Source organism: Pagrus major, chromosome 21 (genome assembly GCF_040436345.1).
Source record: "Pagrus major chromosome 21, Pma_NU_1.0".
NCBI lineage: Eukaryota > Metazoa > Chordata > Actinopteri > Spariformes > Sparidae > Pagrus > Pagrus major.
In genome coordinates, this window is record NC_133235.1 from 12,490,079 (window position 1) to 12,733,886 (window position 243,808).

The 243,808-nt window shown below is 40.5% G+C and overlaps 21 protein-coding genes and 1 non-coding gene across 29 annotated transcripts; 11 read left to right on the forward strand and 11 right to left on the reverse strand.

Annotated features, from left to right (window-relative positions):
* Window positions 1-2,604: 2,604 nt before the first annotated feature.
* On the reverse strand, window positions 2,605-8,658 carry grk7a (G protein-coupled receptor kinase 7a). The gene is made up of 4 exons (XM_073491461.1): window positions 8,062-8,658; window positions 6,262-6,717; window positions 3,237-3,517; window positions 2,605-2,944 (listed from the first exon to the last, which is right to left on the reverse strand). Exons 1-4 carry the CDS (start codon window positions 8,656-8,658, stop codon window positions 2,605-2,607), a joined length of 1,674 nt encoding a protein of 557 aa, XP_073347562.1.
* Window positions 8,659-14,457: 5,799 nt separating this feature from the next.
* On the reverse strand, window positions 14,458-17,145 carry fbxo36b (F-box protein 36b). Its single transcript, XM_073491632.1, has 4 exons — window positions 17,050-17,145; window positions 16,442-16,550; window positions 15,156-15,328; window positions 14,458-14,904 (listed from the first exon to the last, which is right to left on the reverse strand). The coding sequence occupies exons 1-4, from the start codon at window positions 17,143-17,145 to the stop codon at window positions 14,458-14,460; spliced, it is 825 nt and encodes a 274-aa protein (XP_073347733.1).
* A 637-nt stretch (window positions 17,146-17,782) lies between these two features.
* agfg1b (ArfGAP with FG repeats 1b) lies at window positions 17,783-27,916 on the reverse strand. The gene is made up of 12 exons (XM_073491969.1): window positions 27,606-27,916; window positions 23,942-24,035; window positions 23,538-23,653; window positions 22,795-22,933; window positions 22,524-22,680; window positions 22,279-22,386; window positions 21,674-21,818; window positions 21,479-21,558; window positions 21,288-21,380; window positions 20,954-21,112; window positions 20,309-20,403; window positions 17,783-19,388 (listed from the first exon to the last, which is right to left on the reverse strand). The coding sequence occupies exons 1-12, from the start codon at window positions 27,770-27,772 to the stop codon at window positions 19,329-19,331; spliced, it is 1,413 nt and encodes a 470-aa protein (XP_073348070.1). The 5' UTR covers window positions 27,773-27,916; the 3' UTR covers window positions 17,783-19,328.
* Window positions 27,917-28,137: 221 nt separating this feature from the next.
* Window positions 28,138-34,482, reverse strand: LOC141017317 (probable flap endonuclease 1 homolog). Its single transcript, XM_073491985.1, has 11 exons — window positions 34,248-34,482; window positions 32,675-32,741; window positions 32,223-32,325; window positions 31,901-31,955; window positions 31,695-31,756; window positions 31,415-31,551; window positions 29,963-30,023; window positions 29,723-29,854; window positions 29,478-29,623; window positions 29,240-29,384; window positions 28,138-29,024 (listed from the first exon to the last, which is right to left on the reverse strand). The coding sequence occupies exons 1-11, from the start codon at window positions 34,327-34,329 to the stop codon at window positions 28,971-28,973; spliced, it is 1,044 nt and encodes a 347-aa protein (XP_073348086.1). The 5' UTR covers window positions 34,330-34,482; the 3' UTR covers window positions 28,138-28,970.
* A 92-nt stretch (window positions 34,483-34,574) lies between these two features.
* LOC141017318 (mitochondrial fission factor homolog A-like) lies at window positions 34,575-41,773 on the reverse strand. Its single transcript, XM_073491986.1, has 7 exons — window positions 41,632-41,773; window positions 40,676-40,897; window positions 40,376-40,554; window positions 38,929-39,020; window positions 38,609-38,779; window positions 37,668-37,743; window positions 34,575-36,379 (listed from the first exon to the last, which is right to left on the reverse strand). Exons 2-7 carry the CDS (start codon window positions 40,890-40,892, stop codon window positions 36,248-36,250), a joined length of 867 nt encoding a protein of 288 aa, XP_073348087.1. The 5' UTR covers window positions 40,893-40,897; window positions 41,632-41,773; the 3' UTR covers window positions 34,575-36,247.
* A 1,897-nt stretch (window positions 41,774-43,670) lies between these two features.
* On the forward strand, window positions 43,671-50,596 carry stk25b (serine/threonine kinase 25b). Of its 2 annotated transcripts, none has more exons than XM_073491878.1 (11): window positions 43,671-44,068; window positions 44,781-45,011; window positions 45,135-45,191; window positions 45,336-45,444; window positions 47,191-47,348; window positions 47,564-47,749; window positions 48,127-48,272; window positions 49,510-49,615; window positions 49,692-49,763; window positions 50,023-50,159; window positions 50,265-50,596. In XM_073491878.1, the coding sequence occupies exons 1-11, from the start codon at window positions 44,039-44,041 to the stop codon at window positions 50,302-50,304; spliced, it is 1,272 nt and encodes a 423-aa protein (XP_073347979.1). In that variant the 5' UTR covers window positions 43,671-44,038; the 3' UTR covers window positions 50,305-50,596. The 2 variants fall into 2 exon arrangements, with proteins under 2 accessions (XP_073347979.1, XP_073347980.1); XM_073491879.1 differs by having other exon boundaries at window positions 50,353-50,596.
* Window positions 50,597-52,182: 1,586 nt separating this feature from the next.
* Window positions 52,183-62,461, reverse strand: septin2 (septin 2). The gene is made up of 13 exons (XM_073490989.1): window positions 62,320-62,461; window positions 61,291-61,332; window positions 59,931-60,045; window positions 58,001-58,087; window positions 57,743-57,866; window positions 57,367-57,501; window positions 57,069-57,186; window positions 56,623-56,724; window positions 56,257-56,402; window positions 55,937-56,020; window positions 54,801-54,861; window positions 53,594-53,690; window positions 52,183-53,415 (listed from the first exon to the last, which is right to left on the reverse strand). Exons 2-12 carry the CDS (start codon window positions 61,312-61,314, stop codon window positions 53,604-53,606), a joined length of 1,083 nt encoding a protein of 360 aa, XP_073347090.1. The 5' UTR covers window positions 61,315-61,332; window positions 62,320-62,461; the 3' UTR covers window positions 52,183-53,415; window positions 53,594-53,603.
* A 5,401-nt stretch (window positions 62,462-67,862) lies between these two features.
* On the forward strand, window positions 67,863-67,934 carry trnap-ugg (transfer RNA proline (anticodon UGG)). Its single transcript has one exon. It is a non-coding gene; the product is annotated as a tRNA-Pro (tRNA).
* Window positions 67,935-74,406: 6,472 nt separating this feature from the next.
* LOC141016984 (transcription factor Sox-14) lies at window positions 74,407-75,156 on the forward strand. The gene has a single exon (XM_073491598.1). The coding sequence runs from the start codon at window positions 74,428-74,430 to the stop codon at window positions 75,154-75,156; it is 729 nt and encodes a 242-aa protein (XP_073347699.1). The 5' UTR covers window positions 74,407-74,427.
* A 2,248-nt stretch (window positions 75,157-77,404) lies between these two features.
* On the forward strand, window positions 77,405-80,561 carry cldn18 (claudin 18). The gene is made up of 5 exons (XM_073491468.1): window positions 77,405-77,817; window positions 78,993-79,157; window positions 79,608-79,758; window positions 79,865-79,978; window positions 80,150-80,561. The coding sequence occupies exons 1-5, from the start codon at window positions 77,598-77,600 to the stop codon at window positions 80,244-80,246; spliced, it is 747 nt and encodes a 248-aa protein (XP_073347569.1). The 5' UTR covers window positions 77,405-77,597; the 3' UTR covers window positions 80,247-80,561.
* A 1,301-nt stretch (window positions 80,562-81,862) lies between these two features.
* selenof (selenoprotein F) lies at window positions 81,863-88,557 on the reverse strand. The gene is made up of 5 exons (XM_073491819.1): window positions 88,472-88,557; window positions 86,938-87,105; window positions 84,171-84,234; window positions 83,289-83,338; window positions 81,863-83,062 (listed from the first exon to the last, which is right to left on the reverse strand). The coding sequence occupies exons 1-5, from the start codon at window positions 88,517-88,519 to the stop codon at window positions 82,931-82,933; spliced, it is 462 nt and encodes a 153-aa protein (XP_073347920.1). The 5' UTR covers window positions 88,520-88,557; the 3' UTR covers window positions 81,863-82,930.
* Window positions 88,558-88,980: 423 nt separating this feature from the next.
* Window positions 88,981-115,822, forward strand: hs2st1a (heparan sulfate 2-O-sulfotransferase 1a). Its single transcript, XM_073491898.1, has 8 exons — window positions 88,981-89,164; window positions 89,333-89,506; window positions 109,501-109,754; window positions 109,881-109,966; window positions 110,210-110,348; window positions 111,069-111,166; window positions 113,276-113,433; window positions 114,979-115,822. The coding sequence occupies exons 2-8, from the start codon at window positions 89,383-89,385 to the stop codon at window positions 115,200-115,202; spliced, it is 1,083 nt and encodes a 360-aa protein (XP_073347999.1). The 5' UTR covers window positions 88,981-89,164; window positions 89,333-89,382; the 3' UTR covers window positions 115,203-115,822.
* Window positions 115,823-121,893: 6,071 nt separating this feature from the next.
* Window positions 121,894-149,050, forward strand: pkn2a (protein kinase N2a). Its single transcript, XM_073492086.1, has 23 exons — window positions 121,894-122,146; window positions 131,983-132,147; window positions 132,428-132,563; window positions 137,040-137,194; window positions 139,760-139,889; window positions 140,026-140,171; window positions 140,385-140,598; window positions 141,569-141,754; window positions 141,908-142,017; window positions 142,141-142,284; window positions 142,476-142,551; window positions 142,770-142,926; window positions 143,045-143,171; window positions 143,840-143,976; window positions 144,385-144,460; window positions 144,812-144,903; window positions 145,003-145,179; window positions 145,433-145,495; window positions 146,097-146,173; window positions 146,323-146,465; window positions 146,562-146,669; window positions 146,788-146,868; window positions 147,068-149,050. The coding sequence occupies exons 1-23, from the start codon at window positions 122,126-122,128 to the stop codon at window positions 147,269-147,271; spliced, it is 2,925 nt and encodes a 974-aa protein (XP_073348187.1). The 5' UTR covers window positions 121,894-122,125; the 3' UTR covers window positions 147,272-149,050.
* A 222-nt stretch (window positions 149,051-149,272) lies between these two features.
* On the reverse strand, window positions 149,273-157,439 carry gtf2b (general transcription factor IIB). Its single transcript, XM_073492087.1, has 7 exons — window positions 157,357-157,439; window positions 155,619-155,731; window positions 152,828-152,961; window positions 152,308-152,454; window positions 151,393-151,522; window positions 150,357-150,638; window positions 149,273-149,810 (listed from the first exon to the last, which is right to left on the reverse strand). The coding sequence occupies exons 1-7, from the start codon at window positions 157,371-157,373 to the stop codon at window positions 149,677-149,679; spliced, it is 957 nt and encodes a 318-aa protein (XP_073348188.1). The 5' UTR covers window positions 157,374-157,439; the 3' UTR covers window positions 149,273-149,676.
* A 4,686-nt stretch (window positions 157,440-162,125) lies between these two features.
* lrrc8da (leucine rich repeat containing 8 VRAC subunit Da) lies at window positions 162,126-169,995 on the forward strand. The gene is made up of 2 exons (XM_073492088.1): window positions 162,126-162,412; window positions 166,420-169,995. Coding segments are annotated over exons 1-2 (2,559 nt in total). The 5' UTR covers window positions 162,126-162,411; the 3' UTR covers window positions 168,978-169,995.
* A 2,382-nt stretch (window positions 169,996-172,377) lies between these two features.
* On the forward strand, window positions 172,378-177,542 carry LOC141016500 (uncharacterized). Of its 2 annotated transcripts, none has more exons than XM_073490887.1 (11): window positions 172,378-172,551; window positions 172,885-173,009; window positions 173,732-173,822; window positions 174,161-174,662; window positions 174,862-174,937; window positions 175,350-175,416; window positions 175,592-175,739; window positions 175,890-175,950; window positions 176,045-176,175; window positions 176,311-176,400; window positions 177,208-177,542. In XM_073490887.1, the coding sequence occupies exons 1-11, from the start codon at window positions 172,466-172,468 to the stop codon at window positions 177,226-177,228; spliced, it is 1,398 nt and encodes a 465-aa protein (XP_073346988.1). In that variant the 5' UTR covers window positions 172,378-172,465; the 3' UTR covers window positions 177,229-177,542. The 2 variants fall into 2 exon arrangements, with proteins under 2 accessions (XP_073346988.1, XP_073346989.1); XM_073490888.1 differs by having other exon boundaries at window positions 174,161-174,632.
* Window positions 177,543-178,080: 538 nt separating this feature from the next.
* Window positions 178,081-192,360, reverse strand: znf644a (zinc finger protein 644a). Of its 3 annotated transcripts, XM_073490884.1 has the most exons (7): window positions 192,045-192,091; window positions 191,801-191,926; window positions 184,691-187,205; window positions 183,660-184,250; window positions 182,478-182,603; window positions 179,973-180,075; window positions 178,081-178,574 (listed from the first exon to the last, which is right to left on the reverse strand). In XM_073490884.1, the coding sequence occupies exons 3-7, from the start codon at window positions 187,200-187,202 to the stop codon at window positions 178,388-178,390; spliced, it is 3,519 nt and encodes a 1,172-aa protein (XP_073346985.1). In that variant the 5' UTR covers window positions 187,203-187,205; window positions 191,801-191,926; window positions 192,045-192,091; the 3' UTR covers window positions 178,081-178,387. The 3 variants fall into 3 exon arrangements, with proteins under 3 accessions (XP_073346985.1, XP_073346987.1, XP_073346986.1); XM_073490886.1 differs by lacking the exons at window positions 191,801-191,926; window positions 192,045-192,091 and adding an exon at window positions 192,339-192,360; XM_073490885.1 differs by lacking the exon at window positions 192,045-192,091 and having other exon boundaries at window positions 191,801-191,970.
* Window positions 192,358-207,526, forward strand: hfm1 (helicase for meiosis 1). The gene is made up of 40 exons (XM_073490890.1): window positions 192,358-192,388; window positions 193,459-193,614; window positions 193,708-193,823; window positions 194,187-194,490; window positions 195,035-195,369; window positions 195,834-195,875; window positions 196,003-196,073; window positions 196,218-196,350; window positions 196,736-196,887; window positions 197,013-197,090; window positions 197,506-197,661; window positions 197,919-198,119; window positions 198,225-198,313; window positions 198,437-198,480; window positions 198,631-198,732; window positions 199,205-199,350; window positions 199,646-199,740; window positions 199,851-199,984; window positions 200,085-200,132; window positions 200,245-200,325; window positions 200,432-200,523; window positions 200,692-200,798; window positions 200,907-200,954; window positions 201,086-201,183; window positions 201,274-201,408; window positions 201,567-201,652; window positions 201,904-201,987; window positions 202,094-202,251; window positions 202,401-202,504; window positions 202,954-203,139; window positions 203,240-203,305; window positions 203,424-203,548; window positions 204,483-204,565; window positions 204,754-204,869; window positions 204,983-205,066; window positions 205,936-206,223; window positions 206,333-206,396; window positions 206,539-206,638; window positions 207,131-207,282; window positions 207,438-207,526. The coding sequence occupies exons 2-40, from the start codon at window positions 193,544-193,546 to the stop codon at window positions 207,490-207,492; spliced, it is 4,629 nt and encodes a 1,542-aa protein (XP_073346991.1). The 5' UTR covers window positions 192,358-192,388; window positions 193,459-193,543; the 3' UTR covers window positions 207,493-207,526.
* A 2,702-nt stretch (window positions 207,527-210,228) lies between these two features.
* cdc7 (cell division cycle 7 homolog (S. cerevisiae)) lies at window positions 210,229-215,846 on the forward strand. Of its 3 annotated transcripts, none has more exons than XM_073491472.1 (12): window positions 210,229-210,394; window positions 210,707-210,797; window positions 211,193-211,279; window positions 211,368-211,503; window positions 212,057-212,150; window positions 212,319-212,461; window positions 212,593-212,929; window positions 213,132-213,239; window positions 213,755-213,921; window positions 214,028-214,110; window positions 214,209-214,358; window positions 214,870-215,846. In XM_073491472.1, exons 2-12 carry the CDS (start codon window positions 210,707-210,709, stop codon window positions 215,274-215,276), a joined length of 1,803 nt encoding a protein of 600 aa, XP_073347573.1. In that variant the 5' UTR covers window positions 210,229-210,394; the 3' UTR covers window positions 215,277-215,846. The 3 variants fall into 3 exon arrangements, with proteins under 3 accessions (XP_073347573.1, XP_073347574.1, XP_073347576.1); XM_073491473.1 differs by having other exon boundaries at window positions 210,306-210,394; window positions 212,593-212,659; window positions 214,870-215,357; XM_073491475.1 differs by having other exon boundaries at window positions 210,306-210,394; window positions 212,593-212,656; window positions 214,870-215,357.
* Window positions 215,847-216,588: 742 nt separating this feature from the next.
* On the reverse strand, window positions 216,589-223,568 carry glmna (glomulin, FKBP associated protein a). The gene is made up of 19 exons (XM_073491815.1): window positions 223,466-223,568; window positions 223,109-223,191; window positions 222,497-222,622; window positions 222,289-222,402; window positions 222,036-222,144; window positions 221,660-221,948; window positions 221,477-221,576; window positions 221,143-221,324; window positions 220,965-221,018; window positions 220,067-220,097; window positions 219,347-219,436; window positions 218,755-218,796; window positions 218,519-218,592; window positions 218,342-218,426; window positions 218,067-218,176; window positions 217,676-217,739; window positions 217,338-217,473; window positions 217,064-217,134; window positions 216,589-216,973 (listed from the first exon to the last, which is right to left on the reverse strand). The coding sequence occupies exons 2-19, from the start codon at window positions 223,145-223,147 to the stop codon at window positions 216,884-216,886; spliced, it is 1,806 nt and encodes a 601-aa protein (XP_073347916.1). The 5' UTR covers window positions 223,148-223,191; window positions 223,466-223,568; the 3' UTR covers window positions 216,589-216,883.
* On the forward strand, window positions 223,525-234,098 carry rpap2 (RNA polymerase II associated protein 2). The gene is made up of 12 exons (XM_073491814.1): window positions 223,525-223,664; window positions 223,896-223,941; window positions 224,359-224,473; window positions 225,207-225,305; window positions 225,422-225,487; window positions 225,600-225,688; window positions 225,789-225,824; window positions 225,984-227,112; window positions 227,209-227,315; window positions 228,029-228,109; window positions 230,177-230,245; window positions 233,814-234,098. The coding sequence occupies exons 1-12, from the start codon at window positions 223,610-223,612 to the stop codon at window positions 233,956-233,958; spliced, it is 2,037 nt and encodes a 678-aa protein (XP_073347915.1). The 5' UTR covers window positions 223,525-223,609; the 3' UTR covers window positions 233,959-234,098.
* Window positions 234,099-234,894: 796 nt separating this feature from the next.
* gfi1aa (growth factor independent 1A transcription repressor a) lies at window positions 234,895-238,695 on the reverse strand. Of its 2 annotated transcripts, XM_073491453.1 has the most exons (7): window positions 238,652-238,695; window positions 237,399-237,588; window positions 237,030-237,233; window positions 236,020-236,423; window positions 235,656-235,793; window positions 235,352-235,517; window positions 234,895-235,254 (listed from the first exon to the last, which is right to left on the reverse strand). In XM_073491453.1, the coding sequence occupies exons 2-7, from the start codon at window positions 237,508-237,510 to the stop codon at window positions 235,076-235,078; spliced, it is 1,203 nt and encodes a 400-aa protein (XP_073347554.1). In that variant the 5' UTR covers window positions 237,511-237,588; window positions 238,652-238,695; the 3' UTR covers window positions 234,895-235,075. The 2 variants fall into 2 exon arrangements, with proteins under 2 accessions (XP_073347554.1, XP_073347555.1); XM_073491454.1 differs by lacking the exon at window positions 238,652-238,695 and having other exon boundaries at window positions 237,399-237,794.
* Window positions 238,696-243,808: the final 5,113 nt, after the last annotated feature.

Below are 243,808 nucleotides of genomic sequence, written 5' to 3' on the forward strand. Positions count from 1 at the left end.
GCTGTTAAAGATAGTTTACATATCATATAGTTTGTCTGCTGCTCGGGGACAAATAAAGTTTTATCTTTAACTATACATGATTTATTGCTAAAATGACTAAATCTGCAAAGTAACTAGTAACTAAAGTTGTCAAATAAATGTAGTGGAGGAGTAAAAGTAAAGTACAAGTACTGCAAAATTGTACTTAGTTACTTTCAGCCACTGGCTTTATGTCTTATTAATGTGATGTTTTCTCAAACTCACTACAGCCTCACCACTGAGTGAATGGTTGTACCTGTAACTGCGCCCACAGAGACCGCCTCGGCTGTAGAAGTCAGAACACATCAGTCAGTGAAAAAGAAGTCTGATCACACCTGTCTGCTCAAATTTCACACCACCTCAACCATCCAGTTCCCACAGTGCCCCTCAGCGGCAGCAGCTCTGTCCTTCACTGTCAGCAGCAGTGTGTACCCAGGTCCTGCTATGTGAGATAATCTCTCAGGATTTAGCTGCAGCATGAATCCAGCTAAGAGTCTCCTTAACTCTTACCATCCTTGAGAACGCTTAGAACGCTGTATACAAGCGCTGTTGGAGACTAAAGAAAATAGCAAATGGATATTTTTACCTGTCTGTTTCTTGGACTTGTGGCCAAAGAAAATAAACTGGGAAATTTTGTAAATGTTGGAACGACTTAGAGCTGAATGTCTGAGCTGGAAATATCTCTCATAAATGATAATACTTGTGTTTTATCTGTTTAAAAGATTTCTTTAAAAACAAAAAAGTCTTTTAATCAAAATCGAATCAAACACGATGAAAAATCAGCAATGTAGCTGTTGTTTTCTGCCAAGACCGTCCTTTGACAGTAACATTGAGATGCCTCAGAACCTGAGGGGATTTGAAGCTGATTTAAGCAAAGAAGGCGCAAGGATAACACTGGTTATCGCCTTATGAGCTAAGAGTTGAACTTGCCAATTTGCGGTGGCCTGGAGCACAGCCTGGCTGTAGTCAGCATCCTGAAGGGGATTAATGCAGCTGATATTTTTAGGTTTTACTCCAGAGTCCTCAGCAGCACTTTCTCTGTGGTTATATATAGCCAAGAGAACATACGTAACATGGCACAATGTGAGGCGTTCTCTGACGCTGGTGGTAGCTGTGTTCTTAAAGGCTGCATCTAATCCACTGAGACAAACACATGAATATTCATCATCACAGAACAGACACACATTTTAAAAGACATATATTTTAATTTACTCAAATGATTCAAGAGTCAATGAAGTTTCTGCTTTACATCTGACATCTCTAATGTAGCAATTCCTCTCATGTTATATTTACAAGTACATGTATCATATATATTTATATCATATTAACATTAACCATAAAAACTCACTTCTGCCCAATATCTGGTAATAAATATCCTGAGACAAGTAAACAAGAATAACAAGGATTTTCTTTTGACCTAACCCAAGTCTCTATACTCATCTTAACAACCACAACAGTGGAGTCTTCTTCAAAAATCAGGCTAGTTTGAGTTATTTACACTCACCCCAAACTAAGAAAAGAGCCCTGAAGCATCACAGTGTTTCAGGGCCGTGTACAGGGCAACCTGCACATTCCTGGTACAGGAATTTATTGCCCAACTCCTCTAAATGTTCCTCCTTCATATGCAGCAATTAACTGCACTCATCTCTCTCTCTCAGCATCCCAGGGCTACAGAGTCTCCATTCTCACTAAGTTGAGCCTCATAGCACCAACAGTAGAGGGACTCAGTGAAGAAGTGTTCTGTATTCTTCATTGTCTTTCTAAGTTTAAATTACTTACATATTTGCTTTTCTCTGTGTGCATAGGTATAGATCAATTTATTTATATACAATAAATACAATTGCAACAAATGCCTTTTAAAGTTTATATAAAACTAAAATATGTAGAATGTAAATGCATGATCAGCCTTAATTATTAGGTTTAGGATCACAGCATAACATTTAAAGACTACAACTACTCTGCTGCATGTGCTTACAAAGTACCCTTCTTCGTACAAATAGTGTGACCTTATGATGGCATCAGTAAAGGGCATAAGATGGTGGGGGAGTGCTATAAAATGTTGTACACGGTCCACTACAAGATACTCAAAGTGAACAATTTCTAGAAGACATTCGTTCCAATTGGTTTAAAGCTTAATGTTGGATGTAACAGCATCGCTTCAGCAGGTACGTCTACTGCAAATACTATGTTTGGATTTAGACATTTTCTTCATAAAATAGTCGTGTTCCTGGCACACAGGCCTTTTACTCACTATTCTAAAAAATTACTCCTAGCAGTCATTTATGTTTCACATGGTTGCATGTCTACATCATAAGATACGTCTGTTTGCAAGAGAAGATATGAACCCGAGAGATGATGCTCAAAATACATCACCACATCCTTCACAACCTTGCCTCGAAAGCAATACACCTCTAAACCATGACCATCCTTACAAGAGAGGGATGTACCATCCACACAGATGCTCGTGTTCCCCTCTTTCGTAAAAACATGACTCTTTTACATCAACATTAATGTGCGTCTGACTGAGAAAACAAACAAATTATTGTTGTGTTATTTTTTGGTATATGATATCAAACATGTGGCTTCTCACAGCAATATACACGTGCCAGACTTCTTTTCATCATCGGGATCTCCTCCACCCTCTTTCCTGTTGGGATCATTGAGCTCGTCAAACAGTCCAGTCTCGACCATCTCCTGCTGCCATGGGATGGCCACGGCACCTGTGCTAAACTCCTTGAAGAATTTGTCGTCCTTGGCATCAAACTCGATGCCCTTGATCTCAGAGAACTCGGCGATGTCGCCAGTGTCCTTGGCATAGACAACATTGGGCTTGGGCACCCAAGGAGGATCCACCAGCCCGGCCTCCAGACGGGGGAAGTTGATGGTCTTGAACCACTCATGCTTCCTGGGATCCTCCAAGTTGTTCCTGATGAGAAGGTAAAAATATACTTCTCCATCAGTGTTTCAAAACTAAAATGTCAGACTAGTTAATTCTAAATAAGCTTGTTGCTCCAATCTCAGTTTTTTAATGCACAAAAATATCAACCAAATTTACATGTTTTAAATGTTTTTTAAGTACATGAGGAAACTATAAATTAATACTCTTCCAAAAAAACAAAAATTAACAACTGATTGCATAAATTCAGATTAACTGCACCACTGTGCAACCACTTAACAGCAGCTTGCTTATAACTTAAAAGGGAAGAAGAACCCCTTACTTCATGCCCAGGCGCTCCTCTATTTTCTTCTTGAGGAACAGCTGGACGATGTCCTTGGTGACAGCATCGAAGCACTTGTGCTCCCACTTGGGCTCCTCGTTGAGAATACGACGCTGTACCTCCTCCTTCTCCACCTTCTCCTTCTTGCTGTCTGGGCCTTTGAAAGGTGTGTATCCGGCCACCATCTCGTAGATACTGCAGCCCAGGGCCCACCAGTCCACCGACGTCCTGTATGGAGTTTTGCTCAGGAGCTCAGGGGCCATGTATGCTCCAGTACCAGCCTGGAGGAGAGAGAAGAGTAGGAGGAAGACTGAAAATAAGGTTAATCTATAAATCATTTTATTGTACATTTTAACTTGTTAGAAGTCATGGTGTGTTTTATATGTTCGGACCTTTAGGATTTCTACTATGTTAGCATTGAGTTCTGCAGATGGAAGCAAAGACTGTACAGCCAACTGACATTAACAGACTTATGTGTTAGTTCAGCAACATGGCACAGAAAACGGAAAGCTGGTCTTGTGGGAGGTCAGACTGGTAAAGAACAACTTTAAAACGGTCACACCTTCAAAGTGATGTCAAGTGACACTGACATTGAAGTGTTACACAGATCAGTTGCCTTGGTTACTAAAAGCTTTCATCTACTCATCGCTATCTTCTTTCTGTATCCTTCTGTGCAACTTTGACCTTTCCATCTCTTGCTCGCTCTCTCCCGGCTCCTCTGCTCCCTTCCCTCTGTGACCTCACCTGCAGCCTCGGACCAGGAGCTTAATCCTAATGCTAAGCCTACTACCTGTCAAGAGTCATGTGTGTCTACACACTGACAGAGTTGTCCAGCCTCTTATATAAAGGCTGGCCATTTCTGGATGCTACAGTCTCTAGCAGAAATACGTAACATCCAGACGGCACGTAGACATGCCTCCGATGCATAATTAATGCATGCACACCTCACACTGGCGTAGAGCCGAGAGCTTACACTTCACTACTACGAATTCCTGAAGAAACCCTGTTGCAAAAATCTTTTGTTGGAGGTCCTTATGAGTTCTGTTGGATGTACTGTCCTTTTACAGCCACTTTAATATGTTAACACTTAAAGACATTTAAGCATGTCTTTAAAGAATTCCTATTAATATTTTGCACTGACGACAGCATCAGACATTACAAGCTCTTTGGTAAAGTAATAAAACATTTGCTGATTTTTTTCTTTTTTGTATGTATTAAAATCTGTCCTTTGCAAGTGTGACAAGACTTCGCCATACCTGGATAGGCTCTTCTGACTGATTAAGTATAACTCCATTGACCAAACTTAAGCATGTTTGCATGCGATACTTGTTTGTCCTAATACTCCATGTCAACTAGAGTGCAACTCCATTAAACCCCTGCATTATTTTCAACTTCCCCTGGACGCTTTTTGTGAGAATATTCTGTCCATCTGACGTGTATCTGTTGGTAATCATTTTAACTTAACAAATAACATGCACACTCAGCGAAAAGGAGCAAAACTCAATAAGGCTACAAAGATAATCGTAGTTCATGCAAGGATCAGATCTTATAAACATTGTTCAGCCAAGTTGAAGTCACCTTGTTTGCAAACTAACATGTCTTAACATATTCAACATAGGTTTTTACCTGGATCTGTCAGTCTAATCAGGGACAGACTTGTGTAATGCCCGCTAAGAGGATTAGGGGACCAAAGCCAGCCTTGCCTGGAGGAGGTTAGCCCAGTCATTCTGGCTGGCTGAGGAGCATCAGAGTACTGGATAATGAGCTTATTGGACTTTCATGGAACCGAGAGCTTACTCTTTGCTACTGCAAGTAAGTCCTGAAGAAAGCCTGAAGAGAAACCCCTTGCAAAATGCTTCCTATTTTTTAGGTCAGATTAGGTTTAATATACAGGAGGTATTCAAAAAATATTTGAAAATAATTTTCTGTACACTGGCTCATTCTTCAACTCTTTTATGAGTAATTTTATTAAGTTGTGGTCCTGCCCAATCTGTAAAATACAAGTCGTATATATAATCACCATTTGTCAAAAAGTGACCAAAACAGACTGATCTGACAGCCTATCATGATGATCTGACAGCCTTCTCTTTTGCATATTGTTGAGGTGACCCTTAGTTTCATTGCAAGAGCCCCCTGTGCAGCCATTATGGTGTAACATCAAGCTGAACTCTGATATCTGTGTTACTCTTTCACAGACCACAGCCTACAGGCCTCATGAAGTGTGCTGCAGGCAACTCTCTCGCCTCCACAGAAATAACTAAATCTCTGCAACCAAGCTCCTTCTTACAATAATTGACTGCTACTGCTACAAGCACTGGACCTCCAAGGTCTTGAACCTAGCCCCTAAACCAAACGTTAGCCTATAAATGGCTAGGCTATAATCTGACTGCTCAAGGATCAAATGAGTTATATAATGGATTCAGAGACTGTCATTGCACAGATCTTTAAGCAATCCAGTAATCCCTGTCCGGATTTAAAGTAAAAACCTGACCAAGATTGACAGCCTGTCCAAAAGCCTGAGTCCAGTTTTGAGCTTCATCCTCATCTTCGTATAAGTGAGCATGGACACGGTGAAGATGTAGATGAGGTATCACCTGGCAGCCAGTGCTCTCTGTTTCTTAGTATTTCTGTTCTGTTGCAGTTTGTTTGCGAGTTTGTGTGGTTTAAAACTTAGTCCAACCATGCAGATGATGACTTCAGATCTTGTTGATGTAAAGATGGGCTACACATAACAGCCTGGCTGCCATTTGGTGTATGCAACTTCCAAGTCTTTAAATAATAGATGGAATGGCCTTCTACGGTAGATATCTTTTACCACGATGTAAAATCTTATTATGATTCCCATTATCATTGCTGACTGATGTCCAGTCAAGTCTTCTTATGTTAACAGCATCCTAATGGCTTTGAGAGTGCAACTTTGTGCACTTCTTTATTGTGTGACTGTTTTATTTTTTTATTGTGTTGCGGGATGGGTGTTTGCAATTTCAACCAGAAAGTCACTGTTCAAGTGTGTACATCGACTCACCATCTGAGTGACGGTCTTTCCTGGTGCAATCTCTATGGCCAGACCCAAATCTGAAAGTCGGCACTGGCCAAAGCTGTCCAGCAACACGTTCTCTGGCTTCATGTCACGGTATACGATATCCATGTCATGCAGATGCAGAATGCCGGTGGTGATCTGCGCTGTGTAGTGGATGATGCGCTTCATCTCAATGCCCTTGTCGTTACCCTTGCCATCATAGCCTATGTTGTAAATGTGGTACTTGAGGTCTCCTCCATTCATCAGGGTCATGACAAGGCACAGATGGGTCTTGGTGTCATAAGCGTAGGCCAAGTTGACCAGGAACAGACTGTTAACCTTCTCCAAGATCTTCTTCTCCAACAGGGCCATCTTCTCACCACCCTTCTTCTTCAGTCGCTTTTTACACAGCTTCTTGCAGGCATACATCTGGCCTGTGTTCTTTACCTGAACAGCGCATACCTGGAGAAACACAGATGATTTGTTAAAAAGGAGGACTTTAAATGTCCACACAGTTCTAAGGCAGGTACAGAAACCATTGCTCTACATTGATCAGAAGTAAATTTAAAAAAATTGGACTACTAAGACGTTTTAATGGAAATGAAAGTTTAAAGAAACTGTTAATGGTATATCAAACAAAATAGACTAGACAGATGTTTTCAAATCATAAATCTATGCCATCACATATTTCAGAATAGAATAGAATCACAAATAATCCCTCTTTTACACAAGCAATGGGGGATTTGTTCGCTTTGTCTCATTTTACAATTTCTCTTAAATGCAACACTGATACAGAATCACTGGTAGGACTGAAGACAAGAAATTTGTTTCAAGAAGCAAACCTAGCTTGACCAATTTGCCATCTTTCTCACTCACATCTTTAACTAAACATTCACTTCTGGTATTTTCCTCTCCATAGACAGGAGATCAGGTTTGTCCACTGCATTGTATTGCTGAGAAAGTTACATTAGCAGTTTCAATCAATAATATGCCTTTCTACACACTCGTTGCTAAGAGCCTGATTTAGAAAAGAGGTTCCTCAAGGGTCGATAGTAGGTCCTCTATATGTGCTAATGAAGCTAACAGGCTGAGTCATGATGAGATTTGATAATTTGCCTTTCATTTTTTTCTTCAGATATCTCTCATCAATCTCAACCCTTGCGACAATGTATTTCATTCACAAAAACTCGTACTGCCATTTTCTGTCCCTGCAATCACTGCTTGTACATTGTTTGCTTAGCAGTGTGTCTTCTAAAACAGGAAACCCTTGTCCTCAGGTCTGTATTGAAAAATGGATCTTGATCTCATTAAAAGATTTAATTAATCAGCGTCTGATAGATCAGAGCACTTTGCTAGCTCTGTCAAAGCAAGATTAGTGCTTCCTGCATTGTGGCTTTATATTTATTACTTTGTGAAACATAAACCATGATTTTGCCTATATGCTACCAGGCTTCATGGTCACCTTGGGGCAAGGTAAATCCTCATGATTGTGTAAGGTATGATCTCCTGTCCACAAATATCCTTTCTTATGCTTCAAAGAAAATATACCTCTGTAGCTTAGGGTTTTTCCAAGGATGGAACGACAGTGATATAATACTACTTATAGAGTACTATCATTACAGTTCCAAAAGATGCAGAATGCATATTTTCTTGCATTTTTGCGTACATTATATAAAATATGATGATAATACTTTTTTTTCTACATCTAACAGTAGTATTAAAAGATATATAATTTGTCACAACACATACACACATATTTACAACAGACTTTTATAAAATTATAGGTAGATGTGTTTGAATGCTTACCTCTCCGAAGCCTCCTTTTCCTAGAGTTCTGAACTCATAGAAGTATTTGTCACTGATGGGCTGTTTCTCATACTCTTTCCACTGGAGGAATTTATCAAAGAATGGGCTGGCCTGGTAATCTGTGAAGGGTTTGGCTTTTAGATATTCTCTTACACCTTCCTGGACTTTGCCTTTCATCACCTCGCTAAAGGTCGCATCTGTCACAGCTTTGCATTTGTCAGCGGGCTCTCCAGTGAGAAAGGACAGGAAGTTCTTGGAGTCGGCCTTGCAATACTTGTTGATGATATTCTGGCGTGCCTTGTCTTTTGGTGCACCTTCAGCCAGATCCCAGTCATACAGCTCATCCAGGAATTCAGCAGCAAGCTTAAAATCTTTGTTCGTTGCCAGGAAGTCGCGGAAATATTTTTTGCCAATAGGCTGCCTTTCGCAAAGCAATGTAAAGTCCTTCTCAATGGTACCTCGTGCTGCAGCACATTGCTCAGGCTTGGGGAGAGACAAGCTTCGACGACGCTTTTTCATCTCCTTGTCATCACCACCCTGGGCTTTTAGGTAGGCCGTGTTGGCCACCAGGTTATCCAGTCCCCCCATGTCACACATCTTGGCGGCTGTATGTGGTCTGTCCCCCCTAAGTGACTGGGCTCTTCAGTTGCTCCTCAGGGATGCAGCGCCTTTCAGGATGTGTGTGTCTATGTGAGAGTGCAATTCGCTCTAAAGCCAGCGTGCAAATGAGCTCCTCCACCCAGCCTACCTGCAAACCTAAGACACACTGACACACCCAGTAATTACTCATTTAGAATTAAATACCAGGGAGGGATTTTGGCTTAAGGATCTTTGTATGGTCTATTCAAGGATGCTGTGCACAGAAAGGGAATCGTAAGCGGGCTCTGTCCTAAGAGGCTTTGTAGCCCTCTATATCTGCGAATGGTGTTCAGCAGTCTCCAGTACAGTAGTGGTCTGATGGGATCTGTTGACTATGCATTTAATGGTGAGACCAAGTGAAAGAAGGATGAAAATGCTCTGGAAAAAGCAAAACACCTTTAAAAAAAACTGTCATAGTAGTTTTTGCAGAGTCCACTCAAAAACTATTCTGGAGTGACACAGTTATGTTTGGTTTGAGGTTTTAATACCATATTGTTGCATATAGATAGAAAAAAAGACTTATTTGGAGCTTTTAGCAGGACACCGATGACAATTTTCACTGATGCAGTCACTATTATAAACCATGGCTGTAAAAGGTGTCAATATATCCACCTACATCTTTTCTCCTCCCAGTTTCAACAAAGCACATACTTCAGAGAGCTTAATCCTATTCTGTCTGCTTCTTTTTCTTCCGACAAGCACTTTCATTCTTATATTTTACACTCATTCATCAGTGACCATCCTTTGATGACAACTACCAAAAGTATTTCAAAAAGTCCACCTAACATTATTACAATTATCACTTTATCTTTTTACAACAAAATGCACATGCAATGTAAAGGACATTACTATAAAGTGAACTGTGAGTAAATACTCATTTAGATGCATACATAGTATATTTTCCTAGGTATTTGCAAAATGTTTTAATTAGCCATGTCGTATTTATAATGTAATCTAAAATATAAATTTACACATCACTGAACTGAGATACTGAGTAGTTTAATAGATATTGATTTTGATATTGACAAGTAATGCATTTATGTTGAAGTATTTTCAAAACAGCGTGTTTGCCATTTGAGTTCTCGGGGGAATACTTTCAGCTGGTTCAACTATTATTTATTTCAGAAAATGTATACTTTATACAGACAAAAAATGAGCTTGATCAGTAATACTTGTGTTTAGTCTCATGTGCATGTTTTTATGTGTGCACAGCAGCACACACATACTCAAAAAGTTGTTCAAAGTAAACCATATGCTGTACAGCATTTATATTATTTGTTGTGAGAAGTGGGCAGGCAATATATATTTTTCTTCTCCCTGCTCATCCCAGTCATGCAATGTGTTTTATGTTTGTTTTATGTTTCAGTTTGTTGCTTAAATTGTGTGTAAAATAGCGTGTCAGAAGTGCACATGCACTGTATTCCTACAGTACACATCTTTAAAACTGCCGATAACAATGTAGCATCGGCTGTTAAAATCGAGAGTCAACCGAGGGACTCGGGAGGATCAGACAAATGTGACACCAGAGCTTGGTTTATGAAAAGCCTGAAGACTATGACCTCAATCAGGTAACAGCACTGAGGTTATACCAGGGGCCTGTGATACACCTTACATCTAACACACACAAAATATTTTAGTATATTTCTGATTGAGCTAAAACAGACATTAGCTTTCCATGTCACGCTGTACTCTCATCTTATTACAATTCTGGTATTAGATGGCATAAATATATACTGTACAATAATCTATACAGAAAGGTGGTCTTCATTTTTATATATGTGTGATGTAATGAACTGGCTTTTTCCTTCCTTTGTTGCTTTTGGCAGTAACCCTAAACTACAGCGATGGTGATGTAGGCTAATTCAGTAAGATAAACCTTGGATAATATTAGCTGATCCTTTCTCAAATGGTCTCAAGCTGTCAGTGGCCTACACAAGATCAAGGGCTTTGCTTGCCTTCAGAGAGCTCCAGACTATTTTGACTTACAAAAGGCCATGAAGACTACCACACAGAGCAACCAGGGGTTGAATCTGTCCCAAAAGGGAAAGAAAATGACCAATTGTGACAAATTACAAGAATGAAAGACAGACTAGAAATACAAGCACTACTTATTAGTATTCCACCAAAATATAAACTAAACTAAATTGTATAGAGAAAGAGGCATCTTGCCAATTAAAGACACCTGTCATAAATATCAAATGTCAAATGTCAATCATGCTTTAAATGGATCGTAGTGTCAGTAAAGCACTTAAGCCTCCTGAGTGAATGCAAAGAGACCACAGGTTTCATCTTTAACTGGGTCAGGGAGGGCAGAGAGAGAGGTAAGCTGATAGCTCACACGTCACTCTATGGGTTTCCCCATATACTCTACAGTGGATCCCTGCTGAGCCGTGTAACTTTCATTGAGGGCCCATCACAAATGAATGTAATTATTCAAAACATTTTTACAACAGCAGCTTTACACAAACTAATGAAAAAATAGATATGATCTGTTTTAAATGTATGATCTTTTCTGATTTAGATGTTTGATCTTTGAGCCGCCTGCTCCTTTAACCTTGGGAGGATTAGCTTGTCCTGAGGAGGGAGTAAAGGTTAAGATGTGCAGAGCATTCTCATCCTATCTCCCACATGGTCTGCTTCGTGGTCTCTACGTGGTCTGGCTCCATCCTCTTATGTCCTCTCTCAAGCTTTCAAGCAAGAGGCAGTGGATGGAAAGTATTCCCAGTAGAGTAGTGGGAATTATATATAAGAAGGTGGGAATGCAATAAAGTGCTTCCACATTGAGTACACAGAACCTGTTCTTTTCTCAATCAGCATCAAGAGAGGTGTGCTGTCATGTCACTTTAAATGAGGTAAAGGAGGAAATGAAATAACCATTTCACCTTCTGCCTGATCCAAAAATCAGGCAGAGGTTTATGGATTTCAGGTCTGGTGGGATTTTGTTCAAAACTACATTACACTGTGCAAAGTCTATGGTAAGAATGGAGCTTGTCTTCAACCCAAGAGGTCACAAAGGAAAGCTGCCAAGCTGAATAAGGATGTTGTCCACGTCTGGTTATCATCAGGAACTTCACATTCTGTAGGGAGGTTCCCAACAGGCCAGAAAAGTTAGTGACTGAAGTAGCTGCAAATTTGAAAGCTTGGGTGTAGCAAGAGGTAGTGGAAGATGACTTCTACGTGGCCTTCCGTAAACATTCATCCACCAGCAGGAAACAGCTATTTTTATATACCTTCTGGACACAAGGCAGAGCTGAAAGAATTCAGAGATCAGAAGAATTGGTGAAATAACCCTTTAAGGAGATGCAGTGCAGGCCAGTAGCACAGGTGGCTAATCCCTGCTCAAACTGTCTCAAGCTCACAGTGTTCTGTCTAAAACCACTTAGGTTTAGGTTACAAGTGCAGCATTCCAGCTGACTGTGGCAGATATCTGTGAAAACTATCCTGGTCCAATCTTTGATCAAGTCTTTAATCAATGCTTCTCAAACATTTCGGATAATAGACTTCACCGTGAGACTTGATTTTGCTCTCAACTGCTACCAAGGACCAAAAATAAAACACTTTATTCACTAATGTATTTGCAGACACTTAGCATAGAGCATGCCAACATAAAGCAAAGCCAAACAGGAAGGGAAAAGAGAAGAGAAAGACACTGATGATGTTTATATGACTTGTGCACAGAACGGACCATTAGCACTAGCAGCTTGTGCCCCCTAGGGGACTGAGTGCAGTCTGTGTGTACTGCACTCATAATCCTGTCAAAACTAAAAGACATTATCTGTCTCTAAAAGGAGTCCAGATCATGATGTAACTGCAACTGACCCAATGACAGTTCTTGTGTTTTAATTTCCACCAAGCAGATATATATATATACATACATATATCAAATGTAAAATGTTCAAATCATCAAATGTTTATTAGAATACCTGTGGAAACAAAAGACTACAGTAAAAAATCTGTCTAATATTAAATCTTGCCAATATTTGGTTCACTGTTGTTTTCCTGACTGTGATCACTAATTAGTTATCATATTTTGTATACTTTATACTGTTTTTTACCAACACACAGAAAAATATTCACACAGTCATTTAACATATGATTTCAGTTGTTAATATTAGCAGGTAAAGGGATGGGCAGTATTAGCAGTAGAAAGTGCAGCAACCAGCTAAAGCCTCACCTTCAGTTGTATACCTGTCACAACAAAAAAATCAAGCTAAAAATGGAATTCTCCACTGTTTTCATAACAATCAGTTGTCACATTACAAAAGCAATTTTACGAAATACTCAAACTGGTCAACTAGTTTCACATTATTGCGAATAAAATTAGTTATGAAATGATCCATGAATTTATATACATCCATCACATTTGGAACAATTATATTATTTTAACAATTAAAGCAACATTATGTAACATTTTTACCTTAAAATAACAGCTTCCAGAGCTTCAACAGTTTCTTGTAATAGCGTATTGTGTCTCTGCCCCATCACTTGTTTACTTCAAGATATAAGTTTTCAACACATAACACGACATAATGAGTTTTGTTTGTAGTTAGCACCTACATTACGTCTGACAATTTTTTTACAGACCTGGGATTTGGGATTTCAAAGTGCTACTCCTCCATAATAAAAGCAGCTAACTAAAGGTGCTTGGGTACCTGGTAAGGATGAACAAAGCCTTCCTTCAGCATTGTTGTGGGTACTCACTGATGGGACAACAAGGGACCACATCTTCTGAATAGGCTGATAACATGTTAATCCCACAGGAGCCTGGAATACAACACTGAACTGGTTAACATTACAACATTAAGTTGGAAAGATGCATTAGTAACAGGCTCAAACTCAGTGATAAGGCACACATAATCCTTACTACTGTAGCTGAAAAGGAATGAGTACAGAACAAATTAAGTAAAACTTCCTCTCAGTGAATAGTAGTTCCTACATAACTCTTAATCAAGATGTTATTTGAGAAGACTACCAGATACCAGTGACCCAGTATTTATTTATTCATTTTCCATATATCTATGGATAAACATTATGACTACTTTCTTAATCAAGCATTTCTTGACCTACGAAATGGAACAAAAACTAGTATTTCTTTCTCATTACAGTACATGCACGTTACTAGTTACAAATGTACTTGTAGTCAACCGATTAAAGTGAAAAAACATATAATAAGCATGCATTCCCACATAAATATCTTAAGTTACTTACCATGTTTGTGTCTCAAGTTGAATCTCATCTGAAAGTGGAAAGTGAGTGAGGTTTTACTCAGAATGAGTTCATAAATGACAAGCCATAGACAGCAGAAATGCTTAATGGATATCAATTTTATATCAAATCTACAACTTACAATATTGCATGTAACAATTTGTATATTAAGAGAAAAACAATTTTCATATACTACAATTTCCTGTTGTTTTTTGTTGTTGTTGGTCTTATGAATGTACTAAGAAAAGGCAGACAAGTCATGGCACAATGGACATATGAATGAAAATGTCACTAATGATCCTGTAGAGGATTGAAAATCATATCAAACATATGTAAAAAAACTATATTTTTACATGAATAAAAAACAAATTAAAAAACATAAAGATAATAGTCTTTAGATCATCATTACACAACTCACTTAGGAGGAGGAATGTGCAGAAATGGCATATTAATATAATACTGAAACACAGGCAACATTTGACACCAGGATTAACTCAGTGTTTTGTCTGGCTTTGCACTGCAGTCTCCTCCACTATTGCTCAGTGAAGTGTTCTACACCAATGTTTCCACAACACAGTTGTCCTCCAAAGGTTGGCCAGACACAGGCATGCAGGAATCAGAGCCAGCTTCTGGTTCAGGGTTACGGCCAGGTTTAACATCACAGTAAGAGTTGGCGTCAAAATCAGTACCAGGGACTCTGCCAGGGCTTAGGTCAGGGATAATGCCAGGCTGAGATTCCTCCTCTGAACCGAATGTCTGATCTGAATCTGAGCTTTCATCTGGATATTCCTCTGCCTTTGCTTCCAGGTCAGAGACCTGTCCTTCCTCTTGCTCCTCCGCCTTCAGCCTTCTGCGGCTGATCAACTTCTGCAGCTGTAGCTTGCTGGTAAAGAAGATGCTGCGCCAGCCTACCTCAAATGCTAGAGACGCCACCTCAGCTGAAACTGTGTTGCAGCGCTGCCGCACTGCCTGCTCCCAAAACTCCTCTGACCCACACAGCTGAGGAGAAGTAAAAAGTATGAGGAAAATTACAATAAACATATGAGCTGATGCATGTTATAGTTTCCAATTTATTAATAACAATGTAAGAATAGAATATTACTTTAGATTTAAAATGATGCATACACACCAGAGACAACAGAAGACAAAATGTGCAACAGTGAAACCTTAAATGATAGACATGAAGTTTCTTATCTCAGAACACAGATTATTTTTGGCAGCAGCTCTCCTTGTGTGTCTCTGGAACTCACCTGCCTGAACCTGCGTGATGTTCGTCCAAGCTGACCCACATCCTCTAGTTCAAGATAATTTATTATCCGCAGGAGTAAGGAGTCAGACAGGCGCTCCAGATAATCATAGTGGCCTTGGCACAAAGCTTTGGTGTACTGCAAGATCTGGCGACCGAAAACCATACTGACCTCACCTGGGAAGAAGCCCATTATTTTAGCTGCCATCCATATTCAAGCATTCAGTTCATTCTCACATTCTCACAATATATATACAAGACATAACCTGAATGTAAGGTTGCAGCGGTACACCGACTCTAAGGTTATTGTACCATCTGCATCTATGGTATTGAATTCTACCAAATGTATATATTTCAAGTTTATATCAAGTTTCACGTGTGTCAAGGCATAACATTTTGTGAAATTATTTGCGCTTATTCATACCATTAAACCTAGACATTTTCCTCGATGATCATCATACAGTAAAAAACTCAAATCGTTGCGACCCTACCTAAATTTAGAGTGATAAGCACCTAATGTTTTGTTTTAATGTATTTTAAATGCTTTTACTGTAATTGTATGCGCCTGTAAAGCACTTTGAGTTGCCTTGTGTCTGAATTGTGCTATACAAATAAACTTGCCTTGCCTTGCCTTGCCTAAAGCAAGGCATAATAAAAAGCAGGTATTCCTATACAGGTATTTGTATATGTATTTAAGCAAAACTGACAGAGCATGTGTCCTCTTTTTTACATTATATTGCAAAACAGAAACAAACCTGTAAACTGCCCTGTAATTACTGGCACAAAACCTATATAGAGGCACCACCAACTGTTAACAGCTTAAACAAAAATGTGTCAACTGTGCTTGTACTGCAAGGACATATCTTATACCTGCTGTGAAAAAGGTCTATTCTGACCCTTGCCATGGCTCCATTAAACCCCATACAATGAAAGAGGGGCAGTTGGTTCTTTATATTCTCACAGCAGACATTAAGACTTGTCTAAAACACACCTGTTACTGGTAACATTAAGAATCTCTCCTAATCAGTTATCCCAGTAAGCAATGACTGTGTGATAGCATGCACAATACCAGGACCCTGAAACTGAATCAGTTAAATTGGATCAATCATTAATTTCATTCTTTACACCTGCGTGAAAAAGGCCTTTTAACCTCTCCACTTGTATTTTAGTCTTTCATTGCACCCCCTTCCTCTAATTGCAAATGGCAAATTAATTGGATGTGAAGTTAAAATGCTAAGCTTTGTCTGATGTGTTCAGCTCTAGTCACGTTGTTAAATATGAATCACTCACTCTGCAGCCTAGGGTCATCCAAGAAGTCCTGGTGAGACTCCTTGAGTTCTCCAGGCTTGGCGTTCCTGTCCACAGTTCTCAGAGATATCTTCCACCATCTCCAAATCACCTGGAAATGACCCAATAACCAAACTTGAGTACTCTTTTTTTATTATTGTTTAACCATCTACTCTACGGTATAAGTAAAATATCAGTATAACATCACCCACCACAGTGACCCAATGAGTTATAATTCGTGTGTTAATGGAACAGTACCCTTATTGCAACACTAACTAGGAATTTCAGTTTAACGTTATGTGTGCTACAAGTGTAAATGTTCCTTGTGTTGCTTTTCTCTCATTCTGCTTTCATTATTTATTTTATTCAAAGCTCTGATAAGTTATTGTTGTTGGGTTTTTTTGTATGACAAAAACAGGGTACCAACACATTTAACTAGCTAACTAGCGGCAGCAGCAAGCAGCAGACAAGGCGTTATATTTGTCGCTAACCTAGCTAACAACAAACTTCTGCTAGCTACAGTTGATGTTGACGTTAGGTCGCTTACTAGATAGCAAATTGTAATTTAAACCCCAAACAATAAAAGTTCAATCAAAAATATCTATACTTACTTCTGACTTGGTGACAGCAAAGTGATAAAAATTCTTACTGGGTGGAGGAGCCGGTCCAGAGATTTCAAACAACGGGTCTGTTAAAAGAGACGCCATGTCAAAGTGTCTGCGTTGTCATGGCAACAGGGCTTTCTCAGATAGGGACAAACTTAGCATTTAGCTTCTTCTTCTTTTTTTTTTTACCAATTCAAAATTATGTGAGAAAATTGACATGTATATGACACAAAAACGATGTATAATAGTCATGGTTTCTTGATATTGCATTTGATATACACACCTACAATGAACAGATACAGGAATGTACACTAAGTTGCTTAATATTAACCAGCTAAACCTAGCTAAAAGTAAACGTATTCCACTTTATTCAGTGTTACAGTGCCTAGTTTTGATGCTGATTGACACTTATCTGTTCATTTTGAAGGTTTGGTTGTGTTTGTATTCATTTTGGGAGCTCAGTTTGTGGTAAAGTGTTATACTGAGAGGTGTTTCTGATATTTTAGCCCCCTCTTAATAAAAATTACATGGACAAGATATTAGTAACACCTATCAACTCAACATTTTAACAATTACCTATTATAAACTTCATAAAGGTAGGATAAATTACACAGTAGTTATATTAATCTCCATTAGTTTCAGATGGGTATACCTAATAAACTGTCAACTGAGTGTATTTAGTCACCTCTCTGTTGGTATAAAGAAGACTGGTAAAACTGATAGTTACACAAACGCCAAATTGTAGTTAAAAATCTTTTAATTTATTTATACATATATTTATATATGTACACATTTACTTACCTATTCTTGTAAAGACAAGAAACACATTGTCAAATTAAGTGTTAGTCATGGGTGGCACAATAGAGACCCAAGCTCTCCAGAGTCCCAGGCTGTATAAATGTAGTAATCCCTAAATTAATCTGTTCTTTTCCCTTGCCTTCTTTTAAAGCAAATTGAACGGAGATCAGTATTTCTCCTCATCCTTTTCTTTACTCCAAAAGCTTTTTAATCAGAAGGCAAAGAAGAAGACAGACGTCAAGGGAGTGTGGCAAATACAACATAACTAACATTTCATAAACATTTTGCTTCCAAATGTTGTACGTTTTTTGGCCTTGGCAGGGTCTGGAAAACCTGTCATTCCCTGTCAAGAGGACAAGTCATTGTCAACCATGTGAATAACTACTTGACTTGTTTTGAGGCAACCCAATTTGGGTCACATTCACAACCCTGAAGCTTTCATAACAGTCTTTCTTTTTGTCTTTACCATATTCAGAAAATATTGTGAATATCTTGAATTTTGCTCCTCTGACATATTCAACCAGCAGGAGAGGTTAATGAGAGTATATTTAACAATTGTAACAACGCTTTATGGATTAGGTAGGGTACTGTAAAAAGACAAAGAAATAATCATCTTAATGCCTACACTTATTGTCTTTCCTCTGTTTGTGCTGTAGTAGACATGCCCATCCCTTTACCTGGTGGGCTTTCACATCTGTAAAGTCTCTGCTGGCCTCATATTCAAGGAGCTGCCCTTTGTTTCAAACCAAAATCTAGCCCCTAAGATTTTTTCACAATTTCACAGATATTGGCAATATTTAAAAGGATGACTAATAGTCCTGGATCATTACTGTGTTCCATCCACCCGTTTGGGATGTCACTCTAACTTAAAAAGACGTGGGTTTGGTTGCATTGGGTTATAGGCAACTTGGATCTGCAACTGTAAGTTAATAAAGGACATTTTGCACCTTAGTGCCAGTATAGTAGCAATTATGCTAAAATATAAAAAAAAGAAATCCCTTTTGAAATGAAATACCTGCATCATAATGGTTGTTTCAAACCACAGATCATGGATTTGGATGGAACCCTGTTAATAATATTAAATTCTATACCCTTACCCTATGTAGATAGTTTGTAGTGGGGTTTTTTTTCCACAAGGTATATATACTCACCCTTGTTAACTCAGTCCTTGTTATACATAACATGTACTTAATTGTGATTACAAATGATGATATGCACAGAGCTTACAGTCATAAACAAAAAATAAAAAGCATATAACATATTTTATATTGTCCAAACAGTACATTTTCCCCCCATAACAGTCCCTTAGTCTTCAACGTAGTCCTTTGTACTCCTTCATAGTGTTGTAAACTTGTTTTATGAAAAAAAAACAAAAAAAAAAACGCAAGTCTTTTTTAAAAAAGGTACTGCCTCTAATTGCATGACGGAACAGGTGCGTTGAGTATGTGCTGCATGCTGCCCTCTGGTGGCAAAGGACCGGAGATGTGCTACAGGAAAGGATTGGTGGATGAACCCCCTGAAGGAAATGACCCGGCTGGAGCTCCCGCCTGAAAAAAAGTGAGGGGTTCAACGTTAACAATTAAGACAACAGAAAACATTACTGCAGTGAGGACAGATTTTCACCAAATTTAGATGGAGGATGGGTCTTTGACCAGAATAGACCCCATTAACTTTTGGTGGGAATGTGGATAAGACGTATCCAGGAATTTTTCTCACTGTCTTTAACATTGCAAGATCAACATTTTTGTTCGTGGAATAATGCACGGATCCTGATAAAAAAAAAATAAGGCATATTTAGGTGGCTGGTATGTTTGAGTGAGGACAATTTGACGAGGTTTAAAATTTAGAGTGATACAGGGCTATCCAGTTTGATATTGGATTAAGCTTGCTTGAATTAAAGGGGACTGATGAGTCTTGGTGGAGGTATCGTCATTCTAGTGTCATTCTAGTTTAATTTAAAACGGTATGAGTAGCAAAGTTTTTAGTGAAATCAATTGGTTCTAATTAGGGCTGCACAATTCATTGACATTTTATAGAAATTGCAATATGGCCAAGGCAAATCGCAGAAGGTGCTTTTTTCTTTTTTTAATAAAGGTAAAATTTGACCAAACAGCATTATAATGAAGTACTATAGTGCTGAAAGATGCCCTGAGCCACAAATCCTTTTCTTCTGCTCCAGATGTAAGAAATAATTTTTTGGTTTGGTACAGACCCCAACAAATGTGAAATAATCATAATTTCAATAGTTTTTTTTAATGAAAAATTATTATGCAAATATGATAATTTCCACTATAGTAATATCTAACATAATAATATAGTAATATATAATATCTGTATATAGTAATATCTGTCAAAATAATCGCATTATGATTTCATAAGCTGACAAAGCTCCTTCCACATGCATCATTTATTTCCTTCTTTGAGAGTCTTTAAAAAGTTGGGGGGAAAAAAGACAACACATGCTCACCATGAAAGGATTATTGGTCATGCCAGGGCCAGCCATGGGCTGCCCAAAGGGCGTCATAGAGGGCTTGTTCTGACCGTAGACTGGGTATGCAGGGCCTGGGGGTGATAGGAGGACAGGGATTGAACAGATTGAGTCTACTCTCTCCAGCAGTTAAGCAACGTGTAATAATAATACTTGATTGTAACTGTTATATCAAAAGGCCATAAAAAGCATTGTTTAAAGAGTGAAACGTAAAACAATTTTTACAATGAACTTAATTATGAGAGTTTGATATAAAATGAAATAGACCTCAGACTGTAAACAGGAGAAAAAAATTAATGAGAGCCAAGCCCCAGCGTGTCAGACTGCATTCAGGTGTAAACAGAGCTTTATGAGTGACGTCAGATTTGTTCATTGTTTTCAGAGCAGAACCATAAAGCTTTGTACACTAAATGCAACCTTTTATCACTGTGCAGTAGGTGTCACTGACAAGTCACACTTCAAATTTGTTGCAGCAAGTCTGAAACACAATTCCGAATGCAACATATAGATAAAGATTACACATAATTCATGCTGAGGAAGACGCTGCATGTGACCTAAATATCCGACAGGTACTGCACAAGTGGAACAAGGTAGGAGGACAGAGGGATGTGGGAGGCCACTAACCATTAGACTGAGGGTGGTAGGCCCCAGGTTGAGAGTAAGGGATGGGGGCCTGGCCAGGGAATTGCTGCTGGAAGTTTCCGCTGAAACTGGTCGGGAGGCAGTAGGAAGACGCATTCCCAAAGCCGGCGGGCATGCTCATAGAGCCAGTGCCAAAGGAGGCTACAAGACACACGCAGGGTGTGTACATACACACACACACAACACAAACAAGGAGGAGTAAATTCTAGATACTTTAGCAAATCACAAAGCTACTAGGCAATGTAACTGGGTTACACAAATGTCTAAGTTAAAACGTGGCTCATTAAAATACACTAAACTTTAAATACACACACACCTGCAGCTGGAGCTCTGCCATTTGTCTGGAAAGGGTTGGTGGCCATCTCCGGGGGAACTGCTGCAGCAACGAAGGGATTTGTGGATGGGACAGCTAGATGAAAAACATGCAATGTGTTGCAAAATGAGCTACATGTGAAAATGGACCAGTTGTTCTGTATGCATCACTGTAGCTGTAATCACTTTTACCACCTCCAAAGCCAGGCTGCATGCTGGGTAACACAGGTGGATTCTGGGCTGGCGATGAACCAAGGACTGGTCCAAATAAGTTCCTGTGAACAAAAAAAAGATTTAATGATTTTGATGCATTTACACACACATTTATTAACCTCTTTTACACGAGCAGTGAAGCTGTGAAAAGAGTGTGTGTGTCTGCCAGTCTCTCACCCTTGCACACTGCTGCCTGAGGAGACAGAGGTGCTGAGCTTGTTGTCCAACTCAGCCAGAGCAGCATAACGATCTTCTGAGCAGCTTCCTATCTGGGACTGGGCAGGGACGGCACTAGACATTGACGGGATTGGCACACCTCCCCCTTTCGACAAATTTTCAAAGAAAAGAAAAGATACACATGCACACTCAAATAATAAAAAGACAAAGAAATGACTAACTGATTCAGGGTAAGCTTAGTATTTTACAACATACGCACAACGTGATGTTTAGAGCTAAATGACCACTGGGTGTCTCCCTTCACAATGCTTCTGAGATGTCTCTCTTAAATTAACCCATATAGAAAGGATGTATTGGTGTGTTCCCAATAATGCTAACAACTAACAGAGCATTAGTTTAAAACCCTTTAAAGTCTTATCCAAGAGAAATGTGTTGCCATCAAGTTTTATAGTTGCTTAGCAACAACAGTAGCAAGCATCTAGAGAGCATTGCTGATAACAGAGAGGGCTTGACCAGTGGACATAGAAGGTAAGAATAAATAAGACAAAAACTGGTGAGTATGTGTGGATATGGTGGAGGTGAGACAATGGTGGGGAGGGGGGTACCTGATGAAAAGGACTTTGAGGGGGGTGACGTGCTCAGATGGGATGGAATCGCAGTGTTTCCAAATGCCTCAAAGTTGGCAAAGTTGGTATTTGATTTACCCTGAGGTGCTGCAGCCACACAGAGAATGAATGTGGAAATAAAAACAGTGAATGAGGAAACAGGATGACGACAAACCATACTGTGAAATACCTTATTGATCTACATTAGTCGGAATGTAATGACCTTTCACAGGAAGCCATCTTACCCGACTGGTTTGGAAAATGTGCAAAGTTGGCAAAGTTGGCAGAGCTGGAAGTTTGAGTTGGCGGAGCAGCAAAGATGTCTCCTCCCAGGTCAGAGAGCAAGTCGAACTTCTTCTCCTGAGCAGCGCTGTGAGCCTGGGAACGAGCTAACCCTGGAGACTGGGCAGCAGCCCGAAAAAAAGATGGTTAAAACATTTCTCCAGCCAAATTCAAATGGACATTACAGATGGATATGGGATGGGTGTATGTAGGTTCAGTGTGCATTTCTTTTACCTGGCGCAGTGGGGTCTTGTTAAGCTGCAGGGTCTTGAGGGGTTGTACTTCTGGGGTACTACCAGTGCTGCTGGCTGAGGAGCCAGACACAGAGGCTTGGACACTGGATACTGCCCTCGCTTGGTCTGGAGGAACATACCTAGGCAGTCAGGAAAGAACACCAATATAAATTAAGAGATATATTTTTTTTAAAAAAGAGAAAAAAAAAAAGGAAAACAGAAAACAGCATTATCATTTGATCCCATGTGGCATAGCACAACAAATGTGTAATTACTAATTTGATTGATCTGATGAGGTTAAAGGAAGTATCTCGTTCGTATCAAACAGGACCTTTACTTCAAATAGCATAGTGTTTAAACATTGTGTTCTCTCTCCCCCAACGCTGCAGTAAAAGAGGAAAGTGACACGTAGCTACAGACAATGAAGAGCATGCTGTCAAGCTAAAACCATAATGGTTTCTTTTGGCAGGGGTAGCAGCCAACTCACTGCACTCTTTTTCTTTGCATCACAGCCGACAGTAACAGACCAGCACTATTGAATGACCTGCAGAAATCTTAACACTGACTTTGAAGCTTTTAAAAGTATTTACTACCTTTCCATTTGCATTATTTAAAGCAGTATGTACAAAGGACTGCAATAAGAATGGTCATGAATGCTGGTTTGATCCTGATGTGATTTTTAACAACAACCAAAGCCAAAACTCTTCAAACAAACAAACAAAAAAATCTATATGTTTATGTTACCATCTTTTCTTTTCGTATTTTTCCTGAAGAAACTCTTTTACTTTCTGTGGTTCTCGGAAGTCTGGAACAACTGATGTCCTGTCATCATAGAGGCCCAACCAGATGTGTTTACAGACCTACAGGGGGGGCAGAGGAATGAGGAGAGTGGGAGGTAAGGAAGGGATTGGGGTGGGGGTGGTGGCAAAGCCGGGAGAGAGGTGAGAGAAAGTAAAGGGAAGGGGGAGGGGATGACGAGAAACGGGGGGGAAAAAGTAGGGAGAGAGGAATGCCAATAAAGTTGACTAAGCAGGGTTCAGAAAAATGCCAAGATTAGCCACTTCTGAATCAAAACCAGAGAGCCATGGCTCCAAAAATTATGTTTCGCAATGTGAAATATGTCCTTTGTTGTAAAGTGTGCACCATACCTCATTGCTGTGTTTCTGTAGGAACTCGATTTCCTGATGTGTGAATGTGGTCATAGAGATGGACTTCACTCTGTGTGGGGGATTCAGTCCTCGCCTGTGGGTGGAGGAGGTATATGTTAGCTTAAGAACAAGAGAAGCAGGATGCAACCCAATGCTGTTCATGTGATATGAAACGAGCAAACAAAAACTCCAACCACAGATGCATTGATACATTTTCTTCCCAGGGTATATGTTTGAGACATGGAAACTGAGCTCAAATCTAAACATTTGACAGACGATTTTATGCAAACCAGCAGAGGGGAGAATATACTGCTGGTTTATTGTTTTTGAAGATCATGGATAGTTTTGGTTTAAATAATAAAATTAATTGTAAAATCCACTGAATTTTTAAACACCAAAATAAAACATGCAATTGAGAATTATTTGTGACTGTTAGGTTGGTTAGATATAGGGTTGTTTGGATACGATACCAGAACTGCAAATGCCTCTGATACTGCCTAAAATTCTGGATCGGGTAATGGCAAGTATGTAAGTTTATGCACTGATCCCATACCACGTAATTTATTAGCCCTGAAACTTGACCCTGCAACTTCCCGGCAGTGTCCCTTAAACCTGTATGCAACTTAAAAAAATGTTCACAAGTAGCGAATATCCATAAATGGCAGGCAACTTGTATAACGTCAAGCATTTATCAGCAAACTTGCATTTGTTGATGTTTGTGTTTTTATCGTGCTGTATCTAGTTCTGACTGACTGTCAAGGAGGTTTAACCTGAGCCAGACCATACAACTATGACAGGAATCATATCACATCCATACAGGGATAGACATCTCGAATTAAAAATGAACTAGACCCAATTGAAAATGGCCAAGATTGTGCTCACTCTTATTCAGGACTTATTCAGGGTTACTTTACAGTGTCAGCAAAAACTGTAAACCAATCATTTTGAAACAATTTTTTTTGACATGGGTCCAAGGACAAAATGAGTGTTTCAGTTAAAAAACAAATCTCTACAAATGTATTTAAACGAGGTGCAAATATAACACACAAAATAAAATCAACTACACAACTTTTATTTGCACTTTGTCCCATACAAAACTCATAATGAAAGGTAGTATTTGTTTTATTTGTGTGATTATTTTCAGCTTTGTTTATTTACTTGTATATTAATGCCCTGATACGCCTATGTGTTATGGTAGTGACAGAGGTTACTTGTTGATGTATAACGGCATATTTTTTTTTTAGACAATAAATAAAATATTGATCTAAAAAGAAATTATGTAATTGGTTCAGCCAACCATTTTAACAAGTCACAAAATGAGCCAAATCGAAATCACCGATTGGTATTGAAAAAGTGAAAAAGTTACATCGACTTGTAACTGGAAACTGCAACAAGGAGGTGTTCAGTTTTCTGGCAAAAGCTAAATCCTGAAGACAAAGAAGCTTTACAGACAAATCTGTGACAAGATTACTGACTTACTGCTCGTTAATACAGCACACAATCACAGGTGTGAGACTAGGAGGATTGTTTCAACACTGATAAGGAAAAAATCCACAAAGACTCCAGAGTACAGTAAGTTCAACCACCAACAAATTTAAATGTCTTTAAGTCTCTCAGGCCTTCAGATCTCAAAATCTGGGGGTCTGTGCAAGAGACACCAGAGAGGAAAGCCACCATGAGGCCTCAGCAAGTCTGGAGGAGCGTTTATTGCATGCAGACAACAACTATTGCTTAACAAGTTGGGGCGTACTGGCAGATTGGCAAAGACAAAACCACTGTTGTACAAAGAAAAAGCGCATGACATCTAGGAAACTGTTTGCCATGAGGGTTGTAGGAGACTGACACAAAGTGAGAGAACATGATGAATGTTCTCAGTCATCCAGGTCGTGGTAATTCTAAGTGCTGTTTCGTAGGCAACTGGATGTGTTTCAGTTTCTTGAAGACGTTTCACCTCTCATCCAAGAGGCTTCTTCAGTTCTAACTAACTGGAGGCAAGTTGCAGGCTTTTAAACATTACTTATCACCCACCTACAATGCAGCACTGAGTTCCCTCACCAGACAGCTTAACAATCATTCACACCTGGGCTCACCTAGCCCTAGTACCCCACATGAAGGCTGGTTGGGTCAACGACCACAAGTGGCCCTAACGTCTCTGAAACTCAGAGCTCACACGTGTCCTTAACGACTCTGTAAGGACACTCCCACACAGAGTTTAAAAACCTACAACTCCCCTCCAGTTAGTTAGAACTGAAGAAGCCTCTTGGATGAGAGGTGAAACGTCTTCAAGAAACTGAAGTTACAATACAGCACTTAGGAAAGTGAGAGAAGGTTTTATGGTCTGATGAGACTAAAACACACCATCACCACCATGAGGTGCTTTTGATGACAGCATCATATTCTGCAGGCCATAAGAGGCTTGTGGAGGTTCAGGTTGAAATTAAGTCAAACACTCAAGAAACATCCTGATGCGATTTGTAACAATACTGGCTGAGAACCGACAATGTTCATGTCCTGGTGTGGAGTCAGAGTCTAGATCGCTATCCAAATCAGAATTTATGGCATGATTTAAAGATTGCTGTCCTCGGCAGCTTGACTGAGCGCTCACAGTGTTGCAAAAGCTTAAGTAAGCACATCTGGTTACAGACCTTTTCACAAAGACTCAAGGCTGTAATTGTTACTAAAGGTGCCTCTAGTCATACCGACTTCATGGCGGTGAAAACACGTGTAATACATTATGTCAGGGGTTAGTACCACTTTTTGTTGATCCATGTCAAAAAGGCCCAGTGAATCCAGTGTCGAGTTTCACTTTTTGTAACTGGTGTGCTACTCTACTTATTCTCTTCAGCTTAATAATGGAAATTGGCACATACTCATATAACTGATGATAAAAACACAGTATATGATTCAATTAAATGGTGAATACTGCACACACAGCTTCAATACATGAGGTGGATGCAGGTTTGCGACATCCTGGCAGAAAAAACACGTGACATACTGACAGCAGGATTATCAGAAGTGTTGTGCCTCTGTATGAGCAACTAATTGGGCGTGGGCAGCTAAGATATTGCATAAATCCTGGTTATGGTTTCATCATGGCAAAAGTTTTTGAGGAAGAAGACGTGATTTCAGTGGACAGCAGCCGAGGACGACCCACTGCCCTACTTCAAGTGCTTCCCAAGTTGAGACCCACCCTGCCCCTTATCTAGAGGTGTGTGTGTGTGTGTGTGTGTGTGTGTGTTGGCGACATTCCTTGTCAGGTCCTGCTAAAGTTCAACTAGAGGTGGTTCATCTGTGACGTGCTGTTTTTGAACAAGGTGCTCAAATATTTGACCGTTAGGTATGTGATCCTAATGTTTGGCTTGCTAACCTTGACCACACAGGCAGTAAACCAGTGAGACCACCGCTCACACTCAGCCTTAACACCACATTTTATCATCGTGAAGTAACGCTGTAAACAAACCAGGCAGCCCAGCCCAGTGCCCCCTCCCCTCCCCTCCCGTCGTCAACGTTACCTGTGCTGACTTTAACGCTAGCTAACGAGCTAACGGTGCCGCTAAGTCAGTTCTGGACCGCACAGACGCATGACTGACAGCGGTGCCTTGTGCTCGCCCGGCGGCAACTGTGAAACACAAACTTAACACTTTTACACCAAAAGTAAACTCACAAGATGCCAGAGCAGGTGGTACAGACGAAGGAGCCCACTGTCATGTTGACATAGGTCGGGCCGCGCTGGTCGCAGTCGAAGCATTTCCTATTCGCGGGCAGGCTAGTCATTTCCCGGAGCATCTTCAGATGAGTCTCCTCCTGCTTTCGCTTCGCGCTCGTCGCCATGGCCGAAAACAGCAGGCTGGTATCACCGGGGGAGAAGTTTTCGTCAAGGGACCCGGGACAGGGCGGGTGTCGTCGGGGCAGACTTTTAGCGTGCGTCGGCGGTGGCCGGGCAGACACCTTGCCGAGAGGTCTAGCAGGGAGACTGGGCGACTGACAAACTACTTCTTCTGCAGGGAGAAAGTGACACACAGAGCGGCTTCACAGGCACAGGCGCCATCTGTTGGTTTGGAATGATGCCTCGTATTGTGATGAAAATCAACACTTTAAACTGGAAATGTTTCAGAAATAACTGTTGAAAAATGGTGCTATGAAAACATGTTTGACACCGATCACACTTGCCTTAACAAAACATCACACAAAAGAAATGAACTGACACATTATTTTAATGTATAAAGGACCTTCAGTGTTACAAATAATATCAATATAAAACATATTGTGTCATCTATTTACAAGTGTTTTCAAAATAATACAAAAAATGTCTTTATGTGGATATTAACATCTCACTTTCTCTTTTAGCACATGTTTTAATATTCAAGTCTTTGGTCCCTGCCTTGGCACCCTTTACACAGCAGGTGCTCATTGAATATCTAGTGATGAGACATTCCCTGTCTCCAGTTCTGGCTTGGGGGAAGGCCACCCTGACAGTGATCACACTGTTCTCTTTCATAGTCGTCCACCGCCTGCGCTGCTTTTCTTGGTGGCTCTGCAGGAAACTGCTGGACACGCTGAAGAGCTGCTCAGTGAATTGTTGCGGACACTGCTGTTAAGACAAGATCAGATTATTGGATTGTCAGTGGGGGTAGAGCTCCCATGTAGAGGCAAAGACGTGATGTCCTGAAAGATGTCCTGAAAGATGTCCATCTTCGTCTCTTCTAATTACATGATTGATTAGAAGGTGATTAGAAGGCACTTGGAAAAGAGAAGTCCTCTAGATCTGTTCAAATCTGTTAATTATGAGTGTTACAGAAAATAAAATAAAATCTGAAGATGCCAGACTTGCTCATGAACAGGAATTTAAAGCATGATGGTTTGTTAAAACAAAATCATGCCAGAAATTTAAGGTCAGGATCACAGAATTGTCTGTCTGTGTTTTGTTCATAATTTTGCTGGGGATGTCTAGACGGGCAGACAGGGATGAAATCAACATCTTCCCAACTTTGATGGTCGAGGCAGCAAGTGGCAGCTGGTGGCGGCCCTATTATGACTTTGGTCTCTTTGTCTTGCTGCTTAAAGAGTTCGCAGTTTCCACGGGCTGGAGGAAGAGAGAGAGAACAACTGTTCAGACAGACCAACACACCACATTTGGAATTACAGAAAATGAATAATTATTGTGATGACTGATGGTTGACTGCAGTAGAAATCATGACAGATCTGACCATTTTAAAGGTGGTTTTAAAATTCTTTAATTTCATCTAATCACTACAGTTTTGTATCCAACTAATCAAGGTCCGAATCAATTTAACTCACATGAACCCTCTTTCTGGTAACTCTGAAGAAGTCCTCCATACGAGTCTGCCTGCTATGTCCTGCTGCCCTCTCCTTTTCCCTCTCCTCCCGCCTACTTTCCCGCGTCTGACGGAACCTTTCCATTCGATGACGGATCCTGTCCTCCCTAAAAACACACCAGCATGAATACACTCACGACTGTTTCTGAAAGAAGCATGTGGAATAAATGCTGAATAAAAACACAGCCACAAGTACGTACTTAACGTGTTTCATGTGACAGAGGAACCCAACCAAAGATTCTTCATCTGGCTCATCCCAGGTGAGTTCAGGGGCGACAGTTTGTGGTGCATCCAAGAAAATCTTCCGCGCTTCTTTGTACTTCCACAAAAGTGGCACAGGATGTGTCTGAAGGGCAGCAGATACTTGTGTCTTATTTGTTCGTACATTTTTTGTCAAGCAATGTACAGAAAGAAAAACAAAGATCACTGTTTGTACATCTTGTACCTTTCTGTTGACGTTTAAAATCACGTTCTCGATAGTCCGATGCGTCTGGATCAGTTTCAGAGCTCTCTTTGGTCCCAAACCGGCTATCTTGTCACAGTAGTCACAGCCCAACAAAATACATAGGTCAACAAACTAGGGGAAGACAATTGCAAAAGAAGGAAAGTTTGAGTACCTTCCATAAAATGGTATTACGAATTATGATATTCTATGCTTTCAAAGACATATTAATGAAAGTTTTACCTCCTGGTGACTAATCTGCAGTTTCTCTAACAGCTTGGGCAAAGAAAATTCCACAACCTCACTGTGAAGAAGAAAAGCACAGATCAAAATTGGATTAGTTTAGAAACCTCCAAGACCCTCAATTAATTAAAGTGACAGATGGAAATTAGAGCTGCAATGATTAATCTCTATGTCAATTAGTTAACCGAAAGAAAATTAATTGCTAACTATTTTGATAATCACTTAATCATTTCAGTCATTTTTTAACTAAATGTCATTTGCTGGTGCCTTAATGTACAGAGTTCTTGCTTTTCTTTGTCATTTATGATGGTAAATGAGGAGTCTTTGGGTTTTGAACGGTTTGTTGGACAAAACAAGCAATTTGAAACGTCAATTTGATTACTGGGAAATTGTGATGAACATTTTTCAAATTTTGTCTAGATTTTATAGACTAAATGATTAATTGTGAAAACAACTGACATGTAAAGGCATCGATACATGAGCATTAGTTGACGCTACAAGTTTCATCATCAAAATTCTATCAGCCCGGTTGTGGTTTGTCAGGCAGATATCAGAAGCAGCAAACAGATGGAAAGATTTTAAGTCACAGCACAACATGAACATGAAAAAGCATCTTTGGTGTGTTTCTCGTGTTTGACCACACTCCATGATATGTTAGAGAACACTGTGGGGCTCATCTACTGGTCTAACTGCCATTCAAGGTGATTTCCGGCTTAGCGCGTCTGCTAATGGACCATATACAGTTCATTTTTGTCTGTTAGGTCACTGCTGTGACCTGCTAGATAAAGTAGAAGAACCTAGTTCGTCTTCTTTTGAGAGTTACTGTGGCTTAAAATACTCTTGTCAGCTTGGCCCAGTTTGCTGCTGCTGTTCATTATTGCCTGGCAAGCCACCAGCTGACAGGATGATGTCTGACTCACAGCCTCAGGTGATGTCAATGCAAAAGTATCAGTGCAGATGATAAGACCACCTCATGTCACAACCCCCTATACTTTGACATTATCAATTACACATAAATACATGTATAGAGGACATAAACTGGTAAATTGTGGGTCATGAAACCAGTGTTGTTCACTAATGTCTAAGGTTCTGAAGAGTACTTGAAGAAAACATACAAACAACATAACAGAAAAGACCATAACTGCACTGCAGTGCAAGACTAGTTTAACTTTAGCGACATTACATCTGGGCATGCTGCTTACTGTGACGAATAACCTCTCTAAAGCATGCCTCAAGTTTCTGAAAGTTATTCATTGTACGCTGACATCAGGGGGAACCACAGCTACTCGTAAAGTAGAGCAGGCATTGAGGAACATAAATATCTGTGGAACACTTTGGAAAATTTCCAGCATGAATTTAAAATAATACTAAGAAATAGTTTAAAAGATAAGAAAGAAAATAAAAACTCAGGTACAAATTATTTAAGCATGACATGAATTGCACAGTTCTTACCCATCTTTACTGGCATTCAGCTGGCGAATGAGAATATTTGCTCCAAACGGCAGTGTGTCCATGTCCTCTGATGCCACAGCGTCCACAGTCCCCTCTCTCACCAGCTGGGAACACAGTGCCTCAGCGTCCCCTGGAGCCTAGAGCACAAGACAAGAGGGGGAGAGAGAGAGATAAAAATGAAAATGCATAAAGTGAGGGAAGGAAGGTAAGGGACAGTGAGAGAAACATAATCATGACCGTACATATACTATATATATTCTCTATGTTGAATAGGTCATACCTTGATGACAGGTACACCCATAAACTTCAGTAGCTGGTGACAATCTTCAGTCTGGGATGATGCTGTACGGAGCACAAAAGAGTCAAAATTCAGTCTTAACATTCAAATAATATTCCCAATGAATATCTACCAAGAGTGTAATGCACTCTACAGATAGTAAAGCTTCAAAAAACTCTGGTCTTGGTTATCAGTCTGTGAAGATGTACCTTTGCCTGTGCGCTTGGGGGAGCTCCAACCAGCTGCCTCAGCTCGCTTCTCAAGCTGCAGGAAAAACAAGAGCTTTGATCAGCAAGGGTGGCAGTTGTCTGTGTAACACTATACATGTGTGCTGTCTCTCTCATATCGCCCTGGTACATAAAATTCACTTTTCGGTTTAAATGTTTTTATCAGTCGAAATATGTTAGGGGACCAGGGTTCTACCACCATTTTGAGCACCGGTCTCTGACCCATGACTGTCTTACACACACCAGGCGGATGTGTTCAGTATCAAGTCAAGTCAAAGGATATGGACTCAAAGGTGTCACTTACAACAGCTGTCTTTTCCTTGGGAGGCTTTCCGTCCAACACAAAGACTGGCTTTATGTCATGCTCCAGGAAGGTGAGTGTGCGAAAGAAGAGACCTGTCAGAGGGCTACAGAGAAAAATTGGTGTTGTGTTGCAGTGTTTTTATAAGGTGTTTCTAATATTTTAGTTCATAGCCAAATGATTTGTTTAAGTATTAGAAATGTTGTACAACAGAAAGCAGTCCAATACAACAGTGCAGCCTCAGAAAGTACAAATTAAGTCAACGAACAAACAACTAAAGCAGTAATAGGGCTAATAATATTGGACTGCCGCAACTTACATTCACTGTACTGGGTTGGAAATGGGAATCAATGTTAGTAATTTGTTTTTGGAGAAAAAAAAAGCACATGTGGAAAAACAATACTTTTTCTCCACTTTAACGAGACAGAATGGGTCAACGTCAACAAGGAGCTCACCTCAGTGAAGGCGTCGCTGCACGGAACTGGTTCACGACAATAGAGGTATCCAGTGCGATTACTTTTCCTGTGCAGTGGAACACAGCAGCAGCAGGACATAATAGAGTGACCATGAAGTCATAATTGGCTCATCTAACACACCACTTTTATCCAAATTTAACAGACTACATTCACTCAAATACAGTATTTAAAAATACTATTTATAAAAGTTCTCCTTTGTAATAATATATTCCTATATTTCAGTTGAATTTTATTTTATTTTATTAAACAATGTTACCGTACATTTACATGGCAGGAGTTTGATTGTCACTGCAAAGTGCTGACTTCAAAATAACTTGTTCGTAAAATGTTTCTGACAGCTGTCAGTTATGCAAACCTATTTTCATAGCGACATAAAATTAATATGATCTTTATTACATGGAGCTTGACTGGTGATGCCTTGGGCTTTGTGTCTTTGTTTATCTCCATTAAAGACACTACTAACAGTAAAGAGAGTAAGATTGACCAGTTAACATAAAGTGTACTTACATTTTTTTTTTGGTTAATGTAGCCAACAGTGCAAGGTGAACATTTCTTTATTGAGTTTGATCAGTTTTAGACTTGTATTCAGATCCATTACCAGAGTAAAAGTAGTAGTAGAGTGGCACTTTTCAATTTCATAGTTATAGGTAATACTGGAATATTATTACTGATGTATGTAAGATGCATTTGAAGTTGTAACTTGTAGCTGATGAAGGTGGAGTCAATTTTAACTAGGACTGTAGTTACTTCATAGGGTGTGTTAGGCGACTATGGATGGAACAATAGTGGTCGCCGAGAGGCTAAGCGAGGGAAACACTTTACTTGCCGGCACGCTTCTGTATAATAAAAACTAAGCTCCAGAGGAATGCCGAATCACATATTTATTAAGGCTAAAACACAGGCAGTGAAACATCCTCACAAAACCTAAAAACATCCAAAAACAGTGTACTTTAGCGGTCAGCAAAGTAGGACCTTCCCCCCTCACCCTCTCAGTTCATTCAATCATCAACAGGTGAAGAACAGCTGATTTTACTACTCTGCTGACCTGCCACCCACCTGACTCCTCCCCTGATGTGACACAAAAAAAAAACTAGCTGGCACCTACAGGGTGTTAGTTATTCTCGTTTAAAGTATGGAAAATCTTGCATTAGTAACCTTAGTGTTTCCCTCAAAATGTAATACTAGCTGGTGAACAAGTGTAGCTAAGATCACACAAAATAGCAAGAACTGGAAATACTCAAGTAATGTTACAAGTAACTACTTCAAAACTGTATCCTAATACAGAATAAGTGTAGTAACTCTCCATCACTTTTTATTTTAGTAGCTACTTACTGGTAGTTAATATTTATATACCTTCATTCAGGTAAAGCAGAGTGATTAAACACATTAGTGTAGTGTGATGTTGTCAAAGTTAAGTTAGCTAACATAGCTAGTAGTCAGGTGGCTGTATGCTAACGTTAGCGATTAGCAATCGACGTTTAACATCAACAAGACGATCATAACTGTACCAACCTATAAAACAGATAGACTGGTGCAAAATCAGGTATATTACCGGTGTAGTCACTGATATCCTTATGAGAAATAGCACCAGGAGCATCTGACCGGATCAGATCTGCCAGTTTAGTGATCCCCATTGTGCTGTCAGCACCACTGGCTTTCTGAGTACTTGCAAAAGAAGACGAGAAAATACAGTTCAGGTTAGATTTGTTCCAGATCACGTTAATTGCCGTTTGTGGAGGATTTCTTTGACAGCACGTTTCACTTGAAGGATCCCTCTCTACGACGATGTCCAGTTAAATTCCCTTGAACATCTTCCTGGTGTTGCAGTTGCACATGAGCTAATGGGGCAGTAGGGGTCAGCATTGCACAGAGACATGACTGGAGAAAATCCACATCCATCATTTATTACAGCAAAAATATTAACAGACAATGAATGTATTCATATATTACAAAGAAAGTAAAATATTAACTTAAAACTCAAACTCAAAAGTCATAGGTAGAGCGCTTAACAGACAAAAACAACATTTTGTTGATGCTTCTTCAATATGTGTGATAAATACACCTCCATGAACTCATCTCATTATTGTAAAATAATGACACATATTTCATATACATATCCATCTATTACACATGATCATACAGATAGTAGCTATTATATTTAAATCACACTGTATGATGAATAAAACCACTTAGTCCATGCTTGTAGTCTTGTAGGTAACAGTGGAAAACCATGAGCGGTCAAATTCTGTTGAAAAACCACCTCAAACTGTATCAGTAGGATGAGAAAATATGATCACTTCACAGAAAATACCCCTAGTACCCAACCCTTATTATTTCTGTCGTCACTTGATAAAGCTTATAACAGAATCTATAGGCAAGTGACCGTCAAAGAGGTAAAAAACAAACATTAGGGACAAACTACAGCATTTCAACAACAGGCTATTCAAGTACTGTACACAAATGTTTTGGGTAACGCAGAACTCAAAGGACATTCAGGGCAAATGTTATGGCATCTCTAGATTTAGTCGTCTCACTTTGACACTTTAAGAATGGTAGTTTTTGACAGACAACACAAGTCAGGTCTGAGGCTTGGTCCTGTAACAATAGATCCAGCTCTGGGATGGGCTCCCAAAACATTTGTCGCTTAAGTAAATCCTTGTTTCCCCTCTAATCATTCTTCTCCTGAAGCTATAAAAGTCTCTTTTACAGTTTTACTTTACTCTCATTAAGATGAACGATGGTAAGCATCACTGTAACATCTGTTGTAGCTGTGCAAAGGATTTATCAAGCTCAAAAGTGCAATCAGTAATATTTTCCTAGCTTTTTGCAGAAACAAATGCTGATTAATGCCAGACACTCCTTTGTTGCTTTAAATTAGCCACCATATTCTGTCACACTGAGCATCTCCAAAACTCAAGGAAACATCAGTGCAGAATTTGAAAGGTGGAGAAAGCTTTAAAGTCAAACTTCGACACTGACAGAGTTGACACTGTATCTGTTGGTCAGCAGCTTGTGTCCAAGCTCATTTTGGCTCAATAGAGAATATGTTGTTGCTGCAGCTCAGCACATCAAAGCAGTTGCTAGCAATTTGCACACATCTAGCTGTAGCGTTATTGTGCTTTGTCCTGCTAATCGTTTGACAGTTTACCCAGGAATGAAATACATTTGTTAATCTTTGAACATGACATATGCTAACTTTAGCATAGCAGATCCAGTTTGTAGTCAGGTGTAAAGGTATAAACACTAGCCAATGTGAAATTTAGTAACATCAGGTCTGTATAAAACACAGCTATATCATCAGTTTTGTAAACATTGGTTATGTTTTCTGTCTTGGGTCTTGTCTTGACGGTGCTAAGCCTAGAAATTTTAAGTGAAATTCCAATATAATTTGCTATAAAAACCATAGAGAATCGTGGTAGACATTTGCAAGTAATGTTTAGTTCCCCTTGGTTGCCTTTAGATGGAGTAAAGGCTTGGGAAGTTAATGGTTGCACCTTTAACAAGGAATTGCTTCAGCTTCCAGTGTTTCGGGAGACTCAGTCTTGTCTCATCTTAGCGACGGAACCAGATCCAGGTGTTAATAAGCCAGAAAGCCACAGTAGCAGAGTACAGGATCACCTCTCGCTTGGAGCGTTCTTTGTTTTCTTCCTCCAGCAGCTGCAGACGCCGGTTCAGCTTCACAATCTGAAGGACCACAAACACAAACACATCTTTTCACCACTTTAAAAAAAGATGAGAACACTACATTGCTGGGCCTGGGTAAGATTTACAGAAGTTTACAAACAGAATTACCATTTTCTGATTTTTCAATTTAAGGGGAGTCAGTACATGCTAAAACATCATTTGTCTTTTTTTTTGCTTACACTACATGTTTTTCTTCCAGAATAGTGGAGAGAAAATGCCCAAAACACAGATTTTAGTTCAGACTTGTGTCCTGGACCTCTATGCAAACTAGTGCACATTTAATTACATAGCCTTATTTGCATGTTTAAACATTGAATAAAAGAGAACTTGAATGTAAGTTATCAACTGGGGACGTTTCATGATGATATCTTTTAGTTCAGCATTCACCATATTTGCATTTTTAAAAATGTATGGAATACAGTACATATATCTAAAAGGACTTAAATAAGCTTTGTCCTCACAATCTTGCCATAAATCTGCACTTAAGTAGCAATCACATACACCAAACCGTCCTTATTTCTATCTATATTCTGAAGGTTTTTACAGAGGGGTTTGTTCATATATCATTCATAGCTTGATTCATATAACATTTTATTCCAAAAAAACATGGCGAAGATTGATTTCTTTTTTTTCTTCTTTTTTTAAATGGCTGTTGACAGTATGATCTATGGATTGATTATAGAGTGATATCCAACATTCCCTATGTAAAAAAAATGACTTAATGTGTCACCAAAATGAAACAAGGATTTTTAACCTGGCCTTTCCAATGTTTAGGTTTGTGTTGTGGAAGTTATCACCTGGGGAAGTTTCATGCTGATATCAATTAATTAAAACCTTTACCGTATTTTCCTGTAGTGTCTACCTCTTAAGTTTGAAGTGTGCAAGACAATGTCAAGAGCAGAACTACAGCTACTAAATCAAAAACAACAACAGAGATAAAGAATTTGGCGGCATTATCTGTTTTGAAATAATGCAAAATAAAAAAACACAACTACAGCAACAAAGGTTAACCAATACTGTTAATTTTAAAGAAAATCTTTTGCCCAGGATGTTATCAGTTTTTGTATTTTTAATGCATTTGTTTGTTTGTTTTGTGTATTTTGTTTGTATACAGAATCTAAAAATGCCAGTTATTACTTATCACTGGCTGTGTGCTGCTCTGCCAGCATAATTTGTAAGCAGCCTGAAATGGGATACATCAGCTTGTCAGCATGTCCTCACTGTACCCTAACAGTTGTAAACTACAAACCTAAAAATAGGAGTCATTTAGAAGAGTGAGACATGTTACCTGTCGTCGTAGTGAGGAGGCGTCCACTAAGCCAGACTCATCAGGGTTCATATCCAGGGCCATGTCCAGATGTGTCCTGTGGAGATGAACATATCTCCATTTAGAATAATGATAACAGTGACATCCAGTACAATTACAAAAGTATTTAGCACAGAACTTTTTCCAACATGCTTTTCCACTGAAGACATAATGCGGACATTGAGAGCCAGATTCAATTTCTTTATCATTATATAATCAGGATTGTACAACAAAAATGATAGTTGTAGTTCCTTTATGCTACTCATAAAAACAGAATTACATAAATGGATGAATTAATGATAATCAAGTCAAAAACTATTATTTCTGGTGAAGTGTGGAGGATGAATACATAAGTTTCACAGCCTGAGAAAAGAAGCTGCTTTGTAGTCTGGTGGTACAGCAGCAAATACTTCTGTACCTCTTGCCAGGCGGCAGCAGGGTGTACAGGCTGTGGCAGGAATGAGTGCGTCTTTTAGTATCCTTTGGCCGCTGCACAGGCACTAAGTCTAAGTCTAAAGTTGCCCATTAAAGACAGTGACAACTTCAGGTACCTCACATGGATTAAAGGGAGAATTATATAAGTTGAGACTGTGAAGCAGCATTAATTGTCTAATAATGTTCATTCTTTCAATGAGAAATAAATAAACATCATCCCAACACAATTTTCTTTTTTGCATCACTTTTCTACCTCATGCAATTCATCAAAATTCTTTAATCCTGTTTTGACATCTTACAGCTGCTTTCTCCCTTATTCCAGAAACTCCTACATGCCATAATTTCCTCCTCCATTACAGTTCTTCAACTAAGGAAGGAACTTTTTTAAAAGGTTACAATGCTGTGTCCCAATTTAATGAATTCCACCTGTCTGTTCTGAGAAACTTTGTGAATGCAGCAGCCGAGAAATCCAGAAACAAAGAAATCACCTGCGGTGGTTGTCGTCCAGCACTTCGAGAACCTGCTGGTACGCCCGGCGTGTTGTTGACTGGATATAAGACAAGAAGCCTGCAGCTGTGAATAGGTTGATGTTTGCATCCTCAGGGGAACAGAGAGGGGGACACAAGCGGACTGGGGGGGCAGAAGGGGAAGGGGTTACACTGGCAGAGAGGTGAATGGGGAGAAACAGTAAAGAAATAAGATTTTAACAAACCAATAGCAAGATAAGAATGAGATTTGCAAATTCAGAATAGAAAGTCTGTGAAAAGCAGTGTTGAAACAGATTTATCAACTATGAATGTATGCTTACCTTACGTCACCTCTGACGATCTGGCTGCTGTAGCGGCCTGAAATGTTCTCACTCGCACTGCGTTCCCGTCGAGACCGAGCCTGAAAGTGCGCCTATGAACATTAACAGTTACAGGTTAAAACCTTATTTGTTATTTTTCACTCCCTGTCAAATAACCCTTATTTCTCCTATATCGAATATATTTTTTTTAGTACTATTTGTGCTATTATATACTGTACATATTGTAATATCTGTCTGCTGCACTATTTATACTGTACATACTATGCACTTTACTGCGTTTTGCACTTCTGGTTAGACGCTAACTGCATTTCGTTGTCTCTGTACTTGTACTATCCACAATGACAATAAAGTTGAATCTAATCTAATCTAATCTATTTATCCATCTAGATTGTTTTGGTATTAGTTGGTGAGTTTTGGACATATCGGCCAAACAGATGTCTGCCATCTCTGGAATACACTAGAAGGCATTTGAAAAACTCAACAGCAATGTCTCTTTCCAAAAGCCTTGACCTGGTTACTCAAGATAATCCACAGACTTGTTGTGAGCAGTTTCATGTAGGAATTATTTTCCTTCTACCAAATTACATCCGCCAAATGTTCCTTCTTTACATTTCACACATTACATGACAAGCAAGAGCAATATCCAATAGTAGGCTACCCTACTACAACCAACAATTTTAAAAACTACCATAAAGGTAGGTAAACTAAGTCATGGCTTTCGTTTCTTCTCCAGGCAATGTCTCATTGTATCACCCTGAAGACTTTCTTCCTTGTTTCAAGCTCCAGCAGCTTCAATATCCAAAGGAAGGAGTCTAATTGTAGGTGAGAACGAAGATGTGTGTAACACTATCTGCTCTTGTAACAACAATCCCCTGCGTTTGCAGCAGGTAATTGTGGTCTTAGTTGATGTACCATGAAGACAAAAGGTCAAGAACTGAAAAGTAACCACACTTTAGCATCAACAGGGAAAGAAGGCACACACTATTATAGCACTTAACAACTAAACTAGAAGATATGAAGAATTGACCATCTTGTTTACAAATACATCTGTAGTACTTATGAAAAGACAAATTTGGGAATGATTTAATCAAAACTCCCACCAAAGAATTTAATATTTTAATTTTTCATCCTTCAACCTGCCTCTGACTAATCTAATTAATACACATATCATTACTGCAACAGCATCGACAATATTTTCATCATTTTTGTCAAAAAACTAACAGCTGTAACCAATTATTGATCTTGTAAGTATGATTGTGGATCTTCGTGTTTAACCCCAGGCTGCTACCTTTCTATCTTTTTATAATGCACAAGATAGTGTACCAGTATAATATTATATAAATACAAATATTTGAATCAGTGTTAAGTTCAGTAAATTGAGGAAATTGACTTCATTTTAAGGAAAACTAAAAAGGGCATAGTATGAAAGCCTTGCTTTGACCCTTACCGCCTGGCTGGGATTGCTTTGTGATGAGGCAGTTTGATCAGTTTCGAGGGAGTCCAGTGGCTGTTCTGAAAGGGTGAGGACACGGGGAGGGGCCTTCATGTTCAGGAGGTCCACAGGAGGGACGGACTGGATTAGGTCCAAGTCTCGGGGACGGGAAAACAGAGGGTCCCCATCGTCACCTGTGGAGGAAGTGAAGAGAGAGGGACAGATAAATCAATGGCGGTTGCTATTAGTAGTAGGTAGTTTAGTGTATGTTTTTGCCATACATCCTTTAACCGCAACCTTGTCTGCTGTCCTCACCTGCAACGACAATCCTCTCTGGCACCTGCATCATAGCTGTGTGAATGGGCAGGGATTGCTGAAATGGCAGAGCCCCCGTTTGCTTCTCTGGGGCCACCATGAGGGTCTCAGGGATCCGCATGCGCTGGCTGATACCCTCTGTGTACTCCAGCTCATAATGGATGCGGTTCATCTCGGCCACCTCTGCAGAGGGGGAGGTGAAGGTTGGACCACTCATCCAGCCTGAAGACACAAATAGAAGGAAATGGAAAAACACTTATAAATAGTCGCCAGATAAAAGGAAAGACAAGTGTGCAAGTTAGAAGGTAGACTTTTAAAGTATACTTTAGTGAGGGCACAGTCGGTGTCAATAATCCCTCAAGGCTCCTGTCTGTGAACCCTGGAAGTCTGCCATCACCCTCAATTGAATGACAGTAAGCCTGTCTGCAACGCCATCCTAGTTTTCTGATTGACAGCCGTATTATTACGCCTAACTAATTTAACATGACAAATATGTTGAATTCAGCACTTGCTAATTGGCTCAGTGGCTTAGAGTAGTGCCCAAAACATGCTGCCTGGCCCCCTGTATAAGGGCACGTCCCGTAGAGTAACCCAAATAAGCCCGACCACAAGGTGGAGGGAAGGGGGTGTAACAGCCGAAGCTAATAAATAATACATAAGAAGAAACATTTCACGTTGTGTTGCATAAAATTACGTAACGTCGACATGAGGTGTAGCTGTTGTTGACACATGGCTTCAATGTCACTCAATGAAAAGCCACACGAGACGCCATGTCTAGCCAGTACGTTGCTCCTATCGAGCTAATTTTACGAGTATATCAGGTCTGACAGCGTTAGCTCGTGTTATCTTTATCACAAGTCGTTAGCTCAGCAGAGCCATGACAACCGCTGCCATAACAGGCGGGCTAACCAAGATATCAAATGCTACAATTAGCTTTAGCTTCCATGGTCACTTACCGTAATGGTTTCAGCACCGGAGTTTAAAACGTCATGTGTATAAATGTTGTCCGCTGTGTGATAACGCAGCATTAACCGGGCAGACGACAGAGAGACTCACCGCTTCAAGCTAGTGTGTGTGTCTGTTCCGCTAGTAACAATCCCCGCGTTCCCGCTGGGGCGGAGCTTATGAGCTACACCGTCAGCCCAACCGAGCCGCAGCAGCCGGCGGCAGCCAGGTTGGAAAACGAGCGCACAGCATTATCTCGCTCAAATTAGTTGGTTCACATAAATGTTTTTATGTAATTAGTTTAATCCAGACGAGGTAATACTAAGAGGCTATTTAGATATGATTTGCATTAACATAGGGGTGATTTGGCCTTTTCCAGCTGTAATTCAATTGATCTTTCATAATTTAGTGGAAAATGTCAATATTTCTTGCAGATAGCAAATGTTTGCATTATTTTTCTGAAATACACACATACATATTAAAACAATTTGATAAGGAACAGTTAGAAGTAGTGGAAAATAAAGGTCAAAATTACCTATTTATTATGACATCATCTTTTACCCAATATAACACTCAAGTAATGTACTTAAGTACAATTTTGAGGTACTTGTACTTGCGTATTTCCACTTTCTGCTACTTACTGGATGCTTGACTACATTTTGGAGGAAAATATTGTACCTTCTACCCCACTGCATTTATTTGGTAACTTTAGTTACTAGTTACTTTAGGGATTACATGCTGCATCAGATCACATTTTTAAATGAATTTGTTATTTCAAAAATAACAAACAAACAAAAAACACAAATTCAAATAATCAGAAAAATACTGAATATTGGATCCAATAACCTGCCAGGCCAGTAACTGGTCAAAAATCCAACAAATAGCCGCTGCTGAAATATAACTTGGCCTTAGGTGTACTATAAATTATATATTTGCTGTTTTACTGAGCTACATTATATACACCATTATATTTCTATTATATACAGACAACCCTAAGTATCATGACTAATAAGATTATTATATGGCCAGAATATTATTCTGGTGTGCACTGTTTACATATTGTCTGCATTGTTGACTTTGATGTTATGAACACATGCCACTATGTTACTCTTGTCTTGCTCTTTTTTGAGTTAAACTGCTCTTATATAGTTTATATTTCCATTTTTATTCAGATTTTTATTTTTATATACTTTAAATTATCTATTTTTTACTTTCTCTATTCATCCGTACTTATTGCTGTCCTTGTACTCCTGCAACACCTGATTTTCCCTCTAGGGATAAAAAGGCTTATCTTATCTTATCTTGGGTCTGCCAGTGACTGCTATAAATCGATTAAACAAAAATTAAGGACACCTTGTAGAGGGCTGGATAAACGGACAGATTACAGTAGGCAGACTGTAACGCTCCATAGACACACATATTTTGACATGGGGAACCTGCTCTCTGTGGGTTCAGGAGCAGACAGGACCACCTCTTTAGGGCGTTCTCTGTCCTGACCGGATAAAGTCAGCAGGGATACCAGAATATTTCTTTTCTCTTTTATTGCATGAGTGGGGGGAGGAGAGACATGGGCTCCTGACCAAACCCTCTATAACAGTGTTTACTGTACTATAGAACAGCTTCAATGAAAAAAAATCAATCAATAAATAAATATATAAACATTGAAATTAAGTTTCAGATCACAGATTTTTTTTTAGATTGTTATGTTTTTATAATATTTCAAAATATGTGTTAAAACATTATAAATAGGTAGTTGATGATGTTTTCCCTCTATCTGGGCCCCCTAGTGGCATGGAGGCCCTGGGCATGTGTTGGTTTGAGTTAATCAAACAAACATTTGTTCAGAAACATTCACATTCTTGTATTTATAACGTATATTTCGGTCATGAACTGTGGCAGCTTCCACATCTAACAGGTTTTCAGGTAGCCGACCTCACATAGCCTACATTCATGGTGCCTCAACGGAAAAGCTCAACAGAGCTCAGAAATACAACTCCCACAATTCCGCACGCTTTAAAACTAATGCGCATGCGTCTTCCGTCTGGGCCATTATTTTGTCCTCCTCAAGCTTCAAATGAACAACAGGCTAAACGTTCCTTGAAATGAATTAAATATTAATACGCGGAAGGAGCATTTTTTCTTCTTGTTCATCACCGCCGACATAAATGGAGTCTCTCGGTCAGTAGCTCGTTGTCTCGCCGGGCTCTTCGGTCCTCCGTTGGACTTGGAGGCCGAAAACAGTGCGCGGAGTGACAGCCCCGTTAAAGCCAGCAGCAGATTGGGTGTTTATCTAGTTGGCTAGCGACCTAGCTAGCTTCCTAGACAGCTAAGTGGGGAGGAAAAACGCGAAAGGACCCTTTGATAACTTCGGAAAGAGAGGGCTGTGGCCGTCCCTGTCCCGTCCAGCCTACAGAGGGGATGGCACACCTTCAAAACATGCAAAACCAGGTACAGAAATCCTCTTTTCACTAACTGTCACCTCCCTTCTTCTTGACCAAGGCGAACCCCCATGACTGTCAGGCTTTCCATGAATAGGTGGGTGGGGGTCTCAGCCATCAATGCAATTGATACAACTTACTATATACAGATATATGAAACAATTTATTTTTCATCTCTTTGTCATTGTCAGCATCAGGGGAAACATTGCAGTCAACAAACTGACAACAATTTAAATACATTGTATGGCAATATTCTAAAAGTCTACACTGTTGTAGAGTTGTAGATGTTACCATAAAATAAATGTAATGACTTCTTTATGTGCCTCCTACTCAGTCAAATCATCACTCATTTCCTGCTGTAATGAAAAGAGAAAACCACTGAACTTTCAAGTGTCATGCATCTTGAATTACATCCTGGCACAAAGTTCGATGAAGAGTCTAGGTAATTATATGGGATGTGACTGAATGGATATGATGGACACAGATAAAAAAGGTTAACCATTCATATTCTTTTAATATGTGAGCAGTGCATGAAAGCAGTATTTTTTAGGCAAACAGATGGATGTAACAACTGCTGTCACGTCTAATTAACCTTTATAAAAGAGCATCCAAATGTGAAACAACTTCTGTTCAGGTGGTTTGAAAGTAACACACACAAATAAGCCTCTTAGCACAGTCATCACGACTTACTCTCAATAATTTCTTTGCTGTCATTGGACCAGAACACTCGGTTGGACCCCGAGGAGTACTTCACCAAGCAGGAGCGGATTGGAAAAGGTTCCTTCGGAGAGGTCTACAAAGGCATCAACAACCGCACAAAGGAGGTGGTGGCGATTAAAATTATAGACCTGGAGGAGGCGGAGGATGAGATTGAAGACATTCAACAGGAGATCACAGTGCTGAGCCAGTGTGATAGCCCTTTTGTTACCAAGTATTATGGATCATACCTGAAGGTAAGACAATAACACAAGTAATGAAACAATACATGCACAGATTGTTTCTTCAACAAAGCAGTATTTTTAAAGTTTAAACTCAAAACATCATATGTGCTTCATCAAGTATTGTTTTCCTCTCAGGGGACCAAGCTGTGGATTATCATGGAGTATTTAGGTGGAGGATCTGCTCTGGATCTGGTAAGAAGATTTATATTTTTATACAGCTTACAAAGTTTTATACAAATCTTGCAAAGTGGCCGTTTTTTATACTTGAGAAGCAAAACTCTCTCCCAGCTTCCACATTTTTCTGATTTATTTACTCATCTCCTTTCCTCTCCTTAGCTACGTCCAGGGCCTCTTGAAGAAACTTACATTGCTACAATACTGAGGGAAATACTGAAGGGGCTGGAGTATCTGCACTCTGAAAGGAAGATCCACAGAGATATCAAAGGTAATAAGCAGCATCTTCGTGCAGTGAAGAATGAAGTCCCTCTATTTCACGTCATATTACGGTCTGTTTGCGTACAAAGCCAGATCATATCTCAGAGCCAGTTCGCACCAGTATGCTTTTTGAGTAGAGACATTATCCATTAACTTGCTTTGATTCAAGCTTCCTATCAGCAAGTAAATACTTCACTGAGTAAGACTCTGAATGTTGAGCAGAGATGAGGGAGCTGCTGAGGTACAACATGTAAATCCAGTCTCAACCAGATGCTTCACAGAATAAGTCCACACACTGAAATATGCTACCGAGCTGCATACATTTATGAACATCTTCTGTGAGCTCACAACATAATGCAGGTGTTAGATGTATATATGTGTGAAGCCATTTTTTTTTATCTTCAGCTGGTGTTGTGCTACTTGAGTTGGGAGTCAGTTCATATCTACATAGAACCTGTCTGTCAAGTCAGCTTATGTTCTAACTGAAGGCACTGCAACTTATCTGCTGGTGTCTGAAGCTGTTTGTGATTCCCACAATGAAACTGGGGGTGAGACTACAGAGTGTCTCATGTCCATTCCTCTGTTATGCACAATATCTCAAATAATTATTGTTGTGGCATTTCAGAAAGTTGACACTTGATTGGCTCAAATCAGGCGCTACACCACTTTGTTTTCTCATTATAATCTCAAAATGATTCACCCACCTTTCACATACATTCATGATGACATGTTAGGGGATTTATTGTCTTTAGTATTACAGTGAAAACCACTTATAGTGATCATGGTTACAGTGACCACCCGCTATATGGATAAAAAACAGAGTCATTCCTATACAAATGCTGTTTAAATAATTTGCTCATAGCCGGGGTCTCCAATGTTTTTCAGGTCAAGGACCCCTTAGCTAGTAAAGATACAGAGCAGGGACCCCCTACTACATATATTGTATACAATTATGTTGCATATTAAACTTACCCTGATAACATGTAGCTAACTGGTGATTATGTTTCGATAATGTGTACTTAGCCACGCGTTCTCATCCCAGGTAATTGAATACCGACACTGCTTTGTCATACGCTTTTTCAGGTACGCTTTAGCGTCTGTATGCAACACTCAAAGCAATCCTGTCAGAAAGCCTTATGGGACATGACAAAACGCCAAAATTCTATGCCCTGGGAAAGAGACCAGCCTGAGTTAGCTAACTAGTTCACTGTTATGGAAAGGTGTAACACAGTCACAACAGCATGATGGGTCAGTTGCCTTGATGTTCCTGGAACAACAACATGGCGATATCAGATTGTCGACTTACAGTGTTCATTTTGGGTCCTTTCATACATGACAACATGGGGGTAAAAAAAAAACTATGGTAGTTGTCTGCTTCCGGCTTGCTACCTAAGGCTGGAGCTGTACGCATATTGAAATCATGACAGGAGAGAGAAAGTCATTTTCTCCTAATGAAAAGTGCAGTCTTTTTGAAGTGTATGACATTCAAAAATGAGCCAATGAGATGCAGCAGTGACACTTGGTGTTCCTCAGCCTGCCGCATGTAGTCCAGTTCAACAACGAGAAACAGTCATGGCTGGTAGTGATGGAGACAGAAAACTAATGCGCACAGGGAGACCACCTGTGGTCAAAGCGGCCGTGGTCAAGTGGATTCATAATGCTCAGGCAGATGTGATCGCTATAAGCAGTTTTATTGTACTTGTATTGCTTGTTCTTGTGCTTGAGCTGTCTTTCTCTGTCTGTTTCTCTCTCCTAGCTGCCAACGTGCTCTTGTCAGAGCAGGGCGACGTGAAGCTGGCAGATTTCGGAGTGGCAGGACAGCTGACAGATACCCAGATAAAGAGGAACACATTTGTTGGCACACCTTTCTGGATGGCTCCAGAGGTTATCAAACAGTCAGCCTATGACTTTAAGGTGAGTCTGTGGCCTGGACAAGCGACACGGTGTTACTGCTTTGAGTGAATTATGTCTTTAGATTGATTTGAGTGTGTTTTGTTTTGGGTTTTTTTCACTTTTGGGTGAAATGTACTATTTTTACATGGAAGCACTGATAAGTAGACAGATGAAATTTTCATTCTGTATGTAAAGTGAACACAACTTACTTACACATTGCACTCTCCCCCTCTCAGGCTGATATCTGGTCCCTGGGAATCACTGCCATCGAGCTGGCTAAGGGGGAACCTCCCAACTCGGACCTTCACCCCATGAGGGTCCTTTTTCTCATCCCGAAAAACACTCCACCCACACTTGAGGGACCTTACAGCAAGCCCTTCAAAGAGTTTGTGGAGGCTTGTCTAAATAAAGACCCTCGTTTTGTAAGTAAGACACCTGCATGCATCTGCAAGCATAGCAGCAGAACTAACATGGGATCAGACGTGCTTGTTTTGGGCAAAATAAGATCAGAAAATTGAATGATAATTCCAGGTTGGCATGGACTTTGGGCATTTATTCTCCCAAATATTTTTGGGATTAGATTAGCATACCTTGTCCTGAATAGGAATTATCGTTTGTGCTGGGCTCTCTCAAATATTCAAACTCAATCCAAGTCACATTCTTGTTAAATCTAAGTAATGTAACGGTGGACTCATTATTGAAGCTTCTTTTAGCGTCTTATAACTAGACAACTGATCCCAGCAGTGTGACCCCTCCGATGCTGCCGTCACTGAATGTTAATCTCTTTGTTTGTTTGTAGAGGCCAACAGCCAAAGAGCTCCTGAAGCACAAGTTCATCACGCGTTACACCAAGAAGACGGCCTATCTGACAGAGCTGATTGACCGCTATCGCCGCTGGAAGTCAGAGGGACACGGAGAGGAATCCAGCTCCGACGACTCAGATATGTGAGTCTCAAGAACACACATTCATACGCTTCAGTTGTACACTTTCCAAAGGATCTATTCAGAGCTAGTTTGTTAAATTAGTCGGGGTCCAACAGATCATAAAATTCACAGTTTGGATCTTATCATTATTGAGTCACAGATTGGATAATTTTCCGAATCAGTAAAAAAAAAAGGGGGATTTATTCTGTAAAACACTTAAAGCAAGAATCTTTTGCCCATGGTCTTCAATGAAACAACAATCAAGATTTCAAATGTTTGAATAAAATCTTAAAATACCTAAAATATTAAATATTAAATAAATCATTGGCCAGAGTTGTCATATCCTGACACATGCAACTGACTTATTGAGTCTCCAGGTAATGTATATCTGTCACTTTTTCAGTCCTTAAACGTTACTGTTAACCAGTGGTTCACAACCATGACCCCCTAGCACTGGGACTCGGCCAAAAGTGCCGAAATAAAAAAAGGGGTCTTTTTGTGTGTTTCATCCAGTCAGAACGCATGTGCACACACACAATCTATGTTAAGGCAAATTATATCACTGTTACAGGCAATGTGATGTAAAAACTGTTCCCCAGTCTAAAATATGTTATTTTATTTCTTTCTCTACCACCATCTTGCAAACCCTGGAAATTAACTTGACCCTCTTGTGGGTCTTGCCCCCGATGTAAGTAGGTTACATGCTGTAAACTACTTACATGGCTGTGGTGGAGCGGAACCACTGTTTCTATTTTAATAGCTTTTAACTATGAGCAGAGTACTGTTTACAAGGTTCTTTATTAAAAGGTAGGTCAGCTTAATTTTTATGAATTATTAACGTTAAAATACCCTCTGCTCCCAGCGGTCTGCAGAGTGGACAGACTGTCAAACCAAGCTCCATTCTAATAGCAGGTGTTTTGCAATTCAATTTTGCAATGAATCTGTGGTTGACATGCATGCCAAACAGTATGTGTATGAGGGGGTGTCTGTATGGAACGAGGATCAACTACATTCTGTGGCACCTCTTTAAATTACTGATACTAAGCTGACCTATTAGAGAATTTCAGGCTGATTTATGGATGATTTACTAGAAGAATTGGCTGCCCACCATTTAGGCTGCATTATAAATTGTCCTCAGTAGAATCATTTTGCCTGAATGTACTAAAATTAGGCCATTGAATCATTATATGAAATCAGGTCAAGCTGGTGCCCATCACATTTTATACATTTCTCTCCTCTTGTTTTATTTTTCCTACAGGGATCCTGATGGTGATGTGGACTCGTGTCCTATGTGGACCTTCCCCACAGTCAGACCCACCTCTATGAACAAGTTACAGAAGGGCTACACACACACAGATTCAGAGGTAAGACTCACATAGCACACAGGTTATACAGAAGATTTGATTCTGTGTCTGACACCTTTTTTTTTCTTCCTACCAGTCAGGAGATTCAGTGAAAAGGCAACCCAAGTCACAATGCTTGTCTGCTTTGGTAACACCCATCTTCAGAGAGGTAGGTCCAGCTGTTGGGGAAGGGGGAAACTTTAACTTTGAATAATACTATTCATTGTAGAATAAAGAACAGAGAAGAACATAAAAACATGTGACTCTGTCAATAAATACAAGAACTAACAAAAGCTGATTCATCTCCGCTTGTTATAATGTTATAATGTTATAAACTGTAAACAGTGCAGACAAAATTAGGCTCACATTGTGTGGCTGAAGCTTCCAGGTGCACAACAAACGAAATTCTTTCTATTTGATTTTTGTAGTTGAAGGAGAAGCGGCGGGCGAGCGGCGGGGGCGTAGGAGCCATTGAGGAGCTGGAAAACGCCTTCAACCTGGCCGAGGAGTCATGTCCGGGCATCTCTGACCGCCTCGTCACACACATGATGGAGAGAGTGTGCAGGTGATACATCGACCAGTGTCACAACTGTCAGCTGGGTTGTCCATTATGCAGCAGAAAACTTTCATTTATTTATTTGAATTAATCGATTTCATGTCGTTCTTGCAGGTTTTCTTTAAATGGTAACACCACCCCGTCTTCGCGGTGAAACCCCAGCTGGATGTAACTTAACTCTGCCCCCTTTTCTGTCTCCCAGACCCACCCAACGCCTCAGATAAGGACCACAGAAGACCAACCCCCCCCTCTACCCCCACTTCCCTCGTATCTTTGCACCCTCCCCAGTCCCCTGAGAGATCTTTTAATTAGTTATAATTAAATATTTTTACAGTTTTTCTTTAAGAGCGGAGAGTATTTAAGACAAAAAAGCCATGACATTTAGAGCGTTGTGTATACCTGTTAGATTGAGAAGAAAAAAACTATAATAAAGTCTATGGAAAATGTCTCGCTGTCTTTAGTGTTTGGTGTTACTCTGTTTCTCACAAGACGGAATGAAGCATCACCGTTATGAAAAATGGATGGCTTACAGTCGTACATTTCCACAACAGGCTTATAGTGGTATGTTTCATCAGAATACTAGCCGACTCATGTTACTGTTTTAACATCTTCCTTTTTGTCTGTTTGATGCTCACATAGACATTTACATTAAGTTACACTTCTGTCTGAGGCTGCACATTATACTGTAAAGTCAATCTGTTTAACTATATAAATAATTCGAGTTAATATTCTTTAGTGTTTATATAGTTGACATTCATGGAAGTTGGACAAGTCTAATTATGTGTAATTCCTTTTGGGGATTGAGAAAACTATAGATAATTACTATTTTCTTCTTTCTATAAGAAGAATGTAAGCTTGGGGTTTGGAGTAATTAACCTCTCCGTACAGTGTAATTACTGACGCCCTGTTAGTCAGGGCAGGTTCACACTGGTTTTGTCTGTCAGAGGCAATTAATCTCGCTGAGATGAAGCACAAAGGGAGCAGGAAGCACCTGCTGATGTGTGTGTGGAGAAGCTTCAGGCTCTTCTACACCACCATTAAATTAAGAGTGGGGTGTAACTAGACAAAAATGTATGAAAGGATAGAGATTAACCTTGAATAGACTTTGGTGTCTACAGGTATCAGATACTTAAATGTAACGCTTTTTAAGACCTTTTCAAGAGGATTTCTTTTTTTACTACATTCAGGACTATTTTTCTTATTCAAGTATTGCAGGTCAGTATAAAGGCAGTTGTATATTCGTGTTCCCATGCAGAGGTAGATTTTAATTAGGAATTAGGATATTTGAGGAAGCATGGTTAATCTACATTTTGTCAATAGACAGTGTTGTAAAAGGTATCCAAGATTCATACTTGAGTAAAAGTAAAAATATTGTGTTAAAATATTACTAAGGTAAAAGTTAAGTGCTATGTGGATGACTTTAAGTAAAAGTTTTAAAGTATCTCATATCAAATGTAGTTAAGTATCAAAACGAAGTAAAAGTAAACTATACATACATTTACATTTATGCATAAACTATATACTACTGATTATCAGATCCCATAGTCATGATTTTTCTGAATCAAGTTATTTTTTAATCTGATTGCCCATAAAATATATATTTAATTTACTTTGGCTCTGGTGCAGCACATAATCTGCAAAGTAACTAAGGTTATCAAATAATATCATATTTGCCTCCAAAATGTAGTTAAGTTGAAGTATAAGGGTAGCAGAAAATGTTAATACTCAAGTATCTCAAATTATACTTAAGTACAGTACTTGAGTAAATGTTATATTCCATCACTGCCAATAGGTAAGTGCAAATATAAAGTAAGAAGAGAGTATTTGTTTGCTATTAAGATTTAAGTTATGCAGAAGAGCTTGACTTGTTTCGACCAAAATTAGAAAAGATACATTTAAATTGGATAGAACGATTGCGCCATTTAAGACCTAAGATTCAAGTCATTTTGATTACTTTTAAAGCCTAATACTTATAAAATCTAGTTTATGTGAAGGAAGATAACTAAAAAGCTCAAATCACACAAGAGATTAATAAAGTTTAATAAAACTTTTATTACAATATATGCATCAAAAACAATATTTGGTACTTTAATATTGGATAAAAACAGCACAAAGAGGAATGTCAAGAACTCACATCTTGGCTGGTGAGGGAAACGTTGGCTACACTGACCTCATCGGGTCACCGTTAATCTCTGCGGTCGTGGAAACCACAAAGTACTCAGCAGTTGGGACAGGTACAAGTTTATACCTCTTTAAATCTCACTGCATCAATAACAACATAACAGTTAATGCTCCCTGGCACATGACTTCACTTTACAGAGTGTAGGAGACGTGGAGTAAATACATCTAGCTCACTGAAAGCACCAAACAGAGGCATCAAACCTCATTTGCCTGTCCTTCATTTGTCAGGTCTACAGGAAGACTGGAAGAGGTCGAGGGTCACAGTTTATTAAATTTGTATCAAACTCAAAACTCAAACACTTGAATTCTGTCGTACTTAGAGACACTGATCTGAGAACTGCACTAATGAAGAAGATTTGGACTGGAAGCTGATCCCAACACATCACTAGAGGGGAAATTCACCTGAATTTTTACCAGACAGTCTCGAGAGTTGCATGCACATGAGGAGGGTATTGTGATTAATACTGAGCAGGGTGGACCCTATCAAAGGGAGGCTTGTGTGGTTTCTTAACCAGAGGGAATATGAAATCATGGTTTCTCTTGACAAAAAGAGTATTGACACAATGGCATAACAATGGCATGAAAAGCATATTTCTGCTACTAATTTTCACCATTGTTGGCTCTCCCAATGAAGCCCTTTCACAGAGCAAAGGTTAGCACGCGCTTCGAGAGATGTTTTAGCACTAAAAGCACTGAATACAAGCAGCGATACTTTGGTTTTCTCAATAGCAAAAACAGTAAGGGAACAAAAAAAAATGGAAAAGTAACAGAACATCCCAAGATATATGCCACCATTTTAAAAGATGGGTCACGTGACTTCATTTGAATAACTGGCATAAGTTTTAAGGAAATGAAACAATATTTAAAAAATGAAGAAATAGAACTGTGTGTAAATATATAAACTTAACACTGTTTGAATATACTTAACTGTATGTATATAAAAAAAAAAAAATGACTCCACATCCCGTGTAGGATTGGAATAAAAATAGTGGCAAGCAGTACGAGTCAATAACCAGATGGCCTTCACACCTTCTCTGCTATCATCCGTCTCCCTCTAGTCAAACTCGAGCAGTGGCTCAAACACCTGCAGTGGAAAGGAAGACAAAAAGTTACATCATCAAAAAAAATCAAGCAAGGCTTCAAAGAATACAAATTACAGTTCTTTAAATGCAGGAAATTAGACGTCTTATTGTTCAGTAAATACAGTGTCATGTATGTAATGTGTCTGCATTAGAGTAGGTGTTGAGTGTGTCCACTCCTACCGCAGACTTTTCACGCATGGGGGCCATCTCCCTCTCCGTCTCCCTGCTTCTGCATCTGGGCCTGCATCTTAGCAATCATCTCCTGCATTCGTCTCAACTGTGTGACACAGAGCATCAACATGAATGGCAGGGAAACAACAGCTGTTCTTAGAAACAAGAAAAAATCCCATTCACTCAGACAGCTGAGATTTTGAAGGTGTCAGCTTTTTCCTGAGCCTTCAGTCTTAAGGTTCTTCTAATTTCTCTATGTTGTGTCTTCCTCTCTCCTCTGTCCTCCTGCCTGTGACCTGGAAATTGATCTCAGCATGCCATCTTGAATGGTGTCTCAATTCCTAAATGCATCTCGAGGAGAGAGGAGGCTTGTCAGCACCTTTGACTTTTAAAAAGAGGTGTGAAACAAAGCTGGAATATACAAACCATGGCGGGGACATGAGTCTACAAATGTTGTTTTTGTATTGCTTAGTTGTATTAGTGCTTTAAGATGATTAAATGTGTGCTCAAACTTTCCGTCCTTTGCTGTAGCGCCTCTTAAGGTTCTGTTCCTACTGCATTTGTTAATGACATTTCACCTTGATATTATACGTCCCATGTATCCCACATTGTTAATTGAGTTAAAAGTAGGTATACAAGTTGCCATGATCACTGTTACGCTCATCTGACAGAGATCATAAATGCAGCAGGACACTATAACAAAATAATGGACGGATGATGCATCTGTGCCACACCTCTCATTTAATTGACTTTGATTTAAAATGATGCTCCAGAGCACGGATGTCTAATTTTGTTAAATGCCTGTTGCCTCTACTCCTCTCCAAGTGTGTCTTTCCTCACCTCCTCTGCTCGGATCTCATTTGGGAGAGACTAAGACATAAGGAGCAGAGGCGAGAAAAGAAATTGCGGATGTACAAATTGAGAAATGAGAAGAGGGGATTAACTAGAAACAACTGGTCCCACAATGATTGCTTGACCAGAAACCAAATGTGAACCTGAATCATTTACAGTTTAACACATGTATTATGAGTTTTTACAGTTTTTATAAATGTGTGATTGTTCCCAGCTTTTAAATTGTAACATGTAGGAGTGAATGATCTTAAAAGAAAGTTTCTTTTTGAGTATATACACTTTTCTTCCATGCGTTAGATAGATATACTTAAAATAAGAGGACAGCCAGCAGGCGAAAAGTGGTGTAGTGTCTGAAACATTTTACCTCAGCCTCCTTCTCCTGCAGGATCATATCCTTGTCCATTTCCTCTGGCTCCGGTCCCTTTCTGCATCGATGACACAACTATAGTTACTTTTGATGTTACTGTGATGCTACAGAATCAACCTCCAATATTTCTGCAGAATGTGTGCTGATTAATAAAAGACGCATTAAGTTAAATGCACAGTCAGAGAGGTTAAACATGTGAAATCACTTTGTGTGTTGATTAATAAAAGATTTGTGTGTGTGCATGCGTGATGTACCATTTCAAGTATAGCGTTAGGCAAACATGACAATTGCCACATTGAGAAAGTGAAGAAGGGGTCAGTGGGTTAGTGGAGTTTTCCTTTGCAGAAAAGATGGAACAGTGGGCATCTACAACAAATATCTACAAAGAGGTGAAAGCGGCAAGATTTGAGAGAGAGGAAGCAAGTGCGAGAGGTAGGGGAGCAGCGTTACCTCCCCCAGATGATGAAAAAAAGGTACCTCAATAGTCCACACATGGGTTTGGACAAATCAAGACCAGGCAGCCATCATTGGACAGATGGCGAGCCAATGAGACGGCAGTAAAGCCACTCCTGTTATCCTGGTATGGCTTTAGAAGAAAGTCTAAAAGATTGTTTCTGGTCTACAATGAGGGTTAAATGATGATATATCCACACTATGTTAAATGACACACACAGTAATCCTGTTTACAACCTCTGCAATACTCAGACTACATGTACCATTTAGCTACCAACTAACCATGTAAAACCACAACCCACAACGTGAAATTCAATTCTGCCTCCCTACCACGGCCTGCCTGATGAAGTTAAAATGCAAAATGATGAGTTAGAGCTACTGGACTAGATTGACACTAGTTCAACAACATTACACTGTGTGAACAGACAACAGAGGAATCACTGGAGGTACATGATCCATTAACTCAGCTTCCATTTACACAGCTCTGGATGTTTCATCACAGTAACATCTGTGGTATGTGCATTTCTGTGTTCTGTTTTATAACACTACTGTATTTATCGTATATGATTTAAGTCTAATCAGAGGTTTGCTGTTTGAGGTGGGGGAGGTGCAGAGAAGCAAGCTGACAGACAGGTACGTACGCAGGAGAAAGAGGCAGAATGTAACCATGGGAGGACAACCTGCCACCCCGCTTGAGGCGGTCCGAGCGGAAGTTCTCGTAGTGGAGGTCCTGGGTCACTTCCTGTAGATCCTGCATGTGGGTTCTGTGGGAGTGTGAAAGTCAGCAACCAATAAATACTCTCAACAAAAAGCTTTTGGCAGGTGTATTTGCTCTCATCATGTTTAAATGCATTCTGGCAAGCTTACTACCTTTTCTTTTCACTTCACAGAAGTTTGGGGAAAACAGGCAGGTCAGTAAATCTTAATGTCACTTTACTCGTATCACAAAAATTTTAAAGGATAGGGAGAGCATGAGGTTTTAGGCTCCTCTTTCACTCACATGAGCATGATCCGCAGCTTGAGGAAATCGTTGTGCTCTGGATTCTCCACCTCCACCACTCCCCAGGGGTACAGGCGACCCCTCACCTTCTTCCCCTTGGCCTCAATCTGCTGGTTGGATCCCACAACAGCGAATGGGATGCTAGCCTGGAAAAGAAGAGTAGTCCATGTGTCTGTAGTCTTGGCTCAACCACACAAAAAAATAACTACAACACTTAAAAGAAATCCATAAAGAATTGGGGTGTTTTTCAGTTCACAAAGCTTTTATCAAGATTCCCATTCCTGTGTTACAAAAAAAAACAACAAAAAAACCCCACCAAATTGTCTTTTTACGGCTGAAAAGCTTAACGGGGAATGGAAAGCTTACCTTGAGGATCCTGGTCTGTTCTTTGAAGTCCTCATCTTCATCAGACTCAGCATCAGGAAGGTGGTAAATCTTGATACCATGTTCATCGATCTCATCCAGAATCTTACCGAGGCAACAGTAACAAAATACAGGTTAGTATCACCGTTTATTAACTGTTATATATATACACAGTGAAAATACCCCATCTAACCATGACTTTATCTGTAATTAAATAAGTATTTCAGCACTGGAAAGATGGTCTTTTCGTTAAACTGGGCTGTCCATGCAGTAAAAAGATGCAAATATCTTTTAAATTATTGCTATATGAAAGCCCAGTTTCAATATGGTTCTTTATGTACAAACAGTATTTTTCACACACTGGAAGAGTAAACCATGAGCACATGATAGCTACTCTTTATTTCAGGAACTGGAAAAGTTCCTGAACAATGGGTGACTATTGTTCTCACCCTGCGCTTAAGCCTCTCCCTCTCTCTGAGGGTGAGTGTGTCTGCCTTGGCGATGACAGGAACCACATTGACCTTATTGTGAATGGCCTTCATAAACTGAACATCCAGGGGTTTCAGGCTGGGTGGACAGGAAACAGACAGGCATGACGTCAAAGAGAGACAAAAAAATTCAAGTATTTATGAAAAGAGAGTGTGACAAATATGGTTAGCAAAATAGAAAATAACTTCAGTGAAACTTTATTGACTGAAAATCCCTGTATGTGTGCAAGGGTGTGCAAGGATGTGCAGAGGGACTCACCCATGGCCAAGTGGGGAGATGAAATAGAAGCAGCAGTGAACTCTGTTGTCAACGATGTGTCTACGATTTAGACCGCTCTCATCATGGAGGTAGCGCTCAAACTGGTCATCGATGTAGCTGATAATGGTGCTGAAACTGGATGAGAAAAATAAACATCATGTGTACCCTGTATCACTGTACCAGAACTCAGCCATGCTGACAGCAAAGCCACTGACTATTAAAATCCAAAGCCAAGATGAAAAATAAATTTGCCTTGTGCTGTCCTTATGATTTAAAACATTCAAACAAGCATTTAACTGCCCAACATCACAGATTGACGCTGGGTAATTAAAAATTCCTCATCTCTTCATCAGCATACGCCCTACAGATATCATACCAGTCTTGGCTGTTGATGGCGTCTCCGTATCCTGGTGTGTCGACCACAGTGAGACGGAGCTTTACCCCTCGCTCCTCAATTTCTACTGTCGACGCCTCGATCTGAACCGTTCTTTCAATCTTTTCTGTTAGAAGCAAAAAAAATAACATGTAAAGACACTGTCAGTTTAAGATTTTCATTAAACAACTCCACTGAGTTGTATTTGTTTATTATGTGCTTTTAATACACAAAGTGCTTTACAAAAACCTGCTTTCTTACCTGCTGCTCCAGGGATGACTCTCTCAGGGTAAAGGTCAGTGAGGAATAGGCTGTTGATCAGGGTGGATTTTCCAAGTCCAGATTCACCTTTTGACAACAATCAACATGCAGTCAGCAACAGTTTGAGAAGTCAAAATAAGGAAATTATTAAGATTACAGGTTCTGGTTGGTGTAAACCTCTTCTAATACAATGTTCAGTTTCAATGACTAGAACAAAGGAGATCATAACTGTGCTGCAGGAAACAAGACAGCTGCACTGTGACGCACAGCAGGCCACGCTCCACCCGGAAATACGTGACACTAAATCTGACTTGAGCATTAATCTTTCCTAGAACTATGTCAGGTGGCTGATTAAATAACCTTTAAGACCTAAGGAAGGAGTGAAAGTGTTTATAATCAGTCAGCAGCTCTCAGGTCAAGAAGGAGAACACTGGACAGTTTCACTCTCACAAACATTATCAGCAAGAACTAAAAACCTGGACATCCTCTTCTAGCTTGACTCCAGCTTTACATGAGAGTCTGCAATGGATTGAAGAAACTGTGCAGTGAAGACTGAGACCGATTTTGTTTAAATGTCTCTGCTGAGATTATCTGATCATGAATGAAATAAATCAAACAAAATCTGCCTTATAACTGACTAATCCTAAAAATATTCCCTCTTGTTGTGAACTAAATTTAAACAATCCTCCATATGCCAACAGCAGGTGCTAGACTACTACAAACACGTGGCAATATGACAAAGACAATAAACATCCACAGTTTAATTGAAGTTTTAAATAAAAGCTTTGTACCAGAATAAATATATCTTCCAACGTATTCTCCCAGGCCCGTTCAGTATTGTTTTAGTCTAACAGTAAGCCTAATTTCTGTCTTGCAAATCAATAAAACTAGAGCAGCAATTCAGCAACAGCAGTGATCAAAATTTAGGAAACTATATGTAAGAAATGATGTTCCTCAAGTCTCACGGTCACAGAGTTACAGATGCTCAACTTAAAGCCTGAGTGCTTTACCCAGGAATGCTGCTACTGTGGTTCCCAAGAGAGTCATGGCAAAAGATTTACAGAAGTCTTTACTACGTCCTGAACTGGCAACTTTCCAGAACGTCTTGTATGGAAAGTCTACATTTCAGGAGCATGTAGAAAAGGAACTTCAGAGGAGAAAGTACCATTGTTTGAGGGTAAGCATTAACAAAAGTGATGCACTTCAAGGAGAAATTAGGAATTTCAATGAGTGGGTGACAACAGCAGCTATCTAAATTCGCAGGAAATCGCTGCTGCATTTAAGAAGATGGGTCACGCAGAGGGTTAAATAAGCACTCAATGAGTATTCTTGCAGTAGAGGGACCAGCAGGCCTTGTCCACTGTGTGAATCAATCCCTCGAGGCCTGCTGGCTGCATTCCTCTCTGGTTTATTTTAAAGCAAAAGGATGAGCAGTGTTCAGGGGAGCTTCTACCCTCCCCCCGTACCAACAAGCAGGGAGGTTCACACAGTCACAGCACTCGCATGATGCTGCTGCTGACGCCAGCTGAGCAACTACACTGATGTGACATCTGCCATTTTCTACACACCGAAAGCCTTCATGTTCACTAAAATACACCTTTGAAGCAACTTGCTTACTCTCAGCATACAATCAAAAAGAACTACAGAGATGAAAGAGTTGTAAAACTGTCCTATAGGAAGGCTATTATAAAAAGAAAGCATGTCACAGCAACAACTGTATATCGTGCAGGCTAATGGCCAAGATCCCACCATAAATTTAACATGAAAAAACAAACTCACATGAGCCAAAAACACTGAAACACATTCCTTAAATGTTCATGTTTACTCTTGCTGTCTAGCTTGTTATCACTGAGATACACTATCATTTTTCAGACCAAATAAAACCTGAAGAGCAAAAAAACAAGAAAAGGCCTGAGACACACTCACTCACCTACCACCATCAACGTAAACTCAAATCCTTTCTTCACTGACTTGCGATGAACCTGATTCGGCAGATTGGCAAATCCAACATACCCTGGGGTCTCAGGGTTGGAGAACTGCCCCTGCTGTAGAAAAAAAAGTGTAACATCAGGAGAGTCATCATCAAGAAAAATGTTTGGAGACACCGACATTGAAACTTATGTAAGGATGTGGCTTTGCACGTCATTCCTTCAGCTAAAAGTAATTGTTGTCATAAATCTACATCAGGTTGACGTTAAACATCATTATAACATGACAGCCAATTATTAGCGCTCGAGTAGAAGCCACAGAGTAGACATCTGTTCACAAACAGGCAGGATATTTAGGAGGGCAACAGTGATTTCTCTGCTGTCTATTTGCAAAAGACCTTCCACCCATCATTCCAGTGTTTATGGCCCTTTCCTACACAGTAAGAAGCAGACCAACAGTATAGGATTTAACCGCCCCTGCAGCAATGCTAGGCTATTTCAAATCAAATACAAAAAGGCACGAGTTCCTTATTTAGTTTTCTCATTTTGACATCACGGTATTGTATGATTAGTGAACCCTCCCTTCCCCGTTCTTTCAGTGAAGGTCATGACTGATAAGCCAGAAAAGCAATGTGTTCTCGCTCTGCCTTTGGGCCTTTCAACCAGCATAAAGCCACAGCAGTGAGTCATGAGGATGGGGAGAAGCACACTGAGCATAGAGCTGAGTGACCCACCAGTAATATCTGTGTTTTGAACAATGCATAAATAATGTGAGAAAAGCAGGGAAGCACAAAATGTCCAACTGCAAATAGGGGGAATGATTAGTTTAAGACGTTTTGGACTGAATTAGCAAAGACAACAGCAGACTTTCAGTCTACTTTTGTAACACAAGTAGGCATGGGAAAATATGATAATTTCATTTAATGATTATCCTGTCCAACATGATTCATGATATTATTCCCTTAATCGTCAGAATATTTTTGTAACTTTAAAATTAAAATTGCACTAAAACATATTGGAATCACTATCAAATGTGGAATCACACAAACATTTTTATGGCATCACAAATAGGACACATCTTTTTTTAGTGGAAAAACAATCAAAGAATCTCAAATAAGTAATCATAAATCATAAGATCCTCATCAAGGATCATTAAATGGTGGTAACCTCATTTTACTGTCGTTTTTGTAGTTTATAATCTGTAGTGTTAATCTGTAGCATATTGCACTTGCACACATCTTACTTTCAAATCACTATTACTGCTCAGCCATTTAGACAAACAGTCTCAGAAGAAGAAGTAGGAATCTGGTACAACTGCATACTGTACTGGTTCAGATGTGTTATCTGGTTTCGGACACTCACCTTCATTTTGTCGGCCTGAGACATTTTCTCTTCTTGTTAAGCCTGACAGAAAAGACAGATTGCATCAAAAACTGAGAAGCACAAACAACTATCACTGAAATCAAGTCAAATTCTGCTACAATTCAGGCCTGCTTCTGGATCTTCTTTGAAATGGAGATCATTCATACAGCTGCATACTTACAGGCCTGACAGTGTGAGAGACAGGAAGTCTGGTTTGTGAGAGTGCTGTGAGAGTGTCTCACCACAAAAAAACTCCTTTTCCTGCTCAGATAGCTGCATTAAGTTACAGCTGCGTCCCACTACAGCGCAATGATATGAGGATAAGCGATTAAGCTATTCTTATGCTATTAATCCCACTACTTAATCCACAATATGTCATATGTTTACTGTCTGGTTGCTGGTTGTTGTGTTGTACGTTGTTTTATTTAAACACCTTAAAAGAGCTGAGAGTGTCAAAAACACACCCACAGCCCTCATCGTGTTAGGATGAAGACGGCTGTATGTATGACAGGGCAATATAAAATGTGTCCAAGCTAGTTTAGAAGCTAGCTGTAGCCGATTTAAGGTGACCTACCCCTCCAGTTTAATCATAGAAATGACTGAAACAAACACGAGTGGCTAATCTCCTGAGCTATCAGTGGATGGAAATGATCAGCCGGTTTGCGCTAATTAGCAACGACTATTTTCATAACGGTCCAACCCACAGTGGGTGTGAAATGTGTTGATGCCGACATCTACCGTGAAAAAAACACTATTTCATGCTAATTCCTCTTTTTGAAACGCGAACAGAGCGACACCACTTCAGAGCTATTTACCAAGCTAACAGCCCCGGCTAGCTGTTCTGTAGACTGGTACAAGACAGGCTTAGCATAGCGTTGACTACTAACTAGCCGAGTAGCTTCTCCTGCAGGATGTTCACTTGAATGGCTAATGTTAGCGTCGTCGGGTTAACAGCAACACCGCGATAAACACAGCACGGAGACAACTTCTAGATTAATAAGTGGCGAACTAGCTAGAGGGACAAGTTACCTTACAGTCTGTCCGCCGAAAGCACAGTGCAGATAGAGACACAGAGAGACGAGGCGACGATGAACAGTAGACTTGGCGGACACCTCAAATTCTTCAGATTCCGGTGCAGCAGCTTCCTTTAGCACACAGACCACAATGCACTGGGCGAGAGCGGCAGCGGCAGCACTGAGCTGCACATGAACACTTCCCCTGGTGACACTGAAAGTCAGCCTGCTTGGCTGTGTCTGGGGGGTATCAGCTACATATATGCATATATAATGGCATCAAGCAGGGTCGTAGTTAGAAATTCTGGGTCCCCTAAAACAAGATTATTTTGGCTACCCTGAATTATTCAAGTAGTCCACTTGTTGATAGAGCAAAAGTGAACTTATGTGTGACTTTCCTCTGTGAACCCCTGCAGTCTTTGCCACTTTTCACCCTGTTACAAGACAGAATGTGATAAAGATAAAGTACTGTATTGAATAGAATAAATAATATAAGTTCCCTTCAAGGGCAAGTTCAGCCAAAAATAAAAATGAAGTCATTTTCTATTCACCCTCATACTCATGGAAAGTTGGGTGAAAAATTTCACATAAAGATCAATATTTCTTCTGTTCTTAAGTTATTAACTGTTAATCATATCTGCAATTTGTCAGGAGACAGCATACATTGTGAGCCTTCTAATAAAAAAAGATAAGTATTCATTTTTATCTGTTTTGTTATCAGTTTCCTCTACAGATGGACAGTTCTTCTAAGTTTCAAGTCAATTTCATTTACTTCTTCTGGCTGCTGAAGTTGTTTGTTGCCATTTGTCTTTTAGAAAAATAAGAGGAGTACCAGTGAGAAGATTGTTAGCCACTTCTTCTAAAAAAGATAAGTAAACATTTTTATCTTTTTTGTCATCAGTTTCCTTGACAGATGGACAGTTATTCTGGCTGCTGAAGTTGTTTGTTAACTGTTTTCTTCCTTGTCTGCCATTTGTCTTTTAGAGAGAGGCGAGAAGACAGGACAGCATGCACTGTGAACCCTCTCATTTACAAAGATAAGTATACTTACATTTATTCTTACACCACCAATTAAGTTATTAACAGTTTTTCCCCCAGTAACATTTAGATACATTTTATTTCCTATATTATTGTCAGAGTGTTTGTACTATTCATATACACCAATCAGGCATAACATTATGACCACCTGCCTAATATTGTGAAGGTTCCCCTTGTGCAGCCAAAACAGCTCTGACCTGTCAAGACATGGACTTAAGACCTCTGAGGGTGTCCTGTGGTGTCTGGCACCAGGGCGTTTTATAGTGGATCCTCTGGGTCCTGTTTGTTGGGGGGTGGGGCCTCCATGGATCAGACCTGCTCCAGCACGTCGTACAGATGCTCGATCAGATTGGGATCTGGGGAATTTGGAGGCCCGGTCAACACCTTGGGCCCTTTACTGTGTTCCTCGAGCTGTTCCTGAGCAGTGTTTGCGGTGTGTCAGGGCACATCGTCCTGCTGGGGGGCCACTGCCATCAGGTAGTGTTGTTGTGATGACGGGGTGTACTTGGTCCACAACAGTGTTTGGATGGGTGGTGGGTGTCAAGTGGCATTCACATGAATGCCAGCACCCAAGGTTTCCCAGCAGAACATCGCATTGTGATGAGATGATCAATGTTATTCACGTCACCTGTCAGTGGTTTTAATGTTGTGGCTGATCAGTGTATATCTATACATCTAGTTTGTCTTATTGCTGAGGTTATTAATCATTATTTTCCGTTTCATCTTAAAGCAGAGAAAATGAAACGACATAAAGATGACACAAGACCAAGACCAGAGGAGACAAGCAGCAAAGAGAGGACAACGCATACATTGTGAATCCTGTTCACAAAAAAGATAAATATATATATTTATTATATTATTATGAGAATTTCTTCACTGATCAATAGTTCATCTTTTGACACCATGATGATGAAGTTATTAGCTGTTATCCCACCTTATCTGTTATTTGTCCTTCACAGAAGAGGAGTCCAGACAAGTGGAGAGGAGAAGGATACAGCGTTCACTGTGAACCCTCTCAATTAAAAAGATAAGTTTACATTTATTTCATGATATTATCAGGACTCATATATCTATCAATACTCCATTTGTTGGGTTGATGAGGTCACTGTCTTTATCCACTTCCAGCGAGGACAAGCGTCTCCAGATGTCCCCTTGATCTGCTGCAGCAGGACCATCACAGAAGGTTTACTGTCCTGAAGACGATCAGTGTTACAGATCGTTTGGTTCTTACACTGTAGCCTGGTATGCTATTCTCAATAACTTCTTTGTCTTTCTAATACACAATAAACAAGTATCTTTACAGGACAAGTTACAGTGTGTGTTTGCATTTATATTCATATACAAAAAACTGATTACATTTGATACATGTGTTATATAAAACCAGTCATCAGGATCTCCACAGTAACTGCATATTAAAATGACAAGTCATTTAAACAGCATGTTAAGTTAGATGGCAGCAGGAAAGTAGAGGGTAAAAATATTTATATCACAGCTTCTAAGGGAAGTTTAGTCTTAAATGAACAATAATCTATATTTGCATCAATGCAATACGTCTGAATGATTGAGGATAAACAGTCACAAGCAGATATTCAATTATTTAAATTATAATATAATATTAACAGTAAGACATGCAATAAAATAGAACAAAATACATAGTGTGACTAAAGGAAAAGAAAAAAAGAAGAACAATGTATTTACAAGGAATATGTACAGTTACATATATACACATGTAATGTCAGTGAAATATTTGCACTAATACGACTTTGTTATGTACCCCTCTTAACAAAATAATGTAATCAGTCCTGATCAGATTTGACTGGATTACCTTTACATTTGAGATTTCTTAACTTGTTGGGGCTGTTGTTAGAGGTTCATTCAGTATCACATTAACTAAGCAGCACTCAGTAAATAGACTTTCACTTGTACACTGGTCTTTTCTGCCCTCTAGTGGATTTTATAAGTACAAGATTGTTAAAGGAAATAGTTATAATTGTATTATTATTTATTTTATCAAAGGTAGCAGGTATGCTAACAAAATGTAGGGCAGAAGCCGACACACCTCACCACTACAGAGCAGCCTTCTCCAGAAATAAAGGTTGTCCAGAGGAGACTGCAACCTGACTGCAGCACCTTAGACTGCTCATTCATCCTGACTGTTTTCACCACCTGACACTAATTTCATCATAGCATGAGAGAGCAGATTTATCAGTGAACAATAGTTAAATACAGCCTACATGCTGTTTGAAGAGTGAATAACTGAGGCTGTTTTTTTTTCCAATCCAAAAATGTGAAAACAGACTGAAATCTTTATTGCGACTTTAATAAATCTCACTGACTGAGTTTTTTCTGATTGTCGACACTTAGTTGTTATTTTCTGATAATTTGATAAGTATAGGGCCTTTATTGTAGCAAAACTATTTGCAAATATGTTTGAAATACAGAAAAGTCATCAGTTACAACTCAGGCAGGCCTCTCAGTTGGCTCTCTAATTTAAACACGTGACTTTCACTACACCTCTGACATGACAGAAAACAGAAAATGTGTGGTGAGATTTGTCTGTGCACCTCATTATCTTTATCTGCTCTGTATATTAACCATGTTTCAAGTAGAAGCTGAGTGTTGTGATAATCCCACTGTGTCCATCAGTTTAAGAATCCTTCTGTCCCCAGAAATTAAAATAAAGCATTTGATAGTGGTTCCATGGTGTAATGGCTAAATTACAATAACAGGCACTATATGGTAAAAAAATATCATGATATAGTGAATAAATATGTTCATTCATTCATTCATTTATTCATTTAACCTGTATTCATACAAGGTTGCCCAATGACGGTAGCTCGTTCTATTTAATGGTACATTATAGTACACAGTATACATCATGGGATGGTGTACTATCCATCCCATGATGTATACTGGCTCAACTTTTGCCACAACGCAATCTCCAGAACGTCACTGCATTGGCCATAAAAGCAAGAACAAATTCCTGGTGGATAACTTTCTGCCACACATTACCTCACAAACCATAAATTGACTTAAGCCAACATGTGGAGACATTTAGAGTTGTATATTGATTTAAGATCATTTGTGTCTCACCTGCCTGCAATCAACCACTGAGATTTGAACTCAGATCACTGAATTCAAAGGTCCAGCGTGCTAACCATTACACCATGGAACCACTATACAGGCAATTATCCAAGATATCACCAAAACACAGACCATATGACAGCCAGCATACAACCAGCAACAGTAATTCACTTAGCAAAAAAACAATTATTAACTGGTTGTAAATGTGATTAGTCTATAAAGTTTAACTTATATTTATCTATACAGGGTTGCCCACAGAGAGTAGTTCAAAATAAATAAATAAAAAGTAAAGATGTTTTAAAATTGCCTGAACAAACTTTGGGAGCATGAAGCTGTGTCGTCTCACCTTGACGGCAGCAAATCTATGCAGCTAGAAAACGACATATAATCTGATAATGAATAGAGCAAACAGAGTATCTGTCACATAAATACATGTAAAAGGAGGTTTGGGAGAATCCACATTTGGTAACAATAGCCTTTATAAATACACCAATTAGGAATGTGAAATCATTGCAGAGTCCACTGCAATGAATGTGGGGAAAACAATATGTGAGTTGGCATTATAACTATGTAGTCTTGTCCACTTTCTCACCTGGTTCTTGCTCACTGTCTCTCTCTGTGGAGACTCCACCCTGCTCTCTTACCATCCCCTCTCCCTCTGTGTGCTGCTGACCAGAAGGCAACTCAGGTATCAGGTAACATGATTTTGACCTCACTCTCTTACCTGAGCCTGCTGTTTTGGTGAGAGGGGGAAAAAATTCCGTATCCATCCATAGATGAACAGACATGTTGTAGTTTCATGTATGATATTGAAAAGGGGCTTTAACAAAGACAACATCTTTATGCAAATTCATTATTCTATCAGATAAAGAGACATTGTAAGTAAAACAGCCGACCTAAGGGGGGTGCAAAGACTCTCTCGACTGGGGAGATAATTTTTACTTTACATTTTTTCAAATGTTTTAACTAACATAATGGGTTAGATAGAGATGAAACTGCATTGGTGACTGGCCTAAAGAGTGTTAAGTTCAAGTAAGTATAACCAGTAACTTTCTCAGTAGGACATGTTTGCTGCTAATTTGAGTGTGTTACATTATCCAAAACAAAGAGCCTAACCAACCATATAGTTGTGAACATGGTTGTCTAATGTTTCACAGTGGGCTGTTTGTCATTTTAAGCTAATTTGATAGCTGTCAGGAACTTTTTCATGCAGTTTGCTAATGTTAGCTCCGACGGTGAGGACTCACTGGTGACCACCTAGCATAGCTTGCTAGCCACTGTAACTGTTAACTAGCATTAGTCCTGCTCCCTGTAGCTAATGGTTTAAAATCATGTAGAGTTTTAATGCCGACGTGTCGACGGAGTATATATCGATAACATGTACAGTAGTCGTCAGTGTTAGGTATATGAACTGTGCCATGTTGGGTATTTGCAAGCGGCTCGTTGGTCTAGGGGTATGATTCTCGCTTTGGGTGCGAGAGGTCCCGGGTTCAAATCCCGGACGAGCCCACCTTTTGCCATGTATCATTGGTTTCTACCACAGAGTGCAATCAGTGATAAAACCCATGTTATATGTTTACAAGCTTGTTTTGTTGCTAAAAGATACACTTACAGGAGAGGCTGCTCAAGTGGGCAAAGCCTATAAGGTGTTGTTATACTGGTCTCTAGGGGACTTTGGCAGTACCACACTCAGGGCTTTCAGTTTATGTTTTATTTTCCTTTATTAAAATGTAATTACATATTTATATATTCTGCACAAGGTTCCTTTTCATCTGTACCAGACAGCTCTATAATGGTTACACACTTTTTCACACATCAGAGATATTGTCTCATTTAAGGATAGTTTCCCTTCTTAGACACTATACACAGTCTACAGTTTACCTTTAACACAAGGTCTTACCAGTCTACATACAGGATGGATAAAGGAAAGTAATGCATGCGCTGAAGTTCTCTGAGTCTGAAGCCTCTTTCAGTTCCTCTCTGTCGTCACCTGTGTCAGCGGAAACTTCTCATCTGATTTCCAAGAGCTAAAAAAACATGCTCACAAATGAACACAGTCATATGTTCTGGGTCTAAATCACCTGCAGCCTGTACTTATTCTGTGCACAATCTTGCTTCAGTGGCGCAGGAGGAGCATCAGACTACTTTAAGATATGCTCACTTAATGCCTTTCTGTCTTCACTCAGTTGGGGTTTATCTGAGCCTGCTGTTGTAACAGGATCTCTGCTCCCCTCCCTCCACACTGGCTCAGGACAGCCACCGCTCTGCTTAACACAAGTCCAGGAGATATCTCGGTAAATACCAGTCTCTTTCCCTTTCTGTTGCAGCAAGCATATCATCACCACAGGAGCTACACTATTTCCATTATTTCCATAAGCCTCTTAGCGGTGGCATGCTCTGTCATTTGTAGAGCAGGTTCATACGGTGACGTGTGTGAGTTTTTATATATGTTAAGTGCCTATTTCCTGTAGCCACCCTGTTAATATAGTAATGGGTTTCTGTTCTGCTATGAATGAGAAAGGAATTGCTGATAATTCAAAGTTTTTTTTTTTATTAATGCTGAAATGAAAATCCCATTGCTCAGGGAGGAAGCAATAGATAAAGGTAAAGGACCACACCAGTGTTTTTTGCTCGTGTGTTTATGGCATGTGTTATTGTAACTTTCACGGTGGCGACATTTCCTTTCATTTCATGAGTTACTTTAAAAAATGAACTGGTAGAAACTTGCTGACAGAAACTGGTAACCCCATTACACACACCACAACATAACACATATCCTGATGAGGCCGAGTCTGAATTGCTGGAAGGTTGTGGAGGATACATGAATTTTAGTAGATGCCCTAAAAATGCAAAATCACTCATGTGGTCCTTTAAGTATGAGATGAAAAAGAAATGAGGTACAGAAAAAACAAAGTGTCTTTATGTAAACATTTACACATACAGACCATTTCTGTAATCATTAACTCAGGGGCTCAAGATAATGGCAACACAAAATGGTATATGTACTCAAAGGTTTGAGATATCACTAAGTACTTTATCAATGATTATTGAAACATTTATAATGCATTGTAGATCAATAATCATACTTTAATGTATACATACAACACCAAACTAATTAATTGATTCAGCACTTTAATTGCTTTAATCTTAAGACATCCTTGTTATATCTGAAGATGCTACCTGATGTATCTGTCTCACTGAATCTCAGCCAATCACTTCTCCCAAATGATCAGATCTACAGGAAAGTATCACCAGTATCATCAGTATGTTGGAATGAACATAAACCATAAACATGAACTACTCCAACCAGTGACAGGATGAATAGATCTTTTAGTGTAAAATACATATTTATGAGATAGAAATTATCCTAATTTCTGCATAACCTTTTCTCCTCTATCTTCCCTTGCGTAGCTCACCGTACCATCTGCACTTTGCTCAGCCTGAAAGGCCATCACACAAACATCAGCCTTCTCTCTGTTACCTAAAGCCTGATTTATCATTTATCTAACTGGCATATCTGTCAGCCATGGGACATGATTGGTATTGAAATTCCCAGTGTGAATCAATTTATTTTCATGGTAAATAAGACGCATCAGATTTAGCCCACAGGCCCTAAGTTGAGTGTCACAGATGTATATAGATCATATTCAATCCAAATGTTGGAGTCATGGATACAGAAATAAAATATAGTCTCCAGTGTATAAAATGCATTGCAGCCATGATCAGGAAACATACTTCTCTCCCCTGGTTCAGTTTCCTCCTCCCTCCATCACCACACCATCATCGCCCTCTTAACCAGTCTGTCATTTAAAGTAAGCAGCCGCCTGCTTAGCCGGCACCTTTCACTTTTCAAGCAGCATTTAATTTACTGCAGGACATTTTAAATCTCCTGCCTCTGTGGCACTGAGTCGCTGACAAATGCCTGGTTGCAAATGTATCTCATTGACTGCTGACTCGGTTGTATTACAAGCTGGCTGATAGGGGCTGCCACAGTAATGTGGCCCTCAGGTTTATCCTCAGATGTTGGAGGAAGTGTATTAATTTAGTTTAGATGGGGCCTTATGAAAGTGTAGTGGCAGGCAGAGACGAGCCGATCTCTCTCCACTCTCTCTCAACCTCTGGGGATTGAAGCTATCTACCACAGAGCCAAAGCATATTCCACCATCAATGTGTCAAGGGGAAGCTATTAAAACCGCTTTACTTTTCCTAAGTATCATGAGAATAAGCACAAGATTTAGTGAAATCCCCCCCAGAGCACGGAAAATCTTGGGGATTTTCCCCCTGAAATGTTTCCTAATGGACTGCTCAGAAGTGTCAAAAACTCTTGTTGGACTTGAATGTAGTTTTTGGATTACAGTGTATTTATTTGGAGCTGAAATGACAAAATTTTGAAGTGTGAGTGCATCTGAACTTTAGAAAGAAATTGACAGGTACAGAAAGACCTGGGGGTGAAAAGGAAATGAAAGAGGACACGGAGAGCCAGGCCGGGGCCGAGAGAGCGTGCCAACGTCTGACAAGAAAAGAATCTATCAGAACAACTCCAAGAGAAAAGAGAAAATAATGCTGATGTTTTTAAATGATTATCAAAACTAATCAATCGAGCTGGAAGCCATCTGGTTAGTGTCAAACAGGGCATGTCCTTCAGCAGCTGTGAAGTAGAGCCTTTTGTTTAGGTTTTTATCAACAAAAGAAGATGATATTTATATAATTCAGAATGTAATCTGCTCTAAGTGAGTTTTAATATTGGACCTTCCAGTGGAGCTGCCATCGGACGTAACATGACGTAGTCAGATAATGCAGCAGCATCAGTGAACAATACAGCTGTCAAACACGTCAGCCATTCAGCGAAAGAAAAGCCACCTCACAGGATAACAGATGCTTAATCGGCTCTGCCAATGATTATTCAATTAATCAATAGAGTAAATTAGTAGGAAACATCAGCATTATTTTCTCTTTTCTCTTGGAGTTGTTCTGATAGATTCTTTTCTTGTCAGACGTTGGCACGCTCTCTCGGCCCCGGCCTGGCTCTCCGTGTCCTCTTTCATTTCCTTTTCACCCCCAGGTCTTTCTGTACCTGTCAATTTCTTTCTACAGTGTGACTCCTTAATCCACCTGAGTGCATGGAGGACAGTTTTGACATAAGAAGAAAAGATAGACTCCTAAGGAGAGGACCAGTATCTTTAGAGCCCAGGGGATAACCGGATTACGACAGCCATTTTGTGCTGCTGGCAGTTTTTCTTATTACCCGTCCCCCCCCCATCCCCCCCCTTCATCTCTGTGGAGTTGAAACGCTGCCCTTTCTTAGAAGTCACACCAAACACTGACTGAGTACACAAAAACACATCCGTCTAAAGTAAATCAGTGGAAAGAATAAAAATGAAACTCGACAAACGATGGTAACAGATTTCTCCATTCTGCCCTTCAGATACTCTCATGTTGTTGTTCTCAGACAGTGTTTCATCTCTCTCTAAAACATGGCTCCTCTGTGGAAGTAATCATTGTCTCTGTGTGGCGGTGCTCGCCTCCTGTGTGCCAGGCCTGAACCTACAGCACAGCAGATAACAGCACAGCCATGAGGAGACAGATCAACTGTCTGACCCCTGCTGCCAATCACTTTATCCCTCCAGCCCGTCCGCTCTGAGGAAACCCAGAGAAAAACACTCTCTGAAAACGTCTTATCACCTCCACCCCTGACGCCGTGTGCACCACTGGATCTTTTATGTCCATTTATTTTGCCGTTGAGGAGGCCTGCCGTGCCTTTGATTGTGGGAGGTAAATGAAATAAAGGCCTCCTTCTCGTCGGTGCCCTGATATCTGAGTTTATCGCCACCACCAAAACCTAAACCCAGAGCTCCAGCTAACCAGCACAGGCCTGTGTGTGGAGAAACACATCATGTTTCTGTCATGGTAATAATCCTTTTTGCAGAAGCCATTTTGGGTGCCTTTGAGGCGGCCTGGAAGCTTCCACTTAAAACGGTATTGAATTCCTCCTTGTAAAATGAGCTTCCTGAGTACATACTCCATACAGTAATCCCATGTTGTTACATATAAGCGCCCACATCTACTTCTGAGTGGCGGTGTGCACATTCAGTTTATAGTTAAGTTACTGCTCAGCCGTTTTTCCGTCAATGTCATTTCAATAACAGACGAGATGGCTAAAGCATATTTTTGATCAGATAAGGTAGAGTAATTATGAAAACTGTAACAACCAGTGGAGTCACCCAGGGCCGGTGAATTATGGCTGTGATTAATATTGATTTTGTCGAAGATGGAGGAGGGAGAGGTGAGCCGCCTGCGCACATATCGATATATAAGAAACCTGCATGGCATCATAGGAGAGAATGTAAATTAGTGATTGTGTCAGTTTTAAGGACAAATTTTACAAAAAGTACAAATTGGGAGTGATCTTGCAGCAAAGACGGAGGCAAGGTTGACCCTGTTCACGCAGGGTCATGTCCTCAGTACTTTTGAGGAGACAGTTTCGAGCTTGATTCTAATAGTTTTTGACCCATTTTTCACTGAGATTCAGTATTTCTCCTGCAGAATTTTACTCCTTGTAGCTTGTAGAGAGCGCTGTAAATAACATTTAGACCTTCATGTTGGGAAATAAAGCAGTAACACTTTTATTTTCAAAAACCTGAGCCAAACCAGGCACTCCAAATAGGAAAAATGATCAGAAATGAGGAAGGAAATATTATAAAGCCTTTATTTTAGTGGCAAAATCATTGAAAGTAGCATTCATTCAAAAAGCTAACATGTTTTGACCTTGGACCATACTCAAACGGCAGTCATTTTCCTCTGATGTCACTCTCTGGGTGGGACACTCAAATGTCATACGGCTGTGTTCCAGGTTGCAACTCTTATAAACGAAGCAAATCTGACAAATCGTTGTCAGTTTACTGCTGCCACATTTATCTGCAACTGTACAGATGATGGATAATGAAAATCTGCAGGGAGAATCATGTTTATTGCTAAGTAGGTTTTTACATACTTGGTCTTTTAACAAAGAAATATATAAAGGAAGTGTTTCAGTGCACAAAGCATGAATATAAAATAAAGAATTGATAATTGATAATAAAATAAGAAAAAAAATTTAACCTGGTTGCTAATTGTAAGAGTTTGGTTTAGGGCTCTTTTTCAGAGTATTTTCCTTGCAAGAATCGCTCTAGTACAATGAAACTAGCAGAAAATATTATAAAAACCCTTAAAATGGAAAATCCAAATAATTAGAGACGTTCTTTAGGGGGTTTTGAGGGGTGTTTGGAGGCCACAGACTCATAAAGTTAGTAATTCTGGCTACACCCTTGGTCTAATGAGATGGTTAATATGCAGCAAATTCCTCTAAGATATCCTGCAATCAAGTCATTATTGAGCAAATGAGCCATGTGGGTCATTACAGGACAATGAGGAGCTGCAGTGCAATATAATGTCCACATTTTACTTCCATAGCCCTCACCGATTATCTCGATTTTAAATAAGTAAAGTAAATAAAGTTTTCTGCTTGTGTTGTGCAGCAGATGTCTTTCTTCACTGGTTCCCTGCCTGCACTTGTCTCAGCAGACATTTGGAGAGCCTAAGGGGGAGAGAAGGGGGGAGTCCCTCAGAAATGTTGTACAGTCACTTTTTGTGAAGGGATTACAGTGCTCCCTCTCGTTCCCATTGGCTTGGCCCCGCAGTGACAGTGTTGTGGTGATGAGTGGTTGACATGCCCAGCATCATCCTTAACAAGCTTCCAACTTGGTCCTCTGTGACTCCCATTCATGCGCCCGGGCTTTGCGCTTTATGCACTTTCCCGTTCCACTTTGTGCAAATGCTTCAGTCAATTTGGAGTTGCGCTTTCTAGTGTCTCCTCACCAAAGAGACAGAGAAAATACTTCTCAGCTGAATCCCTCTGTGGCACTTCTTCACCACTTTTACGCACGAGAGGAGCATGCGCTTCTTGGAGACTTAATTTAAAGTAGGACCGGTGCGTGTTTTAATAATTAATGTGTCACTTTCTGATATGGCAAAACCTTTAGATCACATCAAAAGACCCATGAATGCGTTCATGGTGTGGTCCAGAGGCCAGAGGAGGAAAATGGCCCAGGAGAACCCAAAGATGCACAACTCTGAAATCAGCAAGAGACTCGGCGCGGAGTGGAAGCTGCTCTCCGACTCCGAGAAACGTCCGTACATCGACGAGGCCAAGAGGCTGCGGGCTCAGCACATGAAGGAGCACCCGGACTACAAGTACAGACCCCGGCGCAAACCCAAGAGTCTCCTGAAGAGGGACCGCTTCGTTTTCCCGCTGCCGTCTTTACTCGGGGACGCAGCGGAGCATCTGAAGGGATTTTCCATGGACTCCTTTCTCGTCCCTGGGGATAAAGCCAGAGCTCTCCTCGCCCCCGCCTCCTCCTCCGCCTCGTCCTTCTCGCTTCTGGAGCCGGTGTCGCAGTTCAGCACCGGAGCTGTCCAGCGGATGGCGGAGCTCCCGCACACTCTGGCCGCCGGCGCTCTGCCCTTCAGCGCGCACACGTTTGGATACCAGACTGCAGGGATTGGGGGTCTGGCTTGCCCCGGACAGCACACCCACACCCACCCGTCCCCCTCCAGCCCGGGGTACGTGGTGCCCTGTAACTGTAGCGCATGGTCCGCAGCCAGTTTACAGCCTCAGGTGGCCTATATTCTGTTCCCTGGAGGGATGACCAAGAGCGGCATGGACTCGTACACCTCACCCAGCTCCAGTGTGTGACAGGCCGGATACACTTTGAAGACGTGACGGGGAAAGTTTGCGCACAGGACCTCCCTATATAATATCACAACAGAGAAAGAACTGGGCTCATTTTACACATATCACAGTAAAACTGAATATTAGGCTAGGGCATTTAATGCACTTCAAGATGACATAAATTGCCAAAAAGACAACAGAAGTCTCTATATTACTCGTTATTCTGTGTTAACTCAGAGTTAAGATTTGGAATTTTAAAGATGTTATTTTGATACTCTTTTGACTTCGAGACAAAACATTCAAAACAGTTTAAAATGGCCCATGCATAACTTTTCTATATAATTAAACAAAAGGCAAACAGACTTCTGTGTCCACAGTCCTGACGGATAAGCATAAAACACATCGGCAGAGGAAGCCTGCAAGAGCCAATGACAATTTATTTATCAAAAAAGGTATTAAAGGGGCACTATGTAGATTTGGAAAAGAAATTCAAACTCACAATTTTAATATTTACAATATTAATGAGGTCATAATACAAACTCTAGAAACTAAAAAGGTGGCAGGGTCCGCCACATATAAACAAAGTGAAACAGTATAAAATTGTGTTGTCCTTTAAGATCAGTTTGTATATTCAGTTTATTCAGTCATGAAAACAAAGAGAGTTTGTTTAGGCATTAAAAAAACAACAGTCAATGCAGATCTTTCTTTTCTGATTAAAATGTCTTCCCCAAAACTACACAGTGCTCCTTTAAGTCTAATTTTGCACTTTTGATTCAGACATTTTCACATTTGGACAGTAACAGCAGTTTGTCCCCCAGTGGATCTGTTTCTGTTTTTTTTTTTTATTTGGAAGTGGAAATAATAAATGTTTCCATAAAGCATTGTCTTATAATAGGAGTTGTTGTTGTTGTTGTTTTGTTTTTTACTTCCTTTGGAGTCTGTTGTTTTCAAAAGAAAGGAAAGCAGCTAAATCAGTTTGAGATAATACGTCAGTTGCTGCTCAGTGAACAATGTTGGTGTGAAGTTCATTAATTTCTTTGATATTATGGCTTGTATTTGGGATGATCCAATTTTAAATCTAGTGATTATCAATGTGTTACTTGTTTCTTTTTCTTTCTTTTTTTTCAATTAAATGTAATTTCAAGTAATTGTGACTGGGGAAAGTTTGCTATCAAAGCATGTTCCTCACCACCTGAGCGCTCTTATTTAAACAGGCTGAGTTTTTAATCTCCTGATAAGGTGCACAGCAAAGACAAAGGAATAACACTTATCAATATCATGCAAAAAAAAAAACAGAAGTCCACTCAACTGACAAACAAAATTAAATTTTCTAGTCTCATCATTTCAATGACTTCCGTATGAGTTTGTTGTTTTTCCATGAGTGTGTTTCTGGGAGGAAGCGAGAGCGAGCGGCCTCATGATAAGAGGAGAACAGAAACTTCTCTCCTCCCTCGATGTTGACAGAGTGATAAGGTGAAAAGTTGAATCATGGGCATCGTATGCGTTGCTGTTTGTCTCAAAGTTAGTGAGTGGGAATGAGTCCTCTCAGTGAGTTTCGCTCTCAAGGTACAACATGATCAAACTTACACCAGGAAAGACCTGCCGCAGTGTATCTGGGTCTTTGCCAGAGGGCATTTTTGCCTCAGATAGTAGAAAGGCAACAAATGTCCTCGGCTCGACATGAATCAGGGACATTGTAATTAAACCCTTGAACATCGGGATGCTCCAGTTGGAGGGTTTTCACTTGACACTTGCCCAGGCGAGGAGGAAGTTCTTAGGATTTAGTGTCAGGTTTTAAATCCCTGTACTGTGAAAAGAGGTTTTACATTACTGGTTTGGCTTCTCATGATCATTTTAAAGTAACACATTGAGGCCTGATATGAACTCTGCGTGGATGATTATGAATCTCAACTTGTCATGTGTTTTATGTCTTCCTGTGTTTATCTTACTCTCTTTCTGCTGGTTCATTATGTTATACATGATAGAGTGACACTCATCTCTGTGTTTGTCTTTCTACAGCGCTGCATCATATTTTAGTTTGTCAAAGTGTTGATACAGCATTTTACTGCATCATTTACTCACTAAACTGTTGGCAGTTTACTGAAAGCCACGTGAAGTCGATGATTCAGTTTCCCGTATTTACATTTAAACTGTTAACCGTCATTTAGGTGCCAGGTGTGCCTATCACCACTGTGTCCACACCTCTCAACACAAAATAGCCCAACCCATGCAGCTGTATCACCCACTGGGTGAAACTCAACCATCTCCACCCAACGCCACCATCACTACGAGGTGCCACTTCACCCATTTTCATTCTCTGCCCACACACCTGCTCACCTAGGCACCTTTACTTAGACTCACCTATATATGCAGCTGTACTTTAAGCGTTAGGCTCTTGATCTATTGCACACACACACACTGTGCCACTCAGGTACATTTCCTAACTTCTGAAGGAGGAAACAACAATGGCGCCTTCAGTTCTGCAGAATGGTGGATTCATTTTGGGTTTGATCGGCGCGGCGGCCCTCATCGCAGCTACTGCCATGAACAAATGGAGTGTGAAGGACAGGCAGGGGGATGTGGTGACGTCTGTTTACACCTACAAGGGTCTGTGGCAGGACTGTGAGACTGCTTCCTCAGGGTTCACAGAGTGTCGCCCACTCTATGGCCTCCTGGGCTTCTCAGGTAGGACAAAACGCTCATATGTTTGAATGTGCAGAGCCTCTACAGTGGCTGACCTTTCACATACAAATTAGTTTTTTTTATCATTGCTAATTGAATATTTAAACTGTGTCACCTTCACTGTAATGGAAGTGGCCTCATGAGTTTATCTTTTGAGGAAATAGTCTGGGCTCTCCCATATCTTCTGTGAGGAGACATTGTTAGATGTTTGCTGAGCTTTCTCCAGTCACAGGAACAATGATGCAGCAAGTAGCAAAGATTAAGAAAGTTGTAACTAAACTGTACCAAGTTTAGGAGGAAGTTCTCTCGAGAGGGCCTGACTAGCCCTTCTTAAATGAAGGAAAAGAGGTTTAAAATGTGTGTGAGATGAGTCTCATGTAGATGCATCAGAACAGAAGTTCAGCCCTTCTCTCTCTGCATCTCTGTCACATATGTGTAAGATATTGCGTAAAACAAAAATGTCGATGAGAAGAGCAGCCAGTGCCTGTTGGTCTGAACTCTTGAAACCTACCAGGAGCATTTCAGTTCTAAAAATGAAATTTAATATCTTCAAACAGCTTTCAATTTAGTTCTGGATCAAATAAATATGTCTTATTGTCATATAGTGAAGTTGAATGTTTATTATAGTAAAGCCAACATGGGGAAAATCATGATGGTGATTTAAGAATCGAAGGTTGATTGAAACAATTTGAATATATCTGTGAGGACTTTTTCTCATTAAGCTGTTGACGGGATAAGTATGAGGCTGCAGGCGGAAGTGAAAAGGCTCTTCTGGGCATAACTTCTTTTTTTTCACAGATGCTGTTTTAAAATAATTTTTACTCTCAGTTTCAATCGTCCTGTTACAAACTGTTGTTCCAGTATCGAGCCTTCTCCTATCAGTATTTGCATTAGCACCAGTGCATTCTGGTTTAAAATAATGGACAGCTGGGCCAAGACTTAGTCAACACAGTTATCAGAAACAGAACAAACAACAAGCAAAGGGCAGGTTCCTACAGCACACCTACTGTAGGAGAACACAGGTCACACTATAAGATTAAATTCATCTGTTAACGTCGTCTTAGGAGGATTTAGAAGACTCAGTTCTTGTTGATTAGACATAATGAGCAAATCAGTCCTTTTTAGATATATCAGACTCAATATAAAATGTCTCTTAATGTGTATTTTCTGTCCTATAGGTTCCTTCCAGGCAGTGCGCGCCCTGATGATAGTGGGGGTGGTGCTGAGTGTCCTCGGGACGTTCATATCAGTTTTCTCCCTTACCTGCCTCACAATGACCAGCATGGCCAACACCACCAAGGCCAAGATGAGTCTCACCGCAGGCATCATGTTCATCACCGCCGGTAGGGTTAGAAATAACAAACAACAGTAGGAAGTTCATTTGTGAGCTGGTGGGACAGATCTTTTATCCATCCAACTTATCATCTTTCTACTTTTTTAAGGGGTAACTGCACATATTTTAGAGATTAAGTGTTACAGGAGTGCAATGTTAGACCAGTGGGCTGCTTTTCGAAACCTGGTGCCTACATTACCCACAATGCAACTGAGTGACATCACTGGAAGCACTTTATCAGATTACATGCAGCTGCCTCTGGATCTTTTTTCCCTTGAGCAGTAGTATTCTGCAACACCTGTAAATACACTTTAATCTCTAAAATATGTGCAGTTACCTTTTAACAAAAGAAAAAAAGTTTAAAAAAAAAAAAAAAACTTCATACCCCTTCAATGCATTTCTCTATGTGGTAAATAAAACACTGAGTTCTTGTCTACGTCTCTCCATCACTGTCTCTCAGGTGTGTGTGGCATTGCAGGAGCTTCTGTCTACGCCAATCAGATTGTGGCCAGTTTCAGGATGTCCACTTACAACAACTACGGAGGAGGGTTCGGAGGAAACATGCAGGGAGGGATGGGAGGAATGGGCGGAGGAATGGGAGGGATGCCCACGTAAGATATGGCGTTTATTATTTTGCATGTGTTTTCATGTTCGACATGTTATTTGCATGCTGGACATACATTGTGTCGAGTCTGGCTGATTTTTTTGTCCCTGCAGATACACTTTTGGCCCTGCACTGTTTGTAGCCTGGATCGCAGGGGGCGTCCTCGTCGTTGGAGGTATTCTGAAGTCAGTGGCCTTCAGGGAAATGGTGAAAGATGAAAAGCCAAGGTGAGTCACCTCTCATATTAATAGTGAAATTATCTCAATTACTGAAGTCCCACATTTTCTAGTTATCTAATTATATCTGCAGATTTGGTTTAGACTCAAGTCAATGCCCTTTTCACTTGTTTCAATCTACACCATCATAATACAATTACCTGTACTCCATGTGTTTTTCAGTTACCCAGGGGTTGTTTACAAACCTCAGCCCAAGACCAAGAGCGACCTGGGTGATCACCATTCAGTGGGCGGCAAGAAAGAGCAGAATTATGTGTAACAGCTTTAATAATTTGTATTTGCTAAGGCGTGTACTTGTAGCGTTTCACATGCAACATGCTTTGTGGGATTTTTTTTTTCAGTGGCCTTGTTTTCGCTTTCAATACTATGTCTTTACTAAGTGCTAATGGTGACAATGTCTCACATCTTAACAGCATACTAACAGGTGTAATAAGAAATATTTAGTTTTCATGTGCACGTCAGTGGTTACTAGATATTTATAAATGCTCAGATGCTGTATGTAAGCAAAGTTTTTTTACTTAAGTTTTGTTAAAATCATTTTATTTTTATGTTAATAAAACATTGATTTGTGAAATGTGTGTCAAGTGGTTCTTTGAATTACCCTTGAAGTATAGATGGTAAATGAAAACATACACATACCTGATTATTGACATGTGGAACTCTTGCATTTGATTAATTTTATATGAGTAAAGGTAATTTAAGGAAGAGGTATTCATATATCAATTCCCCTTGTTAAAGTGTATCTGTAGACAATTTGCAGTAATTATCTTCCATACTAGCACTTTTCTTTGGAAAGATGCTTCAACATGCAAAGTAACATGCAAAAGTTTCACTTCTCCCCTTATTTATCCAGACTTGTAGCTGTATAGAAATGTAAAAGAAACTAGAGGTGTTAAATCTAGGTCAGTTTGTCTCTCAAGGTGATAAAGTAGATGCAGTATTTTTCTAATCTATCCAGCACTTTCATGCTGCAAAAAGGGCAATCAGGTCAGTTTTGGTAACCATTCCCGTTTGAAGAATACCTGATAAGGAAACACAGGGCCAAATGTACTGTCCAGAGAGATATGTAATTATTACCTCATCAAGGAGGTTATGTTTTCACCCGTGTCCGATTGTTGGATGGTTTGTCAGCAGGATTACGCAAAAAACTACAAACTACAGATTTCCATAAAATTTGGATGGAAGGTGGGTCTCTGCCCAGAATGGACCACATTAACTTTCGATGTTGATCCAGATAAAGGAACAGAACCAGGAATATTTTCCTTGACAATGCTGTTTTTCAATATCATTAATTTCCCAGGGATAAATGCATCTATCTTGATTAAAAAAATCAGGTCTATTTAGGTGGCTGGTATCTATAAGTGAGCACAATTACATGCACTTCCAAATAAAGGTCCGGTTCTAGCAGATTTAAATGTTTTATTTGGTATTAGATTAGGCTTGATTGAATTAAAGGGGACCCTAGGTGGAGGTTATGCTCTACTGAGGGCGATTCTAGTTCTGCATGTAATACGGTAAGGAAACCTTAAAGGGGTGTTCATGAATAAGTTTTTTTTTTGTTTTTTTTTTCATTTTAAAGGGGAACACAGAGAAAACAGGGTCATAAAAAGTCTTTTCCTTACAAATATAGAAAGTGAAAAATATAAGTTCTTGAGAGTACTTTAGGGTCCTCTTACAAGAACAATCCACCTACTAAGTATGCTCTGTTAACTCCTCGTCTCCCTGTCACAGCACTGAGCTGCAATGTTGTTTCACACCACTAGATGTAAGCAAATTCTTTCATTTTAAATCAGTCAGCAGACCAAAGCAGTCATCTATACTCAAATACAAAGATGACTGTGTTAGAGTAAAAAAAACGTAAGCTACGGACAGAAAAACCATTAGAGACTTTGTTTATTGTTGCATATTTAAACAGTCACCTCACTCGCTCAAAAACAATCATCCAAAATGAATCCAGTTCCTCTTCGAAGCAGAAGATGCCGAAAAACACAGACATACATCAGACCTCACATCCCAACACTGGTTTACTGTGAGGTCTTCACTAATATGTGCTTCGACAAAGACACCCGCATTGGAAGAGCAACTAGGATTAATTCTCATCAGAAACCTATCAGTCACAATGTTGAGCGTTATAAAAAAAAGTTATACAAGATTATCAGATAGGGGAACAGAAACTCCCACAGGTAGACAACAACATGATGTGCATCGTTTTCAAACTTAAAGGACCCACTTTGAGCCATGATTGATCTGTAATGTTGGTCAGTATTTTGGATGTGCTGCCTGTCTGGGCTCTGTGATTATGTCTTTTCACACTCTCACATAAGTTATTTGGTAAAATCCAGACAAGAAATTCATGATTTTCAGATACAAAAACAGTCCTAAAGAGCAGTGATTTAACAACCATCTATCAAGGCCAAGGTGTGGTCAAATTGGTAAATAACTAAAAAGGGTTAGTTCACCCAAACTATCAAACTCAAACATTTTCTCACTTTCCCCTAGTAGGCTCTACCAAGCAGATAGTTTCTGTTTAATGTGCTGATTTTTTTTTTAAGATGTTTCTCTTCTGATTACTGCTGGAGGCGAGTGTATTTTTGTCTGTTTGTGGTGCTCAAAACATTGTAAAATCAGATTTACAGCTACAAATCTTTCCAGAAATAGTGTCTGTGTGTTTGGTGACTGATCTACATGAACCTGGACACAGTTTCTAGAAAGGAAAGTTGCTGTTAAACAAGTTAAACATTATTCTTCAACCCTGCATGAACCCCAAACAGAACTGCATTGAAGTGACGGACACAGAAATGTCAGAGTGAGATATCTCTCGACCTTGGCACAAAAGACAAATATCTGCATAGCTAGATACGACTGGAGGGATTGTAATTTGGGTGAACAGACCCTTCAACTAAAGACTAAAAACAAACAAAAAAAAAATTTGGATTCTTGCGTCTATATCCGGTCTAATTTCTCACTCAGGAACTCCTCCACGCTGTCTGTGTTCCACTTGAGGATGCTGAGCTCTTCAGCGATGTTCCCGTTATCGTCCAAAAGCTTTAGTACAGGATCTGAGCCTCTCACGTACTGCCGTGTGGGAGGGGGTGAGTGGGAAAGAGAGAAAAAGAGGAGGGGGTGTTAGGAAGGCAGGTTTGCCCTCGACACAAATGACAAACATTCAGAGAAATGTTTGTGAGTCATCCGATCAACATCATCCGATTTATTTTTTGTTACCAGATACGGCTTAATGCATCCAATTATGAAACTATAGCAGTCATCATGCTGCTACGTCAACACAATTCATCACTCCTACCTTGATCTGAAGACCCTTGAACATCTTCGGCTTCTCACTCCTGACAAAAGCTGAGGAGATAAAACACTGGTGAGACAAATGTCGGGCCATGAATCAGCCAATTAGTCGTTCTATTTTAGCACTGAGATCTGTAATTAGTGACAACTGCGAAACCTCCTGAGAATGCAGCGTTAACAACGGCGGAGACAGTTGAGAAGACGGGATGGCTACAGCTGAAGTAAACAAACGACAGCCATATGGCACACAAGGGGCTCCAGACGTCTGCCCCCGCACTGAGGCGAGCTGCAGCATCTCCATCAACGTAACCTGACGCCAAATTAACCAAATGTTACACTGAGCAGAGAAGGGAGGTCGACTCCCAAGACACACCGGGTAAAAACAACTTCAGCAGTTTGTTTGAAAAAAACGGGCGTCTCTCAGGCGTTTTAGACCACCTACCGCTAAAAAGTGATTTCAAAAGGCTGTATGTCACACACATCCCCATTGATTAACACAAAGAACAGCACAAAGCATAAGCTCAATGTCAGGCACCAGCTGTTACTGTATTTAAAAAAACAAGATAAGTAGGCATTGATCGATTATTGGCCCATATTCAGCATTTTTCCGATTATCTGAATTGTTTTTTTGTTTTTTATTGGCTGATTGGTAATAAAATATATTAATTTAAAAATGCTACTTTGGTTCTGATTGGCTACACATCACGGGTTAGTAACTAGTAACTTAAGTTACCAAATAAATTTAGTTTAGTAATGAGTATAGGATTGGCCTCCAGATAGCAGTTACCCATCTCCTTGACTACTAATAATCGGTCTCTGAAAACACTTTATCAGTCTATCGATAAAGATAATAAATATCAGAGGATAATCACAATAGAGAACTCACCTTGGACTTGAGGGAACCTCCCCAGTTTTCATCCACACACCTCGAGGATGGCCCCAGCATAGAGCTGTGTGCAGAGAAACACACACCCATCAATGACCGCACACAGACACAAAGAATGGGCAGTGTCCCTGCTGGTGGTAATTTGATTCAGGCAGACTGATTCATAAACGTGTCCAGGCAACTCCTTGGGGGTCATTAAACTGTGAGCCTGTGCATATGGAGCAGGGCTGATGGATGGTGGTTTGTGCAGGGCTCACTTGTAATCAAACCTCCAGCGCCAATATACAATAAGTTAGAGGAAATTGGAGTGTCACAGCAGTATTTCAAGACCACGCTCTGCTTGCTTTTTCAGGAGAGGAGAGCGGTAAATGGCCTGGTTGGCTGGTTCACACAGCAAATTAAATTATGCATGCAAAGCTAAGATCCGATCTTCTTCCTCTCTTCGCCTGTCTTTCTGTAAACAATCCAGCACGGCTGAAATTAAATTTCCGTGCTTTTCATTTTACCACACAGATCTGAGAAAAGTCACGACTCTGCTGAGAACAGGAAACTAGGAAACAACTGATGGGACGCTCTAACTGGATCAGGGGATTTTAACGCGTCAAAATGCTGCTAATTAGCCAATAACCCTGTCTATCAGGGATTACAAATCTGTAAAAGCGTGCCCTTGTCTTACTTTTAAGTACTCAAACAAGACCTGCAGGCAGATGCAGAGCATGACTAAGTTCACTGCCTAATAAATTCAAACAAAAATGGTGATATTTATAAATTATTAGGAGCTGGCATTAAAAAAGTAGCCATACACATAAAACTAAAGGTTAATAAGGAAAACATTTCCTAAAGAAATACGAGTAACAAGTTTTTATCCTTTTCTCTTTAACCATGTGTTATTTAGACCACAATTAAGAATTCAATACCAAAAGACATCAATTTAAGGGATTTCGTTCCCTTAAATTGGGATTATTCTGGATCACTCTTCCCTGGCCACATATTTATTCTGCAAGCCTCCTAAACTAAAAATGTGTCACTCTGTCAATACTTTTTGACTACCCCTGCCTGTGTGTGGCCCTCAGCACAAAGCCTGCTGGTTCCTGAAGAATTAATTGGTAGAAAACAGGCAACAGATATAGTTTCTACAAGGCTGAATAGTTTTCTAGTTGAGCACTCCAGCCTTTAGCCTTTAGCTATAGTAACATTGCTCAGACAGGAGGAAATAGTGCATTTATCTGGGACCGTTTTCAGCCACAGCTCCCTTACTAATCATAACAAAGTCTCCTAGTACAACATTGTGGCTCATCAATGTGTTTTAATAATGTAAGGACAACAGTGGAACTCTATGACAAAAAGGAATAAGATATATCAGACTTTGGCTACACAGGCAAGTTCTTACAAATAGATCATTGTTGTTTTTGGTCTTTTCAAAAGATTTGTCAACAGTAAGAGAAAAACAGAATATTGTCACACATATTCTCTAAGGCTTAAAAGCCCTGACAGGCTTCTTGTGTTTTTGTCTTTAGCCATTACTGTTAAGGCCCGAGAGACTCTCAGGATCGTCTTCCTGCTCTACAGAGACACATTGCATGGTAGCACCCATGGGAGCTGAGGTGCTGATATGCACGGCGAAGCCCACATTTGAAAATGAATAACCGAAATGCCCTCCGTGCTCAGTGAATCTTACTAATCGACTAGGCTGCGCAATAAGCCATTTCTCAGAGGGTGTAATGGCATGGCACTGATGTCTATTGCAAGACTGAAAGAATTCTTAAGGCAGATAATTGTTGCCGTCTGTGGAGAAAATGTGCTTAGTGACACTGTCGTTTCTGCTGGTACCCTCCGAGTGCAGCTGGAGACAGCCAATTGCTCTTCTAAGTGACATTTTCACTCAAATCGTGAGGAGGTAGAGGAGTAATCTTTTCTCTAAGTGTCTGTCTGAAACAGAGTTATCATCAAGAGGTGTAATGAGGTGTGCACTACTCTTTTCCAAGGTGCTGTTGCTAGGATACCACACACGCTCTGGGGGCTTTGCTTAATCAAAGAAAAATTACCTTGTTTTTCCACCATCATTTGACTCAGTGTTTACCCGTCAGAGCTCAGCAGGGACTCATTTCGAATTTTCTGTAATCACTGGAGCAATGAATGCACAGTACACCTCTTCGCTGGTTACAGAGAGGATGTTCCCGCAAAACTTGACACTTTGACCCCATGGAGAGTGTCAAGCTGAGGTTAAGGAGCCTTGTCTCTGAACATCAGAAACTCTGAGACAGACAGCTAGTGACAGAATTTGTGTGTGGCAGCTTAGATCTGATGCACAGCTGCCAACAGTGCCAACAGACCCAGTGACAGGGGGGTTAAAATTAGGTTGTTTTTAGTAGCAGTTCAAATGCTGGGAGTTGTGATCCTGTCAATAAATGTGACACATGTTGACAAGGAGGTCCTCTGAGGGCTACTGCTAACCACTGAGGAGCCTGTCATCACTGAAGCTTAGTTAATGACTAGAGGCAGTAAAGATCAGCTCATGACCCTACAAATACTAATCTATCTGTTGTACATCATCATATCATGTGTCAAGTCTCAGTCATGCAGCACAAATTTAAAGTAAGTTAATTTTATCACTTTACTGCATTCACTTGTTGTTCGTTATATCTCTGGTTACACTTCCCGAGTCTCCTTTGATAAAGCCTTTGTAAGAAGCCCCTTGCTGTGACTGACTCTAGACAGGCAATTACTTCCTGTTTGCCAGTTCCATGAGCTCTGCTGTTCTTTTTACCTTTCGCGCTTCCATCTGGGCCTCCTGCTGGCAGCAGTGCCGGCAGTCGGGCTGGAGCTTGGTGAGGCTGAACTCCCCGAGCAGGTCACAGGAGCTGCACAGCAGGTTGCTGGAGAAGCCCAGCTCCCTGCATGCCTCAGACGACAGCTCGGCGCCGTACGCCGACAGCTGTGGAGAGGAAGGAGAGGATAAGAGAGATCCAGAGAGGAACAAATAACAGGCAGAGTTTTTATGAAGTGCTTTCAACTCATATACAGGAGCGTGTGCATAAAAGAGCATCATTACTGAAGTTTGAAATGGAGATTGTGAAGATTTGCACAATAAAATTGTGAAATGAACATTGATTACAAACGTGATGAATGTAGCACTCTAAATAACTATCTAATAACGAGTTTAGTCCACTGTGGAACCAACATAAATTATCAACCTATAGGACAGTACTGTTGTAACAACAACATCATGATATGTAATCTACAAAATGTGTTTTCAGTTAAAATAAAATCCAATGACATGTCAAACCCTCAGTGGCATCTTAACTGTATTTATCTGGTGTGACCATCAGACTAAATGAATTAAGTATTCATTTGATTTGTGATATGGAGTAAAATTAATTCTTAGCAACTATTAAGCTGGAATCTGCAAATAACTGGCATCATCACTTGATGTTGACTATAATTATTTTTTTTTATTATTATTATTAAGTACAAAAATTAGACTCCATTACCTTTGGCTGATTGACCTGATGATTAATAATTAAAGCACAATTGTTGTGTAAAAGACATATTATTGTTTAGTAGGAATGTGGGTAAACAGGTGGGCCAATTAACAGGATATTTCAGCCTCGTGTGTTCAAACTGTTTTCTGCTTAAGAATAAACGTAGAACTCTTGTATAAAGCCGTAGTGTTATAGTAATTAATGATGGACTAAGCTGCTGTTGTTAGAGGATTTTGTTTTACTTTGTTCTTGATACGCAAGCTAGTAAGATTAATCAGATTAAGCACGACCTGTTTCGCTTTCAGGATTCAGGAAGTGAGTGATTAAATTAGCCCATAAAAGTAGTCCCTATTTGGAATGAGAGTTGGTGCCTTGTATAGTGTACTCTCTCAATACAGTCCTCCAAACTTTAACTTTAGCTGGAAAGGTAATATTTTAACTAGCTACAGGCGTTTAGGACTCATTTTACAGAGCAGGGGGCAGGTTTTAGAGGGGAATAAGTACATTTAGAATACCGGAAGTCTTGGTCTGTCGTTGTTTTCCTCTTTCAAAACACACAGCTCGACATACTAATCGGTTTAAACACGCTAAAAGTCAGTTAGCTAAGAAATAAACATTGAGGAGGCTTCACTTTCCCATCGGGGCTCAAAGGGTTTGTGGATGAGCCACGTCATTTTGAAGCTCCGGGCAAAGCAGGATGCGTCTCACAAAACTGAACATAACGTTGGACAGCTGACAGCTACGCCAACCGTTTATGCTAGTTATGGAGCACTTCTGAAAGCGGCGACAATTGCTAATTATCAGTGTTAATAAACTCACCGTTTGTAAAAGCGAGAGAAGCCAGAGGAGATACACCTCTCCCGACATTTTGGAGCTTGCTTTGTTAGCGAAAACTACTCCGAGGACCCGAGTATTTACTGCCGGGCAGCCCCGTCGCGCCTGATCATAACTGATCACTTATATTTTCAAAAAAATTCGACGCTTGCTGACACAACGTCATTCATATGGGCTGTGTTAATATTTGAATGAATATGTGAGGTATTAAGAAGAATTTAATTAGATTTCTGTAGGATTTCATGCTTCTTGAGTTTTGGCATATTCAAAGGTCGACTCATAATTTCTTCCTCGTCTCTACTGTTGTCATGGTTTTTAAAGAACAGCGACACCTGCTGTCCAAGTTCAGGTCAGTTTATGAAAGCTGTCCAATCCGCTTTGAACAGACAGCGATAGTCGACGAATAGAAAGCCTCAGCTGAATGGTGGACTGTTGATACATCCAATGACCGGGGTGGTAGTAGCTAATAGTCCGTCCGTGGTGCGGTGGTGAACACACTGGTTGGGACAGGACAGCGCTACATGGGGGACGCAGGCGACAGTAGCTGGTACCACGGCTCCCACATCCAGGAGGGACAAATCCGCACTCTGGAGAAATCTCTACGGCTTCACGACGCTCCGCTATCGGGAATTGACTTGATGAAATAACCAAGCCGAGCATGAACACATCGCGTTTGAGGTAACCAGAGGATTTGAACAGTGGGAGATATCCACACACACACACACACACACACACACACACACACACACACACACACACACAGGGGGAGAGGGCCATGCACAGACACTCAGCCGCTTTGTAATCACCGTCGTCGCTGTGTGTGTATATGTGTGTGTGTGTTTTCAGTGTCTCCTCCTCTGAGCATGGACTGACCAAATCCCTCTCTGGATGATTTGATGGGGCTGCTCAGAGTCATGATGCCGCCCAAGTTGCAGCTTCTGGCGCTGCTGGCGTTCGCAGTGGCCATGTTCTTCCTGGAGAACCAGATCCAGAAGCTGGAGGAGTCCCGGGGAAAGCTCGGTAAGTTGAAGGGGCTGCAGCCCGATCCAAACCCTGTCACAACAATCCGGGTCTGAGTGCGAAGTCAAGACAGATCAGTGCAACACCTTTTGTTGTGCATTTGGGTCAGTAAAGGCAGCACTTCATGCACTACACATGCTTCAGCATATGGCTCAGACAGTGGTAGATGAAATGTGGATCTGGGAGCTGTCCTACTGAACTTTGCATGACTGTGAGATCAACATTTTGAATTTTGAGAAAATTACAGATATTGTCAACATGTCATTTAAATCTGTGCAATGCAGTGTGAGATTGAGGAGGTGTTGCTGCCCTTTCAGCCTGTGACCCTGTGACAGAGAGAGTGTGTGTATGTGTGTCTGTATACTTCAGAGCTTCATTATTGATTGATCTGGATTAAGTGATACAGCTTTAGCTCTATGCAGGGTCAGAAAGCGTTGGAAAGTGCCCATCGTATTTCCCTGAATCCCACGATGACGTCTGTGGCTTTTTTTGTGCAAGCACTTCTCCAACATCCGGAGATATTCAGTTTAACAATGATTTTTTTTTTTTTAAACGCAGAGAAAAGTGGAAAATGCTTTTATTTGAGAAGCTGGACCTGGAGAATGTCAGGCCATATCGATTAGCTGATTTCAGAACAGTTGCAGATTAGATTTCCATCAATTGATTAACTGATAAACGACACATTTCCTGCTCTTCTACACTTACTTGTAGTTAAGATTAGAAACCTATATATAATTTATAAATGCAATACTAAAGCTGCAGACTTGTGGTTCTGTAGTCGGACTAAAAGTGGAACGGTCAGTGATGGAAACAGAAAACATCTTTTTGCTCAGAGTAGGTTTTTAGTAATATTCCACATGCATGGGAACACCACCCTGCTGCAAATCCCCTCCCGCCCTTTCACCAAACTCTTTCCTCTGATTGAAACGCGGCTGGCGCTGCGTTCAAATCTCATTGCTAGCTCCCATCAGGCGCTCCGTCCCAATAAAGATCTGGGACATTGCAGGATTATCTCTCTGGTGCCTCAGCCACTGGGACTTTTTTTTAGGGAACAGTAGAGCAGAGCAGTGCGGACGACCTGAGGATGCAGCCGGCGTACCTCAGGGGTCCACACACCACCCGTATCATTTGATGAGAGTGGGAGCCTGGAGCTGAAGACAGGCAGCCAAGAGAGCTATTTTCTCTGCAGACATTTTGACATGTTATAGCAGGAAAAGAACAGGTGCGATTAATACCGTTAACAATGTCGCTACAGTGAATTCCATTTAGGTGAGTTCCAGGGACGCATTGTTAATGTTATCAGTAACACCTGTGCTTGTGCTGCTACAACGAGACAAAATATCTGTCTAAAAATATCTCTAGCTGTGAAAAAAGGTCTATTACATATTAACTACTGCATATTTGAAAGGCCCTGCTCACCCACCCACTGTCATTTTGAACAATTAGACCCCTGCTCAGGGAGAAGTAAGGTGCATCTATGCTGGGAAATATGAGATCACCAGACTCATAGAGGAGCAGCAAACCTAAGATGAGAGACAAGCAGTTACTGCATTAATTAAATTAAGAGTGATTTAAAATGGATAAATGCCAAATTAGTGATCAAAATTGTGACTTATCAATCAATTTATCTTTTCAGCATTAGACAGCCTAGCTTGATAAATGATTTAAAGGGTGACTCCACCATTTTTACACATTAAGGAGTACTACTGCATATGTGAAAAAAGTAGTAAAAAGCCTTTTGTGGCTCCAGAGGAAGCTGTTTGTAATCCGATAAACTGCCTCCAGTGATGTCACTCAGTGGCTAAGGTGGACACTGGAGGCAATGTGCAGCTTGCTCTGGAGCCACAAAAGGCTTCTACAACATGTGTAAAATTGGACTTACCCTTTCAGATAAGTAAAGGTTCATCAACTAACAACATTTCAGCACTAGTGAGGGCCTTAGATAGCTGATATCATACCACTGAAATGATTAGTTGACAACAACTCTGATAAAATATTAGATATTTTTTACTAATTTTTTAAGCCAAAATTACAACAATTCACTGGTTGGTGCTTCTCAAATGTGAATATGTGTTGCTTTTCTTTGTTTCTTATGTTAGTAAACTGGATATCTTTGGATTTTGGATGAAGAATTTCAGCCTGTCAGCTTTTATTTGGGAAATTCTCGAGAGATCAGTATTTTGTGTTGACCAACAGCAAATGAAGCAGCTATGAAAGGAATTGCTTAAAACCACCAATCTTGAAGCCTATCAGTAAGTGTGTAATAGAAGGATTTGGTCAGATGAGTCAAAGATGAGGTTGTCTTTGACGAGATCGTGAATATAACGGTTAACCGTCATCTTAATTGAATTAGACATCCTGAATGTGTTTTCACATGTTGGAACAATCAGGAGTCCTGGGAGTATAGATGGCTATATTGGTCTGTGACATGGTTTACTGCTGCCGTAAAGGGCTATACTTTACACCCAGTGAAAAGCCAAACTCCCCTGGGCTACACACAAACACACACACACTCTCCCGATGCTGAAACAGAACCTGAGAGGCCTTTCCCCTGACTGCCCACCACCACGAGAATCTGTTGACTTGGCAAAAAGCGCTCTGATGGATGACTGGGCTGAGCAGACGTCTGTATACTGGAGCTCTGAATTATGTGCTGCATAGCCAAATAGTTGTGACTGAGACTTTCACAGGCACGATGCTGACAGACAGCCAGGGGGCCGGTCACATTACCAGGTACGCCTGCTGCAGGTCCATCTGTGCAACAATAAAAACCACAACAAGGACAGGTGGTGTCCAAACCCACATTAGGTCTCCATGAACGACTCCTGCGTGACTAAATCGGGAAAAAGAAGTGCCTCTATATGTTGTCTTCCTGTATCCTGTTTTCACATGTTCACAATTAACTTGATGCGGGATGGAATGACCGGCGCCCTCTTCCTCGCAGCGTGGGATCCTATCGTCTGACACGCATTTTGAATCATTTCCCCCATTAGACACCTCCCGCAGGGCAGACAAGCTGTGATTTGCTTCCAAGCTAATCGTCGTCCCAAGGTTTCACGGAGAAGCCTCCTGCATTACAATCATGCCGCGATGCAGCTGTGTGTCCTGCTGTGGGCCTAATCCATTATTCTGACAGTATTTCTCTCTGCCTGCTCACCGGCACTGCTGCCGGCTGGGTCAACAGTAACGCAGGCCGACTGTGCGATGGATGGATGGATAGAAGAATGGAAATGGAGTTTCTTTAATAAAGAGCCACAAAACGGGGATACAAGGCCACTTTCCCTGTCAGGGTTGCCATTAACGCCCTCTCAGTTCAGGCAATTTCAGATCCGCTCACCTTGAAGAATTTAATGCTACTTTATACTCAAGTCTGAGACTGACATTCCTGTGTAATGTTTCATTGACGTCAGACAGGAGATGAACGTCTGAATTTGATTTAATTGTGATTAGATAACCAATCCAGTTTGTTAAAAGTGGAGCCAAACCAGATGACTATTCCCAAGTCTGTACTTTTTTAAACGGCACCTAAAAGGCCATAACCAGAAGGATTTCATGGTTCTTGAAAACCACTGAAAAGAATTCTCATATCAAAGTAAAAGTCTCTGGTTGGATCATTTCTACTTGCCAAACAGATGAGTATCTTCAGGGGAGGAATAATGTGAACATCATTCAAATTTTATAATTTTCTGTGCAAATTAATTTGGCACTGATTGTTTTTAAGTACAAAGCTGACAATCATGATGAAGACAAGCTCAAGGCTTTAGCATGTCCCATCAGAATAAGCTCAGTAAAGGCAATTATACGGAACACCAGTGTGGTGCATTGTGGGAAATATTTTTATTAAATGAATACCACTGCCAATTACTTTCAGTAAAGGTTCTGAAGTATTTATTCTGATGATTCCTGTCTCTTGCTGGTTGAAAGCATGTTTATTACACAGTTGAGTGCATCATTACTTGTGAAACATCTGTCCTTGGTAGCTGCTTTCATAGATTTGAGCCACGCTGAAGTTATTTCCTCAGGGAGAATATTCATAAACATGAAGATAACCTTATTTTCATTCCAGGAATCTCAGCTTTTCAGCAGCCTTTCTGAACTTTTTAATACTGACAAATCAGTCCGTAATAGAACTTGTAGCCTTACAAAGAAGGTTAATTCGAGAGGGCATCTGTGGTCTATTGAGCGCTGCGTAAATAGAAACGTTACTAATAAAACTGTCACCTCATGGCCCTCGTAACTGGAGCAGACGACCTCTTCACCTCTGCCCCGCAGGCCAAGCGAGGGCTGTGTGTCACCTAACTGAACAGATAGTCAGAGGCCTATTTTCCCCATCAGCATTGCCGCCTTTTATGTGCTGGCTGTTATTCAGGCTGATCAAAGGAATTCAATTTCCATCTGTTGCGTGGTGATATTTAGTTTCAGACACAAGCGGCTCTGTGTTGAGCTCTGAGAGAGAAGAGGGATGCTGTTGAATGCAGAAGAAGGAAAGGGATGCATGCGCTCATTGTTAAAGTGTTTGCAGAGCCTGACGCAAGACTTTTAGGCATTCATTTGTCACCGCAGCCGGTTGCTCCCGGTCTTGGGCTTGAATTTCTCTTTGATTGTCATGCCAGGCACTTGTAGCTTCGAGCCCACCCTCGCGCTTCCACTGTCAGGGGACCGGCGGATCCGATCAGGAATTTGCTCTTGAAAGGACTTTGGTCGGGCATCGCTAGTTCATCCTCATGCGCACACCGCTTGAAGTTTGATTGGACGACTTTATACCTTGGAGCAGCGCTGCTGCTCAGACCCCCTGCTCCACATCACTCACCCTGTCACCCATGAAACCCTGAGCAGCAGTTGTGTTTGAAACCCAACTTTATTAATGATCCAAGCGTTACCAGTTTCCTTTCACTCCTACACATTTGTCAAGTGTGTGTCAGCTGGTGTCTGTGACTCGCTCAAAGGGCTGCAACACCAAACGGTGGCTCCCTTTTGAAGCTAATTGGTGACACATTGGTAACACTTGGAACCTTGTGTCTTTTCTACAACTCCAAGTACAAACCTCGACCTCCTAAATGTGTAATCTTCAGTATTTACGTCTTCCTCCCGTTGTTCCTTCACCTCTCTGTGGACACGGTACTCACATTCCCTTTGAACTCTCCCTGACACCCCTACATCCCTGTATTTAGCTTCCCTGAGGGGTATAAAGGGTGCATGAGTCATTTGCTTTCACTCTGCACGCTGGCATCTGCTACCATAAGAAGCCGGTAGCGTCTAACGCCTGGACCTGCTTGCTCTGAAACATGCCATTTGAGCGGCTAATGGAGAGGAGCCCACAGCGGAGAGGGGCGTAGGTGTCGGGGATGGATTTGTCGTGGGAGGTGGGGAGGAAGAGTGCTAATGGTCATACTGGGCTTTTGCTGTATTGTTAGAAGCAGGCTTTGATTAGGGCAGAGGATTTATGGCCCCTGGCGCGCACTTTGTCTGACAGGGAATGTGTTCCCCGCAAAGTGGCGCAGCGTTTGCAGCTGTAGCAGGATGACAGACAGGCTAATCGGGGTGTTATGGACGGTTTCACACCCTGGATGTAATTGGAGGCCGCTCTAGAGGAACAACCCGCTCCAGTACCACCCATCACTCCCCTCAGCTGGCCGACCCCCAATATTCCCTCCGCCTCCTCTTTACACAGACACACTTTCTCCTCCTCGCCCTCTCCCCTCAGTCTTCATTTCTTCCTGTGTCACTGTTGGGCAGAGGTGTCAGTTCACTCAACACGAAGAAATGTGCTTCAAATATCGCACATAACCACTGCAGGCCAGATTAGATTGACTGAACTGGTGGGGACAAGTGGAGCTCTGACTGATGGCTGCTGAGATATTATTTAGTTGAAGTTAGGGCTGGGCAGTGTTGGGCAAGACACTTCTAAAATGTATTACATATTACTAGTTACTATTATTCTAAAGTACTAAGTTGGTTTCTTTTTTACAATATTACTGTCTTTGCAGAGTAAAGTTCTTTTGTGCTACTGTAGCCTCAGATCAACCTGGTCTCTGTTGACTATAAAATCTTTTACTATCATTTAAAACATGTTGTTTATCATCGTTTTCTTTATGTTTTGAGTTCAGCTGTGTTGAGAAAATCAACTGAAAAAAGATGCATCTCATTGCAAAAACTGAGCTCTGACTGACCAGAGCCAACTGGTCCTGGGGTGAAACAGAAAAAGGTGGGAACACTTTCTTGTTGTAGGCAGCAACGTAGCAAAGTTATGTTTTTGTTTGACAAACGAAGTACGCAGACAGTGAGTGATGGACTTCACGAACAATATTCACAAAGGAGTCATTTGATGAAAAACTCTTTTGATTCTTTTGATCTGTGGACCCTTACGGACTAAAGGAATACAAATTATCAAAAAATGGACTCAAATTAGGACTTTATGACCGCTTCAAAGGTACAGAGTCACCAATTTTTTTTACCGGTCAGTTCTTATGGTTTACATTAAATGAGCTGAACGACTGAACTGTGGAGAATCTAACCACGTATAATATGTCTGTATGGACAAAAGTTAAAACATTTCTATCGTTATGTGCCTCTTTGAACAAGCTTTAAAGAGCTGGCAGGGACTGGGTTGGTCTTTGTGCTGGTAACACATTACCATTCTTAGTAACTGTAATAGTATTACTGCATTAGAAAAACAATATATTACTCAGTTACTGCCTAAAGTAATACATTGCTGTAACGCCTCACTTCTGTAGCGTGTTACCCCCAACACCTCACAACACAATATATCAATATCGAGAGGTGTGACGTTTTCCTGATTAGTAAGATGCATTGCGATGCGGACATGAAAGATTCTGCATCGCTGCAGAGACGGAGCATAATCGATAGTCTGCAGCTTACGTTGATGTTGAATAAAGTTACGTCGCAACGTTGCTCCCATGCTTTGAATTGTGGCCGGACATTAGGCCAACGTTACTTATGTAGGAGGTTTGTCGGAGGGAGGCAGAGATCATCTGCGAGTGATTTAAAAAAAAAAACTTGCAGATTATTTTTATAAACGGACGTCTCGGGGCACATGTTGGATTTTATGAACTTGCTGGGAAGCACGAACTGACGAGACCCACGCTGAGTGTGACTTCTGCCTCACAACAATTACTAATCATGTTAGCCATTTTCACCTGAAGCTAACGTCTGCAGCCATAAATAATAACTGTTAGAGCAAGCCCAGCTAATCAGCCAAGATCTGAGGAGGTGCTGTCAACCTTGCCATCCAACTCTGAGAGAGGTGTGTGCAGCAGAGTCAATGAATGCCTTATCTTAAAGCTGCTATGTGAAAATAACATTATTTTAGATTACAACAAACGTGTAAGGCCCTGCAGATGGATAAAGTGAATTGCGATATAGGCTGTAAATATTATTTTAGGCCCTAGTTGAAGTGATAAATCAGTCGTGGGTCAGCAAACCGTCCTGCACAGGCACTCAGAATGAACATCAATCCTGATATGGCTTTTCCTTCTTCTCACTCTTCACTTCCGAAAATGAAAGCTGGAAGATCCAATTTAGACTCTCTGGGGCTCACACCTTGCTGTACCCAGTTAAAGGCTGTAAGTTTCTGACACATGATGGAGCCTGCGGTTGTAAACACTTGACAGCAGGTGTCAGTTTCCTCTCCTCTTCTCTGCAGTTAGCAGGGTTTCCTTTTCACTCCGACACCTTTCAGCTCCTCCTCTGACAGGAGAAACCAGGAGCAGCTAATAAACCCATAACTTATAATGATGACAGCTCTCTCATCCGGCTCCTTCTGGATCAATGGTTGTAAACAACTTCTTTATTTGCGTGCTGAGTCTCCTTTGTGACATTCAAATCCTCCTTGTGTTTTACTAACCCCATTGGATGAGCGCCTGAAAAGAGAATATCCGCCACTGGCTTCGGAAATAAGGTGCTATTCCAGGAGGAGGGAGGGGGGGCTTGAAATGAAAAAGATGATTTAATTTTCATTGCGACACAGAAATATTTAAAGCCTCGGCTTGTAAGAAAATCATAAGCCCCTGTGAGGAAAAAAAAAAAGGAACAAAAGCGCCTGCAGCAATTTTGCAACCAATTTCATCAGAGCACGGAGGGATAAAGGAGGAAGGAAGGTGGTCGAGTAGTGCTGCCCTTCTTCTTCCTCAGCCCCTGGTTCAACTTTGCTCCTGTTAGCTGCAGAGTTGGTGTAAAGCTGCCTTTATCTTGTTTTCCTGTAATATGTCCAAGGCCAGGCGTCACTAGGGACTAACTGCTAAGGTGGTGCTACTACACAGTTTCTACTTTGCACCTTGTTTCTCCCCGTCTCGGCTCATTTTCTCTAATTCTTTCTTCTTCATGTCTTTGCATTTCCTCAGTGTGCCGAGTGGTGTGAGCAGCATTGCCAAATTGCATGAAATTCAACTTGAAGTTAATTAGACAGAATACAAATAAGTTCACGGCAAACGTGTGTGTGTGTGCGCGCGCATGCCTGTGCGTGTGTGTGCGTGTGTGTGTGTGTGTGTGTGTGTGTGTGTGTGTGTTAATGAAGTACCTTGGTGTTGCTGAATATTCAGCTCCCACACTCAGACTGTCCCCTGCTGAGTGAGGATCAGTAGATTTGTGTGTCTGAATGTCTTTCTCTCTTTTGTTACGATGTTCTCTTTTTCCCCAACAAACACAAATCAACACTTGCCCAAAAACGTTACGCACAAGGTGGATTGAATTTTATTTTTTGTATTTTTTGTTAGACTAGTGTCTGTATCTATTCTATCCTGCCACTGTCTAATATTAATGGTGCACCGCTCCGATTCCTAGGATGAGTACTGCTGCTGATTTCAACCATATTAAACTGACTGAGTGTCGGCCAGATATGATTGACAATAAATACTGTCTGTCAGTGCTGTTGAAAAATTGTCAGTGCATTTTTATAAAACTTCTGAAGGTCTGCTCTAAAAAAACAACATAATGAAAATTTGCTCAGGCAAAATAACAAACAGTGTTGCTGTATTAGTGTCTTCACTTATTAGGGCAACTAACAACTACTTTCATCATTGATTAGTCTGCCAATTACTTTTCCAATTAATCCTTCATTAAATGTCAGAAAATGGTGCAAATGCCAACCCCAATTTCCAAGCGCTCAGCGAAATGTCTTGTCATTGTTTGGTTATTCAATTTACTTTGACTTGAGTGCCTTTTTTTTTACATACATTATTATCAAACTTGCAAATAACACAGAATGAAAGTGGTATTGAAATCTGCCTAAATATAAATACAATTTTAATACATAGAAAAAGCATGTACGACTAATATAGTCTGAATATTAATACAGTCACCAAAAATCAAATTATTTTCTCATGAGCACTGGACTTTCCTGCCTTAGCTTTGGTTGATGTTGTGACATTGTTTTACTTACCTCAACTGTCAATCAGAATATAAACTGAGAATTATTTTTCAAAAATACAGCTCCGGGCAGCCTCCATGCGGACTACATTATCCACAATGCAACTCACCTGCCAACAGTTCAGTTGGAGAACATCTGTGTTATATAGTTTGGTCCCTGTTGATGCATTTTCAATTTCCGAGGCGTGTCATTAACCAGCACAGACCAAAATGGCTCTAGATGAAATTGGACAGACCTACAACCAGTCAGCGCAATGAAACAAGTGACGTAGCACTGAGTGACACTTAAAGTAAGTAGAAGTGGTTCTTGGTGCATCGAGAGCAGGGAAAATATTGTGCCCTGCTCACAAACATTCTCAAATCACAGCTAAACAGTGCACTAAAATGTGTTTCTCAAAAACATCTAGGATCTTGATTCATATTCATGTTAATATTATAGTCACAGGTTTCATGTGCCTGGACGGACCTGCAGTCTGGACACGACTGGATTGACCAGTGCACTCATCTGCATTGGCCCATCACGAACCAAGTCTCAGGGAGATCTGTCTAAACGGGAGGGTGGCCAGACTCATCTGCCAGAGCAAATAAAACATAAGCTTGACAGACTGGTCAGGTTCCCAGGCCACAGGTGTGTTAAATAAGTAGATTTGAGCGGCTAGCCTCAAGCAGAGATGAGAAGCGGGCTTCGGACGTCTGGTTAGCTCACTTCTTTCTACATGCCAACAGATTTTTGTCATTTACAAACTTGTAGTCTTTAACCTCATCTGAGGCTGTCTCAAGTGACATCACATGAGGCAATTTGTGCAGCTCCTTCTGGAGACTCGACTCTTTATCCACCTCACTCTGAGCCCCCGTGATGCATTACACAAATTATGGGCGCGACCGCTAATCCTCTTTGTTAGAGCGATTGGTACGGCGTATAATTCATTAATTCAGATTTAGGTTAGTGACTTTGTAGAGTGAATACGAATAACATTATTATTATTGCTTAGCCCACTTAGCTAACGCTTCTGAAGCCTTGACAGTGCCGCCGGTGTGTCGCTAATTATGATACTTATTATTTATGCTTGCTCCGCCAAGCACTGGAAGTATCACCCAAATTCTTTTCCCAATTAACCTCAGTGACTTCCACAGAAAGCTCATGGATACAACTTCGAATGAATCAGAACTCAATATCAGCCCAAATCCTGAGTTTAGACATCAGAATCCGTATCTAGACAATGAACATGTATCTTCATACGTGTATCTTCATTGTATCACAGTGATCCTCTGCTGGTGAACACAGCACAACCTCCTCACTGGATAGATGGCCCGCAGATGCTAAATATAATGAGATGAAAGAAGAGAAGCGGCGAACCAGAGAGATGAAAGGTGCAGAGATAAACCCGCAGAGATGAAGTGATAACAAGTTGAACTGGTCTTGTTGCAGAGATGTTCTGTTCAACGGTCTCTCACTGTGCAGCATGTTTCTGTGTGGGACAGATTCTCTGTGGTGTTCACCTGTCCCTCCCACTCATCATTAAACCTATGAATAGCTGTCGTCGGCTCTGTCTAATAGAGTGTGGAGTTTTCCCCGGACTCCAATATATGCATTATTAATTATCTGTTACGGGGCAGAGACAGAGAGGCAATGGGAACATCAGATATCTGGGTTGTAGCTTGCAACCAGATCCGCGCTGTTATGCAAACAATGTTTGTTGTTATATTAGGATATGAGGGCCCTGAGCAAAACCGAGAGTTGTACGTCAGTGTGAATCTGTATGCCTTCAGCTACTGTAATTTGTGCATTTCAAGTTCCTCTCACTTTACGCTCTCACAGATTTGACTGCTGTGTTTGTGAGGCAGTGACAGAGACATTCCTGCTGTGCTTTTCTTTTTCCTGTAACAAACACTTTAACAGCTTCTTTCTTGACCAGATATTTTCTCCATCCTTTGAAGCACCAATGCCTCTGAAAATGTTGGCTAATTCCCAGTGCTTAGTCATAGACAATCTGTGCCAAGATGAGATCTGTTCCAATCAACTCACCCCCCCCCCCCCCCCACAACCTGTCAGACCTGCCTTTACTTAACAAGACAGTGGAATGATGGGATCTGCCATCTGTGTAAATTGCTCCGTAATCTCATCTGACTGGCTGTCTCTGATGAAGCAGACAACACGTGGCCCCCTTTACTCGTTCTGTTTTCCCAGACATTATTGGCTCGCCCATCAGACAGCACTACAGGCTTCGATCGCACGAAAGACATATTAGGGGAGAAAGTGACAGGTTGAACCATAGCGATAATCATCTCCATCTATACTGGATTGTTATCGTTAGTGTAGAGACATGGCTTGCATTTAGACTAGGAATTATAAATGGGCCACATGTGGCTGGAGCTTGTTTAGTGTACCCTGGTGTTTAGTCGAACAGCTTGTTTTCCATCTATAGTTCATGAACTCCACAGAGCAACAGAACACCCCATCCTCAGCTGAGGCCAACACTTTTTGAGTCTGCTCTCCAAAAAAAAGGCAATTTCGTAACGTCCTCTTCCTCAGTGACGGCCAGTGGAGTAATTATGGTCTCGAGACCCTTACCCCATACCACTTAACCACTTTAAACTGTCTACACGCTGTTGTCCATCAGCGCTGACAAGGGCATGTTTGTCTCTTCTCCATATCTGAGGAATGCTTTGTCGGCATCCTCTGACAAAAACGCGCTTGTTTTCAAAGTGCTGCGTTGTCAGGGAGGAAGAAAAGTCATTTCTTCGCAGGATACATGACCTTTACGTGGATTGTTTGTGCTGATTAAACTCAGCAGCAGCATCTCTCCAGAGGATGGAGCACCCCGCTCGTGCACCTGCCGTTGTGGGCTGGAAATCCGGCTCATGACCTTAACAGCACGTTTCCCTCCCTGTATTTTCCTCATATTTCCGTTTCTCCCGCTGCGCCATCTAGTAAAAGCAGAACTACCGTGAAAGTCATAACAATGAAAAACTCCGCTGCTTGCATTTATGGAGCCTCACAAAGCAGCAGCGCCGAGACAGGAAATGTCACGTCACTGTGAAACATCTTATTTACGAGAATCTGCAACGTAGCCAGGCATTTTATTTTCACTACTTCCCGTCAGTGGGTGCATCTGTTGATTTGAATTTTATTAGTGCAGCCTGCTCGGAGCGGTCCGACTTTGATGCATTGTTTAGTCTCATTTCTAGCATTTCCAATCAGATCAATCAGAGGACAGAACAAATAGACTCCCCAGATCTTTGTGTAGACATTTTTATATGCTACCATGCACTGCTGTCATTCAACTCTCTGGATAATCAACAAGTCAAAGCAAGCACACTGCCTCAATGCCTCAGACCCACAAGGACTGCATATCAGCTGGATTGGGTAATTGCCTTAAGTGGAATTTTCTCCACAGAGTATAATATAAAGTACAGCTGGTCCTGAAATTTTGGCTAATCTTGTCACTCTTCTCAGTCTGTCTTCTCAGAGGTCCCTGTGTTAAAACCTACTCTAAAGAGCTGTATTTAAGCTCATAGTGTGCTCACTTGTGCATATTCCTGAATAAAAATAGTAGGTATAATATTAAATATATAATATTTATTGATTATTTGACCACTTGGAGCAACAGAGCAAGTTGGAAACACATCATGGATATGTTGGCGTGTAGCAAGTGTTGGCAAACAGATGCTTTTTCACACATCCAGCAGGCAGAGAGCAACATTGTCATCATGTTTCTAACCACCTGGCAAATTTATGTTCAATTTTAACTCTCCTTTTAGCTCAGTTTTAGCTACTTAACAGTTAGTCACCAACTCTGTCTGTCTGTCGTTAAAAGGTGAGGCAGGTAGTGTACAGTAGGCTCAGGCTGCCATCATTCATTGCCAATCGCTGGCCATTGACTGCTGAGCCCTCGTGATTTAGGTCCACCCCCAGGTTGTCGGCGGGTCGGTGGTTCGATTCCCTGCCCCTGTAGTCTATATGTTGAAGTTTCCTTTGTCAGAGTACAGAAGTTGCTGTCAGACTGACAGTGGGAAACGGCAGTGATGACAGTGGTATGCTAATGATGTGCGCACTTCCTCAAATTCAGAAACACAAGTAACCCCCGACCACCACTGCCAACAAAGACAAACAAAAACAATGTCATCGTCCATCGAGATGTTTTTTTACTGCCGACATCGTCATATTCAAACTCGGTAGACATCGCCCAACCCTAGTGAACAGTGGGTTTATCAAGTGCTGATGAGAGACTGAGAGTGAAAACCCTAAAAGTTGTGATCCATTAAAATCAGAACAATGAGCAGAAAGAAGCTAAAATCCTTCAGGTGCCAATTCTGTGGGTTTGTCACTGCAAGCAACACCTTTCTTATAATCACGAGAGCCATTGATGATATAACATTCATTGATTAGAGCTAACTGAGACCCTGAAAACCTGTGGTAAGGTGATATTGAGCATTGTACTGGATTGTCTCCGGGTGTCATGTATAGTCAGCTGTGTTCCCTGTACTTGATGGAAACTTGAGGCAACAGGATGTATGTACAATGCGCAGATGACCAGGGGTGGGGGATCAACAGGAGCTAGCAAACTTTTACCCCAGGCCCCCTAACAGGTTATTCTGGTCCTGCCCTGGCTGTTATAAGCTGTAATCGTTTGTCAATTGTCAATCGATTGTCTGACCCTGAATTTGTTCGGTCTCCATCTAACCCGGTCCTTGTCCCCGCCTCTTCATCTCTGCCTCAACTCCCCCAGCTGTACTGTGGAGGACAGAGCAGTGAATGAGACCCTTCATCGAGCGTCAATGTCGCACTTGTGTGCCAAAGCCAGTGGGAAAAATGCCTCAGCCTGGCAACCCCCCCCTTCCCACCGAAACAATTGCACTTTGACTCAAATGTGTGTTTCCTTCTTATCTTTCTCTAAAACAAGTGTTAATGGGAAAATCTGTGAAATACTGTGCGCAGCATAAAAGTACTGGCGTCTAGTTTAAAGTTTAAAAGAAGTATTCTGTTTCTGTGTGCGTGGTTGTGTTTGTCTCTGTTCCTGCTGTCATACTGAGCTCGTTTGAAAGCTCTGAAGGCGTTTTGAATGCACAGAACACCTTCACGTTCTCTTAATGAAAGCGCTCTCGTTTATCTGTCTCCTTTTTTCAGCTCTCTGCAGCTGCCAGCGGCTTTGAAAAGCTGCACAACAGATTCCTCTCACACCATGCTTCATATTCCTTGTCATAACTTAAATAACAATGGTAATGCATGTTCTGGCTCTGTTCGCTCGCGCCCCAATCTCCCCATCAGCCTCTGTTTCCACTGATAATCCACTCTCTGCTAAAAGGATTTGAAGACTGAATTAGAATAATTAGGAATTCGGAAGTGCACAGTTTATTCAAATGTTCGCGAGTGCTGCAGTGGTGACATAACTGTCCCCTCTAAACCTGGCACAGCAAAACAGCAGCTTGCATCCAAGTCTATATAGAGGGTGGAGGTAGAAACAGCACCAGCAGCGGCCGACTAACTCGATTTTTATACAGCAGCAACCTAGATCTCCTCCCTGTCATCCTTCATTGATTTTGCAATCCAGTGGCATCCAAGCAGAACCATACAAGCCGTACACCTCAGTCTGCTGCTGATAGCCAATCTCTATTACCCACCTAGCCCAAGGCTTCGGTTCGAGGGCCTAACCCTCTCAGGGGAAGCAGACAGAGGGAGACTGAGAGAGAGCTCTGACTGGCTGGGATCGGAGCGATGATGGATTTACGAGCTGCTTGGAGAAAGGATCATCTTCTCTCCTCCACTTTTATTATCCCATCAGATCTGACGCGATGGCAATAATACATGACGGCCTGTCACATTTTGCAGATCTGGCGGCAAATATGAATGATGATTTCAAATGCTTGCGTCTAATCAGCCGCGAAATTGCTTCAGTAAATATGTTCAACTACCAGCGCTCTGTCTTCCTCCTGTCTCTCACTTTGAATGAAACTCAGAGTAATAGGCTTGTAGTTGTCACAATGTTTAAGACCCGTGTTGGCTTCACGGTTCATAATTAGCTTTTAATGCACAGAGACGGCTTGAGGGGAGGAAACTGACGGAAATGTGGAATGAAAGCAGGCCTGCTGTGTGGCCATAGTAATTCAGGCTTTTGTTCTCTAATTAAATGACCTCAGAAGGGAGCGCTAAGCTTAAATTTGTGTGTGTGTGTGGCGCCCTCTGATATGGAGGTTTGTGCCAAGTGTATTCAGTCTCGCAATGAATAGGGCATCTACTACAAAGCCTAAGAAGCCCTGTCCGTGCCCGCTTCGCCTCCTTGTTGGTTGTTGGAAATTTGCCACAAAACACCATGTCTTTAACAAGTGGTTTCTGGGCCCCTTTGCATAGTTCAGGACGTTGTAGTTGGGGACACAGTAGCCCCCAGTCTTTTCTCACTCTCCTTCACCTCCTCTGGAAAAAAAAGCTGAGGAACTGGCAGCCTTCCCTGCAAGTTTGAGCTACACAGAAAGCTTGAATGTGTGTGTTTACGCCACAGCAAAGCAAAAAGAAGGCTTACATGATGATGCATGTTCTCCTGTCAGGCCATGGAGATGTCAGTATTTGGAAATATGAGAACAATACAAGAACAATAATTTAGTCAGTAACAACAGGTTAAAGTGTCAAGTGACTTAATTAAAAAAAAAATTCTCACTTGCCTCTAACGGTATCTAGCAAACGAGGCATTTGAAGGTAGAGGGCTCATTGAACAGACCATATTCACATGGCGGCCATTTTCCTCTGACGTCAGGGTGAGAAACTGAAATGTTATACTGCTGTGTTCCAGGTTTGAAGGTGTATAAATGTAGGGAATCTGGCAAATCTTTATCATTTCAAAATCAGTTAACCGCTTGCTGATTTATCAGTTACTAATAAGAGACATGGGCCATATTTCAAATATGTTGTTTTACCTTGAACTACCGCCTGGTGTCCCTTCAGTATCAGTATAAAACACTTCATGAGGGAATATCTTTTGGAAGAATGGTGTTCATCCCTCCAATAAAGTTTTACAGACTAACAGAATCAATGCCAAGGTGCATTGAAGCTGCTCTGCAAGCACAAGGTGGCCTAACACCCAAAACACTTATGTTGGTTCATCCTTTACTTTGTCACACGTCTGTAGCCTTTGTCTAAGTTGTTCATCTTGTGTATGAGATATCTTGCCTCGAGCATTCAGCCAGCACAACAGAGATGTATGGAATTGAATTTGTGGTGCTTGCAGCGTTAAAAGAATATAATTGAATTACTCTACAGCAAGATCTCTTTTAGAAACAATGTCCACATCTCTGTGGATTATCCACAGACTTCACTGTCAACAGTTTCCATTGTATTTCTTCAATGGAAAGTAATTCCTGTGAAAACTGTTGACAGCGAGGTCTGCGGATTATCCCGAGTAACAGGGACACTGTCTCTGAGAAAAAAGACACATTGCTGTTGTTTTTTATTGTGTTGCTCACAGCAGCAGAAAGTAAAATTGAATTCACCGTACTGTACTGTGAGGGTGAAATCTCAGGGGGGGAATCTTTCAAAACCTGGGCACACCACTAGAGGAAAGTGAGGGATTAGCACATGTTCCTTTCACCATTAAAGCCCCTGTAAACATGGGATTTTCAAAATGATTTTTTGTCACTTAAGGCACACCAACACACGCTACATTGACATGTTTACAACCTTTAAGTCAGTATTACTATGGTGTGAGTTTTATTACACATCCAGCAGACACAGAACAACATTAACATTCATATTGTAGTCGTATTTCTATCCATCAGGCAACTGTCAGTTCAGTATCGACTGTTTTGTAGCTCTCTTTTGGTCTCCATTACTCTCTCCATGCTCTCCATTGTTCACCAGGTAGTCACTAACTTTGTCCCTCTGCTGTTAGTGCTTGGTAGCTGGCGCACAGTGGGTTTATTTCAGCTTTTGGTGAATGAAAGCTTCATGCTGCTGCTGTTGCAACATTAAAGTTGCAGGCTGGGAAACTAAAGCAGTTAGCTGAAAGATGCTAGAGAGCAACTGCGGAGTCGGGTGATCATTTTCTGTGGGTTTGTCTCTATGAGAGACGATACTGTTGTCACGATACTGGAATTTCTTACTTTGATACCATCGGGAAAATTGACACAGCATTGAAGGCTTAAAATGTGGGTTTTTTTTATTAAAAGATTAATATAACAAGGCTCTTGTGCTGTGTGTTAAGAACAACAGTTAAGTTAATTTACTTCTGGAGGAGGTGGGGCTACTTGCCCAACAGCAGTGCACTGGTGTCTTTGTACCGCAAAAAATAATCTGAATGAAAATGTATCTATATTTCAGCATTTAACTGATTCATAATATGAAAATACTGACTTGGAGCAATTCTGGTAATAAAGAAAACATCAGCGCAGGCAAGAATAGCACAGATAAAAACACAAAAACCAGAAATCCAACATGTTGAAACAAACACAACAGTTCTAAGTTTGGAGAAAGAAAGCTATTTGTGTTCCTGTAAGACCTCATCACTCAGTAAGATAAAATATGATAAAATATGTTTTCAGGGCCTTTCAGACTCTAAAGTAGTCTTTGAATTCTTCAAAACACCTGGTGCTACGCATCAGACTAAAGGCAACTCATATTTATGACTTGCATTGTCACGGGGGCGCACTCTGACTATTTTTGAATGTCACGGTCTCTCTCTCTGTCTGCCGTCACTGCACACCTACATAAAAATAATCCTAAAAGGACATTTGAGCCTGGCGATCAAGTTCCAACATAGCAACTGTTATTGCTGTTGTTGTTGGCTAATGCGTGCTTTGGATGGACGCGTGAATGAATGTCTCCATTACAGTTGTTGTGCATGCTGACAGCCTGCAGCCATTACAGCCACCTGGCACGTCTCCACCCCATCAGCCTGGAGCAGCAGTTGCGATCGTGCAGAAGCGGTTCGGCTCCGTAACCAGATCCAGCTTTGATGAGTGGAACATTAACAGCTGCTCAGGAGAGTGTAAGAGAGGGGGCAGTGAAAGTATTTCTGTGTGTGTGTGTGTGTGTGTGTGTGTGTGTGTGTGTGTGTGTGTGTGTGTGTGTGTGTGTGTGTGTGTGTGTGTGTGTGTGTGTGTGTGTGTGTGTGTGTGTGTGTGTGTGTGTGTGTGTGTGTGTGTGTGTGTTCGCGCAGATGAAGGAGAGGGCGGCGGATTCACAGATGACATCTTAATTGGCCTCCGGTGCCAGATGCCAGTCTCTCAAGCTGGGCCAGTCCAGTCCAAGCTGTAACAGTGTCTCAGCAGCCAGGCAGGGCTTTAGGCAGGGCTTTAGGAGCCCGCTGGCTCCACTGAGTGCTCCCACGGGTATTAGGTGCTCCAGTGTTGTGCTGCCTCCCCTGCTCACACACAAACACCCTTCTTCTTCTCGCTCCATCCTTCCTGCAGAGCACTCGGAGCCATTGTCAACACCAGTCAATCTGAGGTGAATTCAGACGAAGAAAAGCCAGAGGGCAACAAAGGCCCGGGCGTCTTTGTGTTGAATCTATTCACACAGAGGCACCGAGGTCTGGCTTTTCTGCCGCTTCATGCAGTGTTTGGATTGAGATACCCCCCTCCCCAACCTCTGCCCTCCTTATTTATAGTGTATTGATGTCCTGTAAACGTCCAGTTAGCGATCAAGTGACTGTAGCCTTACCGTCTAACTACCAACCTCTGACCCTTAGCCTGTCACCTCATGCCCTTCACCTTCTCGCCCTCGATACATGATGCTTTTCTCAGACAAAGCGGAAACTAGGTCGAATAAATCCTTTCACACTTACCAAGGGTCTGGCTGAAGCACACAAAGATGTACTTGGCCACATGACAGTACATTTATTTGATCTGAAATGAGAGCACACAGACACTGTTGTTAAATAAGTGAAAGTAAAGGTAGGGGACTGATATTAGAGTCGAATCTGATTAGTGAACAAGAGAGGTTGTACCGCAGCGTGAAATAGGCTGCTCTCAGAAATGATTAACTAATATTCCCGTTTGACATTATTCTTGATCTGTGGTGTGAAGCGAGAAAGGAGTTTTCGCTATCTGCTCTCCAAAAGAGACGGTGTTCAAATGAAATTGAAATCCATTTTTAATGAAGTTACGGTTAAGTGTGACACTCGGCAGCGTTACCTCTGACAAGGACAAAATCATGTCTTTAAGGAGTAGTTCTTATTAAATGGATCAGGTCTAAATTTGGGTCTAAATTTGTCGCAGAGATGACAAATATGCAGAAGCTGAGTGCTGTTTGAGCAAAGTTAGGAGACATGTGAAACATGTCACACGGACCAGTATGTAAGCAAAAGATTTGGAAGTATAAACACAAGAGTTTAACTTATATTTTCCTTTTTCCTGTCTTTTTATTATGTATATGTTCTATATACTTTTTAGCCCTTTTTATTCAAAGTTTTCTTTTCACGTATTCTGCCTCACGGAGCGGTTAGAGGTCAGGTTCAGCTCCAGAGCAGCACCCCTGGAGCTGGTTGGAGTTCGTATAATGAACTCGCTAAAGGACATTTTTGCTCACTTTCCTTATCTGCAGTATTAAACCAGCACTAAAACCTCACCTCAACCTCATGTCCTGAACTCACCTGTATATAACTTCCTGTCGTCCCCTCCAGAACGAGCCATCGCCAGACATGAGGTACGAGAGATCGAGCAGCGGCACACGCAGGACGGTCTGCGGGAACGGGACTCGTCGGCTTCGTCGTTGTCCGACAACGAAGACGACTTAGTCATCATCTACAACCGCGTGCCCAAGACGGCTAGTACCTCCTTCACCAACATCGCCTACGACCTGTGCGGGAAGAACCACTACCACGTCCTGCACATCAACACCACCAAGAACAACCCGGTCATGTCCATACAGGACCAGGTCAGAGCGACGGCTGACGAAAAGTTTAACATGACTTCTCCTTTTCTTTTGTAATGTAGAGGCCTGTTCCTGTGTTCACTAAAAAGGGATTATTTTCACAATTTTTTTCATCACTATTTATTTCAGGTGCGGTTTGTAAAGAATGTGACAGAGTGGAGGGAAATGAAGCCGGCCTTCTACCACGGACACGTCTCCTTCCTCGACTTCACTAAGTAAATATGTCCTGCAATTGTGTCATTATGACAACACTGTTAATTCACAGTTTATTCACCCTGACTCCACCTTGTGGTCAGAAAGAGCTTTTCACTTACACAGTGTAGCGTAATGGAGTGACTGTAGCACAAAGTGACGCTGCTGAACCTCAGTATGTTTCAACAAAAAAAGCACATTATAGAGCTTCTAAACCTGTCTGTCTTTATTTGAAATTCAAATTCAATGAGTGTCATGTCTCTTAGGTTTGGGGTGAAGAGGAAGCCTATCTACATAAATGTGATCCGCGACCCCATTGAAAGGCTGGTGTCCTATTATTACTTCTTGCGTTTCGGGGACGACTACCGGCCCGGCTTGAGACGCAGGAAACAAGGAGACAAGAAGGTTAATATCCATGAATACTGTCATTCTTTTAGTCTAGATGATAAATTCACAATTTATTAAGTCTGTCTGAAAACAATAGTCAGGTGCCCCTGTGAGCACAATTGCTTCTGTTCATACTGACTGTTAAATGATCCCTTCTTAATGCACTTTAAATGGAAGTGATGGACAAAATCTTAATTAAGTTAATCCTAAAATTAAAGACTAAGTTAATATCTACTCACCTGCATGCCAATGGAAAGTTGGGTGAAGTTTCATAGTCCACAAAACATTTCTGGAGCTTCACAGCAAAACAGCATGGCAGCATTCTCCTAAACAACTGAAGTAGAGGGGGATCCTTTAATATGAGGCTTTAGTTGGTAAGTCAAATCAAGTATCTTCCAAAGTTACAGCATCTTTTGTACAAATTCCTTCTTTGTGTTTCCCTGGATGGTCGTGTCTCCATGAGCTGAAGTGGTGGAACAGCAACACAAAAAAATCTTACTGTAACTTTGGAAGATGTCTGAATACACTGTCGAGGGAAACGAGGACTGGATGTTTGTCCCTCATCTCTTTTAGGCTGCTAGAGGCACATGAAGATTAATGACCAGGAAGAATGATTACATTAAGCGAAACCTGTTTCAATGGGCACCTGACTATTGTTTTAAGACTGACTGAAATCCATGATAATGTAATAATTTGCGTTCTCTTCAAAATTGCTCACGCTTTGTGTTTGTGTTGCAGACATTTGATGAATGTGTATCAGCCGGCGGCTCAGACTGTGCCCCTGAGAAGCTCTGGCTCCAGATTCCCTTTTTCTGTGGTCATTACTCTGAGTGCTGGTAGGTATTCAAACACCTGACACTGTGTCCTGCTCAGACAGCACTGAGTCACGAATAATAATCTTTAAGTTCTATTGTATTCTTGCACTGATCTGAAATGAGAGGAAGAAAGCTTGATTTAGCTCTTCTTTAGTAATGTTTTGACTTTTCTGTGTGTTTGTTCAAAAGGGTGGTCATAATCTAGATTCTTCTTATCGTCAGCATATCCCATGAAAAGGCCAAAATATACAATGAATTGATCCCCACTAACAATAATTGTCTGTATAGCCAAAGCCTGATATACAGGGCCATTTTGCTTGCCCCAGGCCATTGCGCAATCCTTTTTGTTTAGCACTATTAATTTTATTCCTCTGTGGTATAGAGTGCCATTGCTGTCCAAAAAAAACAAACAACCTAAAGCACAGCAGTGAGCCAAGCCAATGCATTAAGGCTGTGTTCAGACAGCAGGCAAGTCCGATTTGTTTCTCAAATCAGATCTGAAATGCGGAGTGTACGCACAATTATTTGCAAGTGGTCAGATCGGATTTTTTGTTTACAGACATCACCAACATATCTGGATGGGTTGCTATGGTAACGATGTAGGCGTCAGTGACTCTGTACGCTGGTGATGCAGCTTTCCAACTCTGAAGCATGATCAATCATCCCGCTCTCCAAACAATCACACTGTCAGGTCACAAAGCAATTTTTTTTCAGCGTGACTCCACAGACTGTTCTCTGTGTTGTCTTCCACACTGCTCTGCTAGTCACAGCCTGGATGCTGCTCAGCCACTCTGCTGTACTTCCGTCTCTCTGGATTTGACATCGCTGTTGTGTGTCACGCTGCGAGCCTCCAAAAAAAAAAAACACTTTGAAATCCGATATGAGAGTCTAGACTAAAATGCATCTGTAGAAATCTGATTTGAATTGTTTTTCAAACCACCTGCTAATGTGGTTTAGATGGGTTTTTTTTGCTGTCTGGACTTCCTAAAATCAATTGGGATACAATGTAAATATGTCACAAAAACAGATTTGGGCTGGCAGTCTGAACATAGTGACTATTCCTTCATCGCAATGAACGTGGATGCGGTAGTTTATCTGAGTCAATCCTACAAACACAATTCTGGTGCATCAATAACTCACTAGTTCACCAAATGTGTGTTAATCCGCAGCTAAAAATAGTCCCCTACAAATACACTTATTGCTTCTGTTTTTTGGTAATGTTTGGTAAAAACTACAGTGCCCAGCTGTTCAGCTGTTTAAGAACCTTTTTTGGCCTTTACTAGAAGTGCAGCTTTCTTTCAGTGATGTTTTTTAAGGCTAACGTCTTAAAGTTGATTGGGCAGGGGGTTAAGTATTGAGAGACAGGCTACTTCTTTGTTGGTTTTGGGCTTTTCAACGGGATTTGTTAGAAATAACATAAACAGAATATCGACAACAGTATCCTGTCCTCATCTCGGGCAGCTGAGATAGTTCAGGAGAGATGCAGTTTTGTTTCATAATGCACCACATTAAACTTCACAGCCCTGTTCTATCAGTTCTGCTACACTCCTGCTCTCAAGGTCTCTGATAGCTCTCTCAGCCTTGATCCAGTCTCTCTACATGATGATCTGTATCAATCTCTTTCCCTCTCTGTCCTCACTCATCCCTCCTCAGTCTCTCCTTGACTCTGCCCTCCATCTTTTAACCGTCTACCCTCCTGATGCAGGTTACAGACTGAGGGTCTCTCAGGATGTAGTTTGCTGTGGTGCACCAGCAGTATATTATAGCGGAGAGCACCTTGGAAACATTAAATAAATACTGCAGACAAAAAGGGTGAATGTGCTGCCAGTCCTCTAATGCACTGTTTAAGAAGGCTTTGCCAAAAAGTTACTTTATAGGTTTAAACAATTTACTTCCTCCTTTATTATCTAATTTCCTGACCATGACACCTGCCACTGACTTCATTTTTTTTCCGTTACTTCTTGGCTTTCTCGTCCATCCTCTATTCATATCTCACATCTCACATAATCATTTTTCCTGTCACGGTCTTTGTACCCTTCAGCTCTCCCCTTTTGCATCCAGCAGAACTGACGCTATTTTAGCAGAATACTAGAAAACTAACCACATGCATTCAACATGATGTGTGTGCAGGAACGTGGGCAGCCAGTGGGCTCTGGAGCAGGCGAAATACAACCTGGTGAATGAGTACATGCTGGTCGGAGTAACAGAGGAGCTGGAGGACTTTGTTATGATGTTGGAGGCCGCGCTGCCACGCTTCTTCAAAGGAGCCACTGAGCTGTACAAAACAGGTACCATTTGCTGTTACCTTTGTTTCCTCACCACTGAAAAGCAACTTAATGACTCAGTCACATTGAAATGCTCCAGTGTGTGTGTCTGTGTGCTGTGGTTGCATATTAGCTGTTTGAAGTGTTCCCATGGGAATTGAATCGTGATCAATATGCTCTCATGCCTCTCGCTGATGTAGTTACAGATTAGTTACAATGAGTGCAGCCAGAATGAATAATGGAGCGCACAGAAGAAGGAAATCAAACAGCGATGTAAATGACAGTGTGATGTTCGGCATTTTTTAGCAGCAGACAAAGCCAAGTACTCAAGCTAATCAGGTATGTAGTTAATGAATTTGAAGATTGACTGCCATCTCAGTTGTCACATTTTTGCTGACTGGCAGTCTTACAGGAGCTTTTAGAGACGTCTTTGTCTTTTAATTAGCAAAATTAAAGACTGTCCTACAGAGAAATGCAGAACACAAGAGACCGGATGAGAACTGTGTCATGTTTCCACAATAATAATTTCTGACGATTTGGGAAATGCACTTGTTTGCTGTCTTTTTGAGGGTTAAATGAGAAGATTGATACCACTGTCATGTTTGTATGATAAATATGAAGCTACAGCCAGCAGCTCATTAGCTTAGCTTAGCATAAAGGCTAGAGATGGGGAAACAACCACTGTGCTAAAAACCACAAGAATCCAGAGATATTAATGCCTCAATATGTCAATGATCGTATACGATTGTGAGAGTCACAGATTTTATGCTCAAAGATATCCAACTCCTAGAATGGGACACCTTTCAGTGTTTCCCACACATAGACTTTACTTGGGTGTGTCACCCAGGTATATTTTGGGACATTCGCACATGTGAGACCAGACACGCACATAGTGAGAGAGACGTTTTTTGGTCCGTATTCTCAAGAAAATCTCAGATATCCGATCTTGCCCCAAGGTAACAAAATCTGCCTAGCAGCACCTCTAAAGCTCAGTAATTAACATATTACATCTGATTTGATTTGTTTGTTTTGGACGGAGTTATGTGTTGGGACTATTCCCGGGCTGCAGTAACTTCTTGGTGTCTCCGCTGGTTGTCATGTAACCTCATGGTGATGACGAGACTTGGAGAAGTAACTAAGGCCTGCCAAAATGTAGTCTAGCAAAATAACCCCCAGTGTTAATGCTGGAGTGATTTTTAAAACATTAGTGCAGAGAAGACTGTGCATGTCAGAATCCCCTTTTACAACGACAGACACATGTTGCTGATCCTGCACTTAATATGAGGTAAACCTGCTTATTAGAATGATTTACTGTTTAAGGCTCATATTGAGTCGTGACATGAGGAGAGGTTTGTTTTAAGTACCTTTATTAATGGGTCCAATGAATTTTTTTATAGGCAGTAACAAAAGGGAATGACTACTACAAAAATAAAAAACTACTGCCACAAAATAAAACCGTAGTAATGCCTTCATTGACATTTAACATAATGGATCACATGTGTATATAAAAGCTGAATCACTGAGTTCATGTTCGCGGCTCTCTTTAATCCTCCTCCTCTTTCATCACAGGGAAGAAATCCCACCTGAGGAAGACCAGTGAGAAAAAGCCGCCCACAAAAGAGTCTATCGCCAAACTGCAGCAGTCGGCCATCTGGAAGATGGAGAACGAGTTCTATGAGTTTGCACTGGAGCAGTTCCAGTTTGTCAGGGCACATGCTGTCAGAGAAAAGGACGGGGAGCTTTACCTGCTGGCACAAAACTTCTTCTACGAGAAAATCTACCCCAAAAACTAAAGAGACATTGTAGGAGACGTGTGGAGAGGACACTTGATCCAGGCCGAGATAAAAAAAAAAGAAGTGAAAAGACTACTGGCGACTGTGAGGCAGGTTTGTACGTGTGATTGAGAACATAAAGTGGAGCTGCAGAACAATCAGCCTCTGACGCAGCGATCAGACTGTTGACCGCTCTGTTATTCACGTCCGTGCCAGCCAACTGGACGAGGAGGTCGTGTTTCGTCAGCAGGTTGTGTTCCCTGCAGCCCCCGTGCCTCCACTCCCTTTCACTTCCATTTCAAAGGTCAGGCCTCTGCCGGCACATGTCCAGAGTGGAGACGGCCTGTCCAACAGCTGGTCGGACCACGACTCCTGATTGGCTTCGCCGTACTCCGTTCCGGACATTTTCATTGGCTCTGTACTGTTTGGTTGTGTTTGATTGTATTTTAACTCTTTACTATGGTTGTCTTTTTGTATGTAAAGACATTTTCCACAGCGAAACAACATCCACATGCCTCACCACTACTACTAACTTAAAGAGATTTTAAGTGTAAGAAACTGACTACTGTGCTGTATTATCGGACTTGAATGAGAACTTTTGAGGTTTGTATGAAATAAAAATCCTGTGACCATGGACTATTTACCGGGGCAAGTGTGTATGTTTTATACTGTACGTGATGTGTTGTCAACGTGCAGCTTTGCCCAGAGGCTTCCCCTCGGTTGTGAAGGAAGCATTTGCACATGATTATTGTGTAAGAACACCAAGGTGAAGATGCTGCTGTTGTAAATATTTACTACTTTTTCAGTCTGTTGATACAGTATAAAATCAACCCATTTATACTGTTTTAAAGTTGCAGTTTGTGCATTTTTATCATGTTTGTACATTTCTTTCATTTCACTTATAAGTCTGAATTTTATTTTTATTTTTTTCATGTTCACTTTAACATGGGTGTTCACTAATACGTTTCTCTGCTACTTAAAGGAAGATTCCGACATTTTGGGAAACAAGTTAATTTGATTTCTTGCCAAGAGTTGGGTGAGAAGATCAATACCACTCTAATGTCAAACTTTTAAATACAAGGCTACACCCATCAGTTACTTAGCTTAGTTTAGCTTAGCATAAAGACTGTAGACAGTGGGAAACCGCTAGCCTGTCACTTTCACCTTAAAGGTGCAATATGTAAGAATTGGCCAACTGTTGAGTTCATCCTCAACAAACGGGGTAGAATCTCACCAGAGTAACCGCTAACTGCTGCCAATTATAGCTGCCATTAGTTAGCTCAGTTAGCCATGCAGATAGCCAACCGGACTGTTTGTTGGTTATACTGTTAGCACAGCTGGAATGGGTGGTTAGCATGATAAATATGCCTTGTAACACAACAGATAGACACCATAACATTAAAACTGTTATTTTCTGGTTATATTTTTAGTGAAGTTTTAAAATTTTAACACTTCAAACTTAACCTTTATTGTTTGTTTGTTTGTTTGTTTTAACTTAACTTTGTACAAATTAAACTAATATGATAATAATATGATAATTATAATTAGTGACCTTTAAGTCAGATACTGGCAGGAGAATTTTGTTACTTTTGGACATAAGCTAATTTCCCCTTGTTTCTAGTCTGTATGCTAAGATAACCAGCTGCAGCATTATATTTAACAGACTGATAATAGAGTGTTATCAATCTTTTAAGCAATTTCCCAAAATGTCAAACTATTCTATGAAATCCTGCTGTTTGTCCACATAAAAGATGGCGGCGAGGCTGGTGATAACTTTGCTAATTTGCTTGTGTAGTTCCCTTCTCTCATTTTCTTGAAGGTTGGGTTTATTGCGGTTTTAATGGCCTTTTATTGGCCAATTAAATTTCTTCTCTACCCTTCATAAATTGCTAACCAACAGTTGGAGAAGTTTAATGTTGCCTTCTCATCTGATGCACCTCGGTTTTATCAAGAGGGTGTATTAGTGTGAGGGTAAAAACTCATTGCTTCTCCTGGATGTGCTGTCACATCATAATACCCAAAATGAGTAAATATACAGATGAATAGCTATTGATTTTCATCTGGGGACATACTGTAGTTTGTGTGCCTTCTCTACACCCAGCTCTCCTTGTTGTGTCGCAGTTTTGTCAGATGGAACCTAAAAACAACATGGCTGCCATGGCTGTTTTCATCTTTTTGATTGCCAAAAAAATATACAGATCATTTTTAAAAACTACCAAAGATGCATGTCTGTTTCTTAATTTAGTACAAATGTCATCATTATCTTCAACATGTACAACAGAGAAGGGAGTGGTAAAGACAGATTAAGCTGCTGCTCTGAAAATGAAAGCTGGTTTATTTCAGGGTTGGTATCCTGCAGAGGGAGATAAAGAGCTGCCAGGTCTGCTCCTGCCTCTCACTCTTTATGTGTGTGTTAATCCATTTTCACATTTCTTCCACATTCTCCTGGAGAATTTTTTCTGCATTTCATATAGTGAGTGCAGTGAGTTAAATATGTCTGTGCCATACAATTTAATTACAATTTATTATAAAAGCACAGAAGGCTGCAATATGTCACACACACACACACACACACACATATACAACATTTATTCACCATCTTGCTACTAAAAATATATAAAGAACATGGTTGTGTGAAGTGAGAGGGCTCACCAGAGGCCAGAGAAAGTTTATACGAGCCAGTGCTGCCACTCAGTGTTACTACTCATCCCTGCTCTCAGATAATCCCTAGACGGTCATCGGCTATCGGACTCATCACCATTAATCTCAGATCATTCTGCAGTTACAGCTTCCTGGTTTTGGCCCTCTGACCCAGATAAACATGGAGGGTGTCTGTTATGGAGCCGCAGTTGCAGGCTGTGTTTTGTTTGACCAGGAGCATTTAAGTTTAGGATTATTGTTAAACCCTCTGAGGGTTTCATGAGACAGCTGCTACAGACACCCCAAACTGAACATCTCAACACCTTTGTCGGCTTTTCAAAAAATATATCTCTAGTGATAGTAGTGAATCAATATGGATTTTACACATTTAAGAAAAGGAGGGAAAGGAGCTTGTCTTTGCAAGATTATGTATCCAATATGTTGCTACCATTGGTATTTAGATCAAGTTTCAAATTTGATACGTGTGATGTTGTTGCTAATAACCTCTGATCCCTGAGGGCTAGATGTTATGAACTGGTAAACTGCCAAAGTTGTTCCCCGTCCATTCTAACTTCACAAGGCTTTATGTAAAATCTTCTGTGACGACTTTCAAGTGAGTCTTTTACAGTGCCTACAAAACAGTAAAATACAAGTCAAATTCAACTAATCTGCACCTTTTTAAAGCAACTTGTTTTGCTTCTCTTTGACGTTTGAGCTTCACTGTGCAGAACGGTGTCTGTGCTGAGTTTGACACTGGGAGGCTGTTTTCACATTCATCTGCTGAAGGGGGAAAGTTTAACACGTGTATTCAACAGTGTGATCTTGTGAAATCACTACGACTTTGGAGGCAGTCGAGGTCCAAACTGCAACTTACACAAGTGTGATGTGGAACTTAAAACCTCCACTGCACTTAAACCTAGTAAGGACTTTTCAGTGTTTCAGTAGACATCTTGTGTCCAGCAGTTTAAGTTTAGAAATGACCAATATTATCATCTTCATGTTCTGAATTTTTCAATTAGGCAGAGGGAATAGCTGCCATTTAAAGGGGCACTATGTAGATTTGGAGAGGAAATTCAAACTCAGAATTTTAATATTTACAGTATTAATGAGGTAATAATACAAACTCAGAAATATTCATTTTTTACATAGCTGGATAAACAAGCAGTTCTCAGAGGAAAATAAGGTCCCCAGAACACTGTTTGAAGCTGGAAAGGTGGCAGGGTCCGCCACATATAAACAACAACAACAACAAAAACAGTATGAAATTGTGTTGTCCTTTAAGGTCACTTTGTTTATTTTGTTTATTCAGTCACACAAATGAAATTAGTTATTTGATCAAAATAGATATGATAAAGTATTACATATGTTGGAAATTTCTATTTGATGTAACACCAGACCACACCACAACTGCATGGTCAGGGTCCCAGACTCCTCCAGGATGACCCTAAAACACCCAAAAAGAGAACATCATGCATTAGGATTTCTCTGATTTTTACAACCTTATCGGGGAAATACTTATCTGCACAATAAAATGTTGTAATCATCCCGTTCATCAGAGATTTAATCATCGTGTTTATTATGTGTTATAATACGCCCACAGGCCAGTAGAGTGTTGATTCAATACGAAAAGTCCTGGAGAAAGCCAGACAGACATGTATGTTTCTGATAAAAGCAGATAATAACAGACATTGATGAAGCAGCTGGTAAAGAGACAGCATGACATCATCTCCATTATTTCCCTCCAACACCAAACACTTCACCCATTAGGTGTAGGTTGTGGATATTACGTTATTGATCCGCACATAAAAGAGAAACCATCACGTCCTGTCTGAAGCACCTGTCCTTGGTCAGCCTCAGGAGAGCGTCACTGTGGAGACAGAAACAAAAAGACTACACTTTTCCTAACAGGAGCACATAATTCATACGTCTACCCAACAAGGCCTCTGCCATTTTTATTATGTGGACAAGACTTGGTTTATGAATGAGAAAGTAGCGTTGTTGTCCACACCAATAAATATCTGTGACACTACGCCATAAGCACAGAGAGTGCCCAGTCTCTGAGACATATGGTCGGTGATGACTGTGTCCCTGTGGGTTATGTAACGTAGCAGTAAGTCTTCTCACTGAAGTGTGACATGTCATGCACTGGACCCAGTGGAGAAGTGTTCAGTGTTTGTCCTGTGGTTTCTTCACAGCAGCTCCTCCTGATCTATCTGGCCTGGAAACTCAAAAATAAGCTGACTCTTATTTAGCAGCTTTTGTTTACACTGCAGCTCTGGTGTACAGCATCTGCACGATCCTTATGATTTGAATTATAGTTTGATGATCAATAACAAACTGTTGACAGTTGTCTGGTGACATCTATCCTTTTTTTTAAGATGAAGGCTCCTGTGCTTGCAGCGTAAACACCAACACCCCTGGTGCTCCAAGATCCCAGTTCAAACCACTAGATGAATGGCTGACCGAGCTAACTAGCTGATGGCAGCTGCACTTGGCAGCAGTTAGCGGTTACCCTATACCCTGTGGCATACAGCCCCCTGTTTGTTTTGAGTATGAATGGGACAGGAGGCAAATTCTTACATGTTGCAATCAACAACTCACCAATAATTGATTGAACGATTTGAGTCATTTTTTTCATGAAAAAAAGAGTCAAACTTCTCTGATTTCAGCTTCTTAAATGTGAATATTTTCTGATTTCTTTACTTTATCTCTGAGTCGTAGACAAAACAAAACATTTTGAGGGCTTTCTTACATTTTATAGACCAAACAATTAATTGATTAATCGAGAAAATAGTTGACATAAATCGACAATGAAAATAATCATTGGGTGCATATAATGCACTGTTATACAATGATGGAACATGACTAAGCACATTTACTCAAGTATAATTTTGAGGTACTTGTACATTACTTAAGTATTTCTGTTTTATGCTACCCTATACTTTCCCTCCACTACATTTTGGAGGCATATATTGTACTTTTACGCCACTATATTTATTTGAGACTTTAGTAAAGTTACTTTGCCAAAGTAACGCATTTATAAATAAACAAATTTTATTTGGCAATCAGATTTTTAAAAAAAAAAAACAAACCCACTTATTCTGATAATCAGAAAAATGCTGAATATTGGATCAAACAATCGGTCAACACACAGATTAATGTGAATATGTGTATCATTTATTTTTTACTTGTACTTTTGACACATAAGTACTTTTTTTGCTGAAAAATTACTTTTAATACTTAAGTACATTCAACATCAGACACTTTAAGACTTTTACTAAAGTACTGGGTGTATGGGTGACGTTCACTTTTACCAAAGTAATATTTTAACACTTTAACAATATTTTTTACTTTTACTCAAATGTAACTTTTGGATATTTTATACATCACTGCTGTTGTAGAATAAACTCAAGTTAAATCGCCTTCCACCATATATTTATGCTGCCTACATGTTAATGCATCAAAATAATAATATATATATGGCATTTTGGAAGGGGCCATGTGGAGTACTTTTATGTTTGAGAGCTCTAATTCAAGTATATTTTGCTGATAAGATGTGAGTAATTCAAAATCGGACCTGTCATTTTTACTTCATAAAGCTATTGATCGATAAAAGATCTGCGTGCTACTCTGTCTGTCACAGCTGGAGCCATTCAGCATAATCAATACTTTTGATACTGCACTTAAGAAAAGTACAATTTGGCCTGTGGCAGGACTTTCACTTGTAATGGAGGAGTTTTTATAGAGGCACTATGATTAAATGGCACATTGGTTGTTCCCCATCTGGGATTTCCTTGGTCTGCATTTAAATCTCTAACATCTTATTGCCCCAATTTTCTGCTACAAATGTTAGATCGGTGTTATTTTTCACTGTTATGTTTACCCCTGGATGATTTCAGGGCACTGAGCATGAGGTAGGACCAGCCTGTATGAAGTTTTGGATCACGTGTGTGTTAACTGTCCGGACTGGGAGCAGCCCAGCAGCGCTGCAGCTCCTCTGGGCGGACTCTCCCACTGTAACCACCGCCTCTTTCTCCAGCTACACTGGGACAGATTTATGCTCCAGCTTTCTTATTTATGAGCACCAGTCCACCCCCCCAGGACCCCTCTAGGACGGTGTGACCGCGTAAATGAAGTGTGAAGACGACATGGGAAGCCCCGTGTACCCGAGATGACCGACGATTTGGTCCAAATAATCACTTCTTTTTGTCGCCAGAGAGGGAAACTTAAAACAAGGCTTGTTTTTGGAGTCCCACCTCCCCTCCTCTCTCCCCGTAGGATTTGATTCAAAGGCGAAAACCAAGATGGCCGCCGATTCCGTGCAGGTAGGAAAAGTTGACAACTGTTGCGAAAAGTGCGCAAACTTGCCTCAAAGGCTCAATTATAAGTTAGCGAACACTTTAATTTAGCTAAAATTGAGTCGGAGTGAGTGTGAAGTGTTGTACTTTATTTAAACTAAGGGCCTCTGCTAGATCCCAAAGGGTTGTCTGGGAATTATCCATGGATTGAGGCCTGGGAAACAATTATCCAAAGTAACTTATCATGAAATATCCAAGTTTTAAAGCGGTACTTTTGTGCCGAAGCTGCTGTGTAAAGTAATGTGACCGCCATTGCTGTAGAAAGTGATAACGTCAGTGTTGCTGTAGGTGAAGTCAAATAATCCCTGTTAAACGTTAACTCACAGGTCTGTAGCCTGACGTCAAGTTAACCTGCACTGCTTGTGGAAAATAAACAGTGCATTCCCCCTGTTCATGTGTTAGTAACGCCGCGTCTTCTAGTTTTAATGTGTGTATTCATAATGTGGAAAAAGTGCCAGCTGGTACCTATATCTTCTAAAGAGCAAGTGTTCACTGGTTTACTTGACGTGAAGTTTTTTTCAAACACGTTACAGACCGGATGAACTTAAAACATGACACCAGCAACGCAACACAAGTCCGAAAATATCTCCTCTAACATGTACCTGCGCGTTTTTATACGTTAGAAAAACGAGGGATACGTGAATGTGGGCATCGCACTCTCATTATTCTCCAGGATCAGTCATGACTCACTGACTAATGTGGTTTCACTTGAGTGACGTCACACCTGAAATCCATTTTTATGACATAAATCTGGTCCAAGGTGAATATCTCATCCACAGCTTCATCTGATCACGTTTTCAGTGATTAATCAAGCATTGCTATAGCAGTATCACCCCAAACACTGTCCTCATGTTGGTGTCAAAACCAGTCTGATTACTCACACACACTGAATCATCTTTACAGGGAGTATTGGGAGAGAAAATGGTGACAGCCGATAGCAAAGTTAACACTCGTGAGAAGTTTAAATGTTTCTTGTGGGACTGGTGCAGACTGAAAGTGATCGCTGAGGCAACAGGTGGTGTTGATCTGTTGTTATGTCAGTGATGCTTTTTGACGAACCAGTCTAATCATAAAATGGCATTTTACACGCATGTACTACCGTATACCACTACTTCTCATCTTAGAGATTGCGATATTTAAAACCCGGGCTCTATGTTTACATGTTTTAATGTGTAAATGATTCATACTTAGCAAAAGTGTTAGAATAGGTCCAGTAGATCACCTCAGCTGGGTGGCTTTAATGGCTGAGGCGTGATGCTTAGGGGCAAGTCCAAAGTTAGTCTACTAAAAGTGCTTGTTTTTGAAACTTACAGGTTGATAGGTTGTTGTTATTATAAGTGTCTGGAAACATTACGGCAACAGTTCCTACAGAGATAAATGTTTTTGTTAAATAATAACTTTGACAAAAACTTTTTTTAACCAGAAACACAAGTCTAGTTCAAGGAGAAGTCTCGCTCTGAAATGTTGAGGTGAGTTGTTGAAGGAGTTTGGAGTTTACTCAGTTGATCTGCCAGCAATAATTAATTTCCAAAGTCATGGATCATTTTGACAATCTAGTAACGACTGTAACAACTCACCTTGCGAGATTTCAGAGCCGTCATGTTGTCAGAGACAACAACAACAACCTTAGCCTGTCAAAAACAAGAATTTGTATTGGATGTAGTATTGGTCGGAGTTGCACCTCAGGATTACGCTGCAGCCATATCCGCCATGTCATGCCAGCCAGCTAAGGAGATCTACGGGACTGATTCCAAAACTTTGGGTAAGTCTGAATCAGTTACACACCAAAACAATGAAATATAAGACCCAGATTTAAAAATACCAGAATTCCCCTTTAATGTCGATTGGAAACTTGCAGATCCAAGCTCTGTGAACAAACCACTGATGATGTAGCCAACTAGGTGGCTATGCTGACAAGTCAAATTACTCCACATGACTCTTCCTTGGGTGACAAACTGTAAGTAACGCAACGTGAGTTATAGATAGCAGCGTGGTGAATGAGCTTCTGCCAAATGCAATATTGTGTTTCAGTTTTTTAAATGGAGACATTTAGAGGCTATTTCATGTCAGGCTATATTACAATCCTTGTAATATTGTTTTTTTTTTTGGCCAGATCGCCGACCCCTAACTCAGTCCTTGCCTGATGAACAATGTTTTCTACTGTAGGTTTATACAATTAAATTGTGACAGTAGCCTATATTAAATGGAGTCTGAAAACAGTGTGCTGATGGCAAAACAGGTGTAGACTAGACCAGCTGTTTCCTCCTTGAGTATGAGGACATGAAAGGATGAAGTCGTCCTTTGTTTGGGATCTCATCACAGTATTGGTAAGGTTTATAATGAAGCTGATCATTAAGCCAGGCTGGGTGACGTGAAGTTAAATTATTTTACCATCAGGACTGGCTGATAACGGTCGACCTCACAATAAATTATGAGAATATTCTACCGGTGTAATGTTTGTTATGATGAGGCAAATGGATCTAAAATCACGTTGATAATAATGAAATTTGTTTTTCAGTAAAAAAAATAAAAGATAAAACACATCTGCAATTCTTCTCCAATACACCATGCTTTATTCACCAAACGTTTCCGCCTATCTCGCCTTTATCAGGGCGGTTAAATGCACAATGGACTAACTTTTCACCACCTCCCGACAACAGTAGACTTTCTATCCATACTATTGCTTGGAATTATAATAATTGTTAGAACTGAGATGTTACTTTAATTAAAGGACAGTATAAAAATGTATAACATTCAATGAATAGACTAATATGACATGTAGCATGTATAGTCAAAACTAATCTGCAATGTCTGTCCTCAGATGGGCTTTTGTTTAAAATGTGTGTGTAGTAAAGACTGACTGTATGGTACTGTGTACATTTGCTTATCCATTGAATTATTGAATTCCACCATATAAGGGTTATTAAAAATATAAATAAGTCAAGTTTATATTAAAACATGGGACATAATTACTTACTATACTACTATAATAAAATGTTTCTTCAACCAAAAAACCTTATATTTTCATTCCTTTAAGGGTCATTGTAACTAGTAACAACAATACTATCATATTACTAATATCTTGACAATCTCAAACAGTTGTAACCATAGAGTGTAAGGGTTATGTTTGTTAAAGATTTCCAAAATACAAAAAAATCTCTAATATATGTCCAAAATTGTCTTTGCAGAAAGACAAAACAAGTATAATTATCATTAATATAATTAACATAATAAAAGATGTCTCCTACTTCACTGTAAAGTCCAGTCTCCGTGTATGTGCACTGAAGGTTTCAAGTTTCCACATCAAACTTGTGTAAGTTTGATATCGGACCAAGATTGGCTTCCAAACGTTTTGTGATGTCACAAGTCATGCTCGTAGGCCCACCTTTTATAATCAGATTGTCAGTGAACACCAAGAAAATTTTCACTTCGAGCTGTGAATGTCAAACCACCTTCTAATGTCAAATTCTGCACATACATCATTCTATACAGTGAAGCTCAAACATACAACTGTAGGAACAAAAAGAAAAGTTTTTTTTTTTATTTTTACTGGAGGGGAACTTTAACAAAATAACACAAACCCAGACCTGTGTCGTATTCCTAAATGAGATTGTAATGTATTTTGCATATTCTTATTCGGGCCTAAGAAATACCATCTGTAAGTAATGATTTCACTATTAAAAGATGCACCTATCTTTAGCTTAACTTTAACATATGTCACCATGGTGTTTTTATATGGAGTGGAACAGATCAACTCAGCAGAGCAACAGGTGCTCCACAGGAGTGTTATCGCTCGTTCTCCCCTGTGACATGGCAGCGTCAGTTTTCTGGACATACAATAAATCCACTGTTTGTCCGGCTCAGAAATGACCATGAACATTGACCCGAAGTGCAAGACATTACCCAGAGTTTGACTTGGCATGGGATATGTCTAAAGCTCGTGTGAAGGCTGCATTTGCAGGATCTGCATTTGTTAGCCCGTGGTGCTATTTCTGGTCGCAGCAGAGCACCAGGCTGTGGCCAACACTCTGTGCAGCCAGCTGCAGGGTTAAGACGACTGGGTGTCAGGTTGTAGGCTGAGATAGGCCTCGTGCAGAAATGGCAAGAGCTTGGCTTTTTAAGCGTGAGCCAGGATGGTGCCCTCAACTTTTCCATTGTCCTATTGTCTGAATGGAGCTCTTGTTGTTGGACTGGGAGCTTTCAGGCTTAAAGAGCAAGTTAACCTGCTTATACTTGAGGCCCAGACCTAATGTTTGCTTTTACCTCACAGTTTCCTTTCATGTCTTAGGCACCAGAAGAGCTCTTTAACAACTTCAACATGTGTAGGTAACAGTTGCCCTACCTTTCTAAATATACCCTCTTTTGTTTGACTAAAAACAGATCCTAACCACAGGTCAGTTATAGCTATAGATGTTATTGTTTTTATTTTGTAGGGATGAACACTCCCTATTTTATCCATCTAATAAATTGAGCAACTTTAATTTTTTTGTAATCTTGAACAAAACATGTAGCTAAAAGATTTTAGCTGCAGGTTTTTAATTATTTGTGAGCCTTGAGCATTTCACAGAGCAGCTAGCAGAGCCACACTGACAAGAACAAGTTGCCTCCATCCATCAGAAACTGTATGCATTGTAGGTGGAGTGGAAACATTTGCTTACAATTTCTGCTTCACTGGTCTTTGAAGCTAATAAGACTTGAGTCTCGGCGTGGCGTCATTGCCCTGACAAGGCAGTACATTCGAACCGCAAAGAAATTATAAGGGCCATCCAGGTAGAAGAGCAACACAAGGAAGTATTGCTCTTTCAGAGAAACAAAAGGTGAAACCAATCCTGCAAATGAGTGCTTGCTCTATTTCTTTGGATGTAGTTCCTTTGTTTGATCTTAAATTATATCGCAGACCTTGTGGGTCTACAAGCTGATTTATTTCCACCTTATCTGATCGGCCTTTCATGGATTTCCTTGCATTGTTGCGCAGTAAAATAGGCCCTTTAGGGTGTCCTCACGCTGTCCTCATACCACATTGGGCAAACACAGCTACAGTGCAAACAAGTTTTGCAAGGCAGGGAGCTGAAGAAGAGAGCGGCTTTTTCCTCCCCACACCATTCTTCCACTTCCAGGAGTTGTGACCTCCATTTTACCTATGAGTCATCAAGGAGCCTCTGGACCAGGATATGTGCAAACTATAGTTTCCTCTGAAGTGATCACCTATAGAGGGGGGGGGGGGGGGATTTACGATGGTATGGACTGAGCCCATGGAAATCCCTTATCTTACCAAACATGATAAATTTTTTCCAACATTAAACTATCAGTCAGAAGTAGAGTAGATGATTTCAAGAGCCCTTTTTACAGACATCACGCAGTAGAGCTGGAATGAAGGCCCTTCATTACGGCAACTTTAATTTATTTGTATTTTTACTTTATTTATTGCTTTTACATATAATTCAAAATTGGACACAAAAACATTGCTTCAACAGTGCCATTTCCAACTTTGACCTTTTACACTAAAAGAAACAGCAGTAGCATAACGCCAACTCAGTGCATGAGCACGCAGACATTTCAGAAGCAAAAGAGGCATAACCCAAAAGCGTCTGCATCTAGTGTATGGTATACATATGGGCAGCACTTTCTAAACAAGAACAATGGCCTCACAACAATCATTTACTCTCCCTGTGACATAGCTGTTGATCTCATCCTCTGCTTATTTAAATCTCCCGCTTGTAGGTCACACACACAACACGTCATCAAAATGTCACACCCCTGTCCCTTCCTGGCAGCTTGCCGACCAAAGCTTTTCACACAGATGTGTTTCAGGTCTCTTACTACGGCCGCCTCAGAGACTGAAAAACACTGAACCCACCATTCTGTCTTTGTACCTTTTGTACCTTTGTACCATACCGCCTTGAACAGGTTGTGTAAAAGGGGCTAGATTTTCCCCTAGATAAATGTGTATCTGAGGAACCTAGATCCTGATGGAACTTCGAAGTTAGGACATGAGGGCCTAAATAATAGCCAGCCACTACAGCTGGGCAGTATGGCCTGGGAAATAATATTATGATATTTTGTTTTTAAATAAATAAGTTTTAAAAAAAAAAAGTAAAAATGTAAGGCCTTAACACACCGGGGACGTGACGAATAAACAACGCGAATATACGAAAAACTCGCCTGTGAATATGTCATTCCAAAACTATTTGCAATTGCATGCTCCAATATGTGATTTTGAGACACTGGTATAGTATCACATTAAAATTAAACTTACCGCAGACAAGCAGGGCAGGGACTGGTAAAAAACAGTGCCAGCTTGCAGAGCTCTGAGAGCTCGCACTGCAGCACTGACCAGCTCACTGACGGGTGGAGAGAGGTCGCATTCACCGAGTCATCTCAGCTTACTGTCCTGGGGCTCCAGTCTCTTCAGTAATGTTGTTTTAATAGGTTGAAACACCAGAGAACAAACAAACTATCCGATTGAGGAATTGGTAGATCAGCTCCCAAGTTGTAACGCGTAAAATTATTGTTTTTATCAATGTAGTCTGGTTGATTTGAGGACAGATCAGATGGATATAACAGTCAGTAAATCCCACATATACCGCAGTCTGTCTGCGCAGGGAGCAATCACGTTCACTCATCCCAAGTGACTGTTGTCACATTATCTTTAGAATTTTGTGTCCTTTGTCATATAATGCAGGGTAATGACAAACATAAACAATTAACAGGTCCACCATTCTCATGAGTTGTTTGCAACATGCTATGTTGATGCCTTCATCAGCTTGTTCCGAGGGAAATAGTGTTGCTTTCATGCTGCGCAATATTCGCTTTCTGTGTGCAAGTACTCATGACATAAACATCTGTTCGAAAAAAACAATGACGTGCAAATTATTAGCACGAAAAAAAAGGCCATAAGAAGATATATATAGTCTCATATCACAATGACGATATGATATTGTAATGTTGACCAACCCTAACATGATGGCTTGTGCTGAATGATATGTGATCTGTCCTCTTGGGGGCAGTGGATGTGGTCTTTGTTTTAGGCGATGTGGCCAACCTCTGAAATAAAACATTGTCGGAACCCCTGGATTTTCTGTGAAACTGTAGCATGAAGAAGGTACCACACAGCCTACATGGTGCTTTTCCAGCTTGTGCGACCTTGCAGGGTTAATTTTTTATGAGACTTAATTACCACTCTTTACAGTTGTTGGGGTGTCAGAGCTACTCCTCCACCACACACGTTGCTTTCCAGTGGGGAGGCCACAGTGGACAGTGGTTAATTTTAGACACAGTCCTCTCCCTGGAGTGAGATTAGGTCCCATTCTGGTCCGCTCTGACCTCACAGAGTTAGACGCTAAGAGGGATTTGGCTGTTGCTGCTCAGACAGTTTATCCTCCCTGTTGATGTCAATGGTCTGTGTGAGAAAGAAAGCTCAAAACAAGAGAGAGAGCTGTGGAAAATCGGACACTAGCGGAGTGAATGAGTGTGGCTTTGGACGGAGCCTCTGCCAGCTACGGTGTAGCCAAACCTTTGTTGCAGAGGATATCATCCTACTAGACAACAGTGCTTCAGCACAGTTCATGTAACAATAGTTTAACTGGTCAGAAGAACATGCGTGGACTGGTTGATTCAACTGATCTAGAGATGGAGTTGGCTGAAACTGATGAAGTTATGGTAAGGCAGAAGGATTAGTAAAACCTAGAGGTTTTGTCTGGTTAACTTGATCCACCTTGAACCTTGTACCGTCATCTCTGTAGGAAATTATAATTTTAACAGTAGTTAAATTGAAGCTAATTCCACAAAGTCTAAATGTTTCAGATGTTTTGGTTTCAAATTGAATAGTAATCATGATGGCTTGAGTGCAACAATACTCAGATCTTGTGGTAGTCACAGAGTGGTGATTGTTGATTGGTGTTTTTTACATCATGTTATGCACTTGTTTCATGAATGGAGTTAGTTTCCACACACTTAAACTCTGGCACAGTTTCAGAGGCTTTCAGAGGGTGGCGAGTTCTGGTTCACCTTTTACATTTTGATTTTTCCAAAACATCAAAGGAGATGTTGAATAGCCATTACTAATTGAGCAAATATTAGTAGCAATGTGAAGGCATGCTTTATATTTTGGTTTGTAATCCTGCCTGTTTGAGCTACGATGACTCCTAGGTAAAAGTGAAATGTAACCATGTAACACAATTAAAGGTTTATGTTCTATTCTGTATATTCTATATTTTTAAACCACAGAACTTAGATTGACGACCAGTGTAATGAAAAAGGGATAAACTGATTATCCACAGTCACTTAGCTGCAGACGTATGCTGTGATCAACTAGTGGAACGTCACTGGCGCACCATTGTGTCCATGATGGACTTAAAGCTGAAGCCATTCAGGAAGTGACTTCTAATCCGTCTTTAGTTAAGGTGACAGCTTTAAGGATGCAGGTAAATGGTGAGTGACAGCAGCAGTGAAAACACCTCGTACAGAGGCCAGATCAAGTTCAAATCACACCACAACACTGAGTTGACCTCACGATACTCAGGCTGGGCGCACACTGTTGTTTTCGGTGACTTCAGAAACATTCATGTGAAATATGTCGATTGAAGAACTTGCTAAAGCAACATTATGTAACTTTTTAAAATAAAAACAGCTTCAAAATCATGGTTGTTCAGTGTCTTGTAATAGGATGAATGGTGTCTCTGTCTCAGCCCCATCACTTGTTTCTGCACGTTGTTATGATGTAATGAGTTTTGTTTTTAGTTAGCACCTACATTACGTCTGACAAATTGTTACAGACCTGGGATTCGTATCCACGACGGTGGTGTAGCACCCAGAAAATGTGGAGCGCAATAAATTGCACAAAATGCCAATTTCTACATAATGTTGCTTTAAGGCTGAGCTGAAGATTTGATTTTGCATATAGTTATATTATGATATGGCATAAGTGTTGTCTTTTCCTGGTTTTAAAGACTACGTTACAGTAAAGTGATGTAATTTTCCAGACTGTACTAGTTGTTCCAATACTTGCTTTTACCCACTTAATCATATCTACATTACTAATGATTATCTATATTATATCTCATTAGCTGTTGTTACACGGAGAGTATTTCTGTTCTATTTCTGTTTACGTGGAGTAATCCGATAAGATGTGCGCTAACATGTCCCGAAGCATTTAATCAAAGTATACCTTTTTTGACATGCATAAAGTGGTTCTGCCAGCTGTGAAGCATCTAATCAGGTCAGAATATAACATAAGTAGACAAATAACAAGACTTCTAACATCACTCTGGCTGGGTTGGAACCACTTTTGACATTATGACTTTCAGCCTTGTAATCGGCGGCCTTGAAACTTTTCCAGTGGTTTTTTCGTAGGTCAATAGTTTGGTTGATTCTGGCTTCATTCAACACTTTCAAGCCTTTCAACAATACAGAAATCTCTTTAGAGCTCCAACAACAAAGGTGCATCAGCAACAGACCATCTCTGTTTTTCTATCGCCATGTTTCAGGATGTAACACCTCCTCTATCTTAATGGCTTCCCTACTGCTGTCATAAATTGGCAATAATGAAATAATGGAAGTGCATGTGTTAATGAGCTTATAGCTTCAGTTCAGTTTCTGTTGGTTAAATGCTACTCAAAAGAATGCCAGTGTGCACAGTCTGTTTGTTGACTGAGTCAGTGACCTCTCTATGTCCTCTCCTCCTCTTTCTCTGCTATCCCATTTTCCTCTTCCTACTCCTCCTCCCTCGATGACCTCCTCTAAATTGCATTCTTCCTCTCGTCTCCTCTTTTTCCTCCTCCTCCTCCTCTTCTGTCCTTCTTCAGGGGGATGCCAGGGGCCAGCTGGTGGCGGAACGACTGGGTCTGGGACACAACCTGGACCTGTCCGATACCATGGTCCAACAGAAGCTGGACGAGATCAAGGAGCAGATCCGCCGCGAGATCCGCAAGGAGCTGAAGATCAAAGAAGGTGCTGAGAACCTACGAAAGGTAAAGTCACAGAGCTTTTTTAAAGTGGTGAGTCAAAACTGGAGAGGTTACATCCTGACTTTTAGGATCAGTCTTCTAGTTTGAAGTCTTCAAGGCCAAGCAACAAAGCTACTCCAGAATCTCAACAGACATTATAAAGCTGTCTTCACTGGCAGAGTGGTACTCCCCATGACTAGTAAACTGACATTCATGATTAAAATGTGCAGAGTTTCCCTTTAAATCTTAGTTACTAGACAAATTGTCAAATGTTCTCAAGTCGCCTCCCCTCTCCTCTCCCCAGGTCACCACGGACAAGAAGAGCCTGGCGTATGTTGACAACATGCTGAAAAAATCTAACAAGAAGGTTGAGGAGCTTCACCAGGAGCTGCAGGAGCTCAACGCCCACATTGTGGTCAAAGACCCTGAAGAACTGCTAGGTAACAACACAAACCACTACATCAAAGTAGCCCCAGAGGATTTAGTAAATATTAACCAAGTAGTAAAGATAAGCTAATCCTCTGCTTTACTTAACGTGAGTATAACGTATCATTGTTGTAGTTGCGTCACAGTGATGTATAAATAGAAGCAGTATTTTACATACTGTTCATATCATCATCACATTGTGTATAAAAAGGTCAGTTCCTTCATACAGTTTATTTATAACTGGGGTTGGTAAGATTGTAGAAACCAGAACGAGCAGGCTAAAGTTTGAAAGCATCCAAGTGAAAAAATCCCACCTCCTCCCTCCCAGGCACTCCTGCAAACACATTGCACACTGCCTGACAACAACAACGCAGACTCTCCCATAGCTCTAGCTAGTTAGCTGGGACATGTGTTAACAGCTAATTCGCTACATTCCACAAGCTTCCATAGCCTTTTAGTCTAATAAATACACGAACAGCTCCAAGAATAACATAAACGCAAGCAAAAAAGCCGTCACAAATGTGTCGCAATCCAGAAAGGCTACCCGGCGCAACAGTTACTCGTTACTGCTGTAGGTGTGTGCTTTGTGCTAATGTGAGCAGCTACAAGAGTGTGTGGCTGAGGGGCAGTGTGCTTTTCTGGTACTCGGTTACTGTCACTGCTGCTGCCATTGACTAGTTCTTTGGCTCAGGGGCCGTGTGCTTCATGCTTCTGAGTTAGCAAGCTGCTGAATGTATAGTTGTCATCGCTAACCACCTCACTCACATTTACAAAAACACATAACATTATCATATCAATGATAACAACAAACGTGGCTATTGTGCATGCAGATATGTACGTACGTAGGTTGACAGACAGGTAGCCTGTTCAATAATTTCATATGGGCCGAAGGAAATGATTTGATAAGCTTTTATTAGAGGCCCGCAACACCCGCAGATAGTGGAATTTCTTTCATTTATTGTCAGAGCATTTGATTTATTGATTACTGTCGGGATGTTAAAAGATTTTCTACTAATGTAACAAAAAATGCTTCTGGAATAACTTACAAACCCTAGCTTTAATTGACAATCATAGTCCAGTTGTCCTTGGTTGGAAGGGTTTCCTGCAGCTATTTCCATGTGATGACTTTCTTGCTGGCAGTCAAAACTACTTCAAAGATGCATTCATTTTGACCAATACGTTTATTTCGCCCAGGTATAAAGTCACAGAACAGCAACAACTTCCCTCCCAAATATTGTTCTGATCTCTTCAGCATTGTCACCAAAATACTGGTGTACTGTAAATGCAAAGTATGGTCAGGTAAATTATTTTGGCAGAACAGCACCTATATATGAACACACAAATGCACAGAGCACATTCAGTGTTCTGAGGTGACTCACTCTCCAGAGGCCGACATTGTTGCATTCCACATTCCTCCGACAGTTACAATGAGCTGGTGATTGTTCCCCTCCGAGGCTGTTGAAAGCCTGCTCCTGTGCGGTTGTCGACAACAATGGAATTTGGAGAGTGTTAACCACAACAGCGGTGATGCGTTCAGTATAGTTTTGTTACAGTAGTTGCCTTATGTAGTATTTGTTGGTGGCGAGTGTCTGGGTGAGTTCAGGAAGAGAAGGAATGGTATTTGTCTGCCTGTTACCATCACATCCCCCCGGTTCAGTTGACATTAGGAAGTAGATGAGGAGGGATGTGTGTGTGTGTGTGTGCTTTGGGAGGGAAGGGAGGTTGTCTTGGTAAATGGTTATCTTAAGTGGGAACAAATTTAGCCTGACTCCATGACTCTCTATCTGATGAACGAGGGCTTTCTTTTAAGTGACGCGACTGCAGCGGAATGTCGCTGGCCGTCGCAGAATGATGGAGAAGAGACCGAGGGGAAGCTCAGCTCCACAGTCATGAGACGACTTGTTGAAATAAACTCTCGAATTCACAAGAGACAACACTTGTTCCCTGAATTAGTAGGAAGGAGTTGCTCTGCCTCTGCGAGCAGCCAGAATGTGTTTTTGTTCCAGGAGAAAGTTGAGGGGGGCTCTGGTTATTCTCCGCCACTCAGCTGAGGCCAGAAATGGACCGACTTGCACTCAGGCAGCAGCAGCTCTGACGCAGGGTCACCAGTCAGGTCCCTCTGTCACATATTATCTCATTCATAGAGAGACTTGGACACAAGTCCACTCTGTTTTACTTCCAGTCATCATCGTATCAGATCTCAAGTGACAAGCACCCTCGCCAGTTTTTGGTCCAAATCATGATGTAATTGTTTAGAGAGCATTGTTAGCATGTTTCTCGCCTGATACAGATGGGGTTAATCTGAGGGAGGGTTCCCCTTGTCAGCTGTCCAGCAGTGACATCAGCCCTGCAGCTATTCAGTAGCTCAGTATCTGGTCCTCAGGCCCAGCGTGGGCTGAACCGCCCTGAGAGGGAGGGCTGAAGGGTCCTTAAATTCTTGGCATGATGTGACCTTGACCAAACCACACCCCCCCACACACAGAGAGGAAAGCCTCAAACATGGACTGGATGACATTCGCTGCACTTGTGCACGTGTGCCTTTTGTCAATTTCACAAACGACTTTCTCATGATGCTGACTCAACGTGATTGTAATGTAATCACTGTGACTCCTATTGTGCAATGTGGATTGTATGAACGTCGGTTTTGCCCCAAGCTCATGTTGAAGTCTCACCTTGCGCCGCAGGCTTTTCTACAGATATGTGTTTTTCTGATGAGAATCTCCAAGTGCCCACTCTGATTATCCCACCATGCCTCTCTCACTTTGTTTGTATGTGAGAGCGTTGCCCTGGGAAGGCCAACATCCTCCCCTCCCAACCCCTAACAGAAACCTCAGTAGTGATTCCCCTCTCAGCTTATTAAGGGCCATTAGATGAATCATTTAGAGTCTCAGTTCAAAGAATCACATGCTTCCTTTTTGTCCATACCCCGCAGGTGTTCAAAGGAATCTTTTAGACACTGTTTGATAAAACATTCAGAGTGAATGAATCACAGACCCGACTGCTGGTTATTGTTATCTGTGTTGGCAGTGTCTTCCAGAGTAACTAATTTTCCTCACCGCTGTTATTTTAGGTAATGCCAGTCAGGCTCAAGAAACCTTCAGGGAAATCAGATTGGGTTTTTTTTCTTAGAGTATTTGTTATGTAATGTTACTTGTTTTTTTGTCATGGGACTTAAAAAAAATAGTAGTAGAGAAATTTAGCTAAAAGACTTTCAGTTCCATATATACGTAATGGTATACTTTTTTGTAAGAATGGAAATGCTTGTGTTTCGGCTGTGGCACCTCTGAGGGACCGTTTTAAGAGGAGTTCCTTTATGACACCAAAGACTCTGAAACTGAACTTGCATGTCAAGTCAGGAGAAGTCAGGCAGGTTTTTTTGCCCACCTCACCTGTACGTGTGTGTGTGAGTGAGACTGTTTCGCATGGTGCTTCAGTGATCAGGCTGGGGAGGGGTTTTCAGTGCACCTTTCGAGTCCAGGCATGACAAAAAAAACACAACACAGCAGTGAGCTCATCTCCCAGAACTGTGGTACAACTTGGGCAATAGATGACACTTATTTTCGTTTTCATTTTGTGTGTGTGCGCAACTCAAACTCCTAAATATATTTGGCCCAGTAGCAGTACGTTGTCCTCACAAAATGCAGTATTAAAAAAGTTTTAAATTGACATATTTTGGTTGAATCATCATCAAAATTGTTGACAGCTCATTTGCATATACAGTAATGTCACTGTATTTGTAGTGGTGTGACTGTAGTAGGTGTCTGCAAGTTCACACTTGTTTTTTGTTTTGTTTTTCAGTTGCTCAGAATAGAGGTGGCCACAGGGTTTCCCTCTGCTGTTGAATTTTTAAAAGGCTTCAGGAGAAAGCCAATGAGATAACAGAAAATTATTTTCAATGTGCAGTGATTGGCTTTGTATTTTAGTGGGTAAATATCAAAGCAGCGTGACAAATCAAATTCAAGTCAAACAGAATATATGTGTGCTCTGGTTTCACCTTTGAAGTGTTGCAATCACATGTTTCCATTGTCTGTGTCTGCATAATGGAGCCAAGAAGTAAAAGACACATCTGATCTGATAGGAAATCTGCCTCTGACACCACTTATTGATCTGAAATGTTACTAAATGTTCTATCTCAATGTTGTTGACTTGTGTTGTTCTTTTTGTGGTGACAAAGTGAGTCAGTTGGAGTCTTGTGCTAACAAACTTCATCAAATTATAAACAGCAGACCTCTCTGGGCGCATTATGTGACTAATGATGTTTCTGTCTGACGTGTTTTTGTAAGCAGTCTTATAGGTCATTTTACTGCAGGACTGTTTAGCTAACTTCAAATTGGCTGGCAGCCAAAACTAGCACATGCATGCTGAATTACTATTTACAGTCGGTGTATATTTGCGACAAACTCCAGTAGCACATGCAGAGTCATATATCTGTGGTTATTTCCCGAGGGTCATAAGGCTGTAACTTATACTTTCCCTTTGTTTTTTCCCAGAATGCCCTTTGACCCCAGATACCCCCAACAGCGAGGCGAGAATGTGCACCAGCAGCAGCCGCCTGGCCGCCCTGAAGAGACAGAATGACATCGAGCTCAAGGTCAAACAGGGTGCAGAGAATATGATTCTGATGTACTCCAACGGGCCCTCCAAGGTAGGGAGCAGGACAGGCTGAGGGGAGGGTACACCTGACATTCAGGTTCGAGCTAGTTCATGTCAGGCCAAGTGTATAAAGTCAGACACAGGTCAACAAGGACAGCTTACAATTATTTTCATTATCGCTTAATCAGCTGATTATTTTTGCCAATTAATCGTTTTGTCTATAAATGGCAGTATAAATTGCAAAATATGAAAAAGTTACATCATCACATTGCTTCTTTTGTCCAACCAACAGTCCAAAACCAAAAGACTCTTCAATTACTATCATAAATGACAAAGAAATACCAACAAATCCTTACGTTTAAGAAGCTGAAACCAGCAAATATTTGACACCTTGGCTCGTAATCTTACGTCACTTGCCACTATTATTAGAAATGTTTCTTTCGCCATCATGCAAATCTTACCTTTTCTCTTATTTACTTACTTTAAGGCTTATAGTCATAATCACCTGTGGCTTGAGAATTTATTTCTTAAACTTAAAGTAACACAAGTCACTGTCGGAAGGTACCGTGTAATCACATGAAAACAGGAGTGAGCAGGCTAGTTTCCAGTCTGCAGGTGGTAGAGTGATACATGTTGGCTTTTACAGCTTCACTGCAGGGGAGGAGGAAACATGAGAAGGCGCTGACACATACTGTGTGTCATACACACCGCTGTTTGTTCACAAAGCTCCTACGGTCCTTGTGGCTCCTGTAATACTCAGAGAGAGAAAAACTATAATTTAGTTAGGAGGTGTGTGTGTATGGACTAATAACAGCTGGAGCACTGACAGTCACTCATGCTCGTCTTGGCTCCTGTGTCTGTCAGTAGTAATTGAAGCCACTTTGTAGTAGACGGTTTAGTATAGTGTAGTGTTTCAGCAGTGTCGTCTCTACTTTGTCAGTGATACTTCTACCTTCATCATATGTTTCTCTGGATGTGTCAGGTGCAAGTTAACGTAGCACGGATTGATTAAATGTCTCATCCCCCAAAAATCACTTTAAAAGGATAGTTTGACATTTTGGGAAGTGCTCTTACTCGCTTTTCTTGGCGAGAGTTGGATGAGAAGATTGATACCACTCATGCTAGCAGACAGTTAGCTTAGCTTAGCAAAAAGACTGGAAACGGCTAACCTTAGTCTTGTCCAAAGTTGGGATATTAATGAGTAGTCATTAGTCAATTAATCACAATTAAGAATTTAATGGATTAAAAATGTATTAACAGATCAGAAAGTATCTTGTTACAGATTACAAATACTTGTCAAATATATCAAAATAAAATACAAAATACTATGTGAGAAAACGTATTTAATCAAAATGCAAGTCATTTGTTATTCAAAAAATACAAAGACATTTTAAACAAAGTGATATTGTTACATTTTAGCCATTGAGTAGCCCCAATATGAGTTGGGTTTTGTGTTTTTCAGTTTATCATTCCTCCTAATGTGGCCTTCTCTACCTTTTTGAAAAAATCCACTGTTTTCACAATCATTAAGGCAGCACACTATCAATAAATAAATTGCTTAAAATTGCATTCCCAGTCCAGAGATATTTATCTGTCTACCAGCACCTCTAAAGCTCACCTATTATCATGTAATATCTTATTTCATCCATTCAGAAATTGGATGTGTAAAAACAACAAATTGTGGTTTTAGGGGTGTTGTGTGTGGAACTATTTTTTTGCCATGTCCAAACATAACCCTCAGTAAAAAGATGGCTTTGATTTTATTTAAATGAAATTATTTGCTTTTGGAATTGTTTGATTTAAGATGTATATTGAACTATCTAATCCTGTCTACATCGCAGGATGAACTGAAAAGTTGTGCCCACTTTTTAAATGAACAATTTTACAAAGATTTCTAGACAAGGTTGGTGTTAAATTCTGGGAACTTTGGAAGTCTACTCCAAACATGAGTCCTTGAGTTCACCCAACGAGACACAAAAGTTCAAGAAGTGCCTGCAGAGCCTCGGATTGTGACTGTAGTACAGTAAATGGGATTGAAAACTGCCACATGACCCCCCACTGTCTGTCTGACCAGGGGAGGTCACAGTGTTTTATAAGCGACCTCCCCAAGGTCAGACAGACAGTTCCAGTTGGAAATAGTCCTGTTCTGATGTCAGAGAGGAAATGCCTGCTGGACAGAGGTCTTTCCTGAGCGCGGCGCCATCAACAAGCAGGATTTAAACTTGAGAGGAATTCTGGGTGGAGTTTGCTTACTCCACTGTGTGTGCGCATGTGTGTGTGTGTGTGTGTGTGTGTGTGTGTGTGTGTGTTAGAGGGTCAGTAATTACAATACACAGGATTCCACCTTCTTCTTTGATGAATAAGATTTTCCATGCAGTCACTTGTACTTTAACTCCAATTAAGGGCATGAACTGGCGTCCTTGGCTGTTTGTGTTACACGCTCACGACAACAGCACACAATTGTGTCGCAGTCAGGGTAATCTGTAAAGTCCTGACATCCAGTTATTGACTTGGAAAACAAAACATTGTCAAAACCTGTGATTTAACATTAATTCATATGAAATGTGTTGATATAGCGATATTTCAGGGATTGTTTCATTTCTAATTTTGTTCATAGGATCGTAAGTTGCTAGCGACTGCACAGCAGATGCTTCAGGACAGCAAAACGAAGATCGAGTTCATCAGGATGCAGATCCTCAAGGCCAGTCAGGCAACCGAGCTAAGCTTCGAGAACAATGATGTGATGGGTGAGCCTTTGCTTGCTTTCAGTGATCAATTAGTAACAGTCGGTGTGACTTTTTTGAGATGCCTCTTCAGTGCACACAAGTTTTTATAAACAATCATGTCAAAATGAAAGAATCATGTCCTTCCTTGTCCTACCAGACAAGCCCATCATCAGCCCGTTGGACCTGCGGGTGGAGGAGCTGTGTCACCACGCCAAGATAGAGTCGGCTGTGGCGGAGGGAGCCAAGAACGTCATGAAACTCCTGGGTTCGGGAAAAGTCACAGAAAAAAGAGCACATTCAGAGGTAGATGTTTGTGTTTGGTTTGAACCAGATTCTAAACTCCTAACACCTGATGCAAGTTCAACGGCTTAAAATGAAACGAATCCCTGTGCTGCTGCTGTGCTCTGCTAAAGTAACACAGGTCATGTAATTGATGTTTCTCTGTCTCTCCTTTTCTGCCTCTACTATTTCCTTGCTTCCGCTGTACTTCCTTTCCTCCTTCCTCTCCCTCTTTAGGCTCAGGCCCGTTTTAACGAGTCCAGTCAAAAGCTCGACCTCCTGCGATATTCTTTGGAGCAACGCCTCAACGAGTTGCCTAAAAACCACCCTCGCAGCAACAGCATCGTGGAGGAGTTGTCCCTGCTGTCCTCACCGGCCCTCAGTCCCAGATCCAGCATCATCTCCACACAAAACCAGTACAGCACCGTGACCAAGCCCGCCGCACTCACAGGTAACAACATGATGGTTATGGATAGCACAATGATTATTTTAGATGATTTAACCTCTGATGTCCCAATGTCATTTTATTGTTTTTACCAGCAAAGAATAAAAGTGAAATGATTTTAGTATAATTATTAGAACATGTAATTCGAATTAGTTTAGATCTTAATGTTTCCTATTGCACACTGCTGTACAACTGTTCCTTTAATAGAGTTCCCCAAGTCACACAGAAACAATCAACCATCTTGATGGATCTGTAAAAGCTGGTTAAATGAAGACAGATAAGACTATGGCTCTGATTGAACAGTCAGTTAATCTCACCAAGCTGTCTTGTTATATCAATATCTGTACTAATGATTAGTGACAATCCTCATTGTGTTGCTGACTGAAGTTTATTTATTTAAGTTTATAAAAATCTTATTGTGTAAATATTTCTGTTGCTCTTGTGATTGGAAAAAAAAACCTTTCAAATGAATTCTCTCCATTTCCTGGAATTTATAAATGTGTGTTGAGTCACGTACATGACATTTTGCGAACAATACTGATTATTTTCAAACCGAGAAGCAGTTATGCTAGAGACACGTGTTGGTAACTGATCAGCTCCTTTTAGTTTACCTTGCCCTTTCTCATGGCTTCCTTAACATTGTTACCATGGAAACAGAGCTCGTAGGTCTCAGGTAGTCTGGAGGTAGAGTGTCAAATGTTTTAATCCTAGAATAAGTCTGTTTGTGATATTTTTGCAGCTGTCAAAGCTGAATTAAACTAGTTTAAAAGGAAAACCAAGACTGGCCTAACTAAGTGAAACATCTTAAAATATCTTCTAAGACTAACCAAAAGTAAACTAAACCTTCACTTGATCTATTTTGAAAGTATATCCACAAATAAACACCATGTATAATGTGCAGTTTAATACCTAAACTGAACAACTTGGACCAGGACAGATTGTGTGATCTATGGATGTGTTATCGTCTCACTTCCAGGCACGTTAGACGTCAGGCTCATGGGCTGTCAGGACCTTCTGGAAAATGTCCCCGGTCGTTCCAAAGCTGCATCTGTCCCGCTGCCCGGCTGGAGCCCCAGCGAGACACGCTCATCCTTCATTAGCCGAGCAAACCGCAACCGCGGTGTGAGCTCGCGAAACCTGACAAAGAGCGAAGAGCTCTCCAGTGAGTAGACCTGACCTCGTTCACTGTCTGGAAATAAATAGACATCGATAAAGGAAAAACTATCACATTGAGCTTCAGTGAAGTTACAGATGCATCAGAAAATGCCTGCAATACTGTTAACAGTTAACAGACAAAGTGTGTATGTTTCCTTAGATGAGATCAGCGCAGTGTTGAAGCTTGACAACACAGTAGTCGGCCAGACAAGCTGGAGGTCAGTCAGCAACCAAGCCTGGGACCAGAAGTTTACATTGGAGCTGGACCGGGTAACACACACACATTTCTGCCCTTGACCTACATCTATGCTGTTGACTCAGTGTCGTGTTCGGACAACATAGTCAGTGTGTTTCACATCGGTTTGTGTGCCTGTGTGTGTATCTGTTCTGCAGTCTCGTGAGCTGGAGATCTCAGTGTACTGGCGGGACTGGCGTTCGCTCTGTGCTGTAAAGTTCCTGCGGCTGGAGGACTTCCTGGACAACCAGCGTCATGGGATGTGTCTGTACCTGGAGCCACAGGGAATGCTTTTTGCTGAGGTACACACACACACACTGCCTGTTATTGACAGTGATTGATGACAGTTGACTGGTCACATTGAAACAACTCCTGGTAGCTATAATGTACAGAAAGTTTGAAAACCATAGTAATGTGCACTTTGACTTTGGTCTCTCTGTTAGTTGTAGGTCTGTGTTCTTTGTTGTCAAATTTTTGTTTTCCTCTTGTTTAGGTAACATTTTTCAATCCTGTCATTGAGAGACGACCAAAGCTGCAAAGACAAAAGAAGATATTCTCGAAGCAGCAAGGTGAGACAACATTACCTCGCACTTTTTTGCATATCTAATAGTCAATACTCTAGTTTTGGATTCACTGATGCAGAATTCATCTTTCCCTGATCAGTTGCTAGGTAAAGAAAAGGAGAGATTCTTTTGTAATATTTACATGTAATCCTCGTTTTTGTCCCGCTGTCCTTGACAAACACCATCACCCCTTTGCTCCTCTTCTGTTGCCTTTTCATCATCAGGTAAAACCTTCCTGCGAGCCCCTCAGATGAACATCAACATCGCCACCTGGGGCCGCTTGGTGAGAAGAGCCATACCGACTGTCAGCACCAACTCCTTCAGCCCGCAGGCAGCTGAGACTGGGCCCAGCAGCCTGCCTGGTTCACCCACACCCAGCAGGTACACAAACACAAACGCTTAAGCATAGACAGACACCGAGATTCACATGTAATTGTGTACTTATAAAAACTATGGAAAGTCGTTAAAAAAACAGTTGTTTACCTCTTTCGATACACAGCGACCCGCTGGTGACCAAGCTGGACTTTGACAAAGAGCCCACCCCAGGACCCAAACACTACCCGACCCCTGACAACATCCGAGAACCACTGGTGCAGGATAAGATGCCGGACAAGGAGGAAGTACAGGTACACTGCTCTAGGAATCACTGGTATTGTTGATAAGGCACTTAGCTGACGTAATCATAGATGGTTTGTGAGTCATTCATGAAGATGGCCATCGAGAAGCCATTCCTGTAAATGTCTAAAGAGTGCAGCCAGACGAGAAAAGCCTGTGTAGAGAATTTGACAGATAAGATGAGATACGAAGCAGCAAAACACACAGAGAAGACAAAATAAAGTCAGTTCGTTTGAACATTCAAACTGTCTTTTAATAAAATGCTGCATTCTCCATGTTATGATAATAAAACTTGAAATAAGAATTTCCACATGTACTAACTGATGCTCACGTCACTGTTTGACGCCTGTGGTCATCAGGAGGCCTAAACATAACCAAAGAATAACTTAGTCCAGTAATTGTCACAGAATTAGTTTGACTTTGAGTCATATAGTTAATGTGATTTAAAATTGTATCAAATTCTCCATTATTATTGTGCCACTGAAGATTACAGCCATACAGATATTATTATGTAGTGATTATCAAAGATTAAAGCATATCTGTGATTATAATTAAAACACAACAGATGTAACTGTATGTTTCCAGTAATAAATAATGGCTAAAAGCTCACTTCGCTTGGTTTCAATTTTTATTTATCATCACTTTTCCGTCCTTTCTGCTTTGTGTTCCCTCTCTGCAGGACGCACTCGCCTCGTTTGACTTCTTGAACAAGAGAAACAGCATAGCGGTGAAGCCGGACCTGGACAGAGTGGCGGAGCAGGAGCTGCAGCATCCAGACCTGGAGCTCACCGCCATCCAGAAAGACACGGAGATAAGGTTGGAAGAGAGCCACGTGCTTGACTTTAAAAGCTTCAAGTACATTTCAAATGAGAGTTGACTAAAGAGAGGAGTAGATGAGGTGGAGTATTTTATTTGAAAAGGGTAACTGGAAGAATACAATTACTCCTGCTCAGTGTTGTTCTGTTAATAACTGAGGATGCTGCTGGCAACCTGCCACCATTGTTGTTTTAGTTGTTCCACTTCTTGCAATCTCTTTTCAGTTGTAATGTCCAGATGCAAATATTGAGTGGAGCTGAAATAGTAACATAGGTGTAAACACTGCCCCCTGGCTTTGAATCCTCATGCTTTTTGATGCTGGTTCTATATTCAAACCACCAGCTTTATAAACGTCTCTCTACATTTAATTCATAATAGATACTAATGTAAAAACTTATCCTTTTTCAGGGAAGAAGAGCAGTTCCACTTCAGTCTCCAAGACTTCAAATGTGTGGCAGTCCTCGGACGTGGTCACTTTGGAAAGGTATGTTTCATTTGAGAGATGAATTGATATGGTTTTACTTGCAGCCCTGCTATTTTCAATGATTGTTTCGTTCTAAAAAAAAGGCCGAAAAGTAGTAACAAATGCTCATTATAATTTGAAGGTGTCGTCTTCAAATTGTTTCTTTTATGTGACCAGCATAAGCATAAAATCCTGATGTTTCAGAAGCTGCAACCAGGAAACGTTGGATATTTCTGCTTGATATATTAAGTTTTGCCAGTTATAAAGATAGTTGCAGATTCAGTTTCTTAATTGATTAGTTGACTAATTGTTTCAGCTGTAGTAGTTCAGAACAGAGCAAGCATAAAGCTGAAATGTCTCTTTCCTCCTCAGGTGTTGTTAGCAGAATATAAAAGCACAGGAGAAATGTTCGCCATCAAAGCTCTGAAGAAAGGAGACATTGTGGCTCGTGATGAAGTGGACAGGTAAACATATATATTGTTTTTGGAGTAAAGCGTTAATGTGACCTCTTTATCGGTAAGTGGACGAGCAGAAATTTGATACGGCTCTCCTCTCTTTCACAGTCTGATGTGTGAGAAGAGGATTTTTGAGACGGTCAACAGCGTCCGCCACCCGTTCCTGGTCAACCTGTTTGCGTGTTTCCAGACGCAGGAGCACGTTTGTTTTGTCATGGAGTACGCAGCTGGAGGCGACCTGATGATGCACATCCATGCTGATGTTTTCTCTGAGCCCAGGGCTGTGTAAGTGAACTCTCATCACCAGTGTCTACACCTAACTACATACTCTTTCTGTCAGGGTTATTTCTTTAATGTGGTAGCAAAAGGGATATATTTTCAGAGGAATGTCAATATGGATTCTGACACAGCTGGCTTTTACATATTCTATAAAAAAATTCCCCTCAGTGTGTTATACTTTCATTCATCTGCATGAGTGTGCTGGGAGCTAATTATCTAGATTTCCTTATGTAATCTACTGTGTTTTACACCTTTGCAGATTTTATGCAGCCTGCGTCGTATTGGGATTACAGTTCTTACATGACCATAAGATTGTGTACAGGTAAGCAGCTCGAGTGATGTTCGGTCATTCAATCTCTAACCCCTTCTTCTGTTTAGAGCATGAAGCAGCGTCCGTACAAAGTCTTTGGAAAATGCTTAATTTAACTGTCTGTGACTGCTTGAATTTGAATATAATCATTGAAAAATGCTTGATTTTCAACATAATCTGGTGTTTCATCAACACAATCACTCATGTAAACCGAAAATCTGTAAAAATTTGAAATGATGACCCCGTCATCATATTATTTTTATTGTCTCGTGATCAGATTTAGCAAGAATTGATTAATCAGAATCAAACTTAATATGAAGAGCTGGTAAAAATACATGAAGTGACAATATACATTGATTACTATACCCACAGTAATCAGTGTATATTGTCACTTCATGTTTCACCGAAGGAATTATGTAAACTTTATTTGTCATAATTGCATTTACAGTAACAATGTAGATGTGATGTTAAAGGTTTTGAGAGTCTGGAAATTTTTGGTTTAGTTCCCTTGAAAATGCTTGAAAAGTGCTCAGATTTTACTCCTAAAATGCTGTACAAACCCTGATGAAGCTTTGGATAGTCTTCCTTATCTGTTCTTTTTTTTTATTTGCAGAGATTTGAAGCTGGATAACCTGCTCCTGGATACAGAGGGATATGTGAAGATTGCTGACTTTGGGCTTTGCAAAGAAGGTAAAATAAAATAACTGCATTATACTTAAGGCTTTAAGATTTAGCTAGAAAGTTGCTGAAGGATCTGGAGACAAGGATTTTAAGACAGATAGCAGTTGCTTAACAGAAGGTGGGTCCTTTTTATTGAACAGCGTCTCTGTTGCTTTCAGGAATGGGTTTCAGGGACCGCACCAGCACGTTCTGTGGCACACCAGAGTTTTTAGCTCCTGAGGTTTTGACTGAAACGTCGTACACTCGCGCTGTGGACTGGTGGGGGCTGGGCGTCCTTATCTTTGAGATGCTGGTCGGGGAGGTGAGTGCATGTTGAGTAACTGTTATTGTCGGCATTCAGTGTGATTCATTTTTGGCTGCTTTTATCGTCACCTTTGTCCATCTTGTCTCGCTTCAGTCGCCGTTTCCCGGTGACGATGAGGAGGAGGTGTTCGACAGCATCGTCAACGATGAAGTCCGCTACCCACGGTTCTTGTCGACCGAGGCCATCTCCATCATGAGGAGGGTGTGTAGATCGAGAACGAAGGGAAAACTCTGCCTGTATTGAGTAAATGAGCAGCACATGTCCATATAGTGCATCAGTTTAATATTTATACGATTTTTTTGCTTCTTCTTGTGCTCAGCTTTTGAGGAGGAGTCCAGAACGACGACTGGGAGCAGGAGAAAGGGATGCAGAGGAGGTTAAGAAGCATCTATTCTTCAGGGTGAGGACAATATTTTGTATTGTTTGACTTTGTAATTGGTGCATTTTAGTGTTTCTGGGAGGTGGATTTTAAAGTTTTTTGACTACTGAACTGTATCAATCTTCTCATCTAACTGTCTGCATGAAAGTAGATGAGCTCATTTCCCAAAACATCAAAAGTTACTGAACACTAATGTGACCTTCTGTCTGTCTCTTGCCAGAGTATGGATTGGAACGGACTGTTGGCCAAGAAAGTGAAGCCGCCGTTCGTGCCGACCATTCAGGGCACCAACGACGTCAGCAACTTCGATGATGAATTTACCTCAGAGGCTCCGATCTTAACCCCGCCCAGGGAACCCCGAGCGCTGAACTCCGACGAGCAGCACATGTTCTCTGACTTTGATTACATCGCTGACTGGTGTTAGCTTCACCTGACGCCCCATCTACACACATGCACACACACTCACACACACACACTGTGAACCAAGCAACGCAGCAATGACTGTAGCTCACATCTTTTAAAACTTTCCTCTTCCTTGGCCAAAGTGTTGAGGAGGAGCAGCGAGCAGAAACTCTGTGCCATTGAGAAGAAACTCCAGCAGCCTCCTGAGGACCCCCACTTATTTCTTTTTTTTTTAATCCACATGAAGAACGATTTTTTTTAAAGAAACAGAAAACAAATGAAACTCTGTTGTTGAAGAGTGAAGAAGGAGGGATGCTTCGTCCTCCTGCACACGTCGTCGTCGTGTCCATTGTCTGACCACTGAGAATGTTTTTCATATGAACTCTGAGAAGACGGCAACATCACAATCATGTTATTCAGTGTCACTGTCTTCAGTTTTTTTTTTTTTTTTGATCTGTACAGATTATATTCAATTGTGTATTTTATTGTTGTTGTTTTTTTTCTTCCTTTTAATTGCAAAGCCCTCGCCGTTGCTTAAGGACATTTTATCTCACTGTCAAATTTGACATTTCTGTCACGATCGCGTCTCAAACTGGTGTTCGGTAAATTTCAAGTGCTCAAAGCATTCATCACTGAACGGTCAGCTACAACAAACATCTTGACTACTACTGCTGCTTCTTGACTTGAAATCCAAGTGAGAGTCTTCACACTACATTTCCTTTCGTGTAGGGGCCCAGTTTTTGTCCACAACCTGTTTTTCAGCCTCACTTTGCTCACCTGAAGCTTCCAAGTCTGCATACATACAACAACCCACATGATAACACTCTTTTAGTATAAAGAAGCGATCCATGCAGTTACCATCACTTAGTTTTATTTGAAGATGAGTTTAAGTTAGAATTGGCAAGAGGAGATAATGCAAGTGTTTAACTTTTTTCTTCAGTCTGCTGCCCTCTAGTGGCTCTCTGTCTTGAGGTTAATATTCAGCTGAACTCGGTTGTGAAGAAATAAGTTGCAGTTGCAGTTGCACTAACATTTGCAGCAATTAAAAATGTTTTTTTCAGAGCCGAGTTCAGTTGGATTTTTTGGGGGGTTTTTCATTCCTCAGTGAACAGCTGGTTGTGGTGGACCTGACAGCGTTTTTTTCTCGTTACCTCAGTCGAAGTGAAAACACTAAAGTGAGTTGTGCAGTTACAGCTAACAAAACCAAATTGATCCTGTCCCTCTTGAAGCAGCAGACAAACAACAATTAATGTTTTTGTTTTGTTTTTTTAAATCTGATTGATGAACTGACAGATGAAGCAGCTCCAGTTTTGAGCCGTTTGTTGGGAACACATTAAAGTCAGTTATTTGAGGTCTCTGTCAAAATACCATTTAAATGCTTCCCACACTGCTCTGTGATCAGTTTAATGTTTGGATGACTTCCTGTCGATTTGCATGTTTATATATAAACTGACTCAAATGTTGGAGACCTGTTGATATGAATCACTACAGGGGAGGGCAGGGTATATTATATATACATACTGTATGTACACAATTAAGCTGAAAGCACTAATTTTATCAATAGTTTTTAATTATCTATGTTTCTTAATGATGAAAATAGATTGTACAGAGTTTTTTTTTTTTTTTATTCTTTGCTTGTGCATGTTGTTGCCAGAACAGGCGAAAACTTTATGGATGGTACACACCAACACTCATGTCACACAACTGTTGCTGTTCAGCCCGGTGTAAAAAAAAACAAAAGGCATTTCTGCAGTCGTTTGTTGCCCATCATGAATGCACAAATTAAACATTTGTAATAGTGGCTTTGCTCTTATTTGTACCTGACATTCAACACTTCCTAATGGTTTAGTATTTCAAATCTTGGCTTTTTTTTATTCACTTTCAGGAAACAACAATCTGAAGTTTTGATGTATTCAAGTGTTCACCAAGATGCTGAAAGAGTTCTTTTCTTTCCTTTGAAGACAATCTTTATAAGACCAGTACGGTTAAAAATGTTTGATGTAAACAAATTGAAAAAAGCTGATTACCATGCTTTAATGAAAATCTTTTATTTTTTTTAAATTACTGGAAACAATTCAAACAAACTAACAAAATAGAACCTGGTCATTTTTCTACAAAAACAAAGTTATGTATACAGTATGAAACCAGCCTAAAATTGCAAGCATCAATTACATTTTCCCACTTGGACATATATACATGGTACAGTATATACACTCAAATGAAATACTGTAAGTACAGTCTGCAAAGCTGTTTATTTAAGCACTGGAATGTGTCCGTTTATTCCTGTGAGAGTGCCTTGACAAAGGCTTGAAGTCTGAGGACAAGAGAAATCTTCCAAATCCAACAAAAATATGATTTTAAAAAAAGAAAGATACAATCCTGTAAGTACAGCAGAAAAATATCGTCACTGTGGCGAGAGCGTCGTCTTCACAGTTGTGGCAGCTTGTCAACGGGTGTGTCAAATTTGAAGTCTGGAGGGAAGAGTTCTGCAGCGCGCGGGTAGATGAGTCGGTATGACTGTCTGATCGTAACGTCTGCAACGCCAGCAATATCTCCGATTTCTGTGGAGGAAGCAGAGACCAGTTCAACTCTTCAATCATTTACAGTCTGTAACATGCTGCAGCTTCATAACAATAATTGGGAGGAATTTTAAATACAGTGTGAAAATAAAATATGACAACATTCTACTTTTTTGAGCCAATCAAGAAAAATACAGTTTAGCACCACATCTGGAGCCAAAGGGGGACACTGTCCTGCTCAAGGACACTTCAACAGGGTGGAGGGCTGACAGGAGATCGGCTTTACCCATTTCCCTTTTATAGGGCTGAACCACAGGTGTGTAAAAACATTTAACTTCATCTTTATTGACCTACTTCCACTTTTGTGAGGGTTCACAGTTTTACTTCACTAATTTTCAGTGGGCAACATTGTTATATTTACTCGATTACATTTATCTAGAGGCTTTTATGGCTTGTTACTTTGTGGATAAAGATGCGTGAACAGTTAGTGCATCCATGATGTGCACTAGTATATAGGTGTTCAAACCATCAACAATTGAACTGAAAAATTAAACCTATCATTAGTATTACTGATGCATTATCACTTACCTTTCTGGGTCTTCTTCTCTGCAGAGGCCTGTGAGGCCATGTAGATGGCTGCTGCAGCCACAGAGATGGGGCTCCTGCCAGGCACCAGGTCAAGCTCCACAGCCTTCCTGGCGATATAGGTGGCCGCCATCTGCACCTGTTTGGGCAGGCCCAGGTTTGAGCAGAAACGGGACATGAAGTCTCCGGTGGTGATGAGGTCCACGCTGGTCTCCAGCGCCTTCAGGATCAGCTTGAAGCACCTGCCAATCTCCTTCTTGGAGATCCGAGAGACGGCACAGATCTCTGTGGAGGGAAGAGGGGAAGAAATGTGTTAAATGGAATGAAGTGAAAGAAATGTGGCTCTTTTTAGCATTTTTTTCCTATGCTGTTGAGTCTCTCACTTCCACAGTCAAATTAGAGAAGAGAAAGTGCACCAGTCGTGCTTTACGTCTATAAACAGGATGTTTTCTTCTTTAAAACCGTAGGGACTGAGGTCTAATTGCCTTTACTTAATGGTGGCAAATTACACACACCACGTTAAAGCCCACTGAGAAACACTTATGGGACTTTGTGTGAGTACCTCTTCCAGGAAAAGGTGAGAGCAATTTTCAAAGAATATCAAACTACAGAGCACTATCATATCCTTTAATATCCTACTGTACTGTCTGAGAACAAAACATATGACGTGAAATGTTTTTACCCCTCAGGCGATATAGCACAGGCGAATTGTAAAGGTAAATAATTTAGCAAACTAGAATTTCATATCAGTCATTTTAAAATTTTAACACCAGTGCCTCTCATTTCTACTAAAGGTTAGATGTGTATTAAAAATTATTTTAATTAAACATGAGAACTCAAAAAAACATGACAATGGTGAATACTTAAACCATCAGTACAGGAATATACAGACAGACAATTCTTAATAGTATCAGAGTTTTTGTCATGGTTTGTTAAAGGTTTTTGGCTTGGTACTCACATTACCTGTCCCATATATTAAAAAGTACAATTTGTTTTGATTTTGCTCCATCAATCATTTCTTAAGAGCAGTTATCCTGACCTTTAAAAGTTCTTGGTACACCTTCTTGTCTGCAGGCGATGTAGAGACAGGCCGAAGCAATGGCATCATTGGCTCGCCCCTTCAGACTCTTCTGTTCATAAACCTGCTTGAATAAGTTGTTTGTTCTGTCCTGCAGAGCAAAAACATTCACACATTATTTACAGCAAACACATTATTTGCATCCTCTTAATGACAATCTACCCAAATTCAATAATTTCAGAGAATGAAAAATGTTTTGGATAAATTATGTATATAATAAAATCGATGAAAAATATTGCTCCACTTTTTCAAAACAGTTTCAATTTAATTTTGTTGAAATTAAACAAGCTGATAACAGTCATGTCAGGATATTTTAGTTTAAGTGAGGCAAACGTGTGTCAATTTGAAATAATCAATAAAAACTTTACTACTTTACTAAAAATTACTACCCCTAAAGAGGCCTCAAGTTACTGCAGAGCAAACTTTGGGGATGGGGTGTAGAGTAACAGCAAGATTGGTGTGGAAGACCACGTTTTACAAAAAAAAAATAAAAAAAATTGCATACCCCTTTTACTCAAGAGACATAGACATGAACATGTGTCTGGCCCACATACGGCCCCTTGATATGAAACTTCAGCAGAGACTTCAGCCTGCAGTGTAGTTTCCACACCACAGAATTACACAATCACCAAGTTACGCTTTGGTTTCCATTCTCTTGCTCACTATGACCCACGTGTGCCTTGTTTCCATTTCCCTTTAAAAGGTTAGGTTTCCAGAGTCTGAACCAAGGACCAGGGAGAGAGGAGTGTTTAGTGTGATGTAACATCGAACAACTTTTAAGGTTCTCAGCATTTGTCTGGTTAGCTGCACCTGTTTGAGGATAATCTTTCTAAAAGCACAATACAGAATCATATTTAACTTTTTCTAAGAACTTACTATGATGTTCCTTGGCAGGTTGATGCGATCTGCCATGGTGCTGATTTCTTTAAAGGCGTTGAGCATGGCCCGGTCTGAGCTGCTCATGGTCCGCCGGTTCTGGTACTTGGAGTTACCAAACTCATCGAAACTAGCTGCACCTGTTCCCTGTGGTAGAAACGGTGATTGTTTATCAGTCAAATTCAGCAATGTTGTATTTCAAGACAAGCCGTAATCAGTGAGGATGTGGTTTACTGTGAATGCAGCAGACGTTGCTCAACAGTGACTGAAACTTCTGAATCACTGTTGGACCAAACTCAGTACAGAAATATGCATCAGATAATATCAATGTTGTAAAGCATTATTAAACCATTCAATGACACATAATTGTTTCAGTATTAAATCATCTGTACAAAACATCTGAACACAGGTATAATAGATGCTTTGATATCTTTTGACATGCTTACAATTATCTGAACTGCAAATGCCAACTGTAGTTTTGGACAGATTGGACGACACAGTCGACACAACTGTCTCTCACCTTGCTGATCATGGTGGTGAGGTCGCCTCCATTGAGCAGTGGGTTCTGCGCGTCTCCCACTCTGGATGGATCTTTGAGGGCTTTCTCGTTGGAAAACGTCCTCCATTCTGAGCCTACGTCAATTACACGGTCACCTGAGGGGAAACGGTTTGAACAATTTGAAATAAATAAGATGTATGAGAAGCAAAAAGGTGGCACAAAGTCAATTTCGCTATAGAGTTCGCTTTAAATGTAAAATGCAATTCAGTTTAATTGTGCTTCTCTCCTAGTGACCAACATCATCTTCACTCTGGATGAACACATGCCACTTTTTTCCCTTAAACAATATCCTCATTAAAAAGAGAAATCACGTCGGACCGCTCTCAACCCAAAACGATTTCAACCAATAACAGTCTTAATGCGTTTTGTTGATGTCAGTTTTTCAATCTTTTGCATTGATGGCTTCACCCGTTGCTCTAAAAACAGCGGATGCAACGAGAACAGTTTCAGAAATGGAATAACAGATTTTATTACAAGTTGTCACCTGCATGTTCAGACAATATCTGTCTGGCTGTATTACATCCCTCTGGAATAATTAACCAGAAGATGGTGCCACACTCAGCACAATTCCCTCATGCAAACATCTTCCAAGTCTCAAATACTGTAAATATTGTCTCCTGTACTGTCTGTCTTCAGGTCGTCCATGGCGCTCTTTAAGTTTTTACTATTGTGGTAGACATTTTTGGATAAGAAATAAGGTCCCATTCATGCTTTGTTATGGTTTAAGACCCAAGAGTCTTCAGAGTCCGCCACACTTGGCATGCTTTGTGGAAGCAAAGGACGGTACAGAGGTACAGATAAGATGGACCTTGAAGAAATTCCAGACTCCCTTGTTAATATTGACGACATTGACCGAGACTTACACATATCGTTCGCTTCCTCCCAGATGGTGTGATTCTTGAGGATTTTATGTGCCTATAAAGCTGTATGAAGCTTTTGGTATCCGACCTGTTGTACCAAGATCTCCTCTGATGTCAAATTTATGTTTTGCTAAACGTATATATTCAAGTAATAACAACAAAGACCAGTTTATTCTTTCATTCATCAAAGTGAAGACTGACCAGAAGTACAAGTTTTCCACATCATCTGCTAGGCTATATTGTTGCTATGAATCTAAATCACATCATCCCTGTCCTCTCTTCTTTCTCATTTCCTTCTCAGTGTATATTACAAGGCAGAAAAAAACAATACAATGTGATCCAAACAATTTCAATGCATCAAACCTGAGATGCACAAAAGATAAAGGTCTGACAAAGGCAGGTCATATTATTTTCTTCCAGTTATCATGACTGACTGTTCTTGGCACCCTATAGCAGGGTTGAGGATTGGATTTATGATATTTTAATCCTGTTAGACTCTCTTTTTTTTTTTTTAACCATCCATCAGTCTTTCTAATATCTGACATTCATCTCCTCAGAGGCGAGCCGAAGCGATGGGAGCGGAACAGAGGACACTTCGGCTTGCATCAGCAAGTGGCTGGCGTCTCTTGCCTCCCATCTGACCTGGTCTTTGCTCAGGGGGCTCATTAGAGAAGAACTCTGTGCTCTCTTACAGCTTTGTCTTACATCACACATTGAAAGGATTTCTGCTTCATACACTTTGTATCTGTGCCTGTATGTGCCTTGGTGATAAATGACAGATTGAATAAAACACTAGACCTGGCTGAAATTGCACAAATAACAGTTAACTTTCTAACCTTTAATTTGTTTATTCCTTCATTTTTAACCACGTCTACTGCACGCCCCTTTTTGCTCAAACAAAAAAACATTTTGGATCTTAGTGTTTGCCTCACATTGAATCTACGCAGGTATTTAAAAGGGTCATATCACTTTAATTAACAAAGGTGTTTTTCCTAGTTTGTGGAAGGATTAGGTGCACACATTTGGCAGAGGGTTTGAGGGTCCTCCCCCAAGAAACGTTTATTTTTTTCCAATTTAAAAAATATGCAATTTCACATCATTTTAGAACACCATTATTACCATATCTGTATACAAACAGATGGATAAGCTAGAGCAGATAATAAATTATCAACACCTCAAAAAACAGAACTTGCTAAAGAAGTCCACTGGGGACTAACTACAACCATCAGATCTATCATTTAGGTGGTTTTGATGACCTTCACATTGATTTTACTTTCATTTGGCTGAAGCTGTGCCCAAAAGAGCTCAAGGACTGCCCCTTATTATCGAAAGAGGAAACCCTGAAAAAAGAATATTTTTATTTCAAGTATGAAAGCAATGGGAAAAAACTGCTCACAGTGAGGTTTGTGAATTTTTAGATGATGTATTTTAAGAAATTACAACAACAATATTTGCTTCTATTGTATAGAGGAGGTGAAAGAAGTCCTGGTAGCAGATATGTCAAAAACTCACGTCTGCATGACAAAAATCAAATATGTTTTTTGTGATTAGGCTAAATACAACATAAACAGAATGCTACATCCTGCAGATTAATATCCAGATGCAGGTTGAACAGCACTACAGAGAAATACGTTCAGTGGCTTACTTTTCCATGTTTTAGCTTCACTCTTGTGGCCTTGTTTAGCCTTTCAACTGCAGATTAAAACCAAACAAACAGGTTGAGGAAGACGTGCGCTGAGAAACCCTAGTGTGCACTGATGAGTTTAAGTATCTGAGTTCAGCTGACGGAAGAGGACATAAAGAAACAGGAAACCAAAATGGAAAGGATGTGTTCTAACAATGTGAAGTTCTTCAAAAGCAAAAGTGCATGCGTTTGTAGCGTACATACTGACCTACTACAAGGCCGCATTCAGGGCAAATCATGTCTCCTGCTCTGTAGTCCTCCACCAGTATGGCTTCAGGGTGGTTGGGACACTGAACTCTGGGAAGGGCAAGAGCATCTCCGCTGCAGAAGGAGAACAACAGTTGAGTGAGGATATGGCTCAAAAGGCGCAAAAAAGACCCTCCCCAAAAAATCTGGGGAGGGTTAGAGAGAGATCATGAGTTCAAGACACAAAGCACACTTTACAGAGAGGAAAAAATGAAAACAACGTAAAATCCCAGCTAAGCAAATTTCCATTTCTTATACACTAGGGAGGAACATTTACATACAAAATGTCACACAGGCCAGATGTGCTTTACACTTTCACTTTACTTTCATTCTCATTCCTGATAATACCTGGGTGAATATTCTTCAACAACATGTCTTGCACAGTAACTGTTTTATGTTATAATGGGTGTATTAATCCAATTAATGGACAGAACAAGCTGAAAGCACAAAACTGGCTGAAGCCATCTAGGCTAGTGTCAACATGTTAATTCAGACAAAGACACCAAAACGAGTCATTGTCCTATTAAATAAACTGTGTCAATAGCATAAAAAAAACATCAAGAAACCTGTGGATGCTTAACAGGAGCAGGTAGTTGAGCCATTGAATAAAAAATATCATTATTAATCAATTTTACAATTGTTCTCTAATTGATTAATAAATAACAAATCAAAAAAGTGAAAAAATAATCAGTTTCTCAGATATTCAAATGAGGTCTTCAATATGCTTGTTGTTTTTATCTACAACCCCAAACATTAAGTCTACAATGACACAGAAACATATCATCACATTAAAGAAGATGGATTCAGAGACAATTTGAGATATTTACTTGAAAAACAAAACAAAACAACAATTGATCAATTAGCAAAAAAGTTGACAATTAGTTATGTGCAGATGGACTAATTGATTAATCGAGCAATAGTTTCAGGTATGATCAGTCATTCTTTAAATCCTGGATTGAATCCAACAATAACCAAAAACCGTCACGATGATGTGGCGAAAGCAACACAGATGATCTCATTACTGGGCGTCAAATCAGGGCCAAACCAACATTATTCTGCAGTAACACCACTCTTACCACTCTCTCCTTTATATTTGCATACTGGTGACGGTCACAGTGGATGTAATGCAACACAAGATGAGAAGAAGGACAAGCAAACACCAATATTTAGTGGCGTGTCCAACTAAAATCCAACTTTAAAGAAGCATCAGCTGATCAGTGTTACAGAAAGGTTAGCTAAATGTAGACACGCAGCACAAAAAACACCTGAATGTGTTTACAGGTGACGGGGTAGCTCATCCAGTGATGCTCGCAGACCATTAGTGCAATTTAATATGCTAGCATAAGTTTCAGCTTCATGCTAACCGAGCTGTGGGGCCAAAGAGCCAAAACGCTGGCAAAACAAGTCAACAGCGTTTACATGATAATCAACTGAAGCTATTGAAAACCAGCACAACGGTGTGAGAATATAACGGCGACACAGACAGTGACTTCTGGCAACATCTCACAGGCTAGCTGGCTAGCTAGCAGCTCCTAGCACAATACATCGCACATCTAACGGTGCGATTAAGGGCGTGATATTTGGGACAAGTATCAGCGTCTTTCACCGAGTCAACCTCGACAGCTTTTAAAATAATTTCATTCTGAGAGCCAAACATGAAAAAGGAGGAGGTATTGTATTTTGTCAAAGTTGCTACTCACCGGCTTGTCGACGCCATGTCACTGCTCTCTCTGCCCGTGCGTCAAACAAACAATTGAGACCAGCACCTCTATTTATAACTTTTTCTGATCACGTGCCCGATGGAGTACGGCGATCCGTTAGGTCCAAACTAGTCCAAATATCCTCCCGTTTCTTCAACAGTTAATTGTTTAAAACGCAGCTGCCAATTGATTATAACACAACAATTCTGATGTCGATGATACAACGAGTGGTGATGTTCAGATATATTAATATGGATTCATGCTGACTCGTTTTCTATGCTGCAGTGTGCCTACAAGTCATGGAGTTCAGGCTACACCCAAGACTCCCAGAGAGCAGTTAAAGAAACAGTACTGTACCAGCTCACATACAATAGCAAGACAATACCACACATAGACACAACACAAATTAGATGAAAAGAAAATAGATATCAAACGGAAAAGCTTTTTTGAACATGTCTGTAATTTCAAATACATTTAATTGCAAATTTCATACTAATTAAAGGGAAATTGGAATTTCATAAATGAATAGTTTTTAAGTTTTAATTTATTATTTGAAACCTGCAGGATAGGCTCACACTTAAAATGAAAATTCAGTCATTATCCACTCACCCTCCTGACAAAGGAAAGATGAAGTTTTCAAGTCCACAAAACATTTCTGGAGTTTCACAGCAAACCAGCATTGCATCATTCTCGTAAACAACTGAAGTAAATGGGGACTTGTTTTAAAATGTAAATAAAAAACATAAAATGACTCCATATGACCCTAGCATAGTCTGACGTGGGTGCACAAGCTCTTCCGCACGTCAGGGGTGTAATTAACACCTTTTTCAAACAAATTCCTCAGGGCTTCTGGAGAAACAAGTCCCTACATACTTCAGTTGTTCAGGAGAATGCTGCAACACTGTTTTCAAGTTCCAGAAATGTTTTGTGGACTACACCTGACTTGCCATCAGCATGGGAGTGAGAAGATAATTTTCAATTTTGGGTGAACTTACCCCTTTAACTCCAAATGTGTTAATCACCAATCAAACCAGGCTGGGTTACAGAGGTATAAATTGCAGAACTTACTAAGTACAAACATGATATTTTACCAGAATGTGAAATTAACAGTCAGGGTGGTTGCTCTACATGGAAACACAATTATTTATTTAGCCATTATTGACAAAATAAAGGCTTTCAGTTTAAGTTATATAAATGGACATTCAAAACGTCTGTGAAACTACTAATCTCTAAACTGTACTGAAGCCTACTGGTTATAAAGGCTGTGATGTTGCTGTCTGACTGTACCAGCCTGTGTCTCTGACTCTGTACCAATCTGTGACTGCTCTGCTCCTCTACATCACACTTCCCAGATCCCTGAAGGAATCCACACAGAGTCACAAAGAGTCATTGATGTGCTGCAGGTTTTCCAGTAACAGAATAACAAATATATCTATGAATGAAATGTCTAGCATGTAAACATAAATGGCCCATTATTCCCATAACCTTACACAACCTCTTTGGAAATTGAATTTAATTATGAATAATTTAAATGCATTGCCATTATCTCAGAGGAATGTCAGTGTGCATCAACACGACAGCAGGTGGAGCTAAACAGTGAGTCAAGTTGCCCTGGCTCTGCCGTGATACTCCTTGTTACAGGATGATGATGACAGTGATTAGTCTATGGGCAGATCATTTGGCACTAGTGTATTGGAATACCTTTGAGATTTTACCAACACATATTTTGCAGAGTATGCATCATCTGGGCTGAGCAATCTAATGCAACATCTGGCAGGTGCTGGCAACTTCATGTGCATGTCTGACTCAGTCCAGGTGAAAATCAGCACTCATGTTGCCATGTCATCAGCACTGTAAATGATAAGCAACACCTAAATGTATGTGTTTACTGGTGCAGAATACGATGTGGGCACTGTGAGGTATTATTCTTGTCTGAAAGGTGTCCCTGAGAACAAAGATATGCTGGTATGAGACGTGCAAGGGAACATGGCATGTGTTCTCTGTCTGTTTCTTTGTCTTTGTCTCCAACACACATGCAAATACACATAGTGCACTTAGTACCTCAGTGCCTCAGGGCCTGTTTGTTCATTATTTCCCAACTGTAATATCATATCACACCACATCACCATCCATCCCTCTTACACCACCCATTACTCTTAGTGTATGTTGAGTAATAACAAAGGATCAACACACGAGCAAACAGCCTGCGAGCAGACGCCCAAGGCAGTGTATGTAATTTGACACCAGTGGTGGAATATAATGAAGTACATTTACTCAAGTACTCTACTTGAGTCCAGTTTTGAGATACCTGTACTTCACTTGCATATTTCCTTTTTCTGCTACTTTCCACATCCACACTACATTTTGGAGGCAAATTTAGTACTTTTTTCTCCGCATTTAACTGATTACTCACCAGTTACTTTGCAGATAGCAGAAACCTTTCTTGACACCAGGCTCTACCTCTCACCCTCCCCACTACATGTCCAACGCTCCAACCTAATCCTGAATTTCCTACCCCACTGTGTGTGTTTGTGTGGGTGGGAGAACTCAATGCTGACAGGACATTAATTGCTATAGAAACAGGTTTGTTTGGGTTTGTTGTTGGTTTGTGGCTTCAGCCCAAATTTAGATGACTATTTATTTTTTGTTACTTCCACACAGAGACCTCACATTTGTTGAATCACTGGCGTATGTCTCTGTGTGTGATACAACCCAGTGTATTCTTTACAAATCAGAGAGGGAGGTCTACGCTGAATAATTTATATCTTACTGAGGAAATGCTCAACACACTGAACTCGTTGCCACGGGTCCTCATCTGTTGGCCCATCACACAGGAAACCTCATACTGTCCAACACTGTTCTGCCACCCAGTGTGACAAAAAACCAAACCATTACAATATTTATATCTTTTTCCTTCCACTCACAACACCAAGCATATGTCACACCAGAGTCAGATGGTTTGCAAAAAGGACAGTCCTGGTATCATTAGCAGTATAGCTCAGGCTAAGGCCATTTCTGAAATGATATCAGCATTTAAATAATATAAAAACTTTATTACAAATAAGGTCTAATAGCAACAAGTTGTGGTGGGAATCACTGAAGGTTAAGTGAGTTTACACGCACTAATTCACTACTTTTCTCATCCACTTTGTCCTCTGTCTTTGTTTGGGGTCAACTATAAACTCTAAAGCTTTCACAAAACTGCCTCACTCAACTCTGAGCAAACATTTTGCCCTCCTGCAAAAACAAGATATCTAATACACTTTATGTATTTTACCTGGTTTCTTATAGAGCCTGTAAAGAACACAGATCACATCAGCTATCAGGCTGCATGTGGTTATGTTATGGTCACGCACCCCCTCTACATCTGATCTTGTGAACTCACAGACTATCACACTACACGCCCCACTGGCTGCTTTTCTTTGTCTTTTTTTTTCTCCTTCTTGTTTTTTTTCTTCCTCTCAAAGTACAAGGGTAGGCTCGTGTGAGCGAGAACAGTGTGCCAGCAGCCAGCAGCCCAGGACCGGTTGAAACCTGTATGGGTTGCAACTGAGGAGACACTTCCTCCACCGGGTGCATCATCAACCAAATCCAGAAAGAGCTGGAAATGATGCACGAGTTCAGCACTCAGGGTCCTATTGACTGTTGAGTTTGTCAATACCAATAATTCACATAGACAGACAGACAGATAGACAGATAGACAGATAGACAGATAGATAGATAGATAGATAGATATGTTTACATGTTAATAATAGCTTAGTTTAAATGTAACAACACAATGCCGCATGTTAAACACGTGTCATGAGCACATAAGGTACATGTGCAAGGTCTTAATAAGTCAGCAGAGTTATTTCTGCCAACACCATGAAGCACTTTGTGGTGTCTGGGACTGAAACAAAGAAGGGGAAGCAGGTGAGGCGTTCAAGTCACGCTGGGAAGACGGTAAACAAGAAAGCTCAATTGACAGTGGTAGACACACCTCAGTTACAATAGTAGGTTAATCATTTCAGGGTTATGTTCCACTTGTTGAATACTTACTGATTTCATATTAAGCCGTTATATTTCTCAAAGACTTATTCAATACTTGTTATAATTCCTTGTTTGCTGCATACGGTAACAAACTGAATGTAACCCTATTTGTGACCCCAGTCCTCCCGTACGTTGCTCCGTGATTCGGTCAAATAGTTCGCTGCGCAAAACTTTGTGCAAAGTGACAGCACCAGTTGCGACTTAAGAGCTATTTAGTGACCTCACGTAGATCTACTTTAAATGTAATGATATGTAATGATAATATATATGATAATATATGTGGCCATGTCGAAACACAACTGTACCCCTCCGCTGTGCTACTCTTTTTTTTGCTACCTGGCTGTAAATGTTAGCTAGCGACAGTTTGTGGAAATGTTGGATTTGCTCTTACTTTACACCTACAGGAGAATATTTATCTTGTCTGGTAGACACTTGACAGACGCGAGATCGTGTAAAAACAGTTAGGCCTACAAAAAATATGTTTTCCTGTAACTGGAGAGTACCGTACGGAGCACTGGGTTCATAAAGAGGGAAACCTTTGAATACATGTAAACCTGTCAGTCCAGACGTTAACTGTGTTGCCCCTTCTGTTCCCCTTTTCCCCACAAACTCTGAACGCAGCATCGGATAAGCTAGCAGGCGGTGCCTTCGGGAAGTGGCCGTAATGACATCCTCCAATGAGAGGCGCCCATAACACCCACAACAGCGGTCTGTGCGGCTCCATATTGGATCTGCCTTGTCTTAGAAATACACTGCGCCGGAGGTCTGCCTGCGCATATTGTGTATCACACGGCCAGGCAGCCGGCTCTGGTCCGCGGGCTCAGGTATGAAGGTATGAGGGATGGGATGCAGCCGACGAACTGCGCTGACACCGACAAATGTTCCGCACAGCTTTGTTTCACGGAGCAGCGTCACAGTTTTTAACGGGGCTGAGAAATTAGGTTAGAGGCGCACCTGAGGAGCGGAGCGAAAAGTGGCATGCAGGCTGAAGAAGAAATAATTGGATTGAGATAACGCCACACAGGCAGTGAGTATATTTCCATTTACTGTGTTTTAACTTTAACTACACGCAACCAAAAGCCTGCTGATAATCAATAACTTCATTGATATTTCTTAAGTCCCGCGTGGCCGAGGAGCAGATAATGGTTTCAAGATAAGAAACTGGTGTACCTGGTGTGAATGTTTAACGCCGGGACACATGGTTGCTTCTCAATTTCACATGTTTCAACAAGTCACCTGACCCGGTACACCAACAGATAACTTGCTGCGCAAGAACTCCTCCTCACGTGAGGGGAAAAAGTCAGGCGTTTCATCATTTAACCAGACAAATCTCTAATTTCCTCTTGTGGTCAAATAGTCTGCCTGAGGTTTAAAATACATTATACCTGGTTTCTGCGACCTATTTTCTTTTCCGCCTGGAGCCCACATGTCTAACCCTAAGACCTGGCTTTAAGTAAGTTTACACAAATTAGTCCGGCAGCCATCTTTAAACTTATAATCATCATAATGAACTTACTCTTAACATGCAGTACAGTGGCTGCTATTACATGTGGAGTCAGTTTATGTAGTCTATCTGTACACAGGTTGAGCCCGGTGTCAGAGGAAGGGGACTGCTCACTGGCCCTGCTGCTGTGTGGCACAGGGCCCCACCCTTTCCTGGAGGCCCCCACCCACAAAGTTTTTAATTTTTTCCATTGCCTATTTGGATGAGCTTCATCAGCCACATGTGATGAGTCTGTGGGAGGGTTGATAATTATGAACCACTAATTTGCACCTGTCACATTTGTAAATGCTGCAGAACATAAAGATCACTTGCACTGCTGCGTATCATCGTTGCCAAGATATAGTCTAAAAATAGCTACAATTTATGATCATTAATTTGATTCCACATCCTTATCAGCTTCACAAGAATCAGGAAAGAACAATAAACAAACTGAATACGACTGGGTGCAATGTGGAAGGGGGGGGGCACCAATGCACAATCTGACACTCAGGGTCGATCAAGTAGAAGGGAGAGTAATACACTCAGCACTCCAGACTAAATCAAGTTCAGCTGACTGGTTTCAAAGTGTTAAATATAAGCCCTTTTTCACAGCAGACGTTTTCACTTGTCACAGCAGGAAAAGCACAGGTATTACAGCTAAGTCGGCTCTGTTCTATTCAAGTGTCCCAGTGAGCCGTGACAGTGTGACAGTGAGCCAGCAGGAATAATATCAGGAAACTGAAGCGGCTAAATTATATTCTGCCATTGTTAATTTAGTTATTTATAACCTTTAACATGTAACAAAAAAGGCCATTATTGAATATGATAATATGATGAAAACACCAATTTTCAATTACAGATTGAAAGACTGTAATCAATATTTGTTGATTACACCAACAAATATTTAAATTTTTACAGAAACATATTTTATATATATATATATATATATATATATATATATATATAATGTATATGTATATATGTATATGTGTGTGTATATATATGTATATATATGTGTGTGTATATATATATGTATGTATATATATATGTATATATGTGTGTGTGTGTGTATGTGTGTGTGTATATATATATATATATATATATATATATATATATATATATATATATATATATATATATATATATATATATAACTTTTATAAACACTTTTGCACAGTAAAACAAAATCAAAGCTTCTTTTTTGATTGCTGAAGTCCAAAATGTAAAAAACATTTTCCTCAATTTTTCATTTGCAGGATGAAAATTGAATCGCAAGACCTCTAGCATGATCATTCATGCTTGAGACATTCATTATTATTGTGCAGGACCTGTGAGATTATATTTGCTTGTTTGGAGGCTGATGGATTCAGTGGTGAACAGTAACTTTACTGATCTGAAGTTCTTCTTTGCTGTGACAAAGGGTCAAGCCATTATGGAGGCAGACAACTTATTAGCTATACTGTTTCGATCTGTTACTGCTGGCCTTTGGAGATAACGTCGCTGTGTGTCAACAACTGTTATCACAAGACGGCCACCCTCAAACTAGAGGCCAGTTTCTTCATTTTGTGACAAAACATTTGATAAAGACAGACTATGAATAATTGGAATTTCTGCTCTAAAATGTGGCATTATGTGGAAAACAGTTGAAGGCTCTAGAAAATTCTAAATGAAACGATTATGTTTTTCATTTTTGACACACAGCCTCCAAACAGGCGAATTATCTTCTACGTTAAAAAAAATAGCATTCATAGCTCAAAGGGTAAAGTTGAATATATTTTTTCTGCTTAGAAAAATTCTGCACCTCTTCCTTTCAAACATGCAAAATACACCTTCTTCCTTGAGTGCAGTTCAGTGTGATTCAGATGTCCTCTGCCTCAGTGTGCAGCGCAGTATGAAATATTTAAAATGTGTCACAGGAAGAAGTACTGCTTTTCATTTCAGCTCCCAAGCCTTAAAGTAGCAACAAATTATCAAGATGGACAGAAAATCATTTATTTATTTATTCGTAGAGACATTTTTATCTTTAAGTTATCTTTCAGTTGCGTCTGTTTGCGTTAGAGGCTGGAAACGGATGAAAGATGATCTACACGATACAGAAAGTGCCACATCTACTAAAGAAGAAAGGGCAGTGCTTCACTAAATGAAACACACGTGTGCCAAACGTCTTAGTGAGTCAGAACAGTTTGTAGATCTACATCAAAGGACTGTGCTCTGTTCCAGTAACAACATGTTGTAATAAGTCTGGATTTAGCTCAACCTTGGCTCTGTGATTAAACATCATTACTGAATGAAACTAGACTGAGAAGTGAGACGAAATGAGGGTTGGATTTAACACACCAGTATGAAGTGATGGAGGGCCTTCACAGTTACACATTCACACCTTGTTCAGTTAAATGTGTTACTCTGGCAGCTTTAGCAGGGAGTACGATGTGGCAGTTCTCTCCGCTTTTTGCAAATTTCTGTAGATTTGACCTAGAAAACTTTGACTTCCTGGTGTCGTTTGCTGCTCAAGACACTTATGTGGAATGTCATTTTTAAATTTTCCCCTGAATTATTACTGAAGATGAAAGGGCACAGGGTTTAAAGCAGTCTTGAAGGAAGGTTCATGTTCAGACTTTGGTAATCTGAACATTGTTTCAGAGCAATTGAAAGAAGGACAGTTATTTTCACCTGATTCATTTGTTGATAATTTCCTCGTTTAAATGTATAGTAAAACATTTCCACCCTAAAATGTCTTAAAACAACAAGACCTTTTGCTGAGTTGAGTACTTGTGTCCAACAATGTTCAAACGCAGACAAATACTTTAATTACTTTGGTTGCAGGGGAAGCGACAGATGATTAGTCAAAGATTGAGGAAGGTGACTCAACGCATCGTGAATTAAACTTGAATTAAACTACATGAACTCGTCCGTGAACATTTCTGCCTGAGTCATGTCAGATAGATTTTCATTGTTAATGGTGGTTGTTTGACAATAAAGACAACTCCAATGATCCCACACTACTTCACGACATCATCAAACTAGGTCTTTTGTTATTGTTTTTATTGGAAACCCACAGTGGCAGAAATCACAGACAGTGCTTTAATTATAGGTTTTAGAAAATGTCAGAAAACAAAAAATGTCAGTTTTAAATGAGATTGTCTTCAGATGTCATGTTTTATCTTGACAGTCCAAAACCCAAAGAGTTATGAGTTACCAATTATATGAAACAAAGAACAGCAGACACTCCTCACATTAAATCAATGATCAAACAAAATTACTAAGCAAATGATTAACCAACTATCAAAATACTAACTCACCAATTATCTCTAATTTATTCTTCATGCATTCTTATTTTAATAGTCAGTTTTGATTATTTTGTATTATTTACCTTAATTGTTTATTATTATATCTTTTTTTGCATAAGGTTTGGAGTGCCTTAGTCTCTAAATCTATTTATGTTTTTTCATTCACCTGCACTTTGACATGAATGTTCAATTGTGTGAATTGTGCTTTATAAATAAAGTTTGACTGACTGAGTAGACTAACTGACTCTCTTCCATTTGTTGCAGTGATGTTCACACTCACTGAGGTTGCGTCGCTGAACGACATCCAGCCGACGTACCGCATCCTAAAGCCATGGTGGGACGTCTTCATGGACTACCTGGGGCTGGTCATGCTCATGCTGGCCATATTCGCCATGACCATGCAGATCACAAAGGACCAGGTGGCCTGCCTTCCGTGTCTGGAGGACCCAGATGAGGCTTCAGGAGCCAAACCTAACTCGTTCCCACAGCAGACCACACAGGCAGCAGCAGCAGCCACTGGGGCCACTGTGGCGACCTCCATCCCCCTGGTTACTAAGGACCTACCGGATGAAGTTGTGAGAGAGATCCACGTCACACACGAACACACATCTGTGGTGGCAGAGAAATACGCCAATCAACCTCAACCAACAGGGGTCAGGACCAACCTGGACTATCAGCAGTATATCTTCATCAACCAAATATGTTACCATGTTGCCTTGCCCTGGTATTCCAAGTACTTCCCATACCTCACCCTCATCCACACTCTCGTTCTCATGGTCAGTAGCAATTTCTGGTTCAAATACCCCAAAACGAGCTCAAAGATTGAGCATTTCGTCTCTATCCTGGGTAGATGTTTTGAGTCCCCCTGGACTACGAAGGCTTTGTCTGAAACCGCCTGCGAGGACTCTGAAGAGAACAAACAGAGGTTGACTGGCACTTCCTCAGCACCAAAGCAGGTATCTCTAGAGGGGAAAGATGAAGGCGCAAATGCCAACTCATCCACACCCATGCTTGGGGTGAAGTTCTCTGCAGACAAGCCTATCACAGAGGTCCCAAGTAGCATGACAATCCTTGACAAAAAAGACGGGGAGCAGGCCAAAGCCCTGTTTGAGAAAGTAAGGAAATTCCGAGCTCATGTGGAGGACAGCGATTTCATCTACAAGCTCTATGTAGCGCAGACCATCGTCAAAACTGTCAAGTTTATTTTGATATTGTCCTACACTTCCACTTTTTTGGCTAAAATAAATTTTAAGCACGAATGTGAGCCTGATATTAAACAATTAACAGGATACAAAAAATTCTTCTGTACGCACAACATGGCGTTCATGCTAAACAAGCTGCTCATCAGCTACATGGCTTTGATTTTGATCTACGGGATGGCGTGCTTGTACTCTCTCTTCTGGGTGTTTCGACGACCACTGAAAGAGTACTCATTTGAGAAGGTCCGGGAAGAGAGCAGCTTTAGTGACATTCCTGATGTCAAAAATGACTTTGCATTCCTCTTACACATGGTTGACCAATATGACCAACTCTATTCCAAACGATTTGGTGTCTTCTTGTCCGAGGTCAGTGAAAACAAGCTGAGGGAGATCAGCCTCAATCATGAATGGACCTTTGAGAAACTACGGCAGCTGGTGACCCGTAATGCACAGGACCAGCAGGAGCTGCACCTTTTCATGCTCTCTGGTCTCCCGAACGCAGTGTTTGACCTCACGGACCTGGAAGTGCTGAAGCTGGAGCTTATTCCTGAGGTGAGGTTCTCTGCAAAGGTCTCCCAAATGACAAGCCTGCAGGAGCTGCATCTCTGCCACTGTCCAGCCAAAGTCGAGCAGACTGGTTTTGCTTTCCTCCGGGACCATCTTCGCTGCCTTCATGTCAAGTTCACTGATGTCGCTGAGATCCCAACATGGGTGTATTTGCTGAGGAGTTTGAGAGAGCTTAACCTCATCGGCAACTTGAGCTCAGAGAATAATAAAATGATCGGTCTGGAGTCCATGCGAGATTTGAGGCATTTGAAGACATTATGCTTGAAGAGTAACCTCACAAAAATGCCAACAAACATCACAGAGCTATCACCACATCTGATTAAGTTAGTGGTGCACAATGATGGTACAAAACTGATGGTACTGAATAGTCTGAAAAAAATGATAAATCTTATTGAACTGGAGCTGTACAGCTGCGAGCTGGAGAGGATTCCCCACGCCATTTTCAGCTTGACAAATTTACAGGAGCTTGACCTGAAATCGAACAACATCCGAACCATAGAGGAGATCATCAGCTTCCAGCACCTCAAGAGGCTGACGTGCCTTAAACTGTGGCACAACAAAATCATCACCATCCCATCCTCCATCGGCCAGGTCAAATCTCTGGAGTCTCTCCACCTCTCTCACAATAAACTAGAGTCCCTGCCTCCAGCCTTGTTCACTCTACCCAAACTGCGGCACTTGGACGTGGGCCACAACTCCATCTCAGTGCTCCCTCCAGACGTAGGTCTCCTCCACAACCTCCAGCACTTAGCCATCAACTCCAACAAGCTGGAGGTGCTGCCCAAGCCTCTGTTCAGATGCAACAAGCTCAAGGTGCTGTGTCTGGGGAACAATGCTCTCACCGTGCTGCCGGAGGCTGTGGGTCAACTGGTGCAGCTCACTCAGCTGGAGCTGAAAGGAAACTGTCTGGACAGAGTGCCCGTCCAGCTGGGAAACTGCCGCATGCTGCGCAGAACTGGCCTGGTTGTGGAGGACCATCTCTTTGACGCACTGCCTGTGGAAGTTAAGGAGAGTATCAGCCAAGAGAGCAACGCACCCTTTACGAGTGGCTTATAGCACAAAGACGACTACTTCATGACAAGCCTGTGTAATGGATGTGAGAATAGACTTTTTATTATTGTAATATCCATAAAAATGAATGCATTCTCTTGATTATTTTAATTGATTGTTCTAGCTGATAATGTATTAAAAATGGTACTGACTGATTTTCTAGTTGCTGAGTATGTATCTAATTCAGCAACATTTTGGGATTTAGTTTTTCATAGTTTTGAGTTATAAAACATTACAAATGTAACTTCTCTATGTAATAATCTGTAGACCAAAACTTTCTCCTCTGATGTAGATTTCTCATAATTGTTTTAGGTACTCAGGTATAATTGTAACCATGGGGAACAATCTTTTTTGCCTTAACTGCTGCTATTCTTTTTTTTTTTTTTTTTTACAGTGAGGGCTTTCTTAAACAAAAGGCCAAAAATGAATTTGTCATGTTTTCATGTCAGTGTTCATGTCATACACACACTATCCACAGAACAATTTCTATGTCATGAAAGAGGACACAACACAACACTTCTTTCTTGGTAGTTTTTAACTTTTGTTGAATTTATTTAACCTTTTATTTTCCTTAATGTCTTGTAGACAGAATGAGTTGAGAGTTGTAAAGCTCACATGGAGACTAAGCACCAGTAATGAACCTTTACCTTACTCTTGTAGAGACTGTATACTAAGGCCTAAAGTAATTCATTTGCACAAAACTTAATGATCTAAAGATCGGTGAATGTCTTTAGCGATAACATGTCCGAAGACCAACGTGAGCTGATAAAAGGGAAATCTGTTGACTATCTTTTTTTTAATCATGATTTAAAATTTGTGTAGTAAAACTGGTCACAGGTACGACTGATTATTCTACATGTCAGAACTGTGTCATGTCAACAAACATGTCTGCCTTCACTCTTATCAATGTATTACTGTGTAGGCCTATAGATATATGTGCTCTTCAGAGCTGCTGTAACACCTTTGTGATCCTATGCTCAAAGTTCACAACTTTATGGCACAATAAAACAAGATTTTAGATGAATGTCTAATCATTATTCAAGTACTTCAGGTGTACTCCACTGAACACTCTGTACTGTCAGAAAGCTAAAAAATGAAATGGACATTAATGTGTCTTTTTGGAGTTGTTTTAAATTTCTATTAAAGAAAACATGAAGATGTTTGCATTCCAAGTTATGGAGCACCTATGTGGTATCAAACGTTTTCTTGGGGGCTTTATATAAAGACTCCTGAGCCAATCAGTTTTTGCCAATGCAATAAAGAGACAGCATAGACAAGGTTACAGTGACCTCAGTGATTTACAAAGAACAGGATGACCCCTGTTCTATAATTAAACATGTAAACGCTGGAGAAACTCAAGCAAATCAGTCCACATAATGTGTTTCCAGATCACCGATGGTAAAGAATCTTTAGTCTTTGTCCTGACATTTCTTCTGGTTTACGAGGGCTTAACTCACATAATCCATAATCTTCATCACCAGATGTCTAATGTTCCAATGATAAAGATGGATGTCTTGTGTTCATCCATCCATATGATCCTACAGAAGATATTTCTACCTGAGTTATAATACCTATCAGGCATTCAGATCTCCAGTACATATGCTGGCTCTGTACAGGGAACTTGATGATCGTCTGCAAACCAGTATCATTGTTAGTGTGAGCAAGTGAGTCCCATTGAGGAGAAGAACAATAGGTCCACTGTGTTTCTGTAGATTTTGACCGTTTTATAGAGGTCATGCGTGTTGTGCATGTTTGTAACCCTCTGTTCAGCAGTCTAATTGATGGCCTTGCAGTAATTTTCTGAATGACACAACTTGTCTGAGAATTTTACATCATGATGAACCTGTCCTTGAGAAGTCCTGTCCTGTTTTTAAGGACGTCAGCACGTACTGCTGCTCATTCTGTCTAGCTAAAGTAAGTTTACGCTCATTGACTTTGTTTAGACTAACTCACCGTTAAGTTATTTCCCCAAATAAGTTTTTCACTGATCTCAACATAGGGGTGCATATTTTCTTCATTGTAAAGTTACTGTAAAACACTGTATTATAGTGTAATTGAGCATGATTAATACTTAAAGTTGTGTACATTGCTTAAAAAGTTGCATCAGTGTCAGCAGAACCAGGATTAATGTAACTTTTGTGTTATACATGGTCAGATTAACCCGCAAAGGGGTTAATTTAGTGGTAGTTTAATTAACCACAAATGTATTTTGTGCTATGCAGTTTGCCCATTTTCACACAGTTAGAGAAGACAGGTAAAAATGCAGGACCACCTTAAAGGATAAGTTCACCCCAAACATGAAAATTCAGTCAGTATCCAGTCACCCTCATGCTGATTGAAAGTTGTTTTTTTATGGTCCACAAAACATTCTCCTAAACAACTGAAGAAGTTGAGAGCTTGTTTTAAAAGGTAGTTGCAGCCTGGGACCGCCACTGGCTTCATTTATTTCGGATTGTGCTACAATGCTGTTTTGCTATGAAAATCCAGAAATGTTTTGTCGACTACAAAACTTCACCTGACTTTCCATCTGCATGGAGGTTGTAGATAATGACTGAATTTTCATTTTTGGGTGAACTTCTCCTTTAAGTCCCTGACCGTTTCATTTGGCATCATGCTTTAATAGCACATATTCCCAAACATTTGCAATTAATACTTTTAACAAAAGAACAGACGCACAGGGAATCTGGAGTCTTCAGCTGAATAAAACTGACTATTGCCACATGGCCTCAGAATACACACCACTTCAAGGCTCCTGCTTCATTACCTAAACTTCAGGCTCTAATTTTAAAGAGCTTCATGTGCTTACATGTGTTGTACATGTTCAGTATATAACAACTGGACAGGAAAAGTCAGGGAAATTGGTAGGGGCACAGCAGCAGCAATTTCCCCCCTCTAGCTGGTTAATAAACCAACAATATAGTATGTAGACTAGCTATTAATTTTGCCCTGACATTTAAATTACAATTAAATCCATGTGGGATTCCACATTGGAAAGAAAGACAGATGATGAGGAATAATCTGAGGGATTTAGGGGTGCAGGAATTTACATTAAAAGGATTAGTGAGCATGGGTGAGAGAGCACAGGTCACTGCGGTGCAGAGGGTGGCGGTAATGCATCTTTTTGTGTCTTTCATCCTTTTTTAATTGTTCTTTATTACAGTAAGATATCACAGTAGATCACCAGGGCTCCATAGTTTTTAACGTGAAATCTAATCATTGACAATTCACCTAGAAGAAGAAGACAGAAGAAGACGACGAAAAAGAAGAAGACAGAAAAAGACGACGACGAAGAAGACGAAGAAGAAGACGAAGAAGAAGAAGAAGAAAAAGAAAAAGAAGAAGAAGAAGAAGAAGAAGAGGAAGGAGAAGAAGAAGAAGACTGCTCTGCCGCCATCTGTCGGCAGGTGTCAGTGTCTGCTGAGCAGCTCAGTTGTAGCTGAGCTAGCTTCACTTCTCACATAAATATCTTACCTGCTGCTGTAAAACAACCGAAAATGAACCGTCAGAATAATGTCCCGTTCAAACCTGCGGTGATACCTAGAGGTGCAGCTCCAGTATACAGACAGCAGCAGCCTGCCAGGTAATTCAGTGCTCTGTGTTGTCTCAACATGTAGCTAACGTCAATGTTGTGTTGAACTATTTCAGAAAGTTTGAGCCAGCACGGTGCCTCTGGGATTAATTCCTGACACTGTCTTTATGATGACTGGATATGGATAGTACACGTATTTAAACAAAGGCTACCCCCCTTAAAAAATTAGTTGGCATTATTGAATACTCTGTGCTGCTAAAGCTAGTAGAATTGGCTAAACTAGCTAACTTTTCTTGCCTGATTTGTTGTTGTTGGCATCGATGTAACATCAATGCTCTGCTCTATTCGTGTTATTTATTATTGTTGCGGTCACTTGCTTTGTAGTATCGCGTTTTCTGTGAACCATGTACCCCGAGGCTTCAGAGAAGCTATGCAACACATCTCAATGATGACTGCAGACAGGTCAAAGACATCTGACATGGCTGCGAAGACCCCATCAGCCCCAAAAGGTGCAGGTGACTTGTCTGGACGTTGAAGCACACCTAGAAACAGGCACAACATTTTCAGATAAGGCCATGCAATATTAGCTCATTTACTTCAAATGACTTACACTTTTCATATTTTTGGGCCTTTTATTAGTGAGTTACAAGAAGAGAGACGATGAAAAATGAGAATGAAAATGTGGGGGGAGAGAGTTGACTAGTGACATTCAACAAAGGTCTCTGCCTGGACTCAAACCAGCAATGCTGCAGTCCTCAGTGGTACCTTAATCCTTAGGCCACTAGGTTGCCCCAATCTGCTACACTAAAACCACATTTAAATGCAATTACAATGTAACACTGACCAAAATGAGGAATAAGTTCACCTAAAAATGTTAAATTCTGTAATTGTCTGCTCACAAAGTTTCCTAGTTCACAAAACATTGCTGGAGCTTCACAGCCAAACGGCTTCACAGCATTTCCCTAAACAACTGAGGTAGATGGGGACTTGCTCTGTTGTTTAGGAGAATGCTGCTGCACTGTTTGGGTGTGAGGCCCCAGAAATGTTCTGTGGACTGCAAAACTTCACTTGACTTTCCATCAGCATGAGGGCGAGTAGATAATGACTGAATCTTTATTTTTTGGGTTAACTTATCCTTTAATGCAGATTTCATTTGGATTGACTTCATAGCTGAGGCAAGTGTCACAAACTTTCTAAGTCTTCATTGTTATTTAACTCTGGTATTATACAGTACAACCTGCTGTAAAATGGAGGTCCTCCTTCAAACCAATAGGAGATGAAGACGACAACTCAGAAGAACAAAGCACAAGCAGTCCACACAGGTAAAGCAGTCAGTGATGTTTGCAGTATATTGACAAAGTGTCAGGTAGAGAGTGACGTCTCCTGTACTCATTATCCAGGATGTCCCACATTTGAGCCTTTAACTTTGTCTTGCGGTGACTTTAAATGTTGAAGTATGGGCTGTCTAAAGGTGACCTCATTATTCATTATTTTAGGTGGATCTTCAGAGGTAAAAGTGTGGCACTTACTTACCTTTTTCCCAACAGTTGATGTAGTACACATGTAGTACACACACTAGCACATTTATAGCATCTGATCTATCTAATAGTAAACTGCATGTAGCACACGCACACTCTAATTACTCTTTACTCTCTCTCAGGCCGGAGCTTTCTCCTTACGATCCTGTCTCATCAGAGTCTGAGCAAGAGATGGCACCGAACCAAGTCCAGAATCGCACCCCACCCGAACAAGATAACAAGCTGGGACGCCCGCATTTGTCTCCAAGTAGAGGCTGCTTGAACAAAGGCCGCTGGGACATACCCTACTCCGAGCGGGGGAGCAAACCCCTCAACAGGCATGACATCAGGCATGACATTAGCCCTGACACCAGACATACCGAGATCCAAGGTATCAGTCCAGGGGATAGACTGCCTGAACAACGGGCTTATAGCCCAGACACTGAATCCCTTGACCCACCGGGTTATAGCTCCATAAGCAGACCTCTGGACCACAGGGTCAGCAGCCCTGACAGGTTTATTCACAGCTCCTCCACTCAAAAGTTTCCTGCATCTTATGGAGCGCAGAGGACCAACGGGGAGGAGAGGATAACAATCCCAGAATACAAAAGAGAGGTATCACCAACAAGATTGAAAGTACAACAGGTGTTGTGTTTGTTTTCTGAATATAAATTGGAATTCAGATTGGGTTCTGTGGTTAAAATTAATCATGAGTTGTAGACTTACAAATGATACAGGGCCTGTTTGTTGTACTTTGTTATAATCTGATGAAACCACCACTGTTTCCTGTATATATGCAGTGATGATAATCTGTGCCAGTTAGAGCCTTTTCTCTCCTCTGTAGATGACCACTACAGGTAGATTATCTCCACCCAGGGTACAGCGGGACTATCAACATCAGTTGGGATATCATGAAACAGGTTAACACACACACACACACACACACAGAGCAGAGTGGCAACCAGTGGACAGGATGAAGAACTCACTTCGGCTGCATTCACAGAAAATTTGCGGGGTCGTGCGAAAGTGTTGGTGTTTAGAATTTTGCTTTAGAATGTAACCGCATTGAAACACTCAATACATAACATTTAATTACTCCGATTCACTGCTTTGTTTTCGCTAACGCTGCTCCCTTTCTTTATTCATGCTGTAGCTCACTCAACCCAACAAATCCTGCATATTATGCATGCATTTAAATATTGGTGTGAGTGTATTGTTCTTTTAAACCTAAGAACTGACAATCCAGTGGGTTTACTTTCTACATTTTGTGCCATATGTAATTCTTCTGTGAACTCTATTAATACAAAATCTGTGGATAATGTTGTTTTTCAGGACTGGACCAAATACCACCTTCCACTGAGGTGACAAGAAACAGCAGCAAAAATATAATAATGGACAAGTAAGAACCAAGGATACGGATATCCATCTGTTTTAAGATGCTATGTGTAGAGTTTTTACATCACACTCATTCATTTCGATAGCGCAGCATAACTGAGGACCATAAGCTGTTCTGCAATATTGCAGAATAATGAGATCTTCATCTTGAGATGAATGTCTCAATATTTTTCTTGTAGGAGCCCCATCGTCTGTGACCTTTGTGATGTGGAGTTATCCAATGGTCAGGAGCTGCAGCATCACCTGGAGGGCAAGACTCACTGGGACACCCTGGAACACATCCAACAGGAGAATAATTATGATGATCTGGCTATAGCCTTCCTACAGGTAAGATAACACAGTGTGGTTAAAGACTGTGCATCCTATTGACAGCCCTGTGTTCAATCCCTTGTTTTAAACTTAAACATGTCAGAGGAAGCAAATAAATGTTGGCAAATTGCTGCGTCTGGATGGTAATAGATGTTTTTGTTTATATAGGAGGCCATGCTGTATAAAAGCCGTCAGTGTAGCCGAGCCATAGAGGATAGTGTTCTTCAAGGTAAATAACTTTGAAAGACTTGCACTGTGTTATTACAGTATCTTCTATTCCAGAAAACCAAAGCCTAAATACTGTCTGATCTTTGTTTTGTCAGCTCTTCAGGAAAATGACTACATGACAAAGATTGAAATTTTCAACTGCGTGGCTTGTGGTGTCTTCTTATCCACATCTGCATCCTCAGTGCATACTCACATTACCTCTCGGGAACACCTCTCCAACACAAAGGTAACATTGCAGTAAAGTACTGTAAGATTTAGATTGTTTCCCGCCAAATGTCTGTCAGTATTTGTAAATGTAATATTGGTTCCTGAAGGAATGAGTTTAAGTGATGACGATGACTGAATGATTGATTTCCTGAAGGAGTTTGAAGTGCAGCAGAGACGTGCCTGCCTCAACAAAGCAGAAACCATGATGAAGGAGCTGAAACCTCAGTTTGAACACTTCCTGCAGGTGTGTTACAAGAGTGAACATTTTAAAAGTATTCAGACACAACGAATGGCATCATTTGGTTATCAATTAGCTCTGTTTATAATTGCAAATAAAAAGCTACTCCAAATGGGGGAGGTGGAGTTTGTAGCCTGTGGCCAGTCACATGCAGCATTAACAGATCAACTGCAGAGTACTTCTTGTAGATCACTTCAATAAAAGATAAATCACCAATACACAAGTGTGATATAAATGAGTACAAAATTATAACAGTCAAATACTAATAAGTAATTGGCTCTGAAAAGTTGAAAGGTATTATGTAGTCCTTTCAGTCAACATCGTCCAAACATTGTTTTGTGTGGGTAAGGGAAAGAAACTGTGCTGTTGTGTCTCAAGATGAACAAACTATTGTATAAAGTGATATAGGTAAACAACATTATACGATTTATACATATTAAGTAAGGTGAGATCACATTTCTTTCTCTATGTGGTTATTGCATTGAATACAGCAAACAAAATCTTTCCACATCAGCCTAAAAGTTATTGAGGCAAATCATCCTACGTGGATTAATGCATTTCTATTCAGTCTCAACACACTAATAGCTAATAGTACCCTAAAACTAGAATTACTGCCTTGCGGTTGTATGCCTCCATGTGCCAGTCAAGATGCTGTTTCTGAGCTATATTTGATGTTAGATACAAACTATAATACACCATTATTTTATCCTATTAGACATTTGTAGTAACTTCTTTTAAATTGGACTGCACTTGGGCTACGTGGAGCTCTCCAGATGCAGCTATCAAACTACTTAACCGATACTTTTCTTTCAGGGTGGCAGCCCATTTGAATGACGGGAATCACCGCAGGTCTCCAAAATAGTGTTAACACTGGGATGCTGTTTGCTTCAAATGAAGAACAACTGTGGACTTGAATCACAACCACACAGGATTTGTTTGAATAAAAAGAGGAAATCCATCTTGAGTCAATATGGATTTTCTTCTGTCTTCGTTTATATACGGTTTATTTCACATTTTGTCAATATAAAAGTTAGCTACAGGTCATCAACAGCTGGTAACTTTAAGGACGTTTGTATTTTTTTTAATTTTACGATGCAGTGTTTTTTTTTTATATAAATTTGTGTGCAAAAATGATTGAAAAAAGTCAACTTGTTTCTTGTTTTTTTTTTTATTTAGAACAACACAAATGTTTTAAGCATTGTATCTGTGTGATATAGTACATTTAAAATTAAATTATTTCAAAACAGTATATTTAAACATTAAATATAGGTGACATGTATGAAAGGCATTGTCAGCACTAGCTGAGCCTGTAAGGTCTTTTTTTCTTAACCACCTTCAGATTTAATTTTGTATTTGTATTAGAAACAACGCAGTTACTGAAATACTATAAAACACTTTCTATGCATAACAAGTTTCCAGACATTTTCCTTTCTGTTCTTGTAATGTAGCTCACTTTTCCACTTGTGATTCTTGCAGCTGTTTCTCATGATCTTTCAAGTGATGTCGCTTTCAGTCGAAAAATTCAGCTCACTAACTCTGTGGCCTGAAAACAGAGACTGTGAGCTTTGATTTGAACATGTTGCAATACAAAAGAAAAATTAATCTATGCATCTTGTAAATGTGAATATTGATACAGAAGAGAGGTGCTCCCAAATGTTGACAAAAACGGACTCAAACCATGAGAAATCTGAGGTAAAAGTTGTCTTCATTAGAAATGGATTCCACACTACATTACTGCATAAAACAAGAAAAAGTTGCCCATTTGGAATTTAATTCCAATAAATGAACAATGTAAAAACAGAAAAAAGGTAACAATATCCAAAATAATTAACTTTTTCATCTGTCCAAATGTCCAAACATGTACAACATCTCTGTGATTTAGTAATATTGTACTTTTGGCCTGTATTTAATTGACTAGAAAAAAAAAAGTGAAAGAACATCCAATGTACATACACATACAGTCTAGTGAAATCTAAAAAGGTCCCCATTGGCTTCATGAGGCAGCATGTGTGGTTGCCAGAGAGCTGTCTTGGTCAGTCTTGAGGGTCGTGGGCAGCGAGGAGACCTCTACCATGCCTAGCCCAGTGTGAGGGACACTAGTGTTCATAATGTGTCTCTGTAAATGTTTAATCCAGTCCTCCTGGACCGACAAGGGACCCTGGAAGACGAGGTCACAGAACCTGAAGAGAAGAGAAGACGAGATTGATGATAACATTCCAACACAGTGGTTTTGAGCCTTGCTAGCAGCATGTCTAGGGATGGCAATGCCAATGATCTCGACTGAAATTGGGTGACATCAAATTTGTGTAAAAATGTCATGGTTCCCAGTCGAGTAAACCTACTGTCTTTGGTGATCTCCAGACTACCTACAGCATCACCATGAGGTTCACATTTGCGGTTGTCCGTGTATTGTCTCAACAACTATTGGATGGATTGCTGTGACCTTTGGAACAGTCGGTCATGTTTCTCTCAGGATGAATTATAATAACTTTGGTGATCCATTATCAGTTAATCTCCTGCCACCACCAGGTCAGAATTTTCATTTGTCCAATACTCTGATTTATGATCAAAACTGGAAAAAAAATAAATAAAAATGCATCCATTTGTTGGTTGGTTTGTCAGCAGGATTACACAAAAACTAATCAACAGAGTTCCACAAAACTTGGAATAGAGGATGGATTTTGGCCCAGAATAGACCCCATTAACTTCTGGTGTGGCTCTGGATAAAGGGACGGATCCAGATTAGTTTTTCAACATTTTTGTTAATTTCTCAGGAAATATTGCATGGATCTTGATGATTAAAAATAATCAGCCATATTTGGGTGGCTGGTATCTATGACTGAGTACATTTTAATGCAAACCCTCGATCTGGTGAGCTTAAATTATGGTGATTTAAAATGTATAGTGATACAGGGCTATCAGGTTTGATATTTGGATCAGGCTTGATTTAATTAAAGGGCATTGGAAGAGGTATGCACTTTACTGAGTGCCATTGTAGGTAGCAAATGTCAGCAGGCTAACACAAAGATTGTGAATAATAATAATAATAATAATAATGCATTTTATTTAAAGGCGCCTTTCAAAGCACTCAAATATCAGATAAGTCATTGTGAGCCTATTAGTATGCTGAAATTAGCATTTAGATCTAAACATTACTGTGCAGCAGTACAACACAAGAGAAACTAGCATGGCTGTAGACTCTAGCAAAGCATTTCCAAGGAACTAATCTTACATGATTAGCAATTCCTACAGATTGTAAAATGAGTCATGATCAGAAGCCTGACAAGGGTATTGCTTGATGTGCTGTGTTCATGTTGCAAATGTAGTTCATTTCCCACTGTTTTGCTCCCATTATTGGTACAACTTAGTTTCACTGTTTTTGGAGTACAACTTTGACGGCAGGTCTCTCGGTCATCTAGGCAGTTTTTGTTTAATGAGTAAATGAAAATTCTTGCCAAAAGAAGCAAAAGCACCACCAGAAACATTTGACAGTGGGGCAACAATTGCTGCTGAAATCTGTTGGAATGCAGATGCAGTATTATATAACAAGTATTTTGTAAAATAAATTAAAGCATTACCTGCAGGTGAGTCTGTACATTTCCTCTGGAGTTTGCGGTAAGGGCAGTGTCTTCTTCTTTGGGCCAGGCCTCGAGCGCTGTCTCCTTACTTTACAGTCAAATGCTGAAAGACAGAATGTACTTTATTAGTTTACAGAACTCTTTTTGAGATTACAGCACAGCTTTGATAATTTAACATTTTAAATGAACAAAGAAGTCTATATCTTCCACGTATCCACTGGAATGTTTGGCTATTGTTTAGTGACGTTCATTCTGTTGTGTCAGTTTATTAGTCCATTTGGATGTCTGGCTCTGTGTCTAATCTGCATTGTTCAATCCAGTGTGGTTCAGACACGAGGCCCATAATTTAAGAGTGATGATCTGTGCCTGCTAGAAAACTAGGCCCTGAAGGCTGTCTGCCATGAAGAAGTCATCCCTCCCTCCACAGATGCACCCACCAAGCTCCACAATTAACATCCTTGCAATATCTCACTTGCTGACACCCTTCTAGATCCTTACCTAGGGGAGGACACAAATAACCCTTGGTACACTAATTATAGCCATGATTTGGACGTCACAACCTCTTGTGGTATCTATCCACACAGACAGATTTGGCTTAATCTGTTGAGGTTTTGAGATATCAGTGTGAGATTTCTACTGCCATTTCTATACAGTCTTCTCAGGTATTGGGAAGGACGGACTTACCTCCTGCATACCTGATCAGATCAATAGTTTTTGTTTAGAAGATCAAGCAAATGAGGTAACAGCAGAGAACCTTTTTTTTATTTGTTTCTTGGGGACGTAATAAATGGTGATGAGAAGTTGTGGGAACAATTCACAGTCAGGTCTGTGGATTATCCTGAGTAACTAAGACATTACTTCTGCAAGAACACATTGTTTTCTATAAACAAATATACATTTTTCTATGCTTTGAACAGCACAAAAACATCAGTCATGTTTCAGAGCAGGGTGAAGTGAGACTTCAATTGTGAATGGGCCTTTGATACACTAAGATTTTTCGGATTTCTTTGATATTGCTGCTGACATCAACCATGCATCCGTAAAAACACATGTTGATACCTTGTTCTCCATTAACTTGGAATATGCTGCATGTTGCTGGAGAAATGTATTATGCAAAGAAATCGTGGCACTAAAATGGCCCTTTTTTCTCTATATCCTCAGTCAAATGGCAACCAATGAAGGTTTCGACCACTAGTGGCGCTGTGGAGCAATGCTTTGTAGGGTCACCATTTTGTTTTTAGCCCAAGCACACATGTGATGTAATGGACATTCCTGCTTAAGGTTTTAAGCTCTTTTACTGACTAACATGAAAATGAGGAAGAAGATGATTGCTAGTTGTAAAACATGAATATAAACAATTTACAGAATAAAAAAAATCAGGGTTATTAATGTTTTATGTGGAATGAAATCTTTTTAACATGTCTGTTCACCCTCAGGAATACACACAATGTGCTTTGAAAAGGAACAGTTAATATAAACATAACTGTTTGTTTATATAAAACTTAACAGGGTATCTTTTAAGAAAGCAGGTCCATGTGTGTCAGAGAATTTTGGGTCAATCTTAAACTTCATCAGAGTCAAGTTTTGGAGTGAAAACTGTATCAACCAGTATGAGTCACTAGTGCAGCAACAAGGATGAGACACTTCTCCAGTTTTCCCAATTATTGCTGATTATGTTCACTGGAAAGCACAACAAAGCCAGAGACCCCACTACCAGGATGAGAGCCTCAGGTCTGCAGTGTTGGAAGGGAACTTATAATTTTGCACAACAAGATCAAAGTTTTAATTTGCTGAGCAAACACTTCCACGCAGGCACAAGCTGTTTCAGAAATAAATGTAATTTAACTAGCATCCTTCAGAGGCTGAATTTGAAAACTGGACGCGTCACAGTGGCGTGACAAGGCAGTCCCATTTCAGAGGCTCCTTCGAAAGCAGCTGTGGAATGCAGCATTTCTTTCCTGTACTGTGAAGGCCGACCTTATTCCAAGATTCACTGTGTGCTAGTGACGGTTGGATTTGACAACTATGGTGGACACCTGGAGCAAAACAGCAGCTGAATACACTATTAAATGCCCAAGTATTAGGTTTCACCCGAATAACCACCAATACAAATGTTAACAAGACAAAAGGAGCCCAATACTGTAAACCTTGCTAGGTGACAGAATTGGAGCTTCTTGACGTAGGATATGGTCAGTGAGAGCTGATGAGGTATACAGGAAACTACCCGTTGACTAGACCGCCTCATTTAACAACACTCAGTTCAGCCATCCTTTGAAAGATGTGGTGCCCAAATTGAGACACAGATAACATTTGTATCTTTCTGTCTGTTACCTCTGGCACACTGTCCTTGTGTTATGTATTTGTGTCATTTGTATTTAGTCTTTTTGTAATAACAATTAATAATCAAAATTAAAAAAAAACTCAATATGCTCCAGACTGCTAATCTGCTCTTGGATTGGTGTGTTTTCTTGGTGTCTGAGTTGAGCTGTTGATGGTGGCACTTACCATGTCCCTCAAGTAAGGCAGTCCTTTTTCGTTTTGCATATGCTCGGAGGTGATTAGACAAGCTAACTCCACTATGGAAAGTTGCATTGCAATGGACACACACCTTCCTGTTAAATTCACCTTTCTCTGTAAAAAGACAAAATAAACAAAGATAAACTAAGAAGTGAAAAAATAAATATGGTGATGCTTATTTATGAGTGTTGTTGAGGAATTGTAGGATTTGGCAGGTTAACAATGTCTAAGCTTTTCAAATGTAAACTATAGGTTTCATTTCAACAAATTATGTTTTTTCTTTTTTAAGAATTACAAACACATTGCACAATTGTGCAGAATACAGTATACGTTGGCCATTAAAAAATTAATACAATATTTTTAACACATTATACATTTAGGTCTTAACATTGTTGAGCCAGACTATGCTTCAGCAAGCAAGTCTTCACCAGAAAACTCTCACAGTTTAAGTAACAGAGAAATATTGAAACATGTTCTGGCTCGTTTTATCTTACAAAGTCTGCATGGATTATTTCTTCCATTTGATACTTTAAATGCAATTAAGGTTATGACATCTACAAAAATGATTATCTTCTGCATTATTATGTACATGTTCTTCTGTTTTGGCCAGATAATCTTAAAATAATTTAATTCTACGCCTCTATGCTGATGACGACTCAGATCTATAACACATAAAAATCTGATGACCAGTACTCAGATATCTGCCTCAAAATGTAAATGTCTCAATGCAAATTTAAGAATATACGTTTTGTTTATCTCTCACAAAAGCTCTCCTTCAAAAGCTCAGGCAAGACATTTTCAGTATGACCAGCTTATTATATACAGGTGAGGTCATATACTTCATGTTTAGGTCATGTTTATTTTTTTTTCCTCTGAACAAGTTTTTAAAACTTAATTTAATATCTGTCAATCTGATAACCTGGGAATGGGACTCAACAAAAATAGTGGCTAGGACGGAGCCACCAACCCAAAGCATAAGTGATGACATATGCTGTGTGTGCAAAAGAAAAAACATCACACTGCCCATTACAAACTAAACACTCAATTGCATACTTTCAGATTTACGGTTATCATTTCTTATTTAAAATTTAAAAACTATATAAAATCCTTTCTCTGTACAAATGCTTCTAGCCTAACCTATCTGGTCACCACAATGAATAAGTTACTCACCGGATATCGACTTTGGCAGTGAAGATGCAACTCTTGAGCCTGAACTGTGCTCACTGTTTGAAGAAACTGCTAGTGTGTTTCTTGACGTCTGAGAGCACCCCTTCAGTCTGGCATCTTCCTGACACTTCCTCTTCTTCAGAATTCCTATCAAGGCATTTGTGCCAGAGAGTGAATTTTTAACATCCAGCTTAGTCTCAAGTTGCCCTTCAGAATCCATTTCTGCTAAAGAAAACATGGACTTCAGGGGTCTGGCTTCAGTGCAAGCACTTGTAATAGAATTATTTCTGAGGATTCCAGTGGACGGTGACGTGAAACAATCAACATTGGACAGCTTTGGTGAAGCACCGTATTGGAAATGGTTCCTTCTCTTTCCAAGAATTTGAACTGCCCGCTGGAACTCCTTCTTGTCACGCATCAACTCCCGCAGTAACATTAATGGGGATTTGTTCTTCGTTGCAAAGCTTTTACCAAGCTTTTTGAGGTGGCCTCGTATGTGGTTGGACTGCCCAGTCCTGTTGTCAAAAGAATCCCCGCATAATGGACAGGAGTGAATGCTCTTCATGGTCTCAGAGTTCGACTCCATCCTTAACGCTGAAAAAAAAGAAAAAAACAAAACATCAGAAACATTAACACTGTACAATAGAAGTACAATATGACATGACATCAGAGTACATTTAAATAGGAAAACTACAGTTTAAACACAGTTTAAAACTATCACTTTTGCAGGTCTCTCCATTGCTTCTTTTGGTCATGAGAACATTGAACTAACTAACATAATTGCTGAGATCTCAAACATGGCTATAAAGAGGTCCAATAGGATAACATATCCCCAGAGTTTATTGACAAGCTGTCCCAGTTTACCCATTTTTAGTGACGATGCTGTGTTACGATACCTCAGCAAAAACTTAAATTCAATGCTCATTAATAACCAAAATACCTTATGACCAGAGCCACAAAAATTAAAGCCAAGATGTCATACAGGATACAGCAGTTTTCCTTTAAAGGAAGAGCATGCAATAAGGCACAAATACCTTTTTTCAATCTCCTGAATGCTGACATCTTCCGTCTAATTCGTGGCTTCCTGTCATGACAAGCCACCTGTTCAGGAGGTACTACATGGCGTGCGTTGTAGCTTAGTCCGACCCTATGAAGATGCCCTCGGACATGATTTGACAATCCAACACCTGACTCAAAGACTGCGGGACAGTATGGACAGTTCTTGTGGTCTGAATCCAACTCTGACACATCCTCTGCGAGGGACTCCATCAATGGTATTTGGTGGGGCTCAAAGGTTTCTTGAAACACTTCTGTTTCTATGCATTCTTCTTTGATTTCAGGGCTGCTCTGTTCTTGCTCTTCTGTCTTTATTTTCTCAAACAGCCTTTTAGATGCCTGAAGGGCACCCCTCATGGACATTCTTCTGCTATAGGTATAGATTATGTTTTGTTTTTCTTTCTTGATATCATCATCATCATCATCATCAAACAGGTTAGTGTTGACATCTGTATCATCTGACTGGAAAATGTCTTTTTCCTCATAGTCTGACACTTCTTCTTGGTTTATTTTCTTGGGACTTGCCAATGGTTTTGGTAAAATGAAACATGAGTCTTGGTCAGATGTGTTGCGATATGGGATGGACATCTTCCTTTTAGACGGTGACTTTTTGACTGTTGACTGATCTTCGCTTAACTTGTGTACACCACTGCGGTTTAGATCCCTACTGGTTGTGCTGGATGATGCCCTATGGCCATTTGGGGATAAAGCTGAATCTTCAACCTTGACAGTCAATGTTCCTGGCAACTGATCAGAGCTATATTTTTCACCTGTGGAATTCTGAACGGACGTGTTGCCATTATTGCTTTCCTTCTTCTGGTCTGCATTTTTCCTTCCGTGTCTTTGTCGGGACAGGAGAACATTAATGGATTTGTCAAGCTTTGATTCTGTTAGTTGGGACTTGAGACTTCTCCTAATCTTGTTACTCTTAAACAAGTCTGAAATGTCACTGGACTCACTTGGTGAACAAGCTCTTTTGGAAGAAATCCGATTTTTTATCGAGATTTTAGATGTAAACTCTGCATCTTCTACAGGAGTTTTACGAGTAGGCATGTGCTGCTCTTTAGATGGTTGTGCATTTTTCTCACTATGCTGTGCAGCTTCGTATTCCTCAAAGGTTTGTTGATGGCGCCGCAGCAGGTGATTCTTAAAAACATTTTTGCTAAAAGCTCTGTAAGAACAAACGTTACAGGAGAAGATTGCAGACTCGTCATCCTGGATCTGTTTTGTAACTGTAATAACAGTGTGCTGCATAATGTTATGTCTCCTAAGGTCATTCTCACTCAGAGTCCTGAAGCTACATTTGTCACATCTAAACTTTCTCTTGTCCTTCTCATGCGTTTTCGCATGTTGAACAAATGCGTTTGGGCAGTTTGTTCCAAATGGGCACTGAGGGCAGAAAAGCTTCGCATTTTTATCATCTTTCTTCCTATCATTGATGCCTTTAATTTCTTCAGTGAGTCGCTCTCTCTTTTCGTGGTGGATAGACATGTGCTCAATAAGCAAACCACTTTGTCTGAAGGACTGTCCGCATTCTCGACATATAAAGGGCTTTGGCGAAATATTTGGAAGGTCAACATGAGACTTCATATGACGATGCAAATGGTGCTCTTTCTTGAATATGAGGTTACATTTTGAGCAAGGGTAACATGATGGCTTCTCCTCAGAATGAGAATTTATTGTGAACCTCCTCTTCAATGGTGTAAGCCTATGATTTATACTGTTCTCGTGTGAATTTCTTGCAGGCGCATTGTAAAGAATTTCCTTGATGGCCTTTACAGTACCATTGGGGTAATTGGAAACTTTCACTGTTGGTGACGACTGTGACTTAGGGAACTTCCTTGACTTTTGGACTTTTCTGACAGGAATAGAGTCTACTTGGTCTTCTGCATCAGACAATTCCTCAGATGAATTGTGGCTCAGATCAGGGTAAAGGTCTTCTGAGGGATCCACCATGACAACCATGTCCATTTTCCGTTTCCTTCTCCTTTGGCTGTTGGTAGGAAGGACTTCTTCTTTAGGCTCCTCACCAGGGGAATCATCATGGTCCTCCCATAGGAACTGCATGAACTCTTTGTGAGGGTCCCAATGAAGGTCACTAGCACTACTAAAATTATCGAGTGAGTTCTCAGGTGAGTCTACGTCAAAACCCCAAATTCCTGCAGTGTCAATCTCCTGCACAGTCTTTAGTGGAGTGATGCTCTTTGCCTCTTCTTTCTCTGTTGAGATGCTGTTGAGTTCATGGGCTTGTGTAGCCTGATGCGAAGAAGGTCCATTTCCCAGGCCAACTGGAGATAACATATCTGTGTTTGACAGAACATCCAGGACATTGTTTTGTTTCAGAGAAGGCTTGCCGAAAGAATCTGCGCAAGAGGCAGATTCTTGCGCCATTCTCACTGGCTCTTGCAGGAGCGTGAGGGCATTGATCTCAGGATCTGCATCCTTTTCATCTTCATCAACGCCTGTCAGACACGACATTTCAGCTGCCATGACCTGAAATGAAAAGTAAAGCCTCCTTAGATAACGGTTAAATTTAAAACTTTCTCACTTAAGGCAAAGGCCTGCCTCTCCACATTAACAAATACCCTAAGTTTTCATTTTCTCTTCATCTTTTAAACATATATTATGCCATTGTAATGTCCTTGTGCCTCTGGGATTAAGTGGTAGTGAGTTTCGTGGTCACGTTTCATGTGTTTTTATAAATGGATGGTGATGGCGGGTAACCCTGTATTCAAACAGCACAGAGGGCAGTGCTGGTTGGGGCCGTTTTGAAATTTTGGGAAATATTATTACGTTCAAAGGCTTATTAGATACCAAAAAAACAAACAAACTATAATTTAGTTTGTCATACCAAGGATTTTGATAGGATTTTGCAACTCTGCAAAGTTATCATGGCTACAACTATTTTGTCTGTTGTCGTAACAATTGCCAGGTAAATTGAACAAATACAGCGGATGCATTCCAAAAAAATCCACCAGGAAGGTATGCTTGCATGTATTCAATTGGCCAACGCAGCAAAGTGCAAATCAACCTTCTTTGCAGCAAAAGTTGAGCCTGGTTCAACAATTTTGCAAGCTGACTCTCCATCGTTTTGCCACATGCAGTTGACCCTACATTGTTTTGCAGCAGACAGCTGACTCTGTGTTGGTTTGCGGTAGCAGGATCAAGCTACCCTCAGTGGAAGCATTCGGTTAAGTTTGCACGTAAGCACTGACTTACGTAGCCTTTGCATGTAGAAACATCTCACTGTAGAGGAATGAATCTGCATTTACTCTGAACAGCAAAATCCTCCGCATTGTTTGCCCAAAGGGTGTAATGAGTGTTACAGCCACTAGGAGATGCTACTATGGTTTAAAAATTGTGGTAAAGTATTAAAGGCAAATAGAGCTCAAACGATTAATTAATTAACAGCTTCTAAATTGTGAAGAGTGTCCTTTGTCTTATATGGGGTATTCATCAGTGTATTCCAAGACCAGGGGCCCACCGAGCCTAAATCATTTCCTGCCGGGCCTAAGCATAGGGATTTTTTTCATAATGTATTTATAACATGTTTTTTAAACTAAAATTTGTTATACAAGTAGCAAACTCCTTTACGGAATAAGTCAGTTTGAGGGTTTTGTGCTTTAGCGAGAGTGCAGTAGGTACAGAAAGTAAAAGAAAGAGAGCCCGTGTGTGAGGTTGAGAATAAAGTTTGCAGTAACGTTAAACTGTGAACGTAGCAGTGCCAAGGTTTCGGGTCTTGTCTTCGGAAGTGAAGGGGTTAGCCCTGGGGTTAGTGTCATCAATTTGATGGTACACTGACTTGTAACAGGGAGAATGGTGCTTCCATCATTCCCAGTCTGAGCTCTGAGCATCTGCTCTTGCACTATGTAACCTGGATTTTCAGGTATGATCAGGGACATTATAAGAGAGAGACAGATCCCTTAGGGCATTTTGAATAGAAAACTCTGTGACACCAGAGATGGCAGTTATATGACACATATCCTGCCCCTTTCCTGCAAAGCCAATTGTCTGCTTATAGCAGCCGAACCAGGGAAGATATCTGCCAATCACCTTGTTGCATTGCATTGACTTCTAATCGTCTTGGAAGAGGAGGATATCACAATAATACACAGGATTGCCAAAAAAGTTGAGGTTGTTCAAACATTAGACATTAAACTCGCATTTGTTCAAGTGCTCTGGTGGGATGAGTTTACAGCGGCTTTTTAAGCGTTGTTGTTTGTTTGTTTTTCTACTTATACATGAATGCAGTTTTTATGTCCCGGTGACTATTAACAGTGAACTTCTGGCTCGTTCTCCATTATTTAGATAGGGGCCTGGTCTCGTTAGCCCAAAATAACTGCCCGGGGCCATTGCCAAGATGGCTGCCGAGTGGCAAGACTTACCGAAAAGGACTTTGGTACAATCTTCCAAGAGAAGTGCGTACTGCTTTATAGCCTCACACACCACCAAGTATGTTACTGAATTCGGTGAAATGAAAATCGCATTTTATAAATAAAAATGTTTTCTGGTTTTCCTCTGATGTCTTCTATCCCATTGTCTCAACTTACAGTGATTTACGGAGTTTCCTGATGACATAGAGCTTTACATGTTGCTAAAGTTACCGCTAGTTACCATTAGTTATTTAGCTCAATTAACCATGCAGCTAGCTCACTCTGCCTGGACCAGACGTGGAGCTCAGTGCACCAACGGAGTGTTGGCACTGACATCAGTATCCACAAAGACCACAAAGAGGAGGAGGTTTTTCGTGCCCAGAGCAGGGAATATTAGCAACACCGCTGGACATCAGAACAAGAACCGGGTGAACGGACTATGGAACCAGGCTCAGCAGCCTCTATGGACATCATGACGGAGATGAAGAGACCGAAGAGGACAATGATGGAGGAAGCTAAGATGATAAAACGAGAGTGACCGAGAAGGAGGCCAGAGAAGAGTAAATCTCGGAAGTGGCTTTTAGTTGTTGGCGAGATCTTCATGAAATGAAATGCTTCAAGGAGAGACACCAAGCTGGCCTTCTTGCTTTTGGACTAGCAAGTAATATTAGCTGGCTTGCTATGCCTTTTGTCGTTTGGCTGCTCCAGCTAAATTGTCAACTTGTAAAAATACCCAATACTTTCATAATGTTGCGTTAAGTCTTTTTCGTAGTGAGGGAAGAGATGTTCCTATACCATTCTTTCTTCCCCATACTGATTCCGATACCTGGGCTTTTGGTATCGGCCAATACCGAGTACCGATCCAATACCAGTGTGTACCAAGAATTTTTTTCTTTTAACAGCTATATACACACTACTGACCCTGTATGGATGTGATATTATTGCTATCATTGTTGTATGGCTTGGCTCAGGTAAATTCTGAGAATAAAGAGAGAATAGAGAACGACTGCCATACAACATTCTTTTATCTATTTTGGTAGTCAGCCATAACCAAAGAAGAACAAATTAATAAATCTAGGAATAGTACAACAGTAGTGTAACAGCAATTAAATAATCTAGGAATAATGATTCCTCTTTCGCGTGATGCGTCTTCAAATGTTTTATACGGTTTCTGGTGTTGAAATTGGCAACACTCGTGCCAGCCCTCGAAATTACAACCTCGAATACTGAACATGTTGCCGTTTTACCGTCGGGTGATCCAGAGTAAAATATTTCCAAATAGCTGACATGATGCTAGCTTCGTCTGACTCACGTGAAATCAACTTCTTCTTCACCGCTTTAAAAACAGTAGTTGCCAGGGGCAGCACAGTGCAACTTCCTGTGTGGGCTTTTAGAACAGCGAAGAAGAATAGATTTCTGATGTGTAACGTTGAGCAGAGCTAATGGACCGGACTGGGAAGTAGCAGGGTCCCGTTTCTAAATTACATATTGGTATTGGATCGGTGCATGGACTCACCTACTCGGCGATACCGATACCTGCATTTTCAGCAGTAACGGTGGCATTTCCGATACTAGCATCGGAATCAGAACAACTGAAAGTACCAAACGTTCCCTAATTCCAGCTCCTAAATTATTACGATTTACTGATGATCTTCATCTTATATGACAGGAAACAGAAATGTATAAGTTCCTGACTGCTAGTTGGACAAAACAAGTCATTTACAGGTTGGCTTGGGTTTAACAAAATTGTAAGGAGGATTTTCGCTGTTAGCTTATATTCCTTGACCAAGCGAATTCTCAAGTAACGACTGATTGTTGTCGAAAATAATTGAAAATGATTTGCAGATTAAACGAATAATGTCAGTAATCATGAGTTGTGGCCCTAAACGCAATTGTAAATCAGTGATGGTTACGATAGTTCCACCATTTGGTTAAGAGGATATGTTCTTGTAGCTTGTAGCACGCGTTTAGCAAATTTCAAAAGCGTAACAATGACATAAAACTCTAGGGGCATTTACTTAGTCGAACACTGAATTGTAGGTGTATTTTAGGAGCTATTGTTTGCAATAGATAGTATTGCTTGATGTGAAAAGTAAACAGATTAGTTACTTACAATGTCACCAGACTTAGCTACTTGACTCAACCAGTATTCATTGCCTGGAAAGTAAATTTAGCTAAATATAACACATACTTGACACTTTGCTAAGATGATTAATTGTGGCCATTTATAACGCTACAAGGTCGCCAGTGTAAGAGGTCTTAGATTTGAAGGGCAATAAAAGTGTCATACCAAGTGAGTGCTCCTGTGGCTGTGAACGATATATCTGAAAACAACACAACAGCACCAAAACTGCAAAAAGATGAACCTCGTAAAAAGGCTTTTGATGAGCAGTTGTGGATTTTTGAATAGAGCTGAAACTTTCAGCATAGTAGTTCAGTTATATGCCATCCCACAATAGTTGGAGTACGTTTCCAAAGGTACCTACATTCAGGACAAACTGGATTATTCATACATTGTTCCGTAAGGGTATCGTGGCGTTTGTCTGTCGTTTATATCACGCTGTGTTGTTGGATGCTGCTTGCAGAAGCTGCAGACCATTAAGGCTGTTCCAAACCAAAACCTATTCCTCAGGCTAAACTAGAGCTAATGACAATCGTCCCCAACTACTCGCTATACAAATACCAATACAATGATGAAAAACATACAAACGTTACCTTCGAGCGGTGCGGATGCAGATAGGGAGAGATTTGTAAGCTGCATTGAATAATTTCTTACTTTCGTCTTCCATCTATTTCACAGTCGCCATTTTCCGTGGTGGTCTGGTGTGGGACACATCATTTCTTTTGTAAGGGTAACCGTACATACGTTTGGCGTCCCCGTAACAGAACAAAGAAATGCTCCAATTATTACGTTTAATTGCGTAACTATAACATAAAACAACTATGGTTAAACACTTACATAAGTTACCGTCTCGTACAATTTCGTCACGTAATGTTACGAAGCGGCGCCATGTTCCCCCGAAAGATTTGCAATGGTTCATTCCAGATAGGAGGCATAAAAAACCTGAGTTAATGACCATCTCCTTTGGGTAGCAGATTTTTTTTTTTTTAGGTTGATGGCGGTTCACCGTGTTCATTGATAACATAAATTGAAACTTCACTTATTATTTGGTTGTTTTTTTTTTACAGAGCAGATTTGGTTTAGCTGTTTGAACTTGTCACTGACGCACAGACAAGAATTGAAACGCTTTACCAACAGAGGAGAGATGTTGCCACTATCCCCCCATGGTTGTCTTCTCACAGGTCTTTGTTGCTTTCGTAGCCGGTGATTAGCCGGTTCAGTTATTCCCAGCCACATGTGTTGTGAAGAGAAGACACGTTGTATTTGAGCACACATTTGACAAAGTATGAAATTAATTACACAGTAAACATCTCCCACAGCTGGCCTACTTAAAATGTGATGAGAATATTATGCTGCAGCTCAACCTTTTCAATAAAAAAGTCTGATGAATGGTAATCATGCTCGTGCGAGAGTGACAGAGGCTAACGTTAACTGAAATATCAAATATGGTGGGGTCAAGGGTTAACCTCTGACCAGACTAAACCCAGTTTTGATATCTTCGGGGTACATGTGCTCATTATTACAGGTGGGTACACGACGAAAAAATAGAATAGCTAACTTTGAAAATGACAATAGGCGACTATGCAGCTATTTGATAAATGTAAGCTAGTTAAAATGTCTCAGTTAAATATTGCTAGCTTGTTGTTCACTTGTTAGCGTTCCGGCTAACTTTAAGCTAGCAAAGCTAAGTTGGCTAACTTACCTTCATTGTTTCAGCCTGGAAAAGTAGTGACATGATGAGAGTTAGCATATTATTTTACTAACTTATGAGATATTTACCTGCTCCTCTCATAATACAAAAACATTTTTCATGTAGCTGTGTTCAGCAGCTGCTTAGAGAGCATTCAATTATGTACAATTTCTAGGTATTTTCAATGGTTATGCTAAATAACAAGGAATATTGACAGTTATATAAAATAAGCCACATATTTACAATTTTTAAAAAATTGTATATGAAAAAATTGAATGCTGTGATGATTTTCTCCTTAAACTCCCAAATAGTTTGACTTCTTAATTATGATTGAGCTATCTATACACCATTAGGCCTGATCTTTGCATTGAAGGATGTCATACCATCTCCCATGTTAGCTTAATGTCAAGGTTTAAAACAAATCTTCAAAAAACCCTGAATTGTAGAATCTGTTATGGTCTTAGTTATACTTATATTGTAAATACATGGCTACAAATATATGTATTGGCGTGTGTCTGCATTCAGATTATTTCTGCCGTGTTTTTTTCTTTCTCTGGCCAGATATCCCCAACCAAGATCCATAGAGAGTGACTGACATTGCACCTTGTTGCATTCGAATGTGTGAGTGCCCACATGATCTGATGAGATGCTCCACTCCGATGACTGCACCTTGTCCCTGGACAATCTGTTTTTTGAGAAACCCATTGTCCACAAAGTGTGAGTACAAAGAGATATGCCTCATCATCCCGCGCTCATCTTCCTTTCTCAGCTGAATTAATGTTTTTTTTCCCTCTGGAATGTATTTAATAGAAAGCCACTGCACCAGGAGCCCAGTTCATGGCGGCTGGAAGCGCCTCCATCTCTTTCCCAGATTCCGGCCACTCAGGTTATGCAGGAAGAGGCAGAGTCTTTCTCCACCCTATACAGTATGTTGTGCTCTGGATTAGGGTGAATTCCATTTCACTTGACTTGAGTAAACTGCTCAGTATTTTGCCTATTGAAGCCCTACTAAATTTAACCATATGACTCACTGACATGATCGCTTGAATAGGCTTGACAGTATTCTAAATTTTCCTTGACTTGCGTAAAACAAACCAAGACATGGGTCTTTTGTGATATATTCTCATAATCATTAGTATAACTGGAATGGTAAATCCCCTGTTGTACATTATTGTTTAACAGCAAGCAAAACGGCAAAATAGTCAACCATAATTTTTACAGGCAAAGAAATTACAGTTGCCTGCAACTGAATTTGATGAAACTCTCTCCCTCTTAAATATTACTCACAGGTTTCTCACAGAAACCCAAGATGTTCCTGCCTCCTTTCAAAGAATCAGCTGGCCTTACGGTCTTACCATCAAAAATCAACAGTCCTTACAGTTATAACAAAGATGAGATTGAAATTCAGGATGGCAGCAACAGCAGCGGCAGATGTGATGGCCTTTGGGGAGGTGAAGGGTTCAGGGATTACCCTCAGGGCGCCTGGCAGAGTGGCAGTGGCGGAGATGAAACACCGCAGGACTCTGGTCATGTGGCCATCAGCCGGAGGTGTTTGTCACAGGACCGCAGCAAAAGCCCACCTCTACGGAGAAGGCAAGTGTCAGTTATTTGTCAGGACGACCTTTACCTGATGCGAATTAAAGAGCATGTGCACATTTTCAGACATTACAAAATGGTAGAAATTTAAGGCCACATAAAGCAGGTCAACAAGGATTGTTTTCTCTTTGGAGGCGGATGCAGAACATCATTTACATAATTTATAGAATGCTTAAATTTGGAAGATTAATGTTTTTCACCATATGAAAGCCATATTTTTGCTGTCCAGAAATGCAATGTAGTGCTGATTCACTCTTTAATCCCTCAAATTATTGGAATCCATGACACGCTCAGTTACAATAGTACTACAGGAGAAGCCTGAAGAGGATTGATTTTTGCATCAGTGGGCAGTTCATAAGAACATGAAAAGATGCTCAACCATCTTCCATGTTAGCCTTGTTGCTAGAGGCCAGAATGCCTGGCCTTCTACGAAATAAGCCTCCAGGCTTGTAGCAGCACCAATAGTTCCCCCCCTCACATTCTACATCCTCCTCTTTCACTTATTTATTCCCTCCATATCCTCTCCTCCCTCCCACAACAGCTTGTTCAAGGTTCAGGTGTTGAACAATGGAGGTGACTCGTCAAACACAGATGACCTCAGTGGCAGCGGCAGCCAGACAGCATCCAGACCTCAAACTTTTCTCAGTCAGGTTACCATGGCGACAGTGCCTCCTCCTCTTCAGCCGCCACGGGCGACAGTTAGCCAGGCAGCTCCTCCCTTCTCCCCCGAGCCCCGCTTCCCACCCCTCCCTCCTCTGGGCTCATCTGCAGCGAGCGGCCGACCCCCGCAGCAGGCGGCACATGCAGAGATGCAGGACAAGGGCACAAAGAGAGTCGTCGTTCCACCCATGACGCCTCAGCCGCTCCGCATACAAGGTGCTGCACTGCAATGACACAGTCAAAGACAGGCGCTGTGCTCATATGTCTATGATTGGTTTACCATATAACACGCACATAGCTTCTGTAAAGTGTTTCAGCTAATGAGCATGCCCATGTCTAGCCATGGCAGCAGCTGCCACAATGTGTTTGGGTGTGATGAGGTGAATTGAGGTGAGCTCCCCCCATTGACCGCACCATTGTAATGAAGCATGCTAGTCACTAGGTGGTGAACAGTAAAGCAGTAAAAGCAGCAGACAGAAACATTAGAAACCGTTGTAACCACACATGTACTCTGCAGGAATTTCTGCAGTTTTACTTTACATCCTGTACAAAAACAATCCCTTTATTCTGTCCTCTACAAAAATGTAAAACATTTCATATAAACATCAAGTTGGAATGAGTGTATTCAGTGAGTGTGACTGAAAATGAATGTATGTATGTTTTGATTGTTCACATTTTAGGGTCCTCTGGGTCAGGAATTTTGAGACCAGTTTCTGAAATCCGTATCCTTTTTGTTGATGTGTAAGTCAACAATCAAACGTTTTTGAAAGTGTTTGAACTGTAATAGAATGCTTGGAATGTAATTTCACAAGTGATGTGGTTTGATTTCCTGAGCCAGTGCTAACACAGCAGCTAAGTTCAGATCCGTCTTCAAAGAGTTCCCCTTTTTCAACTACGTTCAGTCCAAAGCACTTGATGACGTAAGCATTATCTGAAAGCCTTTATAAACAGATTGCTGTGGATTAAGAATAAGATGATGAATATATTGTCTTGTTACAACCTGTCAGAAGCTAACTGTGACTGTGAGTGTCTCCTGGAGGCTTTTACTTTTGGTTTGTTTACAGGTTCTTTACACAGGAAACAACTTTGTGGCATGTGCTCCAACGGGTTCTGGTAAAACAGTGCTGTTTGAACTGGCCATCATTCGTCTGCTAATGGAGACCTCAGAGCCCTGGAGAGATGTCAAAGCTGTCTATAGTAAGCAGAACATTTTGTACACCCTAGTAATATACCATTACAGATTCAGTCTGAGTAGATTTTGCCAAGGATAATTCTTTATCTTCACATAATATATGGTATTAAATCTGAAAAATTGTATTTTCTAGTCTCTATTTTGGGTGTTTAAGCTTGTGTACCAAAATACAGTTAGGAAGAAGAAATCCTGTACCTAATAAAATACAACTTAAAAAAAAAAGTCAGTGAAGAGCAACAATTTTTCCACACAGTACACCCGACTGTAATTGTACACTGCTTTGAACATTTTCTTCCGAGTATTCTGATTTTTGATTCAATTATAGATTTAGGGTTTTTCCAAGGTACAAAGGACTGTCTTGTAAAAAGATTCACTGTTTGTTCTCGCCAGTAGCCCCTATCAAAGCTCTCTGCAGTCAGTGCTATGAGAGCTGGAAGAAGAAGTTTGGCCCTCTGGGGTTGAACTGTAAGGAGCTGACGGGCGACACAGAGATAGATGACTTCTTTGAGATTCAGGACTCCCACATCATCGTGACCACGCCTGTGTGTGACTTGGCACTGCATCTTGGTTAAACAAACACAATACATTTTGAGGGATAGAAATATAATCAAATATAAAATCTGAAGTTTTACTTGATTACAGTGTTGTATTTGTCTTTTTTCGCCAGGAAAAATGGGACAGCATGACAAGAAAATGGAAAGACAACTGTCTGTTGCAGCTAGTCAGGCTCTTCCTTATCGATGAGGTCAGTGTGTAGGTCAGATGTTTTGTTCACAGGCCCATTTTTTAGTGTTCGTAGCATCTCATAATCAGCCTGTGTAATAGTTCAAGCTCACTTTGTTCTCATGTTCCAGAAGATATACTGTCTACATTGTTTTTAATTATGCCACATTGCATGATGGCACATCATTAGCATCTGTGCTCAGCACTTTCTTTCACTGAGGTTAGCCATTAAAAAAATATAATACATCATGTTCTTGTCCTTATATTATGAGAATGCATACGACCTGCACAGTTATTCCAGACCGAGATGCACCTCTTCATGTTAATAATGGAATGCAGTAATAAAGGACAGCTTCAGTCTACTTTACTTACATACCAACATCTCTGTTGAACCTTTAAGAAAGCCATATGTAAGATGACAAATGCTGTTATTCCAGGTGCATGTGGTGAAGGACACGACCCGTGGTGCCACGCTGGAAGTGGTGGTGAGCAGGATGAAGGCCGTACATGCCTCCAGGACAGCACATAATCCAGAGACAGGCCTCTCTATGAGGTTTGTGGCTGTATCAGCCACCATACCCAATATCTCTGATGTAAGTGGCTCACTCAGAGAATCAATGAAAGAGCACGGCGATAATCTGTTTAGGATAAGAGAATTCAAAAGGCAATGTGGGCAAATCTTTCAGAATCATATAATTCATTGATAAATCTGTTAATTGGACTCATCTGTTTTTTGATAAATGTAGTGAAGAATTCAGAAGGGCACTGCACTGCATCGGTACACTGTTGTGCAAAGATACAGTTCTGTGTTTGTACTGTTTGTATCATTGTCTTGTCTGCCTCTTATCAGATAGCAGACTGGCTGTCTAATGAGAGTGGTCCAGCCACATATCTGTACATGGACGAGAGCCACCGTCCAGTGAAGCTGAGGAAGGTGGTGCTGGGATTCCCCTGCAGCCCAAACCAAACAGAATTCAAGTTTGACCTGTCGCTCAACTACAAGATGGCCAATATCATACAAACATACTCTGACCAGAAGCCTGCACTGGTGGTGGGTGTGGAAAATTAGGCCAGACAGCTTTTTATTTTGCTTGTGTGTTTGTTTTCCATGATTTTCTTGATTTTTACTTGGCCTAATTATCATGTTACTTTGTAGTTTTGCTCTACAAGAAAAGGAGCCCAGCAGTCAGCTACAGTTCTTGCCAAGGATGCTCGTTTCATCATGAGCATTGAGCACAAACAAAGGCATGTTTCTTACTCATCAATACATACATCTTCTCACAAATGCAACTATTCATCAAATGCTTTAAGTTTTATTTTATTAATTTCACTTAAAGCTTGATCCTCTTGTCTCTGTAATCTGTTCAGATTGATGAAATATGCAAACTCTATCCTGGATTCAAAACTGAGAGGTGAGTCCCTTTTTGAAATATGAAGACCAACCAGATACAGAATCTGAATCCTATTTCAGTCCAGATCCAGTAAGAAAGCACATGTTCATTTGATTGTGGCTGTGATTATCAATTGTATAACATTGTTTTGTGTTTCGTTTTATGGTTCAGATCTGATGATGTTAGGAGTTGGTTTCCACCACGCAGGAGTTGACTTGTCTGATAGGAAGTTGATAGAAAATGCCTTCACTGTGGGAGACCTGCCTGTCCTCTGTGAGACTTTGTTACTAATATAGTTTTATGCTTTGCCATAAATGGATATGGGACTATATACATGTGCAACGTGATCTGTGTTTTTATTTTCTTTGTAATGCTGTGAACATAAACAGGAAATACAACTGTAAAGTATTTCATATTGTGTTGAAACGTATCAAGGCCTCAGTTAAAGCTTTGTTAATACAGGGTTGTGCTAAAAATGTGTGTAAATGTTTAATGGAAATACAAATTGCAGAAGGTATGACTTAAAATGACCTATATGTGTATATATTTATGCCAATCCTCTAATCTAGTCATAGGCTAACTTATTGCTGCATCTCTAATAAAAAATATACCATCAAATTTACCAAACTTTAGTGCAGCAAACATTCAGAAACTTTTACCATTTGCTGGTGCGATTTGAAATGAGGTTTTATTGTATTTCATAGGCACTGAATTTGTGTTTGTGGTCTGATTTTGAATGGCCTAGTTACCACCAGGACTCTGGCCATGGGGGTAAACCTTCCTGCTCATCTGGTTGTGATCAAGTCCACCATGCAGTATGTGGCAGGCTCCTGTGAGGAGTACAGCGAGGCCGACTTGCTGCAGATGATTGGCCGGGCTGGAAGACCACAAGTAAGGGCAGAATAATAATGGCAGACTTTATTCTTTTTTTTTAAATCTCCCTTAACAGTAGTGGGTAAGGGTTTGTGCACCACCACAAAAACAAGAAACTGATGTATGTATTTTATTTTATTGAAAATGTGCCATTTTAACATTCTACACTGATAGAGTGTAATGTTAACATACAGGTATCTGAAGCTGTTACGGAAATAGCATTTGTTTAAATACAGTCGATTAAGTAAGAAAGATGGCAACAGCTGGTTTTAGTATGGTGGACACAATCAATAACGTATAATTCTCCTACTAGTTTGACACATCCGCGACTGCAGTGATCATGACCAAGATGCAAACCAAAGACAAGTACATGAAACTTATGAATGGGATGGAAATCATTGAGAGCAGGTATTACAGCTCAGTCACAGTCTCTCTCTCTCAGTCTATCTCTCTCTGATTCTTGTAGGAGAGAGATTATACAGCAGTATGTGAGGTAACATTAAACTTCATTTCTTCAGTTTACACTGTCACCTGGTGGAGCACCTGAATGCTGAGATTGTTCTACAAACCATCAGTGATGTCAACATGGCTCTGGACTGGATACGCTCCACCTTCCTCTACATCAGAGCACTCAAGAACCCCACACACTACGGTCAGAGCTCAAAACACAAACAGAAAGATCAGAACTAGTGTCCAGATTCTTTTTCGTCACTGTATGTTAAACCAGTCAGTGCCTTGTCTCCCACTTTCAGGTTTCTCCGCTGACTCGGACAGATACGGAATCGAAGCAAAATTGCAAGGTGGGCCACAGTGAATTCACTAAGGTAGCATATTGGGTTAGTTGTGCACATGACTTACATTATCCCGCTATTGTAGTTTAAAGTGATTGCTGTTTCTCCTGTTGTCTCTTAGAACTGTGTCTGAGGAACCTCAACTCTCTGTCCGCAATTGGTCTGATCGACATGGATGAGGATATTAACATCAAACCTACAGGTGCAGTAGAGAGGAAATTTATTAAAATGTTTGATAAAATGCTCTTTTTTAAACAGAGACTTATATTAAATTAAACTGTTAAGCAGTTTGTTTTTATTCCTTGCAGTGGCCGGCAGGTTGATGGCGAGGTACTGTGTCGCCTTTGACACCATGAAGCAGTTCAACAAAGTGGCTGGCACTGAGAACCTGTCTGACCTGGTAGGTTTCCTGATACGACTGCATGGAATGAATGTTTATGATTAATATGCAGATATAGGGCCTTTTAGTGTTGTTAGACTGGGTTCCTGCAAAGGAAATACTTTTGATTGTTTGGGTGTAAATGTAAAATAAAACAACCATTCAGATAAAAAGTGGCTGTATGTACAGATTGAGTTGGTGTCGAAGAGCAAAGAGTTCAACGACATTCAGCTGAGAATGAATGAGAAGAGGTCTTTGAACACTATGAACAGGGACAAGAACAGGGTCACCATCAGGTTAGACATGTTTATATGATTGACAGTTGAAGAATAACATAACCGCTGATTTTAACTGTGGAATACAAGTCACAAGCCTTTATAAATGAGATGACTGTATTTTTCCAGGTTTCCCATGGAGGGAAAGATCAAAACCAGTGAGATGAAAGTGAACTGGTAGGTTTATTCAGTTAGTGCTTTCCCTGTGGAAAAGCAGTGTTAAATAAAAAAGAATATTATAATTTGTTTTATAGATTCCGTATGGACTGTCCACTGTATATCTTATGTGATTATTGTCTTGTCTTTAGCTTGATTCAGGCTCACTTGGGTTCTATCTCAATTCAAGAGTTTGGACTCACACAGGACACAGCAAAGATCTTCAGGAATGGGATGCGCATCAGCAAATGTATGTTGGGTAAATCAGGGAGAAGAAACAAACAAAATGCTCTCTGACTATATTTCTTTTTAACTTTGATTGTATTTTGATCCCAATCAGGCCTGACGGAGTTTCTGAGTCAGCCGTCCAAGACCGGTTTTTCTGCTCTGCTCAACTCTCTAATCCTGGCTAAGTGCTTCAGAGCCAAGCTCTGGGAAAACTCGCCCTATGTTTCCAAACAGCTGGAGAAAATAGGTGGATACATTGCTGTGTCCAGATGGACATTTAGTGGTCCTTAGACTAATTTTTGTACACAATGAATTGATTAATAAATCAAACATTCTTTCTTGTAGATCTGCATGCAGTGTCAAACTGAATATAAACATTTGATAATGATACACTGTGTGTTTCAGGACAGAGCCTCTCAACTGCTATGGTGAATGCTGGACTCACCACTTTCAGCAAAATAGAACAAACCAACGCCAGAGAGGTTGAGCTGGTCAGTCTGTAATATTTGAAAAGAAAAGATGTGCACTCAAAACATGTAATTTATCCACTGTATGAGCTGTATCAGTGACAATATAAGTTCTGATGCTTCAGCCGTGTGTCACAGTTGCTAATGCTGACTTGAAATAGTTCAGCTAATGTTATGTGAAGCAGTGTCTGGAAATTAAAAAAGATCATTTTAATTATATATTCGATTAATCTTGTGTAAAGTATGTGGGTATGATTTTATTGTTTTTAACTCAGATTCTAAACAGACATCCCCCATTTGGCAACCAAATCAGAGAATCTGTCATACATCTCCCGAAGTATGAAGTTACTGTGGAGCAGGTAGATGTTGTTGCAGAATTTTATTATCAAAGGGAAAAGTACATCATATAACAGAGCTTTCTTACTTTTAATTGTTATTCTTTAAAGTTTTGGCTGTGTTTTGTAGCTCCCGAGGTATAGCTGTGCTGCGGCAGAGATTGTGGTAAAGGTGAACCTAAAAAACCAAGCACAGCTGCTATCCAGGAGAACAGCAGCCAACCACCACTATGTCTCTCTGATCATCGGAAACTCTGACAACACTGTGGTATTTCACCAGAAACTCACGTGAGAAAGAAAAACCTCAGGCTCCCACCAATTTTGTGTCACTAAGTTAGAACACAGAACATTCACCATAATGTAAAAACAATTACAGACTGGTTTGAGAATATGTAGAATGTTGATTTTCAGCAGGCATCCTCTTGTTTGTTTTCCAGGGACTTGGTGTTGTTGAAGAGTGGGAGCTGGTCGAAGAAGATTGAGGTGGCAAAGGCCTCGAAAGGGGAGGAGATCAGTGTCAATCTCATCAGCTCAGAATATGGTAACCATGGAAATAACTTTGCATTTCACACAACAAATGTACCAACAATATATACAGATATCCTGTGTATCATCTATATTATAGAGAGAATATCAATATGTTGTGTTAGTCAGTACAAGGCTCTTTATTTATAAACAATAAACAATTCACCATACCTTTTGTTTAATAATTGTTGTGCAAACCAGTGTTGTTTGTAATCTGAGATATCTCTTATCCACCTGTTTGTTGTAACACACTTATATCATGTTATATGTGTACAGTATTCAATTATTATATTTTTTTAAGCTGAATTTTAGGAAAATTAGTCAAGTTAGTTTCAGTTTGGCTGTATTAAAAGCTAATTGTGGCTCAGCAAATCAATCAAAAACTTTTTTTTTTTTGGCACATCCTATCAGTAGGCTCTTGGACTGGCTGCTATGTAGCAGTTATAACCTCTTCCTCTCTTATAGTGGGCCTGGACATCCAGCAGAAGTTCAATGTGTACTACTCTGGAGCCAGGAGATTTGGAACTGAGAGTCCATACTACATATCATATGATCGCACTGGACAGAGGGAGCAACACTCTGCACTGAAACCACAGTCTACAGATCACGCTGCATCTCAGAGGGAAAATGCCTCTTCTGCTACAGACCAAGGCACTACACTTAAACGTTGTCACTGATGTTTTCTTGATGCTGAAATATTTAACAGTTTGATTTTTTCCTCTCTAATCAAATATGACAACTTTACAATCAGATTTAGGCAACACAAGACTGTGCAACCACTTCTGCAAGAACAAGGAGCTCTGTGGCCACGACTGCTGTGAGTACAATCACACGTCTTTCACTGTGGATTGTATCTACTGTGTGTGCCTGTCGACATTAGAGAGGTCTCCTTCTACAGGTCTATGCATATCTGTGTGTCCTCTCCCTCCCTCAAGGTAAAGTAGGTGTAACTGTGACAAAGAAGAGGTCAGCAAATCAAGAATCAAGTTTCTCATCCTATTTGCAAGACCTGAGGAGTAGGTGTGACACACTAGCTCAGACTCCTGTCAAACGACTCAAGGTGAGAAAGAAAACTGATTTTCAGAAAAGTTGATTATGAAGGATTTGTCTCTCTAAAACAAAACTTCATGTTATGTCTGCAGAGGAAGCTAATGAGTCACTGCCAAGTCAACAATGGTTAAGACAAAATTAAAAGAAATGTCATTGATACAGTGGGAAAGTGGAATTGCTGCAAAGAAAAATAAGAAATATACCAGAAACATTAAACACCAGGAGTAAAGAATATAGGAACAGAACTCTGAGCTTCAAGTTTTAAAGAATTTTAATGTATTAAAACAATGCAGTTATTTCTCTTTGTTTTGTTTACTAGTTTTCACGATTGAATAAGAAACATTCTATATACAAAAAAGTACATGGGAAAAAAACCCAATTCATCTTAAATCTTAGAAGTAGGTTGTCAGTTTGGTTCTCATAAAATCCTTGTGCTTCAACAGGCTGTGTTAATGAAATACAAGTATTTTTGTGGTTACCAACAGACACAACTAATGAATGGACTAATTAGCCTACAGACAAAATGATCAAAGGATTCAAAGGCTGTGAGGTTGTTGAGCCGCATACATTAATATGTAATATCCACACTAGAGAGTCTAGGCATGTACTAAAATTGTCAGAAATTAAAAGTATTTTCATTTCTGACAGTTTGCAGGTGTAGAATACGCAGATAAGATACAATATATCTGTTTTTATGCTCACTTTATCTTTTTAGATGAGGTTATCATAGTGACTATGATATGATCGTACCTTGTAAAAATGTTCAAGTTGTATGTGCATTATTGTGTTTGTATACTGCTGGACTGATAATGGCAGATATTATCTTTGTGAATAAGACAACTACTGCACAAACAATACATATGTCTTTCTTATTTGCTTACAAGAGTTTATCTTCCTGTATAACTAAGCTGAATAAGTCTGTGTTTGATGTTTTATTTCCTAAGATGAAAGTGAGCGAGGAGTCTGTGTCTGTCAACATGCAGGAGTTTGCTTTCAAACCCAAAGAGAGGCTAACTACTGTTTCCAGGTATACACACGTACACTGACACTTCACACTTACTTCGATTCATTAGTGCAAACCACTCCATCCCTTAACAACTGCTGCAAATTAGATTCTTAAATGTGACAGTAACATTTGTGAAAATGAGCGTAGTTTCGCTGAAATTTGGTGGCCTGATGCTGATTGATATAAATGTCCTGTTTTATTTGATGAAGGTATGGAGGGAGTCACTATGGAGCTTCAGTGAGAGCTCACACTGAGACTGTGGATCTGACAGGAGGAGAAAGTGCTCACCTGTCAGACATAGTTCATCTGGACGACAGTGACTGTGGTAAATTAGTGGCATAAGAAAATTAACTTAATACACTCCTCAACATTGCAGAGTGTAATAGTCACATGATCTGTGACTGTGTTTTTCTTTGTCTCATTCTTTCTCCTTTTGAGATTATGGCGACTATGTGGAGGACATGCACTGGGCGACGGTGGAGCCTTACCAAACATCTGCTGCATCTCATGCTCAACATCAAAGTATTGACAAACAACTCAAACTCATGACTAGTCAGACTGCATTCGTGGTTTTAAATCTTTTGGCTCATTACCTACAAACATACTTTTTTTCCACTTTGTATCTTATATATGTTATTCTCCATTATTTTTTCACTGGTAAACTTTCTTGGAATTGCATTCATAAACTATGTCCTCGAAAGACCAAGCAATGGAGATAAATGACAAGCACACACAAGCATAGGGAAAAGTATAATGTTAACATGGTTGATGAAGAAAGTTGTTTTTTGGCCCCTGACTGCAATTTTGGGGGGTGAAGTATCCATGAATACACCAACAAAGAGAGAAACAATGTCTTTGACACGTAAAATACAGGTGATGATCTGTTTATGATATTCATGGATTACCTATCTTAAGCAAGTCTCAAGAGCTTTATATTAAAGTAACTGAGATGTAGGAAAGTCAATCTAAAAACCTACAGTATGCTGTTCAACGTATATGTGACTTTAGGGGCAAGATGATAAATGTATGTATCTATAGATTTATGTTGGTATGAAATACAAATTGTTGTATTTTATAGTTTGTTTTTATGACACTGCAGCACAGATGTCAGTAGACATCTGAAGAAGTGCTATGTGCACCATCACCCCTCACCCCCCCAAAATGTATGTTTCAACAAAGTTTGTCCATGTTATTTCAGCAATCATTGAGATTAAAGTTATTTGAAGTCGATGATAGAAAACATACAAATCCACCATTTATGGTCTGTCTAAAAGCAGGAGTTCTTATGCAGATTCTTTTGTTCATATTGAATCAAAGAAAGGACAGAGTGCAGTTAAATCTGATGGTGTGCTCTTCTTTTTATTAATTTCATCTGTGTTTACGTTCCTCAGTGTGGATGAACCCTGGAGTCAGTGTCGGTGTGAGTCAGAACCATCTTAACCAGATCAATACAACCAGCTCAGCTTACTCAAAGAGGTCGACTGCTGTTTCAAAGCAGAGCACTCACTATGAAAATGCTTCATCCTCACAAATACCGACGGTCAGCTTTGATCTTGGAAATGAATGGGACGACTGGGGCGACTTTGATGACGAGAACCTGGTGCATGCCAGCGAGACATCATTAGCCTCATGTCCAACTAAACCTCAAGTCCAGCAGTCTGTCATCTACAACATGCCAGGTAGAGTAAAGTTTGGGTTTATTCAGTTCAGGAGATACAGTAAGGAAATCAGTGTATGAATTCTTACCTTTTCATACATCTTGTTACATTTTATGGTTGGCTACATCAGCACCAGCATTCCTCAGTCACTCACAAGTCAAGCCCTACGTTACTTCTGCCAGAACACCACTGAGGTAAGGCCAGACAAAAATGCACATTTCAAATAACAGGAATCAAATAATGTGTGACATATATAAATTCTCCTACAGAGAAGTCGTCCACTGAGATTTCATATTTCAAGACAGTAAAAATATAGTCGTATTTTTGTTTTTTTAGGTCAATTTCACCAAATTTAAGTCCTGAAATCAGAAAACCAGGACCCTCACCAGTGACAGTGAAACCACTGACCAGAATCACACTGGACTACAACAAAAAGGTGTGTGTGCATGTAGAGATCTGTGGCTGCATTTACACACATGGGCACAGCTGTTGTTGACATGTTCACTCACCTCGACTTATTTTTAATGTGTTAAACCCAGTAAATCTCATTCTGTGGTCGACAGACACAGTGGAGCTGCCTGACCTATATACTGTACCTATTACAGCTTTGGTGGGAAGTCTGTTGTACCATGTAAACATCTTGAACATCTTAGTCCTTAAACCAAGTATCTTTTAAAAGCTGTGTCCCTCAGCTGTATGGATCCATGTAGTTGTCTGGAAGCAAACTACTTTTAGTGTTGCTCTTTTGCTGATGGGATTTTTTCTTTGTAGACAGAAATATTCTGTCAGTTTATTAATAGCCAGAGCGTTATTGAGTCCTGGGTTAAGCCGAATCAAAGGTGCCTGTAAACAGCTTAACCTTTCTAAGATCTTCACTGGTGTATTGTCGGAAGCTGAGCTACTTGACAACTCCTTCCTCCTTGCGCAGAGACCAAGCATCTTCAGTGAAGAGATCACAGTAAAGACACCAAAAAATCTCCCAAAACAGCCTGAGACCCCTGTGACTCCACTTACCAGAAGGTTTGATTTCTTCTCAACATTGAGGGCCCCAGCCAACAGCAGCTCATCTGTCAACACACGGTAGAGGAATTTATAATTACAAGCTTTTATTTTGACTCAATACATATTTTTTCTTCAGTAGACAATGAAAACATCCTATATCAGATACACCTGTAAAGTACACCTTTTCACCTGATGAAACCCTTCCCTCTTTTCTTTACATTCTGTATATTCAGCGCCAACAGCAAAGAAGAGGAAGCTTACCTTGGGATTTTTGATGGTATATTTTAGAGGTACTGCTTGTCTAACTATGACATCAGTATGTCATTAACATAAAGTTTGCTTGTGTTCATGTTTTGTTCACAATCAAAAGTTGCAGACTGTTAAAGTCATGTTATTATATGCTAATGTTGTTAAGGAAATGAATGGTTTCTAATGTTATTTCTAATTGTTACAAATGTAATGTATTTATTTTGTATTTATTTATTTAATAAAGTCTGTGTTTATTCAGTGCAGTCTTCTGGAGTAAATCATCTTGTAGTGTTATTAGAAGCAGTTTGCCAAGTGTTTTAGGTGTGTAGTGGCCATTCGTCAAAAAATCTAAATCAAACTTCAAAATCACCCACCTACAATGCAGCACTGAGTTCCCTCCCCAGACAGCTTAACAACCATTCACACCTGGGCTCACCTAGCCCTAGCAACCCACATGAAGGCTGGTTGGGTCAACGACCACAAGTGGCCCTAACGTCTCTGAAACTCAGAGCTCACACGTGTCCTTAGCGACTCTGTAAGGACACTCCCACACACAGTTTAAAAACCTACAACTCCCCTCCAGTTAGTTAGAACTGAAGAAGCCTCTTGGATGAGAGGTGAAACGTCTTCAAGAAACTGAAGTTACAATACAGCACTTAGGAAAGTGAGAGAAGGTTTTATGGTCTGATGAGACTAAAACACACCATCACCACCATGAGGTGCTTGTGATGACGGCATCATATTCTGGAGTTGCTTTGCAGGCCATAAGAGGCTTGTGGAGGTTCAGGTTGAAATTAAGTCAAACACTCAAGAAACATCCTGATGCGATTTGTAACAATACTGGCTGAGAACCGACAATGTTCATGTCCTGGTGTGGTCAAGTCAGAGTCTAGATCTCTATCCAACCCAGAATTTATGGCATGATTTAAAGATTGCTGTCCTCGGCAGCTTGACTGAGCGCTCACAGTGTTGCAAAAGCTGAAGTAAGCACATCTGGTTACAGACCTTTTCACAAAGACTCAAGGCTGCAATTGTTACTAAAGGTGCCTCTAGTCATACCAACTTCATGGCGGTGAAAACACGTGTAATACATTATGTCAGGGGTTAGTACCACTTTTTGTTGATCCATGTCAAAAAGGCCCAGTGAATCCAGCGTCGAGTTTCACTTTTTGTAACTGGTGTGCTACTCTACTTATTTTGTTCAGCTTAATAATGGATATTGGCACATACTCATATAACTGATTATAAAAACACAGTATATGATACAATTAAATGGTGAATACTGCACACACAGCTACAATACATGAGGTGGATGCAGGTTTGCAACATCCTGGCAGAAAAAAACAAGTGTCATACTGACAGCAAGATTATCAGAAGTGTTGTGCCTCTGTATGAGCAACTTATTGGGTGTGAGCAGTTGAGATATTGCATAAATCCTGGTTATGGTTTCATCATAACTAAAGTTTTTGAGGAAGAAGATGTGACTTCAGCTTCTTGGATGAGAGGTGAAACGTCTTCAAGAAACTGAAACATGTCCAGTTGCCTACGATACAGCATTTAGAATTACCACGACCTGGATGACAGAACCTTCATCAGCAAACTTCAAAATGCAAATCAAAGAGCCACTGCTGCACCATGGGCTTGTATTGTTCAATTGTTCAATATCCATTCAAAGTTCCTTTGGTTTTCATGGTTTATTTTTCCTAAAATCAAGCAAGCAAACAAAGTACAAGGGAATCCTGCATGCCTCTCCTGCTCTGGTAAAAAAAAAAAAACATAGGCCCACACAGGTGCATCAAGGTCTTACACCTATCCTTCTATCTATATAACCCAGGGTTCTCATAGCACCCTGACCCTAACAAAAAACAAAAAACAAAAAACAAAATATTAACAAGACAAAACTTAACATGCTAAACAATAATTAGACTAAACAAATAATTAGCAAAAGAAAATGCTATCAAACTGTAGATAAACTAAACATGTATGTTAGCGTTAGCAAAAATAATAACTACAAACTAACAACACACAAATAGCTCCAACAAGGTGTTTAAATAGATGAGAAGTCCATCCTTTAAACTATTGTGTATACTCCATACAATTTCACCATTAGGAGTCCTCCTAAACAACACTTAATGGTAACCAAGAGCTTTTCACATTTCACACAAGAGCAACTTTTACTGAAGGACTTAGAAAAAAATTTTCACTCAGAAAAGGCCCAGCTGCCATTAGTGACGTCATATTTCTAAATGTATTTATTTATTTATTTATTTATTTATTTATGTCTTCAGCGACTGGTTGACAGGAGACTGGTCTGTGTCAGTGAATGTGAAATATAGATAGATTTAATTTACAAATGTGCAAGATATTTTATATTGTGTCAAATTGTGTCAAAACTTTCATATATGAAACAGTTACAAAGTAAAATATTTTTTGTGATAGGACAAACTATAATTCTTTTATGATGTTATTCTACATTAAGCAAATATTCTACAGGTAATCCATCGTTGGCCATTATTTGTTTATTTATTTCATGTGGTAATTATTTAATGTACACTTAATGATCTATCAATCAAATGTGGATCACTGCATATTTCCAGTGTCCAAGAGTTGTTCGTGATGTGTGGGTGAGCTGCACAGAGCTACAGTAAGTAAGGTGAGCTGTCATCAGTGTGCTGGGTGGGGGAGGTTAGAGATCGCTTGTTATCGCGTGAGTTGTGCTGATGTAACGCGAGATGTGTCCGACGTCACTTTTAGCGCGGAGTTTGTTGTTGGCGGAAAAGCTTCATCCTGAAAGTCTGAACAAGTTGTTTTATTCAGCCACACACTGAGTGAACTGTATATATGTTATATTTTCGTTGTCGGACCAATATCTTATGACTGCGTGGCGTGTTTATGAAATGTTTAATTGAGACACTACTGCTCTACACGACTGACTACAGCGGTGAGTTTCGTGTTTAACTCAAACTGTAGTTAGCTAGCCTGTCAGACTGTTGCTAGCACTAGCTTGCGAGCTAGTGTTGTTGTAATGAGGAAGGTAAACAGCGCTTATAATGATATGAGCTGTTAGATTTACCCGACAGTTTGCCAATAACCAATGACTTTACTGGTGAATATGACTCTACATACACTGCCAGACTCAGTATTACTTCCTGAAGTTATATGACAGTGACGTTTATAATGATGATGTTTAAGCCATTGACATTTCCAGCCTCTTTAAGTTCCTTTTTTCATTTATCTCTCCCTGTCTGTGTAGATGGAGATGACTCCTGTCTGCACTGAACGCATCGGCACAGATGGATGTATTATTGGATCTGACAGAGGTCACAGGAGAAGCAAAGTCCCAAGTAAGTTGGACGTTTTATGACTTAAAAAACACAACATTTAAGTATGGATGTATCATTATTAATGCTAGCATGATATAGTTCATGGGTAATATAAGGTTGAAAAAGCCCCTTGATAGTAGTTTCACTGTCAATGTTTTTCCAAGTGTGGATTTTGTTTTTAATTATGTATTTTTCAACTTGTGCAAATGTAACATAGGAATCAGAATAATATAATAATTCAAATGAAAGTCAGTAACAGGCATGTCTGTAAAGCTTTATCAGTCTTGCACCTCTCTTTGCTCTAGAACCTGTTACACATATTGGTTTTTGCTGATCTGAGTGAGAAAATATAGTACGGGGTTTAAAAAAAAATGTGCTGACAGCATCTGACAGCCTTTTTTTCTGCTTTCCTCCAGGGGATGTGGAGATAGACATTGAGTTCCTCTACAAAGTTGTTCCTCAGCTGGCCAAGGTGTTCCGCATCATAGACAAAATTGGAGAAGGTACGTGCACTGCATAAACTTTGTTTAAGATAAATACCTTGGTCCCCCGTTCCCCTCAGTGTTCATGACTTGTGTATCTGTGCTGCAGGTACGTTCAGCTCGGTGTATCTGGGTGAGGCTCAGATGCGGGATGGGAGGAGAGAGATGTTTGCCCTGAAGCACCTCATCCCAACCAGCCATCCTACACGCATCGCTGCTGAGCTTCAGTGTCTCACTGTTGCTGGGTGAGTCCAGTACTGTTGTTGAACATCTTCAAATACATTTATAGACTTTGCGTCATGTATTGCTTATGTTGTATTGCTGGTTATGATTTCTATCTCCATAAATGTTTTAAAGTTTTATACTCTGTTGTCTTTCAATAAGTATTCTCTATTTTTGTTTGTGTTATCTGGCTGTTTAAAGCCCTTAGAGACCTGAAGTTAGTGGGTTAGAGATTTTTATACTTGATACAGACGAGTTACAGTGCTGACACAAAGTCTGTATAAGAGTTGTGTAGTCACAAATTATAAATCAGTGAATTGAAGAACTCTAGTATCATAACTGTTCGGTGCCTTTCCTTCAAGGTTAGTTTTATGCCGTAACAAATTAGTGTGTGGGATCTTCATTTGTGTTTAGTTGTATGATTCAGCTGAACCCACGCACCTCAATACATTGATGACTGGTTTGGCAAGGAATGCGCCTCTATGTTTGATCCATGTTTTAATTATGCCTCTTGGAAGTAACTGTCCAAAATTGACATTGAAATGAGTTCTGTTTGCTTCTCTCGCCACTTTGCAGAGGCAAAGAGAATGTGATGGGTGTGACGTACTGCTTCAGGAAGGATGACCATGTGGTGATTGTCATGCCCTATATGGAGCATCGAGCTATTGTGGTATGCGCATTGTCATAGATCAGTTGCTGTTAAGCTAATCATGGACACACTGTGTAATGTAATCCCTAAAACGTTAATAATTCAGTAGCTTTCTTGATGTAGTTTTTGTTTCTCTTTGCTAGAATGTAATTTAAAACTTGTGAATCAATCAAAAAATGTATTTCTCAGGAAATAATTGGCTCAATGAGCTTCGAAGAGGTTCGTCTGTACATCTATCACCTGCTGAAGGCCCTGAGACACATCCACCAGTTTGGTATCATTCACCGAGACATCAAGCCTAACAATTTCCTTTACAACAGGAGCAGCAAAATGTGAGTAGTCCTACCCCTCTGGAATAAGTGCAGCTGTATAATTTTATCTGAATGTTTTGGTAACTTTTTTTTTTTTATGTAAAAAAATATAACGCATAAAGTAACTATTATTTTCCCTGCCCTGTGTGTAGGTATGCGCTGGTGGACTTCGGCCTGGCTCAGGGCACAGCAGACACACAGATCGAGCTGCTGAAGGTGGTGAGGCACAGGGCATCACAAAAAGGTGGAGGGTCCACATGGAAACAAGACACCACACAGCGGAGCAAAGCACAGCCTAAAATCCCTCCCAAAACCCCCACAGCCTCCACCTCGCTTCCTCTGCCTCCACAGCAGTCCACCACCATACCACCCTCATCGTCCTCTTCCTCCACCACCACATCCTCCTCAGCCTCTCGGAAAGCACTGGTTAAAAAAGCACGTTCTGTCACCACCACCACCATCACCACCTCTCGCACAAAGCACACAAAGGTGTCAGCACTCAATATTTGACCTTTACTGGTGTTTACTGGAGTCTTTTTCTTTTGTCCAGTGAAAGCAGGGTTATGAATTGGGGGGTTTTGGGAATCACACAAGCCTGAAGTTGGGTGAAGAATTTCCTTAGTGAATATGTTCAAGTGTTTGTCTTCTGCTTTCTAAACTAAATCCAGCTTTTCATGTTTGCTTTCTCAAGGATTTGACAGGACTGCGTAAAGTGCCTCGGCCTGTGTTTGGAGAGAGGAACCTAAACAGCTGCACTCCCGCTCCATCCACCACCAAACAAGCTGCCATTAAGACGGAGGTAAGCCAGGTGGAATGTAGAGCTTTGAAAGAATTAGAGGTTTCATTTAATATGAGGTAGAGGTGTAAATCTTAAGTGGCCTTACAACTGTGTTGATTACGATTGACCTTCCAACATTTAATACCAGTGAGTGACATAAACATTACAGTAACAAAATATGAATCCATCTGTGGTACATTGCAAGTTTGTAAAAATAAGTTTTTTACCAAGTATTTGATTGCTGTGAGACAGATTTACGCACAGTGCGTCTTGTCCTGTTTGTGCTTTTCCACATCTCCAATATTAGGTATTGGGACACTGAGTTATCACACTTAAGATGCCACTAATTACTGATAATCGAAAGCTTTTTGACACTTCCAATGCAAAGAAGAAAGGAGGGTTTTTTTGGTATAGTACTGATTTATTACGTGTTCTAGTAGTTTCGTGATCTGTGTTACTGCAGACACAGTCTCATCTTCTTCGACTTTTAAAGGTGTTTAGCTCAGTGTTTTTTCTTCATAAAATCTTTTGTTCAGTCCGGCAAAACAGAGGAACCAGCCAGCCGAAGGTACCCTTCAGCCAGCCGGGGCCCACTGCCTGTCAGGAGCCAGAGCAGCAGTCAGAAACCGCAGAGGGCCATGCAGCAGGGCCTCACCTGTAACTGCTACCAGACTGACCGTGTCTGCAACATCTGCATGTCCAGGTAGCAGAAGAGAAAGAGAGACCTCTCATTAAAAGCTTCTTTTATAACACATTCATTTAATTTCAGTTTTTTTTCTGTCACTGATTCATGATGATTTTATTCAAAGGAAGCAGCAGGTGGCTCCCAGGGCAGGAACCCCGGGCTTCAGAGCACCAGAAGTCCTCACTAAGTGTCCCAACCAAGGAACAGGTTGGTCTCTCAGTCCATGACTATTGGTGCATGATTTACAAACACAACATTTTCACTCATCTCTCACTCCTCCCGTTGTCTTATCTTCTGTACTGCAGCCATAGACGTGTGGTCAGCTGGTGTGATCCTGCTCTCACTGCTCAGCGGCCGTTACCCGTTCTTCAAAGCCAGTGATGACCTGATCGCCCTCACTCAGATCATGACCATACGAGGCTCCAGAGAGACTATCCAGGCTGCCAAGGCATTTGGTGTGTAGTAGTATTTTCTTCTTGCACAGACTGATCCCTATGCTTCAGTCTATCACCATAGACCATCATTGTCACAACTGAAGTCAACAGGGTTCCCTTGGGTCCATGAAATACTTGAAAGTTGTGATTTTGAGAGGAAAGAAAGGTGTTGAGCCCAAACATATTCAGAGTACTTCATAAGAAGAGTAAAGAAACCAGAAAATATTCACATTCAAGAAGCTGGGAAGAATTTTTGACCTTTTTTATCCTTAAAAATGACTCCATCTTATTATCAATTATCAAAATAGTTGGAGATTGACAAAAGCAGCTCTATAACAATAAATAACCTTGAGCCTTTTCTCAAACTAAGCCATGTTTGGTCCTTAAATTTGAGGGAATTAGGTCTGGAAAGTCCTTAAATGTCATTAATTTTGATGTTTAAGAAGGTGTGGGAACTCTGATAACTTTTTACTGTGGTGTTTGGAAGGCTTTGTGCAGATAATGAATGTTTCTCTGGGTTGAACTCTTCTAGGTAAGGCAGTGGTCTGCAGTCGGGAGCTGCCTCGTCAGGACCTCAGGACGCTGTGTGAGACGCTGAGAGGACGGAGGCCATCACCAGATGATGAGGTCACACCACTTCCTGAAGCCAACAAAGACTCCACTGCCACCCACCGTCACGAGATCCAGGATAATACACCAACACATCGTCCTGCTAATGGAGCAGGTCAGACTTTCCCAAACCACCAGGAACATTCACAAACCAATGAGCTCACTAAACACGACTCAGAGTCGGACTATAAGGCGGAGGAAGATGAGCGAGGCTGGGACAGAGTTCCTGATGAGGCCTACGACCTGCTGGACCAGCTACTAGACCTGAACCCTGCCACAAGGATCACAGCTGCTCAGGCTCTGCAGCACCCGCTGTTCACAGACCTGTGAAACAGCATCAGAATTCCTACGTTAACAGAACTTCTGAGCTTTGGTTCAGACTGCACAAACTGGATGCTGCAACTAAAAGGTTTCACTGCAGAGGACTTAGTCTGTCCCTTTATGAGAAATAATTCTGCTGCCGTGCACAGGGTCTTTGAAGCAAAGTGGGAAAAAGTTTACATCCCTGTGTGGAGAAATTACCTGAACAAGAGAGGAGAGATCTGATACATTTCAGTGTGAGGGCGTAAATCTCTCTCTCAATTTTCTCTTCTCTGTTAAATGCTTCATTTATTTCAATATTACTATCCATTTAAGACAGCTTTGACTTGCTGGCTCACAGGCCTACAGTAAAGAATAAAAATGTGTTTTTTATGGCAGCTATGGTACAAAGTACTTTGAGAATGGGCATTTTAAAGGGCTCTAGATGTGTACTGTCAGCTATAACCAAGACAGCAAAAGCATTGGATGAAGGCATTATATTGACCGATTATTGGCTGATGTGTCAATAGTCAGACTTTTTTTCTTTTTTCAAGTATTTATTCTTTAAACTGTTTGGTGAAATAAATATTTAACCCAGAAGTTTCCTGAGCTCCAATGAGAAAAATCAGCTACTTACAGCTGTGCACTGTATGATCGTATTGCATTTAATTTTTACGTTCTGTACTTTTTGACAACCAAAAGAGAAAAATCCAAACTCAAGCAGTCCTATTATAACGGCCGCAGGCTGGAGAAACACCTCGAGTCAAGTTTGTTCCTTCCTACAAAAAAACTTTGTAATAACTCTCATTTAAGAAAGACAACGGGTCAAGAGGGAAAATGAGTGTCTGTTTCAGCTGTCTTTATTTACTCTACTTTAGATTTTCTAATAAAGGGAAAAGCAAATCAAGTTTTAGAATCTCCTTTAAAGTCATTTATACAGGTATTACAACAATTCACATTTAGGTGAAAGTAAATTGAAATGTGAATTAATTGTTTTCTTTTTCTTTTAAAATAGTAGATATGTAAAAATGTATTCAAAAAGCAGCAAACAATGGCCAGAGATGTAGTTCTTTTTTTCTTGACAAAAAAAGAGGACTGCCCTTAAAGTTCACTGAAAGTAGTAAAAAAAGAACCATTCAACAATAATGAAACAGTAATAATTCACAGTTGATGTAAATGTAATGTTTATTACTCTTTACTTATAGTTTGGTAGATGTTATTACTTTGGTGTTAAAGTAATGAATAACTTCATTAACTTGTCTGATTACTATTCAAAATTTACCAAACCTCGTAGCAAATATTCCACTTATTAGAATAAACAGCACAGCAGCTTTATATAACCTGTGTGTACAAAAGTTTTTTATTTATTACAGAAGTGATACAATCTCCTGGATGTTTTATAGACACTGTACTCAACATTTTAAAGTTACACTTAGTTCTAAATACTGCTGCTGAAAACAACTTGAAACACAAAATAACACTTAACAGTGTTTGATTTGTTAACCGTTTGAAATAACGCATCATTAACTGATGCTACATATTCTTTATACAAAACACGTTAACAGCTTGAACACCTGAAGGCTTTCTTTTTTACGCCCTGAGACGATGAGGATCTCTGTTGGCAGAACTTGGGGAGTCTAAAGATTCTCCTTCACTTCGGTGAGCTCCTCTATGCGCACCAACACACTCTCGATCATGTCGAACGTGTGCAGGGCTGAGTGCAGAGCCTGAAAGAACACATTCACATTCAACCAGGTCAGCGCAGCACAAAAACACAATCAAGTGCTGTTTGATTGTCACATGAATATGAGACTGACCTGAATCTGTGACTCTGACGTCATGTTTGGCAGCTTCTCGTCACCAACGGACACAGAGAGCACCGACTCCTCTGTGGAAGACACACATGATAAAGAGGACTTTATTTATCTATCTAAACAAATACCAAAGTATGTAAAAATGAAGTCAGATTTACTACAAAATATGTGGATTTCACATTTTATATACTCCAATATATGTAACTTTTTGTACTTTCACAGGCGGTTATTACAGGTGAAACTGTAATATATAGAGACATGTGAGTGTTGATCTGACCTTTGGCCTTGCTCCTTTTGCTCTCCATGGTGTTGTGGAGCTCCCTCTCATAATGAGCTCTCGACATGTTCACTCCAACACGTAGCGGCTTCATGAACGTATCTTCTATTTTATACAGCTCGGTCCAGATCCCCGTCTGCAAGATCGAAACAGCAGCAGAAAAATATGAGGAGTGGAGTTAACTGACACACTCTGGGAAAATGTTTCCTGGCAGGTAACTTAATCACACAAAAAAAATCAATCAAACCATCATTCACTGCCACTGCTTCTGGTGTTTTAGCTGGAAGGGCGCCCTGATATTTACTGGATCGGATCAATACTCCTGCAGTAATACTCACCTGGTTCTCTGTCACTTTGTCTCTGATGATGAGGTAACGCAGCAGGTTCAGAGACTCCATAATCCTGTTTAAACAAAAAAGAAGTCCTTGGAAATAGTGCCTTGAAAAGACAATCCTGACTCTGTCCATTTACCCATTGTTTCTGATTTTTTTTTATTTAAGTGAGTGAGTTTGGATTGTTTACGCCAACACTAAAAAGGAGTTTAAGAAGCCAACTTATTATCCTTTAATTTTAAGTTTGGCTGATATTTATCTTTAACAGTGAGAGACTGACAACTCGTTCATGTACCCTGTCTTTCGCCTACTGCATGCTTTGGTTCCAGTCCCGAGCGCCCCTGAGATAAGGTCTATAGAAAATAGATGGGTGGGGTGTCATTTGATGCGTGCTGACCTGTCCAGGTACTGCAAGAGGTCGGTCTCTGGGCCGTCTGGCAGAATGAAAACTTTACGCAGCAAAGGTAGCAGGTGAACTCCCTCAAACCAGGTGTTACTGTTACCTGCCTGAAGACAGAAATGGACTCATTTTTACTTGGTTTACAAAAGAGCTTTAGTTACAACCCACACTCTGTGCCGACACTGTTATTTAGCTCTTAGTTACTCCATCAAAGCCTGTGAAAATGGCGGCAGAGTTGACAGCCCACCAAGAAATTCAAACGCTCATCTCACCTGCAGGGCAAAGGCGATCTGATTCTTGATGTTTTTGATGACGTAGCCTTCGACTCCTGAGTGACTGCTGGTTTTTAGCATGTACCTGAAACAAGGCGACAAGTAAGAGTCAATACACTGGAGGCTGGAACAGAAAGACATTTCTGATGACTTTTAAGGAGGAAAGGTAGAGCTTACTGGAAGAAATGATACTTTGCTTCAGTGTTAAACTTATCAATGCTCAGCTGGAACACCTTCAGACCTCTGGTTCGCTGTTGACAAAAAAGCATATGCGTAAATACAGTCGATCTATTTAAAAAAAAAAACTCACAGTCAATTATTTATGGCATTAAAATCTCGCCTACATAAAAACACACTTTGACAGAAGCTAATGTTACATTTGTGCAAAATTATCTACAAATGTGAAGACTTACCAGATCATATCTTGTACATATCGTCATGACCTTCACCAAGTTCTGCAAACAAACGGAGAAATCAGTGACTAAGCACGACATACAATTCAAATATGTTCTGATTAGGGATCGGAGGATACAGGATTTTATTGAGGAGAGGGATATAAACACACAGGACAAGTTGTATCCTCACATGAGTGACTTAAAAAAGCCTGATAATGTAAAGTCCGGTACTGATTTCCTGATTTTATTTGGATTTTTTCCAGATCAGATGTATATAGATACTACGAATTTAAAACTTAAGAATAGCAGGGAGTTGCCCACCATTTATTTATCCTTTATTCATGCAGGGGGACATGGTGATTTATGATTACCTTATTCAACTTTGTTTAATTCTTTTCCACAAAAGCATGTTCACTAAAAAAGATGTGTGATCCATTTGTGATACAATAAAAAATATTTGTCTCTTAACATAGTGTAAGGTAAAGTGATACCAGTATGTTAAAGTGCCAGTTTGGGAACAACCCTAATAAAATGCATGCCAGTAAAAGCATGACATTGTGAGAGTCACAGCAGAGTACAAGCTGAGGTTTGCCTGAATAACTGTGCTCACCTGAGGGACTGTGAGGAGGGTTCTGATTTCCAGCAGATCTGCAGGCAGACTGCCATCCTCCAACCGCACCAGACTCTTCTCATACAGCTCCTGTGTGACGGCAAACACACAAACGTCACACAAGATGTTCCAACACTCAGTCAGTTGACAAAATTACACTTGATGCCTCTGCTTGCGTGGATCTAGGGATGGAGACGTCTGTCAGTCTGTCGGTTAGCGTTAAGCTAAAAGCACAGCTATGCCTAAGTTCAGCTGAGGCTAACGAAGCATTGTTTACAGTGACGAAGGCTGAGTCTGAAGTGTCCTGAGTGTCTGAACTTTTATTATTTGCACCCTTAGAGGTACAAGTCAAACAATCAAGCATTTTTTTGAGCGAGTAAAGAGTGCTTACAAACTCATGGGCCTGATACAGTGGCTCATTATTCCTGTCTTGTAAATAAATGTTCAAATCTGTTGAGATGAATTTAGGAAATTGGTGTTAAAATAGTTCTAAGGACTCTCAGTAGAGTATGAGCTACTCTATATCACCCAAGAATGTTTTCACAACATTTTATCAGATGGTTCTTCAAAATAACTAAAACAGTGTTGTACTTCACAGTAAATTCTCTCTTTTGTGACTTTATCAGGTGAGAAATATTTGGAACACACAACACAAATATCCAGAATGTTGCAAAAATATAAAAGCCCTCATCTTGAACTCAACACTCCAGTTTAACTCACCAGTCCTTTCTGAATCCTGGACTCGTCAGTTCTGTCAATAAAATGTGATTGAGAAATACATTATGAGTGGTTCAGCTTAAATGCACAACGCACACTGAACATTAACCACTGAATCCAAGTCTTTGTTTATCCTGTACGGTAGTCATACTGTATGTTTTAATCTGATTCAGGCAAGAACAAATAAACACGACGATACGATGACATACAATATATCCACACAAAAGGACAGAGAGACAGTTGGACAACAAAAAAGTTCAAGAAAGTTAACATAAAATAATAAATATTAAAATAAAAATTTCAGTAGGATCCCTTCAGTAGTTCATATAAATAAATATATATAACAACAATCCCAGCTCACCATAAAAAGACAAATTCATTAGGACAATTGTGAAAGTCTTCACTAAAGCATATTTTCTGCCTTTTTATAGTGTTGTGCTACTTTGTAAAAGGTTAGTCGCAAATTATCTTTTCCAAAAATAATTGCCTTGCAACATATTTATAAAAAAACTTAAATTCAAATGTGTTCTTGATTGAGCTTTAAATATAAATATTTTACCTAACAGAATAATTGTATATAATTTAATTTATTTAATATCTGGGAACGATTTTCATCCAGAATCCCTAACGTAATGTTTAATGATGAGAGAGGACAAAGATTTTTTGTTTTGTTTTTAATCATTTTTTCGAAGCAAGGTTTCAATGGCCTTTAAAAAATGCCTTTTAAAAAATGCTCTTTTTCAATTTAAAACTTTTTATGAATTTTATCCAACAAAAATGACATATACTACAACTATTCAGATGTCAGCAGCTGTTTGCCAAACTCTGCCATTATATATGTTGTATCATGTGCACCTAAAAAACCCAAAACAGATACAATAACACTGTATGATGTATTCACCTGGACAGGAGGAGGCAAATGTGCTCCATATTACACCGCAGAGAAAACACAGGACTGTAAACACAGAGAGTCAACAGGATTAACATTTAATTCTGAATACAGTATGAATCCTCATCAGCACTGTGCTGTGCTCATCTAAAGCTACATTTGAAGAAACTCATATTGTTTTCTAACTTACCTGAAAACACTGGGGAATGTATCTGCAGCCAAGTGATGGACAAATACAAGGTGAGCCAGGCTGGCTAAAGACTCTTTGGGATAACGCACCTCCTCCTCCAGAAAACCTGGAACCTGTTTTCTCTTCAACAGAGGTTGGTACACCAGACCGGGGAGGGGCTCTCCAATAGCGCTGAGACTGTTCTGTATAAAACACACAAGAGAAACAAACCCACCATTAACACAACATCTAACAGGCCCAAACATGAGTAGAAAGCAGTCAAAACTGCAGGACCCAACACAACATTTACACAAAAGTTACAGAATAGCATCAGCTCTTTATGGTGCATGCATACCAAAATCTCTGTGGCAAAATTCCTGAGGGGAGACACAGCCAGAGTGTCTGGATCCTTGAGTTGTACCTCCAGCAGAGGGTGACTCAGAGTCTTCATACAGCTGCAGAACAGGAAAATATGAGGAGTCAGCCCTGACATTAGTATCAGGCTTCATATACTTCATATTTCAGATTTCTCACTCACAACTTCAGCAGTTCTGTCCGCAGCTCGTCCTCTTTCGCCCTGTCCTGTTCACCCGCCATCTTGTCCCCGCTCTCATATTGTGCCTTACTGTTCAGGGTGTTTTGCCTGGCCTCCTGGACAAAGGGTCTAACAAAGTCGGTCAGATCGGTGCAGCAGCGACAAAGAAAGAAGACGTCATCCTCCTCTTGCTCCTTTGTGTGAGGTAGAGGCAGTTTGGTCACTTGGTCCAGCACAGAGGACAGGGTCATGCCCAGAGACGACGCCTTACTGCTGCCCAGACACAGTAGCACTGAGAGGACGACAGATGAGGTGACACCGTTTGAGTTGACATGTTGACAAATACACTCAAGTATATATTTAAAGAGATGTTATTTACCTTTCTGTAGAGGGTTCAACAGCAGGTGGAGGCTCTCTGCTGTGGAGTAAGGGTCATCCTGCTCCAGCTGCTCCAACAGACCAATCAGCAGCTCTTTAGGTCTGCAGGTCTGGAAAACCACAACAAAGCCTTAAAAGAACATTTTTATCGCAACAAACTGCTAGATTCATTAAATTATGACTAATGTTTTATTTTATATCAAATCCTGTCATCATCACTGAATCAGATCAATGCATTCTTGACATGAACAGACCTTCAGCAGGTGGTTGAAAACTGCCAGGCACTGAGAAAGGTGCTTGTCTTCTTTCTTCAGCAGAACCTGAATCAAGGGCGTCAGCAGATTCCAACCCATACATCTCACGATGTCCTACAGAGAGCCGGGTAGAGGAGGGTTATACAGTGCAACAACAACAGTTATGTAGGAGTCTTGTCGAAACAGGGCTCAGTTTTGAGCTACATACCTGATTCTTTTCATCCAGGACAATACTGAGGACCTGTGCGCTGTTTCCCTCCTCGATGCAGGTCCGACCTGCGATCGTGAAGACGTCATGATCCTCGGTGGTGTAGCTGTCATCAGGGAGGGCTTGCTGCATGAGAGAGAGACAAAGAAAGGGGTGAAAAAAGAGAAAAAAAAAACAGACAAATTACAAACAAACAAATTGAAACTTGACAATTAATCAACAATGTTTCTTAAGGTAAAACTGCCTGTTTTCAACCACAAGTATTTGCTTCTTTTATTTCAAAGGATTGAATACATTTGAGGTTTTGGACCATTGGTTGGACATAAACAATTAAGCTGAAGAGGTCAGTTTGGGATCTGGGAAATTGTGATGCATGTTATTTCACTCAGCTGATGGAGCTGACTGAGGCCAGTGTTGTGTTTAGTGAAGGGGAACCATTATTTCTCACTGTATGAATACATTCAGATAGTGACTTGTACCAAATGTTTGTACTGGATTTCATGTGTGTAAGTAAACCAGACATGGGTGGTGATGATGATGTGTGAGGTGTGCATGTATGTAAAGGGCTGGCTGTGGTTTACTGAACCACCTCCTGTCACCTGAAGTACTCACACATCTCTGGACCACATCACTGAGCTGCTCCAGAGCCATCGCTGCAGTCTTCAGGTGGACTTTATCTTCACACAGCAGTCCTCCTAAACAGACAGGAGACTTCATGTCAAAATAAAGCACATTACACTACCTGATAATCGAGTGGTTCAGGTATGATACGGTTAAGGTCAGACAGTCTGCTGTAAACAGAGGAGAGCACAATGAATGCTAGTCTTTTATTCTGAATTAGCTTAGCCGTCGGACAGGAAACAAACATTGTCTTGTGCTAACTAGCTCTTCAAACACAGTCACAAACAGTTCAGACTGTAGCCGAATATGAAAGTGATAAACAGGAGAGTGGGGAGGTAGATAACCCACCTCAGTCACTAACTACGTGTCCATAACAGCCCGGTGAAAGTACCACGCGCTACCCGGTGACAGTGCTAACGGCTGGATTGTCCTGTTGGGCTCGCCGTAGAATGAAATACGTCATCGGTCAGAGTTGAAGCAGAAACAAACAGCATGGAGGTAGAGGAGAGAAGAAGGAGCAAAGACTCCGCTAAAGCCTCTAAAAAAGGTTAGTTTATATTAATAAATTGTTATTTCATGTTAGTATTAGGTTTTCCGAATATTGTTGCAGCCTTACGGTGGTCAAAACGGAGTTTAAACATGTTTCAGAGTCATACTCTGGTACTTTCTGGAGCTAGTGGCTCATTGACTGCTAACCAGTAACTAACTGGTCTCATATTAATGGGAGACATTTAACAGTCCTGTTAGCATTTTAACCATGTTGTTGTTTGTGTGGCAGGTGGGAAACGCGTCAAGGCACTGACAGCTGAAGAAGAAGCAAGAAGGTGTGAACGGGCATCTTTTCTCAAGATGCTAGAGTTGTTTCATTAATACTGTCCAGCTAATGGATCATTTCATACACTCATACTTAACAAAGACTGTAGTTTGGCTGTAGAATATTTATCTTACTTGACTTGAATCCATTTTGTACAGAAAATAAAGAACAAACAGTATAGGGGACGCTATTTTGAAAAAGCTAGTCCAGGGATAACTTGGTTTGGTTAACCAAAGATGCTTAGAGTAGCTCAAACTGCTTTGTAAACAAAAGATCAAATTGAAAATGTACATGTGATAGGACATCATAACATGGAATGATACATAAAAGTCACTGGCCAATATATATAATATATTGTGTTATTGTGATATGAGATTATATACCGTCTGAGATTTTCTCCTAATGTGCGTATTACATCTTGTTTCAGGAGGGAGTTGGTAAAGGAGAAGTTAAGGGAGAAGTTGGAGCTGGAGAAAAGAGCCGTGAATGTGGTGGAGCGTCTCCTGGAGGACAGTGTCGCTGAAGACTTCCTGGTTGATTGTGTATGTATCACAGAGTTCACTTTTGCAGCAGACCAAACTGAAGCCTCAGGTCACAGCCTTTCCCTAAATCTTTTAACATATTTGAGACTTCTTCTGGACACTATGATTGAGATGTGAGGTTGTCTTTGGTCTGCAGTCAGACTAGACAGTGAATTTTCTTTCACGCCTGTCTGTTCCTGTGTTATTTCTTCCTGTCATTAACCTGGTTCTTGTGCTTTTGTATCACTGCCTAGCCATTCTAATACTGATCCTGTCAACTTGATTGGCTGTTTCCATCCTGACTAGTTAGATGTTTCCCATGTTGACACAATTTCTAACCAAACAACATGGGTTGTTTTACATAAATTAACAATTATAATGAGGAAAATAATGAAGATGTGGATGAAGCGGTGAGATGATATGATAACATTTTTAATTAAGATTTAAATTCTATCCTCTCTCACCTCTTAGATTTCTTTTCAAGACAATGTGAAGTAGTTTTTTTTTCTCAGCAGAGGTCTGCTGTTACTCCAGCCTACATGTCATTTCCCCTGTGAAATATTGATATTTTAATGTTTTTTCAGGCTTTTTAAGACCTAGTGGAAGCAGTAAATTCTCACATTTGCATTTTTTTTATTAACCTGAAAACCATGGGAATAAATATGAAGAGAATCTTAATTATAGTATTTTTTTTCACTGTTGAGGTTCAGCTTTGACAAGTCTCTATGATGGGTGTTTTCTCGTCTCTTCACAGGCAAGACTCATTACTCCTGCTAACTACAAAGATGCTATAGAGGAGCGATTCATTGCTAAACTGTGTGGTTATCCCCTATGTCCAAATAAACTGGGCAAGGTAAGACCCTTTGTATCAGTGTTTACAGTCCTATACAAGCAATAAATGTTCTTGTGTCTCATATTTTATGCTTCTAATATGTTCTCTCAAACTCAGTGCTACTGTTCATTTCTTAGGTCCCGACTCAAAAGTATAAAATTTCAACTAAGACGAACAAAGTTTATGACATCACTGAGCGCAAGGTAAGTGCTGCTACGTGTGGATTAAACAAATTCCATTTTACACATAAACCCATTTATTGTTAAAGAAACAGTCATAATAAATATTATATGTGCATCTCCCTCTTGTGATTAGTGTTTCTGTAGTAACTTCTGCTACAAAGCCTCCAAAGAGTTTGAGCTGCAAATATCGAACACACCTCTTTGGCTCAGGCAGCATGAGAGGTATGTGTACTGTTTCCGTCTCACAACTATGAACTGATCATTGAATTTGATCTTGTTTTACATATTCAGACTTTGTGTTGACGTTCTTTCCCACTGACAGTCCTCAAGAAATTAAATTGATGAAGAAAGGAGATGGGTATGTATTAGCTCATGTGTTTATGTTCCAAAGTGAATATTTTAATGTATTTTTAAATAGCTGATTCAACTATCTAATGGATACATCTTGCAATTTTTTGATAAACAATATAGTTTTTCTAATAAATGGACTAATTCAGTTCAACCCATGTGTGTCCAGTGGGAGCTCTGGTGAGGAGGTGTTGCTGTCGCAGAGGCGTCTACAAGAAAAGGACATCGAAGACCCACTGGCTGCTCAAAGCGAAGACCCTCACAGCTCTCAGCAGCATTCTGCAGCAGCCGACCTCAGCCACAGTGAAAGCAGCGACATTGAACAGGAGCAGGAGTTCGTTTCCAGCGTTGTCTCCCAGCGGCAGGGACCCAGGGTGCACTGGGGCGACCTGCCTAAACGGACAGATGAAGACCACAAAGGTGAACGAGGGAAGACGAAGAGAGGGAAGACACAGAGGAGCAAGGGAGATAAAGAGGAAGTTGGGGGCCATCGAAGTGACGATGCAGAGATGGAGGGAAGATTGGGAGAAGATATGAATGGACAGGATTCAGTTTCATGTAAAACAGGAACAGGAGCTGACGCAGATAAACCCAAAGCGTCATTAGACACAGACAAACCTAACAAGGAGCAGGTGTTAGAGAAGCCTGAGGAACCCACTGTGGAAGAGGCTACATCCAAGCTGAATTTGTGCAGTTTATCTGAGACAGTCCCTCACACTGCTCCCCTGCCTGTTGACTCAACAGCAACGCAAGCAGAAGTACTTACTCCTCCACAATGTCAACACTCAAACCCCTCAACAGAAAGCAAACATCTGCCTTCTTCAACTCCGATCAACCCCAATCAGGACAGCCACAACACGGCATTGACCAACCTCAACATCACCCAGGTGGGCATGAGCAAGAGAGGCGCAGCGGGGCTCCGAGATCTACTCAAGAACCACACTGCTGCTGGAGTCAAACCCGATTCCATCCAACTGAATTTCCTCGAGTGGCTGAGGACAACATTAAAGGAATGGAGCACTGATGCGACCCTGAAGTTTCTGTATGGCGCTGGACACTCACTAAGCTCTCCTTCAGCTGATGTCAAAGAAAAAGAGGAGGAACTGGATGAAGATGACCTGGATGATGAGGTGACTAATGAGGATGCAGAAGGGGTCGATGGCGGGGTGCAGAAGAGAGTGTCAGCTGCAGCTCCAGACTACGAGACGCTGCGGAAGGAGAGCCAGCAGCTAGAGCTAAGAGTCAAGCAGTTTTATAAGGGGACTTGGATTGTGTCTGAGGAGCCACAGGGAGACGAGGTGAGTGGAGGAGAAAGAGAAAAGAGGATGGTCGTGAATCACAGGGAGACGGTAATGTTTATGTTCTCTCACACATCTCGATTGTTTCCCCACCAGGTGACAGTCCAGGACCAGAGTGCGAAGGATCCAGTTCTGCCCCTCGTTGACTCTCATGCTCAGCACCTCATCCAGAAACGGATCACTGTGGAGAAGCTCACTAGCTGGTGTGTGTGCTTTCATTTGTGTGTCTGAGTAAACGTGTATCTCTGAATATCTTTGCAGATTTTTATGCAGATTTTATTTGACACCTATGCACGTTTATATCCAAAAACCTTTTTTAATTCATTTTTGTGCAATTTCAGCTTTGAACATATGTCCTATTTGCTGCTTTGCCTGCAATCAGGGCTGCATCTAGTGATTATTTCCTTTTTAATGATTAATCTACAGATTACTGCATGATTAATTGATTAGTCTATGACTGAAACTAATTTTCTTTTGATCAATTTATTAATTAATCGACTAATCGTTGCAGCTTTAGTCACAGTTAGATTAGACTTTAGACTGATTAAGCAGCAAAATCTGACATTTAAGAAGCAAATTATTGACATTTTTGCTTGAAAAATTACTAACGATTAATCAATTATAGAAATAGTTGGCAGTTGATTTTCTTTTGATGGTAACTGGTAACAGTTTATTATGTAGTCATGAGCTTATTAATGTGTGGGCGCTGTGCTAAAGAAGCTGCTGGTCATACATTTACAGAATTATGTATTGTTTTTATCAGCACTGTTGTCAATAAATTTAAATTCACATGCAAAGTATTAATTGTTTCTGTTCAAACCATCTTAGCTCCCCTTGATAGGACAAATTTATCAACAGAAATAATTCTGTTGTGTTTGTCTCTCTGTCCCTCATCTTTTGTCTCTGTGTCCTGCAGCCTCAAAAACATCATCGGTCCTCTGCGTCTCAACATGAGTGATGTCTCCACTGACCTGAACAACCTGGTCAGGACATTCAGGTCAGTGCAGCACAAGTACACACTCCTCTCTGCAGGCCTGCTTGCTAAGGTCACACAGTTACACACACACGGTTCGATTTTAACATACTGACTACACTATAAACTCACTATAAAGTCACAAAAATTGTCCTTCACATCAACACATTTAAAGGTACAGTCCCAGAGCCAATAGCTTCGCCTGATTTCTGCATCCTACAGAATGACGGTAAACTTCTTCACTGCTGCAACATGTCTGCAGCATTTACAGTAGATACATTTTGTTATGTTCATGAGACAAGGATGTACCACGACTTTAGTTAGAAATATGTAAGGTAAACCCCAACTTAGAGTTTTTAAGCCTTCTTGAGAGCTATTTCATGATTCTGTCATGTCCTTATATTGTACATTGCAGGATAAAGGCTTTATTCTTAGATGGTAGTGACATTAACAAAGTTACTGCAACATTTTGCCCACTGAAACTTGTCATACTGCACTGAGTGTTTAAACTTATAATCAACAAACAGATTTTATTTAAATTCCACAACAGTGTGGAAAGATTTGATGATGAACTCTGGTGCCCCCTACAGGCCAACACAAAACATGACAACGACAGGAGTTTTATTAACTGTATATATTCTTTTCTTCACAGCCTTATTTTCATTTTGACATGTCATAGCACATGAAAAACACAGGCTAAGTTAAAAATATGAATTATGGGTGTATTGCATTTTGGTGCTTTAGTTCCAGGACCTTGTTGTTGTGCATGCTGGCTTACTGGGACACTTAATGTAACACAGCCATCATTAATGTGATGAGTTACACCTGTGCTTTGCCCTGCTCTGACACGTCAAAATGTCTGCTGTGACGGAAGCTTTTTGGCTCACCACATCCATGATGTGTCAGTACACATGTATTTGTTGATAGGTAATTTTTGGCATGTGCTTTTCTGTCATATCAATACCAATTTTTATTGTACATGAGGCTTTTTGATGCAATATCACCCAGTGTCATGACATTTGTCACAGGTGTTACCACTTCAGTTCTTTTAAAATTCCCCAGTGAGGCAGCATGGACAACACCAGGTCCCTGAAACTAAAGCAGCTAAACGGAATTCAGCCATCCTTCATTTTATTATTTACACCTGCTTCATTTACATTGACAAAACTGACAGGAGAGTCAGTGAGATGTTAATCGAGCTCGCTCAATACACATCCCCAAGGTTCTGAGCAACTGAATCACATCATAAAAAACAAGTGAAAACACGTGTGGGTGGAGCAAGGGACTTTAATTTCTGCCCCTTGTTGTTACCTCTGCCAAGGAGGTTTTCAACTGTGTCCATTTGTTTGTCGGTTGGTCACTTTCTTAAACATTGCGAGATAGGGCGATTTTCAACATTTTCGTTAATTTCTCAGGGACTAATGCATGGATCTAGATGAAAAAAATCTGGCATATTTAGGTGGCTGGAATCTATGGATGAGTACACTTTGATCTGGATCCTAGATTTCGGATCCAAGTGAGTTTAAAGGTGCACTATGTAGTTTTGGGGAAGAAACATATAATCACATTGTATCATAATGTAATAAATATTTTCTTTGCCCAGTACTTGTATGGTAGTTAAAAACATCTTTCAAACTTGGCCCACATTGAACGTTTCCTGTCATAGACGTGCTCTGTGTTCACATTGGCTGCTTAGGATGTTTTCAACAGGAGTGCTATTAAATCACTGTGTAGTGAGTAACACCTCCAGAGCCTTGCTTCCAGGAATTCTCTTTCTGCTGTCAGAGGCCCCGCTGACGAGAGGCTGAAACCAAAGAATATACACAGCGCTGTCACACAAACATACATCACTGCACTATTGATGCAGCCAGTGTTTGTGGTGGTTGGTCTGGCCTTGTGCACATTTTGTTTTCCTAGTTTACTTATAATCAGAATCAGGAGATTTTTGACACCTGCATAGAGAAGGTTGCTCCTACCTATTGTTATGTGTGTCTTCACGTATGTTCTGTTGTTGGATTTATTTGCAACACAAAGACAAAATCTTTAAGTTGTGACTGACCTGTTGCTCACTCTGTTTTCTTACCACTACAGGTTCACCAACACTAACATCATCCACAAATCTCCAGAGTGGACCCTGATCGCCGTCATGCTCCTTCATCTGTAAGTTTATAGTGTGTGTCTGTGTGTGAATGTGACAATCTATGTCAAGAAAATTAAAAACCATTGTTTTCCAGGAAAAACACCCTGTCAGCAAACTCAAAACCAATTTTCTTCACTGCCTAAATGTGTGAACTGTTTCTGTGTGAGTACATGACTTCACTGTTTTAAAAAAAAAAATCAATTGCAGCGTAAAAAGGATGAGATAAACATAATAAACAGCAGCCAAACTTCATGCAATGGTTGAGAAAATAGTCCACATATACATAACTGAACTAAAACTGACATCACTTTAGTGTTGTGCTATAATTTACTGTTTCATCAACAGATTGATTCTGTGCTCAAATCAAAGCAACAGCTTGGTGCAGTTTTACATAACTATCATGTTTTTCATTCAAAGAGGAAAACAATTACATTTCCCAACTGTGACTTGGATTCACTTTCAGCTTCAAAGCTTCAAGGTGCATTTGACAAGACGCTGTATGGTGTGCATTGTTTTAAGTCCATGCCATATGGTTTGTGTGTGTGTGTGTGTGTGTGTGTGTGTGTGCGTGTGTGTGTTGCTGGCAGTTCACGGACAGTTCCGTGCTGCTCCCGTCTAAGTACACACAGACGCCTCATGGCCTTATCTCCACCTGATTGCCCCTCTCCAGATCCGTGATGCGGGACAGAAGGCACACACGGACAGCCCTGTACACTCTCAAGTTAAACACACACACACACACACAATATTTCCTCTGTATACATCCAAGCAAAATGAGCACTTTAAACTGCCCCGGCTGGGAAAACTATCACCTGATGCCCGACTGACTCTGATTTATGACTCCCTGAGTGGCCCCAGGTCAGTTTGCACCAATATCATAACTTCCATTGTGAGCTTAACAAAAGAATACAGTAAATGTTGTGAAGCTTGAGGGGCAGTAGGTGACACAGATCTTTAACTCATAAAGCGAGGGCGCCTTGTGACTGTAAACTCTTCCCTCAGACAGAATCACTAAAAATTTATTAGGTTGTAAATGTGAGTGTTTGACTTCCATCCGTTGTGGAGTTTTTCAGCTAAATTATGTTTGTCAGAGTCTTACATCTAGGAATAGATAACTCTGATTTTACATAATTATCCCTCACATGCACAGTTATTATCAGGAATGAAAAAATTAAAACATGTTGTGATAAAATACTTTTCTGGTGAAGAAGAGACTAGATTTGTTTCCTACACACTCTAATTTTCACGTGAGTTTATGTCTCTTGTAATATTGACCGTGGATGTTAAGAGATAAATGTTTAAAACCACTGATTTTAAGATTTGATTTTGTGTAACTGACTTGCATGTTAAGCCATTTTTGACAGTTAGCTTTTATGTGATCCGTCTGTGATAATCAGCCCTTTTCTTTTCATCCCATGTCCCACTGGTGCTCTATGATTTCATTAGTTCCCATTTCACTTCAAGCCTGTCCATCCTGCCATTCCTCCATCATGAATAATTTGGTGTGCTGTCTTATCTATCTGCTGCACGGCAGCTGTGGAGCTAGTCTGGCCTCCTTTGTTGAGGCCAGCTGAATAATGGATGCCCCCCTGCAACACTAGACCCCGGGGTGAACCGGAGATTAACCAGCAGTGCACCTCCACACAGGTAGACAGGACAGGTAGAAGGGGAGGGAGGAGGGGAGAGGTGACGGAGATCAGCCCAAAGGTTGCACACAGTGGGTTTAAGACGGGTGGTAAACACTCTTTACATAGGGGTGTTATCTGTGCTGATTTAATAGATCATAAATAGAGCGACGATGATTTCTCAATTAGTTGATCAAAAGAAAATAAATCGCTGACTATTTTGAGATTAATCGTTTTAGTGATTTTTAAAGCAAAAATGTCAAACACAATGTCATTTACGACAGTAAATGAAGAGGTTTTGTTTTGTTTGTTGGACAAAAGAAGTGATTTGAAGACATCACTTTGAGCTATGAGAAACTGATGAGCATTTTTTGACATTTTATAGACGATTAATAGATAAAAATAATCGTTAGTTTCTTCAGGTGCCAGTTTATTAGCTACAGCAACTAAAATATGCAGTGAAAACAACAACCCTGCCATAAATAAACACCTTCATGAAATGTATAATGTCCAGCCTTTGTTGCAACTGTTTCACCAGTAGCACCACCGAGTACAGACTCCAAGACAATCCTAAAGTTGTATCTGCACCTCTATAAACTACTGAAAACTGAAAATTATAACCTTAATGAAGGTAGGATATTTTCTAGCTCAAACTTTATTGCCCAAAATAATATCAGCAGATTGAAATAATAAAGTTTACTGGGAATGTAATATTTATAAATTACCCCAAGGATCTTTTTTTTCACATATTGTGCATATCCAACAACATAAATGTGCCGATATCAGGCTCTAGTAATTTGTCTCATCTCATTCTGTCAGGTTTTTACGTGAAGTTCAGAAATTATGGGATGATTCTGGTTTTCATGGCGTCTTTCACATACAAGCATAAAGAGATAGATGGATACTTATTGATCCTGAGGGAAATTTAGGCCTCCAGTAGCTTACATGACACATACAACACCAATACACACACGAATACAAGAAAAACACAGCAGTGAAGTGATCTCTAGCCAGCAGAACTACTGCAGAGAGCTGTCATTATTGTAGAGGATATGCAACTGTAAGGTGAATAATTTTGCAGGTATGGCAAAGTAAAGTGATTAAAAAGAAATAAATAGTGTAATAATAATGACTATTGTACATAATATACATAAAATGCAAAGTATACATGCAAATACAAAAGCTGATTGTGCATTAGGCTAACGTGGCCCTCACTGGTGTTTTTAGAAACCTGGACACATAAACACCTGATCCTGGTTAAGCGGCTGAGATGTTGAAGAATCAAAGCAAGGCTGCACACAGGCAGAAAAATCAGAACCTGGATACTGTTATGATCATATGTACAGGAAGATGAAATACCAGGTTTATTATGCTCCATATAAACGTCATGTACAAGATAAGATTTAAATCCAGGACACCAATGTGCGTGTAAACACAGTCATGTAAGCAGTGAGCAGATTTGCTGAGTTATCTGATAAACAGTGCTGAGTGAAACTATAACCCCCTCAAATCTATGTTTTACTCAGCAAAGTTATCCAGATGACTCAGTTCACCTGTTTACTTTTAGAGTGGCATGAACGGTCAGGTCAGCACTGTGTACCATAGTGAAGTGTATCCTGTCTTGAATAAGATCTAAATGATAACTTAACTTTATCTATTAAAGATGCAGCTTTTCTGTTTAAAGACAGTTTTAATGGTAAAGTGTGTTCTTGTATGTATTAAAATGTACTTATATTTATGAGCATGTGAATGTTTGATTCTTATTATGGTGTCTGGTATGTCATGTTGTACAATTGTGTTATTCTGGATTTTTTTCATTTAAGAAGATTTATTGAAAAAGATTACTTTCCAAATTATTTTTTTTATGAATAAGTCATAAAACCTGTATTTATGCCTGTAAATATGTTTTTACAGTGTATCCTGGTCAGACAATGTGTGATGATTGTATGATTTTGTGTTTCAGGTTGTCGGAGGTGTCTCCGGTGGTGCGACAAGCCTTGGAGACGCCAGCATCAGTAGCGTATTTGAACACGCTGATGGAGGAGCTTGGCCTACAGGAGCAGGACCTTCTGAACTTAGTCCGGCTGTTTAAAACCCAGACACACTGACACATACACACACACACACACAACCAGATATGGACAAATATAATAAATATACACTCTAGAGGATATCAGACTGAATGAAATAAATGTGTGAATGTTTGTTTTCCATAAATAAAACTGATTGGGATAACTTTAAAACAAAAGCTCCTGTCCTTTTGTGTGATTTAACCCAGCTCTTCTTACTGTATGTGCACAATCTGTGGTGAGATGTGTGCAAATCAGATCCTTGAAGATTTAGAGCTGCTGATGTTCAACCTCTGCAGGCTTCAAACAAATCACACCCAGCTTTTCCCAGTGAAAACGCCATGTGGACACGCTGCTTATTGCTGCGCCTCTGCTGTCATAAAAGTGACGCCATTTCTCCTGACTTCCTTCACATGGAGGTTTATGGCACCATAATGTCATTTGTTATATGGGTATGTTAACAATGCGTGTGTGAAAATATTTGGTTTTGACCAGGTGGCGCACGCAACAAAACGTTTTCCTATTTAATAGTGGAGATATAAGTTGGAGCTGTCATGCAGATTGGGGACGTGATTGATGGGCCTACGTGGCTCAACACAGCTTCTCGTTTTTCACAACGTACCAACAAACAGTGGAGGATTTTAAAAAAAAATAAAAAAAATCTGTTAATTTGGACTAAATGCTCAAAAATCTAAATAATGATAATGTTTCTTATCATTTAGAAAGTAGTAAAATGTAGAGAGAGTGAAATCAAAGGCCTGTCAGTTCATAACTGAAAAAGAAACCCTGACAACTGAGCTCCTAAAGTTAATGTTTAATCCCTGACTAAATCATAAAATCACTGAATTTAAAAAAGCAGGATTTCCACTGTGGTAAAGGCAGAATTCGGTAGATTAACATTAACAACCAGCTTTGGAAACCAAAGATCACAGCCTGTATGTTTTTTTTAATTTTAATAATCATGTAAAAACACACTTCATAAATAAACTTTTATTATCATAAAATCAACCAGAGGCTAAATAATGAACTACATTCAACAACAGGATTAAAGGCCAATGCAACAAATAACAGAATAAAATAAAACACCAGCATCCATGTGTACAGTACATAAATTAAAGAAAAGTGCAGGATTTCACGTTGAAGCATCGAGATCAGCTCATTTGTGTCCGTGCTGCGTCTCCTTGTGCCTCCGCAGGTCCACTTTCCTCTGGAAGCCTTTCCCGCAGAGGTCACAGCCGAACGGTTTGAAGCCCGTGTGTTTCCTGCTGTGCGTGATGAGGTTGGAGCTCTGACTGAAGGCCTTCCCGCACACCTGGCACTTGTGCGGCTTCTCACCTGCGGCAGGAAAGAGATCACAGAATGTCAGCGCGGAGCCATTTTTACGCATTTTACGCACGGTGGCGCGTTGGACTTTTTTCACTTTGTGTCTCACCTGTGTGGATGAACGTGTGTTTCTTCATGTCTGACTTTTGGTGGAACCTCTTCCCGCAGTACTGGCAAGGATAGGGCCGCGTGTCCGAGTGGATGAGCAGGTGCGTGGACAGCGTGGAGGAGCGCTTGAAGCTTTTGCCGCAGATTTTACAGCTGAAGCTCCTCTCCTGTAAGATATGAGAAGTGTCAGCGTGGAAGGCCTCGAAACATTAGACTGAAGTGCAGAAATAACAGCAGGCCTAAAATCTCAGACGGTTTCTGGGGGCCTTTAGATGCCTCTGACTCGTTTCCAGTTAGAGGCCTACCTGTGAGTGGACCGCTCTGTGCTGATCCAGGCTCACTGCGTGTCCGAAGGTTTTCCCGCAGATCCCGCACTCAAACGGTCGCGTCCCGCTGTGCGATCGCCGCACATGGACCTCCAACCCGTGAGGTGTGGAGAACACCTTTGGAGAAATAGACAGATGACATTTTTACTTCAAAATGTAAGTCAAAATTGGAGGAAAAATATATATTCTTATTTGAGAACGATAATCCACAAATATCCCGATTGAAACGACATTAAAATTAAACTTCTTCTAGTCTGATCTCCAATTAAAAAAAAATCACTAAAATCATTTTGTGACATCTCTGAAATATCAAAACTGTTATTGTTTTGCTCAGTAAACATACCTTGCAACATTTAATGCACTTATACGATCCAACCGACTCGAGGTTAGAGCACATGAAGTCCCTTTCAGACTTGATTTCCGCCCCGCGGGGGTTCTGCTTCACATCCAGGTACAGCTCGTCTCCGTCCCGCATCCTGCAGATCTGACGGGTCGCTGAAGAAAAGTCCTGGTAGCATCCGGACACCGGGCCCCGTTGTGCGTAAAGCGGCTCGGCGCCGCTGTCCTCTGCGCCGTAGATGCTGACGGGTGAGTGAGGCTCCCTGTGGCCCTGGAGCTGGTGATGATACGGGCCCTGGGCCAGATGCCTCAGCTCCGAGCCTGAATAGGCCGTCCAGGAGTAAGGGAAGAGCGGGATGTTGAAGTGGTGAGCGTCCTCCGCTGCCGGAGTGGAGCATTTCTCTGAATCTGGAAGTTGATTTTTGGATTTAGTGAGCGTGGATGTGAGTGCGAGCTGTAGTTTATGGGGCGGCCTAAAATTACATTTTTTGGAAATTGCTTTGGGCCTTAATGGACATGCGTAATGGTGATTTTAGTGTGCAATAAAGAACTGAAAAACTCAAGTTATTGCTCCAAAATGTTGCACCTTGCATATATCAAATGGATATTTGTGTGGAAGAAGAGCAATGACTGATGACTGACATGATATCTGAGCTCATATTTTCAAAGAAATCAATTATTAAATGCAGATAAAAGATAATGCATACCAATAAACATCACAGCCTGTTCCCTTATGCCCTTATTTGTTCTCCAAAATCGTGACAAATTATGTGCTTCATATTTGTTCTGCTTTATAACCAAACTATAACATCACTGCAACATTCATAAAGCTGATACAAATTTATGGCAACAAATGAAAACCAAATTTGGAAGTTTACATAAGCTCGCTGGTCTAATAATAATGGCAACCTCACAGCTCACACGTAGGCCTAATACTAAAAAACTGCGCAGTATTTTTTATAGCCCTGTGTCACTTCTGCAAACAACTGTTGATGAAAATATATCCGAACAGACCTGGTGAGGAGGAGGGAGACGGGGGACGCCAGAAATCACAGTCGGAGGACCGCTCACACACGCTGCCTCCGCAGCTCAGCGGGGAGCTGGAGGACAGCGACCGCGGGGACAGCAGCCTGGACCCGGGGGACAGCCTGTCAGCGCCGGCGTTTACATCCTCCTGCGGCTCCAAGGTGGACTCAAACTCCGCCTGAGATTTGGTCTCTGGTGACAACAGAGGGGTGAAAATGAGTGACTGTCAATGCAACTTATGTCTGCTTGTAGATGGAGTCATTCTACTTTATTTAGGAAAATCAGATGTGAATAATTTCTGTGTTTACAATCCGCTTTGAACCATTTTCCTGCGTAATTACGCACAAATGAACCTACCTGCGCACACGTGAGCCAGAATAGTGTCCAGTCTGCCGTATCCATCGTCCAGGTAGCGGGGCTGGTGGTAGCTGTGGGCCCGTTTACTCTTCACCAGGAAAGACCTCGGCATGGTTTCTTTATTGCTCTCTTTCAGCTCTGAAATCCTCCACTTCACTTCTCTCCTCTGCACGCCGCTCTGACTTTATCTCTGGACAGATTGGAACACTATTGGTTGACAGAGGAGACGGCGTTGGGATTTTTGGCAGGCTATTACGCATGCGCAGAGAAGCGGTATCGTTTACCAGGTGTCGCTTGGCAGGTGGCCAGAAGCGGGACCACCGTCCCCCCGGAGGATCCCGGCAGATATGGGACTGGAGAGGACATATTGTGTGTCTAATAGATGCGACGTGTTTACCTGTAGAGTTTCACTTATGTTGACTTTTATTTCTTATTTTTATTATCACATAATAATAATTCCTCAAATGATATGTGTGTGTGTGTGTGTGTGTGTGTGTGTGTGTGTGTGTGTGTGTGTGTGCGTGTGCGGATGAAGTAAACCTGATCCCAGCTGGTGTCTACTGTTAGAAAAGCTGTTTAAAACGTCTGAAGATATTAAAACAAATTCAAAACCGAGATTGGATACGTGCGCTCGCCCGCCTATGATATAAATCTGGATCAGATTTATATTAAAAGCTACATTAAAAAATACTGCCTCATCAAGCCAGATGTCTCCAAAACAGGCCGGTGACGATATCATTTGAGTGTTAGATGTGTGTTTGTGGATGGGTCGACGCAGCCAGAGCAGCCTGTGATGAATAATGACCCATTTGTTTGACTGGTTGTAAAGTGATCCTGTTAATGAGACGTGCGCGGCCGCTCCGCACAACAGCCTGCTGGTGGGGAGCCTGAGTATCCCTTTACAGTTACACTGCTTCAGCTTACCCGCACTGACTTCAGCCTTATTGTTTTACATCATTAAAGCCCCCTCCCGGCCCATACACGGGCCCAATTAGCCTGCCCACTGAGAGAAATGCAGGATGGGATATTTTAAAAATTGGATAAATTAAATCAGCAATAAAAATGAAATCTGTCAAGCTCAAATCATAGTAAAGATTTGTTCAAGGTCGGACCAAAGCAAAGCGCTATCGATTTTTTTTTTTTGCCCGAGGTGGGAACTGAGTTTGTTTGATGCAGCTGCAACAAGTTAAGAGACCTTCAAGCAAAGCGCAGATAGCCGAGGCATGAAGCTGAAACACATGTGGCATACTCACACAGCAGGTACCTTATCCCAGCTCTGAGGACACACACTGTCGTGAACTCTGTCCACATTCAGTCTGAATGTCAGAGTATCAGTCACAGGCTGCAGACAGAGACACACACCACAAAGCTTCACATGCACACACTCTCTCTTTCCTCCCCTCCCTCCCACATTCACACAGAACATTTTCATGTTCGTCAGGCGTGACAGGCAAACAAAAACACTGATTCATGTTTTGATAAAACCGTATTTTTAATTTGGAGGCACTGTGCAAGAACAGATGATTGAAGTTGCCTTTCAGATGTGATTTCCTTCAGTTTTTTCAGCCTTTATTCTCACTTAAAGCCAGATTTTCTCTACATTTTTGGAATTATTAGTACAACATGTTACATGTTTGTGACTCATTTGACTTTAGGCCACATTTCATTTACAGGATTGATTTGCTTGATTGCTTTTTTGCTGATTCCTATCATATGCTTAACTTTTATTTTTTCTTATTCTGATTTTTGAAACGTTTAACTTGATGAAAATATTTAAAAAGAGACATCAGTCCATTAAAATGGACAACGCTAGAGTTTCTAAACAGCGATTTCTCACCTCTCCTCCCACCAAATCAGCAGACAGCAACACGTTCTCACATAGCATGAGCGAAGCTAAAACATCAGACATCAGAGTTCCAGTAAAATTAACACAAGTTAAGATGTGAAAGAGCAAAGTCTGAAGTTTAAAGGGGCACTTTAATAAAGGAGAAGTAATACTTAAAGTAATACTACAAACTCAGAAATATTTTTTTTCCATAAGTGAATAAACAGGCTGTTCTCAGAGGAAAATAAGGTCCTCAGAACACTGTTTGAAGCTAGAAAGGTGGCAGGGTCCGCCACGTATCAACAAAGTTAAACAGTATGAAATTGTGTTGTCCTTTAAGGTCAGTTTGTTTATTCAGTCATGCAAACAAAGAGTTTGTTTTATTTAGTTTGTTTAGGCATAACAAAATGAAGATTCTCTTCTGATTAAAACTACATAGTGCATCTTTAAATCAAAATGTGTTTGGAATCAAACAGCACGCATGTGTAACTTATCCAAATTCAACATTAATCTCTAAGGAGCATGGTCGCTCAACCAGATCATAAAGTTCAGTACATCCAACCAAATGTTTAAAGAAATGCTTTCAGTTCAGTCATTGTCAGACTTGAGGTGCTGATTGACACCAGCAGCATTCTGATTATTCTCATCAGTTAAAATAACTCAAGAGAGAGAGAGAGAGAGAGGCAGAGAAGGACAGAGAAGGACAGAGTTGATGTGACAACGTTCGAACTCAGGGTTACACACTGACTCAGAACAGGAAACCAGACGCAGAGTCGAGAAGACACTATCAGTTTTGCCACAGCCTCCTCTTTTGTCTCTGTGTAACCCCTCCACACGTTCACGCCACCACCTCCCCCCCACAGGCCTTGATTCTCACTCTTTAAGTCTTACAGAAAGTATGTGATTGAAATAGAAGCCAAGTGATCGCAGTGATCACAGAGTAGGAGGAGGAGGAGGAGGAGGAGGAGGTGGAAGTGAGTTTGTGAGGTGGTGGGGTGGAGGGGTGGTTGGGGGGGTGTTCTTGCACTCTTGCTTTGCTTTTCACAGCAGCAGTCATCTACTTGTCAAAGGTTCGGATCACAGTCGCTGGGGTTAAATAAAGACTTGTGCTGGTAAGCCATGAGGTTATTTTCTCAAGCTCAGCTTCAGGGCCACTTTGTGGCCCTTGCGAGGATAGAGTGAGACTGTGGGGACCCCTCGCAGTTTTAAATATATCTGAGGCTTTCATACCACATGTGTGTGAATGTCGACGAGAGCAGCAGAGAGCACGGCCGCTGGTCAACACAGCGGCTTGATTATGACGCATCGAAATTCAGTTTAAAGCAAAACTTTAAATTGAGCTTAACACTGTGGACTGTAACTACAATTTACAAGTAAGGGATAATAATAAATGCCAACAGTAACACAAAATTGTCAAATCAGTTAACTAGCCCCAAGAAAGTGTGCCAGGCCTTGAAGCCAATTTGACACAGTGGCCAAGCAGTGCAATTACAACGTCACGTGATGCACAGAGGTGTTCCCATGAGCTTCCATTGTGAAAGAAGCGACTGTAAAACTGATTGATACATTTTTTTGAGTATCAAAAATTTTGCAAAATGACTTGTTTCACTATCACTATTTGATCCACTTGGTCTGATAACATTTGTTAAAAAGCCCAAAGTCTGCGCCAACAGGAGCTCCTCTCTCCCACAGAAAACACTGCTTCTGAAACGTCTCATCAGTAGCTCCGCCTTTAATTCTGTGACTTTGCGACATCACTATGTCACCATGTAAGTATAAGACAGTATAAGAAAACTGAGGTGTTTTTTTGAGCATTAATTATGAACCTGAAAATGAGCATAATATGTCTCCTTTAAATCATTTTATACCTGTTGAAGTTAGCAGAGGGCTAAACTGGGCTAAACTTGCAATCCATCGCAAGTCGGAAGTCAAGATTTCAGAGTTGGTATTTCATGGTTTCCAATCTAAATGTGTCCCAGTGCATCTGCCTGGGAAGATATGGACGTTTGCAGCAAAACTGAAGTTTAACTGGCAAATCTCTGACCTTCACAAGCAGCTACACCAACAGACTTGACAGATCATCACATGTAGCTTAAACAGACAGGAGGAGAAGTCACGTACCACATGGTTGCAATGACTCCTATCAATTCGTTACCGCATGTTTCACAACACAAACAACATAAAGTTATTTATCCATGGTTCATCCTGTAATGTCCATTTCATAGCAATTCCTAGCTAATATCTGCTAAAAGAAGCCAACATGAAATGAGTGAATATACTTCTAACTTTTAATAAGCATTTTTTTCAAAACTTACATGGCTTTACTTTAAGTCAAAATGTTGACAAGTTAAACTAATGCAGATTCTTTTTTCTTGCATACGAAAAAAAGTGTGTAAAAAGTCGTTAAGTCAACTTTTATGCAGTTTTATAGTCACAGAAATTCACACTTAAGTGAGCTTTTTTGGCGTACATAAACATAACAAGTGGGGTTTTTTTTGACTCAATATACTGTGTTTAATGGATTCATGCCATAATAGCTTATTGTGGCTAAACTGACTTTCACTGGTTCATGTCTCTGTTTAGTCCCAGGGCCTCAGTCAGAGCGTTCACCTCCACACCTCCACTCTGTGGTGGCATCTCAATGAAAACCACATCATGCTATCTCATCCCCTCACAGGTTCCTTTGGCTCCAGAGCCCTAACCACAGCCTGACAGCCCCCTCCCTCTCTTTTTAACTATCTCCGTCCCTTCCCCTCCAGCTACAATCTGATTTCGGTCCTTTTCCTCGGGTTCAACTGCATGCAGGAGTGGCCCTCCGAATCTCGTCGAGCTCTCAGCTGCCCCAAACTGCAGCCACCAGATAGGGGCTGAGTGTGAACACAATGAATGATTTACTGAAGGCTGCTGACCACAAGACAGTTCTTCTTTCACACATGGGGTCCACAAACGTCTTGTTCTAATTTCACTTACTCTCACTTTATTAAATCTTGTCGTTCTGCAGCAGTAGAGGAGTTTATGTCTGTGTTACTGAACATGGATTTGATTTAAGGTTTACAGGATGATCTGACTATTGCTGCTACTGATCATGTAGCCTAAAGAGGGTCAACATGGCTTCAGTTTTTTAGAAAGAACCCTTGAAAATGTGAAAAAAAAACGGAAGGAGCACCAAACAGATGCTTGGATTTATGCTATGAACACTCCACAAATCACCTCCCTCATCCATCACTGTGATCAGCAGCTCCCCTTGTTTGCAACCAGCCTGTTTCTGGTTGTAAATTTCCCTCCTGAACGCTAAGATTCTCATCAGGGATGTTGGTGCGTGGATGTGAAGAAACCTGCTCGGTGCTTCCTGGTCATTGTGTCTCTGTGCATGTCTGGGGGAGGTGAGGTGGCAGTTTGAAAGGTCAGAGTTCAACAGGCCTAAATAACTGCACTTTATGTGTGTGTCTATGCACACTTCTCCCCCATTTCTGCTCTGCTACAAGCGTTTTTCAGCTGATGCGCTAAAATTTCTAAACCGCTTTGGGACGTATGTTCGCACACAAAATACCACTCTGTCTGTTTCTGCATGAGGTGTAAAATACTGGTCACGCATTGGGTGAGGAAAAGTGCAGGCTGGGCTTTCTCACACAAACTTCATCGCAGCACCATCTCTGCTGTTCTTAAAATATTCTGTCTGGTGTTAAAGTTAGCAGAACTGAAGTTTCTGCAGAACTGATTTGGTTTTGCTGAGTACTCAGAGTGTGTGTGTGACAAAGACATTTTTAATTGTACTGTGTATCCACATCAGTGTCTATAGTTTAATATGGTATTTTTATCTTGTTGTTGTAATGTTTCTTGATCTTTAAAATGTCTCTGTGTGCAAATAAAATAAATGCATTCAGCAGTGAGAAAAAGAGGCAGGAAGACAAGAGTGTGTTGCTTGTTAACGCAGGGCAGTCTTCTTATCTGTAATGTGCCTGTGAACACATTTGTTGATGTGTGACTTTCTGCAAGTCATATCTAGCCCACTGCAACCTCAGAGTCATCTGCTTTCAATACTGTTTTGTGACTTTTGAAATGAAAACATGAGTTGGCTGTGCTCAAAATGATAACTTATTGGTCTCCTTGTGAATTATACTAAATCTAGAATAGGAAAGCTCAAAATTGGCTCAGGAAATCACCATCTACTGTGGACATATGTGCTACCCGCATTAGCCCTCCGTACGACCACCACACCCTCCTGCCTCCAGTGTGAACCCTTATTAACCGCTGACCACTGCTGCTGTAGGATGACTGGACAGTTGCTTCTCATTATTGTGAAATCAGTTCTGCAGAAACACAGCTTGAGCGGCTGCAAGAAAGCCATCCAAAGGAGTGACTTTGACTTCTCTTATCTAACAGTGAGAACATCTGCACCGAGAGTGACAGTGAGGGATATTATCTATCTCGCTTGAACAGAAAAGCAGAAGATCTTAGTTCCTTTTTTTCAGTGGTTGTCAATAGAGTTAACAGATAGACTTATGCTGATTTTTTTTTCTTTCAACGCAACAAATGTCAAATGGATTTTTAATCATTTTATAACAGTATTATTCCTACTAAAAAA

Excerpts from the sequence above, each read along its gene's own strand:
- hfm1 (XM_073490890.1), top strand. The coding sequence starts at position 193,544 with ATGCTCCACTCCGATGACTGCACCTTGTCCCTGGACAATCTGTTTTTT. Across the intron at positions 205,067-205,935 it reads ATCTCATGCTCAACATCAAA|TGTGGATGAACCCTGGAGTC; the intron begins GTATTGACAAAC and ends TACGTTCCTCAG. Across the intron at positions 206,397-206,538 it reads TCTGCCAGAACACCACTGAG|GTCAATTTCACCAAATTTAA; the intron begins GTAAGGCCAGAC and ends TTGTTTTTTTAG.
- gfi1aa (XM_073491453.1), bottom strand. The coding sequence starts at position 237,510 with ATGCCGAGGTCTTTCCTGGTGAAGAGTAAACGGGCCCACAGCTACCAC. Across the intron at positions 237,234-237,398 it reads TCTGGCTCACGTGTGCGCAG|AGACCAAATCTCAGGCGGAG; the intron begins GTAGGTTCATTT and ends TGTTGTCACCAG. Across the intron at positions 235,255-235,351 it reads ACACACGTTCATCCACACAG|GTGAGAAGCCGCACAAGTGC; the intron begins GTGAGACACAAA and ends TTCCTGCCGCAG.
- cldn18 (XM_073491468.1), top strand. The coding sequence starts at position 77,598 with ATGGCGCCTTCAGTTCTGCAGAATGGTGGATTCATTTTGGGTTTGATC. Across the intron at positions 77,818-78,992 it reads TGGCCTCCTGGGCTTCTCAG|GTTCCTTCCAGGCAGTGCGC; the intron begins GTAGGACAAAAC and ends TCTGTCCTATAG. Across the intron at positions 79,759-79,864 it reads GGAATGGGAGGGATGCCCAC|ATACACTTTTGGCCCTGCAC; the intron begins GTAAGATATGGC and ends TTGTCCCTGCAG.
- rpap2 (XM_073491814.1), top strand. The coding sequence starts at position 223,610 with ATGGAGGTAGAGGAGAGAAGAAGGAGCAAAGACTCCGCTAAAGCCTCT. Across the intron at positions 223,942-224,358 it reads GCTGAAGAAGAAGCAAGAAG|GAGGGAGTTGGTAAAGGAGA; the intron begins GTGTGAACGGGC and ends ATCTTGTTTCAG. Across the intron at positions 228,110-230,176 it reads AACCTGGTCAGGACATTCAG|GTTCACCAACACTAACATCA; the intron begins GTCAGTGCAGCA and ends TTACCACTACAG.
- pkn2a (XM_073492086.1), top strand. The coding sequence starts at position 122,126 with ATGGCCGCCGATTCCGTGCAG. Across the intron at positions 141,755-141,907 it reads AAAGAGCGAAGAGCTCTCCA|ATGAGATCAGCGCAGTGTTG; the intron begins GTGAGTAGACCT and ends ATGTTTCCTTAG. Across the intron at positions 142,285-142,475 it reads AGGGAATGCTTTTTGCTGAG|GTAACATTTTTCAATCCTGT; the intron begins GTACACACACAC and ends CCTCTTGTTTAG.
- znf644a (XM_073490886.1), bottom strand. The coding sequence starts at position 187,202 with ATGGCAGCTGAAATGTCGTGTCTGACAGGCGTTGATGAAGATGAAAAG. Across the intron at positions 184,251-184,690 it reads ATTCAGGAGATTGAAAAAAG|CGTTAAGGATGGAGTCGAAC; the intron begins GTATTTGTGCCT and ends CTTTTTTTTCAG. Across the intron at positions 178,575-179,972 it reads ATGTACAGACTCACCTGCAG|GTTCTGTGACCTCGTCTTCC; the intron begins GTAATGCTTTAA and ends TCTTCTCTTCAG.
- gtf2b (XM_073492087.1), bottom strand. Across the intron at positions 151,523-152,307 it reads ACCTGCCAAGGAACATCATA|GACAGAACAAACAACTTATT; the intron begins GTAAGTTCTTAG and ends TTTGCTCTGCAG. Across the intron at positions 149,811-150,356 it reads AGAGAAGAAGACCCAGAAAG|AAATCGGAGATATTGCTGGC; the intron begins GTAAGTGATAAT and ends CTTCCTCCACAG.
- cdc7 (XM_073491472.1), top strand. The coding sequence starts at position 210,707 with ATGGAGATGACTCCTGTCTGCACTGAACGCATCGGCACAGATGGATGT. Across the intron at positions 211,504-212,056 it reads CAGTGTCTCACTGTTGCTGG|AGGCAAAGAGAATGTGATGG; the intron begins GTGAGTCCAGTA and ends GCCACTTTGCAG. Across the intron at positions 212,930-213,131 it reads CTCGCACAAAGCACACAAAG|GATTTGACAGGACTGCGTAA; the intron begins GTGTCAGCACTC and ends TGCTTTCTCAAG.
- LOC141017318 (XM_073491986.1), bottom strand. The coding sequence starts at position 40,892 with ATGAGTGGTCCAACCTTCACCTCCCCCTCTGCAGAGGTGGCCGAGATG. Across the intron at positions 39,021-40,375 it reads AAAGCAATCCCAGCCAGGCG|GCGCACTTTCAGGCTCGGTC; the intron begins GTAAGGGTCAAA and ends TAATGTTCATAG. Across the intron at positions 38,780-38,928 it reads ATCGTCAGAGGTGACGTAAG|TGTAACCCCTTCCCCTTCTG; the intron begins GTAAGCATACAT and ends CCTCTCTGCCAG.
- fbxo36b (XM_073491632.1), bottom strand. The coding sequence starts at position 17,145 with ATGGCGTCTCTTTTAACAGACCCGTTGTTTGAAATCTCTGGACCGGCT. Across the intron at positions 15,329-16,441 it reads GGATGACCCTAGGCTGCAGA|GTGAGGTCAGTATGGTTTTC; the intron begins GTGAGTGATTCA and ends GCTTCTTCCCAG. Across the intron at positions 14,905-15,155 it reads CATCACGCAGGTTCAGGCAG|CTGTGTGGGTCAGAGGAGTT; the intron begins GTGAGTTCCAGA and ends ACTTCTCCTCAG.
- glmna (XM_073491815.1), bottom strand. The coding sequence starts at position 223,147 with ATGGCTCTGGAGCAGCTCAGTGATGTGGTCCAGAGATGT. Across the intron at positions 222,623-223,108 it reads GTGATGTGGTCCAGAGATGT|CAAGCCCTCCCTGATGACAG; the intron begins GTGAGTACTTCA and ends TCTCTCATGCAG. Across the intron at positions 218,593-218,754 it reads TATGTACAAGATATGATCTG|CGAACCAGAGGTCTGAAGGT; the intron begins GTAAGTCTTCAC and ends TTTTGTCAACAG.
- agfg1b (XM_073491969.1), bottom strand. The coding sequence starts at position 27,772 with ATGGCGACGAGCGCGAAGCGAAAGCAGGAGGAGACTCATCTGAAGATG. Across the intron at positions 21,381-21,478 it reads CATGCAGCCTGGCTTTGGAG|CTGTCCCATCCACAAATCCC; the intron begins GTGGTAAAAGTG and ends TTTTTCATCTAG. Across the intron at positions 20,404-20,953 it reads CTACCACCCTCAGTCTAATG|GCCCTGCATACCCAGTCTAC; the intron begins GTTAGTGGCCTC and ends TATCACCCCCAG.
- LOC141017317 (XM_073491985.1), bottom strand. The coding sequence starts at position 34,329 with ATGGGGATCACTAAACTGGCAGATCTGATCCGGTCAGATGCTCCTGGT. Across the intron at positions 32,742-34,247 it reads GGATATCAGTGACTACACCG|GAAAAGTAATCGCACTGGAT; the intron begins GTAATATACCTG and ends TCCACTGCACAG. Across the intron at positions 29,855-29,962 it reads TGCAGATTAGTCACCAGGAG|TTTGTTGACCTATGTATTTT; the intron begins GTAAAACTTTCA and ends GTCTTCCCCTAG.
- grk7a (XM_073491461.1), bottom strand. The coding sequence starts at position 8,658 with ATGTGTGACATGGGGGGACTGGATAACCTGGTGGCCAACACGGCCTAC. Across the intron at positions 3,518-6,261 it reads GAAAGACCGTCACTCAGATG|GCTGGTACTGGAGCATACAT; the intron begins GTGAGTCGATGT and ends TCTCTCCTCCAG. Across the intron at positions 2,945-3,236 it reads GAGGAGCGCCTGGGCATGAA|GAACAACTTGGAGGATCCCA; the intron begins GTAAGGGGTTCT and ends CCTTCTCATCAG.
- LOC141016984 (XM_073491598.1), top strand. The coding sequence starts at position 74,428 with ATGGCAAAACCTTTAGATCACATCAAAAGACCCATGAATGCGTTCATG.
- septin2 (XM_073490989.1), bottom strand. The coding sequence starts at position 61,314 with ATGTCTCAGGCCGACAAAATGAAG. Across the intron at positions 58,088-59,930 it reads GTTTACGTTGATGGTGGTAG|GTGAATCTGGACTTGGAAAA; the intron begins GTGAGTGAGTGT and ends TGTTGTCAAAAG. Across the intron at positions 53,691-54,800 it reads TGCAGGAGAAGGAGGCTGAG|TTGAGACGAATGCAGGAGAT; the intron begins GTAAAATGTTTC and ends TGTGTCACACAG.
- hs2st1a (XM_073491898.1), top strand. The coding sequence starts at position 89,383 with ATGGGGCTGCTCAGAGTCATGATGCCGCCCAAGTTGCAGCTTCTGGCG. Across the intron at positions 109,967-110,209 it reads TCCTTCCTCGACTTCACTAA|GTTTGGGGTGAAGAGGAAGC; the intron begins GTAAATATGTCC and ends CATGTCTCTTAG. Across the intron at positions 110,349-111,068 it reads GGAAACAAGGAGACAAGAAG|ACATTTGATGAATGTGTATC; the intron begins GTTAATATCCAT and ends TTTGTGTTGCAG.
- stk25b (XM_073491878.1), top strand. The coding sequence starts at position 44,039 with ATGGCACACCTTCAAAACATGCAAAACCAG. Across the intron at positions 45,445-47,190 it reads GATCCACAGAGATATCAAAG|CTGCCAACGTGCTCTTGTCA; the intron begins GTAATAAGCAGC and ends TCTCTCTCCTAG. Across the intron at positions 49,616-49,691 it reads ACACACACACAGATTCAGAG|TCAGGAGATTCAGTGAAAAG; the intron begins GTAAGACTCACA and ends TCTTCCTACCAG.
- LOC141016500 (XM_073490887.1), top strand. The coding sequence starts at position 172,466 with ATGAACCGTCAGAATAATGTCCCGTTCAAACCTGCGGTGATACCTAGA. Across the intron at positions 172,552-172,884 it reads AGACAGCAGCAGCCTGCCAG|TATCGCGTTTTCTGTGAACC; the intron begins GTAATTCAGTGC and ends CTTGCTTTGTAG. Across the intron at positions 173,823-174,160 it reads AGCACAAGCAGTCCACACAG|GCCGGAGCTTTCTCCTTACG; the intron begins GTAAAGCAGTCA and ends ACTCTCTCTCAG.